This window comes from Dama dama, chromosome 15 (assembly GCF_033118175.1).
Source record: "Dama dama isolate Ldn47 chromosome 15, ASM3311817v1, whole genome shotgun sequence".
Taxonomy (NCBI): Eukaryota; Metazoa; Chordata; class Mammalia; order Artiodactyla; family Cervidae; genus Dama; species Dama dama.
Genome location: NC_083695.1, coordinates 31476462 through 31764819, shown reverse-complemented (window position 1 = coordinate 31764819; position 288358 = coordinate 31476462). Strand labels below are relative to the sequence as shown.

The 288358-nt window shown below is 37.7% G+C and overlaps 1 protein-coding gene and 1 pseudogene across 1 annotated transcript; both read left to right on the top strand.

Annotated features, from left to right (window-relative positions):
* Window positions 1-59211: 59211 nt before the first annotated feature.
* On the top strand, window positions 59212-276300 carry MICU1 (mitochondrial calcium uptake 1). The gene is made up of 12 exons (XM_061161769.1): window positions 59212-59353; window positions 92261-92422; window positions 92864-93038; window positions 101074-101236; window positions 116200-116243; window positions 145589-145703; window positions 179619-179701; window positions 186962-187159; window positions 230754-230891; window positions 246562-246670; window positions 274254-274343; window positions 275307-276300. Exons 2-12 carry the CDS (start codon window positions 92262-92264, stop codon window positions 275465-275467), a joined length of 1437 nt encoding a protein of 478 aa, XP_061017752.1. The 5' UTR covers window positions 59212-59353; window position 92261; the 3' UTR covers window positions 275468-276300.
* Window positions 191345-191400, top strand: LOC133070884 (U6 spliceosomal RNA; annotated as a pseudogene).
* Window positions 276301-288358: the final 12058 nt, after the last annotated feature.

The window sequence follows — 288358 nt, the reverse complement described above, 5'->3', positions numbered from 1 at the left end:
CTGACAGTATAGAGCTTCTGCATCTTTAGCTGCAAAGAATATAATCAATGTGATTTTGCTATTGATCATCTGGTAATGACCATGTGTAGAGTCCTCTCTTTTTTTTTTGAAAGAGGGTATTTGCTGTGACCAGTCCGTTCTCTTGGCAAAACTCTGTTAGCCTTTGCCCTGCTTTGTTTTACACTACAAGGCAAAATTTGCCTGCAGTCCAGGTATCTCTTGACTTCCTAATTCTGCATTAAAGTCCCCTATAGTGAAAACCTTTTTTGGGTGTTAGTTCTAGAAGGTCTTGTAGGTCTTCAGAGAACCATTCAACTCCAGCTTCTTCAGCATTACTGGTCAGGGTATAGATTTGGATTACTGTGATATTGAATGGTTTGCCTTGGAAATGAAGAGAGATCTTTCTGTTGTTTTTGAAATTGCATCCAAGTACTGCATTTCAGACTCTTTTGTTGACTATGATGGCTACTCCATTTCTTCTAAGGGATTCTTGCCCACAGTAGTAGATATAATGGTCACCTGAGTTAAATTCACCCATTCCAGTCCATCTTAGTTCGATGATTCCTAAAATATCGATGTTTACTCTTGCCATCTCCTGTTTGACCACTTCCAATTTACCTTGATTCATGGGACTAACATCCAGATTCCTGTGCAATATCGCTCTTTACAGCATTGGAATTTACTTCCATCACCAGTCACATACACAACTGGGTGTTCTTTTTGCTTTGGCGCCATCTCTTAATTCTTTCTGGAGTTATTTCTCCACTGATCTCCAGTAACACATTGGGCACCTACCAACCTGGGGAGTTCATCTTTCAGCGTCCTATCTTTTTGCCTTTTCATACTGTTCATGCAGTTCTCAAGGCAAGAATACTGAAGTGGTTTGCCATTCCCTTCCCCAGTGGACCACATTTTGTCAGAACTCTCCACCATGACCATCCTTCTTTGGTGGCCCTACACAGCATGGCTCATAGTTTCATTGAGTTAGACAAGGCTGTGGTCCATGTGATCAGTTTAGTTAGTTTTCTGTGATTGTGGTTTTCATTCTGTCTGTCCTCTGATGGATAACAATAAGAGGCTTATGGAACTTCCTGATGACTAAGGGGGAAACTGCATCTTGTTTTGATGGGCAGGGCCATGCTTAGTATCTTTAATCCAGTTTTCTGTTAATGGGTGGGGCTGTGTGTCCTCCCTGTTGTTTGACCTAAGGCCAAACTATTGTGGAAGTAATGAAGATAATGGTGACCTCCTTCAAAAGGTTCCATGCACACAGTGCCTCCAACCCTGCAATAGGCCACCGTTGACCCATGCCTCCACTGGAGACTCCTGGACACTCATGGGCAAGTCTGGGTCAGTCTCTTGTGGGGTCACTGCTCCTTTCTCTTGGGTCCTGGTGTGCCCAAGGTTTTGTTTATGCCCTTCAAGAGTCTTTTCCCCAGTCCTGTGTAAGTTCTGGCAGCTCTATGGTGGCATTAATGGTGACCTCTTCCAAGAGGGCTTATGCCATAACCAGGTCTGCTGCACCCAGAGCCCCTGCCCCCGTGGCAGGCCACTGCTGACCCATACCTCTGCAGGAGACACTCAAACACAGTTCTAGCTCAGTCTCTGTGGGGTGTCTGGGTCCTGATGTGCACAAGGTTTGTTTGAGCCCTCCAAATGTCTCTGGCCCACATGGGGTTTGATTCTAAACGCGATATCGCCCCTTCTAACATCTTGCTGGGGCTTCTCCTTTGCCCTTGGACGTAGGATATCTTTTTTTTTTTTTTTTGGTGGGATCCAACAGTCTCCTATCGATGGTTGTTCAGCAGCGAGTTGTAATTTTGGAGTTCTTGCAGATGAGTGCATGTCCTTCTACTCCACCATCTTGAATTCCACTTTATTCTATTTTTAATAATTTCCCTAAGTGAAGTGAAGTGAAAGTCGCTCAGTTGTATCTGACTCTTTGTGACTTCATGGAATTCTCCAGGCCCAAATATGGGAGTGGGTAGCCTTTCCCTTCTCCAGGGGATCTTCCCAACTCAGGGTTGAATCCAGGTCTCGTGCATTGCAGGCTGATTTTTTACCAGCTGAGCTACAAGGGAAGCCCAAATATTTTTTCTAGATCTTTGTAATTACTTAATTTCTGATTGCTTAGCCTTGCTTTGTTATCTTAATAAAGCATAAATGGTATCTGCTGTGGAATTGGGTTTACTCATGCTATGAAATAACCACACCCTTATAATTAGAGATTTGGTAGTCAACAGAGTGGTACAGTCAGTACCAAAATATTACACAACAGGCATTATGTAAACTTTTTTGCATAAATCTGGAAACTAGCCAAGAGATGCACTAAACACTAGGGACATAATGGTTATGTTACCGAACCAAACTTGGGTCCTTTTGCTGGAATGCAATAAAGCCAGTCTACTGACACTGGGCTGTGGTGAAGGAAATTGCAATGTTTATTGTAGGGCACCAAGAAAAGAGACCAGGTAGTTAGTACTCAAAGCACCCCAATTCCCAGGTGGGTTTAAGGAAAGCCTTTTTAAAGCGAAGGTGAGGGAGGGGTGTCCTAGGGTATGTGATCAGCTTGTGCACAGTTCTCTGATTGGTTGATGGTGAGGTAACACAGCGGTGTCACAGGGTTAATATTATCAGTCTCTAACATTATTCCTATCATTATCATCCCAGTGAGACAGACTGCCATGCACACAGTAGATATCTGATAAGTATTCTGTTGAATGAATAAGTATTGTAGTTTAGGTGTTGAATGGTGATTTCCAGTTCCCAAACACTGAAAACTCTGGGAACTCGGGCTCATCAAGTAGTTGATTTCTTTCATTTAGAAGAAATGGGGGTTTAGCATCTGTAAAACAACTCAGGAAATGTGCATCAACTACTTCAGAGAGGAGCTAAAGCAGAGAGGAGCCACTTCAGAGCAGTGCTAAAGCAAAGAAACTAAAGCTGAAGGTGTCCTTGGGGAGGGGGTGGTCCTGGGAAGACCCCATAGAGTTCTGCTTAGTTTAGCTTACTCTTCATTTTTATGAAATTAGTAAGCTTAAAATTTGGTAAGAAAGATCTCATGGTTACAAAAGTACTACTTACTATGTTTTCTACAGCTCAAAAAATATTTCCACCTCACCTACCCCAATCAATACGTGCAACAGTTTGAATTACGTTACAAAAATTTAGAATAAGGGGCAAGTGATGAGGAATCAATCAATGTAAGATTTAGTGCTTTTTCAGAAAATAACCAAAAAGTTAAGAGTTATCTGCAACAACAAAGGTGGCTAAATAAATTATAATTAACTTATGCAATGGAATGTTATATAGTCTTTAAAAATAATGGTGTAAATATGTTTATTGACATGAAGAGATATTTATGCTACATAAATTGATGAAAGAAGCTTATAGAAAATAGGGTCTCACTTTTGTTTAAAATAAGACAAAAAATACAGATCACCAGCCCAGGTGGGATGCATGAGACAAGTGCTCGGGTCTGGTGCACTGGGAAGACCCAGAGGAATCGGGTGGAGAGGGAGGTGGGAGGGGGGATCGGGATGGGGAATACGTGTAACTCTATGGCTGATTCATATCAATGTATGACAAAACCCACTGAAATGTTGTGAAGTAATTAGCCTCCAACTAATAAAAAATAAAAAAAAAAAGTTAAAATAAGACAAAAAATAATATTTGTACATATGCATGGAGAGAATATAAAAAAGATTGTGGATGTTGAACTCAATATAACTTTTGTTCACATTTTCTGACTTTTTTGCAATAAGTATTTAATTACTTTCATGATCAGAAAAAACAAAGATATTTCTACTTAAAAATAGTATGTATGAGTTTTTGGTGATGTGTTGGGGTCCTTTAATGTACCGGAACCTGGTGGTCCAGAGTCGACGACAAGAAAGTGAAAGAAGGAAAGAGGCTAATATTCCCTGGGTTATGCTGCTGGCCTTTGCGCTCCAGGGAATCAGCCAGAAATAGAGAGATAGACTGAAAGATTGAAAGAGAAAGAAAGAAAGGCAAGGGTACCCAAGCTCTGATGGAACAAGGGTGCTTTATTGAATTCTGTAAGAGTATGTATATATATATATACTATATATATATATATATATATATATATATATAGCTTCTTTAGATAACGATCAAGAGACCAGACTTTACAAGTTTACCAAGGAAGCAAAGAGCAATAGAGGCCATAAATCCAAAAGGCAATCCATATCAAAAGAGGGTCATAAACAATCCCTTTCACCAAATGGAAAAGCTAATGAAGGAAATCCTATGCAAGCATCCCACCTCTTTGATTTCGATCCTGGGAGAGGCTTGCCTGCTCCTTTCCCCCACAATGGACTGATAAGGAACAGAGGGTTCAAGAGAGATAGGAAACAGCAACCTGGAATCCAACTGTTAAACATTCCCTGACAGAGATGAGAAAACAAGTTTTCTCACTCCATCTTTAAATTCTGCTTGCCTCTAATTGACTTAAATGGCAGTCCACTCCAGTACTCTTGCCTGGAAAATCCCATGTTCGGAGCCTGGTAGGCTACAGTCCATGGGGTCGCAAACAGTTGGACAGGACTGAGCGATGTCACTTATACTCAGGTTTACTGTTACATACAGGTTCTAGTACCAAAGTGGGGAAAATGACTGTCCCTGGCTCCAGACTCAAAAACTGTAGCTACAATCAACTCCAGCAGACAGAAATAATCTTCATGATTAGTGCCAGCAGAAAGTCAGGGTAGGCTGAATGTCTTGACTTGGATTAGGAACCAAAATGTTGAGGGAAATGAGCATAAGGGATGTAATCATTTTCCAATGGGACAGGTCTTGGTCATTGTACATCCCCTATGCCCAGTGATGAGAAGGAGACTACAATATTTTGATCCCCAAAGGGAAACAGGAATTATACCATCTCAAGAAGGAAGGAGGAAGTGATGCTAAAAGGACTAAAATAACACAACACCCATTATAACATTCATTCTAGACTCTCATAATAATGGTGACAATAATGAAGTTCTTAAAGGAGTTCCCAGAGTTTTTCAGTGTTTTGGAATTGGAAATCATCATTCAATACCTAAACTATAATACTTATTCATTCAACAAAATATTCATCAACTATGTACTATATGCATAGTAATCTATCTCATTGGGATGAGCAGTAAACAAAAAGTAAAATATTCCTGCCCTCATGAATCTTATATTTTCAGACATAATTAACAACTCTAAAACATGAGTCTGAAATTGGCCTCTGGCTGGACATGTTATTGCAATAGTTGGGATAAAAGAAAACCCAACTTGACTTTCATATGATTATTTCCTTTTGCTTGTTTGTGAACACCATAGTAAGATCCTATTCTTAAAAGAAATCAAGTTGAGTCATGAGGTGCATAAGCAAGTAAGAAGAGTACACAAGGGCTTTTGTGCCTTGGTGTTAATAGAATATTGCATTATCTAGACACACCCCAAGGTGTTCTATAGCACCCTTGAGCTTTAACTTTTATCTTACTTAACCTGCCCTTATAGTGACACTGAGCAAACTAATCTTGTGGTGCATATTTAATTTCAAGCAAAAAAATCTTTACAGTTGACTACAGTAGCAATAAACTTCCCTTTGCAGGTCAATAGGTTAAGGTACATGGTTAGAACAAGAATATCTTGTTCTGTTTTGTGTCTTGTTAGTATCTGTCTACTATAGACTGAATGTTTCTGTCCCCTCATCCCCAACTCATATGTTGAACCCTAATCCCCAATATGATTGGGGAGGTGATTAGGTCATGAGGGTGGAATCTCATGAATTGCATTAATTTCTATATAAAAGAAACCCCAGAGAGCTCCCTTGGCCCTTCTGCCATGTAAGGGCACAGCAAAAAGATAGCCACTGATGAACCAGAAGTGGTTCTTACCAGATACCTAATGTGTTGGTACCTTGATCTTGGTCTCCAAAACTGTGAAAAATAAAGTTTTGATGTTTAAGCCACCCAGTCTATGGTATTCTGTTACAGAAGACCAAACAGACTAAGACTTTATTTTTGGTAGCACAAACACACCTAACAGTGATTTTTAAAAGCTTTGGAAGGAAAATGTAAACAAGTTTTGGCAAATGTATCTTTTCACTTCTTTTTTTAAAAGCTTGAGGAACATAACAAATAGTTTCCTAACACAGTGATTCTCAGCTTTGACTACACATTGGAATCACCTTTTAAAAATACTGGGATGGGGTGGAGGGTGGGGATTGGGTATTGATGTCTTTTAAAAAGACCTAACGAGAGAGGGGAAGAAGGTAAATATTTTTAGACTGCAACTCTTGGGTATATTTATTTTATTGTCAATCTGACTTTCATCAGTGAATTACTTTAACTCATCATTTATGTATCTTCAAAAGAGGGATAAATGATCCTACATCCATTCATTCAACCATCTTCCTTTCTTCCTTTTTCTCCTTTTCAATTTCTCTTTCTCATTCACTCAACAATTCATCAAACCAGCATTAACAGTGTAAGTATGTGCTAGGTGCTAAGGATACAGAAATCAAATTCATACTTTCATTCAATTTGTACTTTCATTAATAGGGTTAATATAAATTAGTCATCCTGAGATTCTCAACTAAAGTTCAATTTTTAAAAACAGTTGCAAAAAATACATACTAATGTTGATTTACTTTGCAAAAGCTCATGTTGAAACTTGAGTTGTTGTGTTAGACAAATGTAAACATATCTGACCTATTGTGCTTCCCGTGAGTCATAGTAAGCTCTCCATCTGTCACTGTGTAACTTTCAATCTTTCATACATTGAATGAAAGGAGGTAAATGCCTATAATTCATTAGATTCTAAATAGGAAATGATTTATTTTATTCTATTTAGCTGTTCTCAGTGGATTGTGGGAATCTTAGTTCCCTGATCAGGAACTGAACACTGGTGCCTGCAGTGAAAGTGCAGAGACATAACCACTGGACCACCAGGGAATTCCCATAAGAAAAGATTTAGATGTACTATCAACTTTAATTAGGAATTATTCTAATTTAAGAGTCTGCAGATGTTTTGGGCATATTTAGTGAAGCCCCGTTACTGCCGATATACCAAATCACACCTGAAATTCAGCCATGTATCTTGATCTTTGGCTCCTAACCAATTCCAAAATCAGGTTACTTTGCAGATGAAGATGGATCCATGAATGCTTAAAGGTAAACAGGCACTTTTCTCTGGACTTTTCGTGCTATTTCCTTCATTTTAAAGCTCCAAGTTGCAGCATAGTAGCAGGGACAGAGGAGCCTGTTGGGCTGCCGTCTATGGGGTCGCACAGAGTCGGACACGACTGACGTGACTTAGCGGCAGCAGCAGGTCAAAACCCCGCTTCTGTGGTCAACTCTGAGACTAGGACTGCAGATCCCTCCTAAGAAGTTGGACATTATCATAATATTGAAGTAGTTGCTGATACATATTTAAAACTAAGGACAAATGCAGACTCACCTCTCCAACCATGTCTATTGCAATAGTGCACCCACCTAACATCCAAATATAAAAAATAAATATTTTGAATTAATCAACATCAGTAAGAAAATAGCACAGGGTGTAGAGAGAGAACACTCTTCTTGCCAAGAACAGATTCAAAGCCAACGGGTTCCAAGAGAGCAAGCCTTATTCATAGCATGAGTTTCCCTGTAACCTGATACTTGATTTAGGTACTACCATATAATATATAATTATATTATATTAGGACTTCCTGGTGGTTCAGATGGTAAAGCATCTGCCTACAATGTGGGAGACCCAGGTTTGATCCTGGGATCAGGAAGATCCTCTGGAGAAGGAAATGGCAACCCACTCCAGTACTCTTGCCTGGAAAATCCTATGGACAGAGGAGCCTGGTAGGCTACAGTCCATGGGGTGGCAAAGAGTTAGACATGACTGAGTGACTAAACTATATAATTATATAGCTATTATGAAGTTTGCTCACAAGAAGAAAAATATAGTCAAAAAAGGGAAATCAACCTGAAGAGAATAAAGTAATTCTATATCTAGGGGAAGATGGATTTACATTTTTGAGGTATATAACCATTTGCTACTCATCATGAATAAATAATTGTGGCCTAAGAAATAATAACAGTTGTTAATAATAGTAATTGTTGTTGTTTACTCACTAAGTCGTGTCTGACTATTTTGTGACCCCCATGGACTCTAGCCTGCCAAACTCCTCTGTCTATGGGATTTCCCAGGCAAAAAATACTGGAGTGGTTTGCGATTTCCTCCTCCAGCGGATCTTCCCCACCCAGAGATGGAACATGCATCTCCTGCTTGGCAGGAGATTCTTTGCCACTGAGCTACTTGGGAGGCCAATAATAGTGATAACTAACAATTACTGAGCACTTATTTTATGCCAGGCACTGCTAGTGCTTGACATGCATTATCTTGTTTAATCCTCAAAACAATACTATTATTCCTATTTTCCAGATAAGAACAATGAAGCTCGGAGAACTTATGTGACTTGCTTAAGGTAACAGCTTGTAAATACTCAAGCTTTGTTTGAAACCTAGACCTGTCTGACTCCAAAACCCAGGCTCTTAACTATCATACAGCTCATTGTACTAATTTACAACTAGAGATTAGATACCTAAGCCATCTGGCTCAGAGGGACTTATGGGACTTTAAAGACTTCTGTACTTTTTGTAATGACTCCGGGCCTTTTGCAATGTATCTCTCATTAATAGTAGACAAATTTCTAATGGTGATACAGTACCTCAGCAGGTAGTTGCAAATGGAAGCAATTTGTAGCTGCTGAGTACACACTGCACAAAGTTAGGGGTTGCCACAAATTGGGTACAAATGTGAAGCAGAAAGCAAAACTCATCAATATATATTTTGGTAACTAAGTACTAAAAAAAATACTGCTAAGACTAACTGCTCCTCTTTAAAATAAAAAAAAAAGGAATGAAAGGTTATAGATTAAAAAAAATTTGTTCTCATTTTGTCTTAAAATTATCAATAGTAAATACAGCACACACACAATCTCCAGATTGTCTTGGACATTAACTTAATGGGGATAATAGGTATGTTTTGCTGAAGTAACAACTTCAGCCTCTATTGGGGGAAATTATACTAGCAATGTGATAAGGAAGTAATTAATTTTCAAGGAATTTTTAAAAAATGAAGATCCTCTGACAATGCCAACTCTATTATATTGCATAAAATGAAATGAACTAACTTTATTAGGAATTGATCATGAGTTGCAGAGGATAGGTTTTGGCCCATAATTTATACTTCCATAGGCTTGAACAGCCTACATACATACAATGTAGGTTTCTATTCAACCTCTGAATTTTAAAGCTTTTCTTCTATTTTAAAATCCACCACCCGTAACCTTCAGTTCAACATAATTCCATGATACTTAAGAACTTCCCTGGTAGCTCAGTGGTAAAGAATCTAACTGCTAATGCAGGAGACGCAGATTCAATCCCTGGGTCGGGAAGATCCCCTGGCAGAGGAAATGGCAACGCACTCCAGTATTCTTGCCTGAAAAATCCCATGGACAGAGGAGCCTGGCAGGCGACAGCCCATGGGGTTGCAAAGAGTCAGGCATGACTTTGCCTTTGGGGTTTGCAAAGAGTTAGACATGACTGAGCACGCACGCATGAAGGTTAGTGCCAACAGCAACATGGTGCTTGACTTCCATGTACATATTGGGAGGTTAAGAAAAATCACTGTATCAGGAAAGGAGGAAAAGAATTTCTGACAATAAGCTTCAGGAGACATAAACGTGTAACTTACTTTGGTAACCTCTTGAAGTATATACACATGAACATTTCCAGTAAATATAGGAAACTTTTGATTAATAGTTATAAGCTGTATATCCTGTGTTGGCTGTGGTCAGAGAATCCAAAGTCATATCCTCAAAGTTTATATTGCTGCTGGGTACCCCAGTAGCATAGTTGAATCTAAATATGGTGATACAGAGATATTACCATTTAAGAGGAGCCTCTAGCAACTGTAAGAGACCTAACACAGTGCTTCTCCCACTTTATGGGGCATAAGGACAGCCTGGAAAACTTGTCAAAGCAAATTATTAGTCCCCACCCCAGAGATTCTGACTCGGGAGGTCTAGAGTGGCATGGAAAAATTTGCATTTCTGATGTGCATTTAGGTGAGAGGAGAGTTGCCTATCCAAGGACCATGCATTGAGTAGTACTGATATAAGGAATCTGTGAATTAAAAAGTTCACAAATTCTTAACATTAATCACGTTCATGTCTGAGTGCAAATCTGATGACTGTAGAAGGTACACTCCAGAGAAAGGAGAAACTGGCAAAAGGTATGAATTTCTTAGATAGATAGAACCAAGACTCTTAGAATAGAATAAAAAACTATAAATATTCAATAGAGATCCTTCTTGAAACAATAAAGAAAAGGTCTTTTGCTATATGATGATAACTGGGGTGATGTATAAAGAAATTAATGGGAGGGTTTAACCACCTATTAGAGAAATAAGTCAGCTTAAAGCAAATATCCTGATTCTAAGCCCTTCATGGTTGTATTTTGATGTTTCTGGACCTGTGTCTAGACCACCACTAGCAGCAGCATCACCTGGAAATTTGTGAGAATAGAAATCTTTGGGCCACATTCCAGATTTACTCAGTTAGAAAGTCTGGAGGCAAGGCCCAGCAACTTGTGTTTTACAGTGCCGGACTAGTGGCTCTCAAATTTAGTGTGCATCACAATCAGATCGCCTGGAATATTTATTTAAAATACAAGCTCCTATTCCTTCTTCAATATGGGCCTGAAATTTTACAATTGGGAATTCCCATGTAGACAATACTTTGAGAAACAGTGCCCTAAACCAGAAGCTTTTAAACTTTTTTAACCAGGACCCACACATTACATCTGGACTCAGTAAATATAAAAATTTTACAAGTAAAACAAGTTTCTCAAAATAGACTAGCACAACATTGTATATCAACTCCATTTCAATAAATTTTTAAAAATTGAAAAAAAGTCACTCATAAATGCAACGCACTCTAGTATTTTCTATTTCATTTAAAAAATGCTGGTGACAGACCATTAAATTGTTTCTTGGCCTGCTAATGAGCTATAACTGCAGTTTGAAAAACATGTCCTTCTCAAACTTTACAGTACATTTGAATCACCTAGAGATCTTGTTATAATGCAATTTCTAATTCAGTAAGACTGGGATGGAGCTTTAGAGTCTGCATTTCTAATAAGTTTCCAAGTGCTGCTAATGCTGCTGGTTCATGTATTAACTTTCATAGGGCAAGGCCTGAACTGTAATGAGTACAAGAAGGTAACAGCAAACTTGATGCCTCTTCCTGTCACAAACCTATCTCTCTTTATGATAGTGAGCTTTAGAAAAAAAAATGTAACGAGACTAGGGGTGTTACCTCACACTCAGATGTAGTGTACAGTGAGATGTCCTTAACAACATTGCCAGTAGCAATGAGGTTCAAACTCTAGTCTGTGTGGGTGTATGTAGGCACTGATTCTCAAAAGATGTCAAAGTAGTGCATTCCTGAGAACCTAACAGGAGATTTTTGTTTTTCATCATCTATCTGGCTTAATACCAGAACTGGAAGGGTTCTAGAATGATGCTTCTAGAACTGGAAGAGTTCTAGAACGATCATTAAGTTCTAGAACAATGCTATATGTGTCTTGTGTCACTTTATTAAATACCCTGTGATAATAAGTGAAGATGTTCAAAAGAGATGGTTGTCACAATGAGATACCATTACACGCCAGTCAGGATGGCTGCTATCCAAAAGTCTACAAGCAATAAATGCTGGAGAGGGTGTGGAGAAAAGGGAACCCTCTTACACTGTTGGTGGGAATGCAAACTAGTACAGCCGCTATGGAAAACAGTGTGGAGATTTCTTAAAAAACTGGAAATAGAACTGCCATATGACCCAGCAATCCCACTTCTGGGCATACACACTGAGGAAACCAGATCTGAAAGAGACACGTGCACCCCAATGTTCATTGCAGCACTGTTTATAATAGCCAGGACATGGAAGCAACCTAGATGCCCATCAGCAGATGAATGGATAAGGAAGCTGTGGTACATATACACCATGGAATATTACTCAGCCATTAAAAAGAATTCATTTGAACCAGTCCTAATGAGATGGATGAAGCTGGAGCCCATTATACAGAGTGAAGTAAGCCAGAAAGATAAAGAACATTACAGCATACTAACACATGTATATGGAATTTAGAAAGGTGATAACGATAACCCTATATGCAGAACAGAAAAAGAGACACAGAAATACAGAACAGACTTTTGAACTTTGAGGGAGAATGTGAGGGTGGGATATTTCAAAAGAACAGCATGTATGCTATCTATGGTGAAACAGATCACCAGCCCAGGTGGGATGCACGAGACAAGTGCTCCGGCCTGGTGCACTGGGAAGACCCAGAGGAATCGGGTGGAGAGGGAGGTGGGAGGGGGGATCGGGATTGGGAATACATGTAAATCCATGGCTGATTCATATCAATGTATGACAAAACCCACTGGAAAAAAAAAAAAAAAAAAAAGAGATGGTTGTATGTAGAGAAGTCAGGGTATTGCCAAAGCAAAGCTGGCTGACTGATCCCTACAGGTGGGGACCACCTGAGTGAATTCACAGGCTAAGATATAGCCTTCAGTTTTGAAGGCTCAGAAGCCTCATATGTCAGCTACCAAAAGGTGTCAAGACGCTCAGAGGGCTGTCTGCTATTAACCTAGCTCATTGAAAATAACATATAGCCCAGGTTGGGTGCATGAGACAAGTGCTCGGGCCTGGTGCACTGGGAAGACCCAGAGGGATCGGGTAGAGAGGGAGGTGGGAGCGGGGATCGGGATGGGGAATACATGTAAATCCATGGCTGATTCATGTCAATGTATGACAAAAACCACTACAATATTGTAAAGTAATTAGCCTCCAGCTAATAAAAATAAATTTAAAAAAAAAAGAAAATAACATATAAAATAAGAACATTGGATTATTTCACAATGAAAAGTATAGTTGTCAAGAGTACTAACCCTTGTAATCCTTTCTCTTCCTTTAGAGAAGTTTATATGGGAAGGCAAATTATAATTACAAAGTTGCTGGGTGAGCATGGAATCAGAGAAAAAGAAGTTTGTTAAATGTTCCAATATTTATGCATCATCTCCAGAATACAACACTTGCTACAGGGTACTTTTTTGCTTGATCAGGCTTTAGACAGGCCACTGTCTGTCTCTGTATTATCTAGATTCCTGTGGCTGACTGATCCACATTTTAATTGAATCTTTCTTTAACTACATTAGTACATTTAGTCAGTACATCAAGTGTTCTGTATCTTTTAGATATGTATCCATCTACATTTTATTTCTGTAGTCTCTCAGAAGGCATTTTAATAACCATTTTTTTGAAGGACATCTCATCTGCTCCCTTTTATTAGCTACAATAGGTTTAATGATTAGACTATTAGCATTAAGGAAATCTCACTCTCCCCCCATTTTAGTCTAAACAATTAAAACATTTTTTATTTTTATCAAATTATTATAAAATATAACATAGATTTAAAGGTCAGTAATGCTAGAATGATTATAGCAAAAAATGGTAGAACACTGCCCTTCTTCTCCCAACACTTTCTCTATAACTAGCTACCCAGAGACAGCCATTTTCAACTTTTAAAAATTATTTCTACTGGCACTTAATTCCATCCATGTTTCTAAATAATATATTTTTGCTTATATTTCTTGAGTTTTCTAACTTAGACATTATTTACTAACTTCCTTCTATGGAAGATGAAGATTTGGCAATCTTATACCTACACTCATACATTTTTTTCTCCTCTTTCTAAACTCAGTTTAATTATGATGTTTCATGAAGTCAAAAATTAGTGTTTACTTTATTAGTATTACATAAATATCATCAATTGCTGAGCCATCAGATATACTATGAGAGCATTTCCTTATATAATTTCTTGGCTTTTCTGAATGTAATGATTGTCTCTTATTTCTCCAAATTAGCTTTTCAGAAAACAAACTTAGAACAATTATAGATCTACAGAAAAGTTCTAAAATTAGTACAAGGGGTCTCCTACACTGTATCTCATTTCTCTTATTAAAATCTTACTTTAGTATGATACACTATTATTACAATTGTTGTTATAATATATGAACCAATATTGATGGGTTAACTAAAGTTAATAATTCATTCAGATTTCCCTAGTTTTTACCTACTCTCCTTTTTCTGTTCCAGGGTACTATTCTTCTTTGCAATTATGTTTCCTTAGGTTCCTCTTGGACCTATATCTGACAGTTTTTCAGACTTCACTGTTTTGATGACTCTGATAGGTATTTTTGGTTTTTTTAAATTAATTTACTTATTTTAATTGGAGGTTAATTACTTTAGACTACTGTAGTGGCTTTTGGCATACATTGACATGAATCGGTCAAGGGTGTACATGTGTGCCCCATCCTGATCCCCCTCCCAGCTCCCTCCCCAGCCCCTCCCTCAGGGTTGTCCCAGAGCACCGGCTTTGAGCGCCCTGTTTCATACTAAGGAGTACTGCTCAAATATCTTACAGAATGTCTCTGAATTGGGACTTGCTTGATATTCTTCTCATGGTTAGATCAGGGTGATATGTTTCTGGGAGAAAGATCAAAACGGTAAACTGACATTTTCATCTTTTGAATATGCTTGCTATATCTGGTTGTTGTTGTTGTATTATTGCTTTCCTCTATTGGTACCCTAACTAACACTAGTACTTACTATGTACCAGGCACTGAAGATACAACAGTAAACAAAATGATTAAAATTCCCATTTTCTTGCAAATCAAAACCACAATGAGGTACCATTACACGCCAGTCAGGATGGCTGCTATCCAAAAGTCTACAAGCAATAAATGCTGGAGAGGGTGTGAAGAAAAGAGAACCCTCTTACACCGTTGGTGGGAATGCAGACTAGTACAGCCACCATGGAGAACAGTGTGGAAATTCCTTAAAAAACTGGAAATAGAATTGCCATATGACCCAGCAATCCCACTCCTGGGTATACACACCGAGGAAACTAGATCTGAAAATGACACATGCACCCCAATGTTCATCGCAGCACTGTTTATAATAGCCAGGACATGGAAGCAACCTAGATGCCCATCAGCAGATGAATGGATAAGGAAGCTATTGTACATATATACAATGGAATATTACTCAGCCATTAAAAAGAATACATTAGAATCAGTTCTAATGAGATGGATGAAACGGGAGCCCATTATACAGAGTGAAGTAAGCCAGAAAGATAAAGACCAATACAGTATATTAATGCATATTTATGGAATTTTAAAAGATGGTAACGATAACCCTATATGCAAAACAGAAAAAGAGACACAGATGTACAGAACAGACTTTTGGACTCTGTGGGAGAAGGCGAGGGTGGGATGTTCTGAGAGAATAGCATTGAAACAAGTATACTATCAAGGGTGAAACAGATTTCCAGCCCAGGTTGGATGCATGAGACAAGTGCTCAGGGCTGGTGCACTGGGATGACCCAGAGGGATGGGATGGGGAGGGAGGTGGGTGGGAGGATTGGGATGGGGAACACATGTAAATCCATGGCTGATTCATGTCAATGTATGGCAAAAACCACTACAATATTGTAAAGTAATTAGCCTCCAACTAATAAAAATAAATGAAAAAAAAAATTCCCATTTTCTGGAAATTGCATTCTAGCCAGTTTCAAAATGCTCTATAGTTAGGCCTATATAAGTTACAGCCTTGCTTGTCTGAAATTTATATGCTTGTCTTGTCATTAGTCACAATTAAGGAAGTGTACACATGTGCCTGCCAGTATATTTTTGTGTTAACCCTTATAATTAGGACCTCGGGAAACCCTAAGGGTAGGAACTGTCAGACTTCTTCAGATCTCAAATGCATTGTCATCGTTTATTTAAAAAAATTTTTATTAAGAGCCCAAATGCTCAATACATGTAAGTTGCCTGTTACTGTGTTCTAGGCATGCTCCAAGTTGATAAGTGGATGATGGGTAGGGAAAAGGAGGGTACAAAGGTGAGAAATAAACTTATAAACAATCATTACACAATGTAAAAAGACTATAACAGAGGTTTGTGAGAAGTGCTATGAGAGTAAGAGGAGAAAATGACAATTCATTTGGGAAATTGGGAAAGTCTTCTTGGAGGTAATGTTTGATCTGAGCCTAGATGGATGGGTAGTACTCTGCCAGAAAGGGGAAAAAGGAAGAATGTATAAGAAGAGGACAGGAGTTGAAAAGTATTGAAAGTTTGTTAGAAAATGTGAAATAGTTTGCTTTGCAATGTAGAATACCACATTGGGGATGGTGGTAAGTAATGAGAAAGGAAAACAAATGCAAGGTCCAGATTTTGAAGGAAAATTGCATATAAAGAATTTGGAATTTATTCTACTAAGTAATGGGAAGCTCTTTTAAAAAAGGAGTAAATCAGGTTTATATTTTAGAAAGAAAATTTGGGGAGTAGGGAATATGTAAAAATATTAAAAACACATTAGACATAGATTTTTATGGCAACAACATAACAGAGAAAAAGAGACATGACTGAATGACTGAACAACAGCAAAGAGAGTAATAATGAAGGCCTAAACTAAAATGATGGCAATGGGAATGGAGCCAGGAGGGGTAGCGAATTTCACTGATATCTAGAACAAAAAGCTCCAATGTGAGAGAACAAGATGGCGGAGGAGTAGCTGGATGTGGAGCAGGTTTCTCTCCATGGATACATCAGGAACACACCTGCAGACACAGAAGTGCATGCAGAACACCAGCTGAGAGTGGACAGGAGGACCTGACTAGAGGAAAAGAATATATACAACCACCCATCCGCAACTTAACAGTAGAGAGGTTGGCCATCAAACACCTGATGCGCTGAGCTACAGAGTAGGACCCCACCCAGGGTGCCCCGTTAAGTGCCTGATGCACGGATCTATAGAGTAGGACCCCAGCCACAGCGGGGGTGGGGGGCGGGGCCTCGATGTGTCTGACGTGCTGAACAACAGAGAAGGACCCCAGGCAAGGGAGCCCTCTAAGTGCCTGAAGGGAACTTAGAGAAACTACAGAGAAAGACTGGCCAAACAGGCCTTCTGATCACCAGCTACAAGAGGCTCGAAAAAAGACTGATAGGGCCGTAACTCCTGCAGCGGGTCTGTGTCCCTGCACACTTGGCGCCACCAGGGTCCCCACAAGCCAAGCAGCTGCACCACCTTCAGGCTCAACTCTCACTGGGGTAGAGCTGCCACAGGCAAAAGAAGTCTTGAGTCTACGCGTGCAGGGTCGCTTCAGTCAGGTCCAACTCTTTGCAACCCTGTAGACTGTGGCCTCCCAGGCTTCTCCATCAGGGAGCGGGGGTTCTCCAGACAAGAATACTGGAGCATATTGGCCAATACTGATGGCCATACCCTTTTCAGTTCAGTTCAGTCACTCAGTCATGTCTGACTCTTTGTGACCCCATAAGCTTCAGTACGCCAGGACTCCCTGTCCATCACCAACTCCTGGAGTCCACTCAAACCCATGTCTATTGAGTCGGTGATGCCATCCAACCATCTCATCCTCTGTTGTCCCCCCTAGAGCACTATATTTCCTGCTGCCCTAGACGCCAACCCCCCTGAGTACCTGGTCCTGCCAGAACCCCTGAGACCCATACAGTTGCACCACCTCCACATCTGGCCCTCACACAGGCAAAGCCAAGTCCTTCAGGGCAGCCTCAGGAGCAAACCCCAGTGAACGACCCACATGCAGAGGTGAAAATAAAACCACAATTGAAACCCAGGGGGCAGTGTGGCTAAGGAAGAAGACCCCAAACCTTCCCAAGCCAGCTGTATAAGCTGCAGATTAAATCCACACAATCAATTAGGCAGACTCTGTGTCTATGGAATATATAAGAGGCCACTGAGAGCGCCCACAAAAGAAAACACACTAGTTCTGATAGCTGTGGACATTGGAGGCAAGAACACAGAGGCGTGGGGCCAGATTAGAATCTGAGCTGCCCCCACAGCAGGTCCAGAGATCAGCACAGTGTTGGAGGGCATCCTAGGGAGGTAAGGTGTACTGTAACGGCAGTGACTCAAGAAAAACATTTAATATTCTTATTTTTTGACTTGTTCTGTATATTCTTTTGGATTTTTTCTTTTTCCCTTTCCCCCCACCTCTGTTGTAGTTGTCAATTTTATTGGCATTAAGAAATCCAATTAAGCTTTTGAGCTTTTTTTTCCCTTCTCAGTCACATTTTTATTGTTGTTATAAACCTCTCCTCTACTTTGGGCTTTTGCAGTTCTGTGGAATTTTCCTTTTTTCCCCTCTCTTTTTCATAATTTAATTTTTAATTTTAAGCCTATTATATTTTTTCCACATTTATTCCTTTGTTTGCCTCTCCTACCATTCTTTCTCCCTTGCAGTTAATCTTTAATGTATATAAATCTTCATCATCTACCTCTATTTAACTTTGAATATTTATTCTTTCTTTCTTTTCTTTCTTTCCTTTCCTCTCAACATATTTGTTAGTTTTGTTTTCATTGCTTTGTTCCCCACTTGGCACCTTGTTTTAGTTAGTTTTGTTCTTAACTGATTTCCTTTGTTCACTGGGTCAATCTACTGTACTTTACGTTTGTTGGACTGTTTTGACTTTGCTCATGGGTGTGTATGTGTATGTTCCATTATTTTAGTTATTATTTGCATGGTTCTCTAACTGCCATTTGTCTGGGGTTCATCTTTGGTTTCTTGATTTTGGATATCTGTTTTAATCTCACTTAATGCCATAACAAACCACTTATGGAATCTTCGTTCCTGTCCAGAGATCAAGCCCTGAGCCTTTGGAGTGGGAGCACTGACTCCAAGACCCTAGACTACCAGAGAACTAACCCTAGGGAGTATCAAATAGTGAGAACTCACACAAACAAAACCACTTGAATATAAGACCTGGCATCACCCACCAGTAGCACCCTGTGCAGGATGCCTCACCTAAACAACAAACAAAACAAAAACACAAACCCAACCATCAGCAGACAGGATTACCACCTCACTCAGCCTTGCCTATCAGAGGAAAAACAAACAAAACTCAACATGAATCTCACCCTATACAAAGACTATACAAACCACTGGACCAATTTTAGGAGGGCAGAAACCAAAAGGAAGAAACAATTCAACCTTCTTCAAGGAAAGAATTCAACTCTTCTTGAAGCCTGGGAAAAGGAGACCTCAAACACAAAAAGTTAAAAAAAAAAAAAAAAAAAAAGAAAGAAAGAAAAGGCAGAGAAATACTACACAAATGAAAGAACAAACTAGAAAAACAGAAGTCCAGATAAATGAAAAGGAAATAGGCAAACTAGAAAAAGAATTCAGAATAATGATAGTAAAGATGATCAGAAAGCTTGAAAATAAAATGGAGAAAATGCAAGAATAAATTAACAAAGGCCTAGAAGAATTAAAGAATAAACATACAGAGACAAACAACACAATTACTAAAATTAAAAATACTCTAGAAGGACTCAATAGCAGAATATCTGAAGCAGAAGAACGAATCAGTGAGCTGGAAGATAAAATGGTGGAAATGAATTCTCAGGAGCAGAATAAAGTAAAAAGAATGAAAAGAACTGAGGACAAGTCTCAGAGACCTCTGGGACAATATCAAATGCACCAACATTCAAATTATAGGGGTCCCAGAAGAAGAAGAGAAAAAGAAAGGATATGAGAAAATTTTTGAAGAGATTATAGATGAAAATTTCCCCAATATGGAAAAGGAAAGAGTCAATCAAGTCCAAGAGGCACAAAGAGTCCCATACAGGATAAACCCAAGGAGAAACATGCCAAGACACATACTAATCAAGCTAACAAAGACTAAACACAAAGAAAGAATATTAAAAGCAGCAAGGGAGAAGCAACAAGTAACATATGAGGGAAACCCTATATGCTTAACAGCTGATATTTCAGCAGAAACTGCAGGCCAAAAGGGAATGGCAGGATATATTTAAAGAACTGAAAGGGGGAAATCTACAACCAAGATTACTGTATCTAGCAAGGATCTCATTCAAAATTGATGGAAAAATAAAAAGCTTTTCAGACAAGAAAAGTTAAGAGAATTCAATATCACCAAACCAGTTTTACAACAAATGTTAAAGGGACTTACATAGTCAAGAAATGCAAGAAAAGAAAAAAGATCTACCAAATCAACCCCAAACGATTAAGAAAATGGCTATAGGAACATATATCTCAATAGTTACTTTAAATGTAAATGGATTAAATGCTCCAACCAAAAGACACAGACTGGCTGAATGGACCCAAAAACAAGACCCATATATATGCTGTCTACAAGAAACCCACTTAAGACCTAAAGACACATATAGACAGAAAGTGAGAGGATGGAAAACTATATTCCATGCAATGGGAAGCCAAAGAAAGCTGGAGTAGCCATCCTCATATCAGACAAAATAGACCTTAAAATAAAGACTATTACAGAGATAAGGAGGGACACTACATAATGATCAATGGATCAATCCAAGAAAAAGACATAACAATTGTAAATATCTATGCACCCAACATAGGAGCAGCTCAATACATAAGACAAACACTAACAGACAAAAGGAGAAATTGACAGTAACACAATAATAGTAGGAGATTTTAACACCCCACTCACACCAATGGACAGGTCATCAGAACAGAAAAGTAATAAGGAAACACACGTCTTAAATGATACATTAGATGACATGTACCTCATTGATATCTTCAGGACATTCCATCCAAATGCAGAAGAACACACCTTCTTCTCAAGTGCACATGGAACATTCTCCAGGATACACCACATCTTGGGTCACAAATCAAACCTCAGTAAATTAAAAAAAATTGAAATTGTATCAAGCATCTTCTCTGACCACAATGCTATGAGACTAGGTATCAATCACAAGAAAAAAACTGTAAGAAACACAAACACATGGAGATTAGACAACACATTTAGTAACCAGCAGGTTACTAAAGAAATCAAGAGGGAAATAAAAAAATTTCTAGAAACAAATGATAAGGAAAACATGACAACTCAAAACCTATGGGATGCAGCAAAAGTAGTTCTAAGAGGGAGGTTTATAGCAATACAATCCTACCTCAAGAAACAATAAAAACAATGAATAGGTAACCTAACTTTACACCTAAAACAAGTGGAAAAAAGAAGAACAACCCCCCCCCCCCCAAATTAGTAGAAGGAAAGAGATCATAAAGATCTGAGCAGAAATAAATGAAAAAGAAATGAAAGAAACAATAGTAAAGATTAATAAAACTAAAAGCTGGTTCTTTGAGAAGATAAACAAAATTGACAAACATTTAGCCAGACCCATCAAGAAAAAAAGAGAGAAGAGTCAAATCAACAAAATTAGAAATGAAAAAGGAGAGGTTACAACAGACAATGCAGAAATACAAAGGATTATAAGAGACTATTATGAACAACTATATGGCAATAAAATGGATAACCTGGAGGAAATGGAAAGATTCTTAGAAAAGTTGAATCTTCCAAGACTGAACCAGGAAGAAATAGAAATTATCAACAACACAATTATAAGCACTGAAATTGAAGCTGTGAGCAAAAATCTTCCAAAAAACAAAAGCCCAGGATCAGGTGGCTTCACAGGAGAATTCTATCAAACATTTAGAGAAGAGCTAATGCCTATCCTTCTAAAGCTCTTTCAAACAATTGCAGAGGAAGGAACACTTCCAAACCCATTATATGAGGCCACCATCACCCTGATACCAAAATCAGACAAGGACAACACACAGAAAAGAAAACTTCAGGCCAATATCACTGATGAACATAGATGCAAAAATCCTCAACAAAATTTTAGCAAACAGAATTCAGCAACACACCAAAAAGCTCATACACCATGATCAAGTTGGGCTTATTCCAGGAATGCAAGGATTCTTCAATATACACAAATCAATCAATGTGATATACCATATTAACAAATTGAAAGATAAATCCATATGATAATCTCAATAGATGCAGAAAAAGCCTTTGACAAAATTCAGCACCCATTTTTGATTAAAACTCTTCAAAAAATGGGCATAGAAGGAACCTACCTCAACATAGTAAAGGCTATATATGATAAGCCTACAGCAAACATTATTCTCAATGGTGAAAAACTGAAAGCATTTCCCCTACAATCAGGAACAAGACAAAGGTGTCCACTTTTACCACTATTATTCAACATAGTTCTGAAAGTCCTAGCTATAGAAATCAGAGACGAAAAAGGAATAAAAAGAATCCAAATCAGAAAAGAAGAAGTAAAGCACTCACTGTCTGCAGATGACATGATACTATATATAGAAAACCCTAAAGATAGTATCAGAAAATTACTAGAGCTAATGAGTGAATTTAGCAAAGTTGCGGTATACAAAATCAACACACAGAAATCACTTGCATTTCTATATACTAACAATGAAAAATCAGAAAGAGAAATTAAGGAATCAATCCCATTCACCATTGCAACAAAAAGAATTAAATATCCAGGAATAAACTTACCTAAGGAGACAAAAGAGCTGTACATAGAAATCAAAAATAACAGAAATAAATGGAGAGATATTCCATGTTCCTGGGTAGGAAGAAACAATATTGTGAAAATGACTATACTACCAAACACAATCTACAGGTTCAATGCAACCCCTATCAAATTACCAATGGCATTTTTCACAGAACTAGAACAGAAAATTTCATAATTCATATGGAAACACAAAAGACTCCATATAATCAAAGCAGTCTTGAGAAAGAAGAATGGAGCTGGAGGAATCAACCTTCCTGACTTCAGATTATACTACAAAGCTACAATCATCAAGACAGTACAGTACTAGCACAAAAACAGAAATATAGACCAATAGAACAAGATAGAAAGCCCAGAAATAAACCCATGCACCTATGGGTACCTTATTTTTGACAAAGGAGGCAAGGATATACAATGGGGCAAAGGCAGCCTCTTCAGTAAATGGTGCTGGAAAAACTGGACAGTGACATGTAGAAGAACGAAATTAGAACACTTCCTAACACTATACACAAAGATAAACTCAAAATGGATGAAAGACCTAAATGTAAGACCAGAAACTATAAAACTCCTAGAGGAAAACATAGGCAAAACACTCAATGACATAAATCAAAGCAAGATCCTCTATGACCCACCTCCTAGAGGAATGGAAATAAAAACAAAAGTAAACAAGTGGGACCTGATTAACCTTAAAAAGTTTTGCACAGCAAAGGAAACTATAAGCAAGGTGAAAAGACAATCCTCAGAATGGGAAAAAATAATAGCAAATGAAACAGCTGACAAAGGATTAATTTCCAAAATATACAAGCAACCCATACAACTCGATATGAGAAAAACAAAAACCCAATCAAACATTGGAAAAAGACCTGAACAGACATTTCTTCAAAGAACATATACAGATGGCTAACAAACATGAAAAGATGTTCAGCATTGCTCATTATTAGATAGATGCAAATCAAAACTACAAAGAGATATCACCTTACACCAGTCAGAATAGCTATCATCAAAAGTCTACACACAATAAATGCTGGAGAGGATGTGGAGAAAAGGGAACACTCTTGCATTGTTGGTGGGAATATAAATTGATACAGCCACTATGGAAGAAAGACGGTATGGAGATTCCTTAAAAAACTAGGAATAAAACCACCATATGACTCAGCAATCCCACTCCTAGGCATATATCTTGAGGAAACCAAAATTGAAAAAGACACGTGTATCCCATTATTCATTGCAGCACTATTTACAATAGCTAGAACGTGGAAGCAACCTAGATGTCCATCAACAGATGAATGGATAAAGAAGTTGTGGTACATATACACAATGGAATGTTACTCAGCCATAGAAAGGAACGCATTTGAGTCAGTTCTGATGAGGTGGATGAACCTAGAACCTATTATACAGTATGAAGTGAGGCAGAAAGAGAAAGATAAATATCATGTTCTAATGCATATATACGGAATATAGAAAAATGGTACTGAAGAATTTATTTATAGGGCAGCAATGGAGAAACAGACATAGAGAATAGACTTATGGACATGGGGAGAGGGGCAGAGAGGGTGAGATGTATGGAAAGAGTAACATGGAAACTTACATTACCATATGTAAAATAGATGGCCATGGGAATTTGTTGTATGGCTCGGGAAACTCAGAAAGGGTGTCTGAATCAAACTAGAGGGGTGGGATGGGGTGGGAGATGGGAGGGAGGTTCAAAAGGGAGGGGGTATATGTATACCTATGGCTGATTCATGTTGAGGTTTGACAGAAAACAGCAAAATTCTGTAAAGCAATTATCCTTCAGTAAAATATAAATTTTTAAAAAAGTTCCAATGTGGATGTAGATGCAGACAAAAGTATCTTGGAATAAAACAGAGAGAGTTTAGGAAGCTGAAGAAAATATTTTTAAAAATTTGTTCCCTTGGATAAAAGAAGACATTTTATTCATGAAAATATTCAAAGAACAATAAATAACTCTGGTAAGTTTGACATATGATATAATCAAAGATTTAAAGGAATTTCCTAGAAGGTAACAGAAGAAGTCAGAGATGAAGAATAGGAGAGAAGAGAAACAGGCTAGCCAATGTGTGTCACCACGAACCTTTCTCTTCTATGGTCCCCAACCTGGCCCCCAGGGCAGACTTTCTTTGTCAGCTACAGTTCTTTTTCCTACTAGAGAGAGCCCTCTACTACTCTACACAGTACTCCAAGTAATGATTACTAGGAAATTGTTATGACCTGGTATGGAACCTATTTGCTAAACTCTATGTTCTATGTGTGTTCTCAGTCGCTTCAGTTGTGTCCGACTCTTTGCAACCATATAGAATGTAGCTTGCCAGACTCTGTCCATGGGATTCTCCAGGCAAGAATACTGGAGTGGGTTGCCATGCCCTCCTCCAGAGGATCGTTCCAACCCAGGGATCAAACCCACATCTCCTGCATCTCCTGAATGGCAGGTGGATTTCTTTACCACTGAGCTACCGGGTAAGACGTTTACCAAACTGGCTCTGGTCAAATAAGGATATGAGTAGAGTTAGTAGATACTTTCTAGTTTGAAGAAGGTTCCTAATCATCAGCTAGGGATACAGAAGTTGGGTCAGCTCCAGGGAGAAGGAATTATCAAACACTAGACTAAGCAGATTTTTCTTTTCCTGAGCCCCAGACAGCTAGGCCAGGGTTTAAGTTGGGATACTGATCCTAAGGGAGGAAATAATGCAAATCAGCCGTCAAAATAAAAATTCTACAGACTACTAAAACAATGAGAGTTGAGGAAAAGACATATAGTAGGTATATAGGGTATGTTTTCAAAGCAAGATTGGTTTCAGACTCATCTGCTGGTAGAAATGGTATTTTCCATATACTATTAGGCATGATATGGATTGACTGAAATTTGGTGTGACTAAACTCACAAAGTTAGAAGACATTAAGTACCTGCAGCTAAGCAGGGAAAGATAGGGAAAGGAGTAACAAACTGCTTTCTTTTTCTTCTCCCATCCTTTTAAAATTTTTTTTCTAAATTAAGCCAAAAGCTTTTGCTGTGAATAATTAAAACAAGTATATCAGTTTAAAAGAACTACCATTTTACTGTGTATCAACTATATTTTATGCTTCAGATAAGCTCTCATTAATCTGCATAACAACTCTAAAAGGTAGATATACGTATTCTTAATTTACAATGAGGAAATGGGAGTTTAGAGTAATAAAGCAAGTAAATCGCAGCTTTAGGAGTTTGATCCAAACTTATTTGGTTTCAAAGCCTGTACTATTTTTGATGTTTCAGCTGCCTATGCTACCTTGTCAAGACTGTGATTTCAATCAACCTCAAGTCTTGGATTCCTCAAGGTCATCATAAATGGTGAGAACAAGCAAGCTTAATGTGATTAAGGCCATAAGAGAGTGGATATTAGTAGATTACCAAATATTAGCATGGTTAAGAGCAACCAGAATATTTTATTTATCCTTAATTTTTTTCATGTCAGTCATTATACTTTCCATACTCAAAGTACTTTCTAAGAGTGAGAAATCATCTCACTTATGGTTTCTGATGACAGAGCAGTCTGTACTTTGATATTTTTTTCTTTCATATTTTCCCTCCCCGTGTAGCCCAGGGATAAGCATCTGTCCCAAGAGCTGCCAGCCCTCACACTAGCCTGTGTCCTCCCACACAGCCTGGCATGAAAAAAACAAAAACAAAAACAAATTGAGTCAATTGCCTCAGATTTTTTCACTAAAATTTTGGAATTGGCAAGATTTAGAAATGCCAGAGATCAAATTGCCAACATCTGTTGAATCATAGAAAAAGCAAGAGAATTCCAGAAAAACATCTACTTCTGCTTCACTGACTATGCCAAAGCCTTTGACTGTGTGGATCACAACAAACTGAGGAAAATTCTTCAACAGATGGGAATACCAGACCACCTTACCTGCCTCCTCAGAAATCTGTATGCAGGTCAAGAAGCAACAGTTAGAACTGGACATGGAACAATGAACTCGTTCCAAAGTGGGAAAGGAGTACATCAAGGCTGTATATTGTCACCCTGCTTATTTAACTTATATGTAGAGTGAAAATGAACGTGAAAGTGAAGTCGCTCGGTCGTGTCCGACTCTTTGCAACCCCATGGACTATAGCCTATCAGGCTTCTCCGTCCATGGGATTTTCCAGGCAAGAATACTGGAGTTGGTTGCCATTTCCTTCTCCAGGGATCTTCCCAACCCAGGGATCAAACCCGGGTCTCCCGCATTGCAGGCAGACGCTTTTACCCTCTGAGCCACCAGGGAAGCATATGTAGAGTACATCACACAAAATGCCAGGCTGGATGAAGCACAAGCTGGTATCAAGATTGCCAGCAGAAACTCAATAACCTCAGATATGCAGATGACACCACCCTATGGCAGAAAGCAAAGAGGAACTAAAGAGCCTCTTGATGAAAGTGAAAGAGGAGAGTGAAAAAGCTGGTTTACAACTCAACATTCAAAAAACTAAGATCATGACATCAGGTCCCCATCACTTCCTGGCAAATAGATGGGGAAGCAATGGAAACAGTGACAGACTTTATTTTCTGGGGCTCCAAAATCACTGCAGATGGTGACTGTAGCCATGAAATTAAAAGACGCTTTCTCCTTGGAAGAAAAGCTATGACAAATCTAGACAGCATATTAAAAAGCAGAGATATCATTTTGCTGACAAAGGTCCGTGTAGTCAAAGCTATGGTTTTTCCAGTAGTCATGTATGGATGTGAAATTTGGACCATAAAGGAAGCCAAGCACTGAAGAATTAATACTTTTGAACTCTAGTGTTGGAGAAGACTCTTGAGAGTCCCTTGGACTGCAAGGAGATCAAACTAGTCAATCCTGAAGGAAATCAGTCGTGAATATTCATTGGAAGGACTGATGCTGAATCCCCATACTTTGGCCACCTGATGCGAAGAACTGACTCATTTGAAAAGACCCTAATGCTGGAAAAGATTGAAGCCTGGAGGAGAAGGGGACAACAGAGGATGAGATGTTTGGATGGTATCACTGACTTGATGGACATGAGTTTGAGCAAGCTCCGGGAGATGGTGTTGGACAGGGAAGCTTGGTGTGCTGCAGTCCAAGGGGTCACAAAGAGTTGGACATGACTGAGTGACCGAACTGAACTGACAGAGAATGTGGGCTTTCCAGACGGCGCTAGTAGTAAAGAACCTGCCTGCCAATGCAAGAGACAAAGGAGATGTGGGTTCGATCCCTGGACTGGGAAGATCCCCTGGAGTAGGATATGGCAACCCACTCCAGTATTCCTGCCTGAAGAATCCCACGGGCAGAGGAGTCTGGCAGGCTATAGTCCATAGGGTTGCTGAGTTGGATACGACTGATAAGACTTTGCACACAGAGAATGTCAAGTAACAGGTGGTTCAGATGGTAAAGAGTCTGCTCACAATGCAGGAGACTTGGGTTCAGTCCTTGAGTAGGGAAAATCTTCTGGAGAAGGGAATGGCAACCCACTCCAGCATTCTTGCCTGGAGAAATCCATGGGCAGAAGAGCCTGGTGAGCTATAGTCCATGGAATCACAAAGAGTCAGACATGACTGAGCGACTGAAAAAAAAATGAAAGTGTCAGTAGAACTAGAGCCATGGTAGAACATGGTGAACTGAAGCAGAAGCTGTGAGATAAAAAAGAAAATAACAGAGAAACAAGTATGTAACTCAGGCTCCTAATTAAAAAAAAAAAAAAAAACAGATGACATGTGTGGATAAGGATAAGTTGAGGAGAGTTTATCTACAAAGGAACCAATGACAAATGTGTGGGCAGGGTATGGGGGAGCCACAATGATAGCAGAGGAACCCAATCTTAGTAGCAAGGGAGCTGTTACCACCCCTAGACCTGAAGGGGCAAAGGAAAGAAGCAGGTGGAAGGGGAGAGTTGTTTAGAGTGAGTCATCTTGAGAGGAGCAGTGATCTGCAATTGAGAGATACACTCTGCCTAAAGTGACCTTGCAGAGAGGGAGCCAGGAGAATAAATACACTGACCTCATTCTGTTGATATAATCTGTACGGGCCAGGTTTATTGGAAAAGAGCATACTGTGGAGAAGGTGAACAGTGGATCCAGAGGAGGCAAAGAGAAGATATTTTAGGTACAGAAGGATAAAAAGTGAATAAAGCAATGAGTAGAGGAAGAAAATAGTTATGTAGAGAGAAAAAAGTGGTATAAAAGAGAAAGAAGAGAGAGAGAGAGCAGACTGCCCACAAGAAAGACTGAAAGGACATCTAATTCCTAGAGTTGCTTCACTTCCTGATGACTTTCCAGTTTTGAAATCCAGTTCCAATTTTAGTCTAAGTATAGCTTTACAATAGCCTTTCTTTCTTTCTTTAAAATAGTCTATGAGTAATTCCCCATTTCTTGCAACTCCAAAGCTTAATACTGGATACAAGGAGAAAAGTTATTCACTTTAGAAATTCTACAAACAAAGATATTGGAGACAGGTAGGCCACCTGCTAAGAAAGAATCCTAACACTCTCCTTAGCTTTCTGTAAAGTGTCCAGATATTAAAATAAAGGTGTCACTGTTGTAAAAACCACTTAATAATCAAAGCAGTCAAATTATTAAACGTACCTAATTAAATGAATTCTCTTGAATTATGGAAAATAAAGACTGCTCTTTGAAAGAATCACAGATCATTCTACAGAAAATTAAAATAATAAATTTTTCTTTAACAGCCTCCCCTATCTTTATTAATTTATTGATATATTAATACTAACTTGCTCATGTTTAAAGTGTACAGTTTGACCAGTTTTGATACATGTATTCAACAGAAATGTTAACATTTCCATCTACTCCCAGAATTTCTTTGTACCTCCTTGTAATCCTGCCCTCCCTCTATACTCATATCCCCAAGCAACCACTAATCTTTCTGTTACTAAATATTAGTTTGCATTTTCTACAATAAATACATAAATGGATCAAACCATATATATTCTTCTTTCCTGCTTGTTTTCACTCTGCATAATTATTCTGAGATTCAACAATGTTGTTGTACAAATCAATGGGTTTTCTTTTTCATCGCTAAATAGTTTTCCTTGTATGGCTATATGTCAATTCGTCCATTCATATATTTTTCAAATTGAGATATAATTGACATACAATATTATATTAGTTCCAGGTGTACAACATAATGATTTGATATTTGTACATATTATGAAATTGTTACCACAGTAAATTTAGTTAACATCCATTACCATACATAGTTACAGAATTTTTTTTGTAATGAGGTCTTTAAGATTTACTCTGTTAGCAACTTTCAACTATTTAATATAGTATTATTAACTATAGTCACAGTGCTGTATATTACATCCAAATGACTTACTTTACAACTGGAAATTTGTAACTTTTGACTCCTTTCACCCATTTCTTCCCCATACCCACTACCTCTGGCATCCTTCAATTGTTCTCTGTATGGATGAAATTATATGGTATTTGTCTTTCTCTGCCTGACTTTCAGTTCCCTCAAGGCCCAAGTTGTCTGACTTTCCCTCAAGGCCCATGTTGTTGAAAATGGCAAGATTTCACTTTTCTATGACTGAAAAATATATATGCTGCATTTTCTTTACCCATCCACCCAGTGATGAACATTTAGGTTGTTTCCATATCTTAGGTATTGTAAATAATGCTGCAGTGAACATGGGGTTGCAAACATCTTTTCAAATTAATGCTTTTACTTTCTTAATGAATATACAGAATTGGACTGTATGACACCCTGCTTATTTAACTTATATGCAGAGTACATCATGAGAAACACTGGGCTGGAAGAAGCACAAGCTGGAATCAAGATTGCCGGGAGAAATATCAATAACCTCAGATATGCAGATGACACCATCTTTATGGCAGAAAGTGAAGAAGAGCTAAAAAGCTTCTTGATGAAAGTGAAAGAGGAGAGTGACAAAGGTGGCTTAAAGCTTAACATTCAGGAAACTAAGATCATGGCATCCGGTCCCATCACTTCATGGGAAATAGATGGGGAAACAGTGGAAGCAGTGTCAGACTTTATTTTTTTTGGGCTCCAAAATCACTGCAGATGGTGATTGCAGCCATGAAATTAAAAGACGATTACTCCTTGGAAGGAAAGTTATGAACAACCTAGATAGCATATTAAAAAGCAGAGACATTACTTTGCCAACAAAGGTCTGTCTAGTCAAGGCTACGGTTTTTTCAATGGTCATGTATGGATGTGAGAGTTGGACTCTGAAGAAAGTTGAGCACCGAAAAATTGATGCTTTTGAACTGTGGTGATGGAGAAGACTCTTGAGAGTCCCTTGGACTGTAAGAAAATCCAACCATTCCATCCTAAAGGAGATCAGTCCTGGGTGTCCATTGGAAGGACTGATGCTGAGGCTGAAACTCCAATACTTTGGCCACCTCATGTGAAGAGTTGACTCATTGGAAAAGATCCTGATGCTGGAAGGGATTGGGGGCAGGAGGAGAAGGGGATGACAGAGGATGAGATGGCTGGATGGCATCACTGACTCGATGGACATGAGTTTGAGTAAACTCCGGGAGCTGGTGATGGATAGGGAGGCCTGGTGTGCTGTGATTCATGGGGTACAAAGAGTCGGACATGACTGAGTGACTGAACTGAACTGATGATAGTTCTACTTTTAACTGTTTAGGGAGACCCCATACTGTTTTCCTTAGTGGTTTCACCAATTTCTATTACTATAAATGCACAAGTTTTTCTCTTTCTCCATATCCTGGCCAACACTTGTTATTCTTTTTAATAAGTCATTCTAACAAGTATGAGATGATACTTCACTGTGGTTTTAATTTGAATTCTCATAATGATTAGTGATGGGCATCTTTTAATGTGTCTGTTGACCATTTATATGTCTTCTTTGGAAAAAAGTCTGTTCAGATCTTCTACCATTTTTTAAATTAGGTTTGTTTGTTTTTTTTTGACTACTGAGTTGTATGAGTTATTTATGTATCTTGGATATTAACCCCTTAGATAAATGATTTGCAAATATTTTCTCCCATTCAATAGATTGCCTTTGCATTTTGTTGATAGCTTCTTTTGCTGTGCAGAAGTTTTTTCGTCTGATAGAGTCAGCTTTTATTTTTACTTTTGTTACCTTTGCTTTTCATGTCAAATCTATAAACACCATCATCTAGACTAATGTCAAGGGGCTTATCTCCTGTTTTCGTCTAGTATTTTTATGGTTTCATGTCTTATATTCAAGTCTCTAATCCATTTTGAATTAATTTTTGTGGTATAAGCTAGTGGTCTAGTTTTATTCTTTGTGTGTGACTGTCCAGTTTTCCCAGCACCATTTAATGAAGAGATAATCCTTTCCCTATTGTATATTCTTGGCTCCTCTGTCATAAATTAATTGATCATATATGTGCTTATTTCTGGTTTATTTCTGGGCTCTCTATTCTTTGTGTCTGTTTTAATGCTAATATCATACTGACCTTTGTGTCTGTTTTAATGCTAATATCATACTGTTTTGATTACTACAGCTTTGTAATATAGTTTAAACCAGTCAATCTGAAAGGAACTCAACCCTAAATATTAATTAAAAGGACTGATGCTGAAGCTGAAGCTCCAATACTTTGGCCACCTGATGGGAAGAGCTGAATCACTGGACATGAAAAGAGCATGTTAGACACGACTGACTGAAGAACAACAACAAAATAGTTTGAAATCAGGAAGCATGATGCCTCCAGCTTTGTTTTTCTTTCTCAAGATAGTTTTGGCTATTCAGGGTGTTTCATCCTCGTCCATTCACGCAGTGGTGAACAACTGACTTGTTTTCAGTTTTGACTATTACACAACTGTCAACTTTCAGGTAGCATTAGGAATAATATTTTTCTGGAAGAACCAGGGATGAAGAAATTAGAAGAAAGTTAGAAGACATTGCTTCAGTAAACAGAAAACCAAAGCACTGGACCTGAAGTCAGAAGATCTGGGACAGTTATTTACTGGGTGTGGGTCTTCAAACCAATAACTTTAAACTTGTTGAGCTCTGATTTCCTCATTTGTAAAAGATTAATAATATCTGCCTTGTAGTGTTTTGTGAAGATTAAATAAAATAATTCATATATTTAAACTTTCTTTAAAATACTAACTTTGGTCACTATGAAAGTAGAGGGAAGAACATTGAGAAGTTAGAGCACAACCTTCTTTACTTTTCTAGGACCCCTGTATTGAAGACCAAAGTGAAAGTGAAGTTGCTCAGTCATGTCCGACTCTTTGCGACCCCGTAGACTGTAGCCTGCGAGGCTCCTCCATCCATGGGATTCTCCGGGGAAGAATACTGGAGTGGGTTGCCATTTCCTTCTCCAGGGGATCTTCCCAACCCAGGGATCAAACCCGGGTCTCCGCATTACAGGCAGACGCTTTAACCTCTGAGCCACCAGGGAAGCATTGAAGACCAAAAGACACTATCAAATATGACAGAACAAAACAATAAAATGTTAGCCAATGTCTCTTTCTCTTTGTCCTTCCTCTCTCCCTCCCTTTCTTTCCTTCTTCCCTTCTTCCTCCTCTTAGCTGTTTGTTATTGTTGAAGGATGTCTCTTTATTTTTGAGGATAAGGTTAATTTCTTTCCCTCTGCTTTCATATTACTTAATATGTTATTTTTATATTAGACTCTCCATGAATATCTATTGAGGCAATAATAAGTACTTAGTGTTTTATAGATGATAATGCATTTTCAGATACAGTACCTCATTCCCAATCCTCAAAATTCCTCAGGGAAGTAGGATGGCAGATAATATTATATGCTCGCTATCAGAGGAGGAAACTAAAGCTCAGAGAGCTTAAAAACTAACTGAAGTAAGAAGCTAGCTCTACTTCAAATGCCAATTCAGAGTGTCTTTCCCCATGGCACACTGTCAACCAACATTCTTGACAGAATTCAGGTGGATACTTTAGTCTCTAGTTAATACTACTATATAAAATCTTGGCAAGATAAAAGACAACTTTATTTTTAGAAAGCTAACAGTTGGTGGCATTTTGATGCTTGCACTGCAAAATATGATTTTACAGGATAACAAATGAGAACTGAAATTTTCAGGATATAGTATTAGGACTGTAACTGTTTACAGAATTTGAGATAGATATAACTATTATTCTCCTTCATCCTAAATACAATTCTGAGCAAAATAAGACTTTATACTATAAAGTACTCCATGACAGTTAAAAGTAATTTCTTTTTAGAGTATTGTTTCTGATTTAACCAGTATATAAACATTGCCTGAGGATCACTTCCCACTTTTTCTTTTCTCTTTTTATCTAATCTTACTTGGAATAGTTTTTTTTACTTTTTGCAAAGATATAATCATTGCTAGCACATAGTACATCTATTTTGCATCTTTGTGTAGAAATTTCAGGGTTTTCATTTTCTTTGGGGCTAGTTTTCCCCTAACTTTCTCTCATCCCCTCTTTTTTTTTCTGTAGATAACCACTTCTTAGATAGATAGATAACCTGTAGATAACCTTCTTAGATAACCACTTGTATTTCTGTTGCTTCATCTTAAATTAGATGTTATCTCAAAGAGTCTAAATCAGTAATTTTTATGGTTATCACATGACAGAGCTTAGCAAATGCACCCTGATATGGGATAAACTGTCCTGTGTACTACTCATAATTAAAGCTGTTGATGTTCTTGTTTTGAAAATCTAACTAGAACCATTTATTTATTAAGAGGGATTTGTGTTTATGTGCTTAGTCCCTCAGCCTTGTCCGATGAGCTGAGTTAAAATAATTCTAACTCCTTCTCTAAGAAAAGTGAATTGTTGAGGAGATAGAAAAATCATGATACATTTAAAAAATTATTTTCATATAAATAAGATTTCATATTTCATAAAGTCTGAGTTATAACAGGGCTGTAAAATATTGTTTTTTTCAAAATATAGAAATTTTATAAGTCTATTTTTTTGTTAGTTTGATACTAAATGCTCCATTAGTTAAAGGATGCTAATAGTTTTCAACTCCATAGAATTATTGGCTACATTTTAAATGCACTAGATAAAGCACCTGTCTTGTTCTAGACATTGATAACCATCCCACAATACATTAGTCTGGTGAAATTAAAAAGTTTTCGAACTAAAATTGAGAGATTAAGAAAAGACCTAATTTAGAGTTATGAAGCCAACCACTAGGGAAAAAAAACAACAACAAAAAGTAAAAAATAAAGAAAGGTGAGAAGTAAAATAAAGAAAAGTAAGAAGTAATTTAAGAGTGTTAAATGTTTTATTTTTCATAAATCGGCAAATAATATATACTGTTGAAAGTTGATAAATCAAGAAATAGAAATACCTTTATTTTAAAATATTTTGTACCTTACAGTACTGTTTAAAAATTTTTAGTCATGTGCATACATCATTTTTATAATTAAAAAATTAAAACACACCAAAGTACTATTTATTTTTAATGTGACTTAACTAGAGCAAGTATTTTGTGTTCCAATTTCCCACCCCTAAATTAATTCAGGAGACAGGAAGGCAGCTTCCTAAGGGATGTGGCTGTACTTTAATTGCTACTCAGAATAAAGCCTTATCTAGGCTATGGAGTTGTGTTCATTACTCCTCATTGAGAGACTAAACCAGACTTTACCTACCTAGGGCATAATGATGGTAAGCCAGAGGGGAAAAAGAGGTGATTTGCTAGACAACAGACAAGAAGTAGTCCCTTGGAAGAGAAATAATTAATGTGCTTGTGGAGAAATAGGACAAGCAAGGGTTGGATTCACAATCTGTATATAGTTAATGTTGCTAACTAAATGCTTTAACTTAGAAAGTAAGTTTTGAAGAGGCTGGAACACTAACAAATTAGTTTGTGCATAGTAACCACTAGTAATTTTCTATTAGACTGAGAGAGAAATGTATAATGAAATATAATATACTAATACTAGGCCCATCCCCATGAATCCAAAGACTGAGAAGCCAACATGGAGGAAAAAAAAAAAGCATTGGAAGAGAGCCACACCGTTCGTTGGATTGGGAGGAGAACCCTCTATTATGTAAGCTGTGCAGAGTTCCTAATGTGTGTTATTTCTTTTATTTTTATGAAATTCTTTTCTGATACATTTTGACTGGTATCCTGGCTGTCCAGCAAATAGATTTCCTGAGCACTTAGATGGAAGCTCAAGCCTAGTGAGTTATGATACACTCATAAAATGTATCATAGTTCCATGACTATCTGTGACCCATGAATCAGTACTGTAACATCTTGTTGGTGTATGTTATGACATGCGTTTACACAAGATGCATTCTTGAAAACATGTCATTAAAATTTCAGTACAATTAATTGCCAGTAAAGGAAGCTTACTATGCTTAAAAATAGGTTAGTTGAGTTCATTGTTATTAAATAACTCTTACATTTATGAACAAAGAGGTTGAGGTGAAGTAGGGATGCCCTAATGCTTAATTACCTCTGTTTAGGTTCCTCCAAGCATACCAAAGAAGATTCAAATGTAAGGAGTTTATTTAGGAGAGTAAGGCAATGGGGAATTAAGACAGGAGAATGAAGACAGTCAATAAGAGGTGAATTATCAAGAGATAATTATTAGGTTGGTGCAAATGTAATTATGGTTTGGGATAATCAATTTTAAATCATTATAACTAGGCTCAAACACATCTTTAATAATCAAAATAGGGACCATAACAAACAACACACTTTTGCCAATGAGAAATAAGTTTGTTTATTCTTGTACTTTACTATTCGCCAACTCTAGGAAAGCGTTTGCAGCATCCTGCTGGTTGTGGAAGCATCTTCCCTGCAAAGAGTTGTCAAGATGCTTGAAGAAGTGGTAATCAGTTGGTGAGAGGTCAGGTGAATATGGTGGATGACACAAAACTTCGTAGCCCAATTCATTCAACTTTTGAAGCACTGGTTGTGAGATGTATGGTCGGGCATTATCATGGAGAAGAACTGGGCCCTTTCTGTTGACCAATGTCGACTACAGGCATTGCAGTTTTCCATGCATCTCATAGATTTGCTGAACATCCTTCTCAGATGAAATGGTTTCACTGGGATTCAGAAAGCTGTAGTGGATCAGATGGGCAGCAGACCACAAAACAGTGACCCTGACCTTTTTTTGGGTGCAAGTTTGGCTTTGGGAAGTGCTTTGGGGCTTCTTCAAGGTCTAACCATTGAACTGGTCATAGCTGGTTGTTGTCTAAAATCCGCTTTTCATCACACGTCACAATCTGAAAAATGGCTTGTTGTTTTGTAGAATAAGAGAAGATGACACTCCAAAACGACGTTTCTTTTGATTTGTGGTCATCTCACAAGGCATCCCCTTACCGAGCTTTTTTCACCTTTTCAATCTGTTTCAAATGCTCAACAACCATAGAATGGTCAATATCGAGTTCTTCGGCAACTTCTTGTGTAGCTGTAAGGGGATCAGCTTTGATGATGGCTCTCATTTGGTTGTTGTCAACTTCCAATGGTCGGCCACTGCACTCCTCACCTTCAAGGCTCCCATCTCCTTTGCAAAACTTCTTGAACCATCACTGCATTAGCAGTTGCTGGGTCAAATGCATTGTTGATGTTGTAAGTTGTCTCCACTGCTTTATGACCCATTTTGAACTCAAATTAAAAAATTACTCAAATTTGCTTTGTGTCTAACATCATTTCTCTAGTCTAAAATAAATATAAAATTAACAGCAAGAAATGTCATTAGAGAAAACATAAAGCAAAAAATGAGCATTAAAATGCTGTATAACATAACCACATTTAATTAGAAAGTATTTTAATATCAAACAGCAAATTTCAACAATGCAAAAACCGCACTTACTTTTGCACCAACCTATCAGCTTTCAAATGGGGCTATAGGTTTAATTTTTAAAAACTAATATTTTATATCTTGTGCATCCAAGTTTGTAAGTAAGATTCACACCCATTTAATTCACCATCTAGAGTCAATACTGGTTGCTATCATCTAGCTTAGAAAGAAATTAGGTTTTGAAGAGGCTGGAACCTTAGTATAGTATTTTGGACCGAGTGAGCATTTAGTAATATTGAATTGAGAAAGGAATGCATAATAACACATAATGATTCTAATACTAGGCCCATCCCCATGAATCCAAAGTCATCTGAATTGAGAAGCCATCCTTGGAAAAAAAGATAGGTGGGGAACTCCATTCCATAAGAATTATTCTAGACTTATGATTCTGGATCATATTTCAGAGTCATCTGGTTAAGGTTATCAATCAAATTTATGGCAAAATATTTGACTATGTGTCCTTTCATTTTACTTCAGCCATTTCTTCCAACTTTCTACATTATGAAATACAGCAAACATACACAAAATAGTGTAACTAACATCTATATGTTCACTAGGCAGATTTCACTTTATTTGCTTCAGTTTTTTTCTTAAATCACCAAAAAGCTCTAGATAAGTTAAAACCCAGCCTTTTCATCTCTTTCTCTTTTTTCTCATGATAATGACCATCTTGAAGGTGGTATGTATTCTTTCCATGTTTGTCTTTATACTTCTGCCTATATGTGTCCATTAATAACATAGTGTTATGTGTTTTTAAACTTTAAACAATATTGGCATAATATTTCATCTTACCTTTTGAAATTTACTTTTTTTACACATCATATTTTAGAGATTTATCTATGTTGTTATATTTATGTGGTATAGATTTCTATAGAATGAATAAATCACACTGATTGCATTCTTCTATTAGTAGATATTAGATTTTTTCAAATTTTGCTATTATAAGAAATGCCACAATACACATGTGCTCAGTTTTTTATAGGGTATCTGCACAGAAATGGCTTGTCTTTTCATGAGGTTTATAATAACTTTTGCAATATGCAAGTTTTAACTTAAAAGTTAATCTAATTGGGTCTTTAATTGGGACTTATTTTTGTGTATACTGTCAAGTAGGGATCTAATTTTATACTTTTCCATTTTGAAAAACATGAAAAATTTCCATTTTTTCATATTAAATTGAAATATTTCAGATGTTTATCTCTCAGATAAAAACTTCAAAAAACCCACATGTCATTATCACACCTAACAAATCAAAAGTAATTTCTCAATATTATTTAATCCCTCATCCATGTCCAAATTTCCCCAAATACCTTTTCACAGTTGATTTCATCAAAACAGGATTCAAAATCAACATATTACATTTGGTTGACACATCTCTTAAGTCTTTAGTCTATTACAGTTTCTTCTCTTCCATTTTTTTTATACCACTTATTTATTTATGAAATGAGGTCTTTTGTAAAAATCCCCCATTTTGGATTTGGTTGATTGTATCCTTGTGGTATTATTTAATATAGTCATCTATCCATCACATTTCCAATAAACTAGTAATTTCATCTAGATGCTTGATTAGATTCCAGGTCTGATCCTTTTGTCGGGAATACTTTGTAAGTGGTTCTTTGCACTTCCTATTTCCTTACATCAGGAGGAACATAATATCTGCTTGTCTAATTGTTTATATTACCATACATTATTTTTAGAAAAATTTTAGATTTACAGAAAAACTGAGCAAATAGTAGAGGTCCTGTATTTACCTTATCTCCATTCCCACAGCTTTCCCATTACTAATATCTTGTGCTAGTATGGTACATTTGTTACAATTAATAAACTAATATTGATACCTTATTATTAACTAAAGTTCATATTATCTCACAGGTACTGAAGCCCCTCCATGTCCCTGTTTCTTGTTTGTCAACAACGGTTTTAGTCTCCTAGGCCTTCCCTGAGTTTCAAAGAGAAGACTCAAGCAGTTACTAGAGAAAGGATGAAGGAAAAGCAGTTAAGAAAGATGGCTTCAGCCATAGTTCAGCAATAAAACAGAGTCTTAGCTCTTCCTCAAGAGATACACATAACAATCTATTTATATCTTTGAGTTATTCTGCAGGAACTAAGACTTCCACACAGGTGGAGGGTGATGACTACATGCTGACCACAAACACATAGACCCCACACTGGCTGGAAACAGAAGGATGATGATTAAGATTCCCAGAACATCACCCTGTTACCTCACACTAACCAATTAGAAGAAAGTCCATGAGCTGCAATCCTCACCCCAAATGTTGCTTTTAAAAACTCTTCCTTGAAACCCATTTGGGAGTTCAGGTCTATTACACATTAGCAGCTCCTTTTCCTTGCTTGGCACCCTGCAAATAACCCTGTATTTTCCTTCACCACAACCTGATGTCAGTAAGTTGACTTTGCTGCATGGTAGGCCAGTAGATCCAAAGTTTGTTCAGGAACATTGAAATTTCATAGTTTTCACCAAATGCCCTTTTTCTGTTCTAGGATCCCAACCTGATACCAAGGCTGTCTTAATTTATTGTTTCAAGAACTTTTTAAACATTTTATTTATTTGGCTGTGCTGGGTCTCAACTGCAGTGTGTGTGATCTAGCTCCCTGACCAGGGATTGAATCCATGCTTCCTGCACTGGGAACAGAGACTCAAAGCCACTATACCACCAGGGAAGTTTCTTTCTTACTTTTAATGATGTTTAGTTTTGACTAGTAGACTCAAGTGTTTTCAGGTAGATAGATCCATTTTAAAGTTGTCCACTCAACCTTCCTTTTAGTGGTTTTAGCATCTATTGGTTATCATTGCCTAGGTTCATTATTTCATTAGGAGTTGCATAATTTAAAATTCTTTAACTTTTTTCTGTAAGTATTAGCTAGAATTCTCCTATAAAGAAGAAGTTCCCCTTCTCAGGTATTTGGTTACTTCTGAAATACTAAACAGTTTATCTTGCACAATCTATAATGGTTCTAAATGTTAATGATTATAATATACCCATGTGATATGTGTGAGAAATTCCAATTACTTTTAACTTTTAAATTATTTGCACAAAAGTCCAAAGAAAATGTTTTATACTGCTAGTCAAAATCTGTGGCTTTCATGTTCCTCTAATTTCTGCCATTTATGAAGACTGCCCAAAAACATGCTGAAAGGATAATAGTTACACTGCATAAAATGAAAACAATTGTATTTGTTTTGAGCCAAAAAATTCCAGGAACTTAATAGGTATTAACAATTAGTCCTCACAGATGTTTTAAAACTTAGTTATAATAAATAGTATTCCTAATTAATTTTCATGACGTAGTGACAAATTCCATAATAGATTATAGCCGAGGAACTGAAACCCAGAGAATTAAAGAAAGTGGCCTAAGGGAATTCAGTAATTTAAATACACAGGCCTATTAAAGAGAATCAATAATAACAATATAAAAGAATATAACCCCTCTAAATACAAAGGTATGGCATGTCATTTGTTTCACTTCTACCAAATATAATCTATCTGTGTGGATAAATTTTCTAATAATAAAATATGTTAGATAATATTAGAGCCATTGGAAAAAAAAACCTAATAATGAGTCAAAAAGTATTTCCAATAAAACAGTGGCCTCTTCACATGCTCCATGATTCATTATCTACTTTATTTTGTTCACAAATATCAACACCACAATTGTTTAGAAATTAAGAGGACATGATTCAAATTTTTAAAGTCATGTAAGACAGGGTCCTTGGCTAGTTAAAGGAACTTTTCACATTTTCCACCTCATGAACATATTACTAGAAAATATGTTCCTAAAACTGAGACAGATACTCAGTTGAATACAATACACTCACCTAATTAATGGTAACGACCTGAGGAGGTAATAGCTGAGGGCACAAGAAACTTAGAATGGGTAGTGAAGGAGCGAAATGACAGCCTGAGACTAATTGCAGTTTTGGGAGACTGTAGCTTAGTCCTACTAATATTCCACTTCTAGGTTTCCCCATGGGAAAAGAAGCCCACAGGAACCACGGCAAATCTATTTCCCAAACATACACAAAGAAATGGATTTGTGCAGAATAAGAGGTAGACTGTGGTAGTCATGGAAGTGCCCACTCAGATTTCCTTTAAGAGATACTGCCGCAGGGAGCATAGCTGATTGACCACTGATACATTTTTTACTCTAATGCTTTTGGGTCAGGCCATGCTTCCCTTAGGCTGTGCTGTGTGTGCTTAGTCGCTCAGTCGTGTCCGACCACTTGCGACCCCATGGACTGTAGCCCACCAGGCTTCTCTGTCCCTGGGGATTCTCCAGGCAAGAATACTGGAGTGGGCTGCCATTTCCTTCTCCAGGGATCTTCTCAGCCCAGGGAGCAAACCAAGGTCTCCCACATTGTAGGCAGATTCTTTACCATCTGAGCCACCAGGGAATCCCTTAGGTTATTCCCAGTCAATGGCAGCAAGATGTAAGAACATTCCATTCTATTCCTCCACAAAGCAGGATTCCTTTAACTGGTAACCTGCTCAGGGATTCCCCACTGGCCTGGGTGAGATTTTCTCAGAATTGCTCTATGGTTTGAGGTTCTTTCCTTCAATCCTTCCTTCTTTCTCTCCTGTCACAGGTGTTAGACCTGCCTCATTCTCCCTGTATGCCCCTTCTCCTTTCCCCTTTGTCTTTCATAACCATTCCTTCCAATAAATCCCTTACACGTCAGATCTCATTTTGGTGTCCGCTTCTTCAAGGATTCAAATCGATACACTTTACCTAAGAATTTAGCCTCCTGGGTTAACCTTATAACTGTTTATATCAAGTATAAACAATTTCATGGAAAACTATATAGATCAATAGATGACTTAAGATTAGAATACATACTTTAACTTAGTGTTAATGCAAATTTACATGTAAATCATTGAAATTTTTTTTAAGGTCTTAATTAGCAATCTCCTGAATTTGACCTCAGAAGCATATCTATCCACTATTTAAGTGCTGTTCTCTAGTTTTGGGATGGTGTGATTATGTACAACAGAATTCTTCTCAATTCTGAATTCAAATTCTACTCTCTCACTTGTTCTTATCTCTTTTGAGATATTAAGGACCTGTGTTTCTACATGCTGTTGAGTAAGGCATATCAGCAGAAGTAAAAATAAAAGGTAACAAAGAAAAAGATCAACCTTACTTCCTGGTTTATTCATATTTTTTCCACCTACCACCAGTAATACTATAGCTTTGGTGTGCTTTTTCAAAGTGCAAAGCAAACAAAACTGTAAACAGCAAATCCTGGGCATCCTCAAAGCCAACTGATATTGGACCAAATTCACCTACCTAGTGTCTCAAATACCATTCTATACCATGCTGGGCAAGATGTAGAGTCCTTGAGATTATTTGTCTTGATTTCCTAAAAGAATAAATAAAGTCACTTGGCTTGGGGAAAAAATCCTATGATATTCATCAAGAAAAATGAAAGGAAGTTTGATTTGGGATAAAAGAAACAGTATCATATTTGGTTGGCTTACTTTTAAGCCCCTCACCTTATATATATATCCAGCGCTTAATAAAAAAACTTTATACTAAATTGTTGACAGTCAATGTCAAACATCAAAATGATACTAAAATTTTGAAATATCAAAAATGATACTTATGTATTATAGCAAAATAGCTCCCTTTACTCCAGAGTGAATATGAATTGTGACTCCAAGTTGATAGAGAAGTAGATGTGACAAAAAATGCAAATACCAGATCTCATTATTTTAAATGTTTTAAGAGATAAAAATTAGGAACTCCCCAGAATATGCTGCTTGAGGTGTGTGTTCAAGTGTTTATTTTCTATTATCTAATGAATGTACTTAAGTGCAAATACTTGTGAAGGACATCTATTCATTCAGTAAATATTTACCAATTTCCCACAATGTGCTAGATACTGTTCTAACTTTTAGGATATCTGGAGAGCCTTAAAAGTGGTGATCACTCCCTGTTTGGCACAAGAGACAACCTTAGCTCAGCTATTCTTAGAAAGTGATAGCCTACTGATTTTGTCTCTTGATGAGGACTTCATGTATTATTAAATCTTGGGATTCTGTTGTTTCTTTCATTTCCCTCTCTGTACTATCATGCAAATTACGTCTAGTAAATAGCAATCTTGACACCAATCTACTGAGTGCTTTTTGAAAACCGATACCACTTCTGAAGAAATTCTAGACCAGGGAAACCAGACAGGAGGAAATTATCAAAGGAGCAAATCAAGGTCCTAGAACTAAAGGACACAAGTCCCCTGATAAAGGACCTACTGAGTGGCCAGCAGATTAAATATGAAAAATCACACAACATGATACATCATGCCCTGGGGGAAAAAGAGAAGACCTAAGAACTTTCAGAGAGAAAATATGTGTAAAAGATCAAGAATTAAAATTTCACTGCACTTCTTGAGACCAACACTGGAAGCTAGAAGAGAGTGGTGAAATGTCTCAAAACTTTTCAAGAAAAATTGTTCCTAATCTAGAGTTCTATACCTGGTCATACTATCAGTTAAGCCTACAGCCAGATGAAAGACAATTTTAGACATATAAAATCTCAGAAACTTTGCTTTCTTTCTTAGAAAGCTATCATCAAAAAGAAAGAATAAACTAAGCAAGAGGAAATGCTCATGAAAAAAGAGGGAGAAAAACAAGAAAGACAACAAGGATACTGGTACCAGGAGATTTACCATAGGTGATAGGTGAAGGGGATTCTCAAATTGATAATGAAGGCAAGTTCATGAATGACAGATACGAACAAAACAAAAGGTTGAGACAGGTGGATCCAAGATGCACAAAAATAGCTTTTCTGATGAGTTGAAACATACAAAGGAAAAAGATATTAATTTACAATAAACATTTATTGAATATTCACTTTGAGTCAAAAACACTGTTCTCATGGAGCTTTCATTCTAGCACAGACAGTAAGATAATAAACATAACATTCTTCTATATTAAAAGGCTGTGCTGTGCTTAGTTGCTCAGTTGCGTCTGACTCTTTGCGACCCCATGGACTGTAGCCCGCCAGGCTCCTCTGTCCATAGGGATCCTCCAGGCAAGAATATTGGAGTGGGTTGCCATCCCCTCCTCCAGGAGATCTTCCCAACCCAGGGATTGAACCCAGGTCTCCCGCACTGCAGGCAGATTCTTTACCATCTGAGCCCACCAGGAAGCTCAATTAGAAGGTAGTAAATGTTATTTTAAAAAGAAAATGTAAAGCAGGGTAAGGAAAATTAAAATTGTTCTAGTTGGGGAGGGGTATAGGGTGTGTATAACAATTTAAAGTAGGATTATGAGGATAAGCGTCACTGAAGCGATACTTCAGGTAAGACTCAAGAATTCAATCCTGAAAAGGATTGGAATCAGGGAATTCATCATGTGGCTATCTGGTAGAAGAACTTTGTAGGCAGAGGGAACTTCTAGTGAGGGTGGAGAAACATGAGACGGAGGGATGCTGGAGCAGCAGTAGGAAATGAAGTCAGAGAGGTACAAGATGGGAGATGTGTCTTGCACAGCCCTGCTGATCACTGTAATAACTATTTTCTCTCTGAGGGTGTTCTGCCCGTAGTCCGAGTCCCCGGTCAGGAAAGAAGACTCCTCGAAACAATGCAACTCGCAATAGGGGAATTTATTACTGACTCGAGCCAGGGCCTCCCGCCCTCACCAGGTCTGTGAGGCCGAAAGGCCCCGAGCCCCAGTTCTCTCGGGTATTTATTAGGTCAAAATAAGCAGCAGGTAGTTGGCGCAATCGGATTGGTTACACAGTGGGTAGTTGGCGCAAGCTGATAGGTTACACAGTTGCAAGGTAATTTTTGTTGGCCCAACGTGGGGCTTTCAGCTTTCCCCTGATAGGTTCCCTTTTCTCTGGCTAGGCATATGTTGATTGGCTGGCTCTAGGAGGCCTGATTATTATGTTACCCTGGGAAACCAGGCCTACTCCTAATCTAGGCTGCCTGCCATGGTGTTAGCCGTGACAGCCTCACAAGGGAAATGGAGATCCATTGAGGAAGTGAAATGACTGATTTACATTTTAAAAGGATCAAGTCTGGCTTCCGTAGTGACTCAGACAGTAAAGAATTCGCCTGGGGTGTTAAATGTTAATCTTTAACATTAAGAGTTCCTACAAATTATTTTTTAAAAATTAGCCCAGTAGGAAAATGTGCAAAGGATAGAAACAGACACTTCAAAGAAAAAAAAAGGACAAAAAGAAGTTTGACTTCCCTCAAAAAAAAAAAAAAAAAGATAGGAAAATTAAAACTATACCAAGACATCACTGGGCTCCCCAGTGGTAAGCAACTCACCTGCCAAGGAGGAGACATAATGAGACATGTGTTCAATCTCTGGGTTGGTAATATCCCTGGAGGAGGGCAAACTACTCCAGTATTCTTGCCTGGAGAATCCCATGGACAGAGGAGCCTGGTGGGCTACAGTTCACAGGATTGCAAAGAGTTGGACACAACTGTAGTGATTTAGCAAGAAGGCAAGCAAGACATCACATTTCACCTAATCAGATTGACAAAGATTCAGAAGCTTGATAAAATTCTGAGTTGGGGAGGATAATGAGTAAACAGACACTCTCGTAAATTGCGGGGTGGGAGTATAAATTGGTGTGGCAATTTGGCAAAATCCACCAACGTCACATATCCTTTGGGGTTGAACATGGAGATGTGACACTTAGATACCCCGTTTCAAGGAAGGTTTTATTGTGCCAGCTTCTGGAAGATATGTCAGTAGACAGTCTTCAACTGTCAGCCCTTGAGAGTTTTGCCTTGCTGCAAAGAGTTGCCCCACCAAAAGTCAATGCCTTCCTGGGACAGCCCACAACCAATGACTAACAGAGAAGGAGGTACAAAGGCCTTTTTCACTCAATGTGTAAGGGCTTCCTGGGTGCCCAGTGGTAAACAATCTGCCTGCCAATGCCAGAGACGAGGGTTGAATCCTTGGATCAGAAAGATCCCCTGGACAAGGAAATGGCAACCCGCTACAGGATTCTTGCTTGGAAAATCCCATGGGGTTGCAAAGAGTCAGACACGACTGAGCGCCTGAAAGAGGCACCCAACGTGGGCCAATTCTGATAGGCCATCTCAGGTCCATGGCTTTCCTAAGTAGTTGGCTGAGGCTTCATGCGGCAACTTCAAAGTTTAGCTTCTCCTTTTGCTCAATCCCACTTCCTCCTTCTCCCTTGCACTGCTGTTAAATCCAAGGGCACTCCCTAAAAACACCCAGAACTCTAAATTTCTGTCCCAGAATCTCCTTCTTAGAACCTAATCGGTGAAAATTTTGACTCACAGCTCTGCTTTTAGGAATCTATCTATTCCATAGATTACCCACATATTGGCAAAATGATGTATATTCAAGGTTATTCATAGCGGATTATGTTTAACAGCAAGAATTAGAAACAGTCTGACTAAACAACCAGGTGACTGATGAAATAAAGGCATGTCTCTACAATGTAATTCCATCACCTCCACTAGCTTTGTTCGTAGTGATGCTTTCTAAGGCCCACCTGACTTCCCATTCCAGGATCTCTGGCTCTAGGTGAGTGACCACACCATCGTGATTATCTGGGTCGTGAAGATCTTTTTTGTACAGTTCTTCCATGTATTCTTTCCACCTCTTCTTAATATCTTCTGCTTCTGTTAGGTCCATACCATTTCTGTCCTTTATTGTGTCCATCTTTGCATGAAATGTTCCCTTGGTATCTCTAATTTTCTTGACGAGATCTCTAGTCTTTCCCATTCTGTTGTTTTCCTCTATTTCTTTGCATTGATCGCTGAGGAAGGCTTTCTTATCTCTCCTTGCTATTCTTTGGAACTTTGCATTCAGATGGGTATATCTTTCCTTTTTTCCTTTGCTTCTCTTCTTTTCACAGCTATTTGTAAGGCCTCCTCAGACAGCCATTTTGCTTTTTTGCATTACTTTTCCATGGGGATGGTCTTGATCCCTTTCTCCTGTACAATGTTACAAACCTCTGTCCATAGTTCATCAGGCACTCTATCAGATCTAGTCCCTTAAATCTATTTCTCACTTCCACTGTATAGTCATAAGGGATTTGATTTAGCTCATACCTGAATGGTCTAGCGGTTTTCTCCACTTTCTTCAATTTCAGTCTGAATTTGGCAATAAGGAGTTCATGATCTGAGCCACAGTCTGCTCCCAGTCTTGGTTTTGCTGACTGTATAGAGCTTCTTCATCTTTGGCTGCAAAGAATATAATCAATCTGATTTTGGTGTTGACCATCTGGTGATGTCCATGTGTAGAGTCTTCTCTTGTCTTGTTGGAAGAGGGTGTTTGCTATGACCAGTGCATTCTCTTGGCAAAACTCTATTAGCCTTTGCCCTGCTTCATTCTGTACTCCAAGGTCAAATTTGCCTGTTACTCCAGATGTTTCTTGACTTCCTACTTTTGCATTCCAGTCCCCTATAATGAAAAGGACATCTTTTTTGGGTGTTAGTTCTAAAAGGTCTTGTAGGTCTTCATAGAACCGTTCAACTTCAGCTTCTTCAGTGTTACTGGTTGGGTCATAGGCTTGGATTACCACGATATTGAATGGTTTGCCTTGGAAATGAACAGAGATCATTTTGTTGTTTTTGAGATTGCATCCAAGTACTGCATCTCGGGCTCTTTTATTGACCATGATGGCTACTCCATTTCTTCTAAGGGATTCCTGCCTACAGTAGTAGATATAATGGTCATCTGAGTTAAATTCACCCATTCCAGTCCATTTTAGTTTGCTGATTCCTAGAATGTCGACATTCACTCTTGCCATCTCCTGTTTGACCACTTCCAATTTGCCTTGATTCATGGACTTAACATTCCAGGTTCCTATACAATATTGCTCTTTACAATATCAGGCCTTGCTTCCATCACCAGTCACATACACAACTGGGTATTGTCTTTGCTTTGGCTCCATCCCTTCATTCTTTCTGGAGTTATTTCTCCACTGATCTCCAGTAGAATATTGGGCACCTACCGACCTGGGGAGCTATTTCAAATCCTGAAAGATGATGCTGTGAAAGTGCTGCACTCAATATGCCAGCAAAATTGGAAAGCTCAGCAGTGGCCACAGGACTGGAAAAGGTCAGTTTTCATGCCAACCCCAAAGAAAGGCAATGCCAAAGAATGCTCAAACTACTGCACAATTGCTCTCATCTCACACACTAGTAAAGTAATGGTCAATATTCTCCAAGCCAGTCTTCAGCAATACGTGAACCATGAACTTCCAGATGTTCAAGCTGGTTTTAGAAAAGGCAGAGGAACCAGAGATCAAATTGCCAACACCCGCTGGATCATCAAAAAAGCAAGAGAGTTCCAGAAAAACATCTATTTCTGCTTTACTGACTATGCCAAAGCCTTTGACTGTGTGGATCACAACAAACTGTGGAAAATTCTTCAAGAGATGGGAATACCAGACCACCTGACCTGCCTCTTGAGAAACCTGTATGCAGATCAGGAAGCAACAGTTAGAACTGGACATGGAACGACAGATTGGTTCCAAATAGGAAAAGGAGTACATCAAGGCTGTATATTGTCCCCCGCTTACTTAACTTATACGCAGAGTACATCCTGAGAAATGCTGGGCTGGGAGAAGCACAAGCTGGAATCAAGATTGCCGGGAGAAATATCAATAACCTCAGATATGCAGATGACACCACCCTTATGGCAGAAAGTGAAGAGGAACTAAAGAGCCTCTTGACAAAAGTGAAAGAGGAGAGTGAAAAAGTTGGCTTAAAGCTCAACATTCAGAAAACTAAGATCATGGCATCTGGTCCCATCACTTCATGTCAAATAGATGGGGAAACAGTAGAAACAGTGACTGACTTTATTTTTTGGGGCTCCAAAATCACTGCAGATGGTGACTGCAGCCATGAAATTAAAAGATGCTTACTCCTTGGAAGGAAAGTTATGACCAACCTAGACAGCATATTAAAAAGCAGAGACATTACTTTCCCAACAAAGGTCCATCTAGTCAAGGTTATGGTTTTTCCAGTGATCATGTATGGATTGAGAGTTGGACTGTGAAGAAAGCTGAGTGCCGAAGAATTGATGCTTTTGAACTGTCGTGTTGGAGAAGACTCTTGAGAGTCCCTTGAACTGCAAGGAGATCCAACCAGTCCATCCTAAAGGAGATCAGTCCTGGGCGTTCACTGGAAGGACTGTTGCTGAAGCTGAAATTCCAATACTTTGGCCATCTCATGCGAAGAGTTGACTCATTGGAAAAGACCCTGAGGCTGGGAGGGATTGGGGGCAGGAGGAGAAGGGGAACAACAGAGGATGAGATGGTTGGATGGCATCAGTGACTCAATGGACATGAGTTTGAGTAAACTCCGGGAGTTGGTGATGGACAGGGAGGCCTGGCATGCTGTGGTTCACAGGGTTGCAAAGAGTCGGACAGGACTGAGCGACTGAACTGAACTGATACAATATAATATGACATAGCTATATCAAATTGAGGAACCCGTTTATATAATGATATAAAAAGACCTTCTGTGTGTGTGTGTGTGTGTGTGCATGTATCTGTATATGAATGAAGGATGTATAAAAACCAATGTCATTTGTTGCCCATGAGTAGATTTGGGTATCTCAGGGACAGGTAGAAGTGGGATATTCATGTTGTACACCATTGTACTTTCTGAATTTTAAGCCATGTGAATGCGTTACATAATGATTAGAAGCAATTTTTGCTAGTTAAATTATTTGACTGTTATACTACTTGTAAAAAAAAACTATATATGCATAGCTTTGATAAACTAACAATTAAATTAAAAAGAATTTTTGTAGCCCTGACGTTTAGCATGTGGAATCCTAATACCCTGACTAGGAATTGAACCTACACTCTCTGAAGTGGAAGTGTGGAGTCTTAACCACCAGATTGCCAGGGAAGTCCCTAAAAGTTAAATTTAAAAAAGATCTAAGTGTTAAGTAAGAAATAAAAGAACAAACTGTGCAAAATGATTACCACTTTTTTAAACACTGTATACACATACAGATAGATACATTGACAGAAGCATGGAAAAAAGTCTAGAAGGACACAAAATCATAAAAGTCGTTATCTTTGTGGGTAACATTAGAGACAACCCATTGTGTATTGAGAACCCACTTCTCAATTCAAACAATTGAATTGAGAACACTTTCAAATTGAGAACAATTCAAACAATTGAGAAGTGTATGAGATAAAAAGTAAGGCATGCATTTTATCTCATACATTTTTCAACTGTTCGAATTTAAGGGCATGCATACATTTGTAATTAGAAAGTAATGTTTAAGAATTATGAGACAAATTAGAATTAGAAAAAAGGAAAAAACCCTCCAACTTGACAATTATTTAGAGGAAACTTGATGATGCTTATAGGAAGTAGAAAAATTAATTTTCTAAAATAATTTTAGGAAGACTGGAATGTGTACTTGCTTAACCTTAATTCATCTAAACAGTTGTTTCAGTTAATTTCTTAAAATATGTAGAATCAAACTTTAGTTGCAAATATAAAAAGTTCCTGCAACTGGGATTAGGAATTCTTTTAGAGGGGCTGGGATGTGGCTGTGCCAGAAGATGTATCTAGGTCTGGACTTCCGGGGACGCCCTGACTTGCTCCTAACATTAGAGATTGCTGTTGTTGTTTAGTCGCTAAGGAGTGTCCAGCTCTGCGACCCCATGGACTGTAGCCCGCCAGGCTCCTCCTATTCATGGGATTTCCCAGGCAAGAATACTGGAGTGGGTTCTCACTGCCATCTCAAGGGAATCTTACTGACCAGGGATTGAACCCACGTTTCCTGCACTGCCAGGTGAGATTTTTACCAGTAAGCCACCAGGGAAGCCCAGAGTTAGAAATTATCTAGTCCTTAAAGGTACTCGTTGAGAAATCATATTGTATTGAGCTTGGGAAAAGCAAAGGTCATGCTCTTCAACTTATTTTTCTGTATTCCCTGTCTTAAAAGGGAATGACACAGAGATTACCATGGCTCTCCATAAAGATGCCATGAAAATTCATGAAGAGGTTCATATTTTTAAGGAAATTTTTCTTTCTTTGGCTTTTTACTCTATCTGTATCAAACCATTATGCTATACACCTTAAACTTATACAATGATGTATGTCACTTATATCTCAATAAAATTGGAGGCTAGAATTCTTATAGTAACTCATGTGAGAGATAAAAGTGGCCTGAAAAAGCTCAGTTAGTTAGGGTGGAGAAGAGGGTGCATTTTTTGATAAGCATTTGATTTTAAATTATCTTCTAGATAAAGTGCTCATTTTCCCAAAGATATAATGAAGATGACTTGTGTGAACAGATAGATAATGGTACTATTGACTGAAATATCAAATGAGAGAGCAGGAAGAGGTATTTGAAGTAAGATGATGAAGTTTGTTTTGAATATATTGAGATTGGTTGGCTGAGGCCAGCCATGGGGCCATTGTTGGAAGTGGACAAAGTCTCTCATGTGTGACAGAATGAACAGGTCTGGAGTTGGAACGTCACTGGAGGCTCAAGTCTAAACTCCGGTGGTTGAGGGATCCTGAACATAATCTCTGTCACTGCATTTACTATGGCATTTTGCAAGTCCCCTTGACTACATTTGTCTTTTTCCCTAGCATTGTGCTGTCAAATACTGCCATTTAACCACATGTGGCTATTTAACTCCTGAAATGTGGCCAATCCAAATTGAGATGTGTGGGGAAGAAGGGAGGGATAAATTAGGGGTTTGGGATTAACATACACACACTACTATATACAAAATAGATAAACAAGAAGAACCAACTATATAGCACAGGAAGTTATACTCAATATTTTGTAATAATCTATAGTGGATAAAAATCTGAAAAAAGAATATGTATCTGTATGTATAACTGAATCACTTTGCTATGCACCTGAAACTAAAACAACATTGTAAATCAACTATACTTCAACTTTTAAAAAAATCCATGGGGATTTTCCCTAGCAGTCTATGGTTAGAACTTGGCACTTTCAGTGCCATGGCCCGGGGTTCAATCTTTGGTCAGGGAACTATATTCCCACAAGCCAAGCAGTGAGGCAAAAAAAAAAAAAAGTCCAAATTGAGATGTGCTGTAAATATAAAATACACATTGATTTTGTAGATATGTTATCAAACATAAAAACCTAAGATATCTCATTAATATATTTTATGTCAGTTAATTGTTGAAGTGATATTTTGGATATGTTGGGCTCAATAAAAATATATCATTCAAAATTTTTTTAAAGAGGGAACTGCTTTTTGCCTTTCATAAAGTCAGTTGCTTTCCTTCTTTTGATAGTATATAATTAACTAAAATTATAAAAGATAACTACCACCTGACTAGTAATAATAGTAGAAATAAAATAACTAAATGAAGGTTCATGATGAATGAACCCATTCTAGCCCATTTTGGGATGAAGCCTAAGAGAGACAAAGTGGAGAACGCTTAAAGTTTTTTTTTTTTTTAACTTATAGAAAAATTGCAAGAATAGGACAGAGAATTTCTGAATATTATTTATTCAAGTTCAACAACTTTTTTTTGGCCACATTTGCATTCTCTGTCTGTAGATATTTTATTTTTTTTAACCATTTGAGAATAGATTGCATGCATTATGCTTCCTTATCTCTTCATACCTCAATGTGTTTTTTTACTATGAAAAATAACTTACTTTATATAATCACCACACAATTATCAAATGTGGGAGCTACTTTTTTCTAATCTGTGGTCCATATTCCAACTTTGTCAACTGTTTCAATTAATCTTTAATAGTATTTCCCCTGCTCTGGTACAAGTTCCAGTTTGAATCATGTGTTGACTTTAGTTGTTAAGTCTCCTTGTGTTTGCATGCTAAGTCACTTCAATTGTGTCTGACTTTTCTCAACACTAAGGACTGTAGCCCACCAGGCTCTTCTGTCCAAGGGATTCTCTAGGTAAGAATACTGGAGTTGGTTGCCATGCCCTCCTTCAGAGATCTTTGTGACCCAGGGATCAAACCCATATCTCTTTACATCTCCTGCATTGGCAGGGGAGTTCTTAACCAGGGAAGTCCCATCAAGTCTCTTTAGTCCCTTTTACTAAATAGTTCCTCAACATTTTTTTCTGGGAGGGGGTTCTTTCATGAGTTATTTAAGAGAATGTTCTTTAATATGGGTTTGGTTGACATTTCCTCACAATTAGATTTAAGTGACATTATGTCCTTCTCAGAGTATCTCATTTGGAGGCATATGGTCACTGATTAAAGTGTTGCCTAGTTTCTCCACTGTATAGTTACTTTTCCCCTCTTCTGTTACCTAAACACAAGTCAATATGCCTGGTGCACAGTGAGGCCAAACAAAACCGAAATGTGGGAGTTTGGAACACAGAAATGTTTATTGAAAGCCATGGAAAGAGATGAGTGGCTCATACCTTAAAAACCCCAAACTCCCCCAAAACTCTCAGCAAAGCCCTTTTCTAGGAAAAATGGGGAAGGGGCGTGGTTAGTTGTTGCAAACTTCTTGGTGTCAGATCCCTTGTTCTTGGTGTCCAGTCATGCATGATCAGATACTGATGTTTCTGTAAACCGGCACCAAACAGGGGGTGCTAGTGGTAAAGAACCCGCTTGCCAATGCAGGAGACATAAGAGATGCAGGTTTGATCCCTGGGTCGGGAAGATCCCCTGGAGGAAGGCATAGGAACCCACTCCAGTATTCTTGCCCGGGAAATCCTATGGAAAGAGGAGCCTGGAGGGCTACAGTCCATGGGGTCACAAAGAGCTGGACACAACTGAAGCGACGTAGCATGCATCACCAAACAAACGTTATTCTCTGTTCTGACAAGAAAGGGCCAGATCCTAAGGCACAAACTGTCACCCCCTGAGGTCAGGTCCTGGCTAAGAAGGGGCAGCTCTCAGTTGGTGGCTGTTATCACTGGGGAGCCAGGCATTTAGGACTCAGCTGGCCCTCAGCCTCCTCAGGCTGCCCACACGGCAGAGGCAAAACCCACAGACTATACCCCAGGCAGACAGACAATGCCATTACTTCACAGGGGCAGGACTGGGGAGAGGTTAACTGCTGCCTCAAGGCCTGGGCCTGGCCCAGTGGGCAGCCGTGGCAAGGGCTGTGGAGCTCTGCAGGACACATCCCCTTAGCCTGTTCCCTGGGCCCTGCAGCTTACGCACTGGCCAGAGGCCAGGTGAGCCTGAGAGTCCCAGTGAGAAGGCCAGGATCCACTCTTACCTCATTCTTTGCCTGATGACTGCCATTCCACTGACCATTAGCTGAATGGGCCACTACCGGTCACTTACTGACAGTTGGTCCTTGGGGGAGAGGCCCATTGTAGTGGCAACCAATGGCTGAGCAGGACTACTAAGAGTTGCTCATTGACAGTTGCTCACTTGAGGGAGCAGTCCCCTGTGGTGCCGATCAGTGATTGAATAGGACCTGTAACTACCGCTCTAACCATCCTGTGTCAGCGGTTTTGGGGTAACTATTGCCTGGTAATGGGTTGTGTGGTAATGGTGTCCAACGACGGCCACATGCTAACGGTTGGGCCTGTCCCACTCTATTATACTTCTAAAAAAATTGACAAACCATGAAGAGATACTTTGAAGATTTGAAAAAAAATACTGCTTCTCATCAAACTTTTCCCCTAGGTTTAGAATCCATTGATGATGTTTTCCAAACCAATCTTTTCTATGATAGTTGCAAAATGGTGATTTTTCCAACTGCACCACTCTCTCTACATCTATCAGTGGGCAAGCTCTATAGAGAACAGCTTTTCCTCCCCCCCCCCCCACTCTCATTAGAACACACAAATAAATTCTTATTTTATTCAATGGATCATAATTCATTACTGTTCTTATTTTGATACTCTAGTTATCCCACATTTGCCCAATGAGAGGCCCTTCAAGCAGGCTGCTATTGACATGTCCCCATTTATTTTTTGAGCACTTATTTCTGACACAACAGGATGTTCCAGATCATCTTGTATCTTCCTGTGCTAGCCCTGAAATCAGCCATTTGTTCAAGAAGATTTGATTCCTCTTCATGGGGGAAAATATTTAGAAATCAAGATCTGTGCAGGGAGTCTTTAATTTTGAAGTTATTATCAATCATAAGATTAACAGAAATATATATATATCAACTTTTATTAATCATATTTATGGCCGAGTTAGCTATTTCTTTTTTCCCTCTTTGTGGTAAGAAAGAAGGAAATATTAAGCTTGTTTTTAAAACTTTGTCTTATTTACTCGAATATAATTCTAGCTACAATATTGGCAAAGAACACTGACTGCAACAGAAACTATGGATCATAAGTCTCTCAATAGCTCCTCAAACATAACATATCCTCAAAAGAAACTATGAAGAAAAACTGTATAAGTTTTTAAATACTATAAGCTAATCTGTGGAATCCTAAAGATAAGCATAATGGAACAGGGGGCATTTCATTGAATTCATTTTAAAGGAATTTAATCAAAGCTCTATAAAACAACACTTTGTCATCAGATTCTTGTTGCAAAAGATGTTTTGCTTCTTACAGTGGTGTCATGTGATGCAAACTGCTATGGTAACATCTCACATTATTATTTTTATGTGATAAAGGCAGACGAACTATACAATGTTTGAAAAGTATGTCAATTTCTATTTTAACTGAATGAAAAATATTTACTCTGTCTCTTGATAACAAGGTCTTCAAATGATAATACACTTTTGAAATATTGAAGATGAAATAGATCATATTTTATGTGTCACACTACTAGCGACAGGCTTTCCAGGTGGCTCAGTGGTAAAGAATCCACCTGCCAAGGCAGGAGACATAAGAGACACGGGTTCCATCCTTGGATAGGGAAGATCCCCTGGAGGAGGGCCTGGCAACCCACTCCAGTATTCTTGCCCGGAAAATCCTGTGGACAGAGAAGCCTGGCAGACTACAGTCCAGAGGGTTGCAAAAGAGTCGAACAAGACTGAGCACAGTACCAGGGACAAAGACCAAGTCCATTTTTTGCTGCAAGTACTTTGTATTCATTTCCAGACCCATGATTATATGGAAACACTTGGGTCACTTTAAAAAAATCCAAATTCTTGAGCACCATCCTGATTCACTTTAACATCATATTTCTTAAGCCAGGAATATGTATTTTTAAAATTTCCCCAGATAATTCTGAGACAGTTGATCATCAAACTCATTTGGGAACCACTGAATGTGGCAAAAATAAATTTATATCAGGGTTTAAGTCTTATTATATATATATAAGTTGCCCAAGGGCAGGAACTGTGCTTGTAAAATTTTATAAGCCCAGCACCTATTATGAACCTTGCATGTTGTAGACATTCAATATATATTTACAAAAAGAAGTTTAACTTCAAACTTTGAGTCTTAATATTAATTTGTGCAGGGACTATAAACCTACTTTAGTGGTATTATATATCATGTGATAGGAACCACCTTGGATAGCAGGCAGGAAGAAAGACAATATTGGATTGGTGTACCAGTTTCTAATGCAGAATACAGTTGTGTTCGGTTATGACCCTGAATTTCAATAACTTAATCTATGCTCCTGAAAATGGAGAAAGAGTACTTACATTCATAAGGCTGGTCTAGTTTGTATTGTATTGTATTGTATTGTCTGTATTGTCTCTTCTGTATTGTCCCTCTTTCCACTAAATGTTCTGCTTGATAGGTTTTTGTTGTTGTTGTTTGTTTTTTAAAGTAGCTGACATTTTTATGGCTTAAAACAGACTTCTCAAAGTATGGTTCATGGACTCCCGGGGGTTCCCTGAGCCCTTTCTGGTGATCTGTGAGGGCAAGAGTTTTTTTCCTAATAACAATAAGCTGTATTTGGCTTTATCACTTTCATTCTCAGGTGTACAGTGGAGCTTTCCAGTGGCTATTTGATGACTGATATGGAAACAGATTAGGCTTCACTGGTAGCTCAGGTGGTAAAGAATCTGCCTACAATGCGGGAGACCCGGGTTTGATCCCTGGGTCGGGAAGATCCCCCGGAAGAGGGCATGGCAACCCACTCCAGGATTCTTGTCTGGAGAATCCCCATGGACAGAGGAGTTTGGCAGGCTACAGCCCATGGGGTTGCAAAGAGTCAGACACAACTGATTGGCTAAGTGTGTACAGACACACACATGGAAACAGATTAAAGAAGAAAAGATATGAGAATCATCTTATTTCTACAAACCACACATTAAAAAACTGACAAAAATGTAAAACCATGATGCACTAAAAATAGTTATTTTAAAATATCTATTTATGCCAACATACAATGTGCTCTTTTCAATGACTAAAAAATTAAAATTTTCAAGTTTTAATTTCTAAAACATGACAAGTATTTATAGCTGTAACACATAAAAGTTGTTGGAGTTCTCAATAATTTTTAAGAGTGTAAAGGGGTCCTGAAACTAAAAAGTATAAGATCAGTGACTTATGTTTTTACATGACACTTAATAATTAGCTGAACAGGTCATTTAGTTTTATATAGACAAATTTAGACTTTTTTTTTTCCTGGCTGGGCCACATGGCACGTGGAATCCTAGTTCCCCTACTAGGGATTGACCCTCGATCCCGCAGGAAGACTGGAAACTGGGAGTTTTAACCACTGGACAGCCAAGGAAGTCCCTAGACAAATTTTGACTAAAATCAGGATTGAATTTTACCAATTCTTAATAACTGATCTTTGTCCAACATTTATCTTTGTCCAACATTTATGTAAAAAACTTTCTTCTTATTCTGAGAAACACTTGACCGAGCTACCAGTTAAGATTCCATGAGCCCCCAAAGTGTTTTTTGATAGTAACCTATGACACAACTTGAAATGTCCATCTTCAGCCTGAATGGATGGGCTGCCTGAGAAGGATACCATGCTAAGTGCCTACTAGTAAACAGGGAAGGATGTCTTTATTAGATTTTTCATTTAACAGATAATAGGCTCTAAATAGAAAGAAATACAGAAAAGGCACCTTTTGATAGCTAAGCAGCAAATCAGCCAAAATTCCTAACTCCTGTGGCAAGCAGATCCAGAGGACAGCAGATTGAAGAAAACTGCTTAAGACGTCCTTGGTGATCTTTAGATTAGGTCTGTGCCAGCTCTAGCATTTGCTCATTACCTCGGGGTCTTAGCCTGCTATTGAATAAAAAGTTTTCATCAGCAGGATGGTTGTAAACAAACAGTGGGTTGCCTGTAAAGTGCGAGCACAGTGCTGTGAACACAATAATTTGTCGTTCTTAGGGTAGCGCGCAGGGACAGTCCTCTGAGAAGAAATGCAGAAAATAGTTGTTCTACCTACTTCACCGAGTCCAATGACATTAATAGTTCTATTTGTAGCTTTTTCTACAGCTTTAAGGAAATTTTTGAAGAAACTTTTCTTTAAAACTTCTCTCGCATCATAATCAAAATACTGTCATTCTGTTTCCACAGCAGAAGAGGGGACCCCTCTCCATCCTCAGTTCTGATAGGAACATCATGCTACTAGTAGATTAGTGACGAAACTCTTCAATAACATTAGTTTGCAAAGAGAACACGTAAAAAAAAAAAATCTAAGAGTAAAGGAACCGGTGAGGAAAGTTGAAAAAAACTTCAAAATCAGGAAATAGGCAAATTTTATCAGACACCTAAATCTAAAAGCAGCTCGAAAATAACAATTTCCAACTCACTGTGGTCCAATTCTCTTTTCACTGACTCCTTTTTGCTTAGCCAACACGAAAAAGGGTACCAACAAGGCGGGAACTGGCACAATATATCTCTTTTTTAATAGATTCCTATACTCCTTGTGTGTCGGGGAGCGCAGGCGATAGAGGTAGAAGGCGCAGATAAAAAACTAGAGAGCGTCTCAGGGACCGCCTACCTTCGCTCCTAAATACTGAGGGGGGCGGAGCCGAGGCTAGGGCGGGGCCCGGGGCCGGGGCGGAGTCCGGGCGGGGCGGGTTGCTTCCGGGCCTCTCCCCACCCCTTTTCCTCCGTGCTCCTCCCACACGTATTTCACCACGATCCCGAAAGGCCCAGCGGCTAGGCGAGTCACGTGAGAGTGGGTGGTGGAAGTGGAGGCTTGTCTTGGCTGTTTCTTCGTCTCTATGGTTTTCAGAGGTGGGCGGCTTTGACGGAGAAGCAACTGCAGCTCAGGCGTGGACGGGTGAGTCCTGGGACTGTGAAGGTTTGAGGACAGAGCCTTTCAGGGAGGACGAAAGGAAGGGGGATGCGAAACAGCTTTAGACACCAGACCTTTGGGGCCAGCCGATTGTCTGCTCTGGGGTCAGGCGACTTCTCTGGTCGAGCGGGACAGCTGTCTCCCCCTGATGTGTCCAGACTGGGGCTTGAGACCAGCCCTTAGTCCTGCCTGCTTCGCTTCCTCAGCTTTTCTTCACTTCACCCAGTCCCTTCTGCCTGTCCCGGGAGAACTTCTACTTCCGAGTTCCCAGCTGCAGGGTTCACTTGAGCGCCGACGTCCCTCTTCTCACAGGCGACCAGGGACCATCCTTGGCATCTGGGGATGTGGTTGGAAGTGGGTGGGAAGTTTATAGTTAGGTCTCTGATGAGGGGAAGTTTTAATCACTGAAATGAAAAAGGTGGAAATATAAATGGGGGACCTGAAGAGACAAAACAAAGTACAGGTTTCCTGGACCGTTCAGTTTTTATTTTCCCAGTGTCTTACCCATTCTCTCTCAAGTTTCCTTCTCACTATCCTATCCTAGCCCACAATACGGTGTTTTGAGAATGAGCCGGGCGTTATTGACTCCGTGTAAAAATGTTGGAAGAAGAGTTTAAACCGAACTATTTTTTAAGTTCCTACCTGTGTAGTATTACGGTTTCTTTATCTTCTCTTACAGATGCCTAAAAAAAAAAAAAGTATTGTGGATATTTGCAAGAATATGTAGAATAACCATTTTATAGTTAGGACTAGAGTAAAATAATTTATTCTCTTTGTGGTACTTGGAAAGACATATTTACTTTCTGTTTTATAAGTAGATGTGTCTGAATTTGGGGGCAGTTTCTTGGGTATACCTTTGTTTACCTTTATTTTATTTAGGTAAAATATTCCTTTGAGTCACAGGTGCACGTAATCTATCTAGCAGGAGAAAGGAGTGAAACAGCTTGGGGTTGATAGCTGTTGGAGAGTTTAGGTTTCATTGAACGATATGACAAATTAATAAAATGTCAGCATCTTGAGACTTAGGTGTTGGCCAGGTTGACCGTCCCATTATCTTCTTGGCGTTGCCTAAGGTATTGAGCTTCTTAAATATTGTCTCATCCTAAAAACTTTTTAGAACTCACTCACTTGTTTGTGAGAACGTGGCTCTGGCTTCTGGCTGCTCTGTGTCCTTTTAGTAGCTCAGTTATGTGGGACTCTTGGAGACCCCAGGGACTGTAGCTCACCAGGCTGTTATGTCCATAGGATTTTCCAGGCAAGATTACTGGAGGGAGTTGCCATTTCCTTCTCCAGGGGATCTTCCAGACCCAGGTATCTAACCTGTGTCTCCTGCATTGCTGGCGGATTCTTTACCGCTGAACCACATAGGAAGACCTCAGTGACCTTATTGAAGGTGATAAGACACAAGAAATGCTAACAAAAAGTAAAGATCCAGGGGCTGGTTGGGTACCTGGGGAGAAAAGGAAAATGACAGAAATTAATATGAGCAAGAGAACAGAAGAGTGTATTGCTATCTTCGTGTATAATCTAGAGAACATTTACTATGTTGCATAGACTTTGCATTCCCAAGAGGTGACTGTTGAGACTGACTTTCCTGTGTTTAACAATGGTATGTAATTTATCCTATAATGCAGTATTATGTAAAATAATAACTGAAAGACTTAATTGATCCTTCAGATTTTATATTATTCAGAAATATAGAACTGAGTAATTGACAAAGTTATTACACCTAATTTGGCCACTTTTTCCCTCTTGACCAATTTTTACAATGACTGCAACACTTGCTAAATGTTTACCAATTTTTTTCCACATGGAGTAGAGGGTTTTGTTTGGCCACATTGTGCGGCATGTGGGATCTTAGGTCCCCAGCCAGGGATGGAACCCGCGCCCCTTACATTGGAAGCATGGAGTCTTAACCACTGGACTGCCAGGGAAGTCCCTTGAGTATAATTTTTTTTACTATTTCCTTTAAAAGAGAACTAACTTTTAAAAAAGTTTATTCACAACTCCCCCCCCGCCACCCACCAGAAAGGAAAATAGCTTGATTTTATGCTAAGGGAAAAAGTTGATTCTTTTTAAGTAGATTTTTACTCACTTAAGTAAATTCTGAGAAAATTACAGATGCTTTTTAAGACATTAAATATTGCTGACTTAGAATAGTTGAGAAGAAAACACAGAGGTAGTATTTTTAAATATTTTATATTTCTTATTATAAAAGTAATATGTGTTTATTTTTGAAAAATAGAAACATTATAAGAAATACGACACTGAAACTTGAAATGCTAATTTATCTTTTCCCATGCCAACATGTAACCACTACTTCCTCTTGCTTTGGGTTGGGCATCAGTGTGGAAAAGTTGAGTTTGGGGTCAGACTCCCTGGGAAAGATGGCATTGAGAGTACTGGGCTTACATCCTATAACCTCAGAAACTCCAGAAGAGGGAAGACTTCCCTTTTTCTGATTCTATTATAATAGAATTCTGTTATAATAGCAAACTACTCTGTGGCCCTACTTGGGTCATTGCCCATCCTAGAGACAATCTCTGTGACCAGACAGATGGAATGCCTTGGGTGTTCAGAATTGGATCTTCTTCCCACTGTGGATTAGGATGGAGGGAGATACAGTTTAAAAGGACATGAATTAAGGGTAGGTGACCTATAGTTCCCAAAGGAAAATTGAAGTGTCATTTCCTGGAGAAGGGAGAAAGATTGCCGGACAGGTAGTAATAGCAGATGTCCACTAAAATAATTTTACATGTATTCTTAAAAATTAACTGCTTTCCTTTCCCAATATAAATTACTTTTTACAGTTTGCATGTTGATTTTTCCTTTTTAAAGTGTCTACTATTAATTTATAGAGCTTGAAATTTGAACTCTTTGAGTGCACCTATTTGTACTGTTATCACATGTATAAGTACCCATGCTCTGGAGTACTCAGATTTTCCAGCTTTAAATATATTGTATATTTGGCCAATTTGTTAAAATTGATTATTGGTAAGTATTTTTTGTTGTGTGTGAACTTGATTATATAAACTGCAGTTTATAAATAGTAAATAAATGTTTTAAATATTTAAGTATATGTAGTAAATATGAGTACATACTTGATTCTTTAATTATTTCATGTTCAAAAGTATGTGTAGAAACTACTTAATTTTGAGCATTGTTTAAAAAATAAATAATGATTGTCACTAATTGCTGTTACTGTTAACTTTAAAACTATAGTTAACATTAATGTTTTGTATCTTTATGGATTATTCTGATGACTCATTATATTTTAAGAGAAAATATAATTGATGCAACGTATTGTTTACTCCACTTTCTTGTTTTCATTTAGAATATGTTAGTAGCTCAATTCAGTGGACATTTGAACTTTATTTGCTAACACTGGTGGCACAGGCTTTAGTTTAGGCAGGCAGGTCTCTCTTCTAAAACTCAACTCCATCGCTTCTTGATGTTGAGCAAGTTACTTAATCTCTCAGAATTTGAGTTTATTTGCAAATGAAAATAGTAATATCTCATAGGGATTTTTTGAGGATTAATTAATATATGCCAAGTGCCTGGGATTTAGCAGGTTCTCATAAATGTGATGGTTGTGTTGTTTTTAAATTATTTATTTGGCTGTGCCAGGTCTCAGCTGTGGCATATGAGACCTTTTTTAGTTGTGGCACATGGAGTTTTAGTTGCAGCATGTGGAAACCAGTTCCCTGATCAGGGACCAAACCCAGGCCCCCTGCATCGGGATCACAGAGTCTAGGCTGCTGAACCACCAGGGAGTCCCTGAATGTGATTGTTAACAGTGACAATAACATAAAATAATGTCTAAAAAGAATTTATTTTCCCAACTTGAGAATGTTTAGCCCAGAGAGTTTAAAATATATAGACGTTGGAGGAATTAATTAGATTGTTCTTTATTCAGTTTGTCTGGATTTTAGCGGGTTTTAAATTCTATGTTGAATATATAGCAATAAACTAGAAAACTTTGTTTAAGCTACACAATTATTAGCAGACTGCCCAATATGTAAAAATTGCTTAGGCTCATACAGCTTCATATCAAAAAAAACCCAAAAACAACCCAATTGAAAAATGAGCATACTTAAATAGACATTTCTCCAAAGAAGATGCACAGATGGCTAACAGGCACATGAAAAAATGCTCGATATCACTAAGTATCAGAGAAATGCAAATCAAAACTACAATGAGGTATCACCTCACACCAGTCAGAATGGCCATCATTAAAAAGTTTAGCGAATTCCCTGGTGGTCCAGTGATTAGGACTCGGCTCTTTCACTGTTATGGGTCCAAGGTCAGTCCCTGGTCGGGGAACTAAGATCCTGCAAACTGTAGGACATGGCCAAAAAAAAAAAAAAAAAAAAAAAAATCTACAAATAAATACTGGAGAGGGTGTGGAGAAAAGGGAACCCTCCTACACTATCATTGGGGATGTAAATTGATACAACCACTGGAGAGAACAACATGGAGTTTCCTTAAATAACAAAGTAGAACTACCATATGATTCAGCAATCCCACTCCTGAATGCATGTCCGGAGAAAACTGTTAATTCAAAAAGATGCATGCACCCCAGTGTTCATAGCAACACTATTTATAATAGCCAAGACATGGAAGCAACCTAAATGTTCACTGATAGATGAATGGATAGGAAGATGTGGGATGTGTATGTATCGTGGAATATTTCTCAGCCATAAAAAAGAATGAAATAATGCCATTTGCTGCAACATGGATGGGCCTAGAGTTTATTGTATTAAGTGAAGTAGGACAGGGAAAGACAAGTATCACATGATACCATTTGTATGTGGAATCTAAAAAAAATGATACAGATGAACTTATTTATAAAGCAGAAATAGACATAGATAACAAACTTATGGTTACCAAAGGAGATAGTGAGGTGGTGGGGGGAGATAAATTAGGAGTTTGGGATTAACAGATACACACTAATATATAAAATAGATGAATATCAAGGACCTATATTCAGTAACTTATAGTGGGAAAGAATCTTAAAAAATATATTTATGTATAGCTGAATCACTTTGCTATACAATTGAAACTAACCCAACATTGTAAATCAACTATACTTAAATAAAAAAACACATAAAAATAAAGATTGCTTAATTCAAGTATAAGTGTCAGGATGGGGAAATGTATTGAGTAAATTTTACACAAACTCTGAGCTCAATAGAGGTCAGTAAGAGGAAGATAGTTTGTTACTTCACTATAGAAGGGGAGCTAGGCATTGAGCACCTTTGAAAGTTCAGAGCAGAATTTATGGTTACTTTAATAGCTACAAATGATAAAAATGGATTTGTTTTTATTTTAAAGGATAAGTTCAGGATAATACTCCTGCAGAAAAGTAATACTTTGAGAACATGATATATTGGACACCTGCAGGTGGAAGAGATAGCGGTTTAGAATGTTACCGGAAAAACCGAAAGAGGCAACTGTGGAACTGAACAACTGTGAGAAGTGATTGACATCAAATATCATTAATATGGGGTTGGGAGTTTAAATACTGCTGTACTGGGTGGAGAGGTGTTGGCCCTATTAATGAGAAAATAATCAGCCAGAGCTGGATTACCTTTTTTCCCCTTAAACTAACAGAGTAATCAGTTTTGTTTTTTGCAAATTGTAAAGATTCCTCGCCAACAATAATAAATTTAAGATAGGGTTACTGAGTATGAGAAAAAGGAAACTTCACGGTAATCTTTAAGAGATACATCCTTATCATTCATGTGAGGCATACAAGTAAGGTTTGCATTTTCTTTCAAAATGATTTTAAGTTTTAAATTGGTCATTTAAAACTTAAAATGCCTATCTTAATAATCTTGCTTGTTCAGAGTCAGACAGTTACTGATGTCTATTTATAAGCTCTACTAACCGTTCAGATTTTTCTTTTTAAAGTTTGTTCATTGGGGTTATTGGACTTAAACCAGCAAGCTAAAGTTTACCTTTTAAAAAACTAAACATCTGAAAGTTGTCCACTATCCTAGTAGGATTAAGTGAGCATTCTGTAACATGGCACATGAAGGGCATTAGAATCTAGCTGTAATATAACTTTATCTCTCTACCTTCTCTTCCTGTTCCTTCTCCCATGTTCTAGTCATAGTGAACTACTTTTTGTTCCCCATACGATCTGTGCCTTTTTGTGTCATTATGCCTTTTCTTGGGCTGTTTGTTGTACTGAGAATGCCTCTTCACCATCCTACCATCTTCCAACTGGTGAGTTATTATTCATCTTCAGATTAGATAAATGAGTTGTTCTTCAATTTGTGTATCTCCCTCCACTATCAGGTGGTTATTTGCCTTGGTGGTTCCCATAATATTTACTTTTAAAAAATACTCTTCTTATTTTGTGGTGCAGTTGTATGTATTTTCCTAGAGAATGAGTGATTCTTGATGCCGTAAACAAGGCTTATTCGCCATCATCTCCTGAACACTCAACAGAATACCTGTCTTATATACAAGCTCAGAACATGTTTGGTGAATAAATGAGTAATTACAATATTTTATCTGCTTTAAAAATCAGAGTAGAAGTAGGATATAATTTAATAGATTAAGTCTGCACTCTGTAACCTTTATCAGACTGATGCATTTAGAGAATTTACTTGGAGATTCCTAGAAAATTCTATCCGCACATTCTGCCACACATCAGTTACTTTCTTTCCTTAATATGTATCTAAGCACTGGAAAGAGAGAAATAAAACATTCCATTCATTAAGGAGCTCACAGTCTAGTGGTGGAGACAAACAGATGACTTATAATTAAATTTTATGATAATTAAAATTAAAAATCAGTTTTTTAGTTTTACTAGAGACATTTCAGATGCTCAGTAGCCACAAATAACTAATGGCTACTGTATTGAACACTGCAGATATGAAATATTTCTTTCATTCTGACATATTCTATTTGACAGAACTGTTGTGGAATACTATAAATACACTTAAATCTCCATTTCCTAGTTTCAGATGATAGTTCATTTTCATTTCAATCAAGTGCTTTCCTTGTTCAAATGAAACTTCCTTTTAGATTTGAAATTTGTGTTTTTAAAAATGATCAAGTAGATTCTATTGTAATGTGTTTCAAATAAAGCAACACTACTAATTTTCTCAGGCCTTTAATCTATGATAGCATTTGAATTAAGTAGTTTCATAATTTGATTTTCAACTTAAGGTTGATATCACTTGACTTTCTATCCTAATAATTCCTGAAATGGTAAGGATGCATAATGGTTAAGAGCAATGGCTCTGGGATCAGAGAAACCTCAGAGTTATTGAGGATCAAATAAGGCAATCAAAAGGATGATTCACATGGGGAGCTGGCAGGACAGTGGATGGGGCATGGAACACAGCAGTGAGATTTTTAATCAGGCTACTGATCACAGTAAACTGTGGAAAATTCTGAAAGAGATGGGAATACCAGACCACCTGACCTGCCTCTTGAGAAACCTGTATGCAGATCAGAAAGCAACAGTTAGAACTGGACATGGAACAGCAGACTGGTTCCAAATAGGAAAAGGAGTACGTCAAGGCTGTATATTGTCACCCTGCTTATTTAACTTACATGCAGAGTACATTGTGAGAAATGCTGGGCTGGAGGAAGCACAATCTGGAATCAAGATTGCAGGAAGAAATATCAATAACCTCAGATATGCAGATCACACCACCCTTATGGCAGAAAGTGAAGAGGAACTAAAGAGCCTCTTGATGAAAGTGAAAGAGGAGAGGGAAAAGTTGGCCAACTTTCAGAAAACTAGGATCATGGCATCCGGTCCCATCACTTCATGGCAAATAGATGGGGAAACAGAGGAAATAGCGGCTGACTTTATTTTTTGGGGCTCCAAAATCACTGCAGATGGTGATTGCAGCCATGAAATTAAAAGACACTTGCTCCTTGGAAGGAAAGTTATGACCAACCTAGACAGCATATTAAAAAGCAGAGACATTACTTTGCCAACAAAGGTCCGTCTAGTCAAGGCTATGGTTTTTCCAGTGGTCATGTATTGATGTGAGAGTTGGACTATAAAGAAGGCTGAGCACTGAAGAATTGATGCTTCTGAACTATGGTGTTGGAGAAGACTCTTGAGAGTCCCTTGGACTGCAAGGAGATTCAACCAGTCCATCCTAAAGGAGATCAGTCCTGGGTGTTCATTGGAGGGACTGATGTTGAAGCTGAAACTCCAGTACTTTGGCCACCTGATGCGAAGAGTTGACTCATTTGAAAAGACCCTGATGCTGGGCAAGATTGAGGGCAGGAGGAGAAGGGGACAACAGAGGATCAGATGGTTGGATGGCATCACCAACTTGATGGACATGGGTTTGGGTGGACTCCGGGAGTTGGTGATGGACAGGGAGGCCTGGCATGCTGTGGTTCATGGGGTCACAAAGAGTTGGACACAACTGAGCGACTGAACTGAACTGAACTCAGAAGTGCACACAATTTAAAACTTTTGAATAGTTTATTTCTGGAATTTTGCATTTAATATTCTTGGATCAGTGTTGACCATGGGTAACTGAAACCACAAAGAGCCAAACTGCAAGTAAATGGGGACTTGTGTACTCAGAACAGTTTTGCCTCAGTAGTGAGGTAAATTAGCTTTAAACTAAATACTGCTCTGGCCTAGCCTAAAAAATTTAAAAGCAAGACTTGAAACAGTCAAACTCCTCCAAATAACTTATTCATGTCCCAGAACTAAGCTCAAGAATAGGTTCAGGAATACAAAAATATCCAGCACCCAAAAATGTAAAATTCACAGTGTCTGGCATCCAATCAGAAATTACTAGGTATGCAAAGGAGCAGGAAAATATGGCTCATAATGAAAAAAATAAAAGCTGAAACAGAAGTGACATGGGTGATAGAATTAGTGGAGAGGGATGGTAAAACAGTTTTTTATAACTGTATTCCATATGCTTAAAAACTCGAAGAAAGATTGAATGTGTTAATTAGAAACATGGAAGATACAGGTAACATCACTAACTTAATGGATATGAATTTGAGCAAAGTCCAAGGGATAATGGAGGGTAGAGGAACCTGGCATGCTTCAGTCCATGGGGTCACAAAGAGTCAGACATGACTTAGCAACTGAACAAGAACAGAAGCAAAGCTATAGGTGGAAACTACAATGGCTGAGATGAAAGACAGACTTGATGTTATTAATGGCAGGTTAGACCTGGAAGAAGAAAACTTAAGCCAAGGCTTATGAATTATACAAAATTATCTATGAAGAGTTCTTGCTAAAAGTACTTAATTTTACTCTGATCAAACTTTCAGGTGTAACTTCTAGTTTACAGGAAATAAAAGGACTAGAGAAATATTTAAACCATGCTACAAGGCAGCCATTAGATAAATCCAGAGTTTGAGAAATACAATTCAGATGTCCTGTTCTGTTAAAAATTTAGGATTGTGCTGTGATTGCATAATGTGCTGAATATACTTAATATAACCTTAAGATGGTAAATTTTGTGTCTATTTTACCACTGTTTTTAAAAATTTACCGTTTAAAAAGACATTTAAAAGTATACAATTGAGAGGCATAAGGTGTATCTGCACTGTTATGCAATTAACACCACCATTCATTTCTGGAATTTTTTCTTCTCAAACAGAAAACTTTTATACTCATTAAAAAGTAACTCTCCACTATGGAAAACAGTGTGGAGATTCCTTAAAAAACTGGAAATAGAACTGCCATATGACCCAGCAATCCCACTTCTGGGCATACACACTGAGGAAACCAGATCTGAAAGAGACACGTGCACCCCAATGTTCATCGCAGCACTGTTTATAATAGCCAGGACATGGAAGCAACCTAGATGCCCATCAGCAGACGAATGGAGAAGGAAGCTGTGGTACATATACACAATGGAATATTACTCAGCCGTTAAAAAGAATTCATTTGAATCAGTTCTAATGAGATGGATGAAACTGGAGCCCATTATACAGAGTGAAGTAAGCCAGAAAGATAAAGAACATTACAGCATACTAACACATATATATGGAATTTAGAAAGATAGTAATGATAGCCCTATATGCAAAACAGAAAAAGAGACACAGATGTGCAGAACAGACTTTTGGACTCTGTGGGAGAAGGCGAGGGTGGGATGTTTCGAGAGAACAGCATGTATATTATCTATAGTGAAACAGATCACCAGCCCAGGTGGGATGCATGAGACAAGTGCTCGGGCCTGGTGCACTGGGAAGACCCAGAGGAATCGGGTGGAGAGGGAGGTGGGAGGGGGGATCGGGATGGGGAATACGTGTAACTCTATGGCTGATTCATATCAATGTATGACAAAACCCACTGAAATGTTGTGAAGTAATTAGCCTCCAACTAATTAAAAAAAAAAAAAAGATAACAGAACTTAGGACAGAATTCAAAATAAAAGAAAAAAAAAAAAGAAACCTTCATGGAAAAAAAAAAAACTCTCTACTTCCTTCCTTCCACCAACCTCTGGCCTCAGCTTATTACTTTGTTTCTGCTGTAGGTTCATCATGTATGTGGAATCATAGAATATTTGCCTTTTTGTGATTGATGTGTTTCACTTAATGTAAGATTTAAAGGTTCATGCCTGTTGTAGGATGTATCAGAATTTTCTTTTTCCAGTTTTTAGAATTGTGGTAGAATACATACACACAAAAATTAACATAGTAACCAGTTTTAAGTGTACGGTTTGCGCTTTCCTTGTGGCTCAGCTGGTAAAGAATCCGCCTGCAATGCAGGAGACCTGGGTTTGATCCCTGAGTTGGGAAGATCCCCTGGAGAAGGGAAAGGCTACCCACTCCAGTATTCTGGCCTGAAGAATTCCATGGACTGTATAGTCCATGGGGTCACAAAGTGTCAGATATGACTGAGCAACTTTCACTTTCACTTAGTGGTATTAAGTACATTCAGGTTATTGTGAAACCATCATCCCTTTCAGGAACTGTTTTCATCCTGCAAAAGTGAAATGCTGCATCCACTAAATAACAACTCCAATGCCTCATCCATCTAACTCCTGGCAACCACAATTCTACTTTCAGTCCATGAGTTTGACTACTCTAGGTGGCTTATGTGGCCTTCCAGGTGGCTCAATGGTAAAGAATCCACTTGCCAATGCAGAAGAGGCAAGAGACACAAGTTTGATCCCTAGATTGGGAAGATAACCTGGAGTAGGAAATGGCAACCCACTTCTGTATTCTTGCCTGGAAAGTCCCATGGGCATAGAAGCCTGGTGGGCTGTAGTCCATAGGGTCGCAAAGTTGGGTGTGACTGAGCAACTGAGTGTGTGTGCGCACACACACACGACTCAGATCTTTTTCTGACTGATTTATTTCAGTTAGCATAATGTCATCAAAATTCATACATGTTGTAGGATGTTTCAGGATTTCATTCCTTTTAAGGCTGAGTAATATTCCATTGTACTTTTACACCACATTTTGTTTACCTATTCATGTTCACGAACACTTGGGTTGCTTCTACCTTTTGGCTGTTGTGAGAAATGCTACTATGAGCATGGATGTACAAAAACCTATTCAAGTCCCTGTTTTCAGTTATTTTGGATATATCCACCAGAGTGGGATTGCTGAATCAGATAGTAATTCTGTTTAATGTTTTGAAGAGTTGCCATACTATTTTTTGTAGTGGCTGCACCATCTTACATTCCCATTAGTAGTGCACAAGGATGATACATAAATGCCATTCTACTGGATGTGGATAAATTTTATGTTATGTATAGCTAATAAGATTAGGGTTGTGAGGCGAGAAAAAGGTTATGTGTAAAGAAACTATTTTAGATTAGAGAGACTTCAAAAAAATACCAAAGATACATCATTTTTGTGTGGATCCTTGTTTGAAAAACCAAATATATGTTTTATGGAAGTTTGAATATGTACTATTAATAGTATTGAAAGATATTAGGAAGTTGCTATTAATTTGAGTAAGTATGACAATGGTATTGTAGCTATGTAGGAAAATATTATTAAAATATTTAGGGGTAGAGTTTTAGTGTCTGTAACTTTGAAGTGGTGGGTTTAAAAATTAACTTGATAGACATAAATAGATAGATGAAGAAAATAGATGAAATGTTAATTGATCAGTTTAGGTATGATGTTCATAATAGTATTCTTTGAAATTTTCTGAGTGTTTGAAAGTTTTTAAATGAGCTGCAAAGGTTTGATGTTATATTTTTATTTTCTGGAGAAGCCATTTTAAATTTGCTTTTACTTTTATAAGTAATTTACTTTAATCCTTAATACTTTTATTTTCTCTCTCCTCTTTAAAATTAGTTTCTCTTTATAATTGAGTTTATTGGGCTTTGTCTTCCAGATACTGCATTCTTATTTTGTTAGTTTCCTAAGTATGCAATTAGTGTGCATCTTAAGAAGTGACTTTTGTGTTCATCTTGACCAATGGAATATGCATTCTTCATGTATACCCCAGATTTTGAAGGAGCAATTCAACTGTCAAAGCATTGGATGACTCCTATTACACATTTAACCCAGAGGTTTTAATATCATGCTTTATAGGAACATGGCTGTTAATTCACTGACAATTTCTTTCCTAACTGCATATTTTCTTTAAGCTCAGATTAAAGTCTCTGTTCAGCTTCTAGGTTCTGTGTGTACTATATGTATTAGGATTCATGAAGTATAAATTTTTGGTTAAGAGGATAGAGGACAGAATATTGTTATTGTGGGAAACGTAGGATTCTACTGTAAGAAACATTCTAACCTGTGAGTCTGGGTGGTGATTATTTAACCTGTTTACTAATCAGTTTCCCGAATATGAAGGATTTCCAGCTTTATTTCTATAGTCTATGGTGGGAAGAGAATTAGACAAGGAGTTACAGGATCTGGTTTGTTTCCAACTTTGCTACTAAGTATCTTTGTCATCTTGATGAAGTTGCTTGAAGTATCATCTTCTCTGGCCTGTTTCCTCTCATACTGAAAATTTGAAAATTTCTGAGGTCTCTTTTAGCTCTTAATATTCTGTTATATTGATCTTTTTTTCTTTCTTCATATTTTATTTCAGTGTTTGCAAGGGTATTGGGCCACACTGAGTACTGAATGCTCTTGATTGTGGCAGCCTGTATACTGAATCTGTTTGTCAAAATGTGTGAGTTCCCTTTTCTTTTTAAGTAACAACAAAAGCCTTTGTCTTTTTAACCTGTCGATTGCCCTACTTTTTATGGCAACAGGAACTTCTTATTTATACTGAAAAATACATTTATTTTAATTCTTCCTTTTGTATAGTAAAATAGACATGTGAAGTAAAGTAGTAGGTTATGTTGTACAAGATAGTCTTTATTTGCCCCCACTGTTACTTTACCCTTCTCCATCCTACTTCATGCTCCAGGAAGCTGACCTTTATGGACTACACACTATGCTCCATTTGCTCTGGTATCCAGAAGGGTTTGGCTAATGACAGAGGGCGGAGAGTGAGTCTGGGTATATATGTTTTTTGGTGCCCTCTTTGTAGGTTGGTAATTATGACTGGCCCCTGAACAATGTGAGGTTAGGGACATCGATACCCACCCAACCCTAAACAGTTGAAAATCCACATAGAACTATTGAACCCCCCAAAACTTAATTACTAGAAGCCTACTGTTGACCCATGTTAGAAGGCAGAGATACTGAATAATATCTTCTGGACTGAGAAGAAACTTTGAGACCAAAAACAAAGCAGGTAGCTCCATAAAGTGCATTGATGAAGTTTATTTATAGCTGCATGACATGCTGCCATAAGGGATACAGGGACCCAAAGCTAAAAATAGAATCTGACTACTATGTTGTAATATGTATTAGAATTTCATTTCTGTTTAAGGCTAAATAATCCATTATATGTATACAACATACTTTGGGTTTCTGTTGATGAACATTTGGGCTCTTGCCACCTTTTATCTATTGTGAATGGTGCTGCTGTGTATTCTTTTAGGTATAAGCTTAGGGTTGCAGCTGCTGGATCACATGGTACTTCTACATTTGACTTTTCCATTTTACATTCTTTTCTATTTTACATTCTTACCAAATGTGTACAAGGGTCCAATTTCTTCATATTTTCTCCAACACTTGTCATTTTCTGCTTTTTGTTTGTTTGCTTTTGTTTTTTGGTAATACCCATTTCCCTAATGACTAATAATGTTGAGCATTTTTTCATGTGCTTGTTGACCATATGTATATCTTCCTTGGAGACATATCTGTTGAAATCCTTTGTCCATTTTTTAATTGAGTTGTTCATTTTTTTTCTTGTTGTAATAGATAGTTTTGAGTCAAAATACAAGGTTTCTTAGAAATGGTGAAGTGATTCCATGGATTTGAAATGGTTTTTAGACTAGAAGAAAACAAGTGTCCATTTCCTTGATTAGATAGCAAGGATAGATAATAGATAAATTTATGATTAGAGCCTTACTTTGCATAAATGTTTGCTTTAAAAGGAATATATTTAGGTGTTATGTGTTTATGTAACATTCTAGTGAAATTTATGTTGCAAAGTATAGTTTTTATTTGAATTATCACTGTCAGCAGCATTCTCTTATGTTACCTTCCAAACAAACATTTTTTCATCATTTACTGCATGTTAGGTATGGTGCTCAGCATTTGGCATTTTCTCATGTAATTCTCCTCAGAGTTCTTTGCAGTAAGTGTTACTACCCCTGTTTTATGGAAGCACAAAGTTGCCAAAGTCAGAAACACAGGTCTTATTGACTTCAAAATTAATGGCCAGTAAGAGGTCGAGTTAGTAAGGTCTGGTATCTAAAATTAATTAACTAGATAACCTTGAGTTAGACACAACTGTCTGGGCCTCAGTTTATTAAAACAAAGCAGAACAAAACAAAATATATAATACAGATTTATATACATGTTTAGAACTTTGTGATGTTCTAATTTTGCTTTAATTAAATTCTTAAGTTTAAAACAACATTTTCAAGTAAATAAGTGAAAGTCCAAAATCACTGCAGATGGTGACTGCAGCCAAGAAATTAAAAGATGCTTGCTCCTTGGGAAAAAAAATCTCTGACAAACCTAAACAGCATATTAAAAAGCAGGATCATCACTTTGCTGACAAAGGTGTATATATATATATATATATGATTTTTCCAGTAGTTATGTACAGGTGTGGGAGTTGGACCACCACAAAGAAAGCTGAGTGCCATAGAATTGATGCTTTCGAACTATAATGCTGGCGAAGACTCCTGAGAATCCCTTGAACAGCAAGGAGATCAAACCAGTCAGTCCTAAAGGTAGTCAACCCTGAATTTTCATTGGAGGGACTGATGCTGAAGCTGAAGTTCCAATACTTTGGCCACCTAATTCAAAGAGCCAACTCATTGGTTAAGACTCATCATGCTGGGAAAGATTGAGGACAAGAGGAGAAAAGGGTGAGAAAGGATGAGGTGGTTGGGTAGTATCACTGACTCAATGGACATGAGTTTGAGCAAACTCAAGGAGATAGTAAAGGACAGGGAAGCCTGGCGTGCTGCAGTCCATAGGGTCGCAAAGAATGGGACCTGACTGAACAACAGCAATAGTTTTGTTTTAATTAAATCCCAAAGTTTAAAACAACATCTTCAAGTAAATAAGTGAAAGTCTTAAAAAAAAGGGTAAATAGAAATTGGAGTAAAGGTTAAAAAAAGAAAAAGAAAAGCAGCCTGTGAAATATCTAATATTACTGTCAGCCTAGCAGGTTTGTTTCTAGAGAGAACATAAATATAGACAGATTGTTATAAAAGAGTATCAATAAAGATGTCTGTTGCTGTGAATACTAAAAAATTCCACTGAAGTTGTTATTTATGTAGAAAGAGACTTCCTTTGGCAGAAATGTATATTATTCTTACAGATTGGCCTATACTGCTGGTCAATCCTTTGCTGTTGAATGAGACTCTGAGAAACATGTCATGAACTCAGAGTTCTGACATGGACAGTTGAGTTCTGACATGGAATTATTATTACATTTTAATCATGTACCTCATTTTCCATTTCTGAAAATTGAGTATAATGCAAATGGGAGAGTATTCATTGGAGCATTTTATTTATTTATTTATTTATTTATTTTTTATTATTATTAATGACTAAATGCTATTGGAGCATTTTAAAATATAAAGTTTTCTGAAAATGCAAGGTGACATTCTTTTAAAATACTGATTCCTTCATTCTGTCTTCACATATCATTTCTATATTACAGTAGGATCTAGAGCTTTTAATTTAATAGTGGAAGTGAAAGTGTTAGTTGCTCAGCCCTGTCCGACTCTATGCAACCCTGTGAACTGTAGCCCATCAGGCTCCTCTGTCCATGGAATTCTCCAGGCAAGAATGCTGAAGTGGGTTTCCAATTCCCTTCTCTAGAGGATCTTCCCAACACAGGGATGAAGCCCGGGTCTCCTGGATTGCGGGCGCTTTACTGTTTGAGCCACTGGGAAGCCCATAAAATATTCTTTTTTCTATGGTATATATTATTGTTGATCGAAAATTTATGTTTTCCTTATTTTAAAAAAAATGTACTCTTTGTGGAATCAGTCTCAGCTTTTTGTAAAGTTGGATTTAGTCAACTACTATTTTTGCTATACATTCCCATGTTACACTTTATGAGCAAAGCAAACAGACTTAACAATGAATGAATTCAATGATTAGCAAATTGCGAATGAGGTTATGATTGTAGGTTTATATAGACCATTTAGGTTTGTTCTGTTGTATGAGTAGTTTAACTCAGTCTAATATTAGCTTTTGAATGGTTGAGTATCATTAAGAAAGAATTTTATATTGTATATTTCACATATAGCTATGGCATATAGCATATATAAAGAAAAGTACATGAAACAGATATGTACACTTTAAATAATAATTTTAAAAAGTGAATCATGTAGGTAGCATCACTCAGGCCAAAAATAACATTTCCCTCACCCCAGAAGTCCCCGATACACCCTTCCTTGATCACACATCCTGTTATGTGTTGGCTTGTTATGATTTCACTTACTTGTTTATGGCTTAAGTGAAGTTGTTTTGATCTAAGGGTGAATTTGTTTACATTGGGGAGGCTATGTCAAGATGATATCATCAAAATTTTTGTGCTGCTGAGTGCTTGTTGATGTGAACATATGGAGGAGTGACTATGTCGTAATGAACATTTAAACTTTAAATACCAAGAACTTGAGAGGACTTACTGAGAATGTTCAATCTGGGCAAGGCTACTCTTTACTGATCTAAAATAGCTCTCCAAAGACGTGCTGTAGCAAGGCTGCTCTTTGCCAGCAGTGATGAAAACTGTGCAGTCATCCTGTGAAGGAGATATCTTGTCCGCCAACACTAGTGCCTTCCTTCCACTAACATCCAGCTCTAGCAACAAGGGATTTCAGTTTGCACTGGCAGCTCTTGGTTGACTAAGCTGACTCTTCTGAAAACCAACAAGGTTCACCTTGGCTTAATTTGGACTTTTATTTCTTCATATCTTCTTTGTCTGGAAAAATAGTGTAATCATTTGAATCAATTATCCAAAGCACTCTACCATTGATGTGGAGTATGTTATTTCTTTTATTTACTTATAAAGAGACATTATCCTGTATGCTGTTGGCTTGTGACATATTATCATGTAATTCCTGCAGTGAACCTGGTTAAATAAGTTATTGGCAGAGACAGTCTCAGTCTCTGAACATAATTTGCTAAAACAATTTATCTCTTCAGGAGATAAATTATCCTCCAGAATTTTGATGATAATCATGATTATGTGTATCCTTAAACACTTAGTTTTGTCTGTTTTTGAACTTTATATAGATGAAGTCTACCCATTTATATTCTTTTATGATATGCTTCTCCAATGAACATTATATTTATGAGGCTTATCGTGTGTTACTTGTAAAGCATTTTGAGGGGGATATAAATTTTCCAAAGTTAATTTAGTAATTCCTTTTAAAAAATGTTTTATTTTGAAGTAAAAGTGTGTAAAAAATTAAGGTACACATAAATGACTATGACATGAATCCCTGTTTATTCATTTATCTGCATTAGGAATTAGGACATGTTTATCCCTTTAACTGTTGATGGACATTTGGGTTGTTGCTAGTTTCGATTGTTACAAACACATTGCTATGAACATTCCTGTTTGTATCTCAGAATATGTTTGAACTTTTCTACAATAAAATTTCAGGGTTAGGAATTTCCCTGGTGGTCCAGTCATTAAGAATCTGCCTTCCAGTGCAGGGGTCATGGGTTCAAGTGCTGGTCAGGGAACTAAAAATCCATAGGCCATAGGGCGACTAAGCCTGTGTGCCGCAACTAGAGAAGCTCAAAGTGCTACAACTAAAGAAAGCCCACAGACCGTAACAAAGACTCAGCATAGCAAAAAAAGAAAAAAATTACAGGGTTAAAGGTGTTCATGTTTTCTATTTATCAAGATAATGTCAAGGTTTTCAAAAGTGATTAAGCCAGTGTACAGTTCCAACATCAAGTGTGACAGTTCCTATTGCTCCACATCTTCCCAGGTGACACTAGTGGTAAAGAAGCTGCCTGCCAGTGCAGGAGACGGAGGAGACACAGGTTCAGTCCCTGGGCCGGGAAGAGCCCCTGGAGAAGGGCAGCTTCGTTATTTATCAACACTTGGTCAATCCTTTGTCTGTAACTTCCAACTTCCACTGTCGCTTGACTTTTAAATGTAAAACTCAGATGTCATTTCGTGTGGTTAATTTCTATAATTTTTGTGTGTATTTGAAAAGAATGTGTAATATGCAGCTGTTCAGTATTCTGTTATGTGTTCGTTACATTAAGTTGTTGATCATGTTGATAAAAATATTTTATATCCATACTGGTTTTTAAAATATTTCTTCTGATGTGTTTTTCCTTATCCTGCACAATTATTTTTATAAGGTAATAATGTGTAGTTGTGTTATTTGAGTCTAATATATTGTGTTGCAGGGCATTAAAGATAGGTTTTTTTTTTTTCAGCTTTAAATTTTTGGTTCAAAGTAATTATTTTAAGCTGTTTTGGAAATTAACAGAAGCGTTAGGACTATATGTGATAAAGATATTATTCTTGTGATGTATTGTTATCATGCCAGTACATTACATATTTCAGTTCTAGCTTAAAAATCTTAAAGGTTTGAGAAATACATTTTTTAATTTGACAATAGCCATCCTAATAGGTGTGAAATATATCATTGTGGTGTTGATTTACATTTTCCCAATGACTAATGATGTTGAGCATCTTTTCATGTACTTATTGGCCATCTGTGTGTCTTCTTTGGAAAAATGTCTGTTCAAATTCTTTGCCCATTTTTGAGTTGGATTACTCTTTTTTTGTTGTTCAGATGTAGGAGTTCTTTATATATTCTGGATATTAATCCTTATTTGCAAATATTTTCTCCCTCTGTGTGGGTTGTGTTTTCATTCTCTTGGTATTCTAATTTCATGCACAAAAGTTTTTTATTTTGATGAAGTCAATATATTTTTTTCAATATATATTTCAATATATTTTTTTCAATATATATATTTTTTTCTTTTGTTACCTTTGCTCTTGATGTTCAATCCAAGAAGCCATTGCCAAACTCAGTATTATCAAGATTTTTCCCTGTGTTTTCTTCTAAGGGTTTTGCAGCTTTAGCTCTTACGCGTAAATCTATGGTGAATTTTAAGTTAATTTCTGCATATGGTGTAAGCTAAGAGTTCATCTTCATTCTTTGGCATGTGGACATGTAGTTTTTCCACACTATTTGTTGAAAAGAGGTCATCTCTTTGTTGAATGGTCTTGGCACCCTTGCTGAAAATCAGTTGACCATATATGTGGAGGTTTATTGTTGGGCTGTTTTATGCCATTAGAATATACATGTCTGTCTTTATGCCATATCATACTGTTTTGATAGCTATAGCTTTGTAGTAGGTTTTGAAATCAGAAAGTAAGGGGTCACCAACTTTGTTCATCTTGTTTTCCAAGATTGTTTAGGCTATTTGGGGTCCCTTGAGATTCCACATGAATTTTTAAAAAAGAGTTTACTTTTTTTTTTAAAAGAGCTCTTTTATGTTTAAAGCAAAATCCAGAAGAAGGTAGAGATTTCCCATATACCTTCTGCCCTTATGCATATTTTTCATGGTTTTCATGTGATTCTTTTCCCCCTTCTTGTTGTTCTGCATTGCTTTTGGGGAAAATATTGGGAGATAGGAATGTAGGCATTCTCTAATGACTTCAGCAACTCCTGTTTGTTGTCTTAAAATTATATATATGCAAACCTTAACCTAATACTTTATACTTTGGTTTGTTGATAAAGATTACATTTTATATTCTGAGAGTTGACAGAAAATTCCAAGTGAATAATCAAATATTGGTTAACAGCACATTATTGGATTGTCCTATAATAATTGTTTAAACAGAAATATTTTAAGTGGAATTTTTTGTTATATATGAGGATTTTGTGACTGCTGGTGTTACCAAAAATATAGCTAAGTCACCATAAAATTTTTGAGGCTTAGGGCTTGAAATTGAAATGTATCTTAATTTTGGATAAACCAAAGATGTTTAGAGGAGGTGGAGAGTTAAAAATGGTTCTCCACAGTGCATCTTACTGCTTCTCTTCCTCTTCACTTCTACAGACCCTGTCCTTTGCTTGTACAAGTCAGTACTGTCTTGACACTAATTTCTTTTAGAGCAGTGCTTGGCTTTCCTTACTGATAAGTAATTTTTTTTTTCATTCGCTAGTTTTCTGTAATGGTTCTTCAGTACATTAAAACTATTTGTTTACCATTATAACTCCATAAGTACCTAATTTCCAAGACTTGAATCAAAAGTTGGAGACATTCTTTTATGGAAATTTTAAGTATTGGAAGAAGCTTATTCATCTCAATACTTTAGCACATACTAGTGGTTTTAGAAAATTTATATTGATTACCATTATTTGTGTAGTTTCCTGGATGGTGTTTTTTGTTTTAAATAGACTTCCTTTGTTCTTCTATGTAGTTCAAGGAAGGGAGATTGCTACTCTTCATTTCTTCTTCCCTCCCTCACCAGAAGTGAGTTTCAGGTTTTATAATTGCAATAAAAAAAACTCTGTGTGTGTGTGTGTGTGTGTGTGTGTGTGTGTGTGTGTGTAGTGCAGGTATGTGTGTGTGTTTTTAGAAAGTGAACTTTGGAGGTTCTTAGATGATTGAAGGAATGTTTCACAGAGTTTCAGGGAGTTGAATACTATGAGATATTGACTTGCTTTTCTGTAGCATCTTCATTTAGCAAGAATATGTACAAAAGTTCTGTGTAAAACCTAACATTTCTGTGACATGATTCTTGTGCATAGTTTTTTTTTTTTTTACTATTAGTGGCTTCTATGACTTAAATTAACTTTACATTCCCCACATCATTAAAATAGTTCTTTCTCTGCTGTTGAAAAATACTCACTTCTCAGAACAGAATGAGCTGAAGTGTGAAGTTTCCTTATTTATACTGTCAGTAATGTCACTTTGAGGTATGAAAATGCATCTTTTCTAGACATGAATGTTAATCTCTACTGTGGTTTGGCAGTCATCCTGGTGTCTTCATTGCAGAACTTTCAATCTGATTCATTTCATCTAAAGGGAAATGTATGCAGATGTTTTAAAAAGTTATTTGGCATAATTAAAATCTGGCATATTACTGCATTTTTAGATGTGTCATAGTTGTACAGCAAAGATTATATTTCTGGTAGCTTCTAAGACAGAGTATTTAGCCAAGATCTTTAGTAAAGAATGCTTAGCTTTTTCCTTACTCTCAGTAAATCTTCCTTGAATTCTTTCCTGAGCCCTTTCTGCTTTTCCACCTAGTGTAATTTCTTCTTTCTTTGAATCTGTTACTATGTTGTAGTAACACCTTTTTCCCTGCTTTGCATTATGGTTATTTGAATAGTTGTTTTATGTTCACTACCAAATTATAAGTTGTTTGTGGGCACACTATGTCTTGTTCATCTTTGTGTCTCCTGCAGTGTCCTCACAGTACCTTGTTCAATAAATAACTAAAGACTTAGATGAAATAATGGCAATTGGACATTTTAGATTATATGAAATTTTCTTAAGCCAATGAGGCTAGTGTAGTTTGTTATGTCATTAATAGCTAATCAGGATGACTTTCTTCTTCCAAACAGTACAAAATACCTTTACATTTTGTTTCCTGAAAGAACTCTTAAAGCCAGAAAGACCTTAGAAATAACCACCTGTGCTGTGCATCCCCCTGCATTATTAGACAGGATAAGGCTTTTACTGTCACATAGCAGGGTAGTAGTAGAGGTAGAAAGAGACGCTAAGTTTTCTGTATGTACTCAGGTGTAATTGAACATTAACACTTGTTATTACTGTTGGTAATAACTTCAGATTCGTTAACTGGTACTTAGGATACTTAGAAGCTAAAATATACTTCATACCTTTAGATTTGTAGTCTCTTTGGCAAGTTTGCAGGCATACATTAAGATGATTTAATAAACAAGGTACTATAATAGTGGCACAAACTGTTAATTATATAGGAATTCAGAGAAAGGAATCGAGAGTAGTAATGATTATTTTACACAACTTTTGTAAGTTATGTAAATAAATCCCACTTGGATGAAGTGGAATTTCATTCGGGTCTAAAGAAATGCTGGTCAGAGGAATAGTACAGAAATACTTTGTCATGTTAAGACATTTAGAAAAAATGATACAACCAAACTAGAAACTTGATTCTTCTCACTTTCAGTCCAATAGCCTATTATATAGTCAGTATTTTTATATGTATTTGGCATTATTCAAAATACTGTATTTCTATTTAAATCAACAAACATTTGAATGTGTCTAGGCCCAAAGTATTATATTAGGCTTTATATATTGTATTAGTTGCAGTCCTTTGTTTCTGCTATCATGAAGACACATAAGCCCAGGTTAGTGAACGCTCAGTTCAGTTCAGTCGCTCAGTCATGTCCAAATCTTTGCGACCCCATGAACTGCAGCTCGCCAGGCCTCCCTGTCTATCACCAACTCCCGGAGTCCACCCAAACCCATGTCCATTGAGTTGGTGATGCCATCCAACCATCTCATCCTCTGTCTTCCCCTTCTCCTCCTGCCCTCAATCTTTCCCAGCATCAGTGTTTTCCAGTGAGTCAGCTCTTCGCATCAGGTGGCCAAAGTATTGGAGTTTCAGCTTCTATGTCAGTCCTTCCAATGAACACCGAGGACTGATCTCCTTTAGGATGGACTGGTTGGATCTCCTTGCAGTCCAAGGGACTCTCAAGAGTCTTCTTCAACACTGCAGTTCAAAAGCATCAATTCTTCGGCGCTCAGCCTTCTTTGTAGTCCAACTCTCACATCCATACATGACCACTGGAAAAACCATAGCCTTGATTAGACAGACCTTTGTTGGCAAAGTAATGTCTCTGCTTTTTAATATGCTGCCTAGGTTGGTCATAACTTTCCTTCCAAGGAGCAAAGGTCTTTTAATTTCATGGCTGCAATCACCATCTGCAGTGATTTTGGAGCCCAGAAAAATAAAGTCAGCCACTGTTTCCACTGTTTCCCCATCTATTTGCCATGAAGTGATGGTCATATAGTGAACTCTGTGGGCATATAAACTATGGATATGAAATCAATTATGAAAATATTAATTGCAATAATTCTTAAAGATCATCCAAGGAATATTTTCACTGGCAATCTGGAACTATTTAAATCTGCTCTCAGAAGTCAATGAATCTTAAATACAGCAATAGCAATGCTCATTTTTTCCCTATTGTTTATTCTCCTATGTTCCTGGCAACTGTCGCTTTCATAGATTGCATGTACTTTGGGGATAACACACACCCTTGGCAAAGAATAAGTGTTGCAAATATCAGTGAAATCAATATACTTATTGATGTTTGCACTACTAGTGCAAATACTAGTGTGTATTTAATGAGTGTTCCAGGTTGTAGCTTTAGTAAAATAAATTTTAAAAATTGCATCCATCTGTGTTGTGAAGCACTGAAGTAGCTGTGTCCCTGTACTGCAGTTGAATTGAGTGCACTGTAATTTTTAGTATGTGTGAAGTGTAAATTTTAGCTAGTGTGAAGATGAAACACTTGAGGGGTAGTTTTGAGAACTTCGTTGCTGTTTAGATTAAATCATATTTTCTTTTCAGTAATGTGATGAATGACTAATCAATTCAAGTATTTTGAAAGTATAACCAGTCATTAGAAAGCATAACATTAGATAGAACAAATCTTCTGAGGCAGCTCTGGTGAAGCTCAGTTGGATTTAATTAGAAAAGTATTGAAATGGTTCAGATTAAGGAAGTTATAACCTTTTGTTGTTGTTTAATAAAAATAACATTCTACTTTAAAATAACATTGAATGAAAGGATTAATATTACATCTAACCTAAATATATTATTTTATACCTAAAAAAGAAATCTAGATGAAACAAATGCCCCTTTTTTGCAAGTAAGGAAAGATAAAGATAAAGCACGGAGATTGGGAATATAGAACAAAAGAAAATAAATGCAGCTGAATATTCTAATGGTCCTCCGAAAACCAACGATGAACTCTTGAAAAATGAACAAATACTGTCAAACTCATTAACTATAGGGTTCAGTTCAGTCACTTTGGACGTGTCTGACTCTTTGTGACCCCATGGACTGCAGCACGCCAGGCCTCCCTATCCACCACCAACTCCTGGAGCTTACTCAGACTCGTATCCATCGAGTCAGTGATGCCATCCAACCATCTCATCCTCTGTCATCCACTTCTCCTCCTGCCTTCAACCTTTCCCAACGTTAGGGTCTTTTCCAGTGAATCAGTTCTTCGCATCAGGTGGCCAAAGTATTGGAGCTTCAGCTTCAGCATCAGTCCTTCCAATGCATATTTAGGACTGATTTCCTTTAGGATTGACTGGTTTGATCTCCTTGCAGTCCAAGGGACTCTCAAGAGTCTTCTCTAAAACCACAGTTCAAAAGCATCAATTCTTCAGTGCTCAGCTTGCTTTATCGCCCTATTTACCTATAGTCCTATACACCTATAGGGTATATATGAATTAAACTAGATTTTTTATGTGTCATATTAATATAAATGGAAAAGATTGAGACTAGCAAATACAGGAGAAGGAATACCCTCATACACTGCTAGTGGGTTTGTAAATTGAAGTGTCAGTATTGAAGGATAATTTGTCAGTATCAAAATTAAAAATGGGGTTAGAGAAGGGGAGGATGGAAGTTTAAGGTTAACAGAGGCAAATTATTATATATAGGATGGATAAACAACAAGGTCCTACTATATAGTACAGGGAACTATATTCAATATCCTATGACAAACCATAATGGAAAAGAATGTGAAGAAGAATATATATATGTGCATGTATAGATAGTTTCTTTATATATTTCTCTACAACAATATTTTCAACAAAAATGTATTTCTATATTACTATTGTAGAAAAAGTGCAAGTAGTGTTGCTTATTTCATACAACAGTCTGTATCATGTCCAGCAAAACAGTATTCCCATCATTTTCCTTTAGACTCTTCATTTATTGCTTTCCACTTACTTAGTTACACCCTGGGCAGAAGGAAAAGTAAATGTGGTTCCCTAGGTTCAGTGACTCTGGCCATGCAAAACTTTTGGGAAATTCTCTCTGGGGTGTAAGTTTGAATGAAATGGCAAGTCAGAGGGGCAAGATGTCACCATGGAACAAGGCCTCAAACTGAATCTTATCATTGCCATGTAATTTTTCTGCTTTGGTGAAGCTTCATTAGACTGACTAATATGGGAGATTAAAATTATAAGCCAGATTGCAGATTGCCAGTTTTAATTTATCCTGAGAACTAGAAATGCCCATCTTCTGATCAACACGCTCTCTCTTTGAAGGCAGTCTAAACAGGAAGCAGAATTATAATCACAGTTACTAAGTGAGCACCAGTTCAGTTCTCAGTTCAGTTCAGTTGCTTAGTCATGTCCGACTCTATGTGACCTCGTGGACTGCAGCATGCCAAGCCTCCCTGTCCATCACCAACTCCAGGAGTTTACTCAAACTCATATCCATTGAGTCGGTGATTCCATCCAACCATCTCATCTTTTGTTGTCCCCTTCACTTTCATCAAGAGGTTCTTTAATTCTTCTTCACTTCTGCCAGAAGGGTGGTGTCATCTGCCTATCTGAGGTTATTGATATTTCTGCTGGCAATCTTGATTCCAGCTTGTGCTTCATCTAGTCCAGCATTTCTCATGATGTACTCTGCATATAAGATAAATAAGCAGGGTGACGATATACAGCCTTCATGTACTCCTTTCCCAGTTTGGAACCAGTCTGTTGTTCCATGTCCAGTTCTAGCTGTTACTTCTTCACCTGCATACAGATTTCTCAGGAGGCAGGTCAGGTGGTCTGGTACTCCCATGTCTTGAATAATTTTCCTCAGTTTGTTGTGATCCACATAGTCGAAGGCTTTAGCATAGTCAGTGAAGAAGAAATAGATGTTTTTCTGAAACTCTTTTGCTTTTTCAATGATCCAGCGGATGTTGGCAATTTGATCTTTGGTTCCTCTGCCTTTTCTAAATCCAGCTTGAAGATCTGGAAGTTCACAGTTCACGTACTGTTGAAGCCTGGCTTGGAGAATTTTGAGCATTTGCTAGCATGTGAGATGAGTGCAATTGTGCAGTAGTTTGAGCATTCTTTGGCATTGCCTTTCTTAGGGATTGGAATGAAAACTGACCTTTTCCAGTCCTGTGGCCACTGCTGAGTTTTCCAAGTTTGCTGGCATATTGAGTGCAGCACTTTCACAGCATCATCTTTCAGGATTTGAAATAGCTCAGCTGGAATTCCATCACCTCCACTAGCTTTGTTTGTAGTGATGCTTCCAAAGGCCCACTTGACTTCACATTGCAGGATGTCTGGCTCTAGGTGAGTATCACACCATCATGGTTATCTGGGTCGTGAAGATCATTTTTGTATAGTTCTTCTGTGTATTGTTGCCTCCTCTTCTTAATGTCTTCTGCTTCTGTTAGGTTCATACCATTTCTGTCCTTTATTGTACCCATCTTTGCATGAAATGTTCCCATGGTATCTCTAATTTTCTTGAAGAGATCTCTAGTGTTTTTCATTCTGTTGTTCTCCTCTATTTCTTTGCAACAATCACCGAGGAAGGCTTTCTTATCTCTCCTTGCTGTTTTTTTGGAACTCTGCATTCAAATGGGTATATCTTTCCTTTTCTCTGCCTTTCACTTCTCTTCTTTTCATAGCTATTTGTAAGGCCTCCTCAGACAACCATTTTTCCTTTTTGCATTTCTTTTTCTTGGAGATGGTTTGATCACCGCCTTCTGTACAGTGTCACAAACCTCTGTCCATAGTTCTTCAGGCACTCTGTCTATCAGATCTAATCCCTTGAATCTATTTGTCACTTCCACTGTGTAATTAATTGTAAGGGATTTGATTTAGGTCATACCTGAATGGTCTGGTTTTCCCTCCTTTCTTCAATTTAGGTGAGCATAGAAATAGAATAAAGGAGAGTTAAGTGTATGATTAAGATGATGGTTGAGGCTCTGATGGCCTACTGAATCCAATTCTGTGGTTAGCATACAGCTGCCATTCAGATGACTATGAAGTTGTGAGTTTGAGATATTGGTGATTTTGTAATGTAGCTCTCAGAGAGCAGCTGTATTTCTAGGTTCATGGAGTTTGCTGGACTGTCACCTGTATATACTAGCCGTGACAGATACTGTATTAAAGTCTAGAAATACAGATATAAAGAACACTTAGTCCTTGTTTTCTCAGAATCTTAGTTCATGTAAACTAAACACTTTGAAAGCTGAGGTTTTAGTTGAGGTCTGAGTTTTATTGATTGCCAAATATCGAGAGATCCTGGAAATTTATCTTGGCCTTGGTATTATCAGATATCGCTTTTAACAGTAGTTCTGAGTAACAAACAGAAATAGTACAGAAGAGGTTTATGTAGGCCAGTGTCTGGAGTGCAAGAGCCAAGCGTTGTTCTTTAAATGTGCAGTTTTCAGAGGTCATAAATACCAGGGGCATAACATAGAGTGTAAGCAGATATTTTAAGTCAGGCTCAGGATAAAGTCTGGAATCCTAATAGTTTGATAAGTTGAATCAGGATGTGCCAGTAATCTGAGTATTGGGATGTGAATTTGATTTAAGTAAGTCTTATCTTACTAGGGAAATTTGCCATAATATATGGAGTTAATACAGGGAGTTAAAGCTTAGGGGCCCTTTAAGGTGGTCTGCCTGAAATGTGGGAGACTTGGGTGCGATCCCTGCCCTGGGTTGGGAAGATCCCCTGGAGAAGGAAATGGCAACCCATTCCAGTATTCTTGCCTGAGAAATCCTATGGACAGAGGAGTGTGGCAGGCTTAAATCCGTGGGGTCGTGAAGAGTCGGACACGACTGAGCAGACCTCGCTCAGTAGGTTGTTTTCTGAGGCATTATTGGGCCTGAGCCCGTTCATAGGGCTGGTAAATAGCAAAACATCAACCTGGGCCTGCCTTTATTTTTCTTTGAATGAGAAAGTTGAAGTAAACTCTTTCCCCAGAATAATCATTAAGTTTTATTTTCATCATCTAAATATTTTTTCTAAATTAAAAAGCTGCACATATATTTTACTTAATTGGCATGCACATATTACCTTGTATTCTGTCTTTAAACTTCAGTGAAGATGCTTGTTTGAAATACTCTTTGTCTTTGAATACATAAGCATAGTTTTAAAAATGAAATGCTGTGTCATGAAAATCTTCCTGTTGGATATCTTACCCATTTCCCAACCCTGACAGCACTATTGGTATTACTTACTTTGATTCGTATTGGTATAGGACACATACTATTGGTGTGTCCTTCCAGAGTTACTTAATAAGAATATACAAATAAGCATTCTTATTTCCCTTCTTTTTACATGAAGGGTAGTGTACTACATAGGCTATCCCACACCTTGCTTTATTAAGATAACAGTATGTTTTGAAAATCTTTTCAAATATATACATAGTTTTTTCTTTTTCTTTTAATCGCTATGTGTTATTGCCCTGTGTGTATTATCGTAGTTTAAGCAGTTCTTTCTTGATTCTCTTAGGGATGGTTTTTAGTCTTTTGCTGTTTGTTTCATGGGCTTCTCTGGTAGCTCAGATGGTAAAGAATCTGCCTGTAATGCAGGAGACCCAGGTTTGATCCCTGGGTTGGGAAGATCCCCTGGAGAAGGAAGTGGTTCCCCACTCCAGTATTCTTGCCTGGGGAGTTCCATGGACAGAGGGGCCTGGCAGGCTACAGTCCATGAGGTCGCAAAGAGGTGGGTTTGTTACAGTCATGATGCAATGAATAACTGTCTATATGTGTAATTTCAGAGGTGTGCAAGTGTATCAGTAGTGTATTAAGTCAGAAGTGGAATTGCTAGGTCAATGTATGCAACTTACTTGGGTGATTTTGATGGATATTCCCAAATTGCCCTCCATAGATTGTACCAATTTGCACATTCCTCAGCAGTGCCATTTCTACAGCACTGCTAACAAGTATATTTTCAAACTTCTGGATTATGCCACCTTAATGAGTGAATGTCAATATAGGTTTTTTTTTTTTTTTTTTAGGATTTATTTATTTTATTTTTGTCTGAGCTGGGTCATTGTTGCTGCATACAGGCTTTCTCTAGTTGCAAATGAGGGTCACTCTGTTGTGATGCATGGGCTTCTTACTGAGGTGGCTTCTCTTGTTGCAGAGCACAGGCTGTAGGCACCCGGGCTTCAGTAGTTGCAGCGCACGGGCTCAGTTGTTGTGAGGCACTGGCTTAGTTGCTCCGTGGCTTGTGGGGTCTTCCCGGACTAGAGAGCGAACCCATGTCCCCTGCGTTGGCAGATGGATTCTTAGCCACTCGACCACCAGGGAAGCCCTCAATATATTTTTAATTTGCATTCTTTTATTATGTGTGATATTAAGTATCTTTTCATAGCTTACAGAGCCATGTTTCTTTCTTTTCCCAACTGTCTTTTTACATCTTTAGCACAGCTTTCTGTTGGCTTGTGAAATAATATTTAATACTTTCTAATGGTTATAATTTTAGTATTTGTATTACATTGTAGTCTGTTATTATAAAATTGTTTATCCTTCTATGGTTGGACACTTGATCTCCTTCTGAAGTGTGGCTGTTATATTTATTTTGCTGTGAACAGTTAATTAAAGTGATTCCCCTTCCTTGGGTTGCTTATTTGGGAATCAAGAATTTTAGGATCTGCTGTAGGTTTTTGTACTAATTAGCTATGAGTAAACTGCATAACTTATCTGGATCTTTGTTCCTTCACCTGTAAAAGAGGGATGTTTAATTAAGTGATTTTCTGGTTCTGTGCCCCTTTAAAATTTACCAAAAGTGATACCTTAAGCATAATAGTTTAAAAGTAATAGATACGCAAACAGTAATGTTATACTGTTACAGGTTTTTGTTTGTTTGTTTGTTTTTACTAACTTGTTCTGTTTCTTGTTGCGTGGATAATGCTTTTCTTCGGTAACAGAATTATCTTTTACTTGCTTCCCCTGACATTTCTTGATTAGAAATACCTCTTCATCTTTTTTCAGTTCACATAAAAGTTATTTTTTAGAGACACGCTTTTTTTGAAGAAGGATGGGGACTCTTAGGGAAGAGAAAAATGCACTGGTTTTGATTTAATTTAATCCATGTCATAAATGTACATGTTAATCTTCATTACTACATAACTGCTGCCAATTGGCCTATTCACAGTTTTCCAGACTCAGTTGGATCTCCTTAAATCTGTTTAAATGGTCTCTCATCAAAAATTAGCACATTCAACTAGTTACACCATTTCTTCAGTACAAAGCTGGGAATTAAATTGTAATAGTCTGTTCTCAGGGGGATAATTTTTTCTCTCAGTTTACTTGGCATCTTTGGAAATTACACTAGAAAAGATGAATAGATATATATATTTTGATGTGTACTTTGGGGAATGAGATTAAAATCAGTGGTGAAGTCAGATGTAGACAGTAACATTTGAATTACAATGCCAAATGTAAGTGGAATGTTCCTATAACTCAGGACCTCCAAAGTTTAAAAGCCTCTGAAGCCATAGCATACAGAAATGGGTTCTCAAAGCTAGTAAGTTTTGAACCATGTATATACTGTTTTAGTCTCTCCCCCTAACTGAAATAGATTAAATTTTGCCTTATCTTTTTTCACCAGAGGTATGAGAACATGAAAGAGAGAAAACAAACCCTAAAACTCCTGTAGGCAGTTCTTTCATCAGTAGATAAACTCTTCTCTGGGGAGGAGAGATGAGCTTACCTTGTGCACAGCTGTTTAGTAGTAGCGTTGAGACTAGATCTTGAGTCATTGGATTCCTATTCCATTTCACCTTCTGTATTACTTAATGTTGTCGTTATTATTTTAGTTTCTTTCCTGTTTGTCTTCCACATCTCTTATGCAGTTAGATTTTTTTTTGGCCATGCTACACAGCTTGTTCGACCTTAGTTCCCCAATCAGAGATTGAACCCAGGCCTTCAGAAGTGAGAGCACAGAATCTTAACCACTGGACTGCCAGGGAAATCCCTGGTCCAGCTTTTGGATTGGTTGTTATTTGTCATTCCCATTGAAAACTTTCAAGTGCCCTTTTCTTTTTGTTGTTAGTGATGAATATTGTTTTCACCAGATATGAGTATTTTAGTTGTGCTTGTTTTTGTTATAGACAGAAGCAATGCTGTGTATGAATGCACTTGTGGGTTTGGAAAATGTAAATTTAAAAATGAATTGGAAGTTGACTGACAGGAAGAAAACGAAAGGACGATCTCCTTGGTGCTGGAATTTGCTAGATTATGTGCAATAAAATGAGGTGACTTCTAGGATAGAAAGGAATGTAAGAATTGTGTTGCTGAAGCTTAGGTTATATGACATAGAAAAAACTAATCATTTCCCACTTTATCTGTAAGGGCAAGATTTAGCTCCAACTTTGATGTTGGAGCTAAGTTGAATGAAGTAGGCTAGGAGAAAGATATACTTGAGATTATAGATATTGATCTCAGAGAAGAGTCAGTAACCAGCTCAGGGAGACAACTAAGTAGTCTAACTTGACTTGGACCCAAACAACAAAAGACATAGTATATTGGGGCTGAGAAATATACTTAAATGTACAGAGCCAGTACCTGTGTAATTTGTAACTTGACATTTTTCATGTTAAAGTAAAATTATTAAATATTTTAAGCAGTTATAATGTAACACCTCTGTGTTAGACTGTTTTCAGAAAGGTAAAGAATAATTTTGACCTTAGAGGAAACTCAGAACCAAATGTGTATGTTGAAGGTGGGGCAAACTTATATATGTTACAAATATGTGAATATGTGAGTATATGTACAAAGTACAAGATAATTTAAATCAGGAAGAAGTAAACTATGCTTTGAGAAAGTCAAAGAGGAGACGCATGGTTACTTTTTGTGATTTGAATGAATTGCCACTACAAAAAGTCTTGTAATCTAGAAGAAATGTCCGTTTCTCCTTCAGTCACTTGTGGATGGCTTTACAGTGAATTCTTTTGGTATAGCACTTAAGCAAATTTCTCAGACATCCATAGCTGCATCCTCACCACAGTGTCTGATCTCAGCCCAGTTGGGAGTGGCCCCTTTACAGATATATTCCTTTTTTGTTGCTCTGAAATAGCCCTGTAAGTAGTGACTGCTCCCTATATCTGAAGTCTCTACCCCTTAGTACTTCTTTGCCTATTGTAATTAATAATGCTTTATGTTAAACTTTCCCTGTTCAAATTACCATGTGGTTTCTTCTAATTGTACCTTAACTGATATATCAGGTTTATGAGTCGTAGTATTTGTCTCATTTGATTGTTCTGAGGATTTAATGGGATAATACATGGTATTGTCAAGTGTTTAGAATACTGTCTGCCATTAAATATCTAGTGTTTATTAGTTTTAATGCTGTTATTATCATCATCATCACTTTCACTGCCATTTGCTAGGAATAATATTTCTACTTTTTGTCCATAGGATGTTTCGTCTTAACTCACTTTCTGCATTGGCAGAGCTGGCAGTGCGCTCTCGATGGTACCATGGAGGATCACAGCCCACCCAGATCAGGCGACGGCTGATGATGGTGGCTTTTCTTGGAGCGTCTGCAGTAACTGCAAGCACTGGTCTGTTGTGGAAAAGGTGAGTGTTAACTGAGCATCCTATTCCTGCATGTACTTTTATTCTTCCAGTTATCTCTTTTATGGAAAGGGGATTGATTTCTGGCTTAATATTATTCTATTATATGAGTATACCATATTTCTTTTATCCGTTGTATCTATCAGCACATATTTGGGTTGTTTCCACATTTTAGCTATTATGAGTGATGCTGCTATTAACACGAGTGCAAAAATCTCCTCATGACCCTGCTTTCAGTTCTTTTGGATATATAACCATAAGTGGAATTGCTGGATTTTATGTTAGTTCTATTTTTAATTTTTTGAGCAACCTTTTCTTGTAGAATTGTTAATGAATTTCATTGCTGTTACTCCTGCTAAGCTCTACCTAAGAATCTATTTGTTTAATATGATGGACCTTCTTGATTGATAGATTTTTTTTTATTTTTATTTTTTGCATATCCAGGGCCCTTGCAGAATCTCCACCATCTGCAAACAACATCAAGAGTGAACTTGGTGATAAAGGGAAGAGTAAAGAGGAAGGGGAAGATTGTAATGCTGGAAAAAAGGCTGCAGGTGTTTGTCTTGAGCCTTATCCAGAAGAGAAAAAGAAGAAACGTTCTGGATTCAGAGATAGAAAAGTATGGAACACAGTCTTATAAATTAATTAGAACTATAGTTAATTATATTTTAGAATAATGCTGTTGAGTCTTTTATCAGATATTTCAAATGATTTATATTCTCTTTGAAGTGATTCACTTCTTTGCAATTTTCTATCATGTTCTAAGGCAAATGTATTCTTTGAATGTGAAGTTAATTGGGGTAGTGAGAAGAATATAGGATTTGTAGTCAAAATTAATATATCTTTTCTCTGTTCTTCAATTTAACTACCTAAGGTGATCATTGCTTTTTGTATCTTTCTCATGCTGAATGTTCTCTTGTATGTCAAGTTGAGTCTGTGATATACTGATCTGTGATGCCAAATTATAAAGGCAGAAGAAGATCTCTTTGGAAGTCTACAAATCAACTACTTTTTGAAGACAGCATAAACTTTACATTCTAGCATTTAAAATCTTTAACAGAGTATGTTGTTGTATATAGCTTTACCTGTGGAAAGTTTGAGCTCCTCTCTAGTAATCCCTGTGATAGTGGACATTTGAATTTAGCAGACGTGTGATGAAAAGTCAAAAGGTTGAATTTCTTAGACATTTTGCATGTTAGCATTGAAATTCAGAAAATTACCTTTACTTGCTAAAAAAATATAACTAATCCATACAACAAGATAATTTGAGTTATGTGTGGGGAGCAAGTATAATTGCAAGCAAGAATAGTTCCTTTGAGAATTTAGATCTTCTCTTTACTTGGAGGAAGCTCTTAAATATGTCATTCTCCAAATCCACTTCTGATTAAAGTGAACTTGAACAGAATTTATGCATTACAAGTTAATTATCCATCATTCCATTGTTTCCAAAATGATACAGCTATTTAATCTTTTGCCCTGAGTGAACTTAAGGAAAGTTCAAATTTATCTTGCCACCAGCAGTTTCATTTATAGTCAAATGTTACATTTTATACTGTAGGGCTAAAATGACCCAAATAAACATTTATTTTTGAATCTTCCGTTTTCTGCTTCTACTTTCTACTTAGCAGTTGAGTTGACTATATCCTGTACTTCACGGAAAAAATAAAAGCTATCAGTGTAGTTTACTTAATTGATAACTCCCAAAGCTATAAACCCTTTTTAATCTAAATCTGAAATATAGTCTTTCTTTCACTGAAGTCTCAGTGAATAGGCAATCATCCCATTTGTCATTTTGTCCCCCCAAACCTATTTAAGCACTTATTCTTTCTCTTTCCTTTTTTTTAGTTACTCTTTGTTATTCATTCTTTTACATAGTCTATGTATAGACATGTTAAAGATTCTTCTCTCATTAATTAAATTATAAGCTTCATTTTTAGCTGTAGTACATATGTACAATGGAATATTACTCAGCCATAAAAAGGAATGCATTTGAGTCAGTTCTAATAAGATGGATGAACCTAAAACTTATTATACAGAATGAAGTAAGTCAGAAAAAAACAGATATCATATATTAATGCATATGTTTGGAATCTAGAACAGTGGTACTGATGAACGTATTTGCAGGGCAGCAATGAACACTTCCGTTGGTGGCTTCCCTGGTGGCTCAGATGGTGAAGAAGCTGCCCACAATATGGGAGACCCGGGTTCGATCCCTGGGTAGGCAAGATCCCATGGAGAAGGGAATGGCAACCCACTCCAGTATTCTCGCCTGAAAAATTCCGTGAACAGAGGAGCCTGGAGAGCTACAGTCCATGGGGTTGCAGAGAATTGGACATGACTGAGTGACTAACGCTTTCAGTTTCAGTGGAGACACAGATATGGAGAACAGACTTGTGGACACAGGGAGAGGGAAAGTAGAGAGTGGGACGAATGGAGAGAGTAGCACGGAAACATACACATTACCTAGTATGTAAAATAGGTAGCCAGTGGGGATTTGCTGTATTACTCAGGGAACTCAGACTGGGGCTCTGTGACAACCTTTCATCAAGCTGGGATGGGGTGGGAGGTGGGATGGAGGTTCAAGAGGGAGAGGAAGTAGGTATACCTATGGCTGATTCATGCTGATATATGGCAGAAACCAACATAATATTGTAAAACAATTATCTTTAAATTTAAAAATAACAAGCTTCAGTTTTGATCATACACTTTTTTCTAGATACTATCCTATTCAGATTTTTACCCTGGAATACCAAACTGGCTACCATCTTTACACGCTGCCTTTGATATCATCATGCCTGCATGCTCAGTAGCTCAGTCATGTCCGACTCTTTGTGACCCCGTGGCCTGTAGCCCACCAAGCTCCTCTGTCCATGGGATTTTTCCAGCAAGAATACTGGAGTGGGTTGCCATTTCATCTTCCGGGAATCTTCCCACCTCTCGTGTCTCCTACATTGCAGGCCAGTTCTTTACCTCTGAGCCATCATTTTCATGTAAACTTTTTACTTTTGTTCTTTTATGTTCTTTTGATTTTTCTGTAATATTTTGAATATCCAGTGAGACAAATAGAGACTACTATAATAAATATACATGTACCCACACTCATTTTTATCAAGTTTTAACATTTGGCTATATTTGCTTCAGTTTTTTGTGTTTTCCTCTCTTTGTAAGAAGAAAGAGTGAATATAAAAAATACATTGTTGTGTACCCTCCTATCCTCATTTTTCTCTCTTCCTCTTCAGATGTAAAAAAGTGTCCTGAATTTGTTTTTATTCCTGTGCTTGGCCTGGTTGTTTTGTGTGTTTTATTTTATTTTAATTAAAAAAAATTCTCAAGTACAAAGATCTAGGACAGTTGTATCACTTAGTTCATGGCATACTATTGTCGTTAGTTTGTGCATGCTTCTCTTTTTTATTTTATTTAGCTTTGTTTTATTTTTTTAGTTTTAATTTTACTGTCCCTTTTGAAACCTCAAGTTCTCAATTCTGAAAAATTCTTACACATTGCTTCAATACTGATTCACTGTCATTTCTTTTCTTTTGGAATTATTTTTAAATGTCCTTTCTTTTCTTTTGAGTCCTTACAATGTATCATGTATATCTTTTAAATATTTTTCATATTGTTTTCTCGTTAGTTCTTCCAGTACTCCCCCAAGATCTCTTTTGTTTTTCTTCCAATATTTTTTCTGGTAAACACATATACCGTAACATTTACCATCTTAACCAATTTTGAGTGTTTGGTTTAGTGGTAATAAAAACATTCATAATATTGTGCAACCATCACCATCATCCGTCTTCATAACTGTTTCATCTTATAACACAGAAAATCTATACCCATTAAACATAACTCCCTACTATCCCCTCTCTCCCATCCCCCTAGCAACCACCATTCCACTTTCTATGATTTTTGAATACCTAAGGAAATAAAAACCTCATGCAAGTGGATTCGTATAGATTTTGTTTTTTTGTAATTGGCTTATTGCACCTAGTTCTCAAGGCTTATCACAGTGTAGCATATGTCAGAATTTCTTAGGGCTGAGTAATATTCCACTGTATGTATATACCATGTTTTGCTTATCCACTCATCTGTTTATGGATATTTAGGTTGCTTCCACATTTTAGCTATCATAAATAATGATGCTCTGAACATGGGTATACACATACCTCTTTGAGACCTTGCTTTTCATTCTTTGGGGTATATACCCAGAAGTGAAATTGCTTTACCATATGGTAATTCTATTTTCAGTTTTGTTTTTTTTTTAATGGAAGTGCTTGTTTTTATGGAAGCACTGTTTTTGGCAGTGCTACACCATTTGACGTTCACACCAGCAAGGGTTCCTCTTTTACCACATCTTTGCTAACACTTGTTATTTTTTTGTTTTTTTGATATTAGCCATCCTGATGGGTGTGAGGTAGTATCTTGGTGTAGTTTTCATTTGTATTTCCCTGATGATCAATGATGTTAAGCATTTTTTCAAGTGCTTTTTGGCCATTTGTATATCTTCTTTGAAGAAATGTCTGTTCACATTCTTTGCCCATTTAAAAATTTTCTTTAATGGAGTTTTAGTAGCTTTTTATATGATCTGATTGCTAATTCCTGCAGATTACCTTTTTACTCTATTGATATTATTGTTTGATGTACAACAGGTTTTTTGTAATATATATGGTGTTTTTTTTTTTGGCCACTTTATTTTTTTAATTGAAGGATAATTGCTTTACGGAATTTTGTGGTTTTCTGCCAAACATCAACAATAATCAGCCATGGGTACACCCATGAAGTCTTTCTTTTTTTTCTATTGTTGCATATGCTTTTGGCATCACATCCAGGAAAGCACTGCTAAGTCTAGTGTCTTGAAGCTTTTGTTCTATGTTTTCTTCTAAGAGTTTTCTAGTTTTAGATCTTTCATTTTGGTCTTTGATTCACTGTGTGTTAATTTTTTAATATCGAGTTAGATAAGGATGCAACTTCATCTTTTTTTAAAGTTTTCTTGTTTTTTTCTTTTTTGGCTGCATTTCACAGCATAAAGAGCTTCCCTGACTAGGGATCAGACCCGTGCCCACTGCAGTGTCATTGGAAGTCTTAACCGTTGTACCACCAGGGAAGCCCCCAACTTCATTTTTTTGTATGTGGATATCCTGTTTTCCCAACACTATTTGTCAGAAAGACTGTCCTTTCTCCACTGAATGATTTTGGCACCCTTGTCAAAAATCATTTGTTGATATATATGAGGGTTTATTTCTGGGCTTTCTTTTTTCCTCTTTGTTTGGTGTATATGCCTATCTTTATGCCAATACCACATTCTTCTTATGACTATAATAAGTTTTGAAATCAGAAAGTTAGAGTCCTCCAATTTTGTTCTTCTTTCAAAATTATGTTGGTTCTTTGGAGTTCCTTGAGATTCCATGATGGACACATGGATTTTTTTCTATACCTTGGCTATCGTGAACAAAGCTGCAGTGAACATGGAGTACAGATACCGCTTTGAGATGCTGATTTCATTTCCTCTGGCTATATACCCAAAAGCTGGATTATTGGGTCATATGATAGTTCTATTTTTAATTTCTTGAGGAACCTCCATACTGTTTTCCATAGTGACTGAATCAATTTAACATTTCCACCAGCAGTGCAGAAGTGTCTGCTTTTCTCGATACCCTCACCAATACTGTTATCTATCTTCTTTAAAAACAACAGTTTATTTTACATTGGAGCGTAGTTGATGAGCAGTATTACGTTAATTTCAGGTGTACAGCACTGTGATTCAGTTGTACACTTTGTAGGTATCTATTTCAAATTCTTTTTCCATTTAGGTTATTATAGAATATTGAACAGAATTCCCTGTGCTATACAGTATTCCTTGTTCTTTATCTATTTTAAATATAGCAGTGTATACATGTCAGTCCCAAACTCTGAGTCTGTCCCTCCCCTCACCATGAGTTTGTTCTCTTGAGTATGAGTCTGTTTCTATTTTGCAAATAAGTTCATTTGTATCATTTACTTAGATTCATACATAAGCCAATATCATATGATATTTGTCCTTCTGACTTACTTTACTTCATGTGATAAACTCCAGGTCCATCTGTGTTGCTGTAAATGGCATTACATTTCATTCTTTTTAATGGCTGAGTAATATTCTCTTGAGTATATGTACCACATCTTCTTTATCCATTCATCTGTCAATAGATATTTAGTTAGCTTCCATCTCTTGGCTGTTGTAAACAGGGCTGCATTTTTTCCAAACACTGTTTTCCTCCAGATATATGCTCAGGAGTGGGATTGCTGGATCATGTGGTAGCTCTGTTTTTAGTTTTTTAAGGGACCTCCATATTGTTCTCTGTAGTAGCTATACCAATTTACATTCCCATCAACAGTGTGGGAGGATTCCCTTTTTACCACACCCTCTCCAGCATTTACTGTTTGTGGACTTTTTGATGATGACCATCCTGACTGGTGTCAGGCCCTCATTATAGTTTTAGTTTGCATTTCTGTGATACTTAGTGGTGTTGAGCATCTTTTCACATGCCTTTTGGAGAAGAAACAATATTATAACAAATTCAATAAAGACTTTAAAAAAAACTAGATTGCTAAGTGAAAGAAACAAAAATATACTATACAGTATATCTATATTAAACTCTAAAAATATGAAAATGCAGAAAGTCTGTTACTTTACCTATTATTTCAAACTAAAACTAATTAATAATATTCAGCAGTGTATTTTTTGGGTAGCAGTGAAGGATCTGATTTTCAGTCTGTAAATCATTGACTTTTTAAGTTGTTCTTTTTCTGCCTTTATCTTACATATGATTGACTTAACATTTTAGTTGACAAAGCCATCTTTGGCATTAGCTGTAGCTTATACCCTAAATATTGCAAACTGATTACTTTTGTAGCTGGTATGACCCAGCATATGTAGTAAAATATAAAGTGCCTTTGGTTTAAGACTTGTAGCTAAGTTTCAAGGCTGCTAAGGGGTTGAAAGGCTGCTAAGGAAATGCTTAGTGTGTCTGCCATGTGCCAAATCTATTGAAAAATTTTCTGAAATCAGTATTCAGACTTTAATGCAAATTAGCTTTAGAAAGATTCCTGTCACGTATAGTTACGAATTAGCATTCCTTTCTTGGTGACTGAAAGCACATCTGGTAATGGAATTGAGCCCATTGTTAACCAGCTGCTATCAGTGACCTCAAAGTGACCATCTAGCCAGAAATGACAGTTACAGTAATAGCTATGTTAATAAAGCAAATTAAAACAGTAATAATTTTTTAAAAAATATAGACATTGAATAATGTTTTTTATAGACATTGAATTCACTGATAGATTTTTTAAATTTTTATTTGAAGGATAATTGCCTTACAATATGGATTTTTAGATCGTATTGCCTTGACATATTTTCTAGCCAGTTATTTATAAGATACTATTTAGTATTGGTTATCTCAACATATAAAATTCAGGTATGAGAGAAATCTTTTCACCAAAGTACGATATAGATTGTACAAGAATATTATGCAAAAGATAACAGTATTTTTGTATGTTTCATGTACAGATGGGGTCTTGGGTGCTAGATAAGGAAATGGACTCTTATATTAACGTTATATTAGATTTTATGTTAATGTTATTACTAGTTAAATGTATGCCATATATAATTTTGTTCCTATTCAAATATTTTCTTGTGTTCTTCCCATGTCTACTCTTTTCTAAATATGCTATATTTAAATGTTCTCTGGAAGTCTAATGTTTCAGTCCAGAGTAAAAGTCTTTGCTTCAGACGTGTTAATAATTGAGTTTCCGTGATATATAATTTTATTTTTTATGCTGTTGTTTAATGTCCTTTGTATTTGAAAGAGTTGTTCAGATCTGTGGAAGTCCCTTGTCTGTTTTGTTTTAGAATTCAGGAAATTGCATGAAAGTAAAACTGTAAAATCAATCCCTTCCAGAAAACTTGGTATTTAAAAAATGATAGGCTCTCATGTGTATGGAGCCTTTGACTGAGACTTTTTGAATTCTTGTATGACATTTTTCTTTTGCTTGCTTTCAGTGATTTAGGAAATTAGGAAGCTATTCAAAAACTTCTAAGGCTTCCCTGGTGGCCCAGTGGTTAAGAATCCACCTTGGATTGCAGGGGACACCGGTCAATCCCTGGTCCAGGAATATTCCAGATGCCTTAGGGCAACTAAGCCTGTGGGCTTACACCTGCTTAGCCTGCACACCCTAGAGCTGAGAGTACCTTCACTGGTAGCAACTAGAGAAAGCTCTCATGCAGTAATGAAGACCCAATACAGCCAAAATTTAAATAAAATAAAATTGCTTAGAAAGGGAGGGGACATACATATACATATATATATAGAGAGAGAGAGAGAGAAAGAGAGAGAGTTATGACTGATTTGTGATGCTGCACAGCAGAAACCAACCAACACTGTAAGGCAGTCATCCTCCAACTAAAAAAAGCGCTTAAGAAACATTCTAAACGAAACTTACACAATCACTGCTTCAACTGAAGTATGAGTAAGTATATCACAGGTTTTTGAGACACAAGTAATTTCTAATATTAAAAAAAAAAACAGTTATAGGAAAAATGGTATAAAATTTCTCCCAAGTAAGAGAAAATACATGAAAATGAGAATTGCTTAATACAGTAACACTTTCTGAATTTCTAATTTTAGGTGATGGAATATGAGAATAGGATTCGTGCATATTCCACACCAGATAAAATCTTCCGCTATTTTGCCACCTTGAAAGTAATCAGTGAGCATGGTGAATCTGAAGTGTTTATGACACCACAAGATTTTGTGCGATCCATAACACCCAATGAAAAACAACCAGAACGTAAGTTGCTACAGTGAAAAATAAGATTGTGGTATTTACTTCATTATATGCTACTTTGTTTCTCTGTATTGCCTAAACTATGTAATTCCATGCAATAAGTATATTCACTGTGTAGCTGCTGGATGTTAGGCATTATGCTAGGCTTTAGGAGTAGAAAAGAGGAGCCTGTAATCTGAAATGTTGAGGGGATTATACACCTCTGGTTGAGATTCATTGCTTGTTATAAAACTATTCCTGAAGGCAATGTATTATGGATGTGACTGCTATCAAGTTGCTGTTTGGTGGGATAGACAGAGATAGTAACAGGCAATTTCAGGAATGTGATGATTTGTTAAAGAACAGGTGCTATGGCAGTGTAAGTAAGGGGCACTTAACTCAACCTGGAAGTTTAGAGAATGGTTTCTAGAGAATACTTTTAAGTTTGAATAAAAGTTTTAAAGAACAGAGGAAAGGATGTCTCATCTAGATGAACCAGCCTGAAGAAATGAGATGTGAGGAAAGAAAATAAAGGGCTTAATAGTTAAAGGTAATAATTTGCAAATGCTTTTGGGAGACATGGTGGGAAAAATGACTCTGTCATTTTCTTCAGTTAAAAAATCAGTTCTTCCACTGAAGCAAATCATTATGCTGTCCAAAATGGACAGAATCAACTTTTTGGATCACTGAAATCTAATTAAAAAAAGTTACAGCAACCAGGGTAATGTTTAATGAAGAAAGAAGCCAATAGATTTTGGGAAGAAAGTGTTGTGACCCTTTGCTTACCTGCCTACCATGCACTATTTCCCAGCTTAGCAGCAGTCATGGGGATGGCAACCTACATTCCTAGTGTGGCTTACTAGTGATGGGGAATTCAGTGAGGGGCAATATATAGAGTTTTGTTTTTTAAAAAGTGGATGTGCCTTTTAACTCATCTGATAGTTTACTGACCTACCAGTGCAAAGATTTGCCTTTCATTTCACCCACCTCAAGATGTCATCTATTTTAAAAATTTAAAGACATGTATACCACCTGTAACCCATCAGGCCAAGAGACGGCAGATAGGACCAGCGGCAGACAGACTAAAAAGCTTAGGAAGGAAGAGGATGAGAATAAAGACATTTCAGGGAATAAGAGCTTTGAAAGACTACTGCCTAGGGAATCCAGAGTGATACTCAGGGCCTGATGCATACTTGGAAAAGACTTGAGTGGCCTTGTATTTCTTGTTGATAGCATGCTCCATGGAAGTGGAAGTAAGTTAAGACGGAGTTATAGGAGAGTCTAGCTAAACATCAAAAGAGCACCCTAGCTCAGAGCCAATCTACAAACACTAAAATAGCTGGGATGTGTTTTGTTTGTTGGTTTGTTATTTTTTGCATCTAACATTTAAGGAAATTCTGTGAGGGCACATGATGACTGCTTAAATAATAGAGCAGAAACTTCACTAATGACACATGAGGAAGAATACAGTCTTTGCAACAATAGTTTGGAAAAATCACCATAAACAAAGTGATGACTATAGTCCTCAGCAAGTTACAGTGTCAAACCCTGGGAAAAAAAATCTGATTTCAAGAATTACCACATTGCAATATTAGAAATGTCTAATTTTCAGTTTGAAGAATTGCATGGCTTATCAGCAATTATCAGAATAGGAGGGGAAAAAAAGAAATAGAAACCATCCCCAAGGAAATCCAGGCATTGCGCTTACTAGACAAAGACTTTAAATCAGCTATCTTAAATATGCTCAAAGAGCTAAAGGAAACCATAGGAAAGGGACTGTAGGAAATAGGGAGTATTATGTATTAATAAATAGAGAATATTCATAAAGAATTAAAATTACAAAAAGGAATTGAGTAGGAATTATTGAACTGAGGGCTTCTCTGATGGTGAAGTGGTTAAGAATCCACCTACCAATTCAGGGGACACAAGTTCAGTCCCTGGTCTGGGAAGATCCCACATACCATGGGGCACCTAAGCCCGTGCGTCACAACTACTGAGCCTGCACACCTAGAGCCTGTGCTCCGCAACAGGAGAAGCCACTGCAGTGGAGAGGCCTGTGCCCTGTACCTTAACTAAGAGCAGCCCTTCTTTGCTGCAACTAGAGAAAGCCTGTGCTCAGCAGCAAAGACCCAGTGCAGCCAAATATAGATACAAAATTTTAAAAATTATTGCACTGAGAAGTAGATAAAATGAAAAACTTACTCAAAGGGTCTAATACAGATTTAAGCAGCTAGATTAAAGAATCAGAATCTTGGCAATAGGTCAGTTGATGTCCAGTCTGAGGAGCAGAGCAAGAAGAATGAATACAAATGAATAGAGCCTAAGGTACTTGTGGGGCAATATCAAGTGTAACAACATATGCATAATAGGAGTCCCAGAAGGAGAAATTAAGACATTTCTAGATAGTAAAAGCAGAGGAAGTTTGTTGCTAGTAGACATTCCCTATAAGAAATGCTAACTGGAATCCTTTAGGCCAAAATCAAAGTATATTGAATAGTAACCAAAATCATACAAAGAAAATCTTTAAATGATAAAAACCTGTACAGGTATATAGGAAAATAGAAAAGTCAGTATTGTTTTTGGGGTTTTAACTCCTGTTTTGTTCTCTATATGATTTAAAATTTGTAAAACAACAATTACAGATATGTTAATGTTGATTCAAAGTAGATTATTAATTTAAGATGTTAATTGTAATCCTCAGGTTAATCACTAAGAAAATCACTAAAAAATATACAGAAAAGGCAATGAGGAGTGAATAGAAATAGTACACTAAAAAAAAAAAAAAAATCAAACACAAAAGAAGGCAAGATCAGACAAATGAAGGGATTAAAAAAGACATGACATATAGCATACAAATAACAAGATGGAAGAAGCAGGTCCTTCCTTATTAATAGTCAATTTAAATATAAAACAAACTCACCAGTTAAAAGACAGATTGACAGGAGATAAAAAATATGATCTACCTATATATTGTCCACAGGAAACTCACTTTAGAAGAATGTTGCGTGCCTGTTCAGTCCCTCAGTTGTGTCTGGCTTTTTGCAGCCCATCGACTATAGCCCACCAGGCTCCTCTGTCCTTGGAATTTTCCAGGCAAGAATACTGGAGTGGGTTGCCATTTTGTACTCCAGGGCAGCTTCCCAACCCAGGTATCGAACATGTGTGTGTTGCATCTCCTGCATTGGCAGGCAGATTTTTTACCAAAGGACATTATGTAAAAAAGCACTTTTATATATAAAAGGGTTAGGTCATCAAGCAGGTGTAACAGTGATAAATATATATGTATACACCCACCAAATTACAGACTCCAAAATACATGAAAGAAATATCGACAGAATTGAAGGGAGAAATGGTTGTACAATAATGGTTAGAGACTTCATAACCCTGTTTCAGTGGTGAAAAGAACATCTAGATAGAAGGTCATTAAAGAAACAGAGGACTTAACTCCATGAACCAACTAAACCTAATAGACATATGTAGAACACTTCACTCAAGAGTATCAGAATACATTTCTTCTCAAGCATACATCAAACATTCTCCAGAATAGACCAGATAGACCATATGTTAGGCTACAAAACAAATCTTAATAAATTAAAAAAAAATAAAAATCATCAACAAACCAGACACACAAGGCCGCTTATCATATGATTGCTTTTTTTAATTTTTATTTTATATTGGCATATTATTTCATTTGTATAAAATATCTAGGTAAATCTAGAGATAGAAAGTAGGTTGTCAATTGCCAGCAGCTGGGTTGGGGGAATGAGAACTGACTCTTAATGGGCACAAGGTGTTTTTTGTTTATTTTTGTTTTGGAGTGATGAAAACATTTGGAATTAGGTACATGTGGTAGTTATATAACACTATGAGTATACTAAATGCCACTAAACCAGGCAGTTTCCATTGATTGCACTGACTTTTAGATTTTGAATCTTTTGAATTAGTTTTAACACCTTATTTTGTGACATGTGGAAGGAGAGATTAAAGATGATGTGTGTAAGACAGAGAAAAGAATTGCGAGATATATTCCTGGGTTTTATGATGGCAAAATATTTTGTACTATCAAATTATTTCTAATACCCAGATGAAATCTAATATGTAACAGTAACTTTAAATAAAAGTGTACTTGGCTTCCAGTGTGACAGTGAAAATGAAGCAACACTTTAGGTAGGTTACTAAAAATTATCTGGTCATTTAAGGAATTTCTCCCCCTTCGGCAATCATTATATATTCTAATTACTTACATACATTTTGGCATTTAACTTTGTAATTTTGTTTTTTAATTATTGAAAGACCTGTTATATGGACAGAATGACTACTAAATGTCTCATATGCCAAGCACATTTGTGATTTTGATAAAAAGTCAGAATAATGAATAATTGCTTTTCTTTTAAAATAATAACCATGAGGGAAAATTGTAATATATTAAAATGAGATTCAGGAGAAAATTTGGCTTCATTTTTGTTTGCTCATGAATACAGATTTCCACAAATGTTGATGTAGCAGAAGCAGAATATATATTATTCCAGTGTGGGTTGAAACAAAGAAAAGAATGAGGCTGTTTTTTTGTAGTTTGAATTTCTGTCATCAGATGGTTGGACTTTAGCCAGTAGCTAATATTTCAACTTTGTTTTGTCATAGCTTTCACATATACTGTATCCCAGGATACCTAACAGATCTAAACTTGTAAGTTTTAGTTTTAGAATAGTTCAAAAATAATCACAAAGCATACACAGCCCTAAAGCAGTTTTTAAGTGAGTAGAGTGCTAATGAATTTCAGTAGCAAGCTGATTAAGAATATTTTTGTACTGAATACCAAGAAAGTCTAAAGTAGCCATAGGTAAGCAGGAAGGACATTAAAAGGACTAAAAATATGTAATGTATGACTTGAATATGTCTCATCTCCTTTCTGTGCAGCCTTAATATCATCAGCATCTCTGTGTACAATGGATAAGACAGTTGCTTGCTGCTTGTAGTAACCAATTTTGCATAGCTAGCCAATGACTTGGAGAAGCAGCAGCATGGATAGTTTTTAAAGTACTTCATAGAAAAACTGGAGCTTTGATCAGAGCAAAGAGGATCTCTGTTTCCTTTCCACTGCATCCCACTGGCTGATCTATTCATCTTGATCTGATTTTATCTACGTGAAAGACAAAAGGGATGTGAAAAGAGAAAAGAGAGATCATACTATGAATTACTTGTCCAGGACTCCATATTCTCCTTAGAATAAGAGTCATGCCCTTAGTGATACTCTTACTAGAGCCCTTTTTGATCTTACCTAGAGCACTTTTGGAGAAGGAAATGGCAACCCACTCCAGTATTCTTGCCTGGAAAATCCCATGGATGGAGGAACCTGGTAGGCTATAGTCAGTCTGTGGGGTCGCAAAGAGTCGGACACGACTGAGTGACTTCTCTTTCACTTTCAGAGCACTTTTAATCTAAGACACATAATTTTACCCTCGATTATATTCAGTAGTTTTGGGTCAGGTTGGTTATGTAGGAGGATCCTGAACTCACCTCCTCCCATGGACACTCCAAATCTACAATTGTATAAGGAAGAATAAGAAACTCCAAAACTAGATGAGCCACTCCTGTACTCCTACACATCAGACAAATGAGAAAAAACCCACACCGAAATGAGTAGAAAAGGCTGAGACACAATCTCACCATAAACTCCACTCCTGGCACAGTAACCGGTGGTTGGGAGGGAACTCACAGATCTGAGCTTCTAACTGAGCAGTGGGAGGTTTAAATCTCACATCTTGCACCCCCACCTTTTGAGACCTACACCTGCGAGGTAAGCCCCAGAGTATCCAGATTTGAAAGCCAATGGGACTTGCATCTAAAAGACCCACGAGGCTATAGTGAACTAAAGAACAGTTCTTTAAGTGTTCATGCCTGGCTACCCTGCAGGGTCCAGTGCAAAGGTAGTTGAGTGAAAAGTGCCCAGTCTTTCTGTGAAAGAGGCCTATTTGCTTATCTTAAAGCACTGGCCTGAGAGGTAGACATCTAATTTAACACGTATCTAGGAGCCCACTGAAATATTCTCCAAAAACAGAGGCTTGCACTCTCCCTCTGCCTTGTTCCAGGTCTCCAATATCTCCTTGAGAAGAGCTTGTGCACATCTAGTGCCCTGTTCTTTGCAGCAGCTGCCCAAGGGACACCCCTTGATCACCTACCTCTGGTGGGCAGCAGGGTTTATGTTCACAGGTTCCATAGGACTGTAACAAAAGAAAGAAACCATTCTTTTTTTTTCTTTTTTTTTTTTTATTAGTTGGAGGCTAATTACTTCACAACATTTCAGTGGGTTTTGTCATACATTGATATGAATCAGCCATGGATTTACACATATTCCCCATCCCGATCCCCGCTCCCACCTCCCTCTCCACCCGATTCCTCTGGGTCTTCCCAGTGCACCAGGCCGGAGCACTTGTCTCATGCATCCCACCTGGGCTGGTGATCTGTTTCACCATAGATAGTATACATGCTGTTCTTTTGAAATATCCCACCCTCACATTCTCCCACAGAGTTCAAAAGTCTGTTCTGTATTTCTGTGTCTCTTTTTCTGGAAAGAAACCATTCTTAACTGGCTACCACCCTCAGGGCACAGCATGGATATAGCAGACTAAAATACCGCCAGTATTTCTATGAAAGTGGTACCTTTGCTTATCTTGGGAACTTTGGCTTGTGGAGAAGGCTTCTGGTTTAATACGCATCCAGAGACCTGCTGAAATACTTTATAAAGATTGTAGAGGCCAGTGGGAGCCATCTTTGCATACCTTTCTGCCTTGCTCTAGGTCACTGGTATCTCCCAGAGTGGGATTTGTGTGCATGTCTAGCATCCTGATTTTGCAGCTGGCACCCAGGACACGTCCTTTGATCACATGCCTCTAGTGGCCACTGGGGCTTACATTCTCAGGTCCCATAGGACTGTAACAAATGGAGAAACAGTTGTTAACTGATTAGCCCATCCCAGGGCACAGCACAGATAACCAGCATGAAATACACCCCAATCTTTGTGTAACGAGGCTTACTAACTCATCTTCATGGCTGTGGCTGAGGGGAGGCTTCTAATTAAACACACATCTATGGTCTGACTAGGAACTTCTTCAGAGACTGGGCAGGCCAGTGGGCATCATTTTTGTGCTCTCCCTGTACCCTGTCCCAGATTGCTGTTATCTGAACAGGGAGCTTGTGTATATGTCTGACTTTCCAGCTTTTGTGACTGCCACCCGGAGGACACATCCTTAATAGCTTGACTCTGGTGACCAGTGGGGCTTCTGGTAGTAGGTAGTCCTACTTTGTGCTACAAAGTAGCAGTTTTTAACTGTCTGTCAAGTCAAGGCTTAGTGTCCAGTTGAGTGACTAAACAACAAGCAAAAACAAAACAAGTAGCATCAAACATATTTAAATGTTTGATGAGGTTTTGATATACTAATTGCACGTATACACTGGTGAAACCATTAGCATAATCAATATAATGAATATATTCATCACCCCCTAGGATGTCTTTGTGCCCATTTGTAATCCTGCCTTCCCACTTTTTCCCAGGCAAGTCCCAGGCAACCACTGATCTTTCCATCTTCCATATCCTTACTGGTTATCTATTCCTGTCTCTGTCAATTATTGAGAGAAGGGAGTTGATCTCTGACTTTATTTGTGAATTTGTCTGTATCTTTCCAGTTCTATCAGTTTTTGCTTCGATGTTTTGAAACTCTCTTACTAGGTACATACACGCTTAGGATTATTCTGTCTTCCTGGTGAATTGACCCTCTTTCATTATGTAACTGACCCTCTTTATCCTTGCTAATATTTCTTTTGCTCTAAAGTCCACATAGTCTGATATTTATGTAGCTACTTTGTCTTTATTTTGATTCACTTTGCATGATACATCTTTTTCCATCATGTTACTTTTAACCTACCTATATGATTGTATTTAAAATAGGTTTCTTATGGACCACATGTAGTTTGATCTTGCTTTTTATCCAATATGACAGTTTCTACCTTTTAATTAATGTATTTAGATGATTTATATTTAATGTAATTTTTGATATGTTTATATTAAGGTCTACCATTTTATTGTTTGTTTTCCCCTTTTATGTTACTCTTTTACCTCTTTCCTGCATTCTCTTCAGATTACTTGAAGATTTTTTTTTAAATTTTGTTTACTTATTTGTTTTTGGCTATGCTGAGTCCTCCTTGCTGCTTTTCTCTAGTTGCAGCGAGCAGGGGCTGCTCTCTAGTTGAGGTGCATGGACTTCTTATTTCAGTGGCCTCCCTCATTGAGGAGCACAGGCTTCAGTAATTGTGGCAGGTGGGCTCAGTTGCTCCTCAGCATGTGGGAGATCCTCCTGGACCACAGATTGAACCTGTGTCTGCTGCATTTAGGCAGATTCTTCATCACTGAGCCACCTGAAGATTTTTTCATATTTTGTTTCAATTGATTTTGGCAGAGGAATTTAAGTATATTTTGTTGTGTATCTTTAATGGTTGCTACTGGGATTATAATATATCAATATGTAGTTAATTTTTCACAGTTTACTACGAATTTATAGTTTACTGCTTCAAGTGGAGTATTCTCCCCAGTTTATGGTATAGTATCATATGTATTAGGCTTCCCTGGTAGCTCAGCTGGTAAAAGAATCTGCCTGCTGTGCAGGAGACCCCAGTTCAATTCCTGGGTCGGGAATCCCTTCCTGACGAAGGGATAGGCTACCCACACCAACATTCTTGGGCTTGCCTGCTGGCTCAGACAATAAAGAATCCACCTACAATGCGGGAGATTTGGGTTCGATCCCTGGGTTGGGAGGATCCCCTAGAGGAGGGCATGGCAACCCACTCCAGTATTCTTTCCTGGAGAATCCCCACGGACAGAGGAGCCTGGCAGGCCGTGGTCCATGCAGGAGTTGGATACAACCGAGCAACTAAGCACACATCATATGTATTACATCTACGTAAGTTGAAAACTCTTCCAGATACTGTTTTAAGGTTTTATTTCGACTGCCAAAATAGTCTGTTATATTTATCTGTAATAGGTATTAGGTATTTCTGTTGTTCTTTATTTATTCCTTAAGTTCCATATTTTCTTCTGATATCACTTTCTTCACACTTGAAGGATAACGTTTTTAAAGCAGTTCTGCTGGTGATGAATTCTCTTGGTTTTCCTTCATTTGAGAACATTTTTATTTTGTCTTCATTCTTTTTTTTAAGGTCTTTTTTTTTTTTTTCCAAATATTTATTTATTTGTTTATTACTGTGCTGGGTCTTTGTTTTTGCCCACAATCTTTCTCTAGTTGTGGGCAAGCAGGCTCAGGAATTGTTATGCATGGGCTCAGTTGCCCCGAGGCATGTAAGATCTTCCTGGACCAGGGATTGAACCTGTGTCCTTTGCATTATTGCAGGGCAGATTTTTAATCACTGGATCACCGTGGAAGCCCTGTCTTCATTCTTGAAAAATAGTTTCACTGAATAAAGAAATCTAGGTTGAAACTTTTCTTTCAGCACTTTAAACTGCCTATTTTAAAGATTTTTTTTCTTCGCCTTTGATTTTTAGCAGTTAGATTTTAAGCCAAAGTTTATCTCTTGTATCTGATGAACTTGAACTATACTTTGTTTTGTTGATTTACATAAGCTGAAAATACAATCGTTTTAATAAAATTTTAGGATAATTTTCTGCATCCATTTTTTAGAATAAATTCTAGTATTAAACTGAAAAATGAATCTCTAAATATTGAAGGATAGCTGGGACTTCTTATATAAAATTATATAGTTTCCATTTTCTTAAGCTCTAATTTTTAGATACCAAAATTATATATGTGATTAAGTTTCATTTACGTCTTTTGACAAAATGAGTAGCTGTCATCTTTAAAACAAACCTGTTATATGTTCACTCAAGAGCGTCAACTGAGACTATTCTTATATGCACATTTACATTATTTTTAGTGCAGATTCAAGATGGGCAACTGCCATAATTTAAAAAGATTGTTAGACTTAAAATAAAAAACAATCATTTAATCCTTTTGAGGGTCATCTTTCTCATTAATGAAAAGGAGGAGATAGTGTTTAGGTCACTCTGTTAACATTAAGTGACTGTGAAGTTCTTTGAAGAGAAGTTTGAGATCCACAGAAAACACCCTAGGCACGGCAACATAACATCCAATGTTAAGACCCAAAGCATGAGGGTGGAGAAATGGACAGGGAGTCATCTGATTACATTTTCAAATGATACATGCTGTATTTTCACCTTTCAGCATACTCTCTCTTCCCCATTGTAATTGAGCCTATTAGAATTTTAAGAGAAGTAGGGAGTAAGGACAGAATGAAATAGTTCATCCACATTTCCCATGCTTCACCCCCCAACCATGTTAAGAACTGATCTAATCCAGCCATCTCCTTCATTTGACAGGTAAAGAAATCTAAATATAACAGGATGAACCAATCATGTATCAACTAAGTACTTTATGTCTGTATTTGCTTTTAAATGACAGGAATTCTCAGTACGTGCCAGGCTGTCCTTGCATGCCCCCTCCTTTTTTTTGGATAGATGCCCATGGTAAAATATGTTCCCAACTATAGTAAGGAGCATTCAATGAAAAACATAAATCCGTTCAAGTTAACTTTTGAATTCTTTTGGATATTATGGTAATAACTTGAAATGTAGCTAGTCTAAATTGATATGTGCTATAATTGTAAAATACACACTAGATTTAAAAAACTCAGTATATAAATGTAATGTAAAATATCTCAATAAGTTTTCTATTGATTATATGTTGAAATCATGCTATTTTGGATATATTCTGTTCAGTAAAATATATTATTAAACTTAATTTTACCTGTTTCTATTTACTTTCTTAAAGGAGATTGTTATGAAATATTATGCATGTGGCTCACATGTATTTGTGTTGAACAGTGATCCTGTAATTAGTAAGCATATATTTCCCTTACTTATGAGATATCTGATCCTAGATTGATTTTCATTTCTTTGTAAAGGACTAGGAAGGGCTTTTTTTTTTTTCTGGGAACTCTGAGGATTTTCCCCTTGTTGGTATTCTGAGATTTCATAAGCATACACTGAATTACAAGTAAGTTTTGTTCATTTTACTTAAATGAGAAATTTTCTGCTAATACTTTCTGAATTATCTTGTACATATTTCTGAATGAGAAAAGGTCTCTTATGACAGAAGACCTTGTATTGAGTCTCTGTTTTTCTATAATTCACTCTTCTATTTTCTCTTTTCTATTCTGTTGTCTTTTTGGCAGTGGTCCAGGGAGATAACTTTTCATAATTTCTTGACCGTATATTAAGAAATACGAGGAAATGGGCAATCACAGTTTTGTTGTTCAGTCGCTAAGTTGTGTTGACTCTTGCAGCCCCATAGAATGCAGCATCACAGTCTTGCCTGTCCTTCACCATCACCCAGAGTTTGCTCATGTTCATGTCCATTGGGCCAGTGCTGCGATCCAACCATATCATCGTCTGTATTCCCCTGTTCTCCTGCCTTCAATCTCTCCCAGCATCAGGGTCTTTTCCAGTGAGTCAGCTCTTCGCTTCAGGTGGACAAAGTATTGTAGCTTCAGTTTCAGTATCAGTCCTTCCAACGAATATTCAGGACTGATTTCCTTTAGGATTGACTGACTTAATTCCTTGCAGTCCCAAGGGACTCTCAAGAGCCTTCTCTAACACCACAGTTCGAAAGCATCAATTCTTTGGCACTCAGCCTTCTTTATGGTCCAACTCTCACATCCATACATGACTATTGGAAAAACCATAGCTTTGACTAGACAGACCTTTGACAGCAAAGTAATGTCTCTTCTTTTTAATACACTGTCTAGGTTTGTCATAGCTTTTTTTCCAAGGAGCAAGTGTCTTTTTATTTCACGGCTGCAGTCACCATTCTCAGTGATTTTGGAGCCCAAGAAAATAAAGTCTGTCACTGTTTCCGTTGTTTCCTCATCTATTTGCCATGAAGTGATGGGACTGGATGCCATGATCTTCAATTTTTAAATGTTGAATTTTAACCCAGCTTTTTAGCTTTCCTCTTTCACTTTCATCAAGAGACTATAGTTCCTCTTTGCTTTCTGCCACGAGTGGTGTCATCTGCATATCTGAGGTTATTGATATTTCTCCCAGCAATCTTAATTCCAGCTTGTGCTTCATTCCCCCAACCATTTTGCATGATGTCCTGTTCTCTGCATATAAGTTAAATACTCAGGGTGACAATATACAGCCTTGGTGGACTCCTTTCCCAGTTTTGAATCAATCCATTGTTCCATGTCCTGTTCTAACTGTTGCTTTTTGCACTGCATACAGGTTTCTCAGGAAGCAGGTAAGGTGGTCTGGTATTCCCATTTCTTGAAGAATTTTCTTCAGGTTGTTGTAGTCCACACTGTCAAAGGCTTTAGCATAGTCAATGAAGCAGAAGTAGATGTTTTTCTGAATTTTCTTGCTTTTTCAATGATCCAGTGGATGTTGGCAATTTGATCTCTGGTTCCTCTGCCTTTTCTAAATCCAGCTTATACATCTGGAAGTTCTCAGTTCATATACTGTTGAAGCCTAGGTTGAAGGATTTTGAGCATGACCTTGCTAACATGTGAAATGAATGCAGTTGTGTGGTAGTTTGAATATATTCTTTGGCATTGCCTTTTTTTGGAATTGGAATGAAAACTGATCTTCTCCAGTCCTGTGGTCACTGCTGAGTTTTCCAAATTTGCTGGCATACTGAGGGCAGCACTTTCACAGCATCATCTTTTAGGCTTTGAAATAGTTCAGCTGGAATTCCGTTACTTCCGCTAGCTTTGTTCGTAGTGATGCTATTAAGGCCCACTTGACTTCGCACTACAGTATGGCTGGCTCTAGGTGAGTAATCACACCATCGTGGTTATCAGGGTCATGAAGATCTTTTCTATATAGCTCTTCTGTGTATTCTTGCCACCTCTTCTTAATTTTTTCGGCTTCTGTTAGGTTCATAATGTTTCTGTCATTTATTGTGCCCATCTCTTCATGAAATGTTCCATTGGTATCTCTAATTTTCTTGAAGAGATGTCTATTCTTTCCCATTCTATTGTTTCCCTCTATTTCTTTGCACTGTTCACTTAGGAAAGCTTTCTTATCTCTTCTTGCTAGTTTTAATTGTCTACAACTCTTTCTTGTTCTCTATTTTTTTTATCATAGAGGCATGTTCTGCCTTTATAACTGATATTTTCTTGAGTACATGTGAAGTTTCAAATTAGATTTGTTTTTAAATTTTCTTTTTTTCTGACTTATCTCCTTCTTTGGCAGTCAGTAGTTCATTTTATTATGGATAGGCTTCTAGAAGGTGAAGCACATTTTAGATGAGCATGTGTAACCAAATGTGTAGAAGCAGAAATGCAAAAAGCTTCCTTTGGGAGCAGTGATATTCCGATCATTGTATTACTGTAAGCATAATGAAATAAGGGCCTGAACTGGCATGAAGAAAGTGAGAACTGAAAGAAAACAACTGAGTAGTTATGCCAGAAAAATAAGTATAATTGGGAACTGATTTCTCCACTCTAAAAATTCCCACAGCATCCTCTTACTGAATTCATTGTATCTTTCCTTGCAATATTATTGCTTATGTCTTTCTTACAAAATTGTGACTCTTCAAGGCAAGGATTGTATCTTACTCATTCAGTTTTGTGTTGTTGTTGTTTTTTGTAAGTATTTAGTGATCAAGCACTATTCCAAATACTGGAATAACGCAATCATCAAAAACAGAAAATCCCAGCCCTCAAGAACACTTAATATATTTCCTTTTATCTTTCTTGGTGCTTAGTATTTCACAATGCTAGGAATTCCCAAGGCTAAATTTATAGTTTAGCCCACCTTTAAAAGGGCGTCTGGTCCCATCACTTCATGGGAAATAGATGGGGAAACAATGGAAACAGTGTCAGACTTTATTTTTTTGGGCTCCAAAATCACTGCAGATGGTGATTGCAGCCATGAAATTAAAAGACACTTACTCCTTGGAAGGAAAGTTATGACCAACCTAGATAGCATATTAAAAAGCAGAGACATTACTTTGCCAACAAAGGTCCATCTAGTCAAGGCTATGGTTTTTCCAGTGGTCATGTATGGATGTGAGAGTTGGACTGTGAAGAAAGCTGAGTACCCAAGAATTGATGCTTTTGAACTGTGGTGTTGGAGAAGACTCTTGAGAGTCCCTTGGACTGCAAGGAAATCCAGCCAGTCCATCCTAAAGGAGATCAGTCCTGGGTATTCATTGGAAGGACTGATGCTGAAGCTGAAACTCCAATACTTTAGCCACCTCATGTGAGGAGTTGATTCATTGGAAACGACCCTGAGGCTGGGAGGGATTGGGGGCAGGAGGAGAAGGGGACGACAGAGGATGAGATGGTTGGATGGCATCACCGCCTCAATGGACATGAGTTTGAGTAAACTCCGGGAGTTGGTGATGGACAGGGAGGCCTGGTATGCTGCGATTCACCGGGTCGCAGAGTCGGACACGACTGAACAACTGAACTGACTAACTGAACTGAGCTAAAAGGTGGCCGATTTGAATTTGTTTAGGTGTGTTGCAAAATGTCCCCTGGTATTAAACTCATCTCTCTTTATACAAAAAATGATTATACTTTCAGATAAAACTAATATCCCCTCACCTTAGTTAGAGGTAGTATATCATTTTGATGTAATGAAAAAGTATCATCCTGGGAAGCGTCCAGGGTTCTAGTTTGGCTTTACTGTTGAATAGGTTTGCACATGAATAGGTCTGCAAATGAACCCTTTTTATCTGTAAGAGTTTCATATTCTCATATATAAAATAAAGGATTGGTATTTTTTAGTTCCAACACTTTGAGTCTGAAAGTGGGACGGAATTTTCATTTCTGTTCAAACAATGCTGTGGCTAAACCATCTGAATGGGATTGGAAACAAAACTGAGAGCTAGCATTTCATGTATTTCACCCGAGTTTTAATCAGTGACTAAGCATTATTTTTTTCTGTTTTACAGACTTGGGTCTGGATCAATATACAATAAAACGCTTTGATGGAAAGGTGAGTGAACTATGACACATGTATATCCTGTTGTTTATTAAAATTCCTCTAAAGTTATTTGTGAGAAATTTCTGAATACCTGTTTATCTTATTGAAAAAGTTTGGTGCTTACATTGGGAGACCTGTAAGTGCCTTCAAATGGTTCTACAGAAAAAATCAAGCAGAGGGTTCTTCTGTGTTTTTGCATATAAAGTAATATTGTTGGGTTGTCTGCTGTGTATAATGAGGGCTAATTGAGTGTGTTTTGACATTTGAATTTTAATTTAGAAGCCATTATAAAGGTTAACAACTCCCCAATATTATATTTATAGTTCTTATAAAAACACCTATTTGATTTGACTTTCCTTAGACTTTGATAGTATATAATCATAACCCAAACAAGAAAATTGCAGAAGTCCTTACTAGTAGTTTTAAAACAATTAGAAGAGCACCCCAATATGCATATAAATTTTACATTATACTTACTTTCAATTTATTTTATGCCTGAATAAATCATATAATAAATCATTAAGTATAGAAAATGAAACTTTCAATTTTATTATCTCAAAACAGTCAGTTAAACATGTTTTTCCCTTTCAGGCTGAATTCTCCAAAAAGAAAAAGAAAATATTACACAGAGTCAGAGAGAAAAGTAAAAGCTCTATTTTAAAGAGAAGGAAGAAAGCACAGCAGGAAGATCGAGCCAGGGATGGCTTTACAAAGCTTAACAAGAAGGAAGTCAGAAGGAAAATCATGAAGTGGCTGGAAAAGGCAGGATTACAAACTAGGCTCTAGATGGGTAGAAGTCAGGGTTAATAGAAGCTGATGTTGCAGGAATGTGTCAATCCTGCATCCTTATGTAAAACTACATGTATTGGTAAGGTGAAGATATAAGTGCTCAGATTCTTGCACAAGTGGAAAGAATGAGTGGCTGCTTTAAAAAGTTGAGAGATCTCAGCCAAGGCCAGCCTAAAATTTACTTTTTCTCTTCAGGTGGCACATTGCCTCCATCTGTGGATATCCTCTTTTTAAAATCACATGTTCTAAAAGAATGATCAAAAAGAAAGGGCATTTAGATGCTAGGAGACCCAGATTTAGAGTTCTAGGTTTGCTTTGGGCCAACCCCATCTTCTCTTTGATCCTTGGTGTCTCTACTATCCATATAAAGGGTTACTGCAGACACTGGTGTCAGGGTCTGATTTCAGAGTCTCTGGAAGGTGAGGCCCCTGTCTATCTATCTTTATGTCACTCAGAGTCCAGAGTATGCTTGGCACATAGAAGGCAACCACTAAAATGTTTGACTGACCTGGGAAATAAATCAACTAGTCCATTGCATATTCCTTGGAGGTATGACTCAGATGTCACTAATATCTTACAACAAAATCAATTTTATAGATCACTTGGTTTTTTTTTTGGCTACTGAAGGAATCCAGAGTAACATGAGAATTCAGTCCTTTTTTGTAAACCTGAAAACATGTAAAGAAGTTGGATATATGTGCAAGTACAACAGCAACTTTACATGTTAAAAGGGGAATTTCCATTCCTAGAGATTTCCCAAATATAGAACCTCTAATAGTAACTCATGTTTTATATGTGCTCTTTACTTTTTCCTGTTTTGGCCAGTACTTGTCAACTTGATGCTAGTAATTTGCAACTTTTGGGTTGACTGATGAGCTCCACTTTTGTTTCAGTTGATTTAAATTTATGGCCTCTATATTTCTTATCATTTGTGTTGTTTGCATTTTTTTTTTCAAATTCCACTCATCTTTATAAAATAGCAAGAGTAAAATGCAGTAAAAATATAAAGTATTTGAGTTTCCTGAGCCATACAGCAGATTCATGTTGAGGTTTGACAGAAAACAGCAAAATTCTGTAAAGCAATTATCCTTCAATAAAAGACAAATAAATTTTAAAAATAATTTAAAGTACTTGTGTATTCCTCTTGCTGTGTAGGCAGAAATGGCCGTGCTTCTATGTTTGGAAGGCAGTCTTAACTGATTATAGTTGAGAATGGTTATGCACTGAAGCACAAAATCTGAAATCAGAGTAGGAAAGGCAAGATTTAAGGATATCAATGTTATAATGTTTGAAAATATGATTTATATGAAAGTCAGGTGTATAAAAGTTGACTTCATCCAGGGGAACAGATTCTGAAAGACAGTAAAAGAATGGGATGCTTACATAAGGAGATATAAAATTGAGCCAGTGACCCTGAGCCAGCTAGCCTGTTCCCCAGAAAAAGTGCACAAATTCCCCTTTCATCCACATAATGATATGCATGTTTAATTCCTTTGCTAGTTTCTTCATTTAAGTCCTGTATTCTATCAAATATATTATTAAGGTTTTATTTTAAGGAGTGAAGCTTGTGCTTCCTAAATGGGATACTTAAATTTAGTTCATGTCTAGTTTATGTCTTTATGAATTGTCTTTGTTTCATATAAAGTCTAACAAAGTAGTTTCTTTACTGTTTTTAAATCTTAAATAATGAAGAGTGCAAATTTCATTCAGTGCTTAATTAGTAGTTTTTTCAGGGATTTTTGCAGTGTATGAAGTTCTTCTCTCAATAATTATAAGAGTCAATGCTTCTTCAAGTGTTGATCTTAATTCTTTTCCTTTGGATCTTCGTGACTCTTGTTCTCCCAATCAGAAAATCTCAGTTGTTGAGTAGCAGTTTCCAGAGTGCATAACTCCTAAGATAATTTCCTGTTGAAAAAACAGATGTATGTGGTAATTATAGTAAATTTCATGCATGATGGTTAGAAACTTAGTAGAAGTTACTACTAAGAAAACACTTGAGGAGTTTCCTTTCAAACTTATTTTGGTTTTTTTTTTTCAAACTTATTTTGATTTTTAAACAGATAATTTTCTTTCTCCCTCTCTCCTTTTTTTAACTTGAAAGATGAACTAGTTATAAATTGCTTAGAGAAATATTTGTTCTCATCCTCTTTATTTCTCCATTGTTTTAACATTCAGCACACCGTTTAGTTAAGTCTGTCATTTGACCACTTAGAAACTGTCTTATTTTATTACCTTCTTGTTGAATTGTACTTTCGTGTTTTTGGTCACTAAGAGCAAGAAGAAATGTAGAAGTAGTATCATTTTCCTGGAGTGTTTTCTCACTTGTACTTGAATTTCATACAAACTCCAGCAAAGTAGAAAAGAATGGCCCAATGATATTGACAAATAATTGCAGTTATCCCTTACTTCTTTTCTTCTTTTTGACTAAAAAATTTTCGAGAAGTAAATGAAACATTGCTGTTTCAACTGGTAGTTGGTGACATTGAGTTTGATTAAGCAGCTTTTGAATTTTGGGGGGAAGATCTTTTTTCCAGAGCTCATCACTACCTTATGTTAATGTATGCTAAGGATGCTTAGCGTACCCTTACTCTAAGGATGCTTAGCAATTTCCTTTGTAGAAAAGTCATGCAATACATTATTATTGGAACTTGCAGCATTTATGCATTTCAAAAGTATCTGCTAACACAGGCCTTGCATAAAGAAACTACAGTCAACGGCCTTTTGTTTTAAGAATATATTTTGTAGGGATTTCCCTGGTGGTGCAGTGGGTAAGAATCCACCTGCCAGTTCAGGGGACACAGGTTCGATCCCTGATTTGGGAGGATCCCATATGCCTCGGAGCAGCTAGGCGGGTGCTCCACAATAAGACAAGCCGCAACAAGAGGCAGGTGCACCACAATTAGGGAGCAGCCCCTGCTCACTGCAAGTAGGGAAAGCCTGCACAAAGCAACAAACACCCAGCACAGCCAAAAAAGAAAAGAATAAAGAAATAATTTTTTAAAAGAATATATTTTGTAGGTAAATGATATTTTAAAAAATATTCAGACTATTTAAAAACCTCAACACTTAAAGAGTTCAGATTTTCTATTTGAGGATATTTGAAAATCGTTATAATTAGAGTGTTGGCACTAGTATACAGATGGTAACACAAAATATGGTCTGGCTTTTCTTTTAGTGAAATATATCATAGATTTTTTTTAAAATGCATTCTTTCCCCACAGTGTCTATACATTCTTGTTATGATTTGTTAATGCCATTATTTCATGAATTATTTCTTTAATGAAAGCTGTACTTTTTCCTGAGTTTAACTTTTTATCATCCAATAAGTGGTCTATAAGACAAAGCACCCTTCTAAATAGAGCCTTTATTTTACATAGTTGTCAAATATTTGTTTATGTAATTGCTGTCCTGAAACCCTTCATTTTCCTGTTCCTCTTACTTCTCCTTTTTTCCTTAGCATAGCACAAGTTAGAAATTATGTTTTATATTTTCTGTTCTCACTGTCTGTAATAGACAATTTTCTTTATCTCAAACCCTACCATGAGTTTTTTTGGGTTTTTTTTCCAAGTTACAGTAGAAAACTGCATTGTCTAGGTAAAATTATTTCTTCAAAGAATAGCAGTATTCCAGAGCGTTGAAGTAGTCAAAGTTCATGCTCTCTTTGAAGTAGTTAATGCTCTATTTTAAGTAATGATGAATTGCCCATTGAAACTAGTCATCCATCATTATCATTCCAAAATATATTTCTTTTTTAGAAAATAGATTTTTTTACTCTTTCTTTTCTATCAAGTTTCCTTTTCCCCTAACCTCTCCCTGAACTTTTCAAAAATCATGCCTCTGGAATTGAGTCTTTTCAGTATATGTAATTACAGTCCCCTTAGAATCTCTCCTAATTTGGAGAAAGAATTAACATGTGTTTTATTGCCATCTCCTTTATGATGCTGACAAGAATATTTGTTTACATGGAAAAAACATTTTAAATCAAATTGAAACATTTTCCACATTGAGGTGAAAGAGAGGAAAGTACAAAGTCTAGAAAAGAAAATACCAGTTACAGTGTTTATAATAAAAAAGATGATATGCAAGAAAAAAAAAGATAGGACTGTAGTTAAAAGTCAAAGCTTTAGTATAACCAAATGCTTTTAATTACTTATGTAGGTAAAAGTTCTTTTTAAAAATATTGTTAAAGTTTAAAATTCCATTCCTTTTAGGGAAAAGTCTTGTTTCCCCAAGTGGAGCGTGGGCACATTTTTTTTTCTGTACTGTAATGGTCTGAATGCTTTGAGTTGTGATTATTCATATCACAGATAAAATATGAGTCTGCCAATAAGGTCAAGTATAGTATTACTCCTTGATGCATATAGTAAGTTATGTAAGAGATTTCCTATCTTATAAGAGTAAATTGTATAGCAGATCAACGATGATAGAAAGGGGACTGAAATTGTCATGGTATAGAATTTGGTGGTCCCCTGGAGAAGGAAATGGCAAACCACTTCAGTATTGTCTTGAGAACCCTGTGAACAGTATGAAAAGGCAAAAAGATAGGACACTGAAAGATGAACTCCCCAGGTCGGTAGGTGCCCAGTATGCTACTGAAGATCGGTGGAGGAATAACTCCAGAAAGAATGAAGAGATGGAGCCAAAGCAAAAACAACACTCAGTTGTGGATGTGACTGGTGATGGAAGTAAACTACAATGCTGTAAAGATCAGTGTTGCATAGGAACCTGCAATGTTAGGTCCATGAATCAAGGCAAATTAGAAATGGTCAAGTAGGAGATAGCAAGAGTAAACATCGATATTTTAGGAATCAGTGAAGTAAAATGGACTGGAATGGGTGAATTTCACTCAGATGACCATTATATCTACTACTGTGGGCAAGAATCCCCTAGAAGAAATGGAGTAGCCATCATAGTCAATAAAAGAGTCTGAAATGCAGTTCTTGGATGCAGTCTCCAAAGCGACAGAATGATCTCTGTTCATTTCCAAGGCAAACCATTCATTGTCACAGTAATCCAAGTCTGTGCCTCAACCAGTAATGCTGAAGAAGCTGAAGTTGAAAGGTTCTATGCAGACCTATAAGACCTTCTAGAACTAACACCCAAGAAAGATGTCCTTTTCATTATAGGGGACTGGAATGCAAAAGTAGCAAGTCAAGAGATACCTGGAGTACCAGGCAAATTTGGCCTTGGAGTACAAAACGAAGCAGGGTGACGGCTAACAGAGTTTTGCCAAGAGAATGCACTGGTCATAGCAAACACCCTCTTCCAACAACACAAGGGAAGATTCTATACATGGACATCACCAGACGGTCAATACCGAAATCAGATTGATTATATTCTTTGCAGCCAAAGATGGAGAAGCTCTCTAGAGTCAGCAAAAACAAGACCGGGAACTGACTGTGGCTCAGATTATGAACTCCTTTTTGCCAAATTCTGACGTAAATTGAAGAAAGTAGGGAAAACCACTAGACCATTCAGGTGTGACCTAAATCAAATCCCTTATGATTACACAGTGGAAGTGGCAAACAGATTCAAGGGATTAGATCTGATAATCCCTTCAGAAGAAGGGATTATGGAAAGAACTATGAAGAACTGGAAGAACTATGGAAAGTAGTTTGTGACATTGTATGGGAGGTAGTGATCAACACCATCCCCAAGAAAAAGAAATCCAAAAAGGCAAAATGGTTGTCTGAGGAGGCCTTACAAATAGCTATGAAAAGAAGAGAAGTGAAAGGCAAAGGAGAAAGGGAAAGATATACCCATTTTAATGCAGAGTTCCAAAGAACAGCAGGAGAGATAAGAAAGCCTTCCTCAGTGATCAATGCAAAGAAATAGAGGAAAACAACAGAATGGGAAAGACTAGCGATCTCTTCAAGAAAATTATAGATACCAAGGGAACATTTCATGCAAAAAGATGGGCACAATAAAGGAGTGAAATGGTATGGACCTAGCAGAAGCTGAAGATATTATGAAGAGATGGCAAGAATACACAGAAGAACTATACAGAAAAGATCTTCATGACCCTGATAACCACGATGGTGTGATCAGTCACCTAGAGCCAGACATACTGGAATGCGAAGTCAAGTGGGCCTTAGGAAGCATCACTATGAAAAAAGCTAGTGGAGGAGATGGAATTCCAGTTGAGCTATTTCAAATCCTAGAAGATGATGCTGTGAAAGTGCTGCACTCAGTATGCCAGGAAATTTGGAAAATTCAGCAGTGGCCACAGAACTGAAAAAGGTTAGTTTTCATTCCAATCCCAAAGAAGGGCAATGCCAAAGAATGTTCAAACTACCACACAATTGCGTCATCTCACACACTAGCAAAGTAATGCTCAAAGATCTCCAAGCCAGGCTTCAATAGTATGTGAACTGTGAACTTTCAGATGTTCAAGCTGATTTTAGAAAAGGCAGAGGAACCAGAGATCAAATTACTGACATCTGTTGGATCGTTGAAAAAGCGAAAGAGTTCCAGAAAAACATCTACTTCAGCGTATTAAAAAGCAGAGACATTCATTACTTTGCCAACAAAGGTCACTCTAGTCAAAGCTATGGTTTTTCCAGTAGTCGTGTATGGGTGTAAGAGTTGGACTTTAAAGAAAGCTGAGCGACAAATAATTGATGCTTTTGAACTGTGGTGTTGGAGAAGACTCTTGAAAGTCCCTTGGACTGCAAGGAGATCCAACCAGTCCATCCTAAAGGAAATCAGTCCTGAATATTCATTGGAAGGACTGATGCTGAAGCTGAAACTCCAATACTTTGTCCACCTGATGCAAAGAACTGACTCATTTGAAAAGACCCTGATATTGGAAAAGATTGAAGGCAGGAGGAGAAGGGCACAAGAGAAGATGAGATGGCTGGATGGCATCATTGACTCAATGGACATGAGTTTGAGTAAACTCTGGGAGTTGGCAGTAGACAGAGAGGCCTGTTGTGCTGCAGTCCATGGGATTGCAAGTAGTTGGACAAGACTGAGCCACTGAACTGAACTGAATCTGCTTTATTGACCATACCAAAGTCCTTGGCTGTGTGGATCACGATAAACTGTGGAAAACTCTTAAAGAGATGGGAATACCATACCATCTGACCGGCCTCCTGAGAAATCTGTATGCAGGTCAAGAAGCAACAGTTAAAACTGGATATGGAACAACAGACTGGTTTCAAATCAGGAAAGGAGTACGGTAAGGGTGCCTATTGTCACCCTACTTACTTAATTTATATGCAGAGTATATCATACAAAATGGTGGGGAGGATAAAGCACAAAGTTGAATCAAGATTGCTGGGTGAAATATCAATAATCTCAGACATGCAGATGACACCACCCTTATGGCAGAAAGTGAATAAGAACTAAAGAACCTCTTGATGAAAGTGAAAGAGGAGAGTGAAGAAGTTGGCTTAAAGCTCAACATTCAGAAAACTAAGATCATGGTATCCGGTCCTATCACTTCATGGCAAATAGATGGGGAAAACAAAGGAAACAGTGAGAGACTATTTTTTGGGGCTCCCAAATCACTTCAGATGGTGACTGCAGCCGTGAAATTAAAAGATTTCCTTCCTTTCCTTGGAAGGAAAGCTGTGATTAACCTAGACAGCGTGTTAAATAGCAGGTACATTACTTTGCGAACTAAGGTCCATCTAGTCAAAGCTATGGTTTTTCCAGTAGTCATGTATGGATGTGAGAGTTGGACTATAAAGAAAGCTGAGCACCGAAGAATTGATGCTTTTGAACTGTGGTGTTGGAGAAGACTCTTGAGTGTCCCTTGAACTGCACAAATATGCAACCAGTCTATCCTAAAGGAAATCAGTCCTGAATAATCATTGGAAGGAGTGATGCTGAAGCTGAAACTCCAATACTTTGTCCATCTGATGCAAAGAATTGACTCATTTGAAAAGACCCTGATGCTGGGAAAGATTGAAGGTCGGGAGGAAGGGGCCAACAGAGTATGAGATGGTTGGATGGCATCACTGACTCAATGGACATGAGTTTGAGCAGGCTCCGGGAGTTGGTGATGGACAGGGAAGCCTGGTATGCTGCAGTCCATGGGGTTGCAAAGAGTTGGACACGACTGAGTGACTGAACTGAACTGAAGAATTTGGTGACTCTTCATATTTATTTGAATTGCATTAATTTTGCTCAAGTTTTAATAGCAGGATTGATTTTCTTATGATTTCTACTTTGTTAATTATACACTTCCTCCCCTCTTTTCTTTTGCTTTTCACAGATTCAAAACCAGTCAGTTCTAAATTCCTCGTGAATTGATATATTTAATCAGGTCCTTCTGTAGATAAATAGGGTTTCCCAGTTCGTGTCAATGCAGGAGACATAATGAGACGGCGGTTCAGTCCCTGGGTTGCAAAGATTCCCTGGAGAAGGCCATGGCAACACACTCCAGTATTCTTGCCTGGAGAATCTCATGGACAGAGAAGCCTGACAGGGCATATATAGTCCATCGGGTCACAAAAAGTTGGACACAATTGAAGCAACTTAGCACACGTGCATTGATAAAGAAGAATATATAGACAATTTTATTGTTTCCGCTTCATATTTTTTTTGATCCATATTTGTATTTGTCCTAAAAATTCCAAGAGGATACATAAAGTAATTCTTTGAAGCCTGAAGTTCTCCACAAATATTTCATAATTACATATTATTTTAGGGATGATAATTTAGCCCTTAAAAAAAAATTGCATTAACACATTCATTCATTGTTGTCAGTGGTTTGTTTTTTAGTTGAAAGTAAAATTTCTAAATGAAAAATGCTTGACTCTGTTTGTCTCTTGAGGGAACTATTACTATCAGTACTACTAATAATATGAAAAAGAACAATAGTTGAAGTTTTTGAGTATTTATTATCTACCAAGCACTGTTCCAAGTGTCTATACATAATAATTCTAATGCACACAACCACTCTTTCAGATAGCTTCCTGTTTTCATCATTTTACAAATAAGATACTAAAATACATAGAAGTTAAGTAACTTAGCCTTTTTTTTTTAACCTAAGATCATACAGTTGGTAATTGGTGGAGCCAAGAGTCCAAATTGGGATTCTGGCTCCTGAGTTCACTGTCTTAAGCACTGTGCTATTATCTATCTCCTTTCATGTATCTAAGCTATTGATCTATTTGATCTATATGATCTATTTGTACATAGAAATTTCTCTTGTCAAATATTTCTTTTATTTTATTAACAGTGTTATTTGTGCAAAAAAGAACTTGGTGTTTCACTTTGTTGAAGAGTGTTAATTTTTTATTCTTGGATTAGAAGCCTATGTTAGCCTGAAAAACCAGTGTTTCATTTTAAAGAAAGAAAACAAGAGATACACAAATTTCAATACCTGAATTTAGAAGAATTTCAACTTCACTGTTATTCGCTCCATTGTTTTCTCAAATGCCATGAATATCAATTGGCACTTTGAAAAATGCTGTGTCTTTTTGTTACTTTTTCTTTTTTAATCGAAACCATCACTCTTAAAGTGAAGACTTTTATCTATATTTTGAAAATTGGATCCTGGCTCATTAAAATGAAGATTACTTTCTATTGAGAAAATAATATTCCTGTTAGAAACTGAACTATTTAGTCTTTCAAATATTGATTGGTTTTGTGTTAAATGTTGCATCATTTGGTTGGAGCTACTCTATAGCCTTCAGATAGATAAGCAAAAGTTTACAATGTAATTACATTACCAAAATGAAATCAAGTACTGGTTCAGCATTTCAGAAAATCCTTTGACACCTGTTGTACTTTTCTATTTTTAGTCTCAGATTTTTTTATCTTCTTTCTTTCCCATCTGAAGTTTTTAAAATAATTTAAAAAAATATTTTCTCACTTTTCTCTCTTCTTACAAATTAGCAATTTTAGTTCTTTGTACATACTACAGCCCTCAGAAAATATGGTTTTGGTGTCTAAAATATTTTACAAGGGATGTCCAATTTGAGCATCTCAGTATTTGATAGCTACGTGTAAATGATTAGTAGATATTGTAGATATGCTGAACTGAATTTGAAAAATACACAATTATGGATTATTATATTTATTAGTGTGTAAAAGCATAGGATGTGATTAATGTGGTTTTGGGTATAGACAATCCTGTATTCATATATGAATTCTGCCACATACAACTCTGGGCAAGAGACTACTTAACCTCTGAGTATCAATTATCATCTGTAACTATAAAAACAGGACAAAAGGCAAAGCATCTGGCTCTACAGATTATAGCTATTTTGCATTACTTGTAGCCCTTTACTCAGTTTACTAAAGGAGTTAGCTGCTATTGTGTGTGTTATCTTCTTTCTTCATTTGTATGAAATGCATACTGTCTTCATAATTGCTCTATCCATTGTTCTTTTCTTCCCAGTTAGATCCTATAAAAATCTCTCTGTGCTATCTCTGTAATGAGTAGCTGTCCGTGATTAAATGGCTAATCTATAAACTGGAGAGAGACCTCTGGTTTGATTTCTCATATCTGGACTGTTCTGTGGTCACAGTGACTCATCTCCCCCAGTACTGTCAAGGTCTTTGGGCCTCTGTCACATCAGTCTTAGCCTTAGGCTTATAAATTGCTGATAGCATATATTTTTTAGTCAGGAACTAAGCTTGGTTTGAGAAGTATAATAAGTTCAGGTCAACTTTTATTTAACAGCCAGTGAAGTTTATTTGTTTAAAAAAAAAAAATCTTTAAAGCCATTTGATATTTGAAGATATTTTGGAGTGATACCCAGCTAACTTTAACTCTTTTCATCACTGCGGGCCTTCATTCCAGGACTTCATGATTAGCTTTTTGTTGCTAATGTGAATAGTCCTTTATTTTGGCAATGTAGTTTGCGAGAGACCTGTTTCTAAGGTCTGAAACTCTTCTTTACTGAACTCTTCCTTAGAGTAGCTACTAATCCTCTGAACTCAGTTGAGTTGGTTGTCTATGTGGTAAATATTGTTAGTACAGCAACAAATTTGCCATGAAGTTAAAAAATAATATGTCATGAAATGAAAATGAGATACCCTTAAAGGAAACCTTAATTAAAGAAATGGCTTGACTATCTATGAAAAAAAGTTAAATATTTGCTTTCCCTTTTCTTTAATAAATTAAGTAATTATTCTTGTATTCTCTTTTTATAGCGTTGTGAAGTTTTTTTGAAATTGTATGTTTTTTAGGGGAAGGTTAGAAATTGAATTACTTGGGTTTTTGTTTTGTTTTGTCCTACTGTATCTACTAGATAATATATAAAATATTTCTATGTATTTTTCATTTCCTGTTTACAGATTTTCAGTCCTTTTATTACAAATCTCATTTGGTCCTTTATATGTTGTAATAGTTTGTGATAGATGTACATTTAATTTAGGAGTTTTTGTTCATATAATCAAACAATGTCAATTTTTTTCTTTTTCTCATCTTCTGATCAGGATTTCTGGCAGGTACCGACTCAGCAGCATGTGCTTTAAATTAATTAATGTTTCAAAACCCATAGTGATGCTTCAAGGATAAAGGTTCAGTGCATGCTCATGGCCTTTCCCTGCTCCCTTTAGAACGATTCAGTTCCTGTCACTTTAAATTAACGTACTTTATCTCTAATGACAGGTCAAACACCACAAGTCCTTGAGAATATAGAACCTAGCATAATTTAAAAGGAAGTTTTAACATTATGTATCACACAAAAGTTAAGCTGTTTTAAACATTGTGTAGTCGATACTCAGTTGGGTCATTTAAATTGTCTTAGTAGGGAAGCTGTGTTCCTGGCTGAACTGTAACAGGGATGGTGAGACAGCAGTAACTCCAAGTGAAAAATTAGTACTTTTTTTTTCTTTTGAAATTTCTTAAGTAATAAATACAGATAAGCAGTTACTTAGTTGTACTTAACTCAGCAAAATGACTTAAGAGTAAACAGATGAAGCATTTAGAAACACTTCATTATTTTGCTTTTTTGAGCTAAACAACAGCTTTAACTTGGAAAAGCAGCAAATACATGGAGAAAATGATGAAAAAGAATATATAGACTTGTAGTCTGACAGAGGGGAATTTCAAGGACACACCTAAGAAGTACTTTTCAGATTGATCTTTGAAGGTTTAGACCTCTTATAGTTTATAAACTATTAAAATGTATTCAAAAATATTCATTAAAAACATTACTCTTGCATTTCTTAATAAAAATATAAAATAAACTTAATTAGAACATCTTTTGGCTTAAAATAATCAATTAGTGAAGATTACAGGGTGTTCTTTATTTTTATACATTTTCCCTGTGCTTCCTTGTTCTTAAAATGGTATATATTTGTAGTAGTTTCCTTACCAAACCCCCAAACCAGTCATCCTGTTAGTGGTTCTGTAGATTATCTTAATTTTCCTTTAACTACATTCTGAAACAAATCAACAAATACTTAAATTATTATATCAAAATAATTGATTGATAACCTCATTATCAGTGTTTCTTAAGTCCAGAGATTTTGTTTTAGAATAGCTATGGCTCAGCCATCATGCAAAGTACTAAGGAGTGTAAATCAAATGAGATGTTAACACCTGCGATTGAGGAAAGCCGCTTCCAGTTCTCTTATTTATGGCAGGACAGTTTGTAGGAAGCAGCTAAAAATTCTTATTAATAAGCTTTTTGTATTAAAAATAGTAAGCTCTTTTTCTTAGAATAGGTAGTGGGGGAATTGTTTACTTACGGTAGGTTCTATAAACACCACCCATTTTGGTGACACTAGTAAAAATTGTTTAAGCTTCCAAAGGTCAAGGAGCAGTTACTTTATAGGAGAGGGCTTTCTTGCTTGCTTCCTTACAGGGATTTGTCCTTTGCATGCTAAGTTCCTGTTGCCTGTGGAAAGGCTGGAATCATTTTGTTCTTTTTTTTTTCTGGTAGTACAGTATGAGTGCTATTCTTCAGATGCAGCTAATGAATGGTGTCAGTTTATATTTCTGTAGGAAGTGACTGTAATGTCTCTTTCCAGTCCCTGAGTTCCACCACTGCTAAAGTCTGTTGATTTAACCCATGTCCTTGGTTATTCATCTTGAACAAAGAAACAATAATATAATCATTAAGTGCTCCCAAGGAGGCTATAGTTTACATGGTTACCCCAAATATTAAGACTTCTATTAAGATGTCTTTAAATACATTTTTATTTTAGATTTTGTTGTGTTTGAATTTGGGATCAACTGTGAACCCATTTGATTTATCATTGTTGATTTGAAAGCATAAACATGACTAACCATTACATTTTCAATGCCTTTTTGTTTAGCTTTCCATCATAAAACAAAATTTGAAATTCACTTCAATCTGAAAGGACTTTGTTCCAAACTAACTTAATTTTAAAAATCATTTTAGCACAAACATGCTAGCATGTTTGAAAGTTACACAAATAGATTTCTATGAAAGTCACTCAAAATATTTCATTTCTTCTAATGATGGCTAAAAATGATTTCTCAACTCCTATGTATTGACGACCTTTGATTGCAGAGGATAGTTCTTGGTTTGCATATTTATCTTTGCTATGGTGCATTTTTTTAAAAAAATTCTAAACTTAAAAAGCTTCTCCAATTATAAATCAATCTAACATCTGCTAGTTAAGATTATAGAGAATCATTACATTCTTTTAGTGATACTTATTTTGTAAATTATTAAAATATGTGTTTGAACAAATCAAGGCATAAAAATATGATGTGCACCTACATCATTAACTAGATTTTCACCTTCAAGATAAATAAGCTAATACAAGCTAAACCTCAAGATTAGTATTTTACAATAACTGTTTTGTTCCAACAGTATTTGATCTGCATTATCAGTTTTAGAAATTGCAAATAGTTGGGCTTCCCTCATAGCTCAGTTGATAAAGAATGTGCAAGCAATGCAAGAGACCCAGGTTCAATCCCTGAGTCGGGTAGATCCCCCTAGAGAAGGAAATGGCAACCCACTCCAGTATTCTTGCCTGGAGAATCCCATGGACAGAGGAGCCTAGCAGACTACAGTCCATGGGGTTGCAAGAGTCGGACATGACTTAACAACTACACCACCATGTAGATACCTGATGTATTTTTGTGCATTTGATATAATACAACATACAATGGTTTGTGCATGGGTTCTGGAGTCAGATCATGACCTGTTCTGCCACTTTATAGCATTGTCACCTTCGGCTTCTTACTTCTCTAACTCTCAGTTTTCTGTCTGTTAAGTGCAGGTAATAGTATCACCTATCTCATAGAATTGCAGTAAGAACTTAAAAGAGATAATACAAGTGTTTAACACAATACCTAGCATAGAATGGACTTCCTCAATGGCTCAGAGGGTAAAGAATCCACCTGCTATGCAGGAGATACAGGTTCGATCCCTGTGTTGGGAAGATTCCCTGGAGAAGAGAATGGCAACCTACTCCATTATTGTTGTCTGGAGAATGCCATGGACAGAGGAGCCTGGTGGGCTACAGTCCATGGCATCACAAAGAGTCAGATACGGCTGAGTGACTAAGCATGCACACATAGAACATGCAAACCATAATTTTTAGTATGTCTTTTTAATCATTGGTGGTGTTCAAGGAGTACCTAAAACTGTTTGGCTTTGAAATGATTTAAAAGTTCTTCATCTAAAGGATTTCGTGGGAAATGGGTAGTTTCTAGAACAGTGTAAATCAAGGGTATGAACAGTGATCCTCAGAGTGAAACTCTTTCCCTTTTTCCCTATGGTGTATTTTTTCTTGAAAGTGATTTTCCAAATAGGAGAAGGTGCAACACTATTGACTTACTGTTCAAAATTTGTATGTCAAGTTGTTTTTCCACAGAGTGATAGGGAAGCCTTTTCTAACCCATGTGACTGAAACCAGCATTGCTGCTGAGCTCAGGACAGTTCTTTTCAGCACTGATTGATTTGAGTGGCCAACATTCAAAATTAAATTCTTAGATTTGGATAGCAGATAATCAATAATGACAAAATATAGATTCTCCCACCCAGAGCTGCCTTGAAGCAAGTGTGCAGGCATAATGTGGTAGAAACTAATACAGTTGATGATTTTCCATATCTAGGGTTTTGATAACACCTCATCAACTACTAAGAACTGAAATAGATAATTTCAATAAAGTTATATCATTTCTTTGAAATGGATTCTATTGCATTACACTTTTGAATTTTATCATTACTTTAATCAAATCTTCTGCCACTGTTTTTTTTTCTTTTAAAGCATCCTCATTTATTATCCTTATTCTCTCTAGCCATCTAGTTAATGAAGTAGGAAAGCATTTGTGTTCTAGGAGTTTGGAGTTGTTCTTAGAGCTAAAGTGGCTAGAATTGGGACTGAAAAGAGAACGGCTTTCTGCAGTAGTGAAGTTTCCAGGATCTTAAGCATTCACGTTCTGTAGTTTGTTGCACAGTAATTTGTGTTTGTTGCCTCAAATTCAATAATACCTTTGAAAAGTTTGGAAACGGAGTTAGGAATAGAAGAAATCATGAGCTATAAATTAGAAACATCTCAATTTAATTTTCATCTGACATATCCCCAAATTCTTTCTTTCTGCAAGTTCAGGTATGAGCTAAAAGAAGAATAACATGTATTTTAACTGTGCAACGTTTTCCGTTTGATTGAGAATAGTGTGATTGTTTAAGATTGATATCTTACAAGGCTTTGGCACCTGTCTATGCACCAACTAAACAATGAAGAGTGAGCATTAATTGCATGAGGAAATTGCTGATTTTTCTCTTTCTTTCTAACATCCTTCTTTCCTGGCCTTAACCCAGCCTTAGGTAGAAATACTATTATCACTTGGAAATGATATGCAAAAATTGCATCTTTTGGAAGAATCATATTATTATCTTTGTTTCTGAAATACAACCTCAAGTACTTGGGCAGGCTTTGAAATGTATTTCAGCAACATAGAGAAATGTTAGTATTAAAACAATCCAGTTATTTCCATCTCATAAAAGATGACATCTTAATTTAAATAGGAAAGCTGTGTTCTTTATCAGATTTTCTATATACCAGAGATGTTTTGAAGTTTTGGATGATGTGTCAGCATCTATTTTGCTGGCATAGCCCATCAACTTCTATTCAACAGAAAAAAGTTTACTTTATAGAACTTGAAAAGTAGATCTTAACTAGAATAAATAATTGAGGTTAAGCTCCTAGATACTATTTTTTTTCTTTGGCTTTATCTAGTTGAGTCCTAGAAGGCAAAATTGTTGGCCTTATTTTGTTCAAACCTATTATAATACTCACTGAGTTTGAGCACAGTGAGTATTAACAAGTTTGTTTGAATCATGTCTGGAAATCCCAGTCCCAGGTCTTCCGATGGTCTCCTGCAATTTTAACCAGATACTTTATAAGTTTTTGTGATGGGTCAGAAACCAGAGTGTGAATCTTTTGGCATAAAGCCATCCTGGTGAAACAATTTGAGGTTTTAGACTAACTGAGAAGTAGAGTACACATGTAATTGCTGATTTGTTCTAAGTTTACTCAAGATTTAGATTATGGTTCAGTTGAGATCAATACCAGGACTCCTATGAGGTTGTTAATTTCTTTGTACTTGAGGTCAGTAATTTGAATGTTCTAGTGAAATTGAATCTACTGCTGTGTTTTAAATTTTAAAACATACAAGATCTAAGACTGGGTCATGTAAATGAATAGTGAAAGAGTTAAATTTCTAAGTCAGTGAGCCCACTGCTTTGAAATATTTTGCATAGTTTTGTTCTCCAAAAGGGGAATAACATTTGTCAGTAACTTGAATAGAAATTCTGTTGTGATCAGTTTACCTGCATTGTGCTTTCAGAGATTCAGGTGATTGGAGTAGTGTTTGATATGCAGCTTCTAAGATGTATAAAATAGTACAATGCTCTGTAAGGTATCTGCAAGTACTGCTTCTTTTTAAAATACCCAATTCTGTTTAATTGTCAGCATATACACTGAAGTAGTTGCTAGAATCTTAATCCCAGGAACTTTAATATGAAATAAGTTTCTATAAATTTTTTTACTGAATGATATGTTAATATGTTGCTTAATCTCATTGTAAGGTCTAATAGAATTGTAATATATTCTATTTCTTTTAACTTTTATATAGATATCTTCCTTTTAGTTTGTCTTGTTATGTTCATTATGTATATTGAATTTATAACTTATATTGAATTAAGTATAAATCATTATGATAGGTTTTCCTAGTAAAAATGCATATTAATACTAAATGTTCATTAGTAACAAAAAATATAAATAACCATCTCTGAGACAGTGAGAGAAAATTAGCATTACCATTAGTCTGCTAAGGAAGACTATGTTTTACTTGCTCTGTGCCTCCTTAAGTGTATAAATGGTATTTGCTTCGAACAAAAGTGAGTTAAAATTTAGTCAAAGATAAAACTTTATCCAAAGGATTAAGTGAAGGAACAGTTTACTTGACATTCTCAATTTGCAAAATGAAACATTGAGAAGACTTTAGAAATAAGAAAAAATGACCAAAAACCTTCCTTCCACTGTCCTTTAAATCTTGATTTTCCATTTTCACCATACTTTGGTGCTTTTAAAGATTTTTTCATTATTAAACTCAAATATATATATTTTCACAGATTCTCCTCTGGCTTTGTTGTTTGACTTGAGGGTGTCATTTTATGGTAGAATTGGGCATTTGATTTGAAAAGATCAGCTAAGAAACATTCATGCAACACAGAATAGTCTAAAAATTGATTTTCTGGTAACTCCCACTTCTTTCCAAATCTTGACATATTTATTTGATTCTCCTCCTAACTAATTTGATGGATCAGTTATGATGGTGTTATGATAGTTCTGGTGTTTGTGATTAATATATGTTATGAATTTTATAAGAATTGTCTGAGTTTTGGATTCTTGAAAACTCACTTATAAGTTCTTAAGAGTTAATAGATAGTTGTATAATCATAAATGTACCTAACTACTCTTTGGTATGTGGATGCCTCAGAAAACATAATGTAACTTCTTTCCCTCTCTCCTGCCCCCACCCCAACTCCAGAAATACGGGAAAACAGTGTAGACCTTTACTAAAGAGATAGAAGACTGTTGCACAGGGCACATCACAAAACATGACTAATTTAAAAGTCCTCTTTAAACATCTTTGTTTCTTGGTTTTAAAGAGCTACTACAAAATATGTATTCTCTGTTCTTTCTCAAACACATGTGTGCCCATATGTGCTCACCTGCTTTCTTTTCTCTGTTTTCCTGACTTTGATACTTTCTGTTCCTCTCTGGTCACATCTCCTTATCCTTTTTGGCTCACCTTTCAAGAGTCCTTTTTGCTTTTATATTTCCTCTCCCAGATGTCTTCTTCAACTTTTTATTACGTAGAGCAATTTGACCTTCTTTTGACCTCTCCTGGTCCCTATAGCTGTACTCAGTACAGCAGAAGTCTTGTATATAGCCCTGCAAACAAATATTTTCTCGTTTAGAGGGCTTTTCTCTAGGAGAAAATCACACTAACTAAACTAGCATTGTAAAGTGTCAGTGTAAAATTGCTCCTATGGAGATATGTTCTGATATTAATTCTCAATCAGTATACAATTTAAGGTCTGTTCACTGACATCTTTATTATCTGTGCAAATTTTATAATTGCCCTATCCTGGGTGTTCATTGGAAGGTCTGATGTTGAAGCTGAAACTCCAGTACTTTGGCCACCTGATGCAAAGAGCTGACTCATTTGAAAAGACCCTGATGCTGGGAAAGATTGAGGGTAGGAGGAGAAGGGGAAGACAGGACGATATGGTTGGATGGCATCACCAACTCAATGGACATGGGTTTGGGTGGACTCCAGGAGTTGGTGATGGACAGGGAGGCCTGGCATGCTGCAGTTCATGGGGTCGCAAAGAGTCAGACACAACTGAGCTACTGAACTGAACTGAATGGTGGAGGTGATTAGACCTAAACTATAACCCTAAATGCATCTCATGCAGAGTCTCTCAATCTACATTATTTATATTTTGGAAAACAATCATATGCTTTGCTAGTAATCAAAAGACCTTCAAAAGAAAATAGGCTGCTCAAGTCAGAAGCTATTAAAGAAGAGTGGATGCACACTTATATGTAAATTGATTTTTAACAAAGGTACCAAAATAATTAAATGGAGAAAGGAAGGTGTTTTCAGCAAATGGCTCAGGAACAACTAATATATCCTTATTTTAAAAAATAAACCTTACCACCTTACTTCACTATACACAAAATTCTTTTGAAATGGATCATAGACCTAAGTATAAAATCTAAAACTATAAGGCTTCTAAAAAAAAAAAAACAAAACAGGAGAATGTTTTTATGAAATGGAGATAGGCAGAAATTTATTAGGTAGCATACAAAATGCAATAACCATAAGGAAAAAATTGAGAAATTAGATTTCATGAAGGTTAAAAACTTCTGATTATTGATATAAAATAGAAATTATAAGCCACAGACTAATAGAATGTACTTTTAGTACATATTTGATTGTATTTGTTATCTGTTACCCAGTAACAAATCCAAACCTTAGTGGCTTAAGACAATTATTATTTCTTATATCTCATGCTTTCTGTGAATAAGAAATTAGGGAGCAGTTTGCCTACATGATTTTGGCTCAGGGTTTTCCATTAAGTTGCAATAAGGTGTTGGCTAGGACCTTAGTCATCTAGCTTGACCAAAGGTGTAAGATTCATTTCTAATGTAGCTCACTCAAATGGTTAATAAGATAGTACTGTTACTGAGAGGCCTCAGATCCTCTCTCTGTAGGCTCTCCATAAGCCTGCTTCTTGACTGTTCTGTTCTGATGACAGCTGGCTTCCCTCCAGGAGAGCAAGGTGCCTTTTATGCATTAGCATCAGAAGTCATACATTATCACTTGAATTGTATTCTGTTAGTTACACAGACCAGCCCTGATTCAATGTGGAAAGAGACTAGATCTACATAAGGACATGGATACCAGAAGGCAAGAAACATTGGGGTCATTTTGGAGACCCTGAAAAGAGTCTCATATCCAGAACATACCACAATCAGTAATAAAAAGACAAACAACCCAATTAAAAATGGGCAGAAGAGTTGAACAGATACTTCCTATTATTAATTGCCAACATATTATATTGCCAATATAAAAGATATATTAATTGCCAATAAACTGAGTGCATAAAGTGCATGAAACATTAGTCATCAGAGAAATGCTCAATAAAATCTTGATGAGAGAACCACTAAAATGGCTAAATTAAAGAAAGTGGCAACATAAATGTTGACAAAGATGTGTTGCAACTAGAACTCATACTCAACTTTACTTGCAAGTAAAATAGCAACTAAAAGAGTTACAACTTGGAGGAAAGTCAAAATACCCAAAATCTGAAACATGCCTAAATGTTTAATCAATAAAGGAATGAATAAATTCTGATATTACTGTGTGCTTTAATATTAGATGCACAATAAAATTAATACACAAAACAAATTACATAGATTATTTTTGTTTTGTTGATGAGTTATTATACTACTCTGCAATGAAAATCAATGAGTTACTGGTAATAGAGTATGGATGAATCTGCCCAGCATTACGCTGAACCATAGAAGCTGCACACTGAAGCATATATGTTGATGATACCATTTGTAGGCAGTTCTATAATAGGCAAAACTAATCTATGGTGCAAAAATATGGTGGGAATTAACTGTGGAGGGGCATAAAGGAAATATCAGGCATGGTGTAAATGTCCTACAACCCAAATATAGTATATACCTGGGTTAGTCATATGTATTTATAGAACTCATTGAATTGTATGTTAGATTTGTGAATTTCACCATAAGTGGATTTTGCTTAAAACTGTAACAAATATTGGACTCTACATTTGTTTTTTGCAGAAATAATTAACAATTGTGAAACTGTCTTTCTTGTATTCTAAGCCTGAGCAAATGAGAAAATGTATTGCAGATAATGGGAATCCGTTTTCTCCCCTTTGGAGAAGGGAATAACATGTATAAAGGGCAAGACTACATTGTACTCTGTGGTATTAGAATGGAATTAGACATATCATTATGAATTTATAGTTTATAATAGACAAATAGATATGATTGTAACCATGAGGAAATACCAGCCTAATTCAAATTGAGGAATATTTTACAATATAATTCACCTATACTTTTCAAATTGTTCAAGGTCAAAAACTGTAAAGAAACCAAATATAGTCATGAATCTGGAAGGGGATGTACATGCTAGGGCTGAATGACTACTAAGAGGAAAACCTCAACAGACCCTAAACTTTCATCTCTGGCTAATGTTTAGCTTCCATGAAAACAAGAAGTCAAAGGTAGAATGGTATAACAATGGCTAAGCATTGAAAGAATGCCCACCACAGAGCCAATCTGCAAGCATCTAGAGAGTTTGTCTTTCCCACCCTTTGGATCCAGGAACTTAAGGAAATCTCTGTCAGATCATCAGCTGGTAATGAAACAGAGATTTGAGTGACTATGCTTGACGAAGTGTTTACAAAAGAATTTAGAAAAATCATTAGAGAAATGACTACAACCCACACAAGCACCAACAACAAACCCTGAGGATGTGGGAGAACCCTGTTTCCAGAATTACCACATTATAACATACAAAATGTTCAATTTTCAGCAAGAAATTATGCTTGAAAATACAGTATGACTCAGGAAAAGAAAGGAATAGGAACTATCCTTGAGAAGGTGCAGATATTGAACTTACTATAAACAGACTTTAAATCAACTGTCCTAAGTATCCTCAAAGAGCTAAAGGAAAGTATACCAATGAACTTAAGGGAAACAAGGAGAATGAGGTGTGAACTAATAACAATAAAGAGATACAAATTGTAAAAAAAAAAAAAGTGTCAAATAGAAATTCTGGAACTAAACATCTCCTATGGCTGAAAGGAAAATTTTAGTGAAGGGGTTCAACAGCAGATTTGAATACACAGGAAAAATCTTCAGTGAATGTGAAGGTAGGTCATTTAATACTATCCAGTCTGAAAAAAACAGGAAAAAAAAAAAAAGAGAAATGAACAGAGCTTAAGAGACTATGTGACACTACAAGTATACCAACATATGTATAATAGGAATCTCAAAGGGCAAGGGGAGAAGGAAAGAGGCAGAAAGAATATTTGGAGATATAATGGCTGAAAACGTTCCAAATTTAGTGAAATGTATGAATCTACACATCCAGGAAACTTAATAACTCCCAGTAGGAAAAAATCAGAGACCCACTCTGAGACACATAATTACTGTCAAAAGCTGAAGTTGGTGAATCTTGAAAACAGCAAAAAAGAAGCAACTTAAAACATACAAACTGTACACAATAAGATTAACAACCAGTTTCTCTTCAGATACAATGAAGGCCAGAGGGCTGACATACTTAGAGTGCTGAAAGAAAAAACTGTCAACCAAGAATTCTATATCTACAAAGTTATTCTTCAAAAATGAAGGAGATAGATATTAAACCATTCCCAGATAAACAAAAGCTGAGGGAGTTTGTTGCTAGTAGCACTACTCTACCCCCAAATGCTAAAATGAGTACTTTAAGGCTGAAATGACACTAGATAATAACTTGAAGCTATATTAAGAAACAACACTAGCAAAGATAACAACATAGGTAAATTAAAAAGGCAATTTTTATTTGTAGTTTATAAGTCCTGTTTATCCCTCTGTGATTTAAAAGACAAATGCATAAGACAGTAATTAAAAAAATCTCTGTTAATGGGCACAGTGTATAAAAATGTAATTTGTGAAAATACTATAAAGGAAAATGGAACTCTACAAGAGCAGAATTTTTTAAAAATACTGTTCAAGTTAAGTTGGTATTTATTCAAACTAGATTGCTGTAAATTTAAGATGTTAATTGTAATCCACATAGTGGCCACTAAGAAAATAACTAGGTATGGTTCCATTTACATGAAATATTCAGAAAAAATGAATCCATAAAGACAGAAAGTATGTTAGTGGTTTCCAGGGGCTAGAGGGAGGAGCAGTGGAATGTGACTAAATGGATAAGGGGTTTCCAAATGGGGTGATGAGAACATTCTGGAACCAGGTAGTGGTGGTGGTTAGATAATGTTTTTATTGTACTTAATACCACCAAATTGTACATTTTAAAATGGTTAACATGGTAAATTTTATGATCAGTACATCTTACCACGGGTTTAAAAAATTATGAAAAAAAATAAACAGCATGGTACTGGTGTAAAAATAGACACATAGATCAGTGGAGTGAAATGGGGAGTACAGAAATAAACTCACATATATGTGGTCAATTTGTCTTCAACAAGAGTACCAGATGGTGAAAGAATAATCATTTCAATAAATGGTATGGGCTCAACTGGATATCACATGCAAAAGAAGACCCAGAGGAATCGGGTGGAGAGGGAGGTGGGAGCGGGGATTGGGATGGGGAATACGTGTAAATCCATGGCTGATTCATATCAATGTATGACAAAACCCACTGAAATGTTGTGAAGTGATTGGCCTCCAACTAATAAAAAAAAATAAAATTAAATTAAAAAAAAAAAAAGGAATGAATTTGGTCCCTACCTCTCATTAATACAAAGTTAACTCAAAATAGATCAGTGACCTAAATATAAAAGCTAAAACTACAAAACTGTTAGAGAAACGGGTAAATTTTCATGATCTTGGATTTTGTGATGGAGTCTTAGATATGACATTAAAAGCACAAGCAATAAGAGAAAAAAATAGACAAGTTGAGCTTCATCAATATTTTAAATTCTGTGCACCAAAGAGCATAATCAGGAGAGTGAAAGGCAATGAACAGAATGAAAGAATTGATTTGCAAACCCTATATCAGATACGTGTTTAGTATATAGAATATATAGAGAACCTTACAACTGAAGAACAGAAAACAAACAACCCAATTCAAAAAAATGGGCAAAGGATTTGAATAGATATTTCTCCAAAGAAGATAGTACAAATGGCCAACAGACACGTGAAAAGATGCTCAACATCATTAGACACTAGGGAAATGTAAATCAAACCACAATAAGATACAAGTTTGCACTCACTAACATGGATATAATTTAAAAAATAAAGAAAAAACTCAGGATGTGGAGAAATTGGAACCATTTTACATTGCTGGGAGTAATGCAAAATGGTATATAGCTACTGTGGAAAACAGTTTGGCCATTCTGAAAAACTTAAATATAGATGTGTGATATGACTCAGCAGTTCCATTCCCAGATATATACCCAAAAGAATTGAAAGCAGATAATAAAACAAATACTTGTACAAGAATGTACATAGTAGCACTATTCACAACAGCCAAAAGGTGGAAACAACTCAAATATCCTTTAATTCATGAATGGATAAACAATTTATGGTATATATATAATGGAATATTATTTGGCAATAAAAAGGAATGAAATACTGATTGCTGCTACAGCATAGATGGACCCACAAAAACCAGACCTGAGAAAGAAACCAAATTCAAAAGGCCCACACATTTCATGGTTAAATGGTTAGAATGGTGAATTTTATGTCATGTGAATTTTACCACAATGGAAACTCATAATAAACCTCCAAAGGAAAAAATGAAGATGGGCAAAGAAAGCTGTTTTGGATTAATGGAGATTAAGAAGACATGACAACTAAAGGCCATTTATGGCTGTGGACTACATCCTGGACTAGAGGGAAAGTTCAGTTCAGTTGTGTCCGACTCTTTGCAACCCCATGGACTGCAGCATGCCAGGCCTGCCTGTCCATCACCAACTCCTGGAGTTTACTCAAACTCATGTCCATTGAGTCAGTGATGCCATCCAACCGTCTCATCCTCTGTCATCCCCTTCTCCCACCTTCAATCTTTCCCAGCATCAGTGTCTTTTCAAATGAGTCTGTTCTTCGCATCAGGTGGCCAAAGTATTGAAGTTTCAGCTTCAACATCAGTCCTTCCAATGAATATTCAGGACTGATTTCCTTCTGGATGACTAGTTGGATCTCCTTGCAGTCCAAGGGACTCTTCAAGTGTCTTCTCCAACACCACAGTTCAAAAGCACCAATTCTTCGGCACTCAGCTTTTGTTATAGTCTAACTCTCACATCCATACATGACTACTGGAAAAACCGCAGCTTTGAGTAGACAGACCTTTGTTGGCAAAGTAATGTGTCTGCTTTTTAACATGCTGTCTGGGTTGGTCATAACTTTTCTTCCAAGGAGTAAGTATCTTTTAATTTCATGGCTGCAGCCACCATCTACAGTGATTTTGGAGCCCCCCAAAATAAAGTCAGCCAGTGTTTCCACTGTTTCCCCATCTATTTGCCATGAAGTGATGGAACTGGATGCCGTGATCTTAGTTTTCTGAATGTTGAGCCTTAAGCCAACATTTTCACTCTCCTCTTTCATTTTCAAGAGGCTCTTTAGCTCTTCTTCACTTTCTGCCATAAGGGTGGTGTCATCTGCATATCTGAGGTTGTTGATATTTCTCACAGCAATCTTGATTCCAGCTTGTGCTTCATCCAGCCCAGTGCTTCTCATGATGTACTCTGCATAGAAGTTAAATAAGCAGGGTGACATGTACAGCGTTGATGTACTCCTTTTCCTATTTGGAACCAGTCTGTTGTTCCATGTCCAGTTCTAACTGTTGCTTCCTGACCTGAAAAACAGATTTCTCAAGAGGCAGGTCAGGTGGTCTGGTATTCCCATCTCTTGAAGAATTTTCCACAGTTGGTGGTGATCCATGCAGTCAAAGGCTTTGGCTTAGTCAATAAAGCAGAAATAGATGTTTTTCTGGAACTCTCTTGCTTTTTCAATGATCCAGCGGATGTTGGCAATTTGATCTCTGGTTCCTCTGCCTTTTCTAAAACCAGCTTGACCATCTGGAAGTTCACGATTCACGTGTTGTTGAAGTCTGGCTTGGAGAATTTTGAGCATTACTTTACTAGTGTGTTAGATGAGTGCAGTTGTACGGTAGTTTGAGCATTCTTTGACATTGCCTTTCTTTGGGATTGGAATGAGGACTGACCTTTTCCAGTCCTGTGGCCACTGCTGAGTTTTCCAAATTTGCTGGCATATTGAGGGCAGCACTTTCACAGCATCATCTTTCAGGATTTGAAATAGCTCAACTGGAATTCCATCACCTCCGCTAGCTTTGTTCGTAGTGATGCTTCCTAAGGTCCACTTGACTTCCCATTCCAGGATGTCTGGCTGTAGGTGAGTGATCACACCATTGTGATTATCTGGGTCATGAAGATCTTTTTTGTATAGTTCTGTATATTCTTTCCACCTCTTCTTAATATCTTCTGCTTCTGTTAGGTCCATAGAGGGAAAATATTAATAGCTAAAAAGTAAATTATTGAGATAGTTTGCTAAATTTGACAATAGACTGTGGATTACAAGTAATAGTATGTATCAGTGTTAATCATCCTGGTTTTATGACATTTTTACTGTAGTATGTGAGAGAATGTCTTTGTTCATAGGAAATATTTAATGAAGTATTAAAGTCTAAAGGGGCATGTCTCCAAGTTTTGATATAATGTAAAAGAAGATATATAAAATGATAAAGCAAATAAGGAGATATGTAAATTGTTGGCTAATCTGAGTGAAAAGCATATGGGAGTTCCTTATACAGTTCTTTCCACTTTTCTGAGTTTGAAATTATATCAAAATTAAATGTTACAAACTTAAGATTTGTCTTTTTATCTTCTGAGCAGCAGCATGGTCCAGATGATTCTTAGAAAAATAATGTTGGGAAAAAAAAATAATGATGTTGGATATGCTTTTTTGGCCTGGTTTCCTCCTTTCAGTTTGTCCTTAGATTTTTGTCTGTTTCTCAATTTCTGGATCCCAATATACTATTTATTTTCCTTTATTATAGCAGTCTCTCTGTAAGATTATTACATAATTAATATGGGTTATTCAGCTTCTATTCAGATTTATTCTAGCAAGTAAGATTGTATGCCTTGGACAGCCTGTTCTCGTTCTGTGTATTTTTTTCTTGTTCACGTGCTTTTCCTTTGCAGTATCTTGGATAATGTTAAAAAAATGTACAGTTTTCTTTTGAGAAATTAAAATATTAACTTCCCAGTGAACAACTTTACTTCTGTTTTCATCCAATAACCTTTTTTTGTCTGAAATTTGTGGTTAATCTGTTGGTAGAAAATCAAGTGTGATATGAGGTCTAACCTTAATTGAACATATTGGACTGTGGGCTCATTTTTGGTTTTGGCTCAAGCAGGTAATCTCTAAATGCTGTTAGGCCAGACCAGGCTTTCTGCCCATCACAAATGAGTCAGAGAAGCCCTTTCCTTAGTAGAAACTGCCATCAAAACCTCTTACTGCTTTATTGGCATTCAACTGTGGATTTTTGCCTGTCCATCGTTGCTGTTTCATATTATAAGCAAATATCCAGTAAAGGCTATTTTGAGTGGTTTTACTAAGAAGATCATGATGATTCATTTGGTACTCATGTCTTCAATTGGTTAACCAGTTTTCTTTCCTTTGTGTGTATGATGGAATCTTCACTAGACAGAGGTAACCTATTGGATGGCTGTGTACCTGGATGATGGTGTGGTGGTGCTTGTTGGTTTAGTTTTCATGATACTCCTCCCAAGGTTATGCTTGCAATGCTGCTGCTTATTTTGTGCTTGCATGATATTATTACTTTGACTGCGCTTTGTTGGTTTGGGTTTTTAAAACCTCCTCTCTCTTTTTTTGGTACCTAGAATAATTCCTGAAATTTCTTTGGTTGGTCCAAAATGAGTCAAACTTACAAAAATGAGTTTCAAGTCTAACTCTTTCATGGATCCTTTTCAGTTTTTGAAAGTATCATCAATGTCACCTCTTAAGTTTCTGGTCTGGTAGGGAATCAGGAAAAAAAAAAGGGCAGGTTTCCCTTAAACACCCAGGAATAGACTGCTTCCCAGATAGACCATTTCTGAACCTGAGAATTAACTCTCTTTGTGAGCTTATAGATTAAAGAAAATAAATACATACTTAGAGTTAAAACTAAGTTATAGCATAGTTTCTTCAAATAGCTAAAATTTAGGAGCCTCCACCAAAGTAACAGTAAATATAATTATCATGCCTAAAGCTTGATGTGTATGTCTGATTTGACATTATATTTCAGAGATGCTGTTTACTCTGTAAACTGTTCTATTTTTCAAAAACTAAGATTCTTGGGGTTCATAAGGTAAAAGTTAAAATTAATATTTCAGAAATTAATTTTCTGAGCATTTGGGTGGGTGTTGACAATAGTTGCTAACTTCTTCATTTCTGATCACTAGTTCTTATCAGTAGTTGTTTTTCTTGGGTATTTATAACTCATTTTGTTTTTTTTCTCTCTCTACCTTATATACCTCTATAGAAAAAGGTTGATTGTTTTTCAAACTCAGAAACAAATTCAGACCTGAAGTGGGCCTGTTATATGTTAAATGGCAAGAGTTCATAAAACTGAAAAACTTTTTATTGCTCACATTAAGCCAGTGTTGGAGCAAATAAAAAAATCATCTTTTGCTTATAATTTTAATCATCTTAAAAACTGTAAAGGATCCATTAACTTGGAATGGCCATCAGAGAAATGCTTATAATAAATAGCATAAAACTGTCAGATAAATGGTCATTCATCTCTAACTACTTATATTCTCATTCTGTTATATCTTCTTTTTATCTTTTGGTTGGACCCATACATTCAATAGAAAATTGCCCAGGAACGAGAAAAATTTGCTGATGAAGGCAGTATATTTTACACCCTTGGAGAATGTGGACTCATATCCTTTTCAGACTACATTTTCCTTACGACTGTTCTTTCGAGTAAGTATGAACTTTGTATTCACTTACAGGTAGCATACAGGACCATAAAAAAGAGTTCAGTTGATTGGAGGAGGAAATAAAACATGTTTGCAAAGTTAATGAATGATAAGTTATATCAAATTTCATTTGTTTTGGATACTCTATAACATGTATATAGAACCACCTGAAAAAGAGGAAGGAAAATAAAGTATCCAGGTAAAGTTAGAAGAAAACAAAAAAGCAACTGTGAAGTTACATCTACTTTTAACTGTTTGAAGCTCAAGATAATTTATACATTGCCTGCTCCTTTAGCCCTCATTAATGTTTATACTTACTCAGTAAAACACATACTAATCTAGTATTTCCTCTACTAAAGATGATTGGCTTGGTTGTTCTAATTGTGTTCAATATTCATTTTTGAACCTTGAAAGATTACTTCTTAAGACACACAACTCATCATTTAGTCCTTTAGAGCACTGATGAATTTCTGATTATTCTAGGCTAAACAGTTTTGTTGATTAGTATGCTACTGTGAGTGTTCTTAGCATTATTTTCTTTTAGTGTGACTTTTTTTTAGCCATTCAGAAAAAAAGTGTATGTCTCTAGCTCTCTGTGTGCATTCCATTGAAATCTACCTAACTTGATCCAAAGAGATCTGATACTTCAAAGAAGTGATTCTCAATTTTTTTCTCCGTGGAGGACAGAACCAAATAAAAATAAGCACCTCTTCCTACCCTTCTCCAGAGTAGGCATCTATAAAGGTAAAACTGTAACAGTTTTCCAAACTTATGGTTTCCAGCGGGGAAGGGATGAGGAGGGAGAATTTGGGAGATTGGGATTGACATATATACTACTGTATATAAGTGTGTTAGTCTCTCCATTGTGTCTGACTCTTTGCGACCCCATGGACTATAGCCCCCCCAGGCTCCTGTGTCCATGGAATTCTCCAGGCAAGGATACTGGGGTGGTTTGCTATTTCCTCCTCCAATTGTATATAAAATAGATAATTAATAAGGACCTACTGTATAGCACAGGGAACTCTTCTCAGTACTCCATAATGACCTATATGGGAAAAATACCTAGAAAAGAGTGAATATATGTGCAACTGATCTACTTTGCTGTATAGCAGAAACTAACACAATATTATGTATCAGCTGTACTCCATAAAAATTTTTAAAACTATAACAGTTCTCAGTAAATGATATACACAGTTCCTGCCATAGCTGTGACCACTGTTACTTTTCTCCCCTCCAATTGACAGAAAAAATGAAGAAATATAGACTGATACGTGTTACCACAGCTGTCCCTGAGTACCAAAGTAATTGAATAAATCTGTAGTGGGCCAGTGCTATAGCAGCATGGATATGTACTAACTTGTTATGAAGACCCAAAATAATAAACTGAAAGCACATTTATGGTCTTATATTTTGTATTATTAATATTATTTTGATGCATTTTCAAAACAGACTTCAGTTCAAATCCTGGCCCCACCACTTCTTACCTATGATTAAGTGTCAGGAAGACCACAGAGCAGAATCTTCAGTTTCTGCTGAAGATAGAAACTGCACATTGTGTAGCTCCCTAAATTCTGATTTTTTTTAAAAAGTCGCACTGACTTATGAGTACTGGGAACCCCTCCAAGTAGCTCTACAGGTCTGGGCACCTTTACTTCTTGGTACTCAGTTCCTGGCTTAACCTTGATGGGTGAGTTACGAAAAATGCTGAATATTACAATCTCATGTACTTTCTGTATTTGTCAGGATGAGAAAATATGATAAGGATGTGGTTTTTAAGATTTTCTCTTTTCGCTAGTTTTAGCCATTTTGATTATTATATGTTTTTAGTATTTCTCTCCCTCATTGCGGGCAGATTTTTTACCATCCAAGCCACCAGGGAAGCCCAGTATTAGCTTTAGTCTTAGCACTGTTGATGTTTTAGGCAGGGTAACTGATTTTTGTGAGGGCTATCCTTTCCATTATAGGATGTTTAGCAGCGTTCCTGGCCTCTACGCGTTAGATGCCAGTCATGCACACTCTCCCCACCCAGTTGTGGCAAACAAAAATGTCTTTGTCAAATGTCCCCAAAGGAGTAGGAATGGGGAGGAGTAATCCCTGGTTGAGAACCACTAATGTAGTTTTTAGCAGGGCTGTTTGGTTATGGTTTTATTATGTACCTCAATATAGCATTCTTATGTTTCTTATCTTGGGATTCTTTGAGTTTTGGGGTCTGTGGATTTATAGTTTTCGTCAAATTTGGAAAAATTTCAGCTTTTGTTTCATCAAATACTTTTCTTTGAGGACTTCAGTTGTACCTACATTTTCCTTATATCAACCCTGTAATGTTTGTAGTTTACTATCTTCATTTTACAAATGAGGAAATTGAGGCATACAAAGCAATTAAAAACTTGCCTCAAGTCCCACAGTAAGTAGATGATTTAGGGCTTGAACCCAGGCCACCCCAGCATATGGGCTTTTGTCACTTGGCTTTACTGCTGTGGTCACATTTCCAGCAGTGATAAGCCATAGCTTACCATAGTGCCTCTTCTTTCTCTAAAACTGAGCTGTGGAAAGGCTGGTCATAAACTCTCCTGTAGATAATGGGCAGTTCAAGCATTCTTACAATCTGTATGTTGTACACTGCATTGTTTACTTTATTTAACAAATCATGGAGGGAAATATGCCACAGAAATGACATTGAGATCAGTTATTTCCCACATCCTAATTGCTGCTAGGACGATAAGTGAGGCATTCAGTGAATCGACCTTTTTGTGAATAACAAGGAATCATTACATCTAAATACACTTCTTGCCAGGTCATCCAGCAAGAAGAAATGCAATCCTTTAAACACCAGAAGCTTTGCTAGGGAGTGGCGTGGGCCTCGGAGAGTACATTAGCATATTTATTCATCTGTTACTCTGATGAACAATGTGGACCGTTCTTCAGATTTCTGTGGAAAACCAGCTAGAGCAATGTGAACAGCATAACCTGTGTGATACAAGACTGTTGTTTTTCTAATTATCTGGGGGTTTTTTTCCCAAAAATTAATAGACTCAATGGTGTTCAAGAATTTGCCATCTATTTTAGAAGTTTCATTTTTTTAGCTAAACAAGAATTTTTTTTTCTTGACTCACACCCAGAATAACAACCAACTTGGCAGCAATATCTTGTGCTTATAATAAGCAGTGACATAAATTTCTCGCTCTTCTCTGTATGTACTTTGGATAATGGGTGCCTTCTCTGGCCAGCCTAAAATTTTAAATACCTTTTATCCTGTCATACACACACACACACATACACATCTCCTAAATCCCTCTTTTGCTCTCTTTTTTCTCCTTGTCATTTGTCATGATTTCACATTCTTTATCAGTTCAGTTCAGTTCAGTCACTCAGTTGTGTCCAACTTTTTGTGACCCCATGGACTGCAGGCACACCAGGCTTCCCTGTCCATCACCAACTCCCAGAGCTTACTCAACCTCATGTCCATTGAGTCAGTGATGCCTTCCAACCATCTCATCCTCTCTTGTCCCCTTCTCCTCCTGCCTTCAGTCTTTCCCAGCATCAGGGTCTTTTCCAGTGAGTCAGTTCTTCTTATCAGGTGCCAGTGTATTGGAGTTTCAGCTTCAGCATCAGTCCTTCCAAAGAATATTCAGGACTTATTTTCTTTAGGACTGACTGGTTGGATCTCCTTGCAGTCCAAGGGAGTCTCCTTGCAGTCCAAGGCACTCTCAAGAGTCTTCTCCAACACCACAGTTCAGAAGCATCAGTTCTTGGATGCTCAGCTTTCTTTATAGTCCAACTCTCACATCCATACATAACTACTGGAAAAACCATAGCTTTGACTGCCAGACCTTTGTTGGCAAAGTAATGTCTCTGCTTTTTAATATGCTGTTTAGGTTGGTCATAGCTTTTCTTCTAAGGAGCAAGTGTCTTTTAATTTCACATTCTATATAATTTATTTCTTTTCTTTCCTAAAAAATTATATGAGTTTCAGGTGTTCAGCATTATAATTCACCATCTTATATACACTACAAAGTGATCACTATTACAAGTCTAGTTACCATCCGTCACCATATATAATTAACCCCCTTTACCCATTTATCCTGCCCTTCAACCCCCTTCCCCTCTGGTAACCTCTAGTATGTTCTCTCTGAGTTTGGTTTTGCCTTATGTTGTTTATTTGTTTTTTTTAGATTCCACATGTGAATGAAATCATTTGGTATTTGTCTTTCTCCATCTGAATTACTTCACTTAGTATAATACCCTCAAGGTCCAAGGTTATCACAAGTGGCAGGATTTTACCTTCTTCTGTTATGATCAAGTTATGTTCCATTTTATATATATGTGTGTGTGTGTGTGTGTGTGTGTGTGTGTGTGTGTGTACCACATCTTCTTTATCTATTCATCCATCGGTGGACACTTATTTTGATTCTGTGGCATGGCCATTGTAAATAATGCTGCATTGAACATAGGGATGCCTTTATCTTTTAAAATTAGTATTTTTGTGTTCTCCAGATAAATACCCAGAAGTGGATAATTGATATATCTTCTTTATTGTTCATCTTCCTACCTAGAATGTAACTGCCTGACAGTGAACATAGGTTTGTAATGATTGTTACAGATTTGTAGTGATATTAATCACAAACTTATCTGATATGTATAAAGCACTGTGGCAAAGTAACAAAACAGAAGACTTTGCCGTTTATGTCCTGAGTTGAGAACAGTTCTTTTAGCTGTTGATGTCCTCAGTCCACATCTAGTACCAGTGGAGTGAGGAAAATATGTTTTTAAGCTAACCTACTTCTAAGTGAAGTAAGTTATGAGAAATATAATTATAAGGTTTCTTATAATTCAGAATTAACATATTTGTATCCCCCTTTTACCCTAATTCATAGATTTTTATTGTTTCATACTTTATCTGTCTGATGAGGTTTGATGGATTAACTTGAACAATTGTCAAACATGAGCCATAGAATCTGTATTAAGTAGAATACTAAGTATTTACTAAATAACTGCTTACTGATAAAATAAATTTAGATTCATTCCAGGCATGATGAAGACTGTTAATAATTATTATTATTAAATAATTTCCAAAGAGGCTTTGATCCTTAAATGAGGTTAATACAAATTGAATGAGAATGCCAAAGCATGGTTTATTAATGGCTTAGTACTCTGGACTCTCCAACTACAACATTAGCTGATGGTCTTAAATCTTGTAATTGAAGTCAGAGACTTATAACTTGATATAGAGAAAAGTCTTCTAGATTTATCTAGAATGCTATATATTATTTATTGATTTGGATCATTCATAGCTAATACTAAGATTCACTAGGTTATCATAACATAACTTAGAATCTGGATCTTGGCCATTGACAGGTTGAAATATTTATATATGTTCTTTGTCTTCATATATTTTCTAAATAAAGTTATTGACCCTGTGGGCTATCTAGACCCAAGTTTTAGATAGCTTGTGGAGGCAATAATAAAATGATCAAAAAATGGATTATTTGTAAGCCATCTTACTATGCACTATTAATCTTTGAAAAGCCACCAGAAAAATCAAAAGCAAGAACTGGTACAATGTGTTCAGTACCTAAGAAGAGACATAATGAAAATCAGGCATAAGTCAATATGTTCTGCTTTTGATTCCTTCTTTAGACTTGAAGGAATTAGTGGAGAAATTTAATTAAGTGGGTTTTCATGATAGGATAATTTGACTTACTGACAGTTATCTTCATTGTGGTGCATCTTTCTCACAAATATACACAAATCTTTTGGAAAATTACAGCGTCATTCAAGTGAAACCTTATAATATTTTATTTCTCTTGCTATATTGAAGTCAAGAACTGATCACAAAGTGTATGTGACTTGGAGGTAGTAGTATTGATCAATGCCATTCTGGCTAATGAAAATGTTATAGAAGTTAGATCTCAAAATAAGTTTTTCAGGTTGAGTGATCTGTTGGAAAATATGGGCACAGCAACATACTGAAATCTATTAACAAATCTTTTTTATTGCCATATTATAGTTGGGGAAGTTATAGAGAAAAATTGGTTTAACTATTTTCTATGCTTCTCAATCAGCAAAAACAAGATCAGGAGCTGACTGTGGCTCAGATCATGAACTCCTTATTGCCAAATTCAGACGTAAATTGAAGAAAGTAGGGAAAACCACCAGACCATTCAGGTATGACCTAAATCAAATCCCTTATGATTGATTATACAGTGGAAGTGACAACAGATTCAAGGGATTGGATCTGAAAGACAGAGTACCTGAAGAACTATGGGCAGAGGTTCATGACATTCTACAGGAGGCAGTGATCAAGACCATCCCCAAGAAAAAGAAATGCAAAAAGACAAAATGATTGTCTGAGAAGGCCTTACAAATAGCTATGAAAAGAAGAGAAGCTAAAGGCAAAGGAGACAAGGAAAGATATACTCATTTGAATACAGAGTTCCAAAGAATAGCACGGCGAGATAAGAAAGCCTTCCTCAGTGATCAGTGCAAAGAAATAGAGGAAAACAATAGAATGGGAAAGACTAGAGATCTCTTCAAGAAAATTAGAGCTACCAAGGGAACATTTCATGCAAAGATGGGCACAATGAAGGACAGAAACGGTATGGACCTAACAGAAGCAGAAGATATTAAGAAGAGGTGGCAACAATACACAGAAGAACTATACAAAAAAGATCTTCATGACCCAGGTAACCACGATGATGTGATCATTCACCTAGAGCCAGACATCCTGGAATGTGAAGTCAAGTGGGCCTTAGGAAGCATCACTGTGAACAAAGTTAGTGCAGGTGATGGAATTCTAATTGAGCTATTTCAAATCCTAAAAGATGATGCTATGAAAGTGCTGTCCTCAGTATGCCAGCAAATTTGGAAAACTCAGCAGTGGCCACAGGACTGGAAAAGGTTAGTTCATTCCAGTCCCAAAGAAGGACAGTGCCAAAGAATGTTCAAACTACCACACAATTACACTTATCTCACATGCCAGCAAAGTAATGCTCAAAGTTCTTTAAGCCAGGTTTCAACAGTACATGAACCGTGAACTTCCAGGTGTTCAACCTGGACTTAGAAAAGGCAGAGGAACCAGAGATCAAATTGTCAACATCTGTTGGATCATAGAAAAAGCAAGAGAGTTCCAGAAAAATATCTACGTCTGCTTTATTGATTATGCCAAAGCCTTTGTGTAGATCAAAACAAACTGTGGAAAATTCTTCAAGAGATGGGAATACCAGACCACCTGACCTGCCTCTTGAGAAATCTGTATGCAGGTCAGGAAGCAACAGTTAGAACTGGACATGGAACAACAGACTGGTTCCAAATAGGTAAAGGAGTATGTCAAGGCTGTATATTGTCACCCTGCTTATGTTAACTTAATATGCAGAATACATCATGCGCAATGCTGGACTGGATGAAGCACAAGGTGGAATCAAGATTGCCAGGAGAAATATCAATAACCTCAGATATGCAGATGACACCACCCTTATGGCAAAAAGTGAAAAGGAACTAAAGAGCCTCTTGATGCAAGTGAAAGAAGAGAGTGAAAAAGTTGGCTTAAAACTCAACGTTCAAAAAATTAAGTTCATGGTATCTGATCCCATCACGTCATGGCAAATAGATGGTAAAACAATGGAAATAGTGACAGACTTTATTTTCTTAAGCTCCAAAATCACTGCAGATGGTGACTGTAGTCATGAAATTAAAAGACGCTTGCTCCTTGGAAGAAAAGCTATGACCGACGTAGGCAGTATATTAAAAAGCAGAGACATTACTTTGCCAACACAGGTCAAAGCTATGGTTTTTCCAGTAGTCACGTATGGATGTGAAAGTTGGACCTTTAAGAAAGCTGAGTGCCAAAGAATTGATGCTTTTGAACTGTGGTGTTGGAGAAGACTCTTGAGAGTCCCTTGGACTGCAAGGAGATCCAACAAGTCCATCCTAAAGGAGATCAGTCCTGGGTGTTCATTGGAAGGACTGATGCTGAAGCTGAAACTCCAATACTTTGGCCACCTCATGCGAAGAGTTGACTCACTGGAAAAAACCCTGATGCTGGGAGGGATTGGGGGCAGGAGGAGAAGGGGATGACAGAGGATGAGATGGTTGGATGGCATCACTGACTGGATGGACATGAGTTTGAGCAAGCTCTGGGTGTTGGTGATGGACAGACTAGCCTGGTGTGCTGTAGTTCACAGGGTCACAAAGAGTCACACACGACTGATGACTGAACTGAACTGACTGATGCTTCTCAGGTGGCTCAGTGGTAAAGAATCTGCCTGCCAGTGCAGGTGACATGGGTTCAATCCCTGGATCAGGAAAATCCCCTGGAGAAGGAAATGGTAACCCACTCCAGTATTCTTGCCTGGAAAATCCTATGTACATGGTGAGCAAAAGAGTCGGACATGACTTAGCAATTGGGCACAATCACATGTAATTTTTATGTCTCAGGATTATCTGCTGTTGCCTAATTGTCCTTATGAAGGGTTAAACAAAGCAGAAAATGGTTGATCTTATTCAGTGTTGTTTTACCCTATAAAAAGTGCTGAGAACTTCAGAAATACTCATTAGCATGCTGTGAGGCCAAAAGTGTCTCACTGTGTTGTTTACCAGTAACTACTTTCTCTAGCATAGCCTTTCTTATGGTTAATTCATTGATTTTTATAATAATACAGCTTCTGTCAAAACAATAAAATAATGCATTTACGTATATCAAATATTTATGATGTTAAGTTCATTTTGAGCCAGATGTACTTGAAAATATTATGTCATTTCAGTAGACCCTGTTACAGAAAGTTGAAGCATTTACATCTTTGTATCAACAACCACAAAACAATTTTGATTCACATTAGCAAGAAATAAGTGGTGTTTGTATTTAGCTCTCTCAAGGCTCCTTGTGACTATACTAGAAGATTAAATTTTTTCATTTGCCAAAGGAAAGTTTATCCCTTGAGAACAATGGTTGAGATTTGTTCTGAGGGTTCATAAGGCCAAGGAGAGAACAGAGACTAAATTAGCAAATTGTGACTTACAATAAAGATAAGATCTAAATGTGTTTTGACTGTATCTTGAGAAAGATTTTATAATTTTACGCCCATTAGGGAATCAGTTATTAGCCTTTTCATATTTGTGTTTTATTTAAACTGATCTATTTTTGTGTTTTTAAAATTCTATTTTAAAAATGCTAATAAAATTCTAATATTAAGTTAAAATCTTATGGAAATCTGATTGAGATTGCAGGATTCCTAGAGCTCTACCCTTTCAGTACAGATAGTCAAATGGGCCTGTTTTCTAAAAAGAGTATTGAGTGAGGTAATCGGGAGTATTTTCTGTATGCTCTATGAGCTAGTGCCGCCACTAAAATTATTATGTTTGCATATACTTTGTTCTCTCTTGAATGGCTTATGTTGGCCTGTAAAGCTTTCTGCCACTTTTCCATGGAGCCGCTTCTTATGATATATGAGATTCATATATAGGAGCTCTGAAAGAGAGAAGAGAAAGAGGTCTGCCTTTGTTTTTCCATCTCTGCTCCTTAGGGCCTTGGGAGCGAAGGCCTAGCAAGGGAAGGCTTCCTTCTGTTTTAGATCTCATTTATCAATGGGAGAAAATTCCTAGAGCAAGAAAAGTAAAACTCCAATATAGCTAAATTCTCTACCTTCTAGAAAGTACCCTAACCTGCCACATTATTTCTTCTTCTCCCTTCACTCTTCAAATCAGAACTTTCTCCTATATCTCAGCTAAGATTCTACTTGTTTTAAAGATCAGAATTTAAACAAAATTTTTACATTGAATTGTGAATGAATCATGATACCTTGTAACAGTTCCAGAGGTATTTGTTAATTTGAAAAACTCTCTAATTAATGAAAGTTTAGACAGTGGTTATGGTATAACTAACTAATATCTTGGAATTAGGAACTCTGCTATGTGGCTTTGTATTCCCAAAGTACCTGACACAGTATCCTACTAATAGTAATTATTCCAAAAATATTTCAATGAAAGAATATGACTTCTCTGGTTCTCTTCTAGGTAGAAAGGAGACAAAACCACCTATCCATCTCTATACCTTTGATTACAGTGTCAAATAGACCTCAGTTTACCCTCCTGCCAGAGTCTTCCCTTCATTTCCCGAGAACAGATTGTAGAAACTTCCCCTCTTGCACCTCACTGCCTTCTGTCCTGCCTTCCTCTACCTCTGCTGTATCTTGTTTTTGTTCTGTTGATGATTGGGGTGACTCTGTAGGAATTCAGCCCTCAGTAATTTATGTTGTGTAAAATATTTACTATGGCCTATGAGCACCACTTTTTCATATTGTTTGCCTCTTAGAAGCTAGACTGGAATCAAATGTATCTATCCTTTCTATATATCTGACTTTTCCCTAAAACCCACAACTTAATAGTGTTTGGTTATGCTTAGGCTTTCATGATGTGTTGCTTACCTATTCCTGGAACAGCTTTGGAAAATCCTTATTTGTTTTGCTGAAGAATTTGAGGGTGCAAAAATGAAATCAGGGCAAGAAATAGTGGTTGTCATGGACTGATTTGCCTAATCACTATCCCTTCTGGAGAAGGTATCCAGCCCAGTATCTGGCTCATAACAAGTACTCCATGTATATTTGTTGGCTAAATATCTAAGAATTTTTCTGAATAGTTACTTTAGTATACATACTAAAATTTTATATTGTTCCAAGTACCCTTACCCTCCTGCCTAGTTAAAATAATAGTTATTCTCTATCTATACACGGTGAAAGCTAGGAAATTAATTAGAATCGCTAATTTTTTTTCTATTTGGACACTAAACCGAAAAAATAGCTTTTTATGTAACACCAAACTAAGTCACATGTAAAGAGGATCCTTCAGAATGAGCATAAATTAAGTATCAAATATCCAATCTCTTTATTAAAGCAGCTAATTATAAGCACATATGCATTAAGTTGTATCTTGGCATAAATTGTCACTTTGGCTGTTGAGCACAAGGAATGGAATGAAACCACATAGAATGAAATGAATGTCAAGCAGATGATTATATTTTTTAGATCTCAGAAGGTAGGGGTGGGGAATCTATCACCCAGGTGTATGTAATTTGGCCATAAAAATAGCAACATGCATTTGAAGAAAATATATTTCTGAAGAAGGATGTGACCTTAATAAAAAGGTAAAGCACTGGCATGCCTTTTAGAATCTGCTTCCCAGAAACTCTTGGGGAATCAAAGATTTTTGACATCTCTGGCATTTAATACTCTTCCTGTAGCACAACTGTCAAATAACAGTGTTAAGGAAGATCTATTTAAATACAAGACTGTTTCTGGCAGTCCTCTGAAGGTCATCTAGCAACTGAGGCAGAGATATAGTGTAAAAACAGGTTATATACCTTGAAGTAGGAACATTTGCTATTTCTTTTCTTCAGGTGTGAAATTTTATTTAGAGAGAGATGTAGATAGATAGATATAATCATAAATTTTATATAGAGATACAAAATTTTAGAATCAGGGCTGAAATGTATTTTCTAGAAAAGATGTAAATAGAAGAAGAGCAATAGTTAGACAGAAGAAGTGTCTGCACAGCTAAAGCCTTGCTGAACAAATACAGAAACATTTCACAGTCTTATGAAGCTTTTAATCTCAGGTTTTTGACAGGTAGTGTTTCATATTGTTTAGAAAACCTTGCCACTTGACATAAATCACACTGAGACACAATAAAGAATAAAGAACTCTCTTTGTAGCCATTGCAGAGTCTATGTGTAAGGGAGGTAAGCTCATAGTAACATCTCCTGTAGTTTCTTTCATTATTTTAGGATTTTCACATAAAAGCAATATGAATTTTAAGTTTGTTCTAAGAATATACATTAAATTTCTAAGTGTTTTTTTTTTCTTGTGGTCAGAATCTGTTAAAGTAGAAACCTGGGTCTTCCAACCAGATCCTTCCAATTAGTGCTGCTAAAAGGATCGTCATAATTCTCTTCCTCCTACCCCATGTTCTCGGGGTCCTGTGGCTGATTATAGACCTGTAAATCAAAGGTTATGGATTTGTCTAGGAGATATACAAACTGTAGGCATCGAAGCTGTACCTTGCATACCAGGCAGCTTTACCACCTGATCTACCCTACAGTTAAACTAGCTTAGACCTGGGCTTAGTCCTCCCAACTACATGAGGTGAATGAAGTCTTTCCTAAACTAAGATCACTCTCAAAAGTCTAAGGAAATCCAAGAAACTGGGATAAAGTTTAATGTTGATTACCTCTTATGAAGGGGCAATTAGTTGTTCCTCCTCTCATTGACTAACAAATCCATAGTGTACCCAAAGCTTGCATCAGAGTTAACTATTGGAATAACACTTAAATTTAATTGACTAGATAGTGTTAGTGAAAATATAAAATATCAACATGGCTTTTTAGAGTCTTGGCAGTGTTTCTCAGACATTTTCATAAGTGTTTACCCGCTGGCCCAGCAGTTGCATTTCTGCAAGTTTAGGTTAATAAAATGACACATGTATAATGATACTGATCGTCAGAAGATAAATTGGGAAGAATTCAAATATCAAACATATGGCTGAACAATTTACAATAAAACTATGCAATAAAACTCAATACAGTACTTGTATATGTAACACAGATTTATTAGCATAGAAAACTGTTGACAATATACTGATGAGTCAGAACATACATACTTCATGATTCCATTTTGGGAAAAGAGTGTGGGTGTGTTTGTGTTTTGAGGTTGTGTGTGTATTTTTAAAAATAGCCTGAATATTTGCATTTCTGATGTCAGCAAATCCTGTCATATCTACTTTGAAATAATCCAGAATCCTACCATAAAATCACATCATTCCTCTGCTTTAAATTCCCCAGAGGCTTCCAGTCTCTCTCAGATTTTAATCTCAAAGTAAAAGCAAAAGTCTTTACAGTGGCCTACAAGGTCATATGTGCCCTCACCACGACCATCCCTTTCAAGGAAAACACAGATATTAGTGGGCACTAGAATTCAACCCACTCCAGTGTTCTTGCCTGGAGAATCCCAGGGACAGGGGAACCTGGTGGGCTGCCTTCTATGGGGTCGCACAGAGTCAGTCACGACTGAAGTGACTTAGCAGCAGCAGCAGAATTCTCTATACTTTTTTTCCCTTCTTGTTCTTTTAGCCATTTTACTTTTTCTTTTGGACTCTGTGGAAAAAAGGATAGCTAATAGGGCCATTAGCGCCTCCTGGGAAGCCCTGGAAAAAAGGATAGCTACTCTATAAATAACAATTAAGGATGTTTGGGATGATAGGCATAGTTTATTAACCTTCTCTAATGATTCTAACGGTGAAGGCAATGGCACCCCACTCCAGTACTCTCGCCTGGAAAATCCCATGGATGGAGGAGCCTGCTAGGCTGCAGTCCATGAGGTCACTAAGAGTCAGACACGACTGAGCGACTTCACTTTCACTTTTCACTTTCATGCATTGGAGAAGGAAATGGCAACGCAGTCCAGTGTTCTTGCCTGGAGAATCCCAGGGATGGGGGAGCCTGGTGGGCTGCCGTCTATGGGGTCGCACAGAATCAGACACGACTGAAGCGACTTAGAGAGAGAGAGAGAATGATTCTAAAATTTTTCCTTTTTTAAAACATCTCTTAAAATTAATTAAATTTTGTATTGAAAGCTTGTCTTTCACATGTCTAGGTTGACTGGTACTATAGAATTCCAAAGTTTATTTTACTGGTACCTTAGTGTACAGAAATAAAAAAAGAAAAGATGTTAAACTCTTTTTTTTTTTTTTTTAGATGTTAAACTCTTTTAGTGAAAAAACGTAGAGGCTTAGAGTACAGTTAAATGTATTTATGTACCTGGAATTCCTCCATGGGTCAAATACGTTGGATATCTAATCTGTTATTTAGGACCAAATTAGATATATTAACTCCGTGAAGCTCCTAGTCTATAGTCGGTAAGCTAAGGGAATATGAATCTTTACGATAAAGAGGGTATTAAATGCTTCACATTAAGAAAAACAGTGATGCAAAGTCTTGCCTTATAAAGCAGATAAGTTAAACCATAATTATTTTCTCCAAAGAAGAAGTCATTGTTAATATTTCCTTCAATAGTTTCTTTTCAAGTATAGTCTTAATGTAAAGTAATATATAACTGTTTGATGGTAATGAGAAGAAGTTGTTTCATAGACTTTGAATAACAATAGTAAATCATATGTTGGGACTTGTTGCAAAATAGTGCATAATTCAACTTGTTTCACCAACCAGAGGTGAAAATATTCAAAGCAGTTTTATCCTAACACCATTATTCTCACAGATGGAGTCACCTGTCTTCTTTTTTTTTTCTCTATTTAAAATATTAATTAAATTACTTACATTAAAACTACAACTTGAAGAAAATAGAGTTTTGAATGTTTAATAAGCATTTTATAAATGACCCTTGATATGCAGTTAGTAGTTAGTGCTTTTTAATAGAATTTTTAAAAACTAACATCAGTGATAACTGCATATTGACTAAAGTCAGTTTGGCTAAAGTGTATTACTTTTTTTTTGGCCATGCCATGCCTTTTGGCTAAAGTGTGTTACTTTTTTTTTGGCCATGCCATGCAGCTTGTGGGGTATTAGTTTCCCAACCAAGGATAGAACCTAAGTCCTTGGCAGTGGGAGCGCAAAGTCCTAATTAATCACTGGACTGCCAGGGAATTCCCTGAAGCCTAATTCTTTCTTAGAATAACTGTAGTGAGGTAGTTAGAGCCTTAATTATTATACTCATTATGTTAGTTGGAGAACTAAAATTAGAGGAGTTGTCGTGTGTTCAACATATTTACAAGTACTGCTTGGGAAAATTCTCTCCTCTGTTATGGAACTGAGAGCTCTTTTCACTAAGATAATAGTTTGAAAGTAGGGTTGCCAAATTCAGCAAGTAAATATACAGAACACAAATTGAATTTTAATTTCAAATAAACAGATAATTTCTAAGTTTAAATCTATACTACTTACAAATCACAGCCCACAAAACATTAGGAGGTCTGCAGAGTCCATTTATGGATTTCCTTGGAGAGAAGGAGGGAAGGTTATGTAAGGTTCAGAGTTTCCTCATCCCTTTCCCTGTTCAATCAGAAAGGCTATATGCTTTTAAGTAAGATTTTTTTTTAATGAAAATTCTAAGTCAAAAAAAAGGAATTGAATAAAAAAAGTCTTAATGCTAGAAGACTTCTTGACTTCACTGTGTGACAAGAAGTTTGATATGCAAAAATAAGAGTTTTAACAGAAGTGGATGCCTAAATTTGCTGAGAATCAAATGAAACCTACAGTTTACAATTTTAAATCAATTATCTCTGCTAATTTGAAAAGATAATGAATTGTAACCAGAAGGTGTATCTTTTATATGTTTAATTGTCACCAGGGAGAAACATATTTTATAAAGCAACTATATTGGAATTGATCAGGAAATATGTATATATACAGATACACATGTGATATTGTATGTCACATTCCTTTTAGGGTATATATCTATAGATATTTATATACATCCTTTGTATGTATGATATAGGATGTACCTAAATAAGAATAAAAATTATAAGATGTCATACTCTGTATATAGAAGTATGACTGTTTGAATAAAGGAAAATCTATTTTCCAAAATAGAGGGTTCTAACAGAACCTTCAGAACAAAACTTAAGTTGCCTACAGTTTTAAAAAGAAACCTATTTGGGTTCACCTACTGCATATTAGGGGCTCCCCTGGTGGTTCAGTTGGTAAAGAGTCTGCCTGCAGTGCCGGAGACCTGGGTTCAGTCCCTGGGTTGGGAAGATTCCCTGGAGAAGGAAACAGCAACCCACTCCAGTATCCTTGCCTGGAAAATCCCATGGGTTGAGGAGCCTGGCAGGCTACAGTCCATGGGGTTGCAAAGAGTCAGACCTGATTGAGTGACTTCACTTACCGCATATTAGCAGTATACACCATATATTGTTTTCTGTTTATTCCTAAAACTTCAAGAAATTTATTTTTAATTCCTAGAAAAACAGCAGAAGTAGTAAAGATTTTATCTGAAATCAGAGTAAATTATATCCTCGTAGTTTAGGCAGACTGTAAATAGTGCTTTCCTTTGGGCTCATCTGATAGGCCTATGCACCATCAGTAATGCTGTTTAAAAATGGATTCATTTCAAAAAAAAAAAATGTGGATTCATTTCAGTATATGAAATAATACAGTGATTCCTGTTTATATTACCAAAAGTGAAAGTGTTAGTCATTCAGTCATATCAGATTCTTTGCGACCCCATGAACTGTAACCCTCTAGGCTCCTCTGTCCATGGAATTCTCCACACAAGAATACTGGAGTGGGTACCCATTCCCTTCTCCTGGGTATCTTCCCCACCCAGGGATCAAACCTGGGTCTCCTGCATTGCAGGCAGATTCTTTATCTTCTGAGCCACCAGAAAAGCCCCTTTTATGTTATAATGGCAGCACTGATCTATTCATTTTCATAAAACTATTTCATGTTGGATAGGAAGCAGAGTTAAAAAGGCAACCATGGATGCAGGGGCAAAAATGGGGTACTTTTACTCTAATACTTATAGGTGTTTATGAGGAGGAGAGATTCAAAAAGAAAGAGAGGGTCAGACAGGAGGCTCAGAGTGGTACTGTATATCATAAAGAAGCGTCTGTCTCCAGATACGATGCAGTATATGCAGTCCCTTTCCGGGACAGTTCCTGAGCAGCTGCTTTCCTGAGGCTGAGAATCCAGGCCTCTGAAGTTCCCTTTCCAGTTCTTGCTCTCAAGAAAACAAGAGACTGAGAAAAAGAGAAAATGTAGAGAAAATTGCCACAGATCACAGTAATGACTCTCAGCTATTGAGCCCTTTGAGCTCATTGCCTCTGTAGGTGGTGGGTGAGGCCCTCTTGGATCCTGGCTTTGCAGTTTCGCTTTATGAGCATCCAGATTTTGCACATTTCTTTTTCTGAACTGGGTCTAGAAACCTGCCAGAGTTGGACTGGGTCTGATTTAAAAACCCCAATTGGGTCCATTGCCAGACTCACCTGTCTTAAAGTTTATGCGGAATTTGTCAGGAAATCTTCCCTGGCCTTTTATAAATTAACCCAGCTCATCCTTCTGTTTTGTGCTTGGCTCCATGGGCTTTCCAGCAGTGGAACATTAGTTGGATACATAAGGCTTCTTTCTTCCCTGGGTTCTTTCCACAGATGGAAGCCCTTAGATCTGTACCAAGACAAATTGAGAGGAAAATATTGGTCTTTGGTGAAATGTCAAGGTAAAATGTAGTTCTTCATCCAAAAAAATTACTTTTTCTCCTTTGTTGTGCAAAGAGAACACTAACACACATATTGCTAGTACTGTATAGCTAAACATAATCTAAGATAAAGTCTAGTAGGGAAACTCACAGGCAGAAAAGCAGCAAAATTACCCAGTCCCCATCCACATGTTGTTTGGCAGAAGAAGGTTCTTAGTTGGATCAGACACAGCTGAAGCACATTAGGGAGAGGGCTCTAAGGAAAGATGCTGCCTCCCTCCCCCCACCCGCCTGCCCCGACTCTCTCTATAATAATTGGGATGAGAGGCAGAGAACATCCAGGAGCTGTGTGATAACAGGAGCCTCCTGGTTGACAAAGTGGTCTTGTTAGAAAGACGGAGCTTCCATTCCACAGGGGGCGTTAGCCTTTCTTTCATTGATCTAATTCAGATCTACGAAGCCAGCTTTTTGCTAAGCTACCAAAGGAATAGCTCTCTCTTTTCACCCTTCCTTTCAAAAAACAAAGTTTCCTTTCTCAAAAAATTTAGGTCAAAAAAATTTGAATCCTCAGATTCAATGAATTCACACTAATTATAAATGACCTATAAATTCCTTTAATAGTTCTAGAAATATTTTCAAGAAGATGCTTACAAAAACCATCATATTCCCTAAATGTTCACCATTCATGTTCATGCAGTGGACATGGTAATAGTAATAAAATCTTTGAAAATAGGGATATAACCTGGTGTGAAATCTCAGAAACTTCTTTAAAAATAAATGGAGACCCAGAAGTGAATTCACTGGAATTAGGATCCCACTTGATGATGTCACAAAGATGATAGAAAAGGAGACCCCAGCCTCCATCCTTCCACAAAGATCAACAGTCAACTATCTACAAACAAAAATAGATCTGGGAGAGGTCTGGAGTCAACTTAAAAAACTACATGAAGACAGTAGAACAAATAATTTGAGAATATCCACATAAAAAGGAAGGAAAAACACCTCCACTTACCTGCATCTTCCCAGTCGCACAAAGGACTTGCTTCAGTTTCATCCTTGCCAGAAACCAGCAAAACTGAAACATTGTAGAGATGGCTAGGAATAAGAATTGCAAGGATACTAATATAAGCCATGCAGTGGCAGTGGCCAGCTTGCCAGACACATGCTCTGTGGAAGACTCCAGTATGTTTCCCCACTAAACAAAACAGTGGCCAGCACAGCTGTCACAGACTTCTGCAGATCTCACAGGTTTTTATCCCAAAAGTATTTGCATATTTGCACTTACTGACATCAGCACCAAAGTCTCTCCCCAGCGCCCTCTCCACTGGAACCTGGGACCCACACCAGCAGCAAGTTCAGGCTTCTGAGGCTACACAAATGTAATTCGCCAGCCTAGATCCTTACAGCTGACCCCCCACCACTGTGCACATGCTCAGGGATAATAGGTCTGTGCCCTTGCATGCCACCAGCTCGCATTGCTAGGTGTGCACCAATGCAAGATCCTGAAGCCACTAGAGTGCATGCTGACAGCCAGAGAGAAGGGTGTAAAAAGCTTATTTAAAGAAATAATGACTGGGACCTTTTTGAACCTTGGGAGAAAGTAGGATATCCAAGTTCATGAAGCTAATTGGCGGCCCCCAAATTTCAGTCCAAAATGATCTTCTCAAAGAGACATTTTAATGAACCTGACCACAATCAAACACAAAGACAGAATTTTTAAAGCAGCAGGAGAAAAAAATCTCTCATACAAGTGAACCCCAATAAAGCTATCTGCTGAATTCTCAACAGAAACCTTGCAGGTCAGGAGAGAACAGAATGATATATTCAAAGTGCTGAAAGAGGAAATCTGCCAAGCAAGAATACTTTACCTAACAAATTTGTTCTTCAAAAATGAATGCAAGATAAATACTTTCCCTAACAAAAGCTGAGGCACTTCATTACCACTAGATCTGCCTTACAGGAAATGCTGAAGGGAGTTCGTCAAGGTAAATGAAAGGATATTAGTAATATAAAACATATGAAAATATACAAAACACCAGTGAAGTTACATAGATAGTCAGATTCAGAATACTCTAATATTGCAATATGGTTGACATGTTAACCACTTAACTCTAATATAGATATTAAAGGACAAAGTGTTCAAATTAGCTATAGCTACAATAGTGTGTTAATATACATTGTACATGTATTGTGAAGTCAACAAAATGTTGAGAAAAGAGTAGGATTTTTGTATGCAATCAAAATTATCAGCTTAAAATAGACTTTTATAGCTATGAGATATTTTGAGCAAGCCTCATGGTAACCACAAAATAAAAACCTCTAGTAGATACACACAAGATAAAAAGAAGGGAATCAAAGTATTTCACTATAGAAAGTCATAAATTCACAAAAGAATATGAGAGGGAGAGAAAGAACAAGGGAACCAAAAAGAAAAAAATTTAACAAGCTAGGAATACTAAATCCTTACCAATAAATGGATTAAATTCTCTAATTAAAAGGTGCAGAGTTGCCGAATGGGTGAAAAAAAACATAAGACCCAATTCTATGCTTCTTGCAAAATACTTCAGCTAAAAGGAATACCTAGGCTCAAAGTGCAGGGATGCAAAAAGATACTCCATGCAAATGAAAACCAAAAGAGGGCGGGAATAGCTGTACCTGGACAAAATAGACTTTAAGTCAAAATCTGTAGTAAAAGATAAAGAAGGTCACTCTATAATGATAATGGGTTTGTGATAAAGGGTTTAATACTTAAGAGCATATGACAATTTAAATATGCAAGAGTACCTAAGTATACTAAGCAAATACAAACAGATCTGAAGGGAGTAATCAACAGCAGTACTATAATAGTAGGGAGCTTCAGTATATAACGTTCAATAATGGATAGATCATCCAGACAGAAAATCGATAGAGAAACATTGAACTGTTCTTGAAACCAAATGGGCCTAACAGACATTTACAAACATTCCATCCAAAAGTACAATATGCATTCATCTCAAGTGCACATGGACATTCTCCAGTGTAGATGATATGTTAGGTCACAAAACAAGTGTCAGCAAATTTCAAAAGATTGAAATTGTATCAAGTAACCTTTCTGGCCTCAATAGTAAGAAATCAGAAATCAATAACAAGAAGAAATTTGAGGAATTCACAAATATATGGAAATTAAACAGCACAATCCTGAACCAACCAATGAGTCAAAAATGAAACCAAAAGTTCAGTTCAGTCACTCAGTCATGTCCAACTCTTTGTGACCTGTGGAATGCAGCATGCCAGGCTTCCCTGTCCATCACCAACTCCCTGAGCTTGCTCAAACTCATATCCATCGAGTTGGTGATGCTGTCCAACTACCTCATCCTCTGTTGTCCCCTTCTCCTCCTGCCTTCAATCTTTCCCAGCATCAGGGTTGTTTCCAATGAGTCAGTTCTGCACATCAGGTGGCCAAAATATTGGAGCTTCAGTTTCAGCATCATTCCTTCCAATGAGTATTTAGGACTGATTTCATTAGGATTGACTGGTTGGATCTCCTTGCAGTCCAAGGGACTCTCAAGAGTCTTCTCCAACACCACAGTTCAATTCTTCAGCACTCAGCTTTCTTAATGGTCCAACTTTCACATCCATACATGACCACTAGAAAAACCATAGCTTTGACTAAATGGACCTTTGTTGCCAAAGGGATGTCTCTGCTTTTTAATATGCTGTCTACGTTGGTCATAGCTTTTCTTCCAAGGAGCAAGCATCTTTTAATTTCATGGCTACAGTCACAGTGATTTTGGAGCCCAAAAATTAAAGTCTCACTGTTTCCTTTCTTTCCCCATCTATTTGCCATGAAGTGATGGGACCAGATGCTATGATCTTTGTTTTTTAAATGATGAGTTTTAAGCCAACTTTTTCACTCTCCTCTTTCACTTTCATCAAGAGACTCTTTAGTTCCTCTTCACTTTCTGTCATAAGGGTGGTGTCATCTGCATATCTGAGGTTGTTGATATTTCTCCTGGCAATCTTGATTCCACCTTGTGCTTCATCCAGCTCAGCATTTCACATGATGTACTCTGCCTATAAGTTAAATAAGCAGGGTGACAATATACAGCCTTGACGTACTCCTTTCCCAATTTGGACCCAGTCTGATCCATGTCCGGTTCTACATGTTGCTTCTTGACCTGCATACAGATTTCTCAGAAGGCAGGTAAGGTGGTCTGGTATTCCCATCTCTTGAAGAATCTCTTGAAGATAACACCATCATGGTTATCTGGGTCATGAGGATCTTTTTTGTATAGTTCTTCTGTGTTTTCTTGCCACCTTTTCTTTTCAAATAATGATCTTTTTTTTTTTTTCTAGCATGTGTGCTTTATTTCATTATATATTTGCTTTGGCTAGAACTTTCAAAATATTGTCACTAATAATGAGCATCCCCACTTTATTATATTAAAATAAATGTTTTTGGCATTTTTCAGTTAAGTATATTGTGAATCTTCCTGTCAGATAAACTTTACCATATTGAATAAGTTCCTTCTATCTCTGTTTCTCAGGGGGAAAAAAAGTTTATTAGGAAAGCTTAAAATTTTGTCAAGTGCTTTTTCAGCATCTTAGCCTGGTGATCAGTGGCTTTATTCCTATGACATAGTTTTATTGTATTATAGTTGTAAAAATTCTGCATTTGCCATTTATTTTACTTGTGTTTGTGTGTGTTGTGTGTGTATGTCTGTTTGTATATCTAATGTCGTTCTAAAATTCCTTTGAAGATTTAAAAAATACATGCAGACTCTGTGGCTCAGATATTAAAGAATCCACCTGCAATGCAGGAGACCCAGGTTCATTCCCTGGGTTGGAAAAGAAAAGAAAATGAAGTCGCTCAGTCGTGTCCAACTCTTTGCGACCCCATGGACTGTAGCCTACCACACTCCTCCATTCATGGGATTTTTCAGGCAAGAGTACTGGACTGGGTTGCCATTTTGGAAAGATCCCCAGGAAAAGGAAATGGCAACCTTCTCTAGTATTCTTGCCTAGAGAATTCCATGGACAGAGGAGCCTGGTGGGCTACAGTCTATAGGGTTGCAAAGAGTTGGACACGACTGAGTGACTAACACACTAACATTGACAATATATATCTATCAAATTGAACTTGTGGTTTGTATTATGTAAAGTCTCCATGACCTCATTAAGTTTTCTGTAAAATATGTCGTAGACTTAGGATATTACAGTAATTTCTTCTTCATACCTAATATTTTGTTATATATTTTTATGTGATATTATCCTGTACATAAAGATATATAATAGATGTTCTTTATGGATGGTAATTATGAGTAATATGGAAATGGTGTTTGTTCTTAATCCTTCTTAGTCCTTCTTCTGCTCTTGGTTCATTACTGTCTCATATTATTAATACCACCTCTGCTTTCTTTCTGTTTTGTTTTCCTGTATTTCCTCTTATTCTTTAGTTTTTGTAGTATTTTGTTTTCAATATATTTCTTATAAATAACAAATGCAATCTGACATGCTCTGTGTCTTCTAATGGAGCAGTTTAGTTCATTTAACTTTGTTGTGATTTATTTGTTCTTCTGTTACGTTATATCTTTTTTCTGTGCTTTCTTCCATTTTTTTCTTTCAAACTTTTGCTTTGTTCATTGAGAGTTTTTCTCCCAAATAATTTGAATGCTCTCCTATTTGTGGTAACCTTTGAATTAATTTAAATATGTATGTCTATATGTATTTATGGGGGTTTGGAGAAGACATGATTTATCTGGGCTTCCCTGGTGGCTCAGACATTAAAGAATCTGCCTGCAGTGCAGGAGACCCAGGTTTGATCCCTGGATCAGGATGTGTGTCTGTATCTGTGGGAGTTCAAGGGTGACATGGCTTTTTGTCTAGGACAGAATCATCTATTTCTTTTGATGTCTTCTATTGGAAATCAAGAAATTTATCTTCCTTTCACTATCTTCTCTACACTCTGTTTTTACAGTTTTAATCTGGTATTTTTTATTCAAAGTTATTTTTTAAAAATAATTTTACATTTGTATATTTTCTCTTTCAAGGACTATCTTATACTTTATTATTTTTATAACCACTTTTGTATAGTGACTAAGAGTGGTGCATACTCTAGAAGAATGTGTATATTTGAATCTCGGCTCTTTGATTCTGGACACCCAATACCTCAGTTCCCTCTTTTTTAACAGGGGATGGGTATATTAGTACAGTGTCACAGAATGATTGGGAGGATTAAATAATTTATATAAAGTGCCTGATACATAATAAGCATTTAATAAATGCCACATGCCATGATTGTTTTATTAATAACCATTATTTAAGCTTAAACTTCTGCTGATTTTATTGCCCACTTAACTTACTGCTCACTTCTTAATTGATCTCATCTTCCCAGTCTTTGTTTTGATTGATTTTTTTTTTTTTTTTTTTTGGTCATCGTTGGCTAAAGAATTTCCTCAACCAAGGGTTGGCAAACTTTTTCTTAAAGGGCAAGATAAATATTTTAAGCTTGCTGGCCATAAGGTCTGTGTTACAGCTACTCAGCTATAAGCAGCCATGAACAACACACAAACAAATAGCCAGCACATCATAGTTTACCAATCCCTGCTTATGAATTTTGTTACTGTGTTTTTGTGGAATTTTGTTAGGAAAGTTTTGTGGATTATACAGTTTCTTAGTTCTTGAATGTCTGAGACTATCTTCTGTTGCTAATGTAGATAAATGATGAGTTGACTTGTATGTAACCCTTAAGATTACTTTCCCTCAAGATTCTATAGTACTTGCTCTGCAGTATCCAAGTGTTGTGGAGAATTATGATACAAGTCAATACTTTTTTCTTTATAACTTTTTATCCTCCTGGATAATTGGGGCCTCTTTTTCTTTACCCTTGGCATTTGTCATTTCAGTCATGGAGTGTTTCCCCTCCACCATGTTAAAAGAGCAAACCTAAGAAGAAACACTAGAATACCATTAACTTTGGCTATTTCAGATCACCTTACTGTCTTTTTTTCCTCCACTAAGGAAATTTTCTTGATATTGAACTCCAGAAGTTACCAATAAAAATGTCATACCACTTTATCGTTTCAAATTGCTCATCAGAGAAACTAGATATTTTAAGTGGTAAAATGTTCATTGTTTTATATTATATAGTTTGATTCCCCTGTATTTCAACTTAATGGGAACACACAGCTACACAACTACAGAAAACATATTCAGGAAACAGTCTAATTAACTTACCCTTGTTTGAGCATATTCAGTCACTAAATGGTTATTAACTAAAATTTGTTAATGTAGTCTGAAAGTTATTACAGTGTTTTAAATTGTAATTCTAATACAACCAACTGAGAAAGTCTTGATTTTAACTTTATTTCACACTACAGTGTCTTCTATAACCAATTGTAGTAGATGTGGATCTTTTCATTTGCCATTTCACGTCTTGCATTTTAAGAATAATCATTTTGATTCCAGAGCAAAATGTTATAGTTATTTTCATCATCTCCAGTGACTTCAGATGGATGGCACAATTAATAGTGGGTATTTTAACCATTAGATTATTCTACAAGACAAAGATGAGGGCAGGCCTGTCTATTGGACTTCTGAGTTGAAGCAGAAAGTGTGCAACTGTTAAGTTTTTGAGCTACTGATACTGTTCATGCTGTGTCTTGCTTCCCAGGTAGAGCAGTGGTAAAGAATCCCCCCTGCCAGTGCAGGAGACACAAGAGACATGGGTTCCATCTCTAGGTTGGGAAAATACCCTGGAGCAGGAAATGGCAACCCACTCCAGTATTCTTGCCTGGAAAATCCCATGGACAGAGGAGCCTGGTGGGCTACAGTGTGTGGGGTTGCAGAGTTGGGCAGGACTGAGCGTGCCCACACACACGCCTTGCTTCACATAAATGTGGGGTGCTCAGTCTCTTAGTCATGTCTGATTCTTGGCAGCGCCATGGGCTGTGACCTGCCAGGGTGACCTGCCTGTGTCTCTTGTTGGAGAAGGCAATGGCACCCCGCTCCAGTACTCTTACCTGGCAAATCCCATGGATGGAGGAGCCTGGTAGGCTGCAGTCCATGGGGTCACGAAGAGTCGGACACAGCTGAGCAACTTCACTTTTCACTTTCATGCATTGGAGAAGGAAATGGCAACCCACTCCAGTGTTCTTGCCTGGAGAATCCCAGGGACAGGGGAGCCTGGTGGGCTGCTGTCTGTGGGGTCGCACAGAGTCGGACACGACTGAAGCGGCTTAGCAGCAGCAGCAGCAGCAGTGTCTCTCGTGTCTTCTGCATTGGCAGGTGGATTCTTTACTACTAGCACCACCTGGGAAGCCCCTCACATAAATATGCCTCTATACAAAGTTAACTATATATAAAAATAAAATATAAAATGTGTAGCTTTATAATAAGAAATATTTCTTGACTTTGTCCTTATCTTTTATGATTCTTTAAGTCTTTTGTTTTTCAAATATTTGCAGTCTGTTTGCTAGCTATAGTGTTAGCCTGGCATGTAGCATGAAACCTAATATTAGAAAATGCTGAAAAGGTTAATAGATTATCAAAGAGTACCTGTAAAATAGTTACTAACAGAAATCAGATCAGACTTAGAAAGCAAGTATGTCATTGAAAACAAAAATTGATCTGTTCTTGCTTAAGTATGTTTTTTAAAAATTCTTAGGATATTTTCACTTTATGTAGCGTCCTTTGGAAGCTAAATTATCACAGGGAAATACTATAATACAACTACAATGCTTCCACTCTGAGTAAAAAAAAAAAAAGGCAGAAAGATTCTTCCAGACTGTAGCTAGCCATCATACCTTGAAGAATTAAGGAGAATTGAGAGGGCAACTTTTTTGAAATCTAATCTTGCAGGTTTTTCTACTCCTTTGCTCTAGCCTAATCAAATTCCTTATGACTATACAGTGGAAGTGAGAAATAGATTTAAGGGACTAGATCTGATAGAGTGCCTGATGAACTATGGATGGAGGTTCATGACATTGTGCAGGAGACAGGAATCAAGACCATCCCCAAGGAAAAGAAATGCAAAAAAGCAAAATGGCTGTCTGAGGAGGCCTCACAAATAGCTGTGAAAAGAAGGGAAGTGAAAAGTAAAGGAGAAAAGGAAAGATATACCCATTTGCATGCAGAGTTCCAAAGAATAGCAAGGAGAGATAGGGAAGGCTTCCTCAGCAATCAATGCAAAGAAATAGAGGAAAACAATAGAAGGGGAAAGACTAGAGATCTCTTCAAGAAAGTTAGAGATACCAAGGGAACATTGCAAACATTGCCCATTTATTGCAAAGATGGGCTCAATAAAGAACAGAAATGCTATGGACCTAACAGAAGCAGAAGATATTAAGAAGAGGTGGCAAGAATACACAGAAGAACTGTACAAAAAAAATCTTCATTACCCAGATATTCACGATGATGTGATCACTCACCTAGAGTCAGACATCCTGCAATGTGAAGTCAAGTGGGCCTTAGGAAGCATCACTACGAACAAAGCTAGTGGAGGTGATGGATTACCAGTTGAGCTATTTCAAATCCTAAAAGATGGTGCTGTGGAAGTGCTGCACTCAATGTGCCAGCAAATTTGGAAAACTCAGCAGTGGCCACAGGACTGGAAAAGGTCAGTTTTCATTCCAATCCCAAAGAAAGGCAATGCCAAAGAATACTCAAACTACCGCACAATTGCACTCATCTCACACGCTAGTAAAGTAATGCTTCAAAATTCTCCAAGCCAGGCTTCAGCAATACGTGAACCGTGAACTTCCAGATGTTCAAGCTGGTTTTAGAAAAGGCAGAGGAACCAGAGATCAAATTCCCAACATCCGCTGAATCATCGAGAAAGCAAGAGAGTTCCAGAAAAACATCTATTTCTGCTTTATTGACTATGCCAAAGCCTTTGACTGTGTGGATCACAATAAACTGTGGAAAATTCTGAGAGAGATGGGAATACCAGACCACCTGACCTGTCTCTTGAGAAACCTGTATGCAGGTCAGGAAGCAACAGCTAGAACTGGACATGGAACAACAGACTGGTTCCAAATAGGAAAAGGAGTATGTCAAGGCTATATATTGTTACCCTGCTTATTTAACTTACATGCAGAGTACATCATGCGAAATGCTGGGCTGGATGAAGCACAGGTGGAATCAAGATTGCCGGGAGAAATATCAATAACCTCAGATATGCAGATGATACCACCCTTACGGCAGAAAGTGAAAAAGAACTAAAGAGTCTCTTGATGAAAGTGAAAGAGCAGAGTGAAAAAATTGGCTTACAGCTCAACATTCAGAAAACTAAGATCATAGCATCCGGTCCCATCACTTCATGGAAAATAGATGGGGAAACAGTGGAAACAGCAGCTGACTTTATTTTTCTGGGCTCCAAAATCTCTGCAGATGGTGATTGCAGCCATGTAATTAAAAGATGCTTACTCCTTGGAAAGAAAGTTATGACCAACCTAGACAGCATATTAAAAAGCAGAAACATTACTTTGCCAACAAAGGTCTGTCTAGTCAAGGCTGTGGTTTTTCTAGTGGTCATGTATAGGTATGAGAGTTGGACTATAAAGAAAGCTGAGCGCCACAGAATTGGTGCTTTTGGACTGTGGTGTTGGAGAAGACTCTTGAGAGTCTCTTGGACTGCAAGGAGATCCAACCAGTCCATCCTAAAGGAGATCAGTCCTGCGTGTTCATTGGAAGGACTGATGTTAGCTGAAACTCCAATACTTTGGCCACCTGATGCGAAGAGCTGACTTACTTGAAAAGACCCTGATGCTGGGAAAGATTGAGGGCAGGAGGAGAAGGGGATGACAGAGGATGAGATGGTTGGATGGCATCACTGACTCAATGGACATGGGTTTGGGTGGACTCCGGGAGTTGGTGATGGACAAGGAGGCCTGGCGTGCTGCCGTTCATGGGGTCACAAAGAGTCGGACACGACTGAGCAACTGAACTGAACTGAATGTGGAAAAGCGAAACATTATGCCCTCATATAAGAAAAATGTTAATGTATTAGTCTGTAGAGAAGTCCTACTGTTATTAGAAAGGATCAGTCATTCCAGAATTAACCATTTTAGAATATTGCATTTACGGGAGCCATTGGTCATCTAAAGTACCCCAGAGAAGGCTATTATAAAATAACCTTGACGTTCTGGAAAGAGGTTCTGAGAAACCTTTAGTAGAGACATGACACTATGTTCTTATGTATTCAGAGGGACATCATAAAGGTGAGAAGCAGTTATATTTTGTATTTCTCTCAAAAATTAGGACAATTTGTAAGAGCTACAAAAAATTAGATTTGAGCTCTACATGAGAAGGTGGTGGTGGGTGTTTGCTCAGTTGTATCCACCTCTGAGCAACTCTATGGACAGTAGCCCGCTAAGCTCATATGTCCATTGGATTCTCTGGCAGGAATGCTGGAGTGGGTTGCCATTTCCTCCTCCAGGGGATATCTTGACCCAGGGATCAAAGCCATATCTCCTGTGTCTCCTTGCTTTGACAGGGGAATTCTTTATCACTGAACCACCTGGGAAGCCCATTCTGCGTGAGAAGAAAAGTTCAATTAATATGGTCAGCAATGGTTAGACATTATTATTTTCCTCAGAAATAATCAGAAGCTATATGATCATCCTTACAAATTCAGTAGGCAGGTTCATCACTGAATGGAGGTTCATCATACTATATACAGTTTTTTCTCCTCACTCAGAGTTCTCTGATATTGCATATTAATTACCTTATTTGTCCTATGCATCATTTTACAATAGGAATAGTAAGGTGGGAATTTTTTTTCTTTTTTTTTTTTCTCATTTATTTTTATTAGTTGGAGGCTAATTACTTTACAGTATTGTAGTGGTTTTTGCCATACATTGACATGAATCAGCCATGGATTTACATGTGTTCCCCATCCTGATCCCCCCTCCTGCCTCCCTCCCCATCCCATCCCTCTGGGTCTTCCCGGTGCACAGCCCTGAGCACTTGTCTCATGCATCCAACCAGGGCTGGTGATCTGTTTCACCCTTGATAGTATACTTGTTTCAATGCTGTTCTCTCGAAACATCCCACCCTCGCCTTCTCCCACAGAGTCCCAAAGTCTGTTCTGTACATCTGTGTCTCTTTTTCTGTTTTGCATATAGGGTTATCGTTACAATCTTTTTAAATTCCATATATATGCATTAGTATACTGTATTGGTCTTTATCTTTCTGGCTTACTTCACTCTGTATACTGGGTTCCCGTTTCATCCATCTCATTAGAACTGATTTAAATGAATTCTTTTTAATGGCTGAGTAATATTCCATTGTGTATATGTACCATAGCTTCCTTATCCATTCGTCTGCTGATGGGCATCTAGGTTGCTTCCATGTCCTGGCAATTATAAACAGTGCTGTGATGAACACTGGGGTGCACGTGTCTCTTTCAGATCTAGTTTCCTCAGTGTGTATGCCCAGGAGTGGGATCGCTGGGTCATATGGCAGTTCTATTTCCAGTTTTTTAAGGAATCTCCACACTGTTCTCCATAGTGGCTATACTAGTTTGCATTCCCAGTAAGGTGGGAATTTTGTGGTAGGAGAACCAAACTAACAGAAAATAAGAAACTTGTTTAGAATCTAACCTATTCAGTTTTTTTTTGTTCATTCAGTCAGTACTACCAAAAAAGAATTTAAGGCATAATAACTCATTAGATTGGAAAAGTCAGAATTAGAGCCCAAGTCTTTTGCATTTTCTATTAAAAAAAAGTAAGTGAAACAGTCATGACAATTTTGAGACAGCTAATGTTGTTGCTATCTGATTATTTGACTTACATACACAGAAAAACATGTTTTTTTTTTACTTATTACTAAAACAGTGTAGAAAAATCTACTGTGCTTTGAACAAGTCTAGAGTTGTTATTGCTATTGTCATTATTGTCGATGATAGAATAACATAAAAATGTTTTATTCTACACTAAAACAAGATCTAATGTATCTACATTTACTTGTAGTAAAAACTATCATGGAATTATAGGTTAAAGATGTAGAGTGATGAACTTTGTATAGAATCTCATTGTTTTAATCAGTCCCAACATATGATTGTTTTAGATACTGCTGTGCAGAAAATAGATTGAACCCTTAACACAAGGATGGGTGGGGCGAAGCTTCACTGTTCACTGTAGAAGTAGCCTGAAATTCAAAAGAATTCCCCTCTCTCTACCTTTCCATGGCAATTGGTTGTGAATTAATGTGAACTCAAGATACTTTTAGCTTTCCAGAGGAGCTATATTTAAAAATTACTCTGAAGTCTGCTTTCAAAGGGAAACAAGAGAGTACAAGAAAATGGCCTAGCAGCTTATTCCTTTGTAGCATGTTTCACTTAAGGCAAGCTGGTTTTTTACTTGTTTGTCTTGAGTGCTTTGATATGATCAGCAAATGAAGATTGAATAACCTGAGAAAACTACTAGAAGGACCTTGCGTGATGGACTGCTAAGGCCTAAATGAGATCAGAATGTGCACGGCTGCTGTCCTGACATGCTGTATCAGTGACCAGGGCACAAGAGCTCAGCCTGAGAGTGTCAACGCATATTCTTGAATAAACACTCTTACAGTTGTTCCACGTAAAGCAAATACTGTGTTTGAGAGTAAGCCAGGATTAAAAAGATAAAGAAACCTCAAGCAGTACAAGATGTTCTTTGTTTGGTAAAGTGTGTTTAACCTTAGTTGTAGGAGACCATATTAAGTATGAGTTGCCAGAATAACTCATTCAAGTCATTTAAATGCCTGTGCATATGCCATCACGGAACTCGTAAGACAGTAGGAATAGAAGATCATGGTAAACCTAAAAATTTAAAAACTCTGCATTGTCTCTGTAATCAGTGAAGACAGGGAATGAGAATGCTGCTGTAATTCATGAATAGCAACCCTTTGAGTGCCTCTGGCCAAATCTTCCCCTATTTCTATTCATTTTGTACCACATTTCTCTTGGTGGTGTGATACCACTTTGTCACTACTTCCTCTCTTTTTACTTTCACCTTAAATATTAGCTTCCAACTACTTTCTATCCTTGGATCGGGAAGATCCCCTGGAGGAGGGCATGGCAACCCACTCCAGTATTCTTGCCAGGATAATCCCATGGATGGAGGAGCCTGGTGGGCTACAGTCCATAGGATCACAAAGAGTCAGACACGACTGAGCATGCATATGTAGGTGTGTATCTATTCATGGTAATGTGACTACTAACTTTAAGCTCTCTCTTCTAAGCTTTAGACCCATATTTCCAGCTATCTCCTGAACATTTTCATCAGAATATGCTGTGGACTCCTTGAATTCAGCAGATCTTGTCTGAAATCATTTTTTCCTCAAATCTTTTACATTGTCTTTTTCTCTTGGTTAAGGATATGTAAGCTACCAGGGTAACCTAAGCCAGTCATGCTGTCAGCCTTTTTTACTCTCAGTTCATCACAACTAATTAATCATTAAGTTACATACTTTCTGCCTCCTTAAGTTATTTCAAATTTGTTTTCTCTCCATGACCACTGCCATCACCTCAGTTCACATTTTCAAGTTTCAGGAGCTTTAATGATGTTCTCTGAGACTGAATTTTGTTTTCCAGTACATTCTTCATACTGTAGCCAGAGAAGTTCTTTTTAAATGCCTGTGTGATTGTGGCATTCCCCTACTTAAGACTTTCAGTGGCCTCACATTATCTGCAGTTGTTAAAATTTCAAGTATCTACAAGGGTTAGGTAAATAATGTATGTGAGTGAAGTGAGCTAAGTTTGTGAGACAATAGGGAAGAACAGAATTTATATTCAGAATTTTTAAAAAACATGACAAACCCATTACAGAATCTGATGTTGCCTATGATTACAACTAAGCTTAAACTACTGAGCATTGCACATGCAATGTTTCTTTGATATCAGGAATGTCCTTTAGATGAAACTTGAAACTCTAAGCTATTTCAGAGACTGACATAACCAGTGAGTCATGTTTTGTTGTTTTGTTTCTAAGTTAGAACATACCAGAATGAAGAGTATATGTTTATTATTGTAAGAACCACAATTTTCATATTGGAGGCTGTGGAACATAATGAATAGTTTATGGGCTTTGAAGTCATTGTTGACCTCAGTCACTTACCAGTTCTGTTTGTTGCCTATTAGTTGTGTGAATTTGAGTGAGTCATTTAGTGGCTTGGAACCCCAACATCCTACTCTGTTTAAAAAAAAAAAAATAAGAAAAAAATAATTTTAGGATTGAGAGTACAAAATTAGAAAACAGCTTAAAATTATCCAGTTCAGTGCTTGGCGCATAGTAACTCTTCAGTAGAAGATAGCATCCAGACAAATGGGAATAATTTAAGAAGTGACAATAAATATACAAAAATCTAATCCCCGCCCCCCTGCCCTGCATCCTTCTCAGCAATCATACTGGTGGCCTAAGAAAAGCAAACCTGTTGGAAGCCATTAGCAAGTGAAACAGGCAGTTGGAAACTGAGAAACATGTGATTCACCCAGGCAACTAAAAACCGGGAGCTGACCCACCTAGTAAGCTAGCTAGCTGAAAATGGAATTTAAGCTTAGACAGTGTTGATACTGACAAATTAATGAGCAAGACAGGAATATGAACTGTGTACAGTAATGCATAATATACTAAGCCCTTGTTTACTCTTTTGTCTACATATTGTCTTTAATTTTTTTAACTAAAAGTGATATTAACTGAAAATTTAATTCAGCAGTATTAGGATATATATAGGAAATTTTACTTTTATTTTCTATAGCTATATAAATTTGAAGCACCGAAGGAAGTAAGTAACTTAGTTTTCTTTTTTTTGGCCATGCCACACAGCTTCTGGGATCTTAGTCCCCCAACCGGGGATTGATCCTGGGCGCCTGCAGTGACTGTGCCACGTCCTAACCCCTGGACCACCAGGGAAGTCCCTAGTTTTCTTTACTAGAATATTTAGCAGGGTAAGGAAGGAGAGGAGGGCTGTTGAATTTATATTTTATCCTAATGTACAAATATAATAATTTTATTTTGATTGATCTGGGGACATTCAAGAAGTCTTGAAACACTTTCACCATTCACTTAAGGGAAAAAAATATACCGTCTTCTCAAGCTTTGCATTTTTCATTTTGATTTTTAAACATTTAAGTATACTTTACTCAGTAATTTATGTATCAAGCTGACACAATTAAAATAGGGGACTGGGTAGCTGACAGTATGCTTTTCTGCCTTACCACAGAGCTATAGTGACATTGAGGAGAATGGTATCAATAAAGTGTCAATAATAACCTGTTGGCAGAGTGATATCCACTGAACTCCTGATTGTACTTACAATGGAGAGACTAGAAAGAACAAGGTAGAAAGCTTGCTTGTTTTAAAAAGGCAAGACGAAGATAGTTTCAGCTTCTTACTTTGCAGCAGTATATCTTACCCCAAATAGACTTTCATGCCCAGATAAATAACACTGTATTTAAGTAACAGAACAACATTAATGTTATTCAATTAAGAGAGGATGGTTTCTAAGAAAGTATTTAAGAGAGTGTTGAAACACAAAGATAGATAAGTACTATCTTTACTGACCATGGTAAAATTCTCTTGGCTTTAAGAACTGTTGCTAAAAGGTTAATCAAGATAAATGTGGTGGCATTCTTTGACCTGAAGTTACATTTTAATGTTTAACCATCCTTTTGTCTTAAAAAGCAATGATTTTTTACTTTTGGTCAACACCTTCTAAATATTTTTGTCTTTCCTCCCTCCTTCCCTCCTGTCCTTTCTAACTTACAGCTCCTCAGAGAAATTTTGAAATTGCCTTCAAGATGTTTGACTTGAATGGAGATGGAGAAGTAGACATGGAAGAATTTGAACAGGCAAGTTTTCCTGGAAATTTCCTTTAAATACATTAATGTTTAACACATTTTCATGTGCCTTGGAGTTACTTTGGCCTTGATAGTATATTCTGATGCTATCCAATTTTTGGAGTACCTAAAGTATCATTTTTCAGAATTATCTCCACTTACAATAGGTGAGGGTTTTTTGTTTGTTTTTACTCTAAATGTAAGGAATTATTTCAGCATATGATTCAGGTCAAGGTTGCTCTAATTCCCCAACATGAATTAGACTCTAATGTTGAGAGGCTAAGTTATGGCTCTTCAATCATATATTAGTCAGTATTTATTAAATAGCTTCTTTGTGCCAGTCAATTCCAAAATACAAGGATGTATGACATATGTTCTGAAAGGATATCTATGAGGGAAGGAAAGATGATACCATACCTTTTACTGTAGCAGGTTCTACCCATAAATGTATATGCTGTGCTGTGCTTAGTCGCTCAGTTGTGTCTGATTCTTTGCAACACCATGGACTGCAGCCCACCAGGCTCTTCTTTTCGTGGGATTCCCCAGGCAAGAATACTGGAGTGGGTAGCCATTCCCTTCTCCAGGGGATATCTTCCTGACCCAGGGATTGAACTTGGGTCTCCTGCATTGCAGGCAGATTCTTTATCATCAGAGCCACCAGGGAAGGCCATAAATGTATATAGTTTCTTCTGAATTCTAAGAAGAGATTACATTTCCATCACACTTCTGTCCTTGGAGGGTAATGGTACCTCTCCAGGTATACTTATTATGATTAATAGAAGTGTTTTCAAAACAGGAAAAAATATATATGTGCAAGAAAATACTTTTGTATTCAAAATGAGTAATGGGGCAAAAAGGAAGTAGGAGAAAGTATCAGGTATCAGTTCAGTTCAGTTCAGTCGCTCAGTCGTGTCCGACTCTGCGACCCCATGAATCGCAGCACGCCAGGCCTCCCTGTCTATCACCAACTCCCGGAGTCCACCCAAACCCATGTCCATCGAGTCAGTGATGCCATCCAACCATCTCATCCTCTGTCGTCCCCTTCTCCTCCTGCCCCCAGTCCTTCCCAGCACTACACTCTTTTCCAGTGAGTCAACTCTTTGAATGAGGTGGCCAAAGTATTGGAGTTTCAGCTTCAACATCAGAACTTCCAATGAACACCCAGGACTGATCTCCTTTAGGATGGACTGGTTGGATATTCTTGCAGTCCAAGGGACTCTCAAGAGTCTTCTCCAACACCACAGTTCAAAAGCATCAATTCTTCGGCACTCAGCTTTCTTTATAGTCCAACTCTCACATCCATACATGACCACTGGAAAAACCATGGCCTTGACTAGACGGACCTTTGTTGGCAAAGTAATGTTTCTGCTTTTAAATATGCTATCTAGGTTGGTCATAACTTTCTTTCCAAGGAGTAAGCATCTTTTAATTTCATGGCTGCAATCACCATCTGCAGTGAGTTTAGAGCCCAGAAAAATAAAGTCAGCTGCTGTTTCCACTGTTTCCCCATCTATTTCCCATGAAGTGATGAGACCAGATGCCATGATCTTAGTTTTCTGAATGTTGAGCCTTAAGCCAACTTTTTTACTCTCCTCTTTCACTTTCATCAAGAGGCTCTTTAGTTCCTCTTCACTTTCTGCCATAAGGGTGGTGTCATCTGCATATCTGAGGTTATTGATATTTCTCCCGGCAGTCTTGATTCCAGCTTGTGCTTCTTCCAGCCCAGCGTTTCTCATGATATACTCTGCATATAAGTTAAATAAGCAGGGTGACAATATACAGCCTTGACGTACTCCTTTTCCTCTTTGGAACCAGTGTGTTGTTCCATGTCCAGTTCTAACTGTTGCTTCCTGACCTGCATACAGGTTTCTCAGGAGACAGGTCAGGTGGTCTGGTATTCCCATCTCTTTAAGAATTTTCTACGGTTTATTGTGATCAATACACAGAGACAAATATTTCAAAATACCTATAGATATTTATTCAATTTGCAGGCTATGTCCATCTAATACCTTCAGTTTTCTGTAATTCTGCACTTAACTGATATTACTGGGTGGCCTCAAATGATTGTAAATAGAACTTATTTTCATATTTTAAATTTTATTTTATACAGAACTATTTTACTTTACACAGAACTATTTTATTTTTATTGAGACATAGTTAACTTATTATATTAGTTTTAGGTGTGTGATGTAATGATTTGACTTATATATATATATATATTACATTGTTACCACAATAAGTTTAGTTAATATTCATCATCACACAGTTATATTTTTTTTTTCTTGTGATGAGAACTTTTAAGATCTACTCTCTTAGCAACTTTCAAATACACAATTTTGTTTTGCTGACTATAGTCTCCATGTTTACATCCCCAAGTCTTGTTTATCTCATAACTAGAAGTTTATACCTTTAGACCACCTTCATTCCTTTTGCCCACCCTCAACCCCTCGCTTCTGGCAACCAACGATCTGTTCTCTATATCTATGAGTTCAGCTGTTTTTTGGATTCCACATATAATTGAGATCATATAAGTATTTGCCTTTCTCTGTCTGACATTTTATGTAGCATAATGTCCTCAGTGTTTATTCATGTTGTCACAAATGGCAAAATTTCCTTCTTTTATTATGTCTGAATAACATTCCCATGTGTGTGTGTATGTGTATGTGTGTGTGTGATATGTCCTGTATCCTTCATCTGCCAGTGGGACACTTAGGTGGTTTCCATGTCCTGGCTATTGTAAATAATAATGCAGTGAATATGGTGGGGAGCTGAAGATATCTGTTGGACACAGTGATTTGATTTCCCTTGGATAAATACTCAGAAGTGGAATTGCTGAATATGGCAGTTCCGGTCTTAATGTTTTGAGAAACTTGCATGCTGTTTTCCATAATGGCTACACCAGTTTACATTTCCACCAGTAGTACATGAGAGTTCCCTTTTCTCCACATCCTCACCAGTATTTTTGGCATTGCTGTTGATAGGCTGAATGACTTGTAGCAATCACTTCGTCATTCTGTTCACCTGACAGAGAAGGGAATATAAATTTCATCTACTATGATCCCCTGATAACTGGATGTGTTAAACTAATGTGACTTGTAATATTGATCACAAGAAATTTTGATGTAAAAACTCTTTAGAAAAATAATTATAAGGTGACTCGGGGATAAATAGCTCTTATTAGAAGTTTCTCAGCTTCATCTTTCTGTGTTTTACATTTTTGGGCAATATAATAATTCATTAGGTTGAAAGTGCACTAAGTTTTCAATCATTCAAACTTTGCTTTGATTTCTAGCTAAATAGGTATTTTCTTGACAGTGTGTTTGTCGAGCTTATTTTAAAAAGTTAAACAGACCAATATGAAGACACACACATTTCATCATTATGTGTCTTCCAAGTGAAGGTGACAATGAGGCAAACTAATACCTGATGTTACTCTTTCATTCATCATTTTCAAAAATCACTTTCATCGTGCATAAACATAAATTACTAAAAAGCATTACTCAGACTTCCCTGGTGGTCCAGTGGTTAGAACTCTGCACTCCCACCACAGGAGGAATGGGTTCAATCCCTGGTCCTTAAGGGTCAGAGAAGATCCCACATGCTGCGTGGCACAGCCAAAATAAATAAATAATAAAAAATAAACTAAAAAGCATTCCTCAACTCTAAATAAAGTGTGAGCTTTCTCTGATCTTTCTTCCGCATGGATCCTTTTCTTTAACCCATTTCTTAGTAGATCATAAAATAGAACTAACCTAGCCAAAAGATCGGAAAAAGCAATGGCAGCCCACTCCAGTACTCTTACCTGGAAAATCCCATGGACGGAGGAGCCTGGTGGGCTGCAGTCCATGGGGTCGCTAAGAGTCGGACACGACTGAGCGACTTCCCTTTCACCTTTCACTTTCATGCATTGGAGAAGGAAATGGCAACCCACTCCAGTGTTCTTGCCTGGAGAATCCCAGGGACGGGGGAGCCTGGTGGGCTGCCGTTTATGGGGTCGCACAGAGTCGGACACGACTGAAGTGACTTAGCAGCAGCAGCAGTGGCCGAAAGATATTTTTTTAAAGAACTTATAACTGTCAGGGCTACATTCACCCAGGCCATGATAGAAATTTCTTTAGTATTAAAGTGTGAGGAATAATACCTGTCAGTTGTGAGACAGAGAAAGGGGATGAAATTTTCACACAGACTCTCGGCACCACACTTTTGAAGCTAACACACAGTCTCCACCCTAGGAAGTGTATAAGCTACAATATTATAGCACAGGCAAAATTTAAATCATGACAGGTCCTGACAGTGGTACTCAATATTGATTCACTGCTACTGAAAAATTCTTCAGTTCTCACAGTTAGGCAGAGAAAATGAATTGTGTATTGCCTTCAAATATCAGCAGCACTGCACTGATTATCCTATAATTCAATTTGAAGTCTAAAAATCTTCAACATAAATAATTTGAAAATCCATCTTTCAAGTCTCCATGAGCATGAAAAACAAACGTCAGTCTTATTCACTTGATAAAACATGAACCCAGAAAAAAATCATAATCAGAAGTATTTGTGATATTAACATAGTTATAAGGAAACTTAGAGACAGTGTCCTCTAACCGTGAACGTTTCCAGTGAGAAAACTAAGGCCCAAAGAAGTTAAATGACCTATTAAATTGTGCTTGTACTGCAGAACAACATAATTAGACCTCATGTTTCCTTATTCCTCATCTCATGTCTTTCCACTATACTACTGTTACTTTTTAGAGCCAGGGACCATTCAGTTGTGTTAAGTAAGTCTTTTGTATGGTCATAGGTAATAAATAAAATAAATAAAAGACATTTAACTAAAGTAAATCCATTGTTACAAATCTTAAGTTTTTAAATATTATACTTTTCTAATTTAGCAATTTAAAAATCATTATTCACAAGGCTATACATATTATTTATCTATGTAATATCTGTCTTTACATATCACAATTTTATTCTGAATAGTTGTTTTTATTAGCTTGTAAAGAGGTAGAAAAGACTGCAGGAACCAGTCGGGGGGAAAAGTGCTATAGCAATCATAGATTGCATCAAAAAGCTCATTTTGTATATCAATAGTTAGGCCATGGTTGCTAGCCCCCAAAATTATTCTTTCTCAAAATCTCATTTAAAATTTCTCAAAGATTAAACTAATTCCCCATCTTCTCTTGGAGAATTGCTCCGTACCAACTTTATATTTTGCATTATCATTCTATTTAATGTGTTACCTCTCTTAGATATCAAGTATTTGCCTATCGCTGTACTGCCGCTCATCACAACTGGAGAGTCAATAGTAGAAGTGTGAAATTTTTAAACATCTCCTGAGATATTGAAGGCATTACTGTGAGGTTGATGGTTATTTTAGTGTTGTGTGTGAGGTTTTGAGCCTAAAACAAATGCATACTTTTTTCTCAAGGAAGATTTTTAAGAGCATCCGAATTATAAAGGTGTCAGGCATGTGTGTTACCGGTTCTATTACTTGCTGGCTACTTGACTCCAAGCAAGTTACTTAACAGCATACCTCAAATTCCTCATCTGTAAAATGAGGATAATCATTGGACTTATCTCATAGGATTGTTGTAAGCATTAAAAGAGAGAATTGATTATGATTGTGTCCCAGAAAAGAGCAGAGTGGTTTAAAATCTCCTTGGCGGAGCGGTGACAGCCACCAGGGAAGTCCATCCATCACAGACAGAGGCATAGCCCCACATGCCCAACAGTAGGAAGTATTGTGGGAGTTGACGTAGGAATGTGCACATTGATGAGACCAAGCAGCAGGAGTTGATTATGCGGCTTCATCTTCAAGAGGCTCATCCGGGATCTTCTTTTCCTTCTTCTTAAGGATGGTCTTAGTCTCTCGAGGGTCGGTGGGGTCCCTCTGTGCAGTCCACTCAGCTTTTTCTGGGTCTGCATGGTATGCTCTCTTCACCCTCATATGATGGATCCAAGGGGCAATACCTGCAACTTTAACTGCAGTAGGGGTAGTTAGAATAACAGTATAAGGGCCCTTCCACCGAGGTAAATCTACCTTATTTACATGCTAAGTGGACAAGATCTGTGTTTCAGTGGTATGAGTATATTGTTGCCTTATTCGTACCCTCTGAAGGGACAACAGATATTATGATTAAAGTAGAGGCCTTGACTAATTTCACAAAACAGGCCCTCCTAGATAGAACAAAAGCCATCCAAGCCTTAAATGAAGAGCAAATCCAAATGAGAAAAGCAGTAATTCAAAATAGAATGGCTTTGGACATACTCACAGCTGCTCAAGGAGGGACCTGTGCTATAATTAAGGTTGAATGTTGTGTATGCATTCCTGACTTATCTGGTAATGTATCACTGCTTTAGATGACGTGAAAAACCAGGTAAAAGCAATGTCAAAAGAAAACATTCCTTTCTGGACTTCGGTCCTATCTTGGGTGAAGGAGGATTGGTGGAAAACTATATTTACCATTGTTATAGTTGCCTTGATATTTCTGCTTTGTGGACCCTGAATTTTACAATGTATTATGAACTTTGTAACCCGAAGGTTGATGTCATTCTCCCAAATTGGTGGTCGGGGAGTCAGGGTGCAATATATCCCTATGAATGATGCTCATAATATGAGTTAAGAGCATCAAGAAGGGGGAATGCAGAAGGAAACAGACAGAGCTGGACTCCATCTTAGGCCAGACTGCGAACGTTAGGCTCCACTCATGGTCACCCTCCCAGTGGACTCTGAACTTTGTGCCCGGAGTCTATAGAAATGGCATACCAATGGAAAACCAGACCCCCTGGATAAAAGAGCCTCAGGACTTGTACTTGGACTCTCTGTTGCCGAAAAGAATAAGCTAATTATCTCTGTAACAGAACAAAGTGGTAAATTCCAGTATGTTTATCGCGATATGACCACAGGCCTATTGATAAATATCCACTGTTTATCTAGTCTTGTGACACATGAATTATGGGTTAACTTTGATCGTATCTCTCTTTTACCTTGTCCAGACTAGTTTCAAGGAATTTGAGGAGGTGGGTTTGAGCAAGTACACGTAAGGTATATAAGATTTTCACAAAAACTGGTCGGGGTCCTTGGCTAAGAGTAGACTTTGCCTTGGGCCCACCGGTGTAATAAACTGCACTCCACTAAAAAAAATAATAATAAAATAAAAGAGAGAATTGTAGCACAGTGTAGGCAGATAGTAACCAGTTGATTGTTATTACTCTTACTTTTCTACATTTTCTACCTTGTAATATTTTTCTGGACTGGGGTTTGCTTCTCCATTAGGTTCAGAGCATTATTCGCTCCCAAACCAGCATGGGAATGCGTCACAGAGATCGTCCAACAACTGGTAACACCCTCAAGTCTGGCTTGTGTTCAGCCCTCACAACCTACTTTTTTGGAGCTGATCTCAAGGGGAAGCTGACAATCAAAAACTTCCTTGAATTTCAGCGTAAACTGCAGCACGATGTTCTGAAGCTGGAGGTAGGTATTTCTTGGACTTCAGGACACTGTCCACCATGTACCCACAAAGAGACTCTGGGCTGGGAGGGGTCTGCACTATAGTTATTCTTTTTATCTAGCTTCAATCATGAGAACTGATTGGTTTGAATCTTATCAGTGATCTGCAGCCTGACAGCAAGTAGGAAATAATATGATTCTAGGACTGAAAGCCCAAGAAGTCTAAACTGAAAATCTTAGTTGTCTCTGAATACTCAGCTTGAGGAAAAAGAAATTCAGGAGTCAGAGCAGTTCTCAACCTGAGCATGTATGCTTATTGTGTAAAAGGCACCAGGGGATGAAGGCAAGGAGGATAATAAGGAGCTCTTTCTATGAAAGTTTACAAAGGTAATAACAGCTGGAAACACAAAAGGTCAGAAATAAAGATGTATGTACTCAGAGTTACAAAGGTGTCATACTGGGTTTGGGGATTTACTTTTCCACTTAAAGTTTAGACCGTCATGGTGTTCAGTTCCTGGACACAACTCTGTAAGAGTATTATTACCTTTTCCTGTGCCTGAATTAAGTACTTTTGGGATTAGTTGGCTACTGAGTCTGTTTGCTTCAAAACGTGCATTAAATGCCTTTTGTATGCATTTTTGTTTGAGGACAAAAAATGAAGTCTCTGATTTCTTCAGATTTTAAAAAATTCCCTTATGCTGGTGTTTCTCCACCCCCCTTTTTTGGTTAACATATGCCCTGCTTTTAATGTTGTTTGAAATTTTAAAACATTAAATACTGTGACTGAAAACACATAAAAGTATTGGAGAAAAGTGCTGCTTTGTTTTTAAACTCTGAATATTACTTCTCTATCTGCTCTCCCATCTTTCCCCCGAGATTCTAATATACTACTCCCACCTCTTCCTCCCACTTACCTCAGTTGAGACAGTTTAAAAAATCCTAACTGAATTCCCATTATTGATCAGAACAGTGTTTAATATTCATTCTCTAGAAGAGAGGCAGAAGAATAGGTCATACTAAAAATCAGATCTAACTTTAGAATGTGCTTTCACAGTTTTTTTTTTTTTTAAATAGTATAATTAATATTTAAGGAATGTACCTTAAAATAACAAAGTAATGGTTCTCCACGATTCAGCCTCCTTCAAGAGTCTCTTGTAGCCCCTGTAATAGTTGGTAAGTATTTATTTATTTTATATATAGTTCAGGGGGCACAGAACTTTACCTCTATCCTCCTGGGGTCTCCACCTGAGCCTGAGTTTTAAATTAATGTAAGACAGATTAACAAGGGGAAAGGATACAGATTTTTACACATACATGGGAATCCCCGTAAAAAAATGAAGACCCAAAGAAGTGGCTTGGACTAAGTGTTTATATACTAAGTTGAGCAAAGAGAAGCAACTTAGCTTTGTGAAATTCGCATTCTTATCACCAGAAAAAGGAAGTCAAAGTCAAGCGTTATCTGTGCAAACAGATTTTGTTAAACTAATTCTTATCTTCCTTTAGTCCCCCATATGTTTTAGTTACTTGTCCACAGTTGCCTTTCTTTGATTCTTTCCTCCCGGTATAGGGAGGACATCTTTCACATGAGAGTTTTACATCCTGCTTTCAGGAGTCCAGTTGTTTTTGTGTAAAGAGTTCCTATGTACTAGGATTCTAGACATATGCCTTGGCCCCTTGTATGCATACCTGGAATGGTCTTCTTTGGAAACATTATAACATAATTTGGGAATGTGAAATTATTTAACTTGTTAATTATATAATTACAACTTAGCATGGAGTATACATCCATAAAATGTAGTCAGAGGAAAAAACACAAGTCAGAATGGCAATTTTAACAAACTTTAAACAACAGTATGGGGTCATCAGAATATGGAGCAGATGCCAACTTTACCACAGTCTAGCCTGACACTCATTCGTGGACACATGTCAGAGTCTCAAGAGACAGAGCATGGACCTTTGTCTTTTATCCTGAGATGCTGGAGAGCTTAAGGCCCACTAACATACCATGTAGATTGCCAATGAAGTAGAATGTTATAAAGCAGATTAGGGATTTCATACATGTGTACCTGCACATAGACTACACCCAAATGCTGAAGAAAAGAGATCTAAAAGACAGTTATATCTGAGATATTTACTCTAGAAAGCTGTCTTCTATTTGACATTGACTTGGATTATCTGTAGTCTTTGGGCCAAGACATACCAAAACTGTTTCTGTTTGACAATCCACAATCCCTCATGTGAGGGAACCAACAGACTTTTGTGAAAGAACCCAGCCTACCACATAATAAAAATCCTATTTACTACATAAAAATGTTTACTAATCTTAAGTCCATTCTTCCCATTTAATGGCACAAGATCAATGAATAAGCCTCCTTACGAATAACCCCCATATTTAAATTTTCATGGCTCAGTGCTGTGTCTTCCTAACTAGATGTATAATTCTTTGAGGAGTTATGAATAACAGAAAGACCAAAGGCTCTGGTGTACTCATAGTGAGACCTTGGTTAAAATTTTCTTTCTACCACTTACTGGCTGTCTGTGATGAGTTATTTATTCTCTCAAAGCCTAGATTCTCCTTTGTACAACATGAAGAAGTGAAGTCGCTCAGTCGTGTCCGACTCTTTGCGACCCCATGGACTGTAGCCCACCAGGCTTCTCCATCCATGGGATTCTCCAGGCAAGAATACTGGAGTAGGTTGCCAGTTCCTTCTCCAGGGGATCTTCCCTACCCAGGGATCGTACCCAGGTCTCCCGCATTGCAGGCAGACACTTTAACCTCTGAGCCACCAGGGAAGCCCAACATAGTGGTGGGTAAGTGAGATGGTGTTTCCTATCGGCTGAATTGTGTCCGTCCCTCCCCATCCCTACACCAGAGTTTCTGTATTGAATCCCCAAACCCAATTTGAAGATAGCTATGATTAAGTTAAAATGAGGCTATTAAGGTAAGCCTTAATCCTATCTTACTGGTAACCTTTAAGGAATGGAAATTTGGAAAGAGACACAGACACACCAGGCGTGTACTTATACAGAGGGACAACCGTGTGAAGAGACAGCAGGAGGATAGTCAACTGCAAACCAAGGAGAGAGGCTTCAGAGGAAAGCAACTTGGCCTATACCTTGATCTTGGACATCCAGCCTCCAGAGCTGTGAAAAAATTAATTTCTGCTGTTTGTCACCCAGTTGGTAGTATTTTATTATGGCAGCCTCACTGAACTAACACAGTGATGTGTGCCTGAAACACTTGGCATGTACCATGCCTTTAATAGTTATCCTTCCACCTTCTTTTATATACCCTCTACCCTTCGTGTATCAATTGGCACATAGTAGACACGTAAACCGGAGAAGGCAGTGGCACCCCACTCCAGTACTCTTGCCTGGAGAATCCCATGGACGGAGGAGCCTGGTGGGCTGCAGTCCATGGGGTCGCACAGAGTCGGACACGACTGAGCGACTTAGCAGCAGCAGCAGCAGACATGTAAACAGATCATCCTAGATGAATGACCGAAAAGCCTTACTTTCATTTTGAAAGAGTTTTCTGATAAAACATCTGGAAAATGGAAGCAATTTTGTTTATGAAACACTTTTAATTTTACATTTTGAAGTTTAGGTAATTTCTCCCCTCACTGAATATGAAATATAGTATTATCACAGCCAAGAGGAAAATAGAAGTGATTAACACTATCTTAACTTTCACATGGGTTTTATAAGTTCCATCATTCTATTTATCTCTTACCAGTTTTATTTCAGCGCTTACTAATCTACTTTAAAATTTTAGATCAAGGAGATTTATAGCTCCATTTAGTTATTTCTATCTTCTTCTCACCACAGTAGCTTTGAGAGTGAAGAGAACACTATTTGTCTGTCAAATTTAATTTCCACACGGGTCAGGGAAGGGAAAAAGTCCATGAACAATATCTACTGAATGCCTACTATGAGCCAGACAATGTGTAGATATGTGTAGATGTGTAGATATATGTGTAGATATGACATGCCTTCTTTATTTTATTTTATTTTCTATTTTTATTTTTTTTGTGAGTTAAGTTTTATTTGGGGCTAAATGAAGACTGCAGCCCAGGAGGCAGCATCTCAGATATCTCTGAGAGACTGCTCCCCGCCTTCTTTATTTTAATCATCACCAACCCTATTGGATTTGGTGGAATTATACCTGAGTTACAGATATAGAAACTGAAACTCAAAAAGATAAAAGTTGTGCTCGCTTTGGCAGCACATATACTAAAATTGGAACGATACAGAGAAGATTAGCAAAAAAAAAAAAAAAAGATAAAAGTTACAGAGGTAGTAAATGGTACAATCAGGATTCCAACTCAGCCTTTCAGACTAAGCTCTTTTCTGTTCATCATCTGATTGTTATTACTTTTAGTCTGAGATGAGGTTTCTGTACATGACTTATTTGGAGCTCTAAAGAAAAAATGTTAAGAAATTTAGGAACAGAGAACAAAATAAATTTCCTGAATATTTATAGTTTCCCTTTTTCAATACCATGTTTTTCCAGTTCCTTTGCCCCTCAAGTTGAATCTTATGACTGAGAAGAAATACACCATTCTTTGTGTTTATAAAATACTATGTAAACTACCTATTTAGTTTCTTTACATAACAGTCATTGACTTGTTAGATTTTTTGTGTTTTAATGCTCTTAACTCTGGTCATATTTGTTTTTTTATACCCTTTGTCTTTATTCCGGAACTCAAAAAGCATGGATTTAAAAGAATGACTTTAGAATACCCAATTCCATAAGAAAAGATGAGTTAGTGATGGTGAAATACCTTTGTGTTTAAGGCTGTTGGGAAAAGGAGTTATAATGACTTGGAATAAAATTATGAACAATTTAATTAAATACTTAACTTTTCATATGCATATTAAAGCCACATATACATGCATTTTTATAAATCATAGTGGCTTAATGTCAAAAATGCACAGTTTTTTAAAAATATCTCCTTTGAAGTTATTAAAAATTCCATCTAAGTCTACCAAGAACTATTGAGCTGAGTTCCTTGGAGACAGGTGCCAAGTCTAATTTCAGTTAATATATTCATTGATTTCTTGAGGACTGCAGCAAGTAGGATGTCAGTCAAAAATGAAAGGTAATAGAGAACTCTTTGAAAGATTATGATTAATTTTAATTTGGGGGGAGGAGAAAAAGGAGCTGTCATTATGTCAAAGAAAAGTAAAAACTATACAAGGAAGAAGGCAACTTCAGAATACACAAGAGGCAAACTGAAAGAGTATCATCTAACAGACTTCCAATTTGTAACATCTTTTTTATAAGTTTTGGGGTTCACATGCTTATTGCATAACCAACCAGATTATCACATTTTAAAATGGAATGAGTATCAATTATCTGAAGGCAAATTATGTATAATTCAGAGGGTAACAATGACTGTCTTATATTCCCAGTCTTCAAGAAAAAAAATATTGACGTTAACTAGATTTGTTCAGTCAGAAAGAAAGATAACAAGGCAACATAAAAATCTATGCTAATTATTCCCATCTGCTATTAAGAGTAGAGCAAAAAAATGAGGGTTAATTTAATTTAAATTTTAAGGAGCTTAATATTAAAAAATTCCAGAATCACCTACCCTTTACATCATCAAGCTGACATCCTTGTACTCATCTCTTTAAAGTACTAAAGTAGAATTAAATCTTTCTTGCCTCAATGGAGGACCATATTAAAAGACAAACCTCAGCTCTTTTCTTGGCCAAAACATTGTTGGAAAGGAGACCAGAAGGCAACCAAACACTTTCATTAGGAACTAGAACACTCTTGGCAAAGCAGATTTCTTTTTATCTTAATAGTCTGTTTTGGGCTTTTTTCCTCCTGGGAAGCTGATTCTTATTATGTAAACTTAAAAATGAGAATTGACTTTGATTTAACTAAATCTAAGAAACAAAATGAGGTATATTTGTTGGATTTTTTCTTTTTTTTTAGTTTTATTCTTCCATTTTTGCCTCTACAGAACAGAATGTGGATAGTAATAAATCTACAGTTTCTTATTTCATCCTTAGATGTTTTCAACTTGAATTTTCCAAAAATCATTAAAAGAGTTATTAGAGAGTACTTTAGGGATTTATAACTTTAAGGAGTAAAGTATATGTTTAAGGGCTTAAAACACAGATGAGCAGAAAAAAACCTTTAACCTTGTTATTAAGATAACAGTCCCCACTATAAAAAATCTAGTTATATTTGGCTATGATAATAAAAATTTTTACCAGTTATCTTTTGTAAAAAATTTGAAGTACATAGCCAGCATGAACTGCTTTAAGCTTATAAAACTCTGTTGAGAAAAGGCCTTTAGCAAGCATTATTTTCCCAAGTGTTAAAAAAAGAAAGGAATCTGTTCTTTCACCATGTAAAGTACTTTTATTTCTTGCTTTTTTATTTCTTTTGAGTGCTTTACTTATTTTTTATATCTAGATACCTACCAATTCTATAAGAATTAACAAATTGGGTAGGTAACATGAAATAATCATTACTTTAAAAAATAGATCCAGGATCGATCACATCCTGGGCCATAAATCTAGATTTGGTAAATTCAAATAAACTGAAATCATCTCAAGCATCTTTTCTGATCACAATGTGGTAAGATTAGATGTCTTAGATGTCAGAAAAAAGCTATTAAAAATACAAACATATGGAGGCTAAACAAAACACTTCTGAATCACCAACAAATCATAGAAGAAACAAAAAAAATCAAAATATGCATAGAAACGAATGAAAATGAAACCACAACAACCCAAAACCTATGGGATTCAGTAGAAGCAGTGCTAAGTCCCCTTAGGTTCACAGCAATACAAGCCTACCTCAAGAGACAGGAGAGAAATCAAATAAACAACCTAACTCTACACCTAAAGCAACTAGAAAAGGAAGAAATGAAAAACCCCAGGGTTAGTAGAAGGAAAGAAATCAGAAAGATTAGGGCAGAAATAAATGCAAAAGAAACAAAAGAGACCATAGCAAAAATCAACAAAGCTAAAAGCTGGTTCTTCGAGAAGATAAGTAAAATAGACAAACCATTAGCCAGACTCATCAAGAAACAAAGGGGGAAGGATCAAATCAACAAAATTAGAAATGAAAATGGAGAAATCACAACAGACAACACAGAAATACAAAGGATCATAAGAGACTACTATCAGCAACTATATGCTAATAAAATGGACAACTTGGAAGAAATGGACAAATTCTTAGAAAAGTGTAACTTTCCAAAACTGAACCAGGAAGAAATAGAAAATCTTAACAGACGGATCACAAGCATAGAAATCGAAACGGTAATCAGAAACCTTCCAGCAAACAAAAGCCCAGAACCAGATGGCTTCACAGCTGAATTCTACCAAAAATTTAGAGAAGAGCTAACACCTATCCTACTCAAACTCTTCCAGAAAATTGCAGATGAAGGTAAACTTCCAAACTCATTCTATGAGGCCACCATCACCCTAATATCAAAACCAGACAAAGATGCCACAAAAAAAGAAAACTACAGACCAGTGTCACTGATGAACATACATACAAAAATCCTTAACAAAATTCTAGCAAACAGAATCCAACAACATATTAAAAAGATCATACATCATGACCAAGTGGGCTTTATCCCACGAATGCAAGGATTCTTCAGAATTCGCAAATCAATCAATGTGACACACCACATTAATAAATTGAAAGATAAAAACCATATGATTATCTCAATAGATGCAGAGAAAGCCTTTGACAAAATTCAACACTCATTTATGATTAAAACTCTCCAGAAAGCAGGAATAGAAAGAACATACCTCAACATAATAAAAGCTATATATGACAAACCCACAGCAAGCATCACCCTCAATGGTGAAAAATTGAAAGCGTTTCCCTTGAAATCAGGAACAAGACAAGGGTGCCCACTCTCACCACTACTATTCAACATAGTGTTGGAAGTTTTGGCCACAGCAATCAGAGCAGAAAAAGAAGTAAAAGGAATCCAGATAGGAAAAGAAGAAGTGAAACTCTCACTGTTTGCAGATGACATGATCCTCTACATAGAAAACCCTAAAGACTCTACCAGAAAATTACTAGAGCTAATCAATGAATATAGTAAAGTTGCAGGATATAAAATTAACACACAGAAATCCCTTGCATCCCTATACACTAACAGTGAGAAAACAGAGAAATTAAGGAAACAATACCATTCACCATTGCAAAGAAAAGAATAAAATACTTAGGAATAAATCTACTTAAAAAAATAAAAGACCTATATATAGAAAACTATAAAACACTGATGAAAGAAATCAGAGATGACACAAATAGATGGAGAAATATAGCACGTTCATGGATCGGAAGAATCAATATACTGAAAATTAGTATACTACCCAAAGCAATCTATAGATTCAATGCAATTCCTATCAAGCTACCAATGGTATTTTTCACAGAACTAGAACAAATAATTTCACAATTTGTATGGAAATACAAAAAACCTCAAATAGCCAAAGCAATCTTGAGAAAGAATAATGGAACTGGATGAATCAACCTGCCTGACTTCAGACTCTACTACAAAGCCACAGTCATCAAGACAGTATGGTACTGGCACAAAGACAGAAATATAGATCAATGGAACTAAATAGAAAGCCCAGAGATAAATCCATACACCTATGGACACCTTATATTTGAAAAAGGAGGCAAGAATATACAATGGAGAAAAGACAATCTCTTTAACAATTGGTGCTGGGAAAACTGGTCAACCACTTGTAAAAGAATGAAACTAGAACACTTTCTAACACCATACACAAAAATAAACTCAAAATGGATTAAAGATCTAAATGTAAGACCAGAAACTATAAAACTCCTGGAGGAAAACATAGGCAAAACACTCTCTGACATAAATCATAGCAGGATTCTCTATGACCCACCTCCCAGAATAATGGAAATAAAGCAAAAATAAATAAATGGGACCTAGTTAAACTTAAAAGCTTTTGCATAACGAAGGAAACTATAAGTAAGGTGAGAAGATAGCCTTCAGAATGGAAGAAAATAATAGCAAATGAAGCAACTGACAGAGAATTAATCTCAAAAATATACAAGCAACTCCTGCAGTTCAATTCCAGAAAAATAAGCAACCCAGTCAAAAAATGGACCAAAGAACCAAACAGACATTTCTCCAAAGAAGACATACAAATGGCTAACAAACACATGAAAAGATCACTCATTATCAGAGAAATGCAAATCAAAACCACAATGAGGTGCCATCTCACGCAAAAAGTCTACAAACAATAAATGCTGGAGAGGGTGCGGAGAAAAAGGAACCCTCTTACACTGTTGGTGGGAATGCAAACTAGTATAGCCACTATGGAGAATAGTGTGGAGATTCCTTAAAAACTGGAAATACAACTGCCAAACGACCCAGCAATCCCACTGCTGGGCATACACACCGAGGAAACCAGAATTGAAAGAGACATGTGTACCCCAAGGTTCATCACAGCACTGTTTTCAATAGCCAAGACATGGAAACAACCTAGATGTCCATCGGCAGACGAATGGATAAGAAAGCTGTGGTACATATACACAATGGAATATTACTCAGCTATTAAAAAGAATGCATTTGAATCAGTTCTGATGAAGTGGATGAAACTGGAGCCTATTATACAGAGCAAAGTAAGTCAGAAAGAAAAACACCAATACAGTATATTAATGCATATATATGGAATTTAGAAAGATGGTAATGATGACCCTATATGCAAGACAGCAAAATAGACACAGATGTAAAGAACAGACTGTTGGACTCTGTGGGAGAAGGCGAGGGTGGGATGATTTGAGAGAATAGCATTGAAACATGTATATTATCATATGTGAAATAGATCGCCAGTCCAGGTTTGATGCATGAGCCAGGGTGCTCAGGGCTGGTGCACTGGGATGACCCTGAGGGATGGCATGGGGAGGGAGGTGGGAGGGGAGGGTCAGGATGGGGAACACATGTACACCCATGGCTGATTAATGTGAATGTATGGCAAAAAGCACCACAATATTGTAAAGTAATTAGCCTCCAATTAAAATTTTAAAAATAGAAATATATAAAAATGATAGAATAAAAATGTAAGTGCCCACAATAATTCTTTATAAGTCAGTCACTCATGACTTGATGTTAACACTTTTTAAAGCTAATTCTGTCTTCTCTGTGTACCATATTGTCAGGTAGGTCCAAAGTCTTGCCCTGATGAAACCAAGTTAACTCTCAGGGTAAGTTAGTTTAATAAGAAGATACATAAAATCTAAAGCCAAACTCTGATCATAGTTTCTTGCAATTCCCTTTACACCCTATAGCTCAAATTTGCTGTCATTTGCCACTTGTAGGTGGAATAAGACTGGAAAGTCTATGCATGCTAGAATGTCCATGGTGATACAAAGCTCCTTTGATGTAAATGTAATCTTAATCAATTATCCTATAAAAATTACATAAAGCAGTGCTTATTGTTTCATATCTTTTGGAGAATGAAAGGAAAGTTTGAGTGATACTTTGGTGCTTAAACATATATGATCTAGGCATGATTTTTAAAAGATATTAATTAGTACTTCTGAATCTGACATTTCAGATTGATCATTAAAGTGCAGAAAACTTAGAGATTAATACTTTTTTTTGATTTGCAGATAGCATTGCAATTCCAAAGTCAATATTTTAGTGATACCTCTTATCATACTTGGCAATCACCAGGCTTTTCTTGTCATCAAATAGCTTTAATTTACATTCTAAGTTAACTTTAAACTGGCCACAAGAAAAAAATGGGCTCATAAATGAATCATGAAAATTTGATTTTCTCTGGTGGAAATTCTTCCTCAGTCTTATCATTCAGATAGTCTTATTAACCATTTTTTTTAGTAGAACACAGACACTTCTCAATTTATGAATGAGCTGTGTACCAGTGTGTTAAAAGTTCATAGGTCAACTGTTTGGAAATCAGAATGCAGTGATAATTTTTTTAGTCTTACATACAGCAGAATGCTTAATATACAATATAGTTGAACGTGATACAGTAAAATGGAAAGTTGTATAAAAGATGATTGTGAATGTTTAATCAGTAGCTACTCTGCCAGCTAACAACAGTCTGTTGTAGAAGTATCAAACATTTTAACAAAAAATTGAGTACATATTACATAATAAAAATACTAGCCAACGTATCTCTTGAGTTCACTAGAAGCCAAGCACTATTGTGGGTACCTTATTACCTTATTTACGTGTAATCTTCACAACACTATTTGATTGACATTATAATTATCCACATTTAACAAGTGAGAAAACGAAGACCCAAAGAAGTTAAGTAATTTACTCAAGGTCCCTAACATGATAAAGGAGGAGCTGATATTTGATTCTAGGCAGGCTACCTCTAGAGTCTGCTCTTTTTTTAGTTGAAGTCTATTTAATTTACAGTGTTCTGTTAGTTTCAAGTGTACAGAAGTGTGATTCAGTTATACATACATACATTTATGTATTCTTTTTCAGATTTTCGATTATATGTTACTGTAAGATATTGAGTATAGTTCCCAGTGCTTTACACTAGCTCCTTGTTGTTTACCTGTTTTGTATAAAGTAGTGTATATATGTTAATCCCAAACTCCTATTTATCTTCCCTCCTCTGCCTCTAACTATCCCCTTTGGTAACCATAAGTATGTCTTCTATATCTGTGAGTCTGTTTCTGTCTTAGAAATAAGTTCATTTATATCATTTTCTTAGATTTACATATAAGTGATATCATATAATGCTTCTTTTTCTAACTGACTTCACTTAATATGCTAATCCTAGGTCCATCTAGATTGCTGCAAATGTCATTTTAGTCTTTTTATGGCTGAGTAATATTACATTGTATATATATATACCACATCTTTTTTATCCATTCCTCTTTCAGTGGACATTTAGGTTGCTCCATGTCCTGGCTTTGCTTCCAACGAGCAAACGTCTTTTAATTTCATGCCTTCAGTCACCATCTGCAGTGATTTTGGAACCCAGAAAAATAAAGTCAGCCACTGTTTCCACTGTTTCCCATCTATTTGCCATGAAGTGATGGTACCAGATAGCATGCTCTTAGTTTTCTGAATGTTGAGTTTTAAGCCAACTTTTTCACTCTCCTCTTTCACTTTCATCAAGAGGCTCTTTAGTTCTTCTTCACTTTCTGCCATAAGGGTGGTGTCCTCTGCATATCTGAGGTTATTGATATTTCTCCTGGCAGTCTTGATTCCATCTTGTGCTTCATCCAGCCCAGTATTTCGCATGATGTACTCTGCATGTAAGGTAAATAAGCAGGGTGTCAATATACAGCCTTGACATACTCGTTTCCCAGTTTGGAACCAGCCAGTTGTTCCATGTCCAGTTCTAACTATTGCTTCTTGACTGCATACAGGTTTCTCAAGAGGCAGGTCAGGTGGTCTGATATTGCCATCTCTTTCAGAATTTTCCACAGTTTGTTGTCATCCACACAGTTAAAGGTTTTGGCGTGGTCAATAAAGCAGAAGTAGATGTTCTTGTGGAACTCTCTTCCTTTTTCGAATATCCAGCATGTTGGCAATTTTATATTTGGTTCTTCTGCCCTTTCTAAATCCAGCTTAAACATCTGGAAGTTCACGGTTCACGTACTGTTGAAGCCTGGCTTGAAGAACTTTGAGCATTATTTTGCTAGCATGTGAGATGAGTGCAATTGCGTGGTGGTTTGAGCATTCTTTGGCATCGCTCTTCTTTGGGACTGGAATGAAAACTGACCTTTTCCAGTCCTGTGGCCACTGCTGAGTTTTCCAAATTTGCTGGCATATTGAGTGCAACACTTTCACAGCATCATCTTTTAGGTTTTCAAATAGCTTAGCTGAATTCCATCACCTCCACTAGCTTTGTTCGTAGTGATGCTTCCTAAGGCCCACTTGACTTCACATTCTAGGATGTCTGGCTCTAGGTGAGTGATCACAACATCATGGTTATCTGGGTCGTGAAGATCTTTTTTGTATAGTTTTTCTGTGTATTGTTGCCACCTCTTCTTAATGTCTTCTGCTTCTGGTATGTTAGGTCCATACCATTTCTGTCCTTTATTGAGCCCATCTTTGCATGAAATGTTCCCCCTTGATATCTCTAATTTTCTTGAAGAGATCACTGGTCTTTCCCATTCTATTGTTTTTCTCTATTTTTTTGCATCGATCACTGAGGAAGACTTTCTTATCTCTCCTTGCTATTCTTTGGAACTCTGCATTCAAATGGGTATATCTTTCCTTTTCTCCTTTGCCTTTAGCTTTTCTTCTTTTCTCAGCTATTTGTAAGGCTTCCTCAGACAACGATTTTGCTTTTTTGCATTTATTTTTCTTGGGGATGATCTTGATCACTGCCTCCTGTACAATGTCACGAACCTCCATCCATAGTTCTTCAGGCATTGTGTCTATCAGATCTGATCCCTTGAATCTGTTTGTCACTTGCACTGTATAGTGTTATGCCATGAAATTAAAAGATGCTTGCTCCTTGGAAGGAAAGCTATGACCAACCTAGACAGCATATTAAAAAACTGAGATATTACTTTGCCAACAGTGGTCCATCTAGTCAAAGCTGTGGTTTTTCCAGTAGTCATGTATGGATGTGATAGTTGGACTATAAAGAAAGCTGATTGCCGAAGAATTGATGCTTTTGGACTGTGGTGTTGGAGAAGACTCTTGAGAGTCCCTTGGACTGCAAGGAGATCCAACCAGTCCATCCTAAAGGAGATCAGTCCTGAATATTCATTGGAAGGACTAATGCTGAAGTTGAAACTCAAATACTTTGGCCTCCTCATGTGAAGGACTGACTTATTTGAAAAGACCCTAATGCTGGGAAAGATTGAAGGCAGGAGGAGAAGGGGCCAACAGAGGATGAGATCGTTGGATGGCATCACTGACTCAATGGACATGAGTTTGAGTAAGCTCTGGGAATTGGTGATGGACAGGGAAGCTCAGAGTTGGACACAACTGAATGACTGAACTGAACTGAACTAATGTTCTGACTTTTGTAGACAATGTTGCTATGAAAGTAGGGGTGCATATATATTCTTGAGTTAGAGTTTTCTCCAGATATATAACCAGGAGTTGGCTTACAGAGTCATAAGGTAACTTTCTTTTTAATTTTTTAAGGAATCTCCATACTAATTTCCATAGTTCAGTTCAGTCACTCAGACATGTCTGACTCTTTGCGACACCATGAACCACAGCATGCCAGGCCTGGCTGTCCATCACCAACTCCCGGGGTTCACCCAAACCCATGCCCATTGAGTCAATGATGCCATCCAATCATCTCATCCTCTGTCATCCCCTTCTACTCTTGCCCTCAATCTTTCCCAGCATCAGGGTCTTTTCAAATAAGTCCGCTCTTCGTGTGAGGTGGCCAAAGTATTGGAGTTTCAGCTTCAGCATCAGTCCTTCCAATGAACACCCAGGATTGATCTCCTTTAGGATGGACTGGTTGTATCTCCTTGCAGTCCAAGGGACTCTCAAGAGTCTTCTCCATCACCACTGTCCAAAAGCATCAATTCTTCGGTGCTCAGCTTCTGTAGTCTAACTCACATCCATACATGACTACTGGAAAAACCATAGCTTTGACTAGACGGACCTTTGTGGTCAAAGTAATGTCTCTGCTTTTTAATATGCTGTCTCATTTGGTCATAACTTTTCTTTCAATGAGTAAACGTCTTTTAATTTCATGGCTGCAGTCACCATCTGCAGTGATTTTGGAGGCCAAAAAAATAAAGTCAGCCACTGTTTCCCCATCTATTTGCCATGAAGTGATGGTACTGGATGCCATGATCTTAGTTTTCTGAATGTTTTTAAGCCAACTTCTTTCCTCTTTCACTTTCGTCAAGAGGCTCTTAGTTCTTTTTCACTTTCTGCCACAAGGGTGGTGTCATCTGTATATCTGAGGTTATTGATATTTCTCCTGGCAGTCTTGATTCCAGCTTATGCTTTATCCAGCCCAGCGTTTCTCATGATGTACTCTGCATATAAATTAAATAAGCAAGGTGACAATATACAGCCTTGACATACTCCTTATCTTATTTGGACCCAATCTGTTGTTCCATGTCCAGTTCTAACTGTTCCTTCCTGACCTACATACAGGTTTCTGTACGTAGGTCAGATGGTCAGAGGCAGGTCAGATGGTCTTATATTCCCATCTCTTGAAGAATTTTCCACAGTTTATCATGATCCACACAGTCAAAGGCTTTGATATAATCAATAAAGCAGAAATAGGTGTTTTGCTAGAACTCTTTTGCTTTTTCCATGATCCAGCAGATGTTGGCAATTTGATCTCTGGTTCCTCTGCCTTTTCTAAAACCAGCTTGAACATTTGGAAGTTCATGGTTCATGTATTGCTGAAGCCTGGCTTGGAGAATTTTGAGCATTACTTTACTAGCATGTGAGATGAGTGCAATTATGCGGTAGTTTGAGTATTCTTTGGCACTGCCTTTCTTTGGGATTGAGATGAAAACTGACCTTTTCCAGTCCTGTGGCCACTGCTGAGTTTTCCAAATTTGCTGGCATATTGAGTGCAGCACTTTCACAGCATCATCTTTTAGGATTTGAAAGCTCAACTGGAATTCCATCACCTCCACTAGCTTTGTTCATAGTGATGTTTCCTAAGGCCCACTTGACTTCATATTGCAGGATGTCTGGCTCTAGGTGAGTGATCACACCATTGTGATTATCTGGGTCGTGAAGATCTTTTTTGTAGAGTTCTTCTGTGTATTCTTGCCACGTCTTCTTAATATCTTCTACTTCTGTTAGGTCCATACCATTTCTGTCCTTTATTGAGCCCGTCTTTGCATGAAATGTTCCCTTGGTATCTCTAATTTTCTTGAAGAGATCTCTAGTCTTTCCCATTCTATTGTTTTCCTCTATTTCTTTCAATTGATTGCTGAGGAAGACTTTCTTATCTCTCCTTCCTATTCTTTGGAACTCTACATGCAGATTATATCTTTTCTTTTCTCCTTTGCTTTTCACTTCTCTTCTTTTCACAGCTATTTGTAAGGCCTCCTCAGACAGCCATCTTGCCTTTTTGCATTTCTTTTTCTTGGGGATGGTCTTGATCCCTGTCTCCTGTACAGTGTCACGAACCTCCGTCCATAGTTCATCAGGCACTCTGTCTATCAAATCTAATCCCTTAAATCTATTTCTCACTTCCATGTATAATCATAAGGGATTTGATTTAAGTCTTACCTGAATGGTCTAGTGGTTTTCCCCACTTTCTTCAATTGATGTCTTAATTTGGCAATAAGGAATTCATGATCTGAGCCACAGTCACCTCCCGGTCTTGTTTTTGCTGACTGTATAGAGCTTTTCCATCTTTGGCTGCAAAGAATATAATCAGTCTGATTTCAGTGTTGGCCATCTGGTGATGTCTATGTGTAGAGTCTTCTCTTGTGTTTTTGGAAGAGGATATTTGCTATGACCAGTGCTTTCTCTTGGCACAACTCTATTAGGCTTTGCCCTGATTCAGAGACTGTACCAATTTACATTCCCACCAACACCAACAGGGTACCTTTTTCTCCCTACCCCCTCCAACATTTATTATTTGTAGACTTTTTAATGATGGCCATTTTGGCTGATGTGAGGTGATACCTCATTGTGGTTGTGATTTGCATTTCTCTTAGTAATTAGTGATATTAAGTGTCTTTTCATGTACTGTTCACTATCTGTATGTCTTCTTTAGAAAAATGTCTCTTTAGGCCTTCTGCCCAATTTTAGAGTCTGCACTCAACTACTGACTTACACTAGCTTTCCAGGCGCTGTGCTGAATGCTCAGGATTCAGGGATGAACAAAATACTGTCCCTACTCCCAAGAAACCTATAAAAGTGAGCTGAATAAACCAGAAATTCTTGCACAGTGTTGTAAGTAGAATATTGGAGAGATTTATGTGTTGCAATTAGAATATAAAAATGGACATGTGAATCAGTCTGTGAAGTAAAAGAGCAAGGGACCACTCAGGAAGTTTTCCCAGAGATGGCAATATTTGAATCAGCTTTAACTCTGAAATTTATTATATCTGAAGAAGGAATTTTTGTCAGCTCTTTGTTCTGGTTATAGGATAGATGAGAAGAGGCAAGGAAGCGCTGAGTACACTGGGACTGGAGCCAAGAGAAGGGTGACAGAGAAAATGACCTTTCTTACCCATTTTGTCCCAGACAAGATTTAATGTGTCTCTTAGATCTTCTCAGGTTGGTAGAGTCTCTGTGCCTTCAAGTCTGGGTCTACAGAGATTGTTGAGAAGCATATGCAAAACAGGGGACTGGATAAAAGAAGAGAAGCTTTCTTCAGATTTCGGGAGCTAGCTGGACCAGTAGAAATATCAAATTTGGCCTCTAAGTCAGACCTTGAATGAAGAACTTGGAACTCAGTGTTGCCTAAGGGATCTGAGTAGGTCTTTTCATTTTTATCCCTCTTCTAGCCATCTTTCACCATATTTCAGAATTATGGTTCTCAGAATTTATGGACATTTTAAAAGGAAGAATTTGAGCTTTAAAGAACAATAACTGGAGGCTGGCTAAACTTCCAGAGGCCAGCCCCCTGCAGCCTGGTCCAATCGGGTGCTGACACGGAGCCCTTGGACACCAACTGCCTCTGTAGCCCGCACTTTCTTCCTTATATGGGAAGACCTGGCTTGGACTCCGGGCCCAAAAAAAAAAAAAAAAAAAAAGAACAATAACTGTACTAATGAGTGGAAAGAAGCTTTTTGTCCTTTAATTTTTTTCCCTTCTTCTAATTTGGCCTTAAATAACTCTTGGAAGTCTATTTTTTTTCTTTCTTAGAGGGAAAGGAGATTTTTTTTAAAAATAGCTTTATCCTCTAGCCTGCCATATAACCTTAAAGGAGACTGAGAAGTCTAGACAATATCTTAGGAATCAGAGCCAGCTTTGCAGTAATTTGTGAATAAATAATGCATTGCAGCCTGTTGAATTCAGACTCTGAGCAAATGCCACTTTAGAGGATCATATAAATTACATCAGGTTATTACCCTCTGAATTCAGTTTAACAGCACAAAAACAGCTTTTGTCAAGTCTTTTTCATCTCTTATTTTAATAGAATGCCTTTTTTCCATCTCTGCTCACATTCTCCTTATTTATTTTGTATCAGTCTACTGCATATTAGCATGAATGCTTTTTCATATTAAAGCTCCTTGACCTAAAGAAATATAAACTACTTCAATCATTTTTAACATAAAAAGTCTCAAATAAAGTGAAAGTTGCTCAGTAGTGTCCGACTCTTTGCAATCGCATGGACTATACAGTCCTTGGAATTCTCAAGGCCAAAATACTGGAGTGGGTAACCTTTACCTTCTCCAGGGGATCTTCCCAACCCAGGGATCAAACCTAGGTCTTGCGCATTGTAGGTGGATTTGTTACCAGCTGAGCTATCAGGAAAGCCTCAAATAAAGCAATGCCAAAAAAGTTTTTTGGGAGATGCCCTTTTTCTTTACCAGTCTTTCCTTGAGATGTGGTAGTGCATCTACCTAGCAGAAGAAATAAAAACCAAAAATGTAAAACTTAGTCATTTTTTTTTTTTACTAATAACAAATTAAAATTATTTAATGTTTAGATATGTGCCAGGCATCGTGTTAGATACTGGATATAGGAAACCAAGTAGACCCCAATTCCTAAATTTAAGGAACTATAATCAGTCTGGAAAATTAGTTATTACACTACAGGAAGAAAAGTACAATGATGGAGGTATGCACAGATGAGGTGAACAATAAATATTTGTGAAAAGAATAATCAGTATACAGTTATGCCATTTGAATTTTTAGAAAGTTGATCTAAATGTGAGTTTGACTTCTATGGCCTTGGGAGCCTGTGTTTCATCATTTGTACAGTTAGGGTAATAGCCACCTCACAGACTTGTAAGGAAGACTGCCTGAGATAAGAAAGACCCCAGTGACATGCCTGGCACCCACCAATCACTCTAGGAATATTTGTTCATTTATTCATTCATCCATGGCTGCCTGTGTGAAATTTTTGTGCCAAATGTTGGACAGCTCCACAGAGCCCCTTCCCAGAAACTGCCGTTGTTTCCTGCGCTGCTTGCTTTATCAGAAAAGGAAGTGAGGGAAGAGTCAGTAACTTCTTGACATCTCTGTCCAGTGGCCCATGTTGATATTCTTTGCAGTTTTGTCTCCTTTAATGTTTGAAAATATTCCAGAAAATTTCAAGTTTCACGGTCATTATGTTGATTCAATTTTTCATCCTATATCAGTGATTTCCAGAATATCCAACTAGAAAAATAAGTGAGGTGTATTGAACTCATTGTGCTTGAAGATATCACTCAGTGAGATGTTTGATAATATTTTTCAAATTTCCAGATGAATACATTATGGAGCATGATGCCAGAAATTAAAGAACTGAAGTAGTTTTTCCTTGAATATAGTATTGATTCACTTTCTCTTTAATAGACATCATATACAGAAACATTAATACAAAGTTATTGCTGTCATCATTGCTAAAGATATTAATATGCTATTATTCGCCTTCCTATTTAGAAGTAGTTTCCATGAATTTTCTGTGCTATTAAGACTGGCAGAGTACAAACCCAGAAACTCTAGAAGCATCTCATTTGCTATAGTCAAAGTACCTTTCCTATCTGGTGGGTCATTTTTGTTGTGGTAGTAATTGTTTCTCTGTTTCTCTCTGACATATAGGATGAATTAATGCTAATAGGGTTGAGTTCACAGTTGCTCTTGTTCAAGGTAATGTGTGTGATGCTGCAACTCCAGCTCTGATGTTGGTGTTAACTACCAATGCTGGTATAGATTTCTGCTCAAGCTCTAGTGTTTCTTCAAAGTAGGAAGATGGTTTCTAAACATTGAAGTATTACAGCTCTGCCTTAGCTAGCTATTATTGCATAAGCAATTATCCCCAAGCTTGGCCATTTGAAGACTTTATTATATCACACAGTTTCTAAGGGATAGGAATCCAGAAGAAGCTAAGCTGGGTGGTTCTGGCTATCTCTCATTTGGTGGTGGTCGCAATGTCAGCCAGAACTGCAGTCTTCTGAAAGCCTGACTAGTCTGGAGGGTCCTCTTCTATGTTCACTCACATGGCCACAGGCAGGAGGCTTTCAGTTCCTCCTTCTCTGGACCTCTTCACAGGGCTCTCTTGACATGGTCCATTGTGGGAGGAGACTGCACGTGAGTGAATATTAGAAGATGGGGAACACTGGGGACCATTTCTATACAGGGTACCACCTGTGTACACTTGCCTCCTTCCCCAGGGTATAAGAGTAGCCTTTGGCAGACTGTGTCAAGAATAGTTCCAGTGACATGCCATCTCCAGTAGTGCTGTCTCATGGCCCTGCCACCATCTCTGACTCGCTGTGGAGGCCATCCCACCAGTTTGTCTTTCTGCCCTGACTTGATTTGTCGCAGATGCCTCATTGCCTTTCTGGACCACTGGCACTGCTCAGGGTCACTGCAGTTCTCTCTCACATGTTTCATTAGCTGTAAGTCTAGTAAACAGAAGATTGCAGCCTTATGTTCTTCCTTCCCAGAAGGCTTGCTTCCTTGTGGTCTTCAGGCACTGTACACCCATAGTTTCTCTCTACTTCACCAGACACCCAGCTGCATGTTCATGTAACCCAGACTCAGCAAATGCTTGCCATATTCCTGTCCCAGTCCCTTCTGTTTCCAAAGAAATGTGTCCTGCTATGCAGCTTTTGAATTGACAAGGAAGGCTCCTCTCATTGCTAGGATTCAAGTTTTCCCCCCAAGGGATGAAACTTAATCTCTGTTGTGTTATGCATCATGGTATATTGCTCCCCTTAGTGGCAGAAGTATTGGACATTTTGAAGAAATAAATGTACAGCTAAAAGGATGTGATATGTTTTAGTTTGCATGCTTGTAATTTAAGGAATATATCTGTTAAGATCTCTTTGAAATCACTATCTATAATGAAAATACTTCATAGATTTTTTTCTGAAATATTTCGTAATCCACTCGGAAAATTCCTACTTTAACACCAAATGAGAGTGTGTTAAAAACTAACAGATTGCTTTTTTTAACTCAGAATTTAAGGAATTTTGCTCTCATGATACACAGAAGATGGTATGTATTAAAACACCTGGATAATACATCACTTAGTGATAGCCTTCTGTATGTCTGAGAATGTTTATTTCTTTGGTCTAATGGACTTGGAACTTTTAGGCAGAAAGTAGCTACTGTTTGGTTATCCCTTTACACAATTTACAATTATTCACTTAGGTATAAGCTCATCTTACTCTGTAATGTTAACTAAAGAAATGGGATCAAACTCTGCTTTCTGTCAGGAATTCTCCCTATAGGCTCAGTTCAGTTCAGTTCAGTCACTCAGTCGTGTCCAACTCTTTGCGACCCCATAAACCACAGCACGCCAGGCCTCTCTGTCCATCACCAACTCCCGGAGTTTACCCAAACCCATGTCCGTTGAGTCGGTGATGCCATCCAGCCATCTCATCCTCTGTCGTCCCCTTCTCCTCCTGCCCTCAGTCTTTCCCAGCGTCAGGGTCTTTTCAAATGAGTCAGCTCTTCGCATCAGGTGGCCAAAGTATTGGAGTTTCAGCTTCAACGTCAGTCCTTCCAATGCTAAACTGAACTAAATTTTTAAGTAAATGAGTGTCAGGTTAAATTTGATTGAGACTAGTTTTTAAATCTGAATCTAAAGTAATGCTGGGAAAAAAAAAATAAAGTAATGCTGGGATTTTTCTGGTGCTTGGGAAATGGTGCTGGTTGGTTTGTTGATTTGCTTATTTTGACTTTAAAGAGGCCATGAAAGCATTTTCTTTTTCTCCATCAGGAAAGGTTAAAGTTCTCTTAGTAAAATATGTCCACAACTTGTCTTAAAGAATATTGTGGTATATTCATTTCCTACCTGTGGATTTGAAATAAGTTTTTTAGTTCACTGTATCTTTATGCTCTGACAGGGTTATGATAGCTAGGGGAACAATCTCTTTGATTTTCCTCACTTGTGAGTATGTATAACCTCAAATGTGATGTTAATGTGGCTTTGCATTCAATTTCTGCCAAGGAAAAATAATAAATTGTGGAGCTGGTTAATCCGGTGAGTCTAGTAAGAAGTCCATTTATTTGAACATGTAGTCATTAACTCACCAAAGCTAATCAGATTTTATACATACTTTGTCAACAGGAGCCTGCTCTGCCTAGTGAAACATAATTTATTTTAAACTGGCATAATGGAGCATAACCTTAGATGCCCTTCTCAACTAGCTTTGCAGAAGTCGTCCAGAAAGATTCACCTTCCCTCTACGACTTTTTAGTGATCATCATGTCCATGTGCCAGAGGGCTCCATGGGGCAGATTTTACTCTCAGAGTGGAGTAAAAGTTAACACAATATTAGTAAATGAATACTGCTAAGCTATAATTAGTGTATCTCAAACCGTAGTTTCTAGATAGCTTCAAACATTTGAAATACCTGCCTCTCTGCCAATATGTGCTGGTAAATATATGACAGAAGAATGTGCAGTTTTCCTTTTTATGTTACCATGGTGGTATAATTTTAGTGTATTTAATTGGTTGGTTCTGGTCTGAAATACTAATTAACTTCCTTTCTTCCTCTGTACTGAAAACGGTGTAATAATTTTGACCTTGTGTTTATGTGGCAGTCTCCTCTGTATTAAAAAAGCCATGGACAGCTTGTTCCTCCCTAAATAATTTGAGACTTATTTTTGCCTCCCAGCTCCATAACAGCCGGAAGCAAAGAAGTCGGTATTTGAATTGTAGTAAAGGGATAGAACTGAGAATGACCAACCAATACTAATATCTTTGTCTTCAATGTTACGACTAGCTCTTAAGATCAAATACGTTTGAAGGTAGGAGATCTCTGCTACTTTGGAGAGTGACAAGAGATGAAAAGAGCAGCTTCTATTATAGTTGTCACTGCCCCTATTACCTTGTATTGGCCATTCACATGAATGTATCAGATGTTGCAAGTCTTATAGGACCCTCAGAAGGGAAGATGTTAAAAGCAATTTAAAGATTTAAGGAAGTATAATTTCACACATGAAAACATTCTGTTAGGACCAGCAAGGAAAGACCTGCTAGGCAGAAAAGAGAATTTATTTGAATTTCTTTTAGTAAAGACTTCAAGTTAGTAGTGAGAAAGTCAAGCAACCATCGTCTTTCCAAGTAGCTAAAGTCACATTCAAAGGACTAGATATGAAGCAGAAAAGAATCTATTAGGCATAGATATCTTCGTCACATCCATTCCTACAATCCCTGTTAGTAACATCATCTCATCTTACCACTTCTGGTCGTATCCAACACCATTCTAGTCTACACTACAGGTTATCTTTTCGCTGAATTACTTTAGTTACTTCCCAACTAGTCTTACTATAGCTACTCTTTTTTGTTTGTTTGTTTCATCAGGTCTTAACTTGTTTCTCACGAGAGCTTCATTGCATCGTTCAGGATCTTTTGTTGTGGCTTGCAGACTCCAGAGCACTTTGGCTTCAGTAATTGCAGCACATGGGCTCTCTAGTTGGGGTACATGGGCTTAGTTGCTCTATGGCAAGTGGAATCTTGGTTCCCCAATCAGGGATCAGACGGGTGTCCCCTGCATTGCAAGGCCGATTCTTAACCACTGGACCACCAGAGAAGTCCCACTATAGCCACTCTTGCCTTCCTCATTCTTCTTAAACCCTTACCCCTGAACTCCATATAATTTGACCTCTGTCGCCTCCTCTTCGAAGTTCATCTCGTACCAATCATTCTTCTACCTAAGGGCCTTTGCACTATTGTTGATTTGCCGAAAATACTCTCTTCCTCGTTTCCCGTCCCCCAGTTACCTCCTTCTTATCTCTCACAGCCCAGTTAGACCTTATTTTAGGTTACATATTTCCAAAGCACTCTGTACTTTTTCTTCAGGTGACTTGACTATATAGTCTTCTGATTATTTCTTAAACACCTGTCTCCAGACACTCCTTGAGAACTTTTTATAGAGTTTTGGACTCATTATTACTTCCTTAGTGACTGGTACAGTATCTGACACAAATCAGATGCTCAGGAAATAGTCAAAAGCTTGATAAAGGCACACACACACGCATTCACCCTCTCAGTCTCTCTCACTGGCATCATTATGTGTTAATTAATTAGGCATCTTTTGGGATATCTACTCAACTTTCAACACTTCCCTTTTCTCCAGGATTTGTCCCATTCTACCTACCAAACACAGCTGTGGGCTCCTGGAAGCAGTATTTGTACCTTGCACCTCCCACTTCTTCTCCCATCATCCTCCCCTTCCCCTATCTCAGCTAATTGGACTGCAGTGGATGCCCAACCCAAGTCAGACCATTCAGTTTCTCCATAGGGAATTTGAAGTTGGAAGTGGGCATAGTTGGTGTTTTAACATATGAACTCCAGAACTCCAGGGTAACCATCTGCTGCCTACTGTGTAAACCCATGAAGTGCAGAGGAAGAAAGGATAACAGAAAATGAGGAGTGAAGCAAATGTACAGAGACGAGAGACTGCCAATATTATAATCCTGGGTTTCAGTCTTTTTTTCTTCCATGAGCTTGCCCTTGTCTCTTGAGGCTCCTAAATTTCTTTTTTGCTGAACTTATCTTGAGTTTGTTTATATTATTTTTATATTTTTATATTATATAATTAAAATATTTTATATTTTAATTATATAATTAAAAACCAAAAAGAAGCGTTAATACAACTAGAAAAACTAAAAATAATGACCTTGAAATGTGCCCAGAATAAGAATCAGTAGTCTCTTAACCCATAAGAAAATGAACAAACTTCACATAATTTAAAGGTACCTTATAAGGTATGATAGTTTAGATAATTTTAACTAACTGCTGTCTTGAAGACCCGCATAATTAAGCATGAAAAATTCCTAGTTAGCTCTTTTTAAAAACTGAAGTGCTCCCACATATTTGAAAAGTATCTTCTTTGTCTCTTAATTTGGTTTTTTAAAAAATGAAAAACTAACATTTAAGAAAAACCTTCTTAATTAGCTCAATGACTTAAAAAAAAAAAAACAGAAATCTTTTAGTGCTGAGGGATTTAATACATAACTTCACTCAGTGGTTACTGTTTGGCCTCTAAAACACATAACTGACCAGCCAGGGGGAGCTAAACTTACTGTTAACCTAAAATACAATTCAAATAGAAAGCGAGTTCTCTTTCTATTTTACCATTGTCATCATAAAAGGATTTGATGACTTTCCTCCATTTTCCTATGTCAGGGAAAAACATATATTATCTTTTTTTCTTTTTTTTTAATGAATGACAATGAGCACCAAAGTGATCTTGCCCATCAAATACTTTGCCTTTCACCTGCCTGCATTTCTTCCAGCTTTCTACATTAAAGCTTCAGTGAGCTGCATATTTCTAAGCTTTAGTCTCTCAGTCTTTCTTACATTTGTCTTTATGCTTGTCAGTCAACCAGAATTCTAATTTCTGTATATTATTTCACTCTCTAGCTCTCCATTTTATGTTCTAAGAAAATTGGCAGTTTCCAGCATAATTTTTAGTATATTAAAAATTAGTAACCATTCCATAGCACCTAATAGGCATGGGCTTATTACCTATGCAGTGGCTTTCTGAATGGGCATATTTAAAATGGTTGATAAGATTAAGCCAATCAAAAAGGGATCATCATTTTAAGAAGGGAGATAAATTGAGATTTGAGCTCCAGAAACCACAGAATGGAATGTATTGCTAATTTTACAGATAGTGTCCTCAAGTTATAGTTTCTTAGTATTTTCCAAGAAGTAGAAATTTGAGAATATACAACTTAATACTCAACCTAGTTCATCATGTAAAAACGGGTACAACCATAACTATTCCATTGTTTTAGTGTAATGAGCCTATGTTTCTTTCAGTTAAACTGTCTAGCTTTTGTGAAACATAGAGATAGTTGTCATGATGGATTCCTTGAACACAGACAGCTCTTTTTCAAATTGAGCCACAATTGATTTTTTCATATCTTGTATCCGTGACATTATTCCTATAGAAAACATCAAGTAATAACTATTTTTAATGATGCTGTCTCCTCCTGGGTATAGCTAGCAGTTTAATTTATAATTGCCTCTTCTGTTTTTTTTAATTTGTTAGGCAAATGTGTAATTACATGATCTTAAATCAGCCTTTAGGGATGGACTTTTTAACACATTCACTCATAAAAAGTAGTTACATAATTTTATCATGCCGGTAATACACATTGATTTTAAAACCCACTGGACTACTGTCGTTTTGGCTTTGTCCCATTTACTCTTCAGATCTCACGTTCCTCTTATGTAAGTGGAGATGGTCACTATCACACCTATTTCAAAGGTGATTATGAGACTCAAAAGAATAGGAAGCATTTTGTACATTATTATTCTCAGCCCACTTGTTTATTTGTGTCCCATAGGTATTAACTGCGGGGCTTATAGTCTATTCTTATACCTCCTATTTCCAGAAGTTTTTGCAGAAGTACAGTTTCTATAAGGCAAGACAGTTTAGAATTAAAATTCTTACGCCCTGAGCACAGTTCCACTCTTGCCTACCTCTTTTCCTTTTCTTCTCATAAACAAGAAAAATGTTCATGTGAAGAGTAATAAGGAGAGAGTTAAGAGAATTACTTAGCTGTAGTTTTTCTCTCCTTTCTCAGTTTTTTTTCTGTATTATCTTTGTAGGGAAAGAAAGTTTGTTTCTCTTTAAACAGAACTGAAGTTAACAGAAGCAAAATTGTTGTTATTATTATTGTTTGCAGCTAATGTAACATTTATTAATAGCAGCTAACATTTACTGAGCTCTTAATATGTGCCAGACAATGTACTACCATATTTCATTGAATCTAAAACACAAACATTGATGAGATGTACCATTATTTTATGTACCACTAAAAAAGAAAAAATTGTCAAGTAAATCACAACAAAAATGCTCTCCTTGCACTAAATTATTTAGTTAATGCCTGTTGAGATACTCCTTTAGGCTTAGATTTTTATTATGTTATCCTTGTGTATTCATAAAAGGAATTATAAATAAGATAAATTGGTATAAAATGTCCTCACGTTCAGGGCCCAATTCTTCTGAATTTCTCTTTTGACTCAGAATTATGAATGTCTGTTATTCAACACCAAATTGTCCTTTGAGCCATCAAGAGCATTGGTAATGCAGCATTTCTTAAAGAAATACTCCACCGTTACCTAGGATTTTCTTCCAAGCCACTGACATTCATTTTGCAAGCTTTGACATCTTGTATGGGCAGTGATAACAGTATTGCAACTGCTGCCTAGCCAACAGCAATTATAAGAAGCATATTGATTTCAGAGATATTAAAATGTACAAAATATAAATAAATGCATTTTGTAAAATATTAAATGGGGTGATTGTTTCACATGTATTATCTAACTTAACCCTCAGAATAATCTCACAAGGGAAGTACTGTTATTATACCCATTTTACAAATGAGGGAAACAAGGGTTAGAAAGGATAGATAGATTGCTCAGGAGTTTACAGTTGGTAAGAGACCAAAAAAAAAAAAAAAACCAACAAAAAAACAACAAACTCAAGTCAGTCTGACCGCAAAACCTTTATCCTTGCCACTGTAATATATTGGATTCACTTACATACACCAAATCAAGATCTCTGATACGGGCATAGGAAGCATATCCTAATTCTTCAAGAGAGCTAGAACAGAGACTATGTAGAGCTGCATAAAGTATTTCCCAGAAGCTACCAAACTAGAATTTCAATGAGTAAAGACTAAATGAGGGACTTCCCTGATGGTCCAGTGGCTAAGACTCTGCACTTCCTATTGCGGGGGCCAGATTCAGTCCCTGGTCAGGGAATTAGATCCCACATGCCACACCTGAGAGTTTGCATGCTGCAACTAAAGATCCCTGCATGTTACAACAAAGATCAAAGAACATGCTTGCTGCAACTAAGACCTGGTGTGGCCAAATAAACAAACATATATATTTTTTAAAGACTAAATGAAAAAAAAAGAAAAGACTAAATGAAAAGACTCCTGCTCGTGTCTTCAGCTGCGTATAGATGCTGCAATTCAGGCTTTTAATTTAGATGAGTGGGTCTCTGTGTTTTAATCAAAATGTTCCCATTTTCCTAATGGACGACAGTGTGACTATAATGATTTTATGGCACCTACCGTGGCTTGAATTTTACGAAAATTGATGATATGGTGGTTTTCTAATACCAAGTGACAGAAGAAGGGAAACTTTACTGATGGGTTTTTGTGGTTTTCACTTGAATGAATTAATGTACCTGCCATTCTCACCTAATTTATCATTCCAGCATAGTTTCAGACTCCGAGGACAAATTATTTTGGCCTACAGAGTCTGATGTTGCCTATCCTGTCTGCATCCTCCTGTATGCTTATTGATTTACCTATCTGTTTTTTTATTGTTTCAGTTTTTTAAATGCAAACTGAATATTATTGAGAAATTTTATATATAACTGGACTTAAGTAAAGCAGCAAAAGGAGCTTCATAGTGGAGCCCACAACTAATCATATCCCTGAAATTCTAGTGGCAGTGTTAGGATTTTCCACCCCCGGAATAATTATCAATTGTAGTGAAGTGGCATAGTCTCACCTTTGGTATTCAGGAGTATAGGCTGAAAAGTGTGTCTTAGGCTCCTAGTAGATGATAAGTAAAGAATTGATAGGGGAGTCTTATATGAGGCAGAAATTTAATCAATCAACAAAAATTATTTATTGAGAACATGCTATGTGGCCCAGCTCTGGGTATGACAGAGTAAAAAATATAAGACATGGACTCTTCCTTCAAGAAGTACATAATGTTATAAGGGCAATATGTGCACTTTCAAAAAGGAAAGAAAATATAAAGCAAAGTGTAATTTTCTATGATGCCTCGACCTAACATATTGTAAGATCTCAGAAAACTCAGAGAAATCAAGTGTTTTGGAATAACCAGTAGGGCCATAAAGAGAGGTTAAGTTCAAGAAAGGGCAGGGTTGTACAGATAGATAAAAAGTGGGGACAATATCCCAGAGAGGGAAAATAAAGAAAAATCCCGAATGCTTAGCATAAAGCAATTTACCTTCCCTAGACTCATGAAGTGTTCCAAGTCCTTTCACAACTGAAAAAGTCTCCTTTAGAATACAGACTGTTTTAACACTGCTATATTTAGACTGGATAATCAACAAGGACCTACTGTATAGCACATGGAATTCTGCTCAGTGTTATGTGGCAGCCTGGATAGGAGGGGAATAAAAAAAAGAATACAGAATGTCTAAAATTGATTGAATTATTCTTGCTGTAGAAAGGCTTTATGTTTAAATTTATTGTTATGAAAAAATTAGGTACAAATCAGCACAGCTTGGGAGAGCTCATATTACATATTTTAGTGAATTGATGGCTAATTTACATCATGCTGGTGAAGTCACACAAGACTGGGACTTGAACCCATGGGCCAGGACCAAAACTCAGCCCAACCAAAACTCAGATTGGGACCTGACCCCACTGTCTTTCAATTGAGATCACATGCCTGGTCTCAAGACTTAATGAAACTCAGGTTCTTTATGTCTCATCACAAAAGAATTCAGTGAGAGACAAAGTAATAGCTAAGAAGTAGATTATTTAGAGAGATACTCATTTCATAGACAGAATTTTTTTTTCTTTAAATATCATTCAGTCGTGTCCAACTCTTTGTGATCCCATGGACTGTGGCCCACCAGGCTCCTCTGTCCATGGAATTGTCCAGGCAAGAATACTGGAGTGAGTTGCTATGACTTCTTCCAAGGGATCTTCCCGACTTAGGGATTAAACCTGAGTCTCCCGCATTGCAAACAGATTCTTTACCATCTGAGCCAGTGTGGTCCATCTCAAAAAGCAAGAACACATTCCATGGGAGAAACGCATTCTACAGACAGAGTGTAGGCCATCTCAGAAGGCAAGAGACCCCAAATATGGGGTGGTTAGATTTTATGGGCTGGGTAATTTCTTAGGCTAGCAAGTGGGAGGATTATTCCAACTATTTGGGGAAAGGGGCAGAGATTTCCAGGAATTGGACCACTACCTACTTTTTGGCCTATCATGGTTGGCCTCAGAACTGTCATGGAGCTGGTGGCTGTGTCATTTAGTATGCTAACATATTACAATGAGCGTATATCGAGGCTTAAGGTCCATTGAAAGTCAAATCTTCTGCCATCTTAGGCCTGATTCTAACCAGTCTTTGTCATACCTTCAACAGTATGTCATTCTTTTATGAGACTGAGCGCTACCTACTGCGCTAACGAGGCACCTTGTCATTCTTTTAAAGTTTTTACCCTGTCCCTTCCCTGCTGTTTCACTGGGATCCACTAAAAATGTATATCCTTCTTGTCTCTATTAGGCAAATTTTTATATTTTCATCATTTGCCAATAATTGCTTTCTACTGACTTAGAGAGTTTTCTCTTATAATGGAAGTAGGAGAAATTACCCATATTCTCATATGAAAATGGTAACAAGAAGAAATGTCTGCCTCTCTCCCCATTTTTTTTTTTATCATTAATTTTTGACCTTTATTCTCTTGATATGTCTTACCTTAACTGACTTTCAGTTGTTAAACTATTCTCTCATTTATGTGATATATCCCACTTGGTTATGGTTTTTAATCCCTTCTATATGTTGCTAGATTGGGTCTGCTAATTTGTTGAGGCTTTTATTTTTCTTTATTTCATAATTCACTGTGATAAGGAACTGATCAATTATGAATACACCAAGCCCAAAGTAAATTGTATGTCTTAATTTTCATCATTACTTTTTAACAGCTTCGCACACTGGTTGCTGCCTTCCATAGATTGCCTCATGTTTAGGTAAAATCAGCACATTAAGTCTTTTATAGTGACATTAGGTGTCAAGTAATGAACAAGCTAAATCTCCAGCTCATGAAAGAGTGCTGACATGCTGTCAGCAATGCTCGGACTAAAGCAGCATGGAAATATATGTTGTATTTTCACCTAGACAATAGATCTCAGAGAGCTATCTCCAGAAATAATGAAATCAGAGGAAAACAAACTGACACTCAGATGAGAAAAAGATAGCACTTTGCTTTCCTACCATGATTAGTCCTTGGTTCTTATCTCCTGAAATTGAAGCTTTTATATTTTTTTCCAGTACATGGACTTTCTGTGTCCAAAATTCTTGTGATCTCATGAAAAGAAGAATGTCCTTGAACTCTGAATAATGTTGGGCCTCAAATCTCAAAGGAATATATAGCGCCAAGACTAAGGTTTTTTTCATGTTGCTGTGATTTAGAATAAAATGGTGTTGAAAGCAGAAATTGGCTATGGTAAGATTTACTGCTTGCTGAAAGAGTTATTCTAGAGGAAAAAATATCTTGAGACTAACATGGTATAGTGATTCTATATGGAAACACTAACTTCATAGATTGATTAGAATATTAAATAGCTGTTAATTTTGCCAGAATTTGAGTCTCTTTCATATTGATCAAGGTCATATCTCAGGAAAAAACAACCACACAGATTTTGTATAATTCAGAATGTTATGTGAATTAGTATACGGAAAGCACTTAGAACAGAATCTGGCACATAGTAAATGCTGTAACAGTAATATTTGCTATTATGAATGATAGAGAATGGATTATTCTCTAACAACCTGAAGAATTTTTCTAAGAAAGTATAATAGTCCTTTTAGGCCTCCTCTTCTTTAGAACTGAACTTTTTTTTTTTCGCTTTCTCCATCACTCCATGAAAGTGAAAGTCGCTCAGTCATGTCTGACTCTTTGCTACCCCATGGACTATATAGTCCATGGAATTCTCCAGGCCAGAATACTGGAGTGGGTAGCCTATCCCTTCTCCAGGGGATCTTCCCATCCCAGGGATTGAACTGGGGTCTCCTGAATTGCAGGCAGGTTCTTTACCAACTGAGCTATAGCTCCATAGCTGATTATATTTCTTTAAACAAAAAAAGATAGTTAACTGGACTGAATTTCCTTGAGTTTATTCCCTCAATTAAAGGGAACCTGGTTAAGTTAGGTTTAAATAACCCCATTTTAGTCTAAATTCCCAAACATGCTGCTGCTGCTAAGTCACTTCAATCATGTCCGACTCTGTGTGATCCCATAGACGGCAGCCCACCAGGCTCCCCCGTCCCTGGGATTCTCCAGGCAAGAACACTGGAGTGGGTTGCAGCCTACCAGGCTCCTCCGTCCATGGGATTTTCCAGGCAACATGAAGACTAGTTAAAGGGACTTCCCTGGGAGTCCATGGTTAGGACCCTGCACTTCCAGAGGCATGGGTTCAATCCCTGATTGGGGAACTAAGATCCTGCATGCTCTGTGGCATGGCAAAAAAAAAAAAAAAAACTAATTTAAAAAAAGTCAGCAAGCTGGAGGATTTTTTATTTTATTTTTGTTTTGTTTTTTAATATTCTGTTTATTTTGTTGAAATTAATTTTTATTGGAGTATAGTTGTTGATTTACAGTGTTGTCCTAGTTTCTGCTATACAGCAAAGTGACTCAGTCATACATAACATATATTCACTCTTTTTAAAATTCTTTTCCCATATAGATCATTACAGAATATTGTAATGATCTGTATATACAGATCTGTATATACTGTGCTATACAGTAGGTTCTTATTAGTTATCTATCCCCAATGGCTCAGCAAGTAAAGTAAAGAACCTGCCAGCAATGCAGGAGACGTGGGTTTGATCCCTGGGTTAGGCAGATCCCCTAAAGAAGGGCATGACAACACACTCCAATATTCTTGCCAGGAAAATCCCATAGACAGAGGAGCCTGGCAGGCTATGATCCATGGGGTTGCAGAGAGTCAGACACGACTGAAGTGACTGAGCATGCATGCACGCACATATTTATAAATAGCAGTGTGTATATGTCAGTCCCAACCTCCCAATTTATCCGTCCCCCTTCCCCCCGCCTTGGTAGCCATTAGTTTGTTTTCTTCATCTGTAACTCTATGTTTTGTAAATAAGTTAATTCATACCTTTTTTTTAGATTCCACATATAAGCAGTATCGTATGATATTTGTCTTTGTCTGTCTTACTTCACCCAGTATCTGGAGGACTTTTTAAAGCAAAACTTACCTTTGTTCTGAGGATTGAATCACTTTCATTGATTGACATTGAAGAATATCTTTTTTTTTTTTTAAGAATATGTCTTAATATTTTAGGTTATGTTTCCTTTTTTTTAATCAAGAAATGATAAATCACTACTTAATTAGTCTCTTATCTAACAGGAAAAGAGTTACTAGCTGTAAGTCAGTGAAACAAGTTGCAAATAGATACGTGTGTTTCACCACAATAAAGATTTAAAACAGACTTAAGCAAAATTGAAAGATGGGCAAACTGGGTAAAAAAAAACTTATACTGTGTTAATACAGGGCAAATATTTTTAATCTTATAAATTAATGAGACATATATCAGCACTTCTGTAAATAAATAGGCAAAGAAGGTAGAAAATTCAGAGGAAGAAATAAAAATGACCAGTACACATATTTGAAAAATGGTCAGCCTCACTAATAATCAAAGAAATGCTAATTAAAATGGGTTACCATTTTTACTCTAGCAGAGATTTTTAAAAATTATACTTGTTGTCAAGGGTGTTCTCATATACTAGTAGGATTGTAAAGCAATACATCTTTCTAGAAATTAAGCAATATATATCAAAAGCATTAAAGAATTTATACCTGCTATTTTTACACACACTAGATTGGCAAAGAATAAAAAGTCTGATGATACCAAGTACTGGTGAAAGTATGAAACAAAGGGAGCTCTTATACATAGCTAATGAAAAGTATTGGTGCAATTCTTTTGGCAAGTAATTAGATATTATCTTGATAAGACAGGAGTTCCACTTCTATATACATGCCCCACACTTGGAACTCTTGTTGCTGTTTCACCAGGGCACTGGTATAAGAATATTTATAATAGCCTTATAAAAAGGCTGACAGTAACTCAGATGTCCATTTATAGGAAAACTGATGGTGATATTTCCAAATAATAGAAATCTACAATAGTGTAAGAATGGAAGAAGCATGCTTAAATGTATCAACATGGATGAATTCTAGAAGTATAATGGTTAATTGAAAAAAGAAAATCACAAAAGAATACATCCACTATGATACCATTTTATAAAGTTCAGAAGAAAGAAGAAATAAACAACATTGTTAACGTGTTTTAAACTAAACTAAGATAGCAAGGCAGTAAAAAATGAAGTCCAATGATCCTCTACATAGAAAACCCTAAAGACTACCAGAAAATTACTAGAGCTAATCAACGAATATAGTAAAGTTGCAGGATATAAAATTAACACACAGAAATCCCTGCATTCCTATACACTAACAATGAGAAAACAGAAAGAGAAATTAAGGAAACAATACCATTCACCATTGCAACAAAAAGAATAAAATACTAGGAGTATATCTACCTAAAGAAACAAAAGACCTATACATAGAAAACTATAAAACACTGATGAAAGAAATCAAAGAGGACACAAACAGATGGAGAAATATACCGTATTCATGGATTGGAAGAATCAATATTGTCAAAATGGCTATACTACCCAAAGCAATCTATAGATTCAATGCAATCCCTATCAAGCTACCAATGGTATTTTTCACAGAACTAGACCAAATAATTTCACAATTTGTATGGAAATACAAAAAAACCTCAAATAGCCAAAGTAATCTTGAGAAAGAAGAATGGAACTGGAGGAATCAACCTGCCTGACTTCAGACTCTACTACAAAGCCACAGTCATCAAGACAGTATGGTACTGGCACAAAGACAGAAACACAGATCAATGGAACAGAATAGAAAGCCCAGAGATAAATCCATGAACCTATGGACACCTTATCTTCGACAAAGGAGGCAAGGATATACAATGGAAAAAAGACAACCTCTTTAACAAGTGGTGCTGGGAAAACTGGTCAACCACCTGTAAAAGAATGAAACTAGAACACTTTCTAACACCATACACAAAAATAAACGCAAAATGGATTAAAGATCTAAATGTAAGACCAGAAACTATAAAACTCCTAGAGGAGAACATAGGCAAAACACTCTCCAACATAAATCACAGCAGGACCCTCTGTGACCCACATCCCAGAATATTAGAAACAAAAGCAAAAAGAAACAAATGGGACCTAAGGAAACTTAAAAGCTTTTGCACAACAAAGGAAACTATAAGCAAGGTGAAAAGACAGCCCTCAGATTGGGAGAAAATAATAGCAAATGAAGCAACAGACAAAGGATTAATCTCAAAAATATACAAGCAACTCCTGCAGCTCAATTCCAGAAAAATAAATGACCCAATCAAAAAATGGGCCAAAGAACTAAACAGACATTTCTCCAAGGAAGACATACAGATGGCTAACAAACACATGAAAAGATGCTCAACATCACTCATTATCAGAAAAATGCAAATCAAAACCACAATGAGGTACCATTACACGCCAGTCAGGATGGCTGCTATCCAAATTGCTTTGCTATTACAAAGCAATAAAATTGCTTTACAAGCAATAAATGCTGGAGAGGGTGTGGAGAAAAGGGAACCCTCTTACTTTGTTGGTGGGAATGCAAACTAGTACAGCCGCTATGGAAAACAGTGTGGAGATTTCTTAAAAAACTGGAAATAGAACTGCCATATGACCCAGCAATCCCACTTCTGGGCATACACACCGAGGAAACCAGATCTGAAAGAGACACGTGCACCCCAATGTTCATCGCAGCACTGTTTATAATAGCCAGGACATGGAAGCAACCTAGATGCCCATCAGCAGATGAATGGATAAGGAAGCTGTGGTACATATACACCATGGAATATTACTCAGCCATTAAAAAGAATTCATTTGAATCAGTTCTAATGAGATGGATGAAACTGGAGCCCATTATACAAAGTGAAGTAAGCCAGAAAGATAAAGACCATTACAGTTTACTAACACATATATATGGAATTTAGAAAGATGGTAACGATAACCCTATATGCAAAACAGAAAAAGAGACACAGATGTACGGAACAGACTTTTGGACTCTGTGGGAGAAGGCGAGGGTGGGATGTTCCAAGAGAACAGCATCGAAACAAGTATACTATCAAGGGTGAAACAGATCACCAGCCCAGGTTGGATGCATGAGACAAGTGCTCGGACCTGGTGCACTGGGAAGACCCAGAGGGATCAGGTAGAGAGGGAGGTGGGGGGGTGGGGGGAGCGGGATGGGGAATACATGTAAATCCATGGCTAATTCATGTCAATGTATGACAAAAACCACTACAATATTGTAAAGTAATTAGCCTCCAACTAATAAAAATAAATGAAAAAAAATAATAATAAATTTAAAAAATAATAAAAAATGAAGTCCAATGATGTTACCTCTTAGGGGAGGCAGAGAGATGAGCTTCAACTGTTTGTGCTAATGCTTCCTCTCAGATTAGTGGTAGATTCATGGAAGTTTTTTAATTATTATGCTTCATGACTTGTCTATCATGTTTATTATTTGTATATATCAAATATTTCATAGTCAAAAATAAAAGAGCCTATAGATTTTTATTTTATAATTCATTTCTAGAGATCAACCCAAAAATAATGATGAAAAATGCAGAAAAACTTTATCCCAGTGATGATATTTATTATAACCAAGAACTGAAACAACAAAGATGTCCAACACCCCTTTTTCATACCCTGTTTTGTTCAAAAAAGGGTTTAATAAAGCCCTAAAGAATATATTCAGTGAGACAAAAATAAAATAAAACTTGCTGAGAAATGAAAGTTAAAAAATGGAAGAAGGCTAAGAGAAAGCCAGGAGTAAAATTATTATGAAAAATATAAGTTGTAAACTTCTGTTCTTGTTAGAGGTAGGTCACAAACTTGATTAAGCTTTTTGTAACCAGGGTAAGAAAGGAAATATGATTGTTGATGCCTTTAAGATAAGAAAGCACATCAACTGTTTTGATTGAGACGAGAGAGAAATTTCTCACCAGATTAACTGTATGAGCAAGTTATTTAACTCCTCTCTGCCTGTGTGTCCATGTCTATAAAATAAAACAATAATAATAATACCTGTTATATAACGTTGTGAGGATTACATAAGGTAAGTTCTTAGGACAGCACCTGGCACATTAGTAAGCACTCACATATATTACTGACTAGTCATACTTAATGACATTCTCAAGCATTTCTTATAGAAATCAATATTGTGGAAGTAGGTGTTAAGATAGGAAATATTCTCAACAGTAGGATGCTGTGTTGTGAATTAATTTTCTAGTGTTCTACCTCTGTTCACTTACTACATATTTATTGTGCACCTCCTTTATGCAGGTTTTCTGTCTAGTAATATATGGCCAGGGTACAGGTCTTATTAAGTTGTTCTGCTTCAGCCTCCTCTAGGTAGTTTAATCTAGGAATTATTCTATTATGTTGTATAACAAATGATATTTGTTGCATTCACTTTTTCTGCTCTTCAAATATGAAAGTAGTAGTCTGTAAACAGAGACTGGGCAAAAAGCAATTATGAAAAGAAAAGTGAGACCTAGTAAGTTGAACTTAGTTAACACTTATTAAGAAAGGAATAATCAATGGAGGCACTTTCCTGAGAAGTCATATGGTGATAAGAATATTGTTAAATTTATTGGAATTCAAACTATGCACCGAACTCTGTACTAATTTCTCTGCACACATTATCCCAATTAATCCTTATAACACTTTGAGGTTGTGAATATTATCTCCTTTTTTTTTTTTGGTGAGAAGATGTTGAATTCTTAGAGAAAGTAAGTCACAGCAGCAAGTATGGGTTCAAGCTGAAATTCAGACCCAGGCAGCTGATTCTAAAACCTATATTCCTAGTCATTTAAATCTATTACCTTGTATGGAATGAAACCAAAACTTATCAAACCTTGAATCCCTTTGTTCCAGATCTAAAATAGTTTTTTCCAACACCTTTAGTCAAATACATCCTGGTTTTTATTATCCTATATTAAGTTCATGCGTTAGTCTTGTTTTTTTCCTGACTTTGACTATCAGACTATAAAGTTAATCTTTTTCTGATCTAACTGTGTGATTGGTACTCATGTCTTTTAGTCACTTGATTTGCTCACCAGTGTGAATTTTCTTTAAAACCATTTTTAAATGGAAAGAATCCTTGGATTTGAAGTAGAAGAGTCTAGCAAGTTAAAAATTTGGTAATCTATAATCTCATGGCCCTAGATGTCAATGGATTGTTTTGGCCCTTGCTCAGGGCACTAAATCATGTTGCCTTCTATCCAAATCGTAGGCCTTCCTCCTTAGCCAAAAGACAGTAATATTAATTATTGACAGTGAAGATGCACCTTGTATTTAAAGATTAAGAAAATTCATACCTTAAGATTAAGGTAATTTGACCTGGGGCTCTCTAATGTCCCTTACCAATTGTAGAAACATAGATTTCATATTTAAATTATGGAATGTTTAAACTATGTTTGCTGTGTGGTTTGCAGTGGAGAACTTGGCCTGAAATCATTTTTCCAAAACAGACAGTTTTTCTGAGACTCCTAATAGTAGCAGCAGTGACATGATTCACATCTCAAAATCCAAATACTGTCAGATGGAAAAACATAGATGTATTCAGCTCAGTGGCTTGAGATTACTATGCATTACTTGAATTGTACAGTTCATAAGCTAGGAAAAGCCTATACTTGTAAAAGGGCATGATTTACTCTGAGGGGTAGACAGAGTCTCCTGAAATGTAATTTTGTGAGAGAATTTTTTACATTTGTTGAAATATATTAACCTCAAAAGTCATTAATAAATCAAGACCCACTTGCAGATACTGGTTTCTTTTTTCTTTTACTATTTTCTAATCTTATTTTGGCCTTTGTTCATAGTACATGTTTTCTTCCTAGCTTCCCTTCTTCCTTAAATCATTTCATCTCTCTCTATATATATATATATATGTGTGTGTGTGTGTGTATACATACACACACCATCTGTCTTTCCAAAGAACTGTTCTTTCTCTCAACAAGGGGCAAGGATGGGAGTGAGAGGCACAGTGTGGTCAGAAACCGAGGGAAAATCTTGCAGACAGTTTTTTGGCTCCTCTTCTCTGTCCCGTTTCTCTGCCCTGCAGCCCCCTGGGGAACAACAGGAAGCCAGCAGCTTGTATCCATTTGAGAAAGTGGCCGTGGCACAGAAGAGAAAACGCTAAGCTCAGCTCTGTTCCTAGTCTCAGAGAAGCCATGCAGATGGTGGGTAGTGTGCCACAGGATCCCACAGATTAGAGTTTCTTTTTTTGTTTGTTTTATTGAAGTGTAGTCAGTTTACAGTATTGTGTTCATTACCGGTGTACAGTATAGTGATTCAGTATTTTTGCAGATTATTCTCCACTATAGATTACTACAAGATAATGGCTATAATTTCCTAAGCTCTACAATTTATCCTTATTGCTTACCATTTTGTTTATAGTAGTTTGTATCTATTAGGCCCATACCCCTAATTTGTCTGTCCCTCCTTTCATCTCCCTTTGATAATCATAAGTTTATTTTCTGTATCTTTGATTCTGTGTCTGTTTTATATATACATTCACTCGTACTATTTTTAGATTCCACAAGTAAGTGATAATAGTATTTGTCTTTCTCTGACTTATTTCACTAAACATAATGTTTTCTAAATTCACCCATATTACTATAAATGAATGTATTTCATTCTTTTTATGGCTGAGTAGTATTCCATTGCATATATATATACTGCATCTTCTTAATTCAGTCATCTATTGATGGCACTTGAGTTTCTTCCATGTCTTGGTTATTGTAAATAGTGCTGGTATGAACATTGTGATGCATGTGTCTTTTGAATTAGTGTTTTTGTTTTTTCCAGATAGATATACCTAGGAGTTGAATTGATGGGTCATTTAATGCTTCTATTTTTAGTTTCATAATGAATTTCCATACTGTTTTCTGTAGTGACTGCACCAATTTACATTTGCACCAGCAGTATAGGAAGAGAGTTCCCTTTTCTCCATACCTTCTCCACCATTTATTTGTAAACTTTTTAATGATAGACAGTCTGACAGGTGTGATGTGATACCTCATTGTGGTTTTGATTTACACATTTCTTTAATAATTAAGGATGTAGAGCATCTTTTCATGTGCCAGTAAGCCATCTGTATTTCTTCTTTGGAAAAATGTCTATTCAGGTCTTCTGCCCATTTTCTGATTGGGTTTTTTTGATACTGACTTATATAGGTTCTTTGTTTATTTTGGATATTAACCCCTTCTCATCACTTACAAATATTTTCTTCTATCCCATAGGTTGTCGTTTTGTTTTGTCAATGGTTCCTTTGCTGAGCAAAAACTTTTAAGTTTAATTAGGTCCCATTTGTTTATTTTTTTATGTTATTTCTTTTTTATTTCATTTTTAATGTTATTTCTTTTTATGTTTATCTTTTTATGTTATTTTTTGTCTTAGAAGACTGATCCAAGAAAATACTGCTACAATTTATGTCAGACTTCTTCTGGGAGTTTTATGGTTTCAGGTTTTATATTTAGATCTTTAAACCATCTTGAGTTTGTTTTTTTATATGTGGGATATTTTATATATGATATGAGGGAATGTTCTAATCTCATTGTTTTCTATGTCTTTCCAGTTTTCCCAGCACCACTTATTGAAGGAATAGTCTTTTCTCCATTGTGTTTTCTTATCCCCGTGTCATATTAGGTAACCCCAGGGTGTGTGGGTTTATTTCTGGGCTCTTTTGTTCCACTGATGTTTATGTCTGTTTTCATTCCAGTATCATGCTGTTTCTATTACTGTAGCTTTGTTAATACAGTCTGAAGGAGCAGTGAAAATTGTGGGTGGTACCCTGGAACACACTTATTCTGTGCCACAGGATCAAATAGAATGGAATTTCTTAATTGTCCTACTGAAGTGGAACTTAAGAGGCTTTATCAATATCTGATAAATAAAATACAAACCAATCATTTCAGTTGCTTCCAGATGTATAAATAGAAGCTTTCTACACTGTGATAATTTTGCAATAATCTATCTTTCCCCAAAGACCCTCTCATGACCTTGGGGATTATATTCATGTGGTGACACATGATGTCAAGCTATTGCCCTTGAAAATGTATCCCTAATGCAGGCCCTTGAGAAGCTACCCTTGAAGATCCCTGGCCTAGTAGGTCTTCAGTGCTGCTCCAAATCTAATTATAGAGGAGGTAGTGAACTTTGAAGTGGGCTATACAGCTTAGAGCTGAGTTTTATAGTTTTTAGGCTTCCGTGGTGGCTCAAACAGTACAGAATTTGCCTGCAATGTGGGACACCTGGGTTCAATCCCTGTAGGAAGATCCACTGGAGAAGGGAACAGCTACCCACTCCAGTTTTCTGACCTGTAGAATTCCATGGATAGAGGAGCCTGGCAGGCTACAGTCCATGGTGTTGCAAAGAGTCGGACACTAACTTTCACGCCCTTTCACATTCCAACCACATCAAAATATTAATAATAATAATGATAGAAAAAGACAAGTCTGTGTTTTCAAACAAAGTTAGTAAAAATGCTAATTTGAGCACTGGAATTGTTACTTGGGGATCTCCACTGGAAATTGTCTTTACTGCTTTGAGACGTGGCAGAGGTAAGGTTTATACCCCTGTGGAGAGCAGATGAATGCAGGCTTTCATAAGCCTGAGCACACTGCTGCTGCTGCCAACACTGGAAAAAGAGACATTGCAACCTTGAATCTATCTTGTGGGATAAAACTTAGCTCATCTAATTCAAATTTATGGGATTTCTCTACAACTGCGAAATCTCCCAGATAAAGGTAAAATGAACGCCCTAAATAGTTGAAGCCTAGGAGAGCAGGGATGGCAGCTTTGTTTCACTCGCATTGAAGAAGCCCAGCTTTGGCCCAGGTATCACATGTCACTGAAAATCTGATTTAAACATTGCAGAAAGTATGTTCATTTGCAAAAAATTTTATCAGTCCTCCATTTTTGTTTCAGGGTGGTTAATTGAATCATAAATCAAACTTAAAATCCTGAAAACTTTTGGTATTGTCCAAAACTAATCAGCTCTGTAGAAGTGATGGTGTGGCAAACATGAAATACTGAGTGGTTGAGTTAAAAATGAAGCTTTTGCTTAATGTTGATGCTGATTTCTGTGGAAAGAGTTTTGCTTCTCACTCAAATATGACTAAGCACCCTAGCTCTATAAGTTTATCCAAAGCAACATATTGCTATCCTATAGGATGAATGTGTTCTAGTGTTTGGAAGGAGGAAATGGTATGTTACTGAGATAACAGTCTTTGGATCCAGACAGAGCCACATGTGACTCCCAGCTCTCACTTCACCTACCTCAGTTTTCTCAACTGTAAAATGGAGCTGATAATATCTACTCCATAGGATTGTTACAGCAATTAAATGAAAGATTGTATGAGTGAAGTTCCTGGTTCATAGTACACCATCAGCAAATGATTGCTGTTGTTAAAATGTAATTCATGTGTCTTGATCACTGACATAGTCTGACCAATGAGGAGACAAAAGTGTATATCGACTTACCAAACTAAGCAAGGAAAGAAAAACTGAGAGAGACTTTCACCCTTAACTGTATACTTCCTTATTTTATATCTTACATGTAAACCTTATCTTGTTACTAGATGGTAAAGTTCCTAAGGACAGAAACTGAATCTTCTTTCCTGTACCCTACAGTGACTAACACTGTTAGATAACTAGTAGACATTCAGGAAATGTTTGTTGACTTGATCTTACTTAGCAATGTCTTATGTCTATATATAACCCTCTTAGGAGAATAAGATTTTGCTCTACCATGTAGGAATCGGAAAGTTTCTCTGTAACTGTTATTTTCCATAAAACCATGGGGAAATTTTACCATGTTGAAATCATTTTGCTTTCTAATTGGTTTCTAGGCCCATCTTTAGCCATTTTATTATTTAGGCATTTATATATATCATTAACACTGCAGCTGGTATTGAGATAACTTCTCTCTGTTTTTAAATGACAATCTTAGTTTTCTGATATTACTTAAATTAGCTTGGAATTTTTTGTGCTTAGCCTTTCCACCTGCATATTTAAATATGCTTAATGATATTTTTTGTAGCTTTGTGATAAGTATGCATGTCTAATTGAGGCATCGTACACTCTATACATTTTTTTTCAAGCTCTATTGATGTTCTAACATTTGATTACCATTTTGGGGGAAAACTGGAAAACACACTGCTCTTCTTTGAAATCTTTAGAGGTCTGTATAACAATATTAAGTACAGATCAAGGAACTGGTATGTACAATTGATCAAATTTATAATAATTAACTTTTAAGTTTTCTCTGAGTAACAGAGATGTGGATGATCCAGAGAGCACTTATTACTAATAATATTACTGATGAATTTAAATGGAGTTTTAGCATTGTTTTTATTCTCACAAGGAAGTTCCTGATCTAGAAGATATAGGAGATGTTATAGCAACTGTTTTATTGGTGAGAAAATTCACTCCTAGAGTAGTTGGGTAACTTAGCAGCAGATCTGGCATATAAACCCAAATATTCTGTTTCTAACTTTTTTTCATCTTGGTGAGAATTATAGTTCATGATTCCAGCCATCAGTCATTCTCAGAGTCCAACAGTTGATCTTTCCACATCCCATGTCCAAATACTTTCCATTTGACCCTGTGAACACTCTTTCTATTCACTTTCCAGTTTGAACGCCATGACCCTGTGGATGGGAGAATCACTGAGAGGCAGTTTGGTGGCATGCTGCTGGCTTACAGTGGAGTGCAGTCCAAGAAGCTGACTGCCATGCAGAAGCAGCTCAAGAAGCACTTCAAAGAGGGAAAGGTAGGTATCTTTGCCTAGAGGAAACCATGAGAGCATATTGTTACTGCAAAGTACTAACATAATGAGAGTGAACTAGTGACTAATTATGACTAATTTATTTCTGGTACTTGGAAAAAAAAAAAAAGCAGTTTGTGAAGAAGAAGGGATAGCCGCGAATGACCCTAGGTTTTTTTGTCCCTATCACAATGTGACCATGAACTGAAATAGTGAATTGAAAGAGAGAGACTGGTTCACCAGGGGACATAGAGTTCACTTGTAGATATCTTGAGTTTAAGGTGCCTGTGGACTATCCAAGTAGAGATGGTTAGCCAGAAGTTGGATATTCAAATCTATTTTAGAGGACTGAGCTAGGTTTGGGAATCATCAACACACTATTAGAATTAAAATCATGAAGATTGATGAAGTTATCCAAGGAGAATGTTATACAGAAAAGAACCATGAGCCAAGGGCAAGATCAAGTGGAACACTAACATTTAAGCAGTTCCAGAATGAAATCTTGAGGAAATGGTTAGAGGAGTACCTAGAGAAAGTATTGAAATCAAAGCCAAGGAAGAAGAGGATTCAAAAACTAAGAGATCTACAATGTCCCATGGGAAAGAGAGGGTCCAGTAAAATAAAATGATAAATACCCATTGGTTTTGGTGAAATGGTGACCTTTGGGAGAGTTGTTTTGTTACAGTGGTCCAGTTGGAAGGCGTATTAAACAGAAAGTGAGGAAGTTGGAAAAAAAGGAAGGAAGAAGGAAGAGGGAGGTTCCAGAAAGAAGGAAATAGCATATGTTTAAAACTCTGAGGCAGTAGTATATTAACTCTGCTTGGGCTCCTATAGCAAAATACAATAGACGGGGTGGCTTAAAAAACAGAAATTTTTTTTCTCACTGTTCTGGAGGTTAGAAGTCCATTATCAATGTGTCAGCAAATTGGGTTTCTAATGAAAGCTTTCTTCCTGTCCTGTAGATAGTCACCTGCTTTCTCTGTCTTCACATTACCTTTCCTTAGTGTTTATACAGAGAGAGAACATGCTCTCTAATGTGTATTCTTATAAGGACACTAATCCTATGCGATTGGGGCCCCAGCATTGTGACCTCATTTAACCTTAATTATTTTTTTAGAGGCCCCATCTCCTAATACAGCCACGGTGGGGGTTAAGGCTTCAGTGTGTTAAGTTTCAGAGTGAGAGGACACAAACATTCAGTCCATAACAAGCAGGAAAGACGAATCTGGCATGTGTAAGGAGCTAAATGGGGATTGTTTACAGTTGACAAATACTAACAAAGTGGAGAATGGCCTAAGATGAGGTCTGAGAGGAGGATGGGGACAAGAACCTGCAAGACCTTGTAGGTATGTAATGATTTGGGGTTCTAGTCACAGTGCAATGAGAAGCTATTAAAGAGTTGTGAGCAGGGAAATAGCATGGTTGTATGTATGTTTAAAGAGACAACTCTGGATGCTTTATGAAGAATAGTTTGGAAAGGAGCAAGCATAGAAGCAAAAGACTGAGACTAAGATTATTAGAGATTTCAGGAGGAGATGAATGGGTCTTTTTTGAGCAGCATTGAGATTGGAGACCATGGATTTGTGGTGACACTAGTCAACACTGCTCTGTGAGAGCCTTCAGAGCTGTATCTGGTACAGGAAGAAGCAGATGGTAGAACTGAGTCAGTGTCTGGGATTTTCTAGGTGGTGGGATGAACAAACTGAACCAAAAACTAGTAAAGAGGCCAGATCTCTTAAAGATCATGTACACACACAGAGAGACATACATACACAAACACACACAGCAATGCAAGGGCTAGATCCCAGATATCATTCTCAGCCCAACACCCTTTCCACATGACAACAATTACCGTTGAGCCATGCCTGGAAAATTGACCTAACATTAAACATGTTCCATGAGGGATTACTAAGGTAGTGTGATACAGTAGACATGGAGCTAGAAGACTTGAGTTCAAGTCCTGCCTCAGAAGTTTCTGTGGACGTTGGCTAGATCACTTAACTGACCTTGTAAGCTGAGACCCTTGTCCTTTATGCAGGCTCTAAACTTTAAAGACCCAGTAAGAAATAGAATTGCCTGGGCTTGTTTCCATTTTCTTAGTCTTTGTGTAGGAAATCTTGCTTGAATAGCTTCACCCCCAAGTTGGTAGAAAGCAGTTCTTACCAGTTAGAGTTTTTCCTCCATACCTTGGGTGTTGAAAAGCTGAAAGGACCTCTGAACAGGCTGTGGACTGCAACTGAGAGCAGGCTGGATTCTGAGAGAAAGTGTCAGCTTCTCTGAGCAGTCCAGTCGGTCTGAAGGTGTTCTCTTGGCTATGAAGGAAGATTCCCTAACAGAAAGTGACAGAGGACAATGCTTCTCTCCTAAAGAGAACTCCTGTATTACCTTGTACACAGCTCATATCTATTGGAAGTTATGATTTCAGAAAGTTGATCACAAATATCTAGGTGAATTTTATAGGGAATACACCTTTCTGTTGACCAGACCCTTTTTTAATGTCTTGGCTGCACCGCACAGCATACACCCCCACCAGGGATCAAACCTGCAATGCCCCACCCCGATTCCTGCACTGGAAGCATGGAGTCCTAGCCATTGAATCACCAGGGAGATCCTCGACCAAACTTATTTTTAAAGTTTTGGTCCTGGCATTGATTTGATCTGAAAATAATTTTCTATCACTCCCCAGGTGTCTCAGTGGTAAAGAATCAGCCTGCCAGTGCAGGAGACACAGGCTTTGACCCTGGGTCAGAAAGGTCCCCTGGAGAAGGAAATGGCAACCCACTCTAGTATTCTTGCCTGAAAAATCCCATGGACCAGAGGATCCTTGTGGACTACAGTCCATGGGGTTGCAAAAGAGTCAGACACCACTTGGCAACTAAACAACATTATCTATCATGATAGGTTAATTCATGTTTTGATATGAATTTATATTTAAAAGCAATAAATTGGGTGTTGGAGACATCTCCCTTGAAGAAATAAAGTATTCTAGCTTTGGCAGGAGTTAATTTAGGACCTGAAGACCTTGCAAAAAAGCCCTGAAGTGAAAAGACGAATTTTGTCAGGTGATAAAAATCTGGGGTGCTAAATTATTTCTGGCCCAGAATTTCTAGCCTGCTTTAGCAAGGAGATGGAGATTGATTGTACTCTCATGTTGGTTAAGTAATTTGTGAACATAGCAATTAACTAAAATGAGAGTTAATGAAGGGCCTTTCCTCCTAAGGTTACCAGTCCATCTCTCTGGGACCATTTCCCATTATAGAGGAATGACTATCTGCTTTCTAATTGCTTCCTTTATTCCACTCTGAATTTGTTAACATGAAAATGTAAGTTTTCATTTGACACATGTTAATCACTTTCTGTGTAGGGTTCTGTACAAAATTTCAAACCAGAACTAAAAGATTGAAGGTCCTAGTGGTGGTATTAAATAAATATTTGCATCTTAGTGACCATGCAGTGCTTCATAGCCATTTTCCTTTTTTGTCTTTCTAACAGCTTTGCTAGATCTTATTTTGCCTTTGAGAATATAGAGACAGAGAAGAAGATAAATAAATGATCTGCCCACAATCTGGACTAAAATCTAAGACTTCCTGTTACAGATCTTGTCCCTTCTCTAACAAAATTCTGTTTTTCCTAAAAAATACTCTTCCTCTAACGCAGTCCTCTGGACCTGGTTTTCCAGTAGGCTTACTTGGGGAACTTTTCAGAAATGTGGTTGTTAAGACCCTCTTCAAATCAACTAAATCAGAAGCTCAGTGGGTGGGTCCAGGCATCAGTAGTGCTTAAAAGTCTCCCCAGGTGATTCTAATGTGCAATGAAGCTTGCCAGCCACTGGGCTGGAAAAGTCTGCCTCATCAGTGTCTCCAGTTCTGTCCCTGAGTAATAGCTGGAGGAATTGGGGAACCTTCCATGCCCGGAAAAATGACTCTGGTAATGCTGTGAGTAACCACCATGTTTCTTATTTAACAAAGGCAGATTTTTCTTTTCTTTCTTTCTTTTTTTGTTTTATGGAAAACATGTTTTGGCTTTGTTTTCAAGATTAGTCCCTAACCTCTATCAGATTTTCCCCATTCCCCTCACTGTCTTTTTTTTTTTCCCCCCCACTGTCTTTTCTTCCTGTGAATTTTTCTTCTAGGTCAAATGTGACTCAACTTAAAACTTTTTAAACTTTCCATCCTTCAAATTACTTTCTTCTCCTCATTAAAGGAAAGAGTTTTCTGAGACTTCATAGGTATAATTCACAGTGTTGGTTCTCTATGATTAAGAGTACAGACACCACAAGCTTTAATAATTTAGCAAATCCACTCAAGAATGAATTGAAAGTTACAATTCAGTGGCAGACATTGCTATATTCAAAACCAGGTACTGTAGGATAAAAGATAAAGCCATCACCTATCCTCAAGAAATATGTAGTCTGTAATAGTCTAATAAAACATACATCTATGCAAAGAACTATCTAATTTCATATCAATATTTATTGAGCACCCATGTGCCAGGCACTCTTCTAAATATTCGAAATACAAGAATGAGCAAAACCAGGTGTCTGTTCTCATAGTGGAGGAAGATATAATACATAATTATAATACAACTCACTCAACTTTGAGCCTCTTAAAAGCACTTCTTACTCATCTTTGCCATCCATCTATGATGTCTCACAGGCAATTGTTTATCAGATGCATTGATGAATGTATATTATGTGCCCTAATAAAGATATAATAAAACTATTGGGTTATTTACTTTTCTTGTTTTCTGTGGATAATATTCATGTGGTCTCTTCTGTTCACATATTCTCACAGATACTTGAGAGTTGAATCCGCATTGTGGTCTTCATAAGATATCAGATTCTAGAAACATTGATCACAGAGCCTTTGAGAAACTCTAACCCCAATTATTGGGTGTCCACCAAAACCACTATGTAGTATAGCACCCAAGATGTGGCCATTAAACTTAAAAGCTTAGAATTGTGCTTCACTGATTTGCTTTGTGTTACTGATTACCTTTGAAACCTGTACCTCCCTCAAAAGAGTACTAAGCTGTGAGTTACTATTCAGAGATTTAATTTTATTTTTCCCCTATTTTATTTTCAGTTCTCCCCACGCCCAATACAATTAGTGTCATATACCTCAGCCTTTTCCCTATTTCCTATCCCTCAAGGCCCTATACATACCAGAGAAGAAAATATATTTCAGAGCATAACCGAGTAAATTCATTACTACTAGTTTTGTAGTAATGAGCCTGACAGCTTACTCAGGACTTTGACATGTCGTTTCAGTTAAGTTCAGTTTAGTCACTCACTCGTGTCCAACTCTTTGCGACCACATGGACTGCAGCACGCCAGGCCTCCCTGTCCATCACCAATACCCAGAGTTTACTCAAACTCAAGTCCATTGAGTCAATGATGCCATCCAACCATCTTATCCTCTGTTGTCCCCTTCTCCGCCTGCCCTCAGTCTTTCTCAGCATCAGGGTCTTTTCAAATAAGTCAACTCTTCGCATCAGGTGGCCAAAGTATTGGAGTTTCAGCTTCTACGTCAGTCTTCCAGTGAACACTCAGCACTGATCTCCTTTAGAATGGACTGGTTGGATCTCCTTGCAGTCCAAGGCACTCTCAAGAGTCTCTCCAACACCATAGTTCAAAAGCATCAATTCTTCCCTGCTAAACTTTCGTTGTAGTCCAACTCTCACATCCATACATGACTACTGGAAAAACCATAGCCTTGACTAGAAGGACTTTTGTGGACAAAGTAATGTCTCTGCTTTTTAATATGCTGTCTAGGTTGGTCATAACTTTCCTTCCAAGCAGTAAGCATCTTTTAATTTCATAGCTGCAGTCACCATCTGCTCTGATTTTGGAGCCCCCCAAAAATAAAGTCAGCCACTGTTTCCACTGTTTCCCCATCTCTATTTGCCATGAAGTGATGGGACCAGATGCCATGATCTTGGTTTTCTGAATGTTGAGCTTTAAGCCAACTTTTTCACTCTCCTCTTTCACTTTCCATCAAGAGGCTCTTTAGTTCTTCTTCACTTTCTGCCATAAGGGTGGTGTCATCTGCATATCTGAGGTTGTTGATATTTCTCACAGCAATCTTGATTCCAGCTTATGCTTCATCCAGCCCAGCAATTCTCATGATGTACTCTGCATATAAGTTAAATAAGCAGGGTGACAATATACAGCCTTGACGTATTCCTTTTCCTATTTGGACCCAGTCTGTTGTTCCATGTCCAGTTCTAACTGTTGCTTCCTGACCTGTATAGATTTCTGAAGAGGCAGGTCAGGTGGTCTGGTATTCTCATCTCTTTCAGAATTTTCCATAGTTTATTGTGATCCACACAGTCAAAGGGTTTGGCCTAGTCAATAAAGCAGATATAGATGTTTTGCTGGAACTCTCTTGCTTTTTTGATAATCCAGCGGATGTTGGCAATTTGATCTCTGGTTCCTCTGCCTTTTCTAAAACCAGCTTGACCATCTGGAAGTTCATGGTTCACGTATTGCTGAAGCCTGGCTTGGAGAATTTTGAGCATTACTTTACTAGCATGTGAGATGAGTGCAATTATGCGGTAGTTTGAGTATTCTTTGGCATTGCCTTTCTTTGGGATTGGGATGAAAACTGACCTTTTCCAGTCCTGTGGCCACTGCTGAGTTTTCCAAATTTGCTGGCATATTGAGTGCAGGACTTCCACAGCATCATCTTTTAGGATTTGAAATAGCTCCACTGGAATTCCGTCACCTCCACTAGCTTTGTTTGTCGTGATGCTTCCTAAGGCCCACTTGATTTCACATTCCAGGATATCTGGCTCTAGGTGAGTGATCACACCATCGTGATAATTTGGGTCGTGAAGATCTTTTTTGTAGAGTTCTTCTGTGTATTCTTGCCACCTCTTCTTAATATCTTCTGTCTGTTAGGTCCCTACCATTTCTGTTCTTTATTGAGCCCATCTTTGCATAAAGTGTTCCCTTGGTATTTCTGATTTTCTTGAAGAGATCTCTAGTCTTTAGCATTCTATTATTTTCCTCTATTTCTTTGCACTGATCACTGAGAAAGGCTTTCTTGTCTCTCCTTGCTATTCTTTGGAACTCTGCATTCAAATGGGTATATCTTTGCTTTTCTCCTTTGCTTTTCGCTTCTCTTCTTTTCACAGCTATTTGTGAGGCCTCCTCAGACAACCGTTTTGCTTTTTTGCATTTCTTTTTCTTGGAGATGGTCTTGATCCGTGTCTCCTGTACAGTGTCACGAACCTCTGTCCATAGTTCATCAGGCACTCTGTCTATCAGATCTGGTTCCTTAAATCTATTTCTCACTTCCACTGTATAATCTTAAGGGATTTGATATAGATCATACCTGAATGGTCTAGTGGTTTACTGAGTACTTTTTATGTACAAGACATTTATTTGTCTTCTCCCTAATTATCACATTCTGCTTGGTGGGTAGGATAACCATTTTTGAAATGAAAAATACTTTTTCCAAACCTTCGTTATTTGCTGAGAACACCCAGTGTCTTAAGAGGTGGCACTAGCATTCAAAGCCAGGCTGTCTCGTTCCAGAGTCCATAATCATCCTACTAAGCAATCTGTTTATTGTCATTCTTTATTCTCTATGATTTGAATAAACAGAAGAGTTTGGAGTAAACAAGAAAAACAGTGTTACTAGACTGTAGCCTATCTCTTAGTGAGATAGCTGCTGCTGCTGCTGCTGCTGCTGCTAAGTCACTTCAGTCGTGTCCGACTCTGTGCGACCCCATAGACAGCAGCCCACCAGGCTCCGCCCCCCCGGGATTTTCCAGGCAAGAACACTGGACTGGGTTGCCATTTCCTTCTCCAATTCATGAAAGTGAAAAGTGAAAGTGAAGTTGATCAGTCGTGTCAGACCTTTAGCGACCCCATGGACTGCAGCCTACCAGGCTCCTCCGTCCATGGGATTTTCCAGGCAAGAGGACTGGAGTGGGTTGCCATTGCCTTCTCCAGTGAGATAGCTAGAAAGGTAAATTATGGAACCAGATTGTAGAAGAACTTGTATACTACACTAAGAAGTTGGGGAGTTTCCAGTTGACACTGGGTGTCACTGATATTTTGTCAACAGTAGGAATGAACATATAAAGAAAAGTGATGCTTCAGGACATTTAGATTCTTAAAGAAATGTAACTAATAGAAATGGTGTAAGCTCCCCCTACTGCCAGGCACCAACCAGTTGAAGAAACCTCTGGGCTTTGCAATGGGAAGATGCTTTGTTGGAGCAAGACAAACATAGTAACACCTCTGAAAGGGTACCCACTTGTTGACAGTGACCACATGGAGGGTGGGAGACTAGATGACAAGGGTAGAGGAAGAATTACTTTGTACTGTACAACATATATTACCTAGTATAGAAATAATGTAAATGTTTTTTAAAACTAAGCAGAAAAATTGAGCAGATAATAGGTTGGTGAGAAGCATAGCATATAAGAAAGGAGGAGGAGACTGTTCCTTTTTTTAATGGGCCATAGAGGGACTCAGGCAGTTGGGTTGATTCCTGGCAGATGGATTCACTATGACCAGTTAAAAGACAACACAAGAGAATCATTACAGTGTATCTATACCACCCATGGCCTCTCAATATGAGATTCTGACTTTACAGCTGACTCCAGAGGAAGCCAAATTTTCCTTCCTTCTCGTCTCATTCTACTATAACTGCCTTTTATTTTTTAACAATTTTATTGAGGTGTAATTTATATATCATAAAGTATATATAAATTAAGGTACAATTCACCCATGAATGATTTTTTTGTAAAGTGACACCCATCAATGATTTTTAGCAAATTTAGTAAATTTGCAGTCATTACTGCAATATCTAGTTTTAGAAGATTTCCACCACCCCAAAAAAGAGCCCACATGCTAATTTATAGTCAATACCCATTTCCGCCCTAGTCCCACACAACCATAAATCTTCCTTTTGTCTCTATAGACGTGCCTTTTCTGAAATTTCATATAAATGCATTCATGTAATAATGCAGTCTTGTGTCTGGCTTCTTTTACTTATAATATTTTTAGGTTTATCCATGCATACAATAGAATACTATTTACTATCCATAGAGAGGAATTGTTGTCATTCAGTCACTCAGTCATGTCCACCTCTTTGTGACCCTATGAGCTGCAGCTTGCCAGGCTTCCCTGTCCTTTACCATCTCCCCGAGCCTGCTCAAACTCATCTTCATTGAGTTGGTGATGCCATCCAACCATCTGTTCCTCCGTCATCCCCTTCTCCTGCTTTCAGTCTTTCCCAGCATCAGGGTCTTTTCCATTGAGTCAGCTCTTTGCATCAGGTAGCCAAAGTATTAGAACTTCAGCTTCAGTATCAGTCCGTCCAGTAAATATTCAGGATTTAGGATTGACTGGTTTGATCTCCTTGCAATCCAAGGGACTTTCAAGAGTCTTCTCCAACATCATAGTTCAAAAGCATCAGTTCTTTGGCACTTAGCCTTCTTTATGGTCCAACTCTCACATCTGTACATGACTATTGGAAACGCCACAGCTTTGACTAGGCGGACCTTTGTTGGCAAAGTAATGCCTCTGCTTTACTATACAATGGAAGACTATTTACTATCCATACAGTGGAATACTATTTACTATTTAGAAATACTGTTTACTATTCAGTATAAACTACATACTAGTAGTTTATAACTTTTTATTACTGAATAGTAAATAATATTCCACTGTATAGATATTTATACCTTGTTTCTGCCATCACCAGTTGATGAACATTTGAATTGTTTGCAAACTGAGGCTGATATAAACATTTACATACAAGTCTTGATGTATATCTATGTTTTTATGTCTCTTAAGGAGATTCCTAGGAGTGGATAGCTGGGTCATATAGTAAAATTTTGTGAAACTTCCTTTTTAAGAAATTTGCCATACTGTTTTCCACATGACTGTACCGTGTTACATTCCACAGCAATGCATGAATTCATTTTCTCCATATCCTCACTAAAAGTTGTTATTATCTGTCTTTTTGATTAGTCATCCTAATAGGTATATAGTGATATCTCATTGTGATTTTAGTTTGCATTTCTCTAATGAATGATGATCTGAAGCATTGTTTCATGTACTCTTTAGCCATTTATTTGGGAGATGTCTGTTCAAATCTTTTCTTTAATTGGGTTATTATTATCTCATTATTGAGTTGTAAGAGTTCTTTATATAATTCTGGATACAAATTCTTTTTCACACATATGATTTTTAAATATTTTCCCCAGTCTGTTATTTGTTTTCTCAGTATTTTGAAGTACAAAATTTTTAACCTTGATAAAATCTAATATATCGAATTTTTTTCTGTGTATGGATTGTGTTTTTGATGTCATATCTAAGAACTCTGCCTTACCCAAGGTCATAAAGATTTTCTGGTTTTTCCTGAACATTTTACCAAATTTCTTTTAGTTTTGAAAGACAATTCTGTGTGCTTGTTTAACAACTTCTCTAATGTTAAATTCATTTTAAAACAACATAAAGAAATACTTCTATTTAGAGTCAAAGTACTATTAATTTTATATCCTATTGTTAGTCATTTAGATCCCAGTCATGTAAGTTCTTTCAGTTGGTTTGTTGAAGATCTGGTCACAGAATAAAATAGCTCCTGCTTCTTCTACTCCGCCATGGTATACATTTTACAAAATCCCTTTGATGCCAAGCCTAAGAGAAGGGTATTTCCTTTTGACTACTATGTCTGTAGTTCAAGTCACCCAACAAAAGATTGTGCTTAAGCCATAGCCTTTTAAGTCCGAGCAACTCAACTTTCAAAAAACCTGTCTTTGCACTTTCTATCCACAAACTTCATGTTGCACTCTTATTCTAGCTTTATTCTAATAAATCTCTGGACTTTTTACTGAGGTAGTTACCAAGAAATAAGAATTTTGTGAATAGCATCATCTTTTCTTTAAGGAGGCCTATCAAAATTTTAAGCTCTGTAAGACCAAGACCCATGTCCAAAGCAATTTTATTTTCCTCACTGTTCCTAGCAGAGTGCTAAGTAGTTAGTAAGTGCTCAGTAAAAATTTTTATTATAATTATGTAGTAAAATACAAAATGTTGCATATTTTTATTTAATAATGGCTTAATATTTGTATTTCACTGTTTTTCTATCATCAAGTGAATAATCACTCAATTTAGATTTTTCTGTTCTCTAATAATTCTTAATGTAAGCACTGTTGTCTTTAATGTTTCACAGTAAATTAACTAACGCACATTAGAGGTTGCCGTCAGTTTTAGGAATTTATGTTAACCTTTTAGCCTTAAAAATCCTTTCATAAACTCAGACACCAAAGCTCCCCTACCCTGTGGAAATCCATACCTAAAATTTAAAAAAGGAGAAAAACTTTAGCATGTCTTTTTTTAAATTTACCATTGAAAATATAGAACAAAATTTACCATTTTAGCCATTTTTAACTGATTTAATAGTACTAAGTACATTCATACTGCTGTGCAACCAAAACCATCATTCATCTCCAGAGCTTTTTCATCTTCCCAAACTGAAACTCCATACTATCAAACAATAATTCCTCATTATTCCCCTCCCTACTCCTGGAAACCACCATTCTACTTCCTGTCTCTAGGAATTTAACTACTCTAGGTAATTCATATAAGTGGAATCATACAGTATTTGTCCTTTTGTAACTGTATTATTTCCCTTGACATAGTGTGTTCAGAGTTTGTCCTTGTAGCATGTATCAGAACTTCTTTCCTTTTAAAGGCTGAATACTCTTCCATTATTGTCTTTTGATGGAAAGAGAAGATGGTATTAGTGTATCCGTTCATCAGCAGATGATATAAAATCTGTGCTTCTGATCCAGTGGAATTCTCCTCATATGATGTTATAACCTAGTGCTTACATTAGTTAGCATATTGTAGCATTTTTACAAGGAATGAACTCTACATCTGGGTACTCTTAAGTCAAGACCATGAGAATGACCTCAAGTTGAGAGGAAATTACTTAATACAGGCCTTCCAGTTCACCACCAAAAGTTATGTAACTTGGAACATACTAGCTGCTCCATAAATGTTTGAATGAATTCTTAAATATAGATGGACCACTGTTCATAATTTCCAAAAACTGGAAATAGCTCAAATAGAATAGTCACACAATGGAATACTTACAGCAGTAAAAGTGAATGAACTGCAGACATACACAAAAACATCAAAAAATCTAAAAGACAGAAGCCAGAGACTTCCCTGGCAGTCCATTGCTTGCCTCCATGCTTCTAGTGCAGGGGAATGCCAGTTCAATCCCTGCTCAGGGAACTAGGATCCTACATGCCATGTGGTGCGGCCAATATATATATAATTTATTTTTAGAGACAGAAACCATATATAATAGAATACATACAGCATGGTTCCATTTATAAAATTCAAAAGTAGATATACTTAAACTCCTTAAACATATGTTAAAGGATACATAAATAGATAGAAAAGCTATTTTTTATGAAAAGCAAAGAAATGAATCTCCTAAAATTCAGAATGATTTTTATCACAGAGAAGAGGCTCATGACTGTAAAGGGCCATTGTTGGGGAAGGGGAGAGAGGCTCCTGGGATGCTGACAGTAGTCTGCTTCTTGACCTGAATTGAGTTTTTATGGGTGTAAAACTTCATTTTACAGAGTTTGTTCATTTGTACATTTGTGTTTTACACACCTTTCTATTTGATCCTCATATTCCACAATTTTAAAATGTTTAAATTCTGTGATTCTAAGGGGAAAAACCAAGGGAATATTTCCTGCAAAGATGGGCACAATAAAGAACAGAAACAGTATGGACCTAACAGAAGCTGAAGATATTAAGAAGAGGTGGCAAGAATACACGGAAGAACTATACGAAAAAGATCTTCATGACCCAGATAACCACAATGGTGTGATCACTCACATAGAACCAGACATCCTGGAGTGCAAAGTCAAGTGGGCCTTAATAGCATCACTATGAACAAAGCTAGTAGAGGTGATGGAATTCCAGCTGAGCTATTTCAAATCCTAAAAACAGTGCTTTAAAGTGCTGCACTCAATGTGCCAGCAAATTTGGAAAGTACAGAAGTGGCCACAGGACTGGAAAAGGTCAGTTTTCATTACAATCCCAAAGAAAGGCAGTGCCAAAGAATGTCCAAACTACTGCACAATTGCACTCATCTCACACACTAGCAAAATAATGCTCAAAATTCTCCATGCTAGGCTTCAACAGTATATGAACCAAGAACTTAAGATGTTCAAGCTGAATTTAGAAAAGGCAGAGGAACTAGAGATCAAATTGCCAAAATCTGTTGGATCATAGAAAAAGCAAGAGAGTTCCAGAAAAACATCTACTTCTGCTTCATTGACTACACTAAGCCTCTGACTGGGTGGATCACAACAAACTGGAAAATTCTTAAAGAAATAGAAATACCAGACCGCCTTACCTACCTCCTGAGAAATCTGTATGCAGGTCAAGAAGCAACAGTTAGAACCAGACATGGGACAATGGATTGGTTCCATATTGGGAAAGGAGTACATCAAAGCTGTATATTGTCACCCTGTGGCATCATGCAAAATGCCAGCCTGGATGAAGCACAAACTGGAATCAAGATTGCCGGCAGAAATATCAATAACCTCAGATATGCAGATGACACCACTCTAATGGCAGAAAGCGAAAAGGAACTAAAGAGCCTCTTGATGAAAGTGAAAGAGGAGAGTGAAAAAACTGGCTTAAAACTCAGCATTCAAAAAACTAAGATCATGGCATCTGGTCCCATCAGTTCATGGCAAATAGATGGGGAAGCAATGGAAACAGTGAGACTTTAATTTATTTTCTTGGGCCCCAAAAGAGGTGACTGCAGCCATGAAATGAAAAGGATTGCTCCTTGGAAGAAAAGCTATGACTAACCTAAACAGCAGAGACACTTTGCCAACAAACGTCCGTCTAGTCAAAGCTGTGGTTTTTCCAGTAGTCATATATGGGTGTGAGAGTTGGACCATAAAAGAAAGCCGAGTGCCAAAGAACTGATGCTTTTGCACTGTGGTGTTGGAGAAGACTCTTGAGAGTTGCTTGGACTGCAAGGAGATCCAACCAGTCGATCCTAAAGGAAATCAGTCGTGAATATTCATTGGAAGGACTGATGCTGAAGCTGGAGCTCCAGTACTTTGAGCACCTGATGTGAAAAACTGACTTCTTAGAAAAGACCCTGATGCTGGGAGACATTGAAGGCAGGAGGAAAAGGGGACGACAGATGATGAGATGGTTGGTTGGCATCACCAACTCGTTGGACTCGAGTTTGAGCAAGCTCTGGGAGTTGGTGATGGACAGGGAAGCCTGGCATGCTGCTGTCCTTGTTGTCGCAAAGAGTCGGACGTGACTGAGCGACTGAACTGAACTGAACTGAAAGGGGAAAACTAAAAAGATCATATGACATAATCATTCAGTATTTTAGCTCTTAGTTAGATTGATAAAGATATCATTGGCCAGTTTCCTGGTACTACAGTACCAGGAAAGTACTATAGTCTATATTAAGGTTTCCTTTTTACTGAGTTACAGATATAAATTCCTAGACTCTGTAGTTTGCGTGCATGCTTAGTCAACTGTGCAACTGTGCAACTCCATGGACTGTAGCCCACCTGGCTCCTCTGCCCAAGGAATTTTCCAGGCAAGAATACTAGGGCGAGTTGCCTTTTCCTACTCCAGGGGATCTTCCCAACCGAGGGATAGAGCCCATGTCTCCTATGTCTCCTGGTAAGTAGATTCTTTACCATAGTGCCACCTGGGAAGCCCAGGCTCTATAGTTTGGGGAAATGGAAATCAGAAGAGGAGCAGTACTGGGTAGAAGCCTGTCAACATCTGCAGTCCATTAAGGACCTGATGCTTCATTAAAATGCGTTAACCTCAGTGTCTTGCCATTGTTACTCACTTCTTTGAAATTGTATTCATTTCCATCCCAGCATGATATGTAAGAAATGGGAAGCAGGCAAATAGGACAGATCTTCCTTCCTCTAATCTCTCTTTATCTAACTATCCTCTAGAGCCATCATAAAAGGTAGGATTAAAGATCAGCAAATCTTTGACTAGCTTTTGAAAAGAATTTCCTCATTCACAGAAATTTCATCAAATTAAAGTTACATGGTCAATTGCTTCGTTGCTTCGTTAGTAGCTTTTAAATTGGTATAATGAACAGCTTTCCCAGTTGCTTGGGTTCTGCTAAATTCTGAAACTGTTCCCATGTATATCACTGACTTTGGTGATTCTTTAATTAGCTTAAGCCTCAAAAAAGCTTGACTGGCCTATTGAGTAGATTATTAAAATGAAAGTCCTAATGGGTCTTATTTGTTAAGATGTATAACAAATCAAGTGGCTACAGCTCATTTAGGGAGTGTCACAACAAATACTGTGGCTAATTGGAGGATATAGTTAGAAATATTTTGATTAAAGATATCCAGCCATCACTGGAAACAGCTTCATGTCAGATTTTACATATGAGGGGAAAGCAGTTAGCTAGCATGCCTTTCTTAGGGTAAAATTCCAAAGTTTTGTTCCCCTGTTGTTTGTAAATTTGACATTCCTTGAGTAATTTGTTGAGTCTCTGTTCTAGACATAGCATAAATTTCTGATTTATAGGCATGGGTATATGCCTAGTCTTCTGCATTTTTTGCTGCTTTTTGCACAGGTTCCTGCCTTACCTTACTGTTTTTCTCCTTTCAGGGGCTGACATTTCAGGAAGTGGAGAACTTCTTTACTTTCCTAAAGAATATTAATGATGTAGACACTGCGTTGAGCTTTTATCACATGGCTGGGGCATCTCTTGATAAAGGTAATGAAACCCAAAAGTGTTTTTTTGAAGCTGTAAACAGTGAATCTGTAATCCATTAGGTGACTACCCTTCCTTAACAGAAATATCTGAATTTTTCTTGACATTGTTTTTGATTTGCTTTATCATGTTGACTTTGCATGGGCCTTGCATTTCACCCTGAGAGGCCAAGTTCAGCAAATACATTTTCTTGAGCTAAACGCTATAGTCAAGACAGATGCCCTTCTTTAAATGATTAGTCTTGGAAACGCATCTAAGCTGAGGCACAATGCATGGAATTTGAAAGTTCTCTTATCAGAGCCAGATTTGTGACACATATAATGTGAAGCTAAAGTTGCTGTTCATTTTAATTCATTCTTTGTTGGGAAGGAATAGTTTGGTTTCTTTTTCGTGTTTTTGTGTTTTTCTTTAAAGATAAAATCATGACTCTGAGAATAGCACCTCCATTGGCGTACTTCATATAAATTCAGCTCCAGTTTGTATAGGCAATGGGAGAGAGCAGAGCAATTGCAAGCAGTTTTTCCCAATATTATGAAAAATTTCAAACTTACACAACAATTTAATTATTCAGAGAACATCCATATATCCAGCTTAATTAACATTTTGCTGTATTTCTCTGATATCTGTGCATATATTCATCCTTCTGTTTATCAGTCCCTCATTTTTTTTGATGCATTCAAAGTACGTTAGAGACATAAGTGTACTTCACTCCCAAGTACCTCAGCATGAATATTAACTGAAGTTCAGTAGTTGTTTACAGTTCCCTTGTGCCCTTTTGCAGTTAATTTCTGCCCCTAGTTATCAAGAGGCAACCTTAATTCTGTATGTTTTTCCACCGTGGATTAATTTTGTTTGTTCTAGAACTTCATACAAATGGAATTATACCATGAACACTCAGCTTCTCTCAGCCTGTTTTTGAGATCCACCCATGTTGTTACACATACAGTAGTATGTTTTGTTTCTTTTTTAAGAATAGTTATCTATTGTATGACTACTCCAAAATGTGTTTATCCTTTCTTCTGTTGGGCACCTTAGCTGTTAACAGTTACTGGCTATCTTGAATCAAGTCACTATGAACATTCTTGTGTTAGTCTTTTTGAGGATATGTATTTTCATTTTTCTTGGATAAATACCTAGGAGTATATTGCTGAGTCCAGAGAAAAGTGAGTATTTCTTTTATAAAAAAAAAACAACAACAACTTTCAGACACTTTTTCACAATGTATCTTTTATTTTTGTGACTCTGGAATGTACATTAAGGTGTCTTATTGTGTTTTTAATTTGTACTTCCCTGATGACTTCTGCTATTGATCAGCTTTTTGTGTTCTCATCATTCAGGTACCTTCTTTGGTGAAGTGTCTGTTCAGATCTTTTGCCCATTTTTATAATGTTGTTTGTCTTACTGAATTGTGGAAGTTCTTGTTATGTTCTAATACAAATCGTATATCAGATATATATACTTAGTGAATAGTTTCCTAGTCTTGGCTTGCCTGTTCACTTTTTCATGAGGTCTTTTGAATAGTGGAAATTCTTCTTTTTAATAAAGTTTAATTTATCAAATTTTTTTGGTTATTACTTTCTCATCCTAATAAACCTTTGTGCTCAATTGCTCACTCGTGTCCGACTCTTTGTGGCCCCATTGGTGGTAGCCCTCCAGACTCCTCTGCCCATGGAATTTTCCAGGCAAGAATACTGGAGTAGGGTGCCATTTCCTACTCCAGGGCATCTTCCCAGCCCAGGAATCAGATCTGAGTCTCTTGTGTCTCCTGCATAGACAGGCATTCTTTACCACTAGCGCCACCTGGGAAGCCCACCAAACTGTTAAAAAGATATTCTCCTTTATTTTCTCCTAGAAGCTTCAGTGTTTTAACTCTTGTATTTCATATGTAGTCCATATTCATATTTAGAAAATAATTTCTAAATATGGTGTGAAATAAAAGTCAAGATTTCTTTTTTTCCACATGGATATTCAGTTGTACCAGCACTGTTTTTGAAAAAACGCTTCATTTGTTTTGGCACCTTTATTAAAAATCAGATGACCTTTTAAGTGGAAATCTATACATCTATCTTTATACCCATGGGCTTCCCTGATAACTCAGTTGGTAAAGAACCCACCTGCAATGCAGAAGACCCCGGTTCGATTCCTGGGTTTGGAAGATCTGCTGGAGAAGGGATAGGCTACCCACTCCAGTATTCTTGAACTTCCCTTGTGACTTAGCCGCAATGAGAGAGACATGGGTTTGATCCCTGGGTTGGGAAGATACCCTGGGGAAGGGAAAGGCTACTCACTCCAGTATACTGGCCTGGAGAATTCCATGGACTTTGTAGAGCATGGGGTCGCAAAGAGCCAGACACGACTAAGTGACTTTCACTTTCACTTTATACCCATACTCACTGTCTTGATTACCTTATAGCAGCCTTATAGAAATTCTTGAAGTGTCATGTATTATAGATTCTCCCAACTGGATTCTTCTTTTTCAAAATTGCTTTAGCTGTTTTAGGTCCTTTTATTTCCATATAAATTTTAACATCAGTTTGTCACTTTCTCCATAAAAAAGAGGTAGGATTGTGATTACAATAACATCAAAAATAGGATGTCAATTAATTTGGGGAGAATTGACATCCTAGTGAAATATGAGTCTTCTAGTTCATGAGCATGTTATCACTCTCCATCTTTATAGGTCTTATTTCTGTCATCAGTGGTTTGTAGTTTTAAATATAGAGGTCTTACACATAATTTTTAAAAATTTATGCATATTTTATGGTCTTAATGTGATTAAAATTGAATTTTTATTTCATTTCCATTTATTTGCTGTTATAAAATATAATTGATTTTTGTTTATTGATACTGTATTCTGTAGTCCTGCTAAATTTGCTTATTCTTCTAGGTAATCTGTGAATTCATTAGGTTTTCTGTGTAAGTAGTAATGTCATCTGCAAACAGAGATAGTTTCACTTCTTTTTTTATATTTATTCCTTTATTTTCCTTGCCTTACTGCACTTGCTTTAACCACCAGTACAATGTTGAATGCAGGTGATGAGTGTGGGTATCCTCGGCTTCTTCCTAATTTTAGGTGGGAAAATCAATATTTTAAATTAAGATGGATATTAGATTAGACTGTTCATAGGTGCCCATTACCAGATTACGGAAATTCCTTTTTCTTTGTAATTAAAAAAAAAAAAGATTTTGTCATCAATGACTGTTGACTTTTGTCAGAAACTTTTTCTGTATATATAGAGAGGAATGATTATATGGCTTTTCTCCTTTATTTTCTTAATATGGTAGTTACATTGATTATCCCTATTGTCTTGAAATAAACCCAACTTAATGATTATGTATTAGGCTTTTTATATATTGCTAAGTTTATTTCTAACATTTTGTTAAATATTGAGGAATATTGATCTGTAATTTTCTTTTTTGTAATATCTTTTCAGATTTTTATAATAGACTATATGTCCTCATAAAATGAGTTGGGAAGTTTTTTCTTCTTTATTTTCAGTAAGAATTTGTATATGTATATATGTGTGTGTGTGTAAATATATATATACACTGTTCTTTCATTTTGAATTTTTTGATAAAATTCACCAATGAAACTATCTGGGTCTACAGTTTTCTTTGTGAGGAAGTTTTGATAATTTTTAAAATAAATACATAGGCATTCAGAGTTTGTTTTATCTTGTGTGAATTTTAATAAGTTGTCTTTTTTTAGAAGTTTGCCCATTTTGTATGTTATTTAATTTATTTACCTAAAGCTGTTCATAATATTCTGTCATTACCCTTTTGATATCTATAAAATCTGAAATCTAGCCTTTATTTCTAACATTGGTGAATTATATCTTCTCTTTCTCCTTTTTTTTTTTTTCTTATTTAATCTACCTAGAGGGTTAGCAATTTAAGTTTTTCAAAGGATCAGTTTTTTACTTTATTAATTTCTGGTTTTTTCTTTTGCATTATTTCTTCTCATATCTTTATTATTTCCTTCCTTCTACTTATTTTTCAGTATGCCTACTCTGCTTTTCATTTTTTAGCTTCTTAGCATGGAACTTTACCTGTTTTTTCTAAGATAATCTTTGGAGGCTATAAATTTCATTCTAAACATTGCTTTATCTATATTTCACAAATTTTGATATGTTGTATTTTCATCATCATTCTGTTTGAAATATTTTATGATTTTCTGCATGATTTCTGTGGTGGATTACATATTATTTAAAGATAGGTTGTTTTTCATTTCCAAATATTTTATTTTTCTAGATATACTCTTGTTTCTTATTTCTAATTTAATTCTATTGTGGTCAGAATATACACTGTATAAAATTTCAGTTCACTGCAATGGACTGAGAACTTGTTTTATCACCCAGAATTTGGTCAGTTTTGTTTTGATGAATGTTTCATATGTATTGGAGAAGAATGTGCATTCTTTTGAATGTAACGTTACAAAAATGTCAGGTCAAAGTGGGTCGATAGTGTTCAGATCTTATATGTCCTAACTGATTTGTTTGTCTAGTTGCTTTTAGTTAGTAGTAGTAGTAGTTTAGTCACTAAGTCATGTCTGACTTTTGTCTCATGTCTGACTTCTGTGACTGTAGCCTGCCAGGCTCCTCTGTCCATGGGATTCTCCAGGCAAGAATACTGGAGTGGATTGCCATTTCCTTCTCCAGGGGATCTTCCTGACCCAGGAATGGAACCCAGGTCTCCTGCACTGCAGGCAGATTCTTTACCAACTGAGCTACAAGGGAAGCCCACTGCTCTTAGTGAGACTGACATGTTAAAATCTCCAAATATGATGTGTGACTTTGTCTGTTTTTCCCTTTAAATGGTGTCAGTCTTTACTTCATGAATTTTGAGCTCTAGTATTAAGTACATACATATTTAATGATTATGATTATTGTGTTTTCCTGATGAATTAGCAATTTTATCATTATGAAACATTCCCCCTTTATGTCTAGTAATGTACCTTTTCTTGAAGTCTGTTTTGTCTGGTATTGACTTAACTACTCTAGCTCTTTGGGTGGGCTTCCTTGGTAGCTCAGCTGGTAAAGAATCTGCCTGCAATGCTGGAGACCCCAGTTCAATTTCTGGGTCGGGAAGATCCCCTGGAAAAGACCCACTGCAGTATTCTTGGGCTTCGCTGGTAGCTCAGACGATAAAGAATCTGCCTGCAATGCAGGAGACCTGGGTTCGATCCCTGGGTTGAGAAATTTTCCTGGAGGAGGGCCTGGCAACCCTCTCTAGTCTTGCCTGGAGAATCCCCACGGACAGAGGAGCCTAGCAGGCTCCAGTCCATGGGGATGCAAAGAGTTGGACACGACTGAGCGACTAAGCACAGCACAGCACAGATCTTTGGGTAGTTACTGTTTGCATGGTTTGTCTCCTCTCTTCTTTTTGTGTTAAACCTGTCTATGTATTTATGGTTCATCTCTTCTAGACACAGGGTTGGGTCTAGTGGCCTTTTAGCTCTGCCTTTTTGCATTTTATATTGTAGTGATTTTCTCTAGAAATTGTAATTTTTCATGGGTTACTTAAAGTTAATATTGTACCACTTCAAGTTGGTTGTAAGAACCTTGCTTTCATATAGTTCCATTTACTGTCACCCCCATCTTTTATACTATAGCTGCCATATTATATTTCATCCATATATGTTATAATCACTATCATATAATGTTAGGATTTTTGTTTTCAACAATTATACTTTTAGTAAATTAACAAAAAATTTTTATACTTAACCACATTTACTCATACTTAGCAGTTTGAGTGTTTTTCATTTGTTCCTGAATATCTAAATTTTTATCTGATATCACTATCAGTTTGAAAAACTTCGTTTATCATTCTTTATGGTACATATCTGCTGGCAGTGATTCTCTTAGTTTTTGGTTTATCTGACAATGTTTTTATTTCACCATTGAGTACTGCAATTTGTGATTTTTAAATTTCTCCAAAGCATTGGCTCAGGTTTTATAAACACAGTCTTGCTTATTCAACACTTTTTGGTGGGTTTCTTAAGATTTTCTAATATAAGATCATGCAACCTGCAAATAGAAATAATTTTACTTCTTCCTTCCCAACAGGGATGCCTTTTATTTCATTTTCTTGATCCACATAGCTTTTTAAAAGAACATTCATCTCCTTGCTTGTTTACTTATATAATTTTGTTTGTTTAAAATAATCCCTCTTCTGACCTTTGTGAAAACCTTTGGAAAAAATCAATGAAATCATGAAGGTTATGCATGTATTTGTATAATACCACAGGGTCATTTTTGTAGAATAGCTTTGGTTATATTGCTTTGTTTCACAGAATAGATCTGACAGCATCTGTAAGTCCAACATAAAAGATTTGAAGTCATCACTTATTATTAAATAAAATAAATAAGCTTGTCTTTATATTTGCATACCATTTTTTGAAAAGTCTAACTAAAGATCATAGATTTGCTCTCAGGAACAATTATATCACTATCTGTGATGAATCACTATCTGTGTTAAAATTATAGGATGCACAAAATAGAATGATTCAGGGTAATGATAGCAAAGGAAAGTGTAACCTAGTGGTTAAAAAAAAAGGATAGTGTTTCTTTCAAATAACTTCAAACCATCTCCTGCGATGTTTAGTCTCTCCGTAGAGTTCACGCCTCATTATCCTTGCTAATAGAGACAGCAGTACAAATTTTATAGTCATATCTGATATCCAAAAATATGTTTGGCTTTGAGATAGATGATGTTTGGCATTTATTTTGACTTCTTAGTTTGTTTCATCTGTATAACTTTGGATTCCCTGAGTGTAAAAGAGAGATATCTATCTAGGGGAAACTGGCCTAGATTCATGCTAAGAGGGAAAAGCCAAGTATGTTCATTTCCTAGTGCTGCCATAACAAATTACCACAAACATGGTGATCTGAAACAACAGAAATTTATTTCACAGCTCTGAAGGCCACAAATTTGAAATGAAGGTGTTGGCAGGGCCATATTCCCTCTGAAGGCGCTAGGGAAAAGTCCTCCTTGCCTCTTCCAGCCTCTGGTGGCTTAGTCACTCCTTGGCTTGTGGCTCCGTAACTCCAGTCATGCTTCTCTCTTCACATGGCCTCCCCGCCCCCTTCTCCCTGCGTGTCTGTCTTCTGTTTATCTCTTGTAAGAACACTTGTCATTGGACTTAGGGCCCACCTGAATCATCTGCAAAGACCCTTCTTCCAAACAAAGTCACATTCATAAGTTCCAGGGCCTAAGATGTAGACATATCTCTTGGGCCAACATTCAACTCACTATAACAACCAAGAACTAAATATCACTCATATGTAGTCCACAAAGTAAAGCAAAAGTAGAAACAAAAAATAAATTTAATTTACTGTGGGAATATTTGTATTGTCTATTTAAAACTGAATTTTTTTTTTCATTTATTTGGCTGTGCAGGGTCTTAGTTGTGGCATGTAGGATCTAGTTCCCCGACCAGGGATCAAACCCAGGGTCTCAGCATTGAGAGCTCAGAGTCTTAGCCACTGGACCACCAGGCGAGTCCCTAAAACTGAATTTTTTAAAGAAACCTAATTATGGTCTTTCTTTCCCTGGCTAACTTCTATTTCTTCAAAGAGCCCTTCCCTGACTACTCAGTATAAATTGTATAAAACTAACTACATTAACTATAGCTTTTGTAATTTTTAACCTAAAATCTTCTAATTTCACTCTTATCATCAATTCCTATCCATAAATTATAGACATGGGCTTGAATTTTCACAAATACGGGTAATCAGTAGAGTAGAGATTACTATCTGTGATGTTTTGTACATTGACAGTAGGCTTTCAGTAAACACTTACCTGAAGTAAACAAACAAAACAAAAGTAAGCATTATCCTTGATTCCCTACTCACTCATCTGCATATTTATTTTTTCAATGAATCTATGTCTGTCCTTCCAGAAATCCCAAATCTGACTTTGTGTCTCCATCTAGCCCACTCTACTTCTAGCCTCTCTGCCTGGGCTTACAGGGCTGCATGTGGCATGGCTCTCACATACTCTTGAGTAAAACGAGCATCACTTTCTTACCAGCTCACTCCACTCTGCATGTCCTTCTTTTATTTTCTAGATATATGAAGTTCCTTCCCACCTGAAACCCCTTGTTCTGGCTGTTTCTTCACCTCAAGTGCCCTTTCCCGGGACTTCAGTGTGTTTGGCTCCTTGTAACTGAGGTGTCATAAATCACTTCCTAGGTAGCTCCATCAGCCTGTATCATAGCATTTATCACTACCTGGTATTTTCTTGTATATTTATGTGTGTTTATTACCTGTCCCTATTTACTAGAATGCTTATCTGTCTTGTTCCTGGGTATATTTCCTGTGCCTAGGACAGTAGCTAAGATATAGTAGACGTTCTGTAAATATTTGATCAACTGATAGGTGAATGAGTGACTATCTTGATAGATGTGAACAAGACATAGGATCTCAAGCCAGTAACCCCTCACTTTGACAGTAGACCCAGAGAACAAATCCATGTCATGAATTCACTGTTTTCTGTAAGCCCTGTGTTATAGACTTGACATACACTGCACGTGGAGAGACTAGCATGTGCTTGGCTACCATTCCAAGTTCCTTCTCTTTGCCGAATGTGCGTATCTTTTAGAGGCTCTCCTTGCACTCTCCCCTTTTAAACCTTCCTTAGCGTGATAGTCAGACTGATGATTTTTCCATGGATTTGAGTTCTATACCAGTTCTGCTTCCACAGGATCATGAGATTTCACTGCTGAGATAAATCTTAGAAGAGAGGAAGAAAAATACAATGGTTAACAACACAACCCTGGATTTGAATCTGGCTCCATCGTTGACTAGTTTAGTGTATGTATGTGTGCCTGCTTAGTCACGTACAACTTTTTGTGACCCCCATGGACTGTAGCCTTCAGGCTCCTCTGTCCATGGGATTTTCCAGGCAAGAATACTGGAGTGGGTTGCCATTTTCTCCTCCAGGGGGTCTTCCCAACCAGGGATCGAACCCCCATTTCCTGCATCTCCTGCATTGGCAGGTGGATTCTTTACCACTGAGCCACCTGGGAAGCCTGACTAGCCAAGTAGCTTTGGGCAATTTCTGAATTTAGTTTCTGTGTTTTTAAAATCAGGATAACTAGATCCACCTCACAGGATTGTTCTGAGGATAAATCTACATACAGCACTTAACCTTGTGCCTATCATGCGGTGAATGTTGACTAAATGCCTGCTGCTTCCATTATGAGGTTGATGATATAACCAGATTTAGCATAGTTCATGCATTCATTCAGCTAAACAGCATAGGCATTGTGCCGGGCACAGGGTTCTGCTCTCAAGAAACTCACCATCTATCAGGGGAGAAAGAAGAGGATACAAGTTGTTCAAGTTGTGATAGATGCGAATTAGAGCCTCTGATCTCTATGGGAGGTGGGGGAAGAGTACCTTTGGGTGGACATATGAGTACCTTTGTCTGCCTGCTTTTCTCAGTCTCAGCTGTCTTCATTTTTTCCTAAAAGGTTAGGACCTTCAGAAATTGGCACCTTTTAGAGGCCCTGGCACTGTCTCTTCCTTGGCTATTTTATTTTATTTATTTATTTATTTTTTATTAGTTGGAGGCTAATTACTTCACAACATTTCAGTGGGTTTTGTCATACATTGATATGAATCAGCCATAGATTTACACGTATTCCCCATCCCGATCCCCCCTCCCACCTCCCTCTCCACCCGATTCCTCTGGGTCTTCCCAGTGCACCAGGCCCGAGCACTTGTCTCATGCATCCCACCTGGGCTGGTGATCTGTTTCACCATAGATAGTATACATGCTGTTCTTTTGAAATATCCCACCCTCACATTCTCCCACAGAGTTCAAAAGTCTGTTCTGTATTTCTGTGTCTCTTTTTCTGTTTTGCATATAGGGTTATCATTACCATCTTTCTAAATTCCATATATATGTGTTAGTATGCTGTAATGTTCTTTATCTTTCTGGCTTACTTCACTCTGTATAAGGGGCTCCAGTTTCATCCATCTCATTAGGACTGGTTCAAATGAATTCTTTTTAACGGCTGAGTGATATTCCATGGTGTATATGTACTACAGCTTCCTTCTCCATTCGTCTGCTGATGGGCATCTAGGTTGCTTCCATGTCCTGGCTATTATAAACAGTGCTGTGATGAACATTGGGGTGCACGTGTCTCTTTCAGATCTGGTTTCCTCAGTGTGTATGCCCAGAAGTGGTATTGCTGGGTCATATGGCAGTTCTATTTCCAGTTTTTTAAGAAATCTCCACACTGTTTTCCATAGCGGCTGTACTAGTTTGCATTCCCACCAACAGTGTAAGAGGGTTCCCTTTTCTCCACACCCTCTCCAGCATTTATTGCTTGTAGACTTTTGGATAGCAGCCATCCTGACTGGCGTGTAATGGTACCTCATTGTGGTTTTGATTTGCATTTCTCTAATAATGAGTGATGTTGAGCATCTTTTCATGTGTTTGTTAGCCATCTGTATGTCTTCTTTGGAGAAATGTCTGTTTAGTTCTTTGGCCCATTTTTTGATTGGGTCATTTATTTTTCTGGAATTGAGCTGCAGGAGTTGCTTGTATATTTTTGAGATTAATCCTTTGTCTGTTGCTTCATTTGCTATTATTTTCTCCCAATCTGAGGGCTATCTTTTCACCTTGCTTATAGTTTCCTTTGTAGTGCAAAAGCTTTTAAGTTTCATTAGGTCCCATTTGTTTAGTTTTGCTTTTATTTCCAATATTCTGGGAGGTGGGTCATAGAGGATCTTGCTGTGATTTATGTCGGAGAGTGTTTTGCCTATGTTCTCCTCTAGGAGTTTTATAGTTTCTGGTCTTACATTTAGATCTTTAATCCATTTTGAGTTTATTTTTGTGTATGGTGTTAGAAAGTGTTCTAGTTTCATTCTTTTACAAGTGGTTGACCAGTTTTCCCAGCACCACTTGTTAAAGAGGTTGTCTTTTTTCCATTGTATATCCTTGCCTCCTTTGTCGAAGATAAGGTGTCCATAGGTTCGTGGATTTATCTCTGGGCTTTCTATTCTGTTCCATTGATCTGTGTTTCTGTCTTTGTGCCAGTACCATACTGTCTTGATGACTGTGGCTTTGTAGTATAGTCTGAAGTCAGGCAGGTTGATTCCTCCAGTTCCATTCTTCTTTCTCAAGATGACTCTGGCTATTCGAGGTTTTTTGTATTTCCATACAAATTGTGAAATTATTTGTTCTAGTTCTGTGAAAAATACCATTGGTAGCTTGATAGGGATTGCATTGAATCTATAGATTGCTTTGGGTAGAATAGCCATTTTGACAATATTGATTCTTCCAATCCATGAATACGGTATGTTTCTCCATCTGTTTGTGTCCTCTTTGATTTCTTTCATCAGTGTTTTATAGTTTTCTATGTATAGGTCTTTTGTTTCTTTAGGTAGATATACTCCTAAGTATTTTATTCTTTTTGTTGCAATGGTGAATGGTATTGTTTCCTTAATTTCTCTTTCTGTTTTTTCATTGTTAGTATATAGGAATGCAAGGGATTTCTGTGTGTTAATTTTATATCCTGCAACTTTACTATATTCATTGATTAGCTCTAGTAATTTTCTGGTAGAGTCTTTAGGGTTTTCTATGTAGAGGATCATGTCATCTGCAAACAGTGAGAGTTTCACTTCTTCTTTTCCTATCTGGATTCCTTTTACTTCGTTTTCTGCTCTGATTGCTGTGGCCAGAACTTCCAACACTATGTTGAATAGTAGTGGTGAGAGTGGGCACCCTTGTCTTGTTCCTGATTTCAGGGGAAATGCTTTCAATTTTTCACCATTGAGGGTGATGCTTGCTGTGGGTTTGTCATATATAGCTTTTATTATGTTGAGGTATGTTCCTTCTGTTCCTGCTTTTTGGAGAGTTTTAATCATAAATGAGTGTTGAATTTTGTCAAAGGCTTTCTCTGCATCTATTGAGATAATCATATGGTTTTTATCTTTCAATTTGTTAATGTGGTGTATTACATTGATTGATTTGCGGATATTAAAGAATCCTTGCATTCCTGGGATAAAGCCCACTTGGTCATGGTGTATGATTTTTTTAATATGTTGTTGGATTCTGTTTGCTAGAATTTTGTTAAGGATTTTTGCATCTATGTTCATCAGTGATATTGGCCTGTAGTTTTCTTTTTTTGTGGCATCTTTGTCTGGTTTTGGAATTAGGGTGATGGTGGCCTCATAGAATGAGTTTGGAAGCTTACCTTCCTCTGCAATTTTCTGGAAGCGTTTGAGTAAGATAGGTGTTAGCTCTTCTCTAGAGCTTGCAAACCTGTCTTTAGACATAATTTAGCACAGAATTTCCCAAACAGCATTGTGAAGAACATTATATACTGCAATATGTTAATAGTTCTGTGCGTTTAAAACAAAACCCCAAAAAAGTGTTCCATGGTTCAAATAAGTTTGGAAAATGCCAAGTTATACAGAATTTCTTCCTGCGGCACTACTCCTGCCAACTTTTTAATATGCTAATGTGCATTATTAATCTCCAAGAGAGTGATAAAATTCCCAAACTTGACTTGCCCTAAAATGTCTTTTAACAACTTAGAGAGCTAATGTTCCTCGGAACAGTTGGAGAACCTAGGCAGGTGGCAACTGCAGATTTACATTCCAATGTGATCTAATCCCTCCAGAGAGAAAATGGCAAATTTTGTTGAGGCTATTTCTTTAGTTCCGCATGGCCCATGTGAGAAAGACAACTGTCAGGCAAGAATGAGATGTCTTTGGTGAATCTGACCATCTGGAGAAACAACCTTTCTACATGAACTAATAGTATGTTTCTACTATGGGTCATCTCTTGTTTCGCACTTAAGAGGATTTGGTTCTATTGCTTATTCATACACATATTGGGCATAAAATTGGATATATAACCTCTCAAGGGCTGTCTGAATGATTTACCTAGTCTACTGAAGAAGGTAATTGAAAACTGATCATGACTCCTTCCCCATGGCATCCTATGATGGAAAAGTTAGAAATTATTTGAATTGGAGCTCTAGAATGAGCTATGGCCTGTATGTATTTCTGCCAAGAGAATAAAAGGTTTCCAGGTGCTGAAAAGCCCCTTTATAAAACACCTTAGAATATTAGAGATTTGGGAAATTTGTAGGTCCAGTTGTGTCTTCTGTGTACTTGGAACCATAATACAGGAAACAATGGCACAAATACAGTCCATGACCTTTAGTAGTCATGCTCCAGCACAGGCCCACTTAAATCAAAAATCATAATTTATGATATAGTTGCCCTCAATTCTGTATAGTCATTCTATATGCACACTTTACCTAATTACCTGACAAGTCAGGAAAATAAATAGTAAAACCTGTGGCATAACAACTCCTACAAGGTGCTGTCTGCAACCCCAAGTATTTTTACTGAAAGGTAGTATTATCCCCTGTTTTATGGAAAAGGAAATATAAAATGAAGCACGTTACCCTTGGTTACCCAGTTAATAAGTAGAACCAGAATTCAACCTCAGGGATCTCGGATCCCAAAGCCTGTTTTCTTTCCATACCATCATGTTGTCTCTTGATATCCCAAAATGCTTCTGGGATTTGAAAGCCTGTACTGAAATGTAATCCAGGAGGAGACAATGCAGGTTCACCATTTTGAACTCTGCTTCTCAGCAGCTTAGGGAAGACAGGCACTAGGTTGTCTCCTCCCAGTTCCCTTTGGTTAACAGTTGACCATTCTTGGGTGGGAATAGAGTCCTTTTGATAAACTCTGATGTTTTGGAGTCAGTGCCCTTTTGTTAAATATGGAATAGGACATTTTTCCCCCTATAGTTGTCTCTTCTGTTCAGAACCATGTTTTCCAACTCAGACATACTCTGACATCTATAGTGCATACGCTATGTGACACAGATTCTTGGAATTGTCTAATCTGGTTTCTTATGCCCACAAAGGAACATCTTAGTAGACACATCTGTGTTCTTCACTTTTCTGACCATATTACTCTTTGGTGAAAAAAACCAATACACAAAAGCCTGCAAGTACTTAAATATGGTCATGAAGCAAGGAAAGTTGGTACCCCTTTGAAGGATCCCACAGAACAGAAAATCCATATGTCTATACTAAGCTGTCGTTTCTGAACATCAAATTATAGGATATACAGATGTGGACTTCTGAACTTCTAACGATCCAGGTGTTCCTTATCACCTTTACTTGTGGGTGTGGCAATGTTCTATTATACTTTCAGAGACACTTCCAACATCTAGCATTTATTGAAAATTAAATATATTCAAGAAGTTTGTAAGCATAAATTATGGTTTTAAACTCAAACCTGATTTTGAGTCGCTGTAACTCACTAGCTTTGTGTCTTTGAACAAATCACTGAAGTTTTCAAAACCTCAGTTTCTTGATCTGTAGAATGGTGATATAGATTCCTTGCCTCAAGCCACTGAGAGAATTAAATGAGATACTCCTATATTGAAGAAAGTAGGGAAAACCACTAGACCATTCAGGTATGACATAAATCAAATGCTTTACAGTTATACAGTGGAAGTGAGAAATAGATTCAAGGGATTAGATATGATAGACAAGAGTGCCTGAAGAACTATGGACGGAGGTTCATGACATTGTACAGGAGGCAGTGAACAAGACCATCCCCAAGAAAAAGAAATGCAAAAAGGGAAAATGATTGTCTGAGGAGACCTGACAAACAGATGAGAAAAGAAGAGAAGCAAAAGGCAAAGGAGAAAAGGAAAGATATACCCGTTTGAATGCAGAGTTCCAAAGAATAGCACAGAGAGATAAGAAAGCCTTCCTCAGTGATCAATGCAAAGACGTAGAGGAAAACAGTAGAATGGGAAAGACTGGAGATCTCTTCAGGAAAATTAGAGATACCAAGGGAACATTTCATGCAAAGATGAGCACAATAAAGGACAGAAACGGTATGGACCTAACAGAAGCTGAAGATATAAAGAAGAGGTGGCAAGAATACACAGAAGAACTATACAAAAAAGATCTTCATGACCCAGATAATCATGATGGTGTGATCACTTGCCTAGAGCCAGACATCTTGGAATGCAAAGTGAAATGGACCTTAGGAAGCATCACTACAAACAAAGCTAGTGGAGGTGATGGAATTCCAGCTGAGCTATTTCATATTCTAAAAGATGATGCTGTTAAAATGCTGCACTCAATATGCCAGCAAATTTGGAAAACTCAGCAGTGGTCACAGGACTGGAAAAGGTCAGTTTTCATTAAAATCCCAAAGAAGGACAATGCCAGAGAATGTTCACATTACCGCACAATTGCTCTCATCTCACACGCTAGCAAAGTAATGCTCAAAATTCTTCAAGTCAGGCTTCAACGGTACATGAACCATGAACTTCCATATGTTCAAACTGGATTTAGAAAAGGCAGAGGAAGCAAATATAAAATTGCCAACATCTGTTGGATCATCGAAAAAGCAAGGGAATTCCAGAAAAATATCTACTTCTGCTTTATTGACTACACCAAAGCCTTTGACTGTGTGGATGACAACAGACTGTGGAAGATTCTTAAAGAGGTGGGAATACCAGACTACCTTACCTGCCTCCTGAGAAATTTGTATGCAGGTCAAGAAGCAACAGTTAGAAATGGACATGGAACAATAGACTGGTTCCAAATTGGGAAAGGCATATGTCAAGGCTGTATATTGTCACCCTGCTTGTTTAACTTATACAAGAGTACATCATGTGAAATCCTGGGCTGGATGAAGCACAAGCTGGAATCAAGATTGCTTGGAGAAATATCAATAACCTCAGATATACAGATGACACCACCCTTATGGCAGAAAGTGAAGAAGAACTAAAGAGCCTGTTGATAAAAGTGAAAGAGGAGAGTGAAAAAGTTGGCTTAAAGCTCAACATTCAGAAAACTAAGATCATGGCATCCAGTCCCACCACTTCATGGCAAATAGATGGGGAAACAATGGAAACAGTGACAGACTTTATTTTGTGGGGGCTCCAAAATTACTGCAGATGGTGAGTGCAGCCATGAAATTAAAAGACGCTTGCTCCTTGGAAGAAAAGCTATGACCAACCTAGACAGCATATTAAAAAGCAGAGACATTACTTTGCCAACAAAGGTCCATCCAGTCAAAGCTGTGGTTTTTCCAGTAGTCATGTATGGATGTGAGAGTTGGACTAGAAAGAAATCTGAGTGACAAAGAATTGATGCTTTTGAACTGTAGTGTTGGTGAAGACTTGAGAGTCCGTTGGACTGCAAGATCCAACCAGTCTATCCTAAAGGAAATCAGTCCTGAATATTCATTGGAAGAACTGATGCTGAAGCTGAAACTCCAATACTTTGGCCACCTGATGTGAAGAACTAACTCATTTAAAAAGACCCTAATGCTGGGAAAGATTGAAGGCAGGAGGAGAAGGGGACGACAGATGATGAGATGGTTGGATAGTATTACCGACTTGATGGATGTGAGTTTGAGCAAGCTCTGGGAGTTGATGTACAGGAAAGCCTGGTGTGCTGCAGTCCATGGGGTCACAAAGACTTGGGACACTACTGAGCAACTAAACTGAACTGAACTGAATCCTTTATTATTATACTAGATTGAAATTATAAATTATGAAATTATAGGCAGCTGCCTGTTCTATTTTCAACCCCAAAGTACTGACTTTCCTCTGTATTTATCTTCAGTTCAGTAAGGAGCTAATAGATTAGAAACATCCTCTCCAGATATGGCAATTTGGCAAAAAATTATTTTTTAAAATATCACCCTAGAACCTGATATGGCTTACTGTTTGTTCTCTTAGAAAGTAGTATGTGCTGCTTTTTTCAGCCACTTTTTGAGATTTGCATTAATTTAGAAGTTGTTGTGACTTCTCTGGTGGTCCAGTGGCTAAGACTCTGCACTCCCAATGCAGGGTGCCCAGGTTTGATCCCTGGTCAGGGAATTAGATCCCACATAGTGCAACTAAGACCCAGTGCAGCCAAATAAAAATAAGAAAAAAGGAAAAAAGAAATTGTAAGTTGCTTTGTTTTTAATGAGGAAGATTGGAGCTTTTAGTTTCTCCTAAAATTGATTGTTCATCTAAAAATTCCTGAGATGATTGCTTTCAGAAGGCATTGTTTTTCATTGTCTATTCACTGTCACGTGCAACTCTTTGCAACCCCATTGACTTCAGCACGCCAGTTTTCCCTGTCCTTCACTATCTCCCAGAGTTTGCTGAAACTTACGTCCATTGAGTCAGTGATGCCGTCCAATTATCTCATCCTCTGTTGTTCCCTTCTTCTCCTGCCTTTAATCTTTCCCAGCATTGAAGTTTTTTCCAGGGAGTCAGCTCTTCATATCAGGTTGCCAAAGTATTGGAGCTTCAGCTTCAGCATCCATCCTTCCAATGAATATTTAGGACTGATTTCCTTTAGGATTGACTGGTTTGATCTCCTTGCTGTCCAAGGGACTCTGAAGAGTCTTCTCCAGCAGCACAGTTTGAAAGCATCAATTCTTCAGCACTCAGCCTTCTTTATGGTCCAACTCTCACATCCATGCATGACTACTGGAAAAACCATAACTTTAACTATGCACACCTTTGTCGGCAAAGTGATGTCTTTGCTTTTTAATCCAATGTCTAGGTTTGTCACACCTTTTCTTCCAAGGAGCAAGTCTTTTAATTTCATGGCTGCAGTCACCATTCTCAGTAACTTTGGAGCCCAAGAAAATAAAATCTGTCATTGTTTTCACCTTTTCCCCATCTCTTTGCCATGAACTGATTGGACCAGATGCCATGATCTTAGTTTGTTGAATGTTGAATTTTAAGCTAGCTTTTTCACTCTTCTCTTTCACCCTCATCAAGAGGCTCTTTGTTCCTCTTCACTCTCTGCCATTAGAATAGTATCATCTGCCTATCTGAGATTGTTGATATTTCTCCTGGCAATCTTGATTCAAGCTTGTGATTCATCCAGCCTGGCATTTTGTATGATGTACTCTGCGAACTTAAATAAGCAGGGTGAAGTATACAGCCTTGACATTCTCCTTTTCCAGTTTGGAGTCAGTCTGCTGTTTCATGTCCAGTTCTACCTGTTGCTTCTTGACCTGCATACAGGTTTCTCAGGAGATAGGTAAGGTGGTCTAGTATTCCCATTTCTTTAAGAATTTTCCACAGTTTGTTGTAATCCATACAGTCAAAGGCTTTAGCGTAGTCAATGAAGCAGAAGTAGATGTTTTTCTGAAATTCCTTTGCTTTTTCTGTGATTCAACGGATGTTGGCAATTTGATCTCTGGTTCCTCTGCCTTTTCTAAATCCAGCTTGTATTTCTGGAAGTTCTTTTAACATACTGCTGAAACCTAACTTGTAGGATTTTAAACATTACCTTGCTAACATGTGAAATGAGCATAATTGTATGACAGTTTAAACATTCTTTGGCATTGCCTTTCTTTGGGATTGGAATGAAAACTGACATTTCCAGTCCTGGGTCCACTATTGAGTTTTGCAAATTTGCTGGCATATTGAGTACAGCACTTTAACAGCATCATCTTTTAGGATTTTAAATAGCTCAGCTAGAATTCTATCACCTCCACTAGGTTTGTTCATAGTAATGCTTCCTCAGGCCCACTTAACTTCACACTCCAGGATTTCTGTCTCTAGGTGAGTGACTATATCATGGTTATCTGGGTCATTCAGACCTTTTTTGTATAGTCAAGAATACACAGAAGAATATACCTTTTGTATATTCTTGCCACCTCCTCTTAATCTCTTCTGCTTCTCTTAGGTCCTTGCTATTTCTGTCCTTTATTGTGCCCATCTTTGCATGAAATGTTCCCTTAGTATCTCCAATTTTCATTATTTAACTTCTCTATTCCTAGGACTGTGTGTGTGTGTGTGAGTCACTTAGTCATGTCTGACTCTTTGTGGCCTCATGGACTGTAATCCATCAGGCTCCTCTGTCCATAGAATTCTCCAGGCAATAATACTAGAGTGGGTAGCCATTCCCTTCTCCAGGGGATCTTCCTGACCCAGGGATCAAACCTGGGTCTCCTGCATTGCAGGCAGATTCTTTACCATCTGAGCCACCAGGGAAGCCCTGTTCCTAGGACTGTCTATGCCCTATTGATATCTCTAGTATCTGTAGCAATTAAAGGGTAATTGTCTACTAGACTGTAAATTCTTGAGGACAAGAACCATGTTTTCCACATCTTTGTGTCCTGCTCTGAGCCTAGAATAATTATTTATATACAGCAGTTATTTAATTAATGTTGAATAAATGAATTAATTAATTCTTAACCTGATAAGATCCTGAAAAGGATGGTGTAATTCTCTAATAAAAGCCTAGGGTGAGGGGAAGGACAAGAGGAGCATGGCACATTCCCTTGTCATTAATTTCCTTGACACATGGGCAAGTCACAATTTCTCTGACCTCAAGTTAGATGTTATACTAAATATCGCCAAGCATTCTTCCAGATTTGAAATTCTATAACTAAATCAGCTTTTTACTGAATGTAGTAATGTTTTAAGGGACATGTTGTAGCCTAAAGCTGTATCCAAATCTGTGAAAATGAACTGACTTATAATTATCAAATACATTTGAAATCAGAGCAAGGCTGTTGAATTCCCAAAAGAATGGTGGCAGTTTTAATTTATTTTCTTGTTAAGAAATTTAAAACGTAATTAGATCTTGGCTAGTGCCTTGATCTAAGAGCTAATTTATGAAGCTTGGTATAATAGTTGCAGAAAAGTGACAGTTCCATAAAATGTACCTAGAATGAGCATAGCTGTATATAAAGTATGATTTGAGGAATCTCTAAAGGACATTCCCAACCATAAATGCCTTTCATAGTTTCTTGCTTACAACAAATTACAACAAATTTGCAGCTTAAAATACCACCTATTTATCGTACTAGTTTTCATAAGTCAGAGAGTCCAGGCACAGTGTAACTAACTGGGTTCTCTGCTCAAAGTTCTCTGCCTTTAACAAGGCAGAAATCAAGGCATCAGTAGGTCTGCTTTCTCATCTGGAGTTCACAGTCCTCTTCCAAGCTTATTTGGGTTCTTGGCAGAATTCAGCTCCTTTTGGTTGTAAGACTGAGGTTCCTTTTTCATACTGGCTGTTACTCTCAGCAAGCCACTGCAGTTCCTTGCCATGTGGCCCTCTTAGAGTATGGCAGCTCACTTCTTCAAAGCCAGCAGGAGAATCTCTTTCCTCAGTGTGCGAGATGGATTCTTATATAATAGTAATCATGAGAATGACTATCCCATTACCTTATCCATATAAAGTAACCTAATCACCAGAGTGGTATCATGTCCTATTCACAGGTCTTGCCTACATTCAAGGAGAGGAGATTTTACAGGGTGTGGGGAACTTGAGCACCATCTCAAAATTCTACCCACCATACTGGCTGTAATTTCAGAAACTACCAGTTAAATTATTTGAGGACTTCTGAAGATATGAACATTTTAATTGATCTAAGCCATGTTATCTAAAAGGATGTTAACATGTCAGTCATAAATTTTTAGGGCTAAAAGGGAGCTTAGAAATCATTTTACTTAAACCCTCACTTCCTTGTTTTTAACTTCTTCAATTACACTTGAAGGAAAATGGCTTGCTCAAACCACAGCTAGTGTGGTACAAAACTGAGACCAGAGATTCCAGTTCATTCACTTCCATACCACTGTTCTGTTAAGTATACAGCACTCACTCCCACTAGAAGGATCTAGAGAATTCTATAGGTGACTCAGTGCTGTTATGAGAAGACAAAAATGGGGGAATGTTTACAGCAAGAATGTACAGGAGAGCATCCCCAGACAGCTGTAGCATGAAGGTAGGAAACGGGAATGTCATAAAGATGTGTGGAGAAGAGATTATGGGAAAAAAGCTCCTATTTTGCAAATTCTTGTATTTTTATTATTTATTATTTATTGACCATGCTGCCAAGCATGCAGGATCTTAGTTCCCTGACCAAGGATTGAACCTGAGCCCCCTGCAGTGGACGCACAGTCTTAACCACTGGACCTCTAGGAAAGTCCCTATAAATTCTTTTAAAGTTTGTGGGAGGCAGGCTCCTGTGCTTCAGATCATTATTTCATTTTGTAAGAACATTTATGTGTGAAGGGGAGTGCTTGCCAGGATTCCATTCATTTCAGACAAAGCCATCAATTTTTAAAACAAAAGTATTCGTACTGTAGGCACAGAAGTTCAAATTCTGAAAGAAATGTTTGCTTTATGAGGCACTTTCTCTCTCTGCAGAGAACTAATTTATTTCCCCCCAAATTTAAAGTCACTTAGCAGTTCTAAAGATTGATTCTGGCTTAACTCTGTTACTTTGAATATGTCGTAATTTAGTGAAATTATTTATAAGTGCCCCAAGGAGAAAGAAAACTGCTTTAGGGACTCATGATTACCATTGAAGGAGAGAGGAAAGAGGGTAAGATAAACCACCAAAACATCCACTTAAAGAGACAAGAACAACATCAGCCAACATTATATCCTGCTATGAAAAGGATCAGAAAGAAATTATACCAACTGGGGAAGTATAGAGGTTAGAATTTAATGCAAGCGCTGCTTTGCAGGGGCTTCAGGGGCTACTGCCCTTAGAGAAGTCTGAAGTTTTGATAAGACGCTTGTTAAGATGAAGAGTATTTAGCCTTTTGCATCATTTCAGCAAGCTGAACTTAAATATCTCAGTTGCTTTCAACTTTAGCTATCAGAGATTCAGACTCTCTTGAGGCTGACAACTAAAGCCCACCAAGGAAGTAATTTTGCAAAGCAAGCATAAAAGACACTTCCAAGATTGAGGTTAGAATAATATAAAGAAGTGGTTATCTAAATAATGACACAGGCTCTTGGTGGAATGCTGTGCAGCTGTCAAAAAGGAATTGTTTATGTATTGGAATGGAATCATTTCTTAGATATGTTGTTAAATGAGTCAAGCAAAACCAAATATTTAAATCATTTTGTGGGAAGAAGTGAAGAATAAATATTTGATTTTATATCTATAAAATATTTCTAGGGAAACTGGAGATGTTCATTGCCTCTGGACAACACCTGGAGGGGGATGGGACATAACTTTGAGAGGGAGACTTCAGCCCTTTTGTACCATTTGAATTTCAAACAGCTAAATGTATTACTTAATGAAAAACAACTTTTTAAAATAAAAAGTGATGAAAATTTAAAAGAGTCAAAGAGGGAAAAGCCAATATGGTAAATTTTGGTAAAATGGTAAATTGGTCTCGAGATAAGACCTGGCTGTGTGATAAAGGTTTCCCTGCAAGGAGACTTGACTGGCCCCTTGCCAGTCTGTCCTGATGGCAAATCTATTCTAATGCTCTCATCCCCACCTGCACTTCTGTTCAAGCTGTCTAGGTAGGCATTAGCCTCCTTTCCTGCTTCCAGTTCTTACTCAAACTGATTCCTCCGCCACCTACTACTTACTACCTTACATGCCTTATCTGGAGTAATCTGTCTCTAATCCTTTAGAATGAGGATCCAAAATGTACCTCTAACCAAATACAAACTATCCCACTGTAACCCATGTGTGTCTGTTAATATGTCTGATAATTCTCCTGTATGTTTCATAATCTTAATGATATGTATGGTTTCCCCTACTGAACTGTGATTGCCTTCTGAATGTGGCACCTGAAATCCCTGCCTAATGGTGCTGGTCGAAATGCTTGCCTCTTGTGGACAAATGTGATGAGCATTTTTAATGACACCAGATACAATACTGGACAATGGCAATAAACCTTACTGTCAACCAGTTTTACTAGATTCACCAGGTAAGCCCATTGAAACAGTCATCTGGAATGATGCTCTGAGGTTCAGAAAGCCTGACCACAGTTTTTTCCTGGCATATACTAGTATTTAAGAGGATCACCAGCATCACCTCTGAGAGGTGGACGGCCTGAGCACACAGCGGTGGTCAGCCTGCCTGTGGCACAGAAGCACTGTGCATAGCCCAGTGTTACAGTTTTCATTTTTAGTGTACTGCGTTACTCTTGGCTCCTGAAATTGCTTGTTATCCTAAATGTTGTCCTTTCCTTCCCACCCCCACCCCCTTCAGTCAGGTTGAAATGTGTGTGTTGTATTAGCCAAAGTATCCTGGAAGAAGATGCAAAAGAAAGGACAAGTGCTCTTTAAAGGAAAATCCTTCCCCCTGTCCCCACCTTCCCCGAAGCCATCTAGGGATGGGACTTAAGAAACTAAGACCTCTACATCATAAGCCTTTTCAGAGCTGAAGCAGAAATGTCTCCCTCACTTAACCTTGGCTGTCACAAGCCAGCTTTTGATTTTCTCCACTACAGTCCAGGAAGACAGGAATCATCATATAGCCACACAGCTAGAGACTGTCAACCCAACTTGGTGTATCACCTTTCCAAACACCTTTGCATTAGGAAGAGACAGGCAGCCCCTAATTGGGTCACACTGTGCATAGCTCAATTTATGCCTCACAGGCAGAACTCCCAGGGCCACCTTTATTTCATATGCTTTTCATTGGGTTGCATTTTAGTAAACCTTTAAAGTTGTCCCTAAAATAGTCAGTATACGTTCCAAGGGAATACTGATGTCTTCCATCATACAGGACATCAGATCTGTTGTCAGACTACAGTGCTGGCTTCTCACAACCCCTAGTTATTATTCAGTTATTCATCCCTGCCCACTAGTGAGGAGTAATTCATATTTTGGCTTTTCTTCCACCTGAGTTCTTTCTCTTATAATGAGAGACTCCTGGGAATTTCCTGGTGGTCCCGTGGTTAAGACTCCACACTTTCACTGCCAAGGACACAGATTCAGTTGCTAGTCAGGGAACTAAGATCCACAAGTTGCAAGGCATGCCCTCCCCCCCAAAAAAAATAGAGTGACAGATTCATGGGGAGATCCACTGTCCATATAAGGGATGGAGTGAGCCCAGTGTGTATAGGAAAAAGCATGGGCTGAAAGTCAGGAGACCTAGATTCTATATACAGCCCTACTACCAACTAGCTTTGTGGCCCTGAGCAAGTTATTCAAATTCTTTGCATTTTATCTTTCCTCTTCCAGTTCTAAGATTCTCTGATTCCAAGTGGATATTTGGGCTCTTATCCCTCCAGAACTCTCCTTTCCTCTGTTCGAGTACTGTTGTGAATACATAGTTTTATGTAATATAGCTTCTGACATTATAGTCACACAAACTCAGTATGTATTTCTTTGTGCTGCTGAATTGTCCAGTCATGGACTATGCCAGAGAGTAAACTGGGGACCTGGCACATCTCAGATTCTGCTTGGACTTTTCAAAGAGCCAGATGGTTAACACATTTTTGAGTGCCAATGAGCCTGCTTCTGCAAATTCCTCCCCATCCCAATCTAGCAGAAATCACCCAGTCTCATGCCCAAATATTGTTCAGGCAGCTAGAGCAGATTTGTACCAAAGGAATAGGTAGGCCTTGGAACCCTAGGCCTTCTCCAGGGGCATTTCATGCTCCATAGGGACATCTTTCAGATTAGAATCCCCACCATCCATCAGTTAGCTTCATTAAATAGGCGAGGCCCACATTCCAGTACCAACAACTGGTCTGCATGGAGAAGCTGGATCTGGGGCAGAAGTGGTGGGGGATTGTTCTTGCTGTGATTTAATTATGACTTTGTGGTTCAGAGATGTGGAAGCAAATCTGAACGAGCCAGCTCTCAGGACCAGCTGCCAAGCACTTGGCTTGTAATCTGTCATCCTACTTGTCCCCAGTGCTCTTGGCTGGAGCTCACCAGCTAGTTGAATGTTTGTTTCCTTCACTACTCTGATGCACACCCTGGGGGCCTGTCTGAGGATCTCAGACTGTGAAAGGCACCCCAGCCAGGCTCTTTGCTGGCTGGTAACATCCCAGTGGTTTGAATACGTCAGCAGCCCTGGTTTTCTTCCTGTGGTACAGATGGCATCAGCGCCCTCTCCATGTAAGATGAAACATATTCTGTAACTCTTCTGTCAAGAGATCACCTTTGTAATGAGACATTCTCGCCAGTGGAATTCCAGAAGTCCCTGTTCTGCAACCACTTAATACCACTTTAATGAGCTTTTCACCTCAAAAAGCCAAGAGCTCTTACTGACATTGAATATTATTTATTTAATGGTTTATTTTGAGGAGAAAGTCCATCATCACAGGGAATAGGATGGGCACTGGGACCATCAAGAAGAATTGATGATGAGCACTCTGCCCTGAGAGAATGGAACTGAGAGAAAAAGAGGTGTAGTTATCAGTTAAAACAGGTGTGGTATTGGTGTGAAAAGGGCATGGTTAACAAACATTGGCAGAGAAAGGAATGGTTAACATCAAGTGTCCGTATTTATCTAATATAGAACAGGTTTTGAACCACGTCTCAGGACACATTTCTGTGGCTGCGTAGGGTAGTTTGGTAAATGACCACAATTTGAGAGCACCCAGGGTCTTCTTTTCACTGAGCAATCTTCTGAGGTGAATTGAGTTTCCTTAGTAGATTTTCCTGCTGAGAAGTATAATGACCAGCTGTTATCCCTTGAGTTCCCCTAACAGTTAGTGTTTTCCTTGTAAATTGGCCTTCTGCTTTTCTCTTCCTTCCACGGGTCATTTAGTTAGCAGGGATTGGTTCTTCCTGAGCCAACTGAGAGAGTAAAGTGTCTAAACCAGGAGAAGTTTCTAAACCCTAAAACTTCCACAGTCTGATAGAGGCCCCATCTCCCCTGGCATCACTTAACTACACCTCATGAACATCCACACAGTAGATAGTCTGCTTAAGTCTTAATAGTTCCAAGGGATGTTGATTCCTCTTTCGTGCTAACTGATGTCCTGGGAGGAAGTGCAATGTGAGCGGTAACCTAAAGCCGCAAGAGGAGGATTCTGGCTCTTCGTGCCCTGTGAGCAGCCTAGTCCCCTCCAGCCAGAGACTGTGGACACTGAGGCACAGCCCAGCTTGTGGCCTTTATACCTTTCTTCTGTCCATCAGCACACAAGATCCTCAGCTATTTCTGTGTACCTCCACTCCTGTCTCTCAGCCTCAGATTCTGGAAAACGCCGGTGAACCACTCTTTGCACTACTAAGCCACCTTAGCAGTTATCTTGTGGCATCTCCTCTTTTGGATATGAGAAATTGTATCCAAAGAGATCACATAACTCCATCAGGGTCACACCAGCAAGTTGGTGGAGCCAGGACTGGAGCTCAGGTCTTATGACTGCAAGCACAGTTTTCCTCCTGCGTCACCTTGCTCCTCTGCCTTGTTCTGGCATTTGTATCAGCTGACCTTGAGAGCATTGTGGAGAATGTGTGGCGGCTGTAGAGGTGAAATGAGAGATCAAATGCAGGAAAAAAAAGACAAGAAGGAACTGAAATTATAGGAATGAAATAAGCAGAGAAAACACACTGACTTTAAAAAGTTTGCATTGCTTCTGGAAGCAGCAGTGGACAGAGGAGCCTGGCAGGCTACAATCCCTGGGGTCACAAAGAATCAGACAGGACTTAGCGACCGAGCACACACGAATCTGAGGTTTATAGACACAAACACTTCGTTGCTAGTTGATTCATGAATAGAAATTCGTCTTTTCCTCTCCTCTGAGTTTTATCTCACTTAAGAGTGTGTCTATAAAAAAAAAAAAAGAGTGCGCCTATAAGCAATACATAATTTCTCAATGTAGCGAGATCAGGCTTGAGGATAAATGGCAGAGAAGGCAGGGGAAATTGCCTAATTTCCTTCCTGGCTTGTTTTTCGTGAGAACCCAATTTTCACATGATTGCTAGTGTTTAACAAGTAAATGTCAGAGAAAGAGAAAATGGCAGGAGAGAAGAGATTTTCTCATGAATTCTGGAAAAAGAAAAAAAAAAAAAAGACTGTATTCTGATCTAGCGAGATGGGAGCCACTGCTTCTCAAGGGGCACAGTTGGAAAAAACAAAGTGGGTGATGGAAAACCTGTCAGGAGGAGGGGCGGGAGCTCAGCTGCGCACTTCCGCCGTTCATCTGGTGCTGCAGCCTCAGTGCAGTCAAACTAGCCGCCTTGTTTCTCACCTCCCCATCCTTTGGCAGCCTCATTATTTCCTTGAATTTTTGTTACTGTGTTCTTTCCAGTGGGAGGGAAATGCCAGGATGGAGTCTATAGTAATATCAGATATTCTTTACTTTTTTGCAAGGCACTCTTCTAGTAATAAGTTATTAGGGAAGCTACCACTATATGCTTGAGACTTAGAATTCCATCCTTAAATACTATGTGGGTTTTAACTTTTAAAATTTTTATTATGGTAAAATATATATAACAAAAGTTGCCATATAAACCATTTTTTTAAGTATGCCAGTGGCATTCATTACATTCACAATGTTGTACAACCATCACTACTATTCCAAAAATTCTCCATCTCCCCAAATGGGAAATTTATACCCATTAACCACTAACTTCCCAGCTGTTGGTAACCTCTCATCTACTTTCCCTATGAATTATTTTCATGCATTCTTACTTAATTATATATACTTCCTAAAGTGTGGCAGCAATAGAAAAAAAAATGGAACCTGAAGTGAAAAGGAAAGGTGGTTATGGATTAAAGACTGAATTATCACAAATACATCTGAAAATTTTTTTGCTATGATGGAATATTTTTATCCTTCCATTCAGAGAAAGCAAAAGTCCCTCTGCTGGGCTAACTTAACATCTTTCATCTTTCAGTGACCATGCAGCAGGTAGCCAGGACAGTGGCTAAAGTGGAACTCTCAGATCACGTGTGTGATGTGGTGTTTGCGCTCTTTGACTGTGATGGTAAGTCGGGCCCTCTGGAGTCTGTCAGGAAAACCAAGCTTTACTGCCCTTGACGTAGATACTGTTTCTGATGGAGCCTTGCAGAGAGCTCTAGTGTACCAGCCTAGACTGTCACAACAGCTTCCAAACTGGCTCCCATATTCCATCTGTGCCACTCTCCAGGCCATCACCATCATCATCCAGCCGGAGAAATCCATCCAAAATGAAAATCTAACTGCATCTTCCTCCCTTCTTCCAGTCCTTTTCTGCCCTGAAGATAAAGTACAAACCCTTAAGGAGAATTCAGGCTCCTTAGGGACCTGTCTCCCTGCCTGCCTCGTTGGTGTCCTGGCCCTCCCCTCCCCACCCCACCCCCCCGCCCCGTGTGTCCAGCAATGCCTTACTCATTGTGGTTCTCCAGCAGCTGGACTGCTTCCTGCCGGTGCCTTTGCTTGTGTTACAACCACCACTGAAATACCTCCCCCATCTCACTCCCCTGTATTTGGCCAATTCCTGCTCATCCTTTGGGAGTCAACCTAAGAGTCACCTCCAGGAAGTCTTTACTGATCTGTAATTGTACCCTCCCCATCCTGAATTAGACATTCTTCCTCTGTGCCCCATAGCATCCTCTGTTTACCCCATTATGGCATCTACCATAATACTTGAATAATGTACTTGTCTCTCCCACGATCATGATGGTATTTCAAGGGACAAAGTCATTTTTATCTCTTTATTCTCAACACCTAGCATAGCACAGGACCTGACATATAATATAGTCTCATTCAGCTTCTGTCACACTAGACTGAGTTGTCTCTGAGTTGCAGTTGAAAACATCAAGGAAGGCACAGATCAGTTCACTTTTAGCCAAGAGAATTTAATTTGGCCGTGAGAGAGTGCTAGGCTTTGGAACCGATGTGACAGTGGAATTTTCTCATCTTTGTTCCAAGGCCTTCACTTACCTGTTGTCTTTGCTGCTTCTTCCAGGCAATGGAGAGCTGAGCAATAAGGAATTTGTTTCTATCATGAAGCAACGGCTGATGAGGGGCTTGGAGAAGCCCAAAGACATGGGCTTCACCCGCCTCATGCAAGCCATGTGGAAATGTGCACAGGAGACTGCCTGGGACTTCGCTTTGCCCAAACAGTAACCCAGAACGGCACAAGGAGCCACCTCTCCACACCGGGCACCCTGGCTCCTTGGGCAGAGCCTTGGCACAGCCTCCCTGCTGCAACTTCTGGGAGTAGTGCTCGTTTCCTGCTGGGAATGATCTTAGGATTCAAGTCTCCCCCGTCCCCACGTTCTGCTAGGCTGATTCTGATCCAGTGATTCTCTCTAGAAGTTCTCAAAAACGAGCAAGTCCTAAAAGTGCATACCCTTTGCATGTTCAACACTACTATGCCCTCAAGCACCTATGGATAAAGAATGCCAGCAACTGTCCACACACCTGCCAACCCTGGGAAACACCCAGTTCTCAAGCCATCTTGCTGTGGATTTATATTAACAAGAACATTCCTTGCTTCTCCTCCTGCTGGTGTTTTTAAGCTACAAATTTGGGAAACCTCTGACGGAAAAAGGAAATCAGTGATGAGTGATAACGAGGATGACCCAGACCCCCCGAGTTGGCAGGAAGCCTGGGCCCGAGCACGGATTTGTGTCGGTCCCCAGGGTGGCTCTGAGGCCAGCTCCGAAAGGCCGTGTGCACAGTGGGAATGGAGCGAGGTTAGGAATTTAAAGCAGCTGCTCCATGGCTGTCCCCACTCCCTTCTTTTCCTCTCAGACTCCCTAAGAAGACTGCAGCACGACTGTGCTTATGAAGTGAACAGCAGTTGAGCTCACGTTCCGTGCAAGTGCCATTTCCCCTCCAGGTGTGTGCCTCTGGAGCCAAGAGCTCAGACCTGTCTGCCCTCTGTCTTAAACACTTGTAAAATACCACTTTAATTATAACAGTTTGCAATAAACAACCCCCCTCCCCCCGACAAAGGCTCCTGTGTCCTTTATTTTAGGATCCTCCAGGGCCCTTTCCATGTCACTTCTCCACTGGCTTTGAGATCCTGCTAGCAACAGACCTATTTTCTTTCCACTGGAATCTGGTTCTTCCTATTGAGAGGACACTTCAGGCATAAACAAAAAGTGAGGGTATCTGGAGGTTAGTGGTGGCATTTTTCAACATGGTTTGGATAGCATTTCATCCTGGACCACTTTAGGTGGTCCATAATCACTCATGCCCCACGATAAGGAACTAAGATAGGGGTGGTGGGGGATATGAGACATTATCTGGTATGGCAGATGTCAGTGTTAAGAACTATAGCAACTGGGAATTCCCTGGTGGTTCAAGGGTTAGGACTCCACATTCCCATGCTGAGGGCCCCAGTTCAATCCATGGTCAGGGAACTATTAACAAAATTCCACAAGCCTTGCAGCATGGCCAAAAAAAAAAATCCATAGCAACCAGTGTTTTCTATGGATTTAGCTCTGCCTCTAACTCAGCGTGACCTTAAGCAAGCAAGCAATTTCCCATCTGTTTTCTCAACTACAAAATGACAGATAGGGTTGAGCTTAATGGGCTTAGAGGTTTCCTCCATGTCCAGAAGCCTCTCCCTCAGCTCTTCTCCGGAGTACCTCCAAACTCCAGAACCTCCATGTGATGCTCCCTGGCAGGATAGGGTCTCACTGCCAATGTAATAGAACCACAATACCAAAAGCCCAGTGCTTCCCTGGAATCCTAGAAGCTGGTAGGGAGTGTTTATCAGCAAGAGAAGAGCAGAGATGTGGACAGTGCCAACCCCAGCATTTTCTCCAGAGCAGTTTAATAACTCTAGTCATAAGATCTTTTCTGGGAGCAGATTAGATTATCTCTCAAAGGAGTTTGCCAGTATCTTCTAGTCTGTGCTTTCTTGGGGTATGTATTCTTGGTACCCAAGTGTAGCCTGTGTCTTGCTCATTGTCCCAGGGCTGAGGATCAGCAAAATGTGAGCTTTTTCTTATATTTGTCCCATGGTTCCCAGATCACTCTCTTCCCCAGTCCTTTTCTCTCCTGCCTGAAAGAAGAGTCCCATTCACAGCCTTTGTGGGGCATTCATTCCCTCACAGAGAGACCTGCCAACTGGCCTGCATTCACCGAAGCTGAAAACCAGAGCACAGAAGGACAGGGTAAGGATCTCACCCACAACATCTTGATACCCGGCGTCAAGAGCACAGGTTCATGGAATTCCAGCTGAACTCCCATTAGCTCCTAGGAGAGCCTGAGGAAGCAGAGGAGGTAGATGCTCAAGAAGACGGGATAGCCACACTCTGACACAACAGGGCAAATGTGCAGGTGAGAGGTACAAGTTTAGTCACCCAGAAGAGACCAGATGCCCCAAGGAAGGCTTTGACCAAAGACGCCTATGAGTAGGCTGAGAGGATTTTAACAGGCAAAGTTTGGAAATACAGAAGGCTGATTTGTAAGAAGGCTTATTACCATTGTTTTTCTACCTAGATAGGATAAACTTCCCCTCTGCCATCAAGAGTCACATCAAACTGTCCCTTTGTTGACCCTCTTCCAGACAGGATTAGTAGCCCCCTCCATTACCTCCCAAGGATCACTTGCCCACCTATAAAAACACTGCTGTAATTTGATGTAATTTTTGTGAAATTGTCACCCACCAGGTTCAGACCCGAAGCAGTGACGTGATCAGAGGAACTGTCCACCACCAAAAGCTAATTTTAAAATATTTCTCAGACAACGTAGAGGTGATACTAGCAGTGCCTCAGTAAATTCCTCCTGAGGTAGACTGGAATCTGGGACCCTTTCCCAGGGTGCTTGCACTTGCAGCTGGACAAACGTCTCCTTGAGCAACAGAGTGCAGAGAAACTACAAGGAATTAAAAATAACAGCATGCCTGCCTCAATCCGTGCAGTTATAAACAATAAGATAAAAAGCTACAGACCAACTGCCACTTAGGTGCCAGGAGCAAAAGCAGAGTACTGCACATGGTCCCTGCACACAGCGCCTTCAAGGGAATGGGCAGAACACCGAACCCGCCCTCCAGCCCCAGCTATGAATCCACTCCTACTCTCACCCCATTGAAGGAACCAGCCTGCCTTCCATGGGAGAGCGGGCAAGGGCACCTATTACTTGTTCTTGCCCTTTTGTGCTAGTGTAAGTCCCAATAAAGCCTCACCCGAATTCCTTATCTGGCCTCTTATAAATTTCTGTTAAAGAATCTAGGGACCCAGGTCAGCTGCTGCTGCTGCTAAGTCGCTTCAGTCTTGTCTGACTCCATGCGACCCCATAGATGGCAGCCCACCAGGCTCCTCTGTCCCTAGGATTCTCCAGGCAAGAATACTGGAGTGGGTTGCCATTTCCTTCTCCAGGTCAGTGACACTCCTAAACACACATACACACAAAAGTTGTCTACTTTTTGTTCTCTACTCCTTAAAAAAAAAAAAAAGGATTTCCCTGGTGGTATAGTGGGTAAGAATCCACCTGTCAGTGCAGGAGATACGGGTTCGGTCCCTGGTCCAGGACGATTCCATATGCTGAAGAGCAGCTAAGCCCAAGCACCACAATTACTGAGCCAGTGCTCTAGGGCCCACTAGCCGCAACTATTGAGACTGTGAGCTTCAACTGCTGAAGCCCGTGCCCCTAGAGCCTGTGCTCTGCAATAAGAGAAGCCACTGCAGTGAGAAGCCCTTGCACCACAACGAAGAGTAGCCCCCACTTGCAGCTAGAAGTACTCCTTCACAAAGCAACAAAGACCCATCACAGCCCCCCCCCCAAAAAAAAACTTGTTTTAATATTTAAAAGTAAAAAGAAAAAATAATAACTCTGCACTTCTAGCCCTTAGGCTTTGGACAGGAAAAGAATCTCAGAGGGGAGCCAAGCTGCTGGGCTTCCTTGATGGGCTCAGATGGGTTTCCTAGATGATCTAAGAGGAAGCAGGGAGAATGTGGAGAGAGTAAGGAAAGAGCATAAGAACATACATGATATTCAAAAATCATCATTTTATTAGCATTTAGTTCCCTAACCTAGTTTTAGGTCTGATTGGAATGTACACACCGAATCAGACTATGAGGCAAAGGGGAAGTCCAAGTAATGACTGCTACTAGATCAGGAGGAAAGGACAGCAGCATGGGAGCCAGGAGCCAGGTCTACAGGCCAGAGCATCCTCTCCAAGCCCAAGCACAGCCCAAGCCAGGTAATGTGTCCCAATAAGCAGCTCAGAAAAACAATGTGGAACGGAGTAGTTCAGCTTTCAGGCTTTGGGTGCCACCTGCTGTCAAGAAGGCTTAGCGCAAGGGAGTCAGTGAGCTGGAGCAGGGTAGGGGAATTGGCTGGAGTCCAGCCTGGCCCCAGTCCTGCTCTGGAGCACAGGCCTCACAGGGACCTGGGTGGCATGGGCTGGAGCTGGATGAACAGCCAGTGATGGACCATAACCATAAAAAAAAAGATATAGTGGATATGATGATACTCCTGAGGGAAGGGAAGCAGCCGTGTATTGTTCTCTGTCGCTCCAGAATGGGAATTTTTACCAGCAAGTGAGAGGGTAAGAGTCATGTGGCCGGGCATTGAGCAAAGTCTTCAAGGAGTTTACAGAAGGAAATTCAAAGTGAGAAGAAAAAAAAAGCAGTAAGTTTAAGTGTAAGCTGTGTGAGCGCTCTTAGAAAAGCAGAAGGCTATCTAATCCAGATTGGAATTTCAAGACAGACTTGCCGAGAATTTTTTTTAATTAAAAAAATATGAGACCTGATGGTTGAGTTGTTGTTGTTATTCAGTCGCTCAGTCCTGTCTGACTCTTCAAACCAATGGACTGCAGCACACCAGGCTTCTCTGTCCTCTGTCTCCCAGAGCTTGCTCAAATTCATGTCCATCAGGTCGGTGATGCCATCCAACCATCTTGTACTCTGCTGTCCTTTTCTCCTCCTGCCTTCAATATTTTCTAGCATCAGGGTCTTTTCCAATGAATTGGCTCTTCACATCAGGTGGCCAGAGTATTGGAGCTTCAGCCTCAGCCTCAGTCCTTCCAGTGAATACTCAGGGTTAATTTCCCTTCGGATTGACTGGTTTGATCTCCTTGCAGTCCAAGAGACTCTCAAGAGTCTTCAACACCACAGTCCAAAAGCATCAATTATTCGGCACTCAGCCTTCTTTATGATCTGACACTCACATCCATACATGCCTACTGGAAAAACCATAGCTTGACTATACAGACCTTTGTCAGCAAAATGATGTCTCTCCTTTTTAATATGCTGTCTAGGTTTGTCATAGCTTTTCTTCCAAGGAGCAAATATCTTTTAATTTCATGGCTGCAGACACCATCCACAGTGATTTTGGAGTCCAAGAAAATAAAGTCCATCACTGTTTCCATTGTTTCCCCATCTGTTTGCCATGAAGTGATGGGACCAGATGCCAAGATCTTAGTTTTTTGAATGTTGAGTCTTAAGTCAGCTTTTTCACTCTCCTTTTTCACCTTCATCAAGAGGCTCTTTAGTTCCTCTTCACTTTCTGCAGTAAGGGTGGTGTTATATGCATATGTGAGGTTATTGATATTTCTCCTGGCAATCTTGATTACAGCGTGCGCTTCATCTGGTCCAGCATTTCACATGACGTATTGTGCATAGAAGTTAAATAAACAGGGTGACAATATACAGGCAAGACATACTCCTTTTGCAATTTTGAACCAGTCCGTTGTTCCGTGTGTGGTTCTAACTATTGCTTCATGACCTGCATACAGGTTTCTCAGGAGGCAGGTAATGGTCTGGTATTCCCACGTCTTTAAGAATTTTCCACAGTTTGTTGTGATCCACACAGTCAAAGGCTTTAGTGTAGTCAATGAAGCAGAAATAGATATTTTTCTGGAATTCTCTTGCTTTTTATATGATCCAACAGATGTTGGCAATTTGATCTCTGGTTTCTCTGCCTTTCTAAATCCAGTTTGTACATCTGGAAATTCTTGGTTCACGTACTTTTGAAGCCTAGCTTGGAGGATTTTGAGCATGACCTTACCAGCATGTGAAATGAATGCAATTGTGTGGTAATTTGAACATTCTTTGGCATTGCCCTTCTTTGGGACCATTGAGTAGGAGTTAATAAAGTGGGGAGTAGGAGTGTTTGGGCAGAGGGAACAAAGTATGCAAAAGTCCAAAGGCCAAAAAGTATGTCTCTGGGGATGGAAGTTCTAGGATGTATCCAGGAAATACAGACTGGAAGTGATTTTGTGACCCAAGGATTAATTAAGATTGGTGGTCATTCACAAAAAAGATAAGAAATACAGATGGGCATTTTGAAACACACTTGTAGACAACTAATAGGTCATAGAAAACATCATGATGGAAATTTTAAAATACTTAGAATTGAATATGATAATGAAAATACTAGATATGAAAACTTGTCAGACACAGTGAAGGGGAAAGTTAGAAACATCTTAACAACTTCCATACTTATTTACAGAAGATGGGCTGACAATTAATAAGCTAGGCATCTGCCTCAAAAAGTTGGAGAAGAACAATAGATTAAAATCCAGACAAAAAAAATAACAAGAGAAAAAATAAATTTTAAGAATTTTCAAATGTATATAACTAGAAACTATCACAGTTTAAAAAATAATACTGTGGACAACTTAATGCCAATAAATCTGGAATGAATAGCTGCCTAGGAAATATAACTTACTAGACACAATAAAAAAATAAAAATCTGAATAGACTATGAAAGTGAAAGTATTAGTCACTCAGTCATGTCTGACTCTTTGCAACCCCATGGACTATAACTCTCCAGGCTCCTCTGTCCATAGAATTCTCCACGCAAAAATACTGGAGTGGGTAGCCATTTCCTTCTCCAGGGGATCTTCCCAACCCAGGGATCAAACTTGGAATAGACTAACCTATAGTAAATTGATAGCATCACCAACTCAATGGACATGAATTTGAGCAAACTCCGAGAGAGTGAAGGACGAGGAAACCTGAAGTGCTGCAGTTCGTGGGATCACAGAGAGTTGAACATGACCTAGCGACTGAACAACAACAATAGTAAATTGAATCAGTAGTTAAAAATCTTCTGATAACAAACAATACCAAGTCCAGATGGCTTTACATAAGGATGAAAAGAAAAATAGAACCAAGTTCTATAGGACCCCGATAAGAGTTTGGGCTTCTGTCTTAATGCCATGTAGGAGCCACTGAAGGGTTTTAAGCAGGAAGATGACATAATGAGCTTTGCATTTTGGAATGATGACTTTGCCTACAGTGCTACAGATGGATTGGAGCAGGATCCAGGTTGGAGACTGCTATAATAATCCAGTTAACAGATGCTGGAAGCCTGGATTAGGGGAATGGCTGCAGAGTTGGAGAGTTGCTAACAGATTTGGAGATTTGAAAGATGTTTCAATCACGCCTGAGGTGAGGCGTGAGGATGAGGTGTTCAAATCAGAGGATGGTGAGGGAGAAGAAATAACTCAGCCTGAAACCCAGATTTGTTTGGGTAACTGCATATGTGATAGTGCTCTTCAGGAGGGCTGGGAGGCTGAGAGAACCAGGTTAGGGTGGAGAATGATGAGGCAATTTTTTGATATGACGAGATGCCTGAGAGAGATCCCAGTAGAAATATCTAGTAGGTAGATAGATATGTGTGGACCCAGGAAGGGGGTCTAGGGAATCTCCTAACCACCTGGGTTCTCCCAATTTCAAGACCAACTAACCACAAACACATAAAATCTGAATCAGTGTCTTAACCAGCTCCATCTCTTGCCCAACGGAAGCTGGAAATAGAGGCCATCGAAAGGAGTTTGAATCAAAAGAACCCATACTTGGTGGGATATCCCTGAAGCAGACATGTTTGGTAGAAAGGGCTTCAAGTGCCCTTATCCTCCAGCCTCTGGCTGTCCACAGTTGTGAGGCCTCCTCCTTCTCTAGGGAGAAAGAGCAAATGACTGAAATGGAGATGCAGAGATGCTGTAGGGAAATTTCTTGTGTTCACCCAACAAATAGTTTGTTAAAGCTCAGACTGAAAATCCATCAGTCATTCACACTCAGGTGAATTCTACATCATCTTCAATGCAAGGTTTAGTTTTCCCTCTCTATTTTTTTAATAGGTGAACAGTCACATGTTCCCAAAATCAAAGTCATATTTTAAAAGCATACATTGGAAAACCTTATGCTCAACCATTCACACAGCTGCATTTCATCACTTATCAATAAAGGGTAGATTCTTCAGAGACATTTTGGAGCCTAGAACTCTCTGGAAGGGAGGCCTTGGTGGGTCACATTTGGAGGCAGCCGGGGACACTGGGAAGTCAGAGAGCAAAAGAGCAAAGGACAGGAAACAGGGGACATTCCACTGACTTGGCAATTCTTCCTGAAGCCTTAGGAAGGAATTTACCCTGGCTAGCTCAGGGAAACTCTGGATCAAGTGTTTGGGAACAGAAAAACCTGTCATTTATTCTATTCATTTAACAAATATGTATTGAGCCCCTATTCGGTATCAGGCTAGTGATCTGACCATGGAGAGTATGAGGACAAGACCTCCATCCTGGTTTAGTATGAGACAGGATGTAATCAGAGTCACAAATGAAGAGCAGCAACTGTGCAAGGCAGCCAAGCCGGGTTTCCGTGGAGGGGTCAGGTTTAAGTGCTGTGGGAATTCAAAGCAGGAGAGCTCTTGGAGAGTCAGCCCTTTCTCAGCCTCGCCCTCAGACGTCATCTCCCCGAGGAAGGCTTTCCCCTCTACACACACAAGTAACAACTCCCTCTTCTGAGCCTCTTCAAGTTTACACCCAACCCCACTGTTGCACTTACCACACTGTCCTCTTTTAATTCTTTTAACACCTCTCTTGCATACATGCATGATCAGTCGTTCAGCCATGTCTGACTCTTTGCAACTCCATGGACTGTAGCCCTCCAGGCTTCTCTGTCCATGAATTTTCCAGGCAAGAATACTGGAGTGGGTTGCCATTTCCTACTCCAGGGGATCTTTCCAATCCAGGTTCAAACCCACGTCTGCTTCACTGGCAGGCAGATTCTTTACTACTGTGCCATCTGGGAAATGAATACCTCCCTTGCTAGACTGCAGACTCCCTGATGCCGGGTTCTGTCATTTATTCACAGTGCATCTCTGAATCTCTGAAACTCTAGAGTTCCTGGCTTTCAGTATAAACATCTGACTTTCTGTTTGTTGATGTTGTTTTGGGAACTGCCTCGGGTCTTAGTTGCAGCATGTGAACTCTCAGTTGTGGCATGTGGGATCTAGTTCCCCACCCAGGGATCCAACCTGGGTCCCCTACACTGGGGCCTCAGAGTCTTAGACACTGGACCACCAGGGAAGTCCCAAACATCTGACTTAAATTAATTCCATCTCTCCCCAGAGGAGATAGAGTTTAAGCTTAGTCCTGAAGAACTAGTTAGATTTGGACAAGTGGCGTTAGTTGTAAAGAACTCTCCTGCCAATGCAGGTGACATAAGAGATGTGGATTAGACCCCTGGGTCGGGAAGATCTACTGGAGAAGGAAATGGCAACCCACTCCAGTATTCATGCCTGGGAAAGCCCATGGAGAGAGGAGCCTGGCGGGGTACGTCCGTGGAGTCACAAAGAGACACAACTGAAGCAACTTAGCACGCACACGCAAGAGATATTTAAGGAGGACTGGCAGATGGATAGGGGTGGGGTAAAATGTATCTGAAGAGAGATGAGGAGGGAACCACGGGAGATCAAAGCATGTTAAGGTCAGACTGAATTCTTGGTATCCTTCGAGAAATCTGGAGGTGGGTGGTCACCTAACACAAGGGCTGTTTCAGCTCTGGGAGCAAAATGAGAAGCTGAGGTTCAGTGGGAGATTCATTTCCCCAGTGACTTCACCTGGATATCTGTGGAGGCAATTAAGGATAGTATGCCTCTTTTCAGACCTCATCCTCCCATCCATACCACGATTCAGCTAATCAGGATATAATTTCTAATTTTTTCCTTAGATCAACATCATGACATTTTGATTTCAAGAACTATCAAGGAGAAACTAATTTCAAGTCACCCTGCATATCAGTTCCATTTTTAAACATCTATAGACCAAGGACAATAATATTTAACATAAACTGAGCAAAAATGTGGCTCTCTTCCTGGCCTTTGAACTTGGAAAGGACCGTAGAAAGTCAAATTGCTTCTGCACAAAAAAACATGGCACCTGGTTTGGGATTTTTGGGAAACAGAGAGAGTGATTACATAGGGGTTGGATAGACCAGCATTCAGGCTCAATCTATAATCCCTTCTGAAACAATACATCCTTTCTGAATTGAAACAGTTCTGTGAAATAAGGCAGGAAGATGTCCTACCATGCACAGACTCCCACCCTGCCCACATCTCCAGATTCATACTACTCCAGACCCTGCCAACCAAGCCGAATTATTGACTATGAACTCAAAATTGACTTGCCTTGTGGGAAAGAAGAGGCGGTCTTACCAGCCAATAGCTGAGCAATCAAAGTCCAGTTCCTTAACACAACAAGTTACAGGCCACCTTTTACATACAAGCACCCTCTTCACAAAATGAAGTGCCTGTTGTCAGCCCAAGGAGGGGGGACCTCATGACACTCAGGAGATGGAAGCCACACTTAGCAGGAGAGGGGACGACCTGGGTCAACAAACCTCAGAGAGGCTATTTGACAGTGTCCTAGTGTTTATCCTTTAACACATGTGAAGGACCTAACAATTTGTGGAGACCTTCACTTTCTCTACGTGTGCATGTGTGAGTGCTAAGTCATTTAAGTTGTGTCTGACTCTTTTCAACCCTGTGACCTGTATCCTGCCAGGCTCCTCTGTCCATGGGACTTTCCAGGCAAGAATTGGAGTGGGCTGCCATGCCCTCCTCCAGGGGATCTTCCCGACCCAGGGATCGAACCTGCTCTCTAAGTGTGTTGTTGTTCAGTTGCTCAGTCGTGTTTGACTTTTTGTGACCCCATGAACTGCAGCACGCCAGGCTTCCCTGTCTTTCACGATCTCCCTGAGTTTGCTCAAACTCACGTCCATTGAATCTGTGATACCATCCAATCATCTCGTCCTCTGTCATCTCCTTCTCCTCCTGCCCTCAATCTTTCCCAGCATCAGGGTCTTTTCCAATGAGTCAGCTCTTCACATCAGGTGGCCAAAGTATTGGAACTTAAGCTTCAGCATCAGTCCTTCTAATGAATATTCAGGGTTGATTTCCCTTAGGATTGACTGGTTTGATCTCCCTGCTGTCCAAGGGACTCTAAGCGTAGGGCTGTCTTATTGAAACCCTTCACCTCACAGATTAGGACTTGAACCCATGTGCCAGGATTTGAACCTAGCCAAAACCCAGCTTGGGACTAACCCACGTGGCTGGGCCAAAACCCACGGTGTTGCAATTGAGATCACACATGTGGTTTCTGGACCTAATGAAGCTCAGGTTCTCAATTCTCATCACAGAAAGAATTCAGTGACAGATAAAGTGATAAGTAATAAGTGGATTTACTTAGAGAGAAACACACTCTGTCTTTAGAGTGTGGGCCACTCTAAAGACAAAGAGCAATCTCTAAAGGCAAGAGTGGCCTTCAGATGTGGTGTGGTTAGCTTTATGGGCTGGGTAATTTCATAGGCTAATGAGTGGGAAGATTATTCCAACTATTATGGGGAAGGGGTGGAAATTTCCAGGAATTGGGCCACCACCCGCTTTTTGGTCTTGGAACCACCTATGGGTGTGTCATTTATCTTGCTGGTGTGCTACAGCGAGCATATACTGAGGCTCAAGGTCTACTGGAAGTCCATTTGTCCATCATGGGCCTATTTGGTTCTAATCAGTTTATGTCACACATTCAGACTATGTTATTCTTTTAAATTTTGTGTCCTGCCCCCTTCCCTCCTGTTTCATTATTAAGGAGAGGCTGATTAAGGAGAGGCCAATAGGGAGTATTGGCCAGCTTAGAATCTTCATGGGGAAGTAAACAATGAGAATGCAAAGGAAGGTTGGCTGTGAAGAAATTTCGAAGGGTGAACATGTAGCCAAGGAAGCCACAACCTTGCTTCTTATTACATTGAGGAAATAAGAGCAATCTGAAAAGAACATCCTTGTGTTCCCACTTCCAGATCTGCCAGCTGGCCTGCAGTATACCTAACCATACTGCCTCCCTCCTGAAAATCAATGTCATCCATGTCACTGTCTAAAGCCATGCAGTCACCATGTCCCATAGTCCACTGCCTCTGTCTCTTCCTGTTGTCTCCTCTCTTTCCTTTTACCAAAATCTCTTGACAGTTAAATAATTCCTATCACAAAATGCTATAATATATCCCATCTCAAAAACCAAAACCAGGATTTCCCTAGTGGTCCAATGGTTAAGACTGCTGGGGGCCTGGGTTCAATCACTGGTCAGGAAACTGAGATCCTTTGTGCCAAAGGTATGGCCAAAACTTCTCCATATTCTTCCTCACTTTCCCATTCTTCTTCCATTTCTTCCTCACTCTCACTCCCTTTATTCATTCCTGTCAGACTTTTACCACTACCATCCACTGACAGCAACCCCGTCAAGGTCACCCCCGACCTCCACCTTATAAAATCACTGGTCATTTCGCAGTCCTCACAGTGCTTGGTCTCCTACATGGTTTGCCGAAATTTGCCCCCCACCCCCACCCCTGCCGTCCCTCTTGAAACTTTTGTTAAGTGAAAGTAATTTTATCTTATGAGTTACTTTTCTTCTCTTCCAGACATCTAAATATGGGCATGGTAAAGGGCTCTACCCTATCTACAGTCACTTTCTAGGTGCATTTAGTTCCATGGCTTTAAATACTATTTACATGTCTTTGTCTACCTAGTCCTGAAACTTTAAATGTCATTTTGAAATCATTTACCTCAGACATGGGATTTGAACCCACATGACTGGGACCTGAAGCCAGCCAAAACTCACAGTACCTCGTTTCAGGTCCTATGAAGCTCAGGTTCTTGATGTCTCGTTACAGAAAGAATTCAGTGAGAGACAAAGTAATAGGTAAGAAGTGGATTTATTCAGACACAGAGAGAAGCACACTCCACAGACAGAGTGTGGGCCATCACAGAGGGTGAATGCGG

Excerpts from the sequence above, each read along its gene's own strand:
- MICU1 (XM_061161769.1), top strand. The coding sequence starts at position 92,262 with ATGTTTCGTCTTAACTCACTTTCTGCATTGGCAGAGCTGGCAGTGCGC. Across the intron at positions 116,244-145,588 it reads TAAAACGCTTTGATGGAAAG|AAAATTGCCCAGGAACGAGA; the intron begins GTGAGTGAACTA and ends TACATTCAATAG. Across the intron at positions 246,671-274,253 it reads TGGGGCATCTCTTGATAAAG|TGACCATGCAGCAGGTAGCC; the intron begins GTAATGAAACCC and ends TTCATCTTTCAG.